The sequence below is a fragment of the Hypanus sabinus genome, chromosome 16, assembly GCF_030144855.1.
Source record: "Hypanus sabinus isolate sHypSab1 chromosome 16, sHypSab1.hap1, whole genome shotgun sequence".
Lineage (NCBI taxonomy): Eukaryota > Metazoa > Chordata > Chondrichthyes > Myliobatiformes > Dasyatidae > Hypanus > Hypanus sabinus.
Genome location: NC_082721.1, coordinates 6,306,009 through 6,582,337, shown reverse-complemented (window position 1 = coordinate 6,582,337; position 276,329 = coordinate 6,306,009). Strand labels below are relative to the sequence as shown.

At 41.7% G+C, this 276,329-nt stretch overlaps 3 protein-coding genes and 1 pseudogene across 6 annotated transcripts; 3 read left to right on the top strand and 1 right to left on the bottom strand.

Annotated features, from left to right (window-relative positions):
- Nucleotides 1-3,185: 3,185 nt before the first annotated feature.
- On the top strand, nt 3,186-38,153 carry mbd3a (methyl-CpG binding domain protein 3a). Of its 4 annotated transcripts, none has more exons than XM_059991039.1 (8): nt 3,187-3,367; nt 19,560-19,658; nt 20,433-20,592; nt 22,888-23,025; nt 23,374-23,464; nt 24,592-24,769; nt 34,865-34,999; nt 37,381-38,153. In XM_059991039.1, the coding sequence occupies exons 1-7, from the start codon at nt 3,258-3,260 to the stop codon at nt 34,992-34,994; spliced, it is 906 nt and encodes a 301-aa protein (XP_059847022.1). In that variant the 5' UTR covers nt 3,187-3,257; the 3' UTR covers nt 34,995-34,999; nt 37,381-38,153. The 4 variants fall into 4 exon arrangements, with proteins under 4 accessions (XP_059847024.1, XP_059847022.1, XP_059847025.1 ...); XM_059991040.1 differs by having other exon boundaries at nt 3,188-3,367; nt 20,433-20,586; XM_059991041.1 differs by lacking the exon at nt 19,560-19,658 and having other exon boundaries at nt 3,186-3,367.
- A 2,744-nt stretch (nt 38,154-40,897) lies between these two features.
- Nucleotides 40,898-47,351, bottom strand: LOC132406572 (cellulose-complementing protein-like). The gene is made up of 2 exons (XM_059992393.1): nt 46,872-47,351; nt 40,898-41,679 (listed from the first exon to the last, which is right to left on the bottom strand). Exons 1-2 carry the CDS (start codon nt 47,349-47,351, stop codon nt 41,500-41,502), a joined length of 660 nt encoding a protein of 219 aa, XP_059848376.1. The 3' UTR covers nt 40,898-41,499.
- LOC132405971 (RNA-binding protein MEX3D-like) lies at nt 47,333-72,524 on the top strand. Its single transcript, XM_059991038.1, has 2 exons — nt 47,333-47,851; nt 70,585-72,524. Exons 1-2 carry the CDS (start codon nt 47,350-47,352, stop codon nt 71,844-71,846), a joined length of 1,764 nt encoding a protein of 587 aa, XP_059847021.1. The 5' UTR covers nt 47,333-47,349; the 3' UTR covers nt 71,847-72,524.
- Nucleotides 72,525-135,507: 62,983 nt separating this feature from the next.
- Nucleotides 135,508-275,959, top strand: LOC132406571 (unconventional myosin-Va-like; annotated as a pseudogene).
- Nucleotides 275,960-276,329: the final 370 nt, after the last annotated feature.

The window sequence follows — 276,329 nt, the reverse complement described above, 5'->3', positions numbered from 1 at the left end:
GCTTTGCAGGAAAGCAGCATCCATCATTAAGAAACTTACCATCCAGGCCATGGTCTCTTCTCACTGTTGCCATCAGGAAGAAGGTACAGGAGCTTCAGGACCCGTGCCACCTGGTTCAGCAACAGTTATTACCCTTCAATCATCAGGATCTTGAACCAGAGGAGTTAACTCAACTTCACATGCCCCAACACTGAACTGTTCCCACAACCCCTGGACTCACTTTCAAGGACACCATCTCATTTTCTCAATATTTATTGCTTATTTTTATTACATTTTGGTTCATTTTGTGTTTACTGTGAATGCCCACAAGAAAATTAACCTCGGAGTTGTAAATAGTAACATATATGTACTTTAATAATACATTTACTGGGATTAAGAACTTCAAAAATAACTCCATCAATTACATTATCAAGACAGTTTGGGTGTGTATTTCCTTGGAGTTTAGAAAGATTTAGAGTTTAGAAAAGCCTTATTCAAGCATATAAAATTTTAATAAGAGGGCCTGACAGGGTAGATGTTGAGATGCATTTTCTAGTAGGAGAAGCATGAACAATGGGTTATAGCTGCAAAATAAAGGGACATTTTTTTAAAAAAAACAATGTGTGTAGGAATTTCCTCCCTCAGAGGGTGGTGTATCTCTGGAATTCCCAGCCTCCAAGAGTGCTGGAAATCCATGATTGATGGTCCCAGGCCTGACTCTGAAGGGAGGGTGGGTCATGGGGCTAGCAAACACATCCCGAAAAAACCAGCAGGAGCTCCAAAGACCTCATCCCCAGGAGAGGAAGATCTTCACCTCGAAGGGGTATGAAGTTATGTGGTGAGAGCCACAGGGCCAATCATCCAGAACCACCACCACTGGACCATGGAAGAAGAATCAAGGAATAAAAGAGGGGGTGGATGAGACATACTACATAAGCAAAGTACTGACATCACCAGGAAAGCATTAACATTGAATCCCCAGGGAAAGTGGAAGAGAGGATGGCCAAAGGACACTTGTGTGGCCATTAGACACTACACTGTGCTTAGAGTGAACACTTAAATAGTGTCAGTTGTGTGTGTTTGTGTTCAAGAGCAGTAATTCTTTTTCTCACAGATAGTTGGTGAGAAATAAGCAGTAAGACAATTCAGAACTGTTTTGCTCAAAGCAGTTTCAAGCATTCAGGCTTGGAGATGCCAGAAACAGTAGTGAGTGAAAAAGAAACAATTTCACTACCTCAGGTTAGGAACTATGAAGAATTTGAAGGTATCGACAATCATCTTGAATGCTTCAATGAGAATGATTTAGAGGATGCAATTATTGGAAGCATTGTATGAAAGCAGTCCATTATCTACATTAGGTGTCTGCACTGATATTGTTCATTTACAATGACGATGTTCATCATCAATCAAAAGAACATAGTGTATGCTGGATAAATTCCTCCATCAGTAACTACAGTATTAGGAAAACTAATACGGTAGTTTTATACTACTGTAGTATTGGTAGATTTCTAGTTTGTTCTGTACTTCATTTAAATACATAATTTGCCACCCAGTTAAATGGTAGTGTCATTTTTTATTATTCCTTTTTAACTATTTCCATGAAACTTTGGACAATTGGGGCAGCAGATTAATCGGGCTTAAATATAATGGTCCCATCATGTCCCAATTGACTGGAATCCACTGTATATTGTGAGACTTAGTTTTTGAAGGCCTTCCACTTACCAACATATTGAGGCAGTTACAAAGAAGACATGACAGCAGCTATATTTCATTAGGAGTCTGAGGAGATTTGATATGTCACTAAAGACACTTGCAAATTTCTACAGATGTACCATGGAGAGCATTTTAACTGGCTGCATCACCGTCTGGTATGGGGGCGAGGGGGACACTGCAGAGGATTGAAATAAGCTACGGAAAGTTGTAAACTTAGTTGGATACATTATGAGCACCTGCTTTCCCAGCAACCAGGATATCTCCAAGGAGCGAAGTCTCAAAAAGGCAGCATCTGACATTAAGGACGCCCATCACCCAGGTTATGCCCTCTTCACATTGCTCCAAAACGGCCAGCATCCTGTGATTTAGCAGGCTACCAATCCCATGGCTATGGGATATTGAAATATTTTTGATGCTTTTCTCAGAAGTTCATTCAGGTACCCAAAATTAATTTGATTAACTTCTTACCAGTAATGCAATAAATCACAAAAACAAGAGATTCTGCAGATTCTGAAACAGGTCCCACACCACCAGGTTCAGGAACAGCTATTACCCCCTCAACCATCAGGCTCTTGAACTAAAGGGGTTAACTTCACTCACTCCTTCAGTGAACTGTTCCCACAACCTATAGACTAACTTTCAAGGACTCTTCCTCTCATGCTCTTGATATTTATTGCTTATTTATTATTATTACTTCTTAATATTTGTAATCTGTTGCATATGGGTTGTTTGTGGTTTTTCATTGATTCTGTTGTTTCTTCGTATTTAGTGTGAATGCCCGCAAGAAAAAGCGTTGTATATGCACTTTGACAATAAACTTAATTTGAACTTTGTATATAGTTAGGTTTTGGATTTATGCATGCTGCCAAATTCTTGTCTTCGGCAGGACTGTCCTTGGGTACGCAGTGTGCTCTGACTGGGCTAAACTCTGTTGTAATTGGGTGCGGATTAGCCATAAATGATTAGGGAGTAATTTAAAAAGAGGCACATGCAGCAGAACTGCCAGATCCCTGCAGAGGTTCAGGCAATGTTACATTTGGAAGAGTTTAACTACAAAACTAGTTGAAGGGTTGTAGTGTGTGTTTGGGTGTGAAAATCCCCACCACTTGTATACTTTTTTCATTTGTGGACACCTAATAGCAGATTTATTTTATTTTATTTCGACTGATTGCCTTAAAACGAACGGGGAGAAGGTGCGTGTTGTTTATTGTTGAGGGAACAGGGGAGAAGATGCCTGTTATTTGTTGCACGGATTAGATGCAGAGGAGTAGTGAGAGTGGCTGAAGAAGTTGGCGGAGGGCCAGTCGCGGGACTCTTTGCTGCGCGGAGTGAGTCGGTTTGGCGCGGCGGGGCGGGGCGGGGCGGACTGCGTGCGGAGGAGTTTGTGGCACGGAGCCGGGCCGGGCGGGCAGGCAGGCAGGCGGGCGGGAGGAGGCGGCGACGGCGGCGGGCGCACGGACGGCGCGGGATCCGCCGTTCGTTTCTCCTGAGGGGGAACCGGGGGGGGGGCGGAGGCGGAGGGTGGGGACTTTTCCGTCCGCGCTCGAGCCACCGGCGCCCCGGAGATGGAAAGGAAGCGCTTCGAGTGCTCGGCGCTGCCCTCCGGCTGGAAGCGGGAGGAAGTGACTCGAAAGTCGGGTCTGTCGGCGGGCAAGAGCGACGTGTATTACTACAGGTGAGCGAGTGCGGGCAGTGGCCCAGGCCCGAGTAAAGGCCTCCGGGGGGCTTCGCGGGCGGCCCTAAGGTTGGGGGGGGGGGAAGCCTAGCTGCAGATGCCCACCTCCGTCCTACTCGCCGCCGGGTTGCGGTACCGGAGCATTGGGGGAGGGGGGGAGGTCGGCCGCTTGTCCCGAGGCCGGGGTGAAATGAGTTGGCCGGTTGAGGCCGAGGCCGGGTGAGACTGGTGGAGTTCTGGCCGTGTGGCGGGACGGGAGGGTGGTGGTCTGTGGTGTTGTAAGGGTGTTCGGATGGTTTAGACCCCAAACCCCTGTTTAATTGTGTGCTCCATGCTGCAAACTTCATCGCCCCCCCCCCCCAGGTTGCGCTGCACCATCCAGTCTGATGGCCTCTGCATTGTTTCCCCGCAAAGGAGGGGGACCTTTGACAAGGAAGCTCCCCTCAAAGTTGCTTTCTTTGGCGTTGTTATTTTGAGGGAAAAGGACATCAGAGTTGACCCTTATCGTTAATCCTTCCAGTTCTCTGCAACTGAATTTTTTTGTTAATTAATGCAATTTAACGGATGACTGCGTTGTCACCATCTTTTTTTTGTACGTCGCTGTAATCGAAACAGTGCAGTGCGAGCGGTGGTTTTACACGTGGCTGTCGAGTTCATTTTGTATCTGGACTTGAAATATTTCAATAGCTTTATTTACAAAAACAAAATCCCCCGCATTTGTCTGAATTTACTCTTTGTGGGATTGATGGGGCTAGTTTATCATGCAGAAATTTTCTAAGTGAAATTTATTGTAAACTGGAGAATTGCTTGAAGTTGTGTATTATTTCTTGATGGTCGTGATGCAATGCAGTCTGAGCCAGTAGAGGCAGATTTTGAAACTAGGATTTCAGTTCCACTTGATCCTGTGTTGATGGGTCGTCCTTGATGTGACTACAGCTTTTTTTTTAAAGCGTGTGCAAGCTGAAAGGGTATTGCAGTAAATTCCTTTGGGGGACGTCCAGTTACAGATGTCCAATTATGGTTCTATATCGAAATCAGAATGAGTCTTAGTTTTATTGTTTGAGCTCCGTTTGGAGTGTGGATCCAGTGCAACAGCTTTTCCACTTTAAAAACTCTCCTGCATAGGTCTGCTGTCATTTTTGGATATGATGAATGTTAAAGAAACAATTGACCTGTGACGAATATTGGACAATCTTCAGGATACAAAAGACAATTTGTTGCTACCGGCTCATTGAATGTTCTGCATTTCTACCAATAGTACAGTAGAATTGATTTCCAGTCTTAAGTATCAATGCATATTGCTGCCATCCATAAATAGAAATGTTTGCCACATAAACTTTTGTCCTACCTCTAGCATTGACTGTGATGTCTGTCTTCGCTAATTCGATTTACCTACATTCCAATCTCCCTCTGACTTTTCTAATCGTACCAGTACAGATGCTTCTAAATATACTAGTAGTATCTACCCCCACCACCACTTGTTCCTGATATTATACCTTGGATCTTAAATTTCTCCCCTCTCATCATTATAGCTTTATGGAACTCTTATAAGGTCACTCAGTCTCTTATATTTGAGCAAGAATAAAGATAGTTTATCCAAAAGGGAGGAGCTCCTGAATACAGACTACAGGGTTAGGAAGGAGGTTGAGAAGCCAGTGATAGAAAAGATAATATGCTCAAACCGATGGTTTGAGATGTCCATTTTAATGTAAGAAGCATCATAAAGCAGATGAGCTTAGAGTGTGGATCAGTACTTGAAGCTATGATGTTGTGGCCATTACAGAGACTTGAATGGCTCAAGGGCAGGAATGGTTATTTCAAGTGCCAGGCTTTGGATGTTTCAGAAAGGACAGGGAGGGAGGCAAAAGAGGTGGGGGTGTGGCACTGCTGATAAGAGATTGTGTCATGGCTGCAGAAATGGAGGGATTGTCTATTAAGTCTCTGTGGGTGAAACAGGAAGGGGTCAATAAATCTACTGGGTGTTTTTTTATAGACCACCCGGTAGTAACAGGGACATCAAGGAACATATAGGGAGACAGATTCTGGAAAGGTGTAATAGTAACAGGTGTCAGATCTCTCAGTGGGAGAGTATTTTGGAGACAGTGATCACAATTCTATCTCCTTTACGATAGCACTGGAGAGGGATAGGAACAGACAAGTTAGGAAAGTGTTTAATTGGAGTAGGGGGAAATATGAAGCTATCAGACAGGAACTTGGACGCATAAATTGGGAACAGATGTTCTCGGGGAAATGTATGGCAGAAATGTGGCAAATGTGCAGGGAATATGTGGTGTTCTGCATAGGTATGTTTCAATGAGATGGAAAGATGGTAGGGTACAAGAACCATGGTGGACAAAGGCTGTTGAAAACCTAGTCATGAAGAAAAGCTTACGAAAGGTTTGAAAAACCTTGATAGAGATCTAGAAGATAAGGCAAGCAGGAAGGAGCTTAAGAAGGAAATTAGGATAGCCGGAAGGAGCCATGAGAAGTCCTTGGCGAGCAGGATTAAGGAAAACCCGGAGGTATTCTACAAGTATGTGAAGAGCAAGAGGATACGACATGAGAGAATGTGTATGGAACCAGAAGAGATAGCAGAGGTATTTATTGAGTACTTTGCTTCAGTATTCACTACGAAAAAGGATCTTGGCAATTGGGATGAGTTATAGCGGATTGAAGAGCTTGAGTATATAGAGATTAAGAAAGGGGATGTGCTGTAGCTTTTGGAAAGCATCAAGTTGGGAAAGTCATTGGGATCGGGTGATATGTACCCCAGGCTACTGAGGGAGGAGATTGCTGAGACTCTGGCAGTGATCTTTGTATCATCAGTGGGGACAGGAGAGGTTTCAGAGGATTGGAGGGTTGCAGATGTTGTTCCCTTACTCAAGAAAGGGAGTAGAGGTAGCCCAGGAAATTTTTGACCAGTGAGTCAGGATTTATGAGTGAATATATATATATTTGGCATAATATGATTAGGAATAGTCAGCATGGCTTTGTCAAAGGCAGGTCATGCCTTACTAGCCTGATTGAATTTTTTTTTTGAGGATGTGACTAAACACAATGAAGATAGAGCAGTAGAGTATAAAAATTTCAGCAACAAGGCTTATTGGAAAAAGTAAGAAAGCATAGGATACAAGAAGACATTGCTTTGTGGATCTGGAACTGGCATGCTCACAGAAGGCAGAGTGGTTGTAGACGGATCATATTTTTTATGGAGGTCGTTGACCAGTGGTGTGCCTCAGGAATCTGTTCTAGGTCCTCTTCTCTTTGTGATTGTTATAAATTGATCTAGATGAGGAAGTGGAGGGATGGGTTAGTAAATTTGCTAATGACACAAAGGTTGGAGGTGTTGTGGATAGTGTGGAGGGCTGTCAGAGGTTACAGTGGGACGTCGATAGGATGCAAAACTGGGCTGAGAAGTGGCAGATGGCATTCAACCTAGATAAGTGTGAGGTGGTTCAGTTTGGTAGGTCAAATATGATGACAGAATATAGTATTAATGGTAAGACTCTTGGAGTGTGGAAGATCAGAGGGATCTTGGGTCTGAATCCATAGGATACTCCAAACTGCTGTGCAGGTTTACTCTGTGGCTAAGGAGGCATATGGTGCATTGGCATTCAGTCATGGGATTGAGTTTAAGAGCCAAGAGGTAATGTTACAGCTTTATAGGAGTCCTAGTCTGACCCCACTTGGAGTACTGTGCTCAGTTCTGGTCATCTCACTACAGGAGGGATGTGGAAACTATAGAAAGGGTGCAGAGGAGATTTACAGGGATGTTGCCTGGATTGGGGAGTATGCCTTATGAGAATAGGTTGAATGAACTTGGCCTTTTCTCCTTGGAGCAATGGAGGATGAGAGGTGACATGATAGAGGTGTATAAGATGATGAGAGGCATTGGTCGTGTGGATAGTCAGGGGCTTTTTTCCAGGGCTGAAATGGTTGCCACAAGAGGACACAGGTTTAAGGTTCTGGGGAGTAGGTACCTTAATCTGGTCAGGGAAATTGAAGAGGTGACAGAGAGGAGCTATAGGCAAGTAGTCACACACCGGGGCCACAGGAGACAGATAAGTGGGTAACAGCCAGGAGAGGGAAGGGCAAGAGTCAGGTACCAGAAAATACCCGTGGCAGTCCCCCTTAACAATAAGTACTCCTGTTTGAGTACTGTGGGGGGGGGGTGGAGAGAATGACCTACCTGGGGGAAGCGACAGTGGCCGCACCTCAGGCACATAGTCTGGCCCTGTAGCTCATAAGGGTTGGGAAAGGAAGAGGATGGCAGCAGTGATAGGGGACTCTGTAGTTAGGGGATCAGACTAGTGATTTTGTGGGTGCAGGAAAGAAACGTGGATGGTAGTTTGCCTCCCAGGTGCCAGGGTCCAGGATTTTTCTGATCGCATCTACGATATCCTGAAGTGGGAAGAGGTCAACCAGAGGTCGTGGTACGGATTGGTACCACCGACATAGGTAGGAAAAGGGAGGAGGTCCTGAAAACAGACTACAGGGAGTTAGGAAGGAAGTTGAGAAGCAAGAACTCAAAGGTAGTAATCTCGACATTACTGCCTGTGCCACATGACAGTGAGAACAGGAATAGAGTGAGGTGGAGGATAAATGCGTGGCTGAGAGATTGGGGCAGGGATTCACCTTTCTGGATCATTGGGAACTCTTTTGGGGCAGGCATGACCTGTATAATAAGGATGGGTTGTTTATGAATCTGAGGGGGATCAATAACCTGGCAGGGTGGTTTGCTAAGGCTACTGGGGAAGAGTTTAAACTAGAATTGCTGGGATGGGAACCAAACTGAAGAGATGGAGGAAGGGGTGGTTGGCTCACAAATTGAGAAAGCTTGTAAGCAGTGTGATAGGAAGGATAGGCAGATGAAAGAGAAGGGATGCGCTCAGACTGATGTTTTTAAATGTGTCTATTTTAATGCAAGAAGCATCATGAACAATGCAGATGAGCTTAGAGCATGGATCTTGGAGCTTGGAACTATCATGTTGTGGCCATTACAGAAACTTGGATGCCAGGATTTAGATGTTTTAAAAAGGACAGGGAGGTCGGTAAAAGGTGGTGGCGTGACATTGCTGATCAGAAATAGTATCATGGATGAAGTCGTGGAGGGATTGTCTACTGAGTCTCTGTGGGTGGAAGTTAGAAACAGGAAGGGGTCAATAACTCTACTGGGTGCTTTTTATAGACCACTCAATAGTAACAAGGACATCGAAGAGCAGATAGGGAGACAGGTTCTGGAAAGGTATAAAATTAACAGGGTTGTCGATGTGGGAGATTTTAATTTCCCAACATTGATTGGCATCTCCCTAGAGCAAGGGGTTTACATGGGGTGGAGTTCGTTAGGTGTGTTTAGGAAGGTTTCCTTACACAATATGTAGATAAGCATACAAGAGGAGAGGCTGTACTTGACCTGGTACGAGTATGTAAAGAGCAAGAGAATAAGACGTGAGAGAATAGGACCGATCAAGTATGACAGTGGAAGAATGTTCCATGGAAGCAGAGGTACTTAATGCGTACTTTGCCTCAGTATTCATGACAGAAAATGACCTTGGCAATTGTAGGAATGACTTACAATGGATTGAAAAGCTTGAGCATGTAAGCATTAAGAAAAAAAGATGTGCTGGAGCTTTTGGAACGCATCAAGTTGGATAAGTCACTGAGACCAGACGAGATATACCCCAGGCTACTGTGGGAGACGAGGGAGGAGATTGCTGAGCCACTGGCAATGATCTTTGCATCATCACTGGGTACACGGGAGGCTCCAGAGGATTGGAGGGTTATGGATGTTGTTTCCTTATTCAAGAAAGGGAGTAGAGGAAGTTAAAGACAAGTGAGTCTTAAATCAGTTGATGGAAAAGATCCTGAGAGGCAGAATTTATGAACATTTGGAGAGGCATAACATGATTAGGAATAGTCAGCACGGCTTTGTCAAAGTCAGGTCTTGCTTTACGAGCCTGATTGAATTTTTTGAGGATGAAGGATGAACACGTTGATGAAAGTAGAGCAGTAGATGTAGTGTATATGGAATTCAGCAAAGCATTTGATAAGGTACCCCATGCAAGGCTTATTAAGAAGTAAGCATGGAATCCAAGGGGACCTTGCTCTGTGGATCCAGAATTGGCTTGCCCACAAGATGCAAAGAGTGGTTGTAGACAGGTCATATTCTGCATGGAAGTTGGTGACCAGTGGTGTGCCTCAGGAATCTCGTACTCTTCCTGATTTTTATAAATGACCTGGATGAGGAAGTGGAGGGATGGGTTAGTAAGTTTGCTGATGACCCAAAAGTTGGGGGTGTTGTAGATTGTGTGGAGGGCTGTCAGAGGTTACAACAGAACACTGATAGGGTGCAAAAATGGACTGAGAAGTGGCAGATGGAGTTCAAGCCAGGTAAGTGTGAAGTGGCTCATTTTGATAGGTCAAGTATGATGGCAGAATATAGTATCAATGGTAAGACTCTTGGCAGTGTGGAGGATCAGAAAGATCTTGGGGTCCAAGTCCATAGGACAGTCAAAGATGCTGTGTAGGTTGACTGTGGTTAAGGCATATGGTGTACTGGCCTTCATCAACTGTGGGACTGAGTTCAAGAGCCGAAAGGTAATGTTACAGCTATATAGGACCGTGGTCAGACCCCACTTGGAGTATTGTGCTCATTTCTGGACACCACTACAGGAAGAATGTGGAAATTATATAAAGGGTGCAGAGGAGATCTACAAGGCTGTTGCCTGGATTGGGGAGCATGCCTTATGAGAATAAATTGAGCGAGCTTGGTCTTTTCTCCTTGGAGCGTCAGAGGATGAGAGGTGACCTGATAAAGGTGTACAAGATGGTGAGAGACATTGATCTTGTGGATAGTCAGAGGCTTTTTCCCAGGGCTGAAATGGCTAACATGAGGGCACAGTTTTAAGGTGCCTGGAAGTAGGTACAGAGGAGATGTTGAGATAAGTGTTTTGGAAAGAGTGGTGAGAGACGGTGGTGGAGGTGGATATGAAAGGGTCTTTTAAGAGCCTTCTAGATAGATAGATGGATCTTAGAAAAATATAGAGCTACAGGTAACCCTAGGTAATTTCTAAACTAAGTACTTGTTAGGTACAGCTTTGTGGGCCGAAGGGCCTGTATTGTGCTATAGGTTTTCTATGTTTCTAATCTCTATACCTAAAGGAAAAACTGAATCATCCTGGTTACCCTCTTCTGCATTCTCTGCCAGAACATCTGTAGAGTCTTGAGCAGCTTACCTTGTTTTAAGGGTTGCTGCCTATATTTTTTGCCTAAATACCCTTTTTGAACAAAGGAACAGTATCAGAGGTGACCAAAAAATGTCGGCACAAGGAGGCATAAGACATAGTTGAGTTTTCAGGTACTTAAATGTGACTTTTTTTCCAAGGAAGAATATGTTGGCATTTCGGCAAAGGAAATGAGTTTCTGTATGAACTAAAGTTGGTCCATGTGAAGTGAGTAACTCATCTGGACCAGAAGGAATGTAATTCTACTTTGTCAGGAAGACCTTAAAAGCTTTCTGCTTTCTAGACAATTGGGCTCAGACTGGGCAGTCAATTTGTCCAAGTGTGGATTGGTTAGAGAAAGCTTTCAAAAATTTCTTAAAGACAAATCGTTTTGTCTGACTTGGTATTTATTTGAAGCACCAGAGAGTTGATCTGTATGTGGATTCAGAGGATTTGATAAAATATCTTCTACTTGTCATCAAGATTTAAACCCATGAATCAAAAAGAGCTGCAACACTGTGGATGTGAAATTGTCTTTGTAACAGTATATCTGTTTATTGACTGTAGCTCAGTGTTTGTTACCATCATTCCTACAGTCCCAGGTCTTTGTACTTCCCTTTGCAACTGGATCCTCAGCTTCCTAACTGGAAGATCACAATCTATATGGATTGGAAATAACATCTCCACCAACACTGCTACACCACTGGGGTGTGTGCTAGCCCTGTACCTCCCATGATGGGCTAGGCATAGCTCAATTGACATCTATAAATTTGCTGTTACAAACATTATTGGCAGAATCTCAGATGGTGATGAGAGGGCATACAGGAGTGAGATATACCAACTAGTTGAGTGGTGGTGTAACAACAACCTTGCACTCAATATCAGCAAGACTAAAGATCTGATTGTGGACTTCAGGAAGGATAATGCGAAGGAACTCAAAACCAATCCTCATTGAGGGATCAGAAGTGCAGAGAGTGAGCAATTTCAAGTTCCTGAGTGTCAGTATCTGAGGACCTAACCTGGTTGCAGTGGATTGATGCTGGAGGGAGAGAGAAACCGGAAAATTATAGACCAGTTAGTCTGACATCGGTGGTGGGGAAAATGTTAGTCGGTTATCAAAGGTGTGGTAACAGCACATTTGGAAAGAGGTGAAATCATCGGACAAAGTCAACATGGATTTGTGAAAGGAAAACCATGTCTGACGAATCTTATAGAATTTTTTGAAGATGTAACTAGAGTGGATAGGGGAGAGCCAGTGGATGTGGTATACTTAGATTTTCAAAAGGCTTTTGACAAGGTCCCACACAGAAGATTAGTGTGCAAACTTAAAGCACACAGTATTGGGGGTATGGTATTGATGTGGATAGAGAATTGGTTGGCAGACAGGAAGCAAAGAGTGGGAGTAAACGGAACCTTTTCAGAATGGCAGTCAGTGACTAGTGGGGTACCGCAAGGCTCAGTGCTGGGACCCCAGTTGTTTACAATATATATTAATGATTTAGACGAGGGAATTAAATGCAGCATCTCCAAGTTTGTGGATGACACGAAGCTGGGCGGTGGTGTTAGCTGTGAGGAGGATGCTAAGAGGATGCAGGGTGACTTGGATAGGTTAGGTGAGTGGGCAAATTCATGGCAGATGCAATTTAATGTGGATAAATGTGAGGTTATCCACTTTGGTTGCAAGAACAGGAAAACAGATTACTGTACACCAGTCATTGAAGGTGGGCATGCAGGTACAGCAGGTGGTGAAAAAGGTAAATGGTATGTTGGCATTCATAGCAAAAGGATCTGAGTACAGGAGCAGGGAGGTTCTACTGAAGTTGTACAAGGCCTTGGTGAGACTGCACCTAGAATATTGTGTGCAGTTTTGGTCCCCTAATCTGAGGAAAGACATTCTTGCCATAGAGGGAGTACAGAGAAGGTTCACCAGATTGATTCCTGGAATGGCAGGACTTTCATATGAAGTAAGACTGGATTGACTAGGCTTATACTCACTGGAATTTAGAAGATTGAGGGGGGATCTTATTGAAGCATATAAAATTCTAAAGGGATTGGACAGGCTAGGTGCAGGAAGATTGTTTCCAATGTTGGGGAAGTCCAGAACGAGGGGTCACAGTTTAAGGACAAAGGGGAAGCCTTTTAGGACCGAGATGAGGAAAAACTTCTTCACACACAGAGTGGTGAATGTATGGAATTCTCTGCCACAGGAAACAGTTGAGGCTGGTTCATTGGCTATATTTAAGAGGAAGTTAGATATGGCCCTTGTGGCTAAAGGGATCAGGGGGTATGGAGAAAAAGCAGGTACAGGGTTCTGAGTTGGATGATCAGCCATGATCATACTGAATGGTGGTGCAGGCTCGAAGGGCCGAAGGGCCTACTCCTGCACCTACTTTCTATGTTTCTATGCTGTAAGGAAGGCAAGTCAGTGGTTACATTTCATTTGAAGTTTGGGGAGATTTAGTTTGTCACCTAAAATACTCAGGCTTCTACACATGTACCATGCAGAACATTCTGACTGGCTGCATCACCGTCTGTTATGTGGGGACTACTGCACAAGATTAAAGTAAGTTGCAGAAACTTGTAAAATTAGTCAGCTCCATCATAGGTACTGGCCTCTGTAGTATCCATGACATCTTCAAGGAGTGGTGCCTCAAAGCTGGCATCGATCATTAAGGAATCCCCCACCCCTCAGCACATGCCCTCTTCTCATTGTTACCTTCAGGAAGGAGGTACAGAAGCCTGAAAGCACATTCAGCAATTCAGGAACAGCTTCTTCCCCTCTGCTGACCAATGTCTAAATGGACGTTGAATCCATGAACACTACCTCACTACTTTTTTATTTCTGTTTTTGCGAGATTTATTTTGACTTGACTTGCATATATATATTTACTGTAATCCAGTTTCTATATCTTGTATTGTACTGCTGCTGTAAAGTTAAGTTTCAGGACACATGCTGGTGATATTAAACATGATTCTGATAATAGTTGCAAAGAACTTTTTGGGGGGGTGCTGGAGGGAAGTGTATAATGGAGCTTTTCGGGTGTTAAGATGGTCCCTTTTTACGCTGATGCCTTGAACTTGAGTCAGAATAGATGACTTAATGAAGGTGGGTGGGTGGCAGATGAAATTTAACACTGAGGAGTATTCTTAAGCCCATCACCCCAATTGGGGCAAGGGTCAGCAGAGTCCTCTTTCCTGGGCCAGTCTTTCAGATTGTTCTCAGGTATAGCCCATCTTGCATCAAAGTGAAGATCTTTCCTGGGGATGTGGTTGCTTAGCCCCATGCCCAACTTTCCTTTCACAGCCAGGCTTGAGACCATGGCAGAGTTACTGAGAAGTATGGCTTTTTAACATTTAGTAGCAAGAATAAGGCACGATCCTGAAAGGTATAAGAGCAGTGGATGTATGTGTATAGTTCATTGACCAAGGCAAGACAGCTTGAGAAAGTGGTTAAACAAATCCCAAGTTTTATAAAAGTACTACAGCAGAGATTTATAAGTCTAAAAATCTGCTGTGTCTGCAGTTGAAGTATTGTCCAATTTTAGGCACTACTAAGGAAGGTGTAATAGGTTGTCAGATTTGTTAAGACTTTAGTTGTGTGGATAGACTGGGCTTGTTCTCTTTTGAATGTTATAGATTGCAATGAAATATGGAGGCATTAAAAGAAAACAACTTGTGAATGAGGAAAGCCTGTTCTATGCAGTGAGTGGTGAGGTTCTAGAATACATCTCTAATTATAGGGAGGTGGATTCAACTGTGGATTTCATAAGGGTGGGGCAAGTTGGAAAGCTGTTGAGGCCAGTACAGTACAGGCTCCATCCATGTTGTAATTGTTTCTATAGCTTTAAAATTGCACTTGCAGTTTACCTGGAAGTGATGGTTTGTTCAGAGTTCACAGTGGATCTTTTTAAGTGTGTATATATCACATGCTACTTTAAAATTTTCTTGTAGGCACTTGCAATAGAACAAAGTAGTACATTAGAATCGGTGGGAAAAACTACTAAGCAACCAATGTGCAAAAGGAGACAAACTGCAACTAAAAAAAATAATAAATAATGCTGAGAACATGAGATAGTGTCTTTGTAAGTGAGTCCATAATTTGTGGAATTGGTTCAGTGTTAAGGTGAGTGAAGCTGACCCTGTGGTTGTAGGGTAATAAGTGTTTTGCCATCAGTGAATTATTCTTGAACTGCAATGCCTGTTATCAAACATGTCAAATGGCAGCTTATTTGTGCACACGAACTGCTACATCAATGTTGGGTAAAACTGTAGGCTCTAAATTGCAACATAACTAATGAGTGAGGGGAAATTTAATAATTTTAAACCAGCGTAATCCTAGAGTAATAAGTCTAAAGCAAATCAATACATTATAAATTGGAATATCCTAATATATATCATCAAGCTGTTGCTGTAATAAAGTATTTGGACCTTTTGATATTAAGTTTGTTACAGGGTCAGGTTTAATATCACTGGCATATGTCAATTGTAATTTATAGATTTTATTGTAATAACAAAACACATCAAAACTAAATGAAGCAAAGAAATAAAAACAGTGAGGTAGTCTTGAATGAAAGGTCTTGGCCCGAAATGTCGACTGTGTACTTTTTTTTCCCTATAAGATGCTGCGTGGCTTGCTGAGTTCCTCCTGCAACATTTTGTGTGTCTTGCTTGGATTACCAGCAAGCAACTGCAGATTTTCTCTTGTTTGTGAGGCAGTGTGCATGGATTCATTGTCAATTCAGAAATCTGATGGCAGAGGACAAGAAATTGTTCTTAAGGTTCCTGTACTCACCACCTTGATGGTAGTAGTAAGAAGAGGGCATGTCCTGGGTAATGAGGCCCCTTAATGACAAGTGCCACCTTTTTAAGACATCCCTTTTTGAAGATGTCTTCAATACTGGAGAGGCTATTGCCCACGATGGAGCTGGCTGAGATTATAACTTTTCCAATCCTGTGCAATGATCCCTCCATAGCAGGCAGTAATGCAACCAGTTAGAATGCTCTTCACTATACATTTGTGGCAATTTGCAAGACACTGGTCATATACCAATTCTCAAACTCCTGATAAAATTTACTGCTGAAATTGAGAAATAAATCCAGTAATTATGTTCAGCTTTATAAGTTTACTCTTTCATTATGATTCTTCTGAATGTGTAATTATGAAGTTTCAAGACAGTGGGCTTAAAGAACCAGCATGCTCTGCAGTATCATTAAAAATGACAGTCTGAAATTCAAGCCGTTCCAACTTGGGAGGAAGTCTTCATAGAAAATCACCATCTGAATTTAAGATTCAGAATTGAGATGCAGAAAGTTGGTCTAACAGATGTCAATTAGACAAATGGTAACATAGCATTGTCATTTCTTCTTGCTGCATACTCAGGATGTACATGTTTAAATTCAGTGAATTTGGGCCATATGGCAGGTGGATTTTATAAGACTTCAGTGTTCTGCCATTGGGAACCAAGTATTTCAGAAACTTACATTCTCAAATCCTTTTTTTTCCCCCACTGAAATAAAAGAAAATGTCACTGTTGAAAATAAAAGCTGAGGTGCGAGTCTTGCCTCAAGATGAAGGTGTTTGACAATGTGTATTTGTCCAAGAAGCGATTGAATATTTCAACCCAATGATTGGGGTCAAATGAAGTTACTGGTGAAATCCAGTACAACTGGAACTACCGTACAACAGGAGCACAAGTGACTAGCAGTGACCTGTTTGCTTTGAAAGTCAGACACCGACACCTAAAGCAAAGCTTGAAGATGCATGAGACCCACACATTTAAGTTGAAAACATTTTGAATCAGTAGTTCTCTACATAAGTTGATGAAATAAAAATGTAATAATTTGATTGGGAAGAGGGTAAAATTTTGGTTACAAAACTGTTGATCTGCACTTGTAAAAGTATTAATGTCTTCATGTCCTGCATAATGTGCTGATCTGGTCATTTATCTGAAAGTCAAGCTAGCATAGCACTGTCCAAAATGGTTTTTAAAATACTCTGGAAATCATAATGGGGCAGTATCCAGTTTTTGTTATTTGCATGGTGACTGCAGGAGCATTGGTTTATTTAAGGCAAGCCTCTATCAAAGCAACTGCAAGGCCACTTGCAAATCAAAACTCATTAAGGCACCATTTTTTGTTCTGTATTAAATATGGGGCATTTCCACATTAATATGTACCTGTCAGTGTTGTTAGAGGTTTGGGAATATTATTTATTTGGATTAGTTTCTTCACAACAGTCCTTCATGTAGTGGAGTTAATTGAAATGAATGCAGTTAGTTCAATAGTGCTAGATGTTTCAGGGTAAAGAAATTTTATACCAAAAGTTTCCTAAATCTGTCATTCGGAAATATCTTGTTATGTTTGAGTGTGGGGTGCTCTTCAGATAAATTGGTTGTATTTGCTTTGTTAATTTCATTTTACCTGCTTATATTAAACTTAAATGCTCTTTATGCACCAGCAAGAATATGGGAATACTTCACTACAAAAGTTCTTGTCAAAACCTAATTAAGGGATCATTGTATGTAAAAACACCCTTGACTAAATTTTCACAAAAAAATCATTGACCTAATATAGTTCTGTAAGTTAAAACAATTGATTTGTGTACAGCATATTCTTAGAAAATGCAATGACTTGTTCATCTATCTTAATGGGTTAAAAGATGAAATTTGACCCAAGTTTTGGGCAATCCCTGAATAACGTAGGCTAAAATTATGTCTAGTACATGTGGCTGCACCATTGATGACAGAGCACTTGGGGAGTATCATGGAAAATAAGTTTTAAAATCAGTTCTGTGAACTTGAATATTTTACTTCCTCAATTGCAGTTAGACATTGATGAGATGGATGATCTATCATCATTACTGATACTGATTCATTCACTCCAAAGGTTTTATGTAGGTGTAGTAAATGAGGTAGAGGTGAAGAAAAGTTGTTTTTTGATTCCAGGTGTTTCCAGTGGAAGATGATTCTCATCTTTGTGCCTTCCTTTTCAAATCGTTTGATTAAGACAAATTTGACTGGCTTTCCCCTTTCTCTTCCTGACCCTACAATTGTCAATCTTGTTGAGTGTTTGGCAAATACTATTTATTGTTTGGTAATTACTTTGGTTTTGATTTAATAGATTGAAAAATTAAGTATGTGGTGACTATAACCCCCTTAAGAATTCATGTATTCAAAATGCTGTGGATAATGTTTCTTGTGGAAAGGTGCAATGACAGTAATCTGATTAGAACAATTTTCAAGTGAAGAATAAATTAAACTCTTGGATCTCATGTTAAATTGGTACATTTTTTCTGCGGGTCACTAGATGATTGGAAGTAGTTCATTTTTTCATTCTTCGCAGGTTGAGCACAGAAATGGCACAAAGTTTCTGCACCACTTAACTCGGTATTGTTTGTGTATTTGTATAGCACCCACTTAATACTATAAATATTGTGCTATTTGCAAGTTATTTATAAATTAATTTGGACCTATTAGCTGGTCATTTACGGTGATGCTTATTTCAAAGAAAGAACCAGTTGCTTTCTGCCCTTTTCCCCTCACACCAATTTCCTTCCATTCCCATATTTTCTGCCAATCTCCATATCATCAAAAGCACAGTGGGTCACAAGACTCTTCTAATATCGTCCAGTTCCAGTGCTGTTAAACTCTAGACCTTTTCTGTTGTTGCAATTGTGGATCCCAAATTCTCCACTTTAGATTAAAGGTGCAACAAATTCTCAACATGTCCCAAATTTCCAAGATCTTCCTCCTGCCTCCTCTCACACTCTTCCCCTCAAGTGCCTCCAATGATTCTGAACCCCAGGGCCTTTGTTTCTACTTAAGTTCTAAAGATACTGGAATTTTAAAACTAAAAATAAGGTGAGAAGCATAAGAATTAAGCCTGATTTAGTGTTGTGAAATCTTGAGGTAAAGTTCATGGTAATTAGATTTTAAAGTTCATCTTACTGCATGGCATATGCTCGTTAGTGCAATCATTGGTTCACAAAAGAATGGCATATAAATTAGACTTCTGGGCTTCCTAATTCAACATAAAATTTATTTTACTAAATACGTTTTTGTAGTTGCTGTCCTTGCTAACCCCAGCTGTCAGTATGCCTGCAATGGATGTTTTCAATTGAGAATTTATGATTGGGTTTGAAGTTCTGCAATAGTAGCATGAAAGGTGGCTGTTCAGCCCAGCAAGTGCAAGCACACTCTAGCTAGTGTCACTCTTCTGACCTCATGACCCTGCAACTTTTCCTCTCCTTTTCCCCTCAGCCACCAAGTGCTTACCTGCAGTTTCCCTTTGAACATCATGATTGAAACTACATACCCCAGTCCTGGAGCTGCCTCTTCTAGATACAAGCCACTTATTTTGCAGATCATTCTTCCTCGTGTCACTTCTGGTTCTATCGCTGAATGTCTTAATTTTGTGTCCTTGATTAAATTGGGAAGCTTGGAAGTTTGTTTCTGCACAAAATGTAAGATATATGGGGGGGGGGGGGGGGCATTAAAACTAAGAAATGTAGTACAGTATCAGTAGACTTCATTAGAAAGTTTCTTCCTAATTTTTGCCAGGTCATTCATAGTAAGTAATTTTCTTGCTGAGACAGTGACATTCAATGGATAAATAATTCAAGATTATGCTTGATAAACATATGCAGGTCTCAGGTCTCATCTTGAAATTAATTTTCTGGTGAGTAGGAAGCCCAAATGCTCCTAAATGGACCAATGATCAGTACAGATCTTAAATACATTAAGTTGGTTAATGGAAATAATTTCCAGCAAAAAAGTAGTTCAAATATATGTTTATTAACTTACTTCAGTTGTCATTAAAACTACTAATAGTCCAAACCCTTTGTGTCAAAAGTGGTATCATTTTATAGTTTGAGTTCTCAGTGAAAGTGATGGGGCGGGAAGAATTCAGAATGCTTAATGTGTTCCATTTCCGTCCCCCATTTTAAATTGTGTTTCTCCCCTCTTGTTTAGGTTGCCAGTACATCACGCACCATTCCCTGGCCAAGAAGAGAGACAGGTGATCTGCTACCAGGCCTCTGCCAATGTAGCTCTTGAGCTGTCCACTAGGAGGTGCGTGAGAGACCTTTTTCTTCCCCATGGGGAAGCGTGTGACACCTTCTCCTTCTCTAGTGTGATTGAGATCAGGAGATTGGTTTGTGGGGATCATGGCTCCAAACAACTAACACAGTAGAAGTTCTAGAGTTTCTGGACTGTGAAAATATTGATACAAATTTAAATACCTCAACTTTCAATTGTATTATATATTACCCACCCCCACCCCACCCCTTGTCTCCCTGCATAGTTCGTCTTTCCTGTTGAGAAAACGTGAAGTTCTGCTTCCAGACCCCTCTCAATGCTGCTGTATAACCAGCTGCTTGGAGGTCTGTGCAAGTAGCCTAAGAAATAGCACCGTTTTTTTCCTGTTTTCCCCTCCCCTTTGAAGTTCTCAGCCATTACTTTGCATAACGATGATCAACATCTAATATGGAAAGTTGAGTGCTCCAAACTGTGCTGCTGTGCCAATGCCAAATGGTTAAATTTTAGTGATGCATTTAATGTGGATTCTGTATTCTTTTGGATGATCATGACCGATCACTTTAGCTCATCTGAAAAGTAGATAAAAGTTATCGTAACATTTAGATCAACTGTCATACGAGGTTACTGCTTAGTTGACGAGTAGTGTTATCTTGATCCTATTGAATAGCGGTTTCAATACCTTGTCTACATTACCTGTGCGTGTGTATGTACCACGTTAGTAGGTTTTAGTATCTTTTTGAAAAGGGATTCCTTTGAAAATGTTTTATAATGCAATAAAAAACACATTTTGCCATTGCATTGTTTTAGCCCAAGTGGAAAGAAGTTCAGAAGCAAGCCGCAGCTTGCACGGTATCTGGGGAATTCAATGGACCTGAGCAGCTTCGACTTCCGAACAGGAAAAATGCTCATCAGCAAATTGAATAAAAACCGACAGAGGCTGCGCTTCGACTCTGCCAACCAGGTCAAGGTATTTAAGATTCTGACATTTTCACCAGTTACTGTATTCCACGGCGATTTGAAGAATGATCCATGTTGTTAACCCAATTGGCATCTATCTGTCTAAAGTTAGAATCAAAATGGACTCTGTGATTTGTACATCTGTCCAAACCAGGATATTTATTGAAGTCTGGAATGGTTTCAGTGATTTTTGAGCTTGGCACCCCTTAAACATCTGCTCAAGCACCTATCAGTGCTGACTGAATAACCAACTGTTGTGTAAAATTACCATCGTACATGGAACAGTTGCAAGTGTGGTTCCTGCCTATCACTTTCTGTAGTTTGGCAACTTGTTGATTTAGTTTTGAAAATCGGATTATCTTCAGTCGCGTGTAGTCCGGTGTCACTGGTGAAAATGTCTGGGGAATCTAGAAATAACAGCATGCGGTGACTTTTCCAAAAGATAATAATTACTTCATTCTGGTGCTCATTCATGTTTTGGAGTGAATGGTATTCCTGGACTAGTGCATCAGTTTTAAATTTTCTACAGCTAAAGCAGTTAACTTTCCAAGATCTTTCTCCATTGTATTTTCTGTTACCAGCTGTCCATTTGTGTACTAAAACTTCAAAGACAAAATAAGTGGAACTTGTGCACAAATAATTAACTGAACTGAATATTTAAAGAGTTGCTTGTCAACAAACCCTAATGCTGGATTAGTGTTTTTGTTACATCTTGTTCAAGCTACATTTGAAAATCTAAGTCTGAACAGTGTAATTTTATAATGTGATAAGTGCAAGTAACAATGGCAGGGATTAACTTTCTGAATTTGTTGGTGGCATCACTGGATTTGTTAAACAGGTAGTGTGAAAACTTGTTGCAAGTGGAAATTGTCCACTAACTGTAAAGTCAATTTTAACATGACATATCAATGGGGAAATTATTTTAGAATTGCTTCTTAGATGGGCATTTAACTAAACTATACTTCTGTCCTGTGAAGGGCCTTGGCCCAAAACATCAAGTGTTGATTTATTTCCATAGATGCTGCCTATGTACTGACTTCCTCCAGCATTTTGTGTTGCATTGGATTTCTGCAGAATCTCTGGTGGTTCTAAATATTTTTCTCTTTTTTTATTGGATTTCTTGGATTACTGTGCTCAGTTCTGGTTGCCTCACCACAGGAAGGATGTGGAAGCCATAGAAAGGGTGCAGAGATTTACAAGGATGTTGCCTAGATTGTGGAACATGCCTTATGAAAACAGGTCGAGTGAACTCAGCCTTTTCTCCTTGGAGCAACGGAGGATGTGAGCTGACCTGATAGCGTTGTATAAGATGATGAGAGGCATTGGTTGTGTGGATAGTCAGAGGCTTTTTCTAAGGGCTGAAGTGGTTGCCACAAGAGTACACAGGTTTAAGGTGCTGGGGAGTAGATACAGGAGATGTCGGGTAAGTTTTTTACACAGAGAGTAGTGAATGCGTGGAATGGGCTGCCGGCAACAGTGGTGGAGGCGGATACAATAGGGTTTTAAGAGACCTTTGGATAGGTACATGGAGCTTAGAAAAATAGAGGGCTATGGGTAGGCCTAGTCATTTCTAAGGTAGGAACACATTCGGCTCAACTTTGTGAGCTGAATGGCCTGTATTCTGCTGTAGGTTTTCTATGTTTATTTTGTTTTAACAACATAGCACCTTTTGTGTACCTGTAAAATGGTTTTTGGAGTGGGTTATTTAACTTTGATGTAAGATATTAGTTAAACTTAGTCATTAGTGATCTAAACATTCCTCAGTCTGTTCAGGAACTGAGCCACCACTGCATAATCAGGAATCCGTTGACTTTACCTGGAGACCTCCATCTTAAAGATGGCCACTTTTTTATTTGCTCTTTGTGGTGCCCTCTCAGAATTGACCCTGGTCAAGATTGATGTCAATGCAAAGGGAGTAATCATATGTAACCATGATGCTGTCTGGCTGTGCACGTTACGCAGCAGAGGTGATTTTGGGAGTAAAACTGGAGAGTTGGGCTTTCAGGTTGGTTCAGAGAATACAAGTTCCCTTCTGAAATAACTTGAGAATTGGCATGTTAACTGCAGAATGCCAGGGCACACAAAGAAATTATCATCTCTGGAAAATGCAAAGCTCTGTACTCCCCATATAATTTGATGTTTTTTTTTTAAACCCAATGCTTGTAATATATCACAAACATATTTTTATAAATTGTATGCTATGTTTTTATAGTTGTGAATTCCTAGATTCCGATGCTAATTTGTGTCTAATACATATCTAATTTCTAAATTATCCATACTGAAGAACTGATTTTTTTTTTAACAGGGCAAGCCAGACCTGAACACTTCACTCCCTGTTAGGCAGACAGCTTCAATCTTTAAACAGCCAGTTACTAAAGTTACCAACCATCCCAACAACAAAGTAAAAATGGATCCTCAGAAAGCTGTTGAGCAGCCACGACAGGTAGATGATATTTAATAATGTGGATTTGTGCAAGCTTAATGGAGCATTACTTTTTTGTTTTATAAATGTTTGGCTATCTATATTTGTTTCCTCCTGATTCCTTGTCACTTGCCCAGAGTTTACAGGCACCAACATTAACTGCAGAACAGACCTTGCCAAGCTTTTTGGGAAATGTATTGGAAAGTCCAGTTTATGCATTTGCAACATTAGCAAGGCATTAAGGGAAAGTTAGTTTTAAATATTAAAATTCTAAAGTTAATTTTCCATATTTACTTTAAGGTAATCAGTCAGGTTTGAGCTTTAAATTGTTACAATTTTTAAAGTTTGCTCTTTGAAAATTTTTTTTAGTTATTCTGGGAGAAGAAACTTACTGGATTGAATGCCTTTGATATTGCGGAAGAAATAATTAAGACTATGGATCTACCTAAAGGTTTACAAGGCAAGCAAAATTTTTATTCCTGATTTATCTGGTTTCAAGGCAGATTTTTGAAGATGTTTTCAATAGAATTTGCTGTTTGTGACTTGAGGGCTGTGCTTATATGAAAGTAATTTTAGTTTGACTGTTGTTTGCCCAAGTATTTGTAACTTGTTTCTGTGGAGGTTGGGAAAGGGTAAAGTCTCCTTTGATTCATAAGCAACTTGTATCGATGTGATATATGTACAGATATTTTGCTGATTCCTTGACTGGTTCCTGTAGCACAATTACTTAACCCACATGTTGCCTGCTGCTTGGCTGCCTTTGTGAATGCCCTCTGCTGGTCTGGGCCAACTTGCTGATACACAGGGCAGTATGATATGGAGAGCAAACCGTTGCCCATGCAGCAGGCTCCCCTCTCCACACAGCTGATGAATCCAAAGGAACTGCAGGGACAATTTAGCACCAGCAGCATGGCAGGAGTTACCAGTCAGTATTGAACTCAACATGGGACTGCCTTAAGAACTTCAGCTCCAGATTTTACCTCTGGGTTTACTCTTGAAACCTTCCCATGAGTGGGTTTATCTGCAAGACAGTGGCGGTTTGAGATCAGAGCTTTCCTTCTAGATGAGCTGCCAGCCTTGGCTGACGAGCCCCATTTGCCCAGAGTGATTGGTTTTTAATGTGCCAGTAATCTACTTTTGCCCCTTAGTAGAAACTGTTCGACACGACTTGGTAGCTAAGTCACATGTTGAAGTCAAGGAGCTTGGTTGTCAGAGGCTTTTTGAAACGTACCCAATTGGGAGCAATTTATAGGTAATGGGAGCTTTTCCCTGCTTATTCCTCCTCCCCCCCCCCCCCAGGTCCAGCTATGATAACATTACAAAACCCTCTATATGAAAGCTGAGGGAATACATTGAACTTTCCACTGTCTAATTGGAGCATAAGATATCCTGAGAGTTATGAACATGGTTTATAATTCAGTGCAAGCAATCACATATTAGTTTTTGTCCCAATGTATTCTTTGATATAAAACATTCTCTGCAAATTATTGATTACTTGAAGTGCTAATGAACTTGGATGAAATTCTAAGTCTGATTCATGAACATGATTTTATTTACTAAAACATCTACTTGTGTATTCTTTTGCAGGTGTAGGACCTGGATGCACTGATGAAACCTTGTTGTCTGCTATTGCAAGCGCTTTGCACACTAGTTCAAATCCTATCACTGGCCAACTCTCAGCAGCAGTAGAAAAGAATCCTGGTGTATGGCTAAATACCTCTCAACCTCTCTGCAAAGCTTTCATGGTCACTGATGAGGACATTAGGTAGGAACTCTAAATGTCGAATTTGGAAACTGTATCAAGTGGTACCATTAGGTTAACTGATGTCTCCTATGGCATGAAAAGATCTAGAATTTGAAAACTGGGGCCTACTTCTTTTGGTGTGTCTTATTAAGGACCTTGTATACTTAATCTGAAAAACAGGATGGAGTGCTTACCTCCTAGATTGATGTGACAGTCTTGTAGAGCAGATATTCAAAGTCAAGCAATTGCTCTCATTACTTGATTGGCATTAGTGGCCTGTCATAGAACAGGCTAGATTTACATCTGTTTTAGTTTCAAAGAATGAGGTGACCTTTTTCAATAATGTATAATCCCTAATGGGATAGACTAGTGGTCACCAACCTTTTTAAGCCCAAGATCCCCTACCTGGGCCTTAGTTCAAGGCAAAATCGACCCCAGAGCAATTAGTTACACACACACACACGCCCCAAGGCAGAAAAGACTGGAAGTAAAAACCCGCAACCCAGAAGTAGAAATAATGTATGAACACCTGGGGTACCCACCCTTTTATGCATTGCGGACCAGTTTAATACTGACAATATTCTTGTGGACAAGCCAATGGTGGGGGTGGTGTTAAACAGGATGGGAATACAGCGATACTCGAAGCAGGTTCTTTATGTCCAGTCTATTCTGCAATTTCGCGGCTCTTGGCACTTAGCTTCTGTCCCGCACTGCTCACGAAACTAAACCAGTTTGTCTTTAAGTGCTGGGTGCTTGGACTCAAGGTACCGAAGCAGATTTGAAGGCTTCATAGCCTCAGGCAGCCTCCTGGCCCGAACTCCAGCCTCCCGCCAGACGCCCTTGCCAGGTGTGGTTGGTCGTGGGTTAGGTGAGAGGCCAAAGTCAGGGCCGGAGGTCCCTGTACTGGGGGCGGCGGCGGTTGCAGTCCAAAGAGAGTGTTCAAGCGAGGAGTGTAACAGAGCGGGCTGGTGCCTCCCCCCCCCGCGTAGGATCTTATTGGCCAACAAAAGCTTGTTTCACTAGATTGCAGCGAGGTAGCTGCTCTGCTGCTTACGAAACACTGAGGCTGTCTGTGAATATTTTAGCACCGGGTTCCCCACAAACATTCGGTGTGCTAAACAGGTTTATAGGCAGCGCTCCAGGCCAGTAGCGATGGCACTGCCCGCTGGCCACCCAAGGCCATCCAGTGATGCCCAGCGTGAGGGTATCACTGCGATTAGGCAACTGATGACCTTGAGTGCGCTCAAGTTCAACAGTGGGCTGACAGAGAATGAGGAAGTGTGCAGCTGACTCGTATTGGTTCCTCCCGGCCCAGTGGTTGGGGACCACAGAATTACACAGTGTAGTGCGGGGGAGCTATGTGCATGCGCACTGGGCAGAAAGAATGGAACTAAACCCCCGCAACCTGGAAACAATCTCTCAACAGTATTTATGTATTTTCATTTTCTTTTTCGGGATCTACTGGGAAAGTCTCAAAGATCGATGGGTTGGCGACTACTAAGATAGACTTTAGAGAATTACAGTGAAATGTGCCAAATCAGCAAATATTCTGCTACGCTGCCTGCAAGGGTCGCACACTTCCGGTGACAACAAAGCTGCTCACTAACCTAACCCGTAGGTCTTTGGAATGTGGGAGGAAAGGAACGACCAGCGGAGACCAAAACAGTCACAGGGAGAACGTACAAACGCCTTACAGGAATTGATCCCTAACCTTAGCTGGTACCTTAAAGCAATTGTGTTAACCACTGCAACATCTTGGAGAATCCAGAACTAAGCAAATTGATCATGAATCATAAAGGAATTCTTTCTCAAAGGATGGTAGAGGTAGACTCTGCTTTTAAGGCAAATGAATGTTATTCAAAGGGGTGAAAGATTACAGGGCATGGAAGGGACAAGAGTGAAGTCCTATTCAGCAACATATTCCAAACTCGGCCTTTACCAGCTTGGTGATACTACCAACTTGGAAGTTGTCCTCCAAGCTACTCACCATGCTAACTTAGAAATATACTGCCATTCTCATTGTCATGATGTCAGAATTCTTGAGCTCACTCCCTAAGAGCATTATGGGAATGCCCATGCTTCGAACTGCAGTGAATCAGGAAGGCGGCTCACCAACACTTTCTCGGGCAATGGTAGATGGGTAATTAAATGCTGGCTCACCCTGTGAAGCCACGTCCCTTCAAAATATGAATAGCAGAGATTTGTACATTGTATTCAAGAAATTCTAGACACCACCTGTGTGAACTACAATCTTTCCCAGAGTGCTGTACCAGAATTACAAGATGCTTATTTTCTGGAAGTAAAGAAAGAATCTGTTGGTAACAGACCAGTTCAAACCTCAGTAGCTGTCTGTGAGCACACTTGAGCTTAATGATCAGTTACGCAGATTTTTCCTGACCTGTGGGTGTTTCTGCGTTTTGCTGTTTGGTAGGTTCAGTAGCTGCCCGCCCACATGCGCCCTGTTTTCACCGATAGTGATCAGTGTGACCTCACCATTTGGTTTTCACATTGCGGTTACAGAGATGTTTATCTCTGTTATTGCTTTTTCACACATGGTACCACTAACGTATGGTTCCTGGGAACTGATCTAGTAGTAGAAATTTACATAGTATAGAGACTTTTAAGAAAGACTTGTATATTCAGAACAGCTGATAGCTCCAGGATTTCTGCTTCTGAACAGGAATGGTATCTACTTAGAACAGCTTACTCAAAGATGTTTTTCCAGAATAGTGCTTCAAACCTTCAGTGGTAGATGTGATTATCACCTACAAGGTATCCAATAATGAAATTAAGAATTTTTTCTTTTTATTAAATGTTTTTGGTTCTCCAGTAAATTGACAATTGAAGTGAGTTGTACCTGGACTTGTGTTGCTATCCTGAACCTTGTATGAATCATTGGAGAATAGACTGAATCTGGATTTATTGTCACTGATATTGTGACATTTATTGTTTTTGTGGAGAGTATACTGACTGGTTGCATCATAGCATGGTATGGAAAAACCTACAGAAAGTAGTGGATACAGCCCAGTCCATCACAGGTAAAGCCCTCTCCACTATTAAGTGCATATATGGAGTGGTGCCACAGGAAGGCAGCATCCATCATCAAGGATCCTCACAGTCTAGGCCATGTTCTCTCCTCATAGCTGCCATAAGGAAGGAAATATAGGAGCCTCAGACTGACCAGGTTCAGGTATCGTTATGATCCCTCAACCATCAGGCTTTTGAACCGGAGGGAATGACTTCACTTACTCCAACACTGAACTGTTTCCACAGTGGACTCGCAAGGACTCTTCATCTCAACCTTTTCTGGTTGGCTGCCAGTGACTAGTGATGTTTCATAGGGGTCGGTGTTGGAACTGCTTTTTATGCTGTATATCAATGATTTAGATGATGCAATAGATGGCTTTGTGATACAAAGGTTGGTAGAGGGGCCGATAGTGTTGAGGAAACAGGTATGCTGCAGAAGTACGTGGATAGATTGGGAGAATGGGCAAGAACAAGAGAAACTCTGCAGATGCTGGAAATCCGAGCAACACAAACAAAATGCTGGAAGAAATCATCAGGCCAGGCAGCATTGATTTGGGGCGGGGTGGGTGTAGAGGAAGTATAGTCAACGTTTCAGACCGAAACCCTTTGGTAGGAAAGTGGCAGATAAACACAATGTTGGAAAATGCACGGTTGTGCACTTTGGTAGCAGGAAAGAAATAATGCAGACTTCTTTCTAAATGGGGTGAGAATCCAGAAATCTGAGATGCAAAGGGATTTGTGAGTCCTTGTGCAGAACACCCTAAAAGTTACCTTGCAGGTAGAGTTGGTGAGGAAGGCAATTACAATGTTAGCATTCATTTCAAGAGGGTCTAGAATACAAGTGTAGGGATGTGATGCTGAGGCTTTATAAGGCTGGTGAGGCCTTTGAGGATTGTGAATGGTTTTGGGCTCCTCGACTAACAAAAGATGTGCTGGCATTGGAGAGGGTTCAGAGGAGATTCAGAAGGATGATTCCAGGAATGAAAGGGTTATCATACAAGGAACTTTTGGCTCTGAGCCTGTACTCAGTGGAATTTAGAAGGATGTGGAGGGATCTCATTGAAACCTTTCGAATGTTAAAAGGCCTAGACGTAGTAAATGTGGGAAGGATGTTTCTTGTGGTGGGGGTCTAGAACAAGAGGGCACAGCCTCAGGATAGAGGAGTGTCCATTTAAAACTGAAGCAAAGAAATTTCTCAAGCCAGAGGGTGGTGCATTTATGGAATTTGTTACCACATGCAGCTGTGAAGTCCAGGTTGTTGGGTATATTGAAGGCAGAGCTTGATAGGTTCTTGATTGGATATGGCATCAAAGGTTGGGGAGGGGGAAAGGAAAGATAAGTCATGATTGAATGGCAGAGCAGTCTCGATGGACCAAATGGCCTAATTCTGCTCCTGTCATATGATCTTTTGAATATTTATTGCTTATTATTTTCTTTGTATTTTCTGTGAATGCCTGCAGGGAAAAATGTGTATATGGTGACATACATGTACTTTGATAATATATTTGTTTGAAGACATAAAAAAATTAAGTAGCAATTTTAAAATGGCACTTGAATGGAATAGCAAGTTTGGGTTCATGGGCATTCAGTAATCTAATGGTGGAGGTGAAGAAGCTGTTCCTAAAACATTGTGGCCTACTTCCTTCCTGATTGTAATGAGAAGAGAGCATGTTCTGAGTGGTGAGTCTCTAATAACTGGCATTGCCTTTCAAATGTGTCTCATTAGTGGGGAGGTTTTCTGAGTCTAACTTGCTCTGCCAGCCTCTTTCAATCTGTGCATTGGGGCCTTCATGGAGCAACCAATTTTAGCCTGTTTTATTCCATGAATTGATATGATTTAAAGTAGCATCAATTTAGTTTGGAAGTGATTTGTGCATTTGTAGAAGTTTGCATCATTCTGCAATTGAAATACCCTAGGCATGAAGGTGTTGCTATCACTACATTATGTAAATATACTGTATTTAAAGTTTAAAAATCTTAATTCATAGAACTTGCCCACTCATTTTATAAGCATCACTCTTAAAGTTTAATTGTACATCTCTCCTAAAATTCATTCTTGACATTAGTAGAGTACCCCCATGAAGGCTTCTGAATAATCCAGCTTTGACTTGCTTTTGTCCATTTTTTTTTAGGGAAACTTCAGTTACAGTTGGTTATGGGATGATCGTTGAATGTTGTTTTTTCAGATTATATTCATACTTTTTCATTTCCAAGAGCATTACCTCAACCAATATACTCACTTCCATTTTCCTTCACATAAAACTAACAGTAACCAATTTGGAAATTGAAGCAAAATGTTGAATAACGTTCTTGAACATTGTGATTTTGATTTGTACAATATGTAAGAAATGGTTTATTATTGTCACATGTAGACAATAGACAATAGGTGCAGAAGTAGAACATTCGGCCCCTCGAGTCTGCACCACCATTCTGAGATCATGGCTGATCATTCACTATCAATACCCAGTTCCTGCCTTGTCCCCATATCCCTTGATTCCCCTATCCATCAGATATCTATCTAGCTCCTTCTTGAAAGCATCCAGAGAATTGGCCTCCACTGTCTTCCAAGGCAGTGCATTCCACACTGAGAAACAGTGGAAAAGTTGTATTTTGTAATCCATCCACACATTCATTCCAAATGTAAGTAAGTACGTTGAGGTAGCAAAATGGGAAAAGTAATGCATAATAGTATTATAGATAAAGTGCAGGCAGACAAATGAGGTGCAAGTGCCAAGTGAGATCAGTCAGTTACATTTCCACTTTTTTCTCTCGCTGAAGAAAATGGATCTGATAAAGAAATGGTCTTGTCTGTTCTTTTCTAGTGAAAAGATCCCATAATATTGATTTCAAGGAGTTGTATTTACCTACAATAGTTACCAGAATATTACAGGTCAATATCACATTCCATGATCAGTGTGTACAAACAGGTTGTACCATTCCCTACATAAACAATGATTATATTTTTTTAAAACACTTAAATGCATATACCATATAACAATTACAGCATGGAAACAGGCCATCTCGGCCCTTCTAGTCCATGCCGAACGCTTACTCTCACCTAGTCCCACCGGCCTGCACTCAGCCCATAACCCTCCATTCCTTCCCTGTCCATACACCTATCCAATTTTACTTTAAATGACAATATCGAACCTGCCTCTACCACTTCTTCTGGAAGCTTGTTCCACACAGCTACCATTTTGGAATGCTCCTGAGGCATAAAGGGTGCTATTTAAATGGAACCCCTGAATCTGTTTAAAAAATACTTTTGACACCTGCCAGGGAATGAGCAGTTGCAAGCTGCTACTTCCCTTTCATGTTAGGAAATGCTTTTGAGTGGAACAATCAATCAGCCATTGTTTCCAATAATTTACTGTTTAAGTTACAGCTCATCAGGTAGGGAAACAAAGTTCAAAGTGAAATTATTAATAGTGCATATGTTACCATATACAATACTGATTAATTTTCTTGGCGTACTCAGATCCAAGGAATGTATTAGAATCAATGAAAGACCACATCAACAGGATGAGCAAACAACCAATGTGCAAAAGATGACACTACAAATACAAAATAAATAAAACTCAAATAAGCAAATATCAAACATAAGATGAAGTGCTTGAAAGTGAATACATAGATTGTGGAAGCAGTTCAGTGATGGGGCAAGTAAAATTATTTGCATGGTTCAAGAGCCTGGTGGTTGAGGGACAATAATTGATCCTGACCCCTGTTGATGTGGGTCCAGAGGCTCCTGTACCACCTTCCTGATGGCAGCAGAGAGAGCATGGCCTGAATGGTGGTCTTTGGATGCTGCTTTTTTACAACAGTTCTCTTTGTAGATTTGCTGAGTGTTGGAGAGGGCTTTACATGTGATGGACTGGGCTGTATCCATTACATTTTGTAGGATTTTCTGTTCAAGGGCATTGGTGTTTCCATACCAGGCCACGATGCAACCAGTCAATATACTCTTCACCATACATCTGTAGAAGTTTGTCGAAGTATTAGGTGTCATGCTGAATCCTCAAGCTTCTAAGGAAGAAGAGCTGCTGCAGTGTTTTTCTCATAATGGTACTTGCATGCTGGGCCCAGGACAGATCCTCTGAAATAATAACATGAAGGAATTTAAAGTTGCTGATCCTCTCCATCTCTGATCCCCTAATGAGGACTGGCTCATTGACCTTTTGATTTCCTCTTCCTGAAGTCAGTTAGCTCTTTGGTCTTGCTGACCTTGAGTGAGAGGTTGTTGTGGCATCACTCAGCCATAATTTCAATTTTGTTTCTACATGCTGAATTGTCACCCCGTTTGATTCAGCCAACTACACTGGTGTGATCAGCAAACCTAAATATGGCATTCAAACTTGCTTTCTCAGTTATAAGTATAAAATGAGTAGAGCAAGGGCCCAAGTAGACAAATAAGGTGCAAGGGCCATGATGTGAGAGATTTTTATCTTTATCATACAAGAGTTTCATAAGTGTTGTGGCATGGAATATGAGTTAGGAGATTTGTTGCAAATTTACCAAAAAGCTGCTTAAACTGTACCTGAAATATTGGATATAGTTCTGGTGAGCACATTGTAGGAAGCGTTTGCTTGTATCGAAGAGAGTACAAAGGAGATTTGTCAGTGTGTTGCTTGGATTGGAGGACTTTGGTTATGGAGGAGGATTGGATAGGCCATGCTAGTTTTCTCTGGAGTGAAGGAGGCTGAGGGACGACCTGATGGAGGTATAAAATAGCGAGGCTGCAAACTGGAAAGTCATATGGTAGGGTATTGAAAACAGGAAGACATAGGCTAAAGGTTAGATGAAGGAGTTTTAAAGGAGACTGGAGAGGATCTGCCTGTCGGAGGAAATGGTGGACTTGCAATAGTCTAGGTTTGGGAGACGTTGAGACACAGACAGATGGGCAAGGCATAGAAAGTTCTGGACCTAATGTGGACATACAGGCAAAAAGGTTAGCATGGGTGTGTTAGGTTTGTTGGATTTGAGTATAAAATAGTTTTTCCTGTAGTTTAAATTTGCATAGTTTTATATAATCAGCTATTTGTATAATTCAGTGATTTTTTTTCTTGGTAATTGTAGTATAGGTAGTTCTATTTTTCTAGAAAATAGAACCTGATTGCTTTATAGGTTGTTCTTTCTCGTCCCGTGTCTGGGCTAGTTTTTATTATAAGACTATTCTTCGTTCTTTGTTCTAACCCTTACAGTAAATTAGTTATTTCTTTATCATAAACCAAACTATTGTAACCACATTTTATGCCTCATTCTTGACTTTCAAAGAACCTTGGGATCAAATCTCCATATCCAACAGTCCAAGTACTTGCTTCAATGTTGTCTACCTGACTCTCAGACTAAAATTAGGGCAGGTTCCATTTTAGATCATAATTTGCCTGACACAAATCAAAAGTGACCAAGTGATGACTGAGAGTCTCCAAGCAAATTCTAGTGGTAGACCACAAATTAGATAAACCCAGCCCCAGTAAATGGTTTAGACTAAATTGGGGCAAGGCTTGATGGTGAAAGAATGGTGTTACTAGTGTTTCTACTTTCACTTCTTTTCCTAACATCCTTGTGAGAATTTGTGGGGTAGTGTTGGTTTCTATTTTCCTTACAAAAGAGTAGGATTTGCCTCTGTTTTGGTCATTATCCCTTCATGTGCTTCCTCCACTCCTACTTTTTCAGTTAAATAGTAACCACAATGTGGAGATGTAGTTAATTCTATTGTTTTTGAGGAATTTTCACCAGTGCAGGTCTAATAACTTGTAATGGTTTAATTTCAAGTATCAATCAGGTTTATTATCATTGACATGTCATGTAATTTGCTGTTTTGCAGCAGTACGATATTTGCCACGTACTATAGATTACAATAAGAAATTGTATATAAAAATAGTGTATGTTTTTTTTTAAAAATGAGGTAGTATACATGGATCATTCAAAAATCTGATAGAGGGGAAGAAGTTGTTCCTAAAACATTGTCTTCAGGCTCCTGTACCACCACATTGATGGTAGTAATGAAGAGGGCATGTCCTGGATGGTGAGGGTCCTTAATGGATGTCACCTTTCTGAGGCATCACTATTTGAAAAAGTCCTCTATGCTGGGGAGGCTAGTGCCCACGATGAAGCCTGCTGAATCTACAACTGCTGCAGCTTTTCCTGATCCTGTGCGGTAGCCTCTCCATACCAAGTGGTGATATAACCAGTTAGAATGCTCTCCATGATGTATCTGTAGAAATTTGTTGGCCTTTGACATTCCTAATTCCCCATAAACTCGTAATGAAATATAGCTGCTGCTGTGTGCCTTCTTCGCAATTGCATCATTAGTTAAGTTAAGTTAAGTTGGTTTATCTTGGTTAATTTGCCAAGAGAACATAAAGGATGCACGTTGAGACATACTTTGCTTGTTAATATTGTAGTCACTCTGAATGTTAAATCCCTGTATATTGGTAGGGGAACAGTAAAGTCAAAGCCACTTTTGGGTATATCGGGGTTTTAGTTTCTAAGCTATTTTAAAAAGTTTCAGAACACACACCTCCAAGACTATAGCAGTTACAGAGGATGCCATCACCATCTTCTCAAGAACTAAAAATGGCCAGTCGAACGCTGCTCCTTTGGTCTGCAAAGTCCTTAATCCTTGGAATAAAGACACTACGGCAATAAGAAATTTGAATCTCTTGGCACAGATTCATTTACAGTTTTGGCATATATAGACTCCTGTATAATGACTCTGTTCCAAATTAAACATTCAATCAGAAAATACGATGCCACCATTCCTATATATTGTTATGGGTCACCTACAATATAGAAGAGCTCTCTTGTTCTACCTTTTAGAGCTGTTCTTTCTGTCCAATGACTGAATTGACCAAGGTAACCTCAGCTCTCTGAGACGATTAAGACAGACATGACTTGATTCAAGAAGTGGTAGTGTCAGTGTCCATTGGAACTTTGCTTGTGTCGCATGTTCATTAAAGTTCATGGACTGTTAAGACTCCCAAGATCTGTATATAGACAATGGTGCTTTTGAGAAATGCATGTTGTGTAACTTTGTTACTTGATCATTGTTGAGCTAGCTGAGTATATTGCTGCTGAAATTCATTGCAGAAAGCAAGAAGAACTCGTACAACAGGTGCGGAAGAAGTTGGAGGAGGCACTGATGGCTGATATGCTGGCACATGCTGAAGAATCTGGGAAAGAATCGGATATAGTACAAGATAAAGAGGACGACGTATAGCCAAGGTATTACAAATGGTATTTGCTGTAAATATCTGTATGTTGTAAATTTTGCATAATTGAGTAGTACAAGTTCAGCACTTGTGTTTCCAAGGCAGTAATCCAGAAACCTGGATTAACAATGTGGCAGCAGGGTTCAAATCCAACTTTGTTATCTATGGAATGTAAACTGGTTAATCTGGGATTTGGAAAAATGACAGCTAATCTTAATGACTGCAAACTTCTGCATTGTTGGTTTAAAAGATCTATCTGGTTTGTTAATGCTCTTCAATGGAATAAATCTGCTTTTCGTGTCTGGTCTGTGTGACTCCAGAAGCTTTGACCCTTCCATGTGATTGACTGAAAATAGCCAAGTAAGCTACCCAGTAATGGATGGCTCCTTACTTCAAAAGCATTTAGAGATGGGTAATAAACGTAGCTTTTGCTGGTAATGCTGACATCCTGAAACATAAATAAAATTCACAAAATAATCTTTCTGCATCATCTGAACCCCATTGAAGTTGAGTGATTGACATGGGATAGGAACTGCTCTCAAAGATGCTTTTGGTATGAGCAAAATTGTCAGGGAGCGAGCTGGATAACATTGTTGGTGTGTGCTGCAAAAAGCTGTGTACATTTTTCTTCCCAAGGATTTCCCGTGTATGTAATCAAAACATTTTGTGCATTAGTTTTGATGATCTAAAGTGAATTTCAGGTGCTTCAGCTATTTTGCTGATTATTGATGAACATTGTCAAAAGCTTATTAGCATAGTGTTGACTTAAGGCCAACTGAAAGTTTGTGCTGCTGACCTTGTCTAGCTAGAATCAATCACGTATACCACCTCTTAATTTGTAAGTGTAGGAGAACTGAAAATGGCTGATGTGAAAAAGGCCTTATGCTGGGAGAACAGATTAGATTTCTAAACTCGGTGCTGAACATAGTTTGACTACCCTGTCAAAGAAAATGGCCAAATCAAATACAATAATTTTGTCCCTGGAATTGCAGCTGAACACTGGTCTGCACAGAACCTTTGTATATATGTATTTATACACATTTATTAAGCTTGCATTTCTCTTGGACCCCCACTTGGGGATTGAGTTGGTAGTACAAGTATCTTCAAAATGTTGTGAATATAGCATTGCAAGTTCAGTAACTGGTTTCAAGTGATGGACCTTTTCAAGAATCCACCTCCAATTCAAATAATTTCTCTGCAGAGGACTGTGTGCATCATATTGATAAAGACCCCTGGTAGATCCAGCAACTTGAACTGCTAACATTTTACATAGTACAACAGTATCTTCAAATACTGGCAGGTGGAGAGGCTGTTGCTTAGACAAATACTCATCAAAAGAAGTTTTCCAGTATATAAAGCCTTTCAAATCTGACTAAGCCTGTTGGAAATTTTCTGCTCCTGTTTGAATTGCCATTTTGGGGTTTGCCAGATTTATTTTAATGTGGGGACATGTAAAACTCTGTAACTAAGCTCTAAATTCTGAAAGTCCTAAATGATACTATGCTCTAGAAGTCAACAGGTGTCTCTGACTTCCATTATTTTTTCCTTCATTTGGATGCTTAGTCAAGTATATTTTGGTTAGTCTAAATGAGCTAATTTTGCAAATCAGAGGTTTAATCCAATGCAATTACTTGTCTCTACTGACTGCCTCAAGAAAGATGAGTTTCCTTGAGTTAGAAGAATTACACTCATTCATTACATCTTTGGCAGTTCCATAATGGATTGGGCCAATATTCAGATCAAATATGCTCACTGGGAGGGAGACAATGATTAATCCATCTGCCATTAAATCTTGATTGTTCCTGCTCTTGAAGATGGCTTAACATTTTGTTTTCAAATTAAAGGCAATTTGCCATGTAATCAAAATTATAAATTATCTTGGTTTGTACCAGATTACCATCTGTAGTTTTGAGGCTGGAAAAAAATCTGAGAATATATTGACTTGGTCTTTGCATTGTTTGTCAAGAAGGCCACGTGTTGGATTTTGTCTGTGCATTGGGGAATAGTTAAAACATTGCATCCCACTTTTCCATATTTTCAATATAATGTACTTGGTATATTTGCATATACTTTCCTTTGACAACTGAAGCCTGTCAATTCAGAGCAAGGGCTAACCTATGTAAGTTGTATATGAATTCCGAATTAGGTTTACTATCACTGGCAGAGGGCATCTTGTTTTGTGGCAATACATAATACATAGAAATTACAATTAGAAATGTATATTAAAAAATTAGTGCAATTTCTTTTGGCGAGTCATATGGTAGGTTATGAAATTCCAAAATTAACCACTAGCCTGCAGCATTGCATGATTTTAGCAGATTAATATTTGCTCTATAACAGAATCTGAGATATATTCCTGCTATATGAATTACTTGGTTGTTTTTTTTTTGGCAGGTTGTTACTTGAATCCAGTGTTTTTCAGGGAAGTGTGGACAAAGACAAATGAAAACATTTGAAAGAATGAGAATCAATGAATAGTTGAATCATTTTGGAATCTCCACATTCAAGCTGGTTTATATGTTTGAAGAACCATTTTTCCAATTTGTAAAGTGCTTTTTGTCAGATGGAAACGGTCATTTGTGATGGGCATGTAGACCATTGCCAGTAATCATTTTTAAACTTGGTTTGTTTTTATATGCATATTTTTAAAGCTATGTAAAATATTGTAAAAATGATATGTGCAAGTTGTCTAGCAATAGGTACATCCTAATGTTTGTGATTTAATTGTGAAATAAGCATACATCTTTAGTGACTCGTGCACTGAAGAATGACTCAGTATTTCTAGTTTTGTTTGTTACATTTCTAGAGCATTGCCTCATTAAAAGATTAAGAAAGCATTCTCAACCCAGAAACTGCATTCATGCATGTTCTGTGAAATTTGTTTGAATTGTTTTATAATGCATGTCTACAGTTCCTCCCACCCTCGGTAAGTGTACATTATGTGTAGTGGAATTAAACTGTAAAAGTTGGAATAGCTTGTCAATAAAATCTTGTTGCCATATGTTTTCTATTAAAACCAGTAACATTTTGAAATTATTGTGAATGAGCTTGGATTTGCGGTGATATACAGCAATGTTCTGTTTTAGATATGGGTGCAACCAGTGTATTTAACTGCCAAAGGCAAAGGAAAGCTAGTTTTTGTATAAATAAAGGCAATGTTGAACTTGTGTTTTGAAGTAATTAAAATTCCAGTCATATAGATCTTTGGAAACTGGAGGGGCAGGTAATAAAACTAATGAAAGCAAATTTCAAGATTTCAAATCTCAGTAAATTCTGTAGCAGAATTAAGGTCAAATATGATGAAATCTGTTGTCTCTTCATCCTATGTGGGAGATGGGTGTGGAAGAGCCTCCAGCAATTTGTATCTCATTTGTATTACTGGCAGAGTGATGTTAAAAAGGATGTTTAGATCATTTCAGTATCCTGTAGTTGTACCCTCAGGGCATTCTATAATTAGTAACATAAAATTCTGGAGGAATTCAAGTGAGACAGCATCCATGGATGGGAATAAACAGTTGACATTTAAGGTCAATGCCATTCATCAGAACTGGAAAGGAAAGGTGTAGAAACCAGCAGATTCTGGTTGCTGTCCCTTTTACCAGTCCCGATAAAGAGTCTTGGCACAATGTCAACTGTTTATTTCCCCCCCTCAGATGCTGCCTGATTTGCAGAATTCCTCCAGAATTGGGTGTTGCCTCAAGGTTTCCAGCATCTGCGGAATCTACTTTGTTTTATTTTTTTTAAAACAGTTTTTAAAAAAAATTGACATGATTAGGCCCTTCCAGCGCTTTGAGCCACACCACCCAGAAATCCCCCAATTTAATGCTAGCCTAATCCTATGCCAACCAGTATGTCTTTGAAATGTACAAACTCCTAACATGCAATGGTGGGTTAGACTTTAATGCAGATAAAACTGGAAACACTCAGCAGGTCAGGCAGAATATATAGAGGGGGAAAGTTGATGTTTTGTGTTTGAGATCCATTGCCAGAACAAGAAAGGAGAAAATCGGTTCTGAGTTCCAGAGGTGGTGTGGGAAGGTGAGTAGAACAAAGAGCAAACGCGAGGAAATCTGCAGATGCTGGAAATTCTAATAACACACACAATGCTGGTGGAACACAGCGGGCCAGGCAGCATCTATAGGAGAAGCACTGTCGAGGTTTCGGGCCGAGTCCTGACAAAGGGTCTTGGCCCGAAACGTCGACAGTGCTTCTCCTATAGATGCTGCCTGGCCCGCTGTTCCACCAGCATTTTGTGTGTGGTGTTGAGTAGAACAAAGACTTTGTTTTCTGAGAACTGTTTGCAACCTGAACAGTTGTAAGTATAGCTGCAGAAGGTTCCTGCAGCCTTATTGGTTTTGTGAACAGTGATTTGTATGTATGTGCTGTACAGAAGATGGACAGCACCAGCATCTCTAGGGTGAGACCAAAGGAGTGAATTTAAATGTGCCTTACCACACAAAATGCTGGAGAAACTCAGTAGTTCGGGCAGTATATTTGGAGAGGAATGAATAGTCGGTGTTTTGGGTTGAGACCTTTCAACAAGACTGATATTTCCTTAACAGCATACCTACAAATCTTTTTTTTTGATGGTTCAAGAGTCTGTCAAACAATTAATTGTTAGGATATGATATAGGATGTGAAGCTTCACTTAATGAAACTTTAGAAATAAACTCCAATGAAACACTACATGGTACCACTGACTTCTCCCCCCACCCCCGAAAAGTTCTTTACTCTGAAGATTATGCATGTGGGATCCATAACTATAAGACATCGAAGTAGAATAGGGCCATTGAGTCTTCTCTGCTGTTTGATTGTTGCTGATGAGGATTTATTTTGCAATATCCTATCTGATATTTAAATATAAGTTGAGATCACAAACTAAGATTTACCTCAGTAGTAGGGTTTTTAAAAGAAAACCACTTAATTACAAAAATATAAGTGATTCAAGAGAATGATTTTAAAAGTTAATATTTAAAACTTAATATTTTAAATGTGTTATGAGATTTCAGCTGTATTTAAGCTTGTTTCTAGACTAAACCAAATATATTTACATCACACGAAATAGTGTTGCATTTGTCTGGCTGGTAGTTGTTGATTTTAAAACGCAAAAGAACGGGTATTACACTTAATGACATCCACAAAAGCATCTGCAGAATCTCTTGCATTTATTACACTTAGTGCTATCCTGTGGTGCGGCATTCTTGGTCTGGTGAAAAATATTTTTGTTGAAAAATACTATTGAACATAAAAACAAAGTTGCCAAAACAAACCAGGACTGAGACCACTTACCACTATGTTGTTCACATTTACTCGGCCAATGAGAATGCACTGAAGCTGGGCCATTGACTGAAATGTGTCATGATTCCTCTTAGAACCGATTCAATTATCACTCCTGTTCCCAGAAAACAAAACCTGGCTGTTAATTAAGGTAAAGTTGGATTTGCATGTTCTTACGAAATTGGTATCCAATATTACTAAAGATACAGGTTTGTACACTATAGCTGCACAATTCCAGGTGTGAAATAGTCTGCTATCATTGATAACCTGAACTCAGATCTTTTGCTAACCTGGTTTTAAACTGGTACACACATGAAATGCTGGTGGAATGCAGCAGGCCAGGCAGCATCCATAGGAAGTACAGTTGACGTTTCTTCCTATAGATGCTGCCTGGCCTGCAGTGTTCCACCAGCATTTTGTGTGTGTTGCTTGAATTTCCAGCATCTGCAGATTTCCTTGTGTTTGGGATTTGAAACTGTGGTCTCGTATTTGCTTAATGAGTTAATACTCCACATTATTTACAAAGTTATATAACATCAGTACATTTACTATATATTGTAATTCTTAAAACTAAGGAAAAGTTCTAATAAGATAAATCAGGTTTTCTGCATGAAATCACACCATTCACAAAAACTATAAAAATCACAAACTTTATTTTCAGTTAATACAGCTGTCTGGACATTGAATAGAATTAATTAAGAAAGACAAGCTACTGACATAAAAAGTCACTTCCTGCTATACAGTACACTCCGTCCCAATTTCACTGGAAACAATTCTAATTGTTTTTTAAAATCTGTTGAATCCATTTTGTACAAAAGCAATTTAGTCCCTATTCTTAATTGTTTCTCTTAAAACAGTTAACTTAATGTCATTAGAACTTGCATCTGTGAGCATTCCAAAATTCTAACAGAGTCTGCCTTAGTGGAATTAACTTTTTCCAGTAAACAATTTATACCAGGTTAAATATTTATTTTAAATTTAAATGATACTAAAAAATCTTCGCTAACTAAAGGTGGTAAGGATAAGAGGCTAATGCACTGCAATAATCCACAATCCTTATTGCTGGCATTTAAGACAGCAGTGAAGGTCGTCCAATTCTGTCCTTGTCCATCTTCTCTAACGTGTCCCAGGTGTGGTTCAGGGTCCTCATTTCTGCCTCTATGGTGTGGTGCCAAGTTGTCTTTGGTGTCTTGTGTTTTCTTCACTCTTCAGGGGTCTAATGAAGTGCTGTTTTGATTATGGAGTTGGCCTCTTCTTATCACATGCCCAATCCAGCTCTAACACTTCCTCATGTGGCCATGTCCTCTTGGTGACGCTGTAGGACAAGGGTGTGGTTGGAGATTGTTCTTGACACAAGGATATGGAGTCTCTTGGTGGAGGCAAGGTCGGTTTCTGTTGTGCACCATCATTCCAAGGCTGTAACAAAGCATTTCTGCAGTTATGTGCTAGCTTGCCAGTATTATACATGGTTTGTACATCCCAGAAACCAATTTTGTTCTTAGTGTTCAGACTTCCTTCGCTGTGCCAGTGGCTTCCACTGGGTTTTCATTATGGTCAGCCATGCAAGTCCCAGGTGCAGACTCAGGAATACTGTTGCATTCAGATGTAAGAGGGTTGTTGGCTCTGAGCCAAACCCCTGAATCTAGAGGACCAGTGGACCACTCTTAGTCTGGCCTCTACCCTTTTGACATGTTTGGCATGGATGACCCTTCTAAGAGCCAAAGCGTAAGGCCCCGACTCCAGCTGCATAGCTCTCTGGGTCATTGAGGGTCGTAAGCCTCCCAAGTTCATTTAAAACTCACTGGAGTCTCAGTTTACTGTGTATCCGATAAACTTTCCTGGTTTACAGGAAAATACGGTATAACATCAGAAAAGTAATTTTAAAGTGCATTGGGATATTAATGGGAATAAAATCAAATAGTCTCAAAACTCCGCCAGACTGGTCAAGGTTCTCAGCAAGCTGGATCAAGAGTTTAACTGGAAGGTACTGTACATGGATAGGAAAGGTTTAGAATAGAGATTCCCAACCTGCCATCCATTGACCTATTTTGGTTAATGGTGAGGTTCCATGGCATTAAAAAAAAGGTTAGGTACCTCTGGTTTAGAGGGATATGGGTCAAACACATGCAATTGGAATCTTGGTTGGCATAGATCCATTATGTTGAAGAGTCTGTTTACATGCTGTGTGATTCTAGGACTAGTTCACCCCCAGGGTTACAGCAGGATTCAGAATCAGTTTCATTTATATATCACATAGACGGTCAAACATTCAGTGAAATGTGTTGATTACACACAACCAACCAATGTAAGCTAAGGCTGATGATCCTGACATCAGTAGTGGGAAAGTTATTGAAAGGCATTCTAAGGGACCAGATATATGAATATTTGGATACAGGAACTGACTAGGGACCATCAGCATAGCTTTGTGCATGGTGGGTCATGTCTAACCAATCTTACAGTTTTTCAAGAAAGTTACCATGAAAGTTGATGGAGGCAAGGCAGTGGATATTGACTACAAGGGCATTTGACAAGGTCCCGCATGGGAGGTTGGTCAGGAAGATTAAGTCACTCGGCATTCAAGATGCAGTAGTAAATTGGATTAGTCATTGGCTTTGTGGGAGAAGCCAGAGAGTGGTAGTAGACTGGAAGGCTGATTAGCGGAGTGCCTCAGGGAACCATGCTGGGTCCATTTTCGTTTATCATCTATATCAATGATCTGGATGATAACGAGGTTAACGGAATCAGTAAATTTACAGATGACACCAAGATTGGGGGTGTAATGGACAGCAAGGAAGACTCAGCTTGCAGCGGGATTTCGATCAGGTGGAAAAATGGCAGATGGAATTTAATGCAGACAAGTGTGGTGCACTTCGGCAAGACCAACCAGGGTAGGTCTTAGTGAATGGTAGGGCACTGAGGAGTGTGGTAGAACAAAGAGAGCTGAGAATACCCTAATTCATTGAAAGTGGTAGCATAGGTAAAGAGGGTCGTAAAGAAAGCTTTTAGCATGTTGGCCTTCATAAATCTAAATACGGGGTACAGGAGATGGTATGTTGAAGTTGTACAAGACTTTGGTGAGATCTGCTTTGGAGTATTGTGTGCAGTTTTGGTCACCTACCTGCAGGAAAGATGTAAATAAGGTTGAAATAGAGTACAGAGAAAATTTACAAGGATGTTGCCGGAAAGAGTGAATAGGTTAGGACTTTATTCCTTTGAATGTAGAAGATTGTGGAGAGATTTGATAGAAACATACAAAATTATGAGGGGTACAGATAGGGTAAATGCAAGTAAGGACTACAACTAGAGGTCATGGGTTGAGGGTGAAAGTCGAAAACAAAGGGGAACATAAGGGGAAACCACTGAGGGGGTTGTGAGAGTGTGGAACGAGCTGCCAGTGCAAGTGAGTTCAATTTAAACGTTTAAGTTTGCATTGGTACATGGATACTATGAGTATGGGTGGCTATGAATCAAGTGGCGGTCGATGGGACTAAGCATTGACTAGATGGGCTAAAGGGCCTGTTACTATCCTGTATTTTTCTATGACTCTATGTGCTGGGGGCATCCAGCAAATCTCTACACACATTTCATTACCAGCCTGGCATGACACAACTTTCAGAACAACACAAGCAGCAAAAATAAAAGTCCCTTACATCCCTCCCACCCACACATATAGGACCAGGTTAGCAACATCATCGATCAAAATTATCAATAATTTGACTTTTCAAGGCTGATTCATCATTCAATATTATCATGGTTAATCATTCCAAATTCAATATCCTGTTCCAGCTTTCTCCCCATTTTTCTTGATACCCTTAGCCCCAAGAACAATATTAAACTCCCTTTCAATATATTTAATGATCTGGCTTAAAATGCTTTCTGTGGTATTGAAATGTACAGGTTGACATTTCACCGAGAGAATGAAATTCTCCTCTCCACAGTCAGATTCTTCAACCAAAACCCTTGGTCCTGGACTCCACAACCATCAAGAAACTTCCTTCCTGTTTCTGCTCTGAACAATCTGCTGGAGGTTGAGTTCTTCCAGCAGAATGTTTGTTGCTCTGGATTCCAGCATCTGCAGTCTCTTGTATTGTCTCTGTTCTGTACTGCACTTATAGAATTTTGTAAGTTTTTGTACCTCTTCATTAAATTACATTTCAATTGGTATATATTTTGCTTTGGAATGACACTTAATTCTTGATTACTGAGTTTAATATAAATTTCAGTACTACCCCTTGGAGGTATTTCAAAGTACCTATATGTCATCATTTACAACCCTGAGATTCATTTTCTAGCAGGCATACTCAATAAACCTAACAACCATAATTGAGTCAATGAAAGACTGCACCAACAGGGTTAACCAGTGTGCAAAAGACAATACACTGAGCAAATACAAAGATAAATAATATAATAATAAATAAGCAATAAATATTGATAATCTGAGATGAGTTTTTGAAAGTTAGTTGATAGGTTGTGGGAGCAGTTCATTGTTGGGGTGAGTGAAGTTATCCTCACTGGTTCAAACCCCAATGATTAAGGGGTAATAACTGTTCATGAACCTGGTGGTGTGGATCCAGAAGCCTCCTGTACCTTCTTCCTGATGGCAGCCACGAGAAGAGAGCATTGCCTGGATGGCTGGATCCTTGATGATGGATGCTGTTTTCACTGCAACAGCACTTCATGTAGATGTGCTCAGTGGTGGGGAGGGCTTTACCCATGATGGACTAGGCCGCATCACCACTTTTTAAAGGATTTTTTGTTCAAGGGCACTGGTGTTTTCATACCAAGCTGTGATGCACCCAGTTAAGTATCTTGTCCAAGTGGTCATTATTAATGCATGACGCTTAATGTAAGGCCAACTATCAAAACATATACTGAGCTGCATCATTTTACATCAAAGGCAAACAGGGTCCAAGAATTACTGTGGCAGGCCACAAGTGTTGCCATGCTTTCATAGCCAACATAGCATTCCCACAACTCACAAACCCTAACTGCTTATCTTTGGAATGTGCCATTTAACAAATTTCTGATTCTAGAACGTGGAAGGAAACCAGAGCACAGGGAGAACATATAAACTCTTTACAGACAGCAGCAAGAATCTGACTGGTGATAGATGACAGTGTAAAGCGATTGTGCTAACTGCAACACTACTATGCTGTCCCTGAAGAGCCATCAGAAATTAACAAAGCTATCCTTACCTAATTTACAAGGACATCCATTCAATTAACAGTAGCTTAAGTGCACCTGCCACCATATGCCTAAGCAGATGTATGAATGGCCCCAGACCTAAAAAGTTAACCATTTCATTTTTCAAAGACCATTTCATCTTTTGCTTGTTTTCCAGATTTTCAGTATCTGAATCATTTTTGATTGCTGTTGAAATCACTGCTAATTCCTGGAACACCAACTTTGAAGATGTTTTCCACTGCTGTCTGGCTGGATTTATATCTTTTTTCGTCTTCTTCAAACTCGATGCTTTCTCATTCTCTTCTACAGTCTTTGATGAGGTGTCAACCAATATCTGCATATTCACAGCCTGCAAATCTTTACCTAGAACCCTAACCATGCCCAACTTCCAACACAGCCAGAAATACGTTCAACCTATTCTGCTGAAACACGAGTAAAAGATGTATCCTGCATCTGCAGTCTCTTGTGTCTCCTCTCTGATGAAACATGAACTTGGGTCTCACCTCAAAACGCTGCATGACCTGTTGAGTCGCAACCAGCATGTTTTTGATTTTATCTCAGGTTTCCATCATCTGCAGTTTCTCCTCACTGATAAAGCAGGAGCTTTGTTCTTGCTCCACAGATGTGGCCCAATCTACAGAGTCTTCCTGGCAAGGTTCTGATTTTATCTCAGACTTCCAGCATTGACAGTTTCTTGTGGAAATAGGAGCTGGGCTCTCCATCCCTAGATGATGCCCATGTTACTGAGTCCTTCCAGCAATATTTCAGGCCTTCAGCAGCTGTGATCTCTTACATCCCTTCTGATGAAACATGACTTCTCACCAGACACTGCCCCCCTAATGAAGCATGAAGTTGGTTCTACCTCCCCAGATGCTGTCCGAGCTACTGAGAACTCTCAGCAAGACTCTGATTATATCTCATACCTTCAGTTCTAAATTGTTTTGTGTCCCCACTTGTTAACTTGGTTCTCTCTCCTCAGACACAGCCGTCTCTCCAGCAATGCAACTGAAACACTATCTCAAATACTGCCAAGGCTACTGTGTCCTTCCAGCAAGATTTTATCTCAGACCCTCAGTTATCTGCAGTTTCTTGTCTGACAAAACATTAACTTGGTTCTTTCTCCATGGACGCTTTCTGATCTGTTGTCTCTCCAGCAATGCTCCTGATTTCATCTCAGGCCTTTAGCTTTTGCGGGGTTTTTTTGTGTGTACTCTTTTTGACCAAACGTTAATTTGGTTCTCTCTCACAGACACTGCCCGACCTGCCGTCTCTACAGTAATGCGTCTGATTTTATCTCAGACTTCCAGCATCTGCAGAGTGTTGCAATCCGCCTTCCCCAAAATCCCTACTCATCCCTCAGCACCACTCCGGTTTCATGGGAAGCCCCGCTCCTCCGAGACGTGGCGGAGAGAAGGTCCACCCACCACTTCCGAGGAAGAGGGTTCACCGCTCCCAGGTGGTGCGGACACCGGGCAGCTCCGGCCCTCCTTGCGAGAGCGTGTGTGTGTGTGCGCGCCTCGGCCCTGACCCCTGACCCGGCGGCGGATGGCCGGTTCCCATTGTTGTGCGGGCGGCGACGTCACTGGGCGCCTCTCCCGGTCTGCGGGAGGGAGGGAGTGAGTGAGGCGCGGGAGGGAGAGTGTGTATGTGTGAGAGAGAGAGAGGGAGGGAGCGGCCGGTGCGAGGCGAAGGAAACGAGGGAGGGGCGGGGGGAGGAGGAGAGCGCGAGAGCCCGCCCGGCCGCGCACGCGCGCGTGGAAGAGCGAGACAGCGAGAGAAGAAGCGCGGCCGAGACAAAGGAAAGGCGGCGGGCGCGTGAAGAGGGGGAGGAGCGGCGGCGGCGGCGGCGCGAGTCGGACCTCAGGCGCGCCGAGACCGAACGCGCGCGGTGGCGGCCGCGGCATGCCCGGCTCGATGTTCGCGGAGATGGAGTCTGTCAGTGACTCTGGTGGCAACGAGGGCGAAGGAGGAGGGGGCACAGTGTCGGGCGTGAGCGGCGGCGGCGGCGGCGGCGGCGGGGGTGGTGGTGGTGGCAGTGGAGCCCCCGATGCCGCCGCCGGCACGGAAGAGGATCAGAAATCGCTGCGGCTCGCCTTGGATCACCTCTCAATCTTGGGGCTGGGAGAGGAAGGAGATGGTCTGCTGGGCGAGGGAGGTGGCGGTGGTGGAGCAGGAGTCGGCGGCGTCGTGATGGTCGGGGAAGAGGACGACGAGGATGAGGCGGAGGATGAAGGCGGCGTGAACGGGCTGGCCGTCTCCCTGTTCCACCCGCCTCTGGTGCCGCCGCCGCCCCCGCCGCTCTTCACCGTGCCCGGGGACCCCGGGCGCAGGAAGAGTGTGAACATGACCGAGTGTGTGCCGGTGCCCAGCTCCGAACATGTGGCTGAGATCGTGGGGAGGCAAGGTAACCACAGCCGGATGAGGAAGCGGCGCCTCTTCCTCTTTTAATTTTTTTAAAGTTTATTCCCCCCCCCCCTAACAAGTCCTTAAAAAGTGTGAAATTTCGCTAGCAAATCATAGCTGGATATGTGCGGGGATTGGAAAAATTAAAATTCATTCAAATTCTCAAACAGTGCAGATTAGAGGTTAAACAAAAAGTAATGCAAATATGAAGCACTTTCTAATTCATTGTATGTGTGTGTTTCTGGGTAATTGGAGTGGGGAGAGCAAAATAGTCGTTTTCTTTAACCAAATCATTGCTCCAAAAAGAATTACTTATTTTGTGAATCCTAAATCTTACAGATTGTTGAGATCCTGAGACTATTATGCATCAGGATTGACAGATTGTTTATGGTAGCGCTTTCTGCATCATTGGAAGATGTTGAGTGTCTAGTTTGGATTTAATGCAGTTGCTTTGTGTGTGGGTGGGGTGGTGCGAAGGGGCAAAAATAGCTTATTTGTGCATAACAGAAATGGATGGAATACTGTGGTTGACAGGGTTGGATTGTCCCAATAATTTAATTTTCATGGAGCAGGTCTGTCTTTGCTGTTTCACTCTGTGAACAAAGTATGATTTATTTAAAATATTCAGAGGAAAATTGGTTTGGAAGAGGGTAGTTGATTCTTTTATATACCTGAAAACCAGATATGCATACACACAGGATATCCTGAATTCAGTCCAGTGTAATTGTCATGTAACAGGGCTGAAAATTTTTCAAACTATCGTTTTTTCCTTGTTTTGTAATAATAGGATAAGTAGAAAGTGCTCATGTTGGATTTAAAGGTGACAGTTTCTTTTCTGGTAGGTAATTTGGGCAAATTCTTTAGTGTTTCATTGTTCTCTTTGTTAAGGAATCAAACCATGCTCTGATTTATATGCTGACATCATAGGCTGTAGGGTTTGGTCTTGGGAGTCTGGGATTGATTTCTGCTTTTGTTTCCAGAACACCAGATATTGCCATATTTGAAATAGATTTAATTCCAAAATTCTGCCAGATAGAAAATTTTTTGATTAAAGCACTTAGCATGTACTCGATTTTTAAATCAAAACCAGTACATTCAAAGAAAGGAATCCTGCTGAATTCATGTTCAGTTTTGAGTATCTCAAATGTGCACACATTCATTTGTACTATGAGTAAAATGCATGTTTTAGTATAGTATCTTTCAGTTTGCAGGGATAAATCAAATCCATTTGGTACTGTGGGTAGTGAAAACCTTCGTTAATATTTTAAAACTTCATTAAAGTAATTTTGGGGTGGATTTTCCTTTCAATGTAGGAATAGCTAAGGCATCTAAACTAGATTTTATGGAAAATATTTGATTAAACAAAAGTTCTTATGACTTTGCATTTCTGAGGAATGATGCACCTCTTGTTTGTGATCTATGCAAGTTTCAAAAACAGCACTCTCAGAATTATAATTTATATTCAGTTTCAAGTGCAGTTTAATTCTTTGCTTTCTTGTACACGCTAATTATTTTCTCTTTTCTTAATTCCTTTTGACTGTGGTTGAAATGTATGCAGGAAAATAAATTGATATTCATTGATACTCTCACACTGATATTCATTGTTGATACTCTATTGTGAGTGGTTGCAATTTGTTTGATTGTGGAGTGCTGTCATATCCAAACAGGGACACCAAAAAGTTCACGGTGATTAGCAAAGGTGGGAACCATAAATAATTAGAATATTGGCCCTTGGGTTTACAGGTTATGTATGCCATGTAAATGGTTGATTTCGGGTAAAATATGTGTAAACACTTTAAGATGGCATGTATTTGTACACTGAATTATACACAGAGCCTGGATTTTTTACTTCAGTTCATTATGTCACTTTGAACTTTAAAGTGTGAACGTTACTCTTTCTTGCATGAATCCACCTCCAACCGTGACTAAAGTTGGATGAAATGGTTGGTGACTTCCTCCCAGATCATACATCTGAGTATTTGCCTTTATTGTAACACTGACGTAATGTAATTGTCTGAGCAGATATATTCAGCTGTATTAGAGAGATCTGGATATGTCCATAATGTACCACTTTTCTGCTGAAAATTCAGGAAACTGCTCATAAAGCTATGCATTAGAATCTAAATGCACCACATGTTTTCACTGCCCCTGTAGTCACTGTGCATGCACGCACACACACACTCCCAGCCATGTCTGTTCCTGTTATTTTCTAATACTTTTTCAACCTTTCAGCTTGTTACATTTTATTAAGCAGCAACTTCAGCTAGCGGTTGTTTGGCATGGAGTCAACAAGGTTAGGCTTTATAATAGGAATGGAACTATACAAACACTCTCAGGCAGTGATAGTGTTATTAGTACAGTTTTGGAATCAGCTAGACTGTGGTTGATTTCTAAGCAAAGAGAGCCTTGGAAAAAGGAAAGAGCTTGCCAACCGAGGCAAAACTTTTGGTATATTGGGTTATGAATTTAAAAGTTCTCCACTTACAGAAAGTACTGTTGAGTGGAGTATGGTTTCTAGCTTCCTAAATACAGCTGCAGTTGCTTCTACATTTGCATGAACTTTCAGCAGAGCAGAAAATGACCACAAATACTTTCCTAAATATTTCTGGCCTCTCTTTTAATTTTTATTTCTTCCTCTGAAAGTGACACCATTTTAATGTATACCATCTGAAGAAGCCTAATCCGTATGCAAGTCAAACAGTGAGTTGATATTAGAAGCCATTTTATGAGGGGGCAGAAGAGAGAAGATGATGAGAGTTGATTACATCTTGTCTAATTGTTTGCATACATGCCTTTTCTATCAAAGTTCAGTGACCAGCAATAACCTGGTATTTTCTACCTTTTATCCAGGGATGAGGCTTACAGTAGCCAGTGTTTTACTTTCCTCCCAACAAAGTGAAGGAATAATGAGATTAAGCATCTATTATTTATTGAAATTACAATATTGACCATGCAACAAGAATGAATGGAAAACTGTTCAGGTGAAGCAACCAGCAGTGATTTTGTTTGTAGGGGTTCCCACCCTGGGTTCCTTAAGCCCCTTGCTTAATGGTATTGGTCCATGGCATAAATTAGGTTGGGAACCCCTGATCTGAAGTATAATTGTCTGTCTTAGTATTATAAACTAAAATTAGTAACAAGCAAGAATGAAACTCTAAGTGAATCACCTTCATAGATTTTTGGATTGAATTTACTCTGTCTTTGGGAAATAAAACCATAAGCAGGAGCAGAATAGGTCCATTTGGCCCATTGAATCTGCTTTGCCATTTTATCATGGCTGATTTATTATCCCTCTCAACCCCATTCTCCTGCCTTCTCCCTGTAACATTTGACGCCCTGAGTAATCAAAAACCTGTCAACCTCCACTTAAGTGTACCCAATGACTTGGCCTCCACAGCTGTCTGTGACAATGAATTCCACAGAATCGCCACCCTCTGGCTAAAGAAATTCTTCCTCATCTCTGTTCTAAAAGGTGGACAGAATTAAGTGCCCGAAGATGTAAATTAAATTAAAGGTTGGTACAGTGATTCATCAATTATCCAGTTTCCTCTCAGTTCCTAATTCGATCCTGACCCCAGGTGCTTTCTGTATGGAGTTTACAGATTCTTCCCTTGATTATAAATTGAGTTCTGTTACAACTGGCAGCTTATTTTAGACTTCCAGCATTTACAATTCTTTTGATTTTTCAAATTGCACATGCAGACCAGTCTCGAGTGAGGCTGCGTGTTGAAATCGTGACAAACTGCAACATTGAAAATAGAAATCAGTTTGCTGTAATTCTACTCATAACTTAAAATCTTTTCATTGTTGATACTACATGACATTGGTATTGTAATATAATAATAGAGATCAGGTTGTCTAATTGTTAAATTGTGAAATACCAGCTTTGACCAAATTAAACTAAGCTGCTTTCTACTAAGATTAGCAGTGAACATATTTAAGTTTTAAGGAGTTCAACATCTCTGCATCTAAGCACACAAGCTAATTAAATTACTAACTCAAAGGTACTGACTTTGCAGAGGATATTAATGTTTGGAGGGCCAGGTTCTGTAGTATTCATAGATCCTTGGATTAATTGTACCAAAACTATGTATTATAATAGTTCACAATGACTTGCAATAGAATACTGTTCTTCCATGTCAATTTAACCTAAAGTGAGCAAGTTGTGTGAGTGTCCACCAGAGCTTTAAGTGATTTTTAAATCACTTAAAGCATGAAACAGAATTATGTACTCTATAATTGAATTGACAGTCAGGCTTGTATTTTACGTTTTAGTTCAGGCAGTTTCTGGAATGAATTCCATTTTTTATAGACACCCGTAAGTCGGTTCTTTATATAAATTGGTAAAAAAAAAATTCTCTATGGTAACCGTGCCTCCACAATATTGTCGTGAATGACATTCAGATTCATCTATTTGTCACATGTACATCGAAACATTGTGAAATGCGTCGTTTACATTAACTACCAACATTGGCATAATGCAAAACAGCCATACTGATGAGGAAGAATTGCTACTAAGGGTAGACTGCTGTTTGAAGGAAATAATGCATGTGTGTATATGGGATTTTTGAATTTTTAATTTGTCTGTACGGATGTCCATATACAGTATCGTGCGTTTTTAACCTGGGTACAGCTTGTGAATTTAGGAGAGAGTTCATATCTTAAAATTGGGCATTTAATATGTGTTGACTGTACTCTGCACAGCCCTCTACTACATCTGAAATTCTGTTTGCTTGTATTCCAATATCTAATTGCAATTTAATATAGTTTTTGGTAGTTTTCTAATTAAATTTATAAAGGATTTTGTTAATTGTAATATTATTTAATTGTTTAAAGTTTCAGGTGTTGATGTATTCAAGATTGTTTCATGTTATTTCCAGTCACGTGTATGGGAGAGCAAAATAATTGTTACTGTAGATCTGATGCAGCCCTGAGTCACCAATATAAAAACTAATGTCAATCTAATTTATTTTACTTTTCAGATGGGTTAGAGGAAATTCCTTGTTTTTAGAAAGCTTGATTTGTATAAGATGTTGGTTGGGTGGGGGGGATACCTTTTGCAACCATCCAAATTAACAGCCAGGTTGTGTTCTTAATTCCACTTTGATTGTTGCAGTAGACAATAAAATTAGAGAAATAACAGCTATTGCCACTTACTTCCAATGTTCCAAGTAGTCATCAATATTCATTTAGTTTCTCTGTTAATGTGTTAAGTCCGCAAACTCTATTTAAGTAGGCTGTTGAACCTTGAGGATCGTTATTGTCAACTCCAGTTCTGTCATTCAAATTTAATTAACAAAACCATAAGCTGTTAACAAAATCCTTCCATTCATTGACATCATCTTTTCAATACTGGTATCCTTTGCTTTATATTTGACATCATTAAACTTTTTCATGTCCCAACTACAATTAAAACGATTGTTTATGTAAAATGAACGTTATTTTTTCTCTAAGCATGGTAATTTAAAAAATTGTGAAACAGTGGCTGTCAGAAATATACAGTGAAAAAGTGTACTTAATGTAAGCTGACATTTTAAAGTTCTGTTGTAGCAATAACCTACCTTGATTTTGCTGGTAAGTGTGAACATTTATGTCGCTAAGGCAATTGCAGAAACCTTATTTTTGCTAACCAAATTCCAACAACTATTTCCCAGCACCTTTTATGCAGTTGCACTGGCATTGGAGCTTATTGAGATTTCCCTGTAGTGATAGTAGAATCTGCAATTGGATCGTGTACCATGATGTCATTTTATTAAATATGAACCTCTTCACAAGCTCTGCAAGCAAATAACTGAGTTTTGAATTTGTTACTTGTAAAGCCTAGCAGTTAGTGCGAAGCTATTATAACTTGGCGTTAGAGTTTAGCGTTCAATCCTGGTGTCCTCTGTAAGGAGTTTGTACTTCCTCCTCGTGAAGTGCATGGGTTTCCTCAGGTGCTCAATTTCCTTCCACAGTCCAAAGACATTAGTAGCTTTTATGTAAATGTGGATGTGATCTACATGGAGTTTAGTAAGGCATTTGGTAAGGTTCCACACAGTAGGCTTATTCAGAAAGTCTCAGAAGGCATGGGATCCAGGGAAGTTTGGCCAGGTGGATTCAGAATTAGCTTGCCTGCAGAAAAAGGAGGGTCGTGGTGGAGGGAGTACATTCAGATTGGAAGGTTGTGACTAGTGGTGCCCCACAAGGATTGGTTCTGGGACCTCTACTTTTCGTGATTTTTATTAACAACATGTATCTGGGAGTAGAAGGGTGGGTTGGCAAGTTTGCAGACGACGCAAAGATTGGTGGTGTTGTGGATAGTGTAGAGGATTGTCGAAGCTTGCAGAGAGGCATTGATAGGAAGCAGAAGTGGGCTGAGAAGTGGCAGATGGAGTACAACCCGGAGAAGTGTGAGCTGGTACACTTTGGAAGGACAAACTCCAAGGCAGGGTACAAAGTAAATGGCAGGATACTTGGGAGTATGGAGGAGCAGAGGTATCTGGGGGTGCATGTCCACAGTTCCCTGAAAGTTGCCTCACAGTTGGATAGGGTAGTTAAGAAAGCCTATGGGGTGTTAGCTCTCGTAAGTCGAGGGATAGGGTTTAAGATTTGCGAGGTAATGATGCAGCTCTATAAAACTCTGGTTGGGCCACGCTTGGAGTACTGTGTCCAGTTCTGGTCACCTCACTATAGGAAGGATGTGGAAGCATTGGAAAGATATTTACCAGGATGCTGCCTGGTTTAGACAGTATGCATTAAGGTCAGAGATTAAGGGAGCTAGGGCTTTACTCTTTGGAGAGAAGGAAGATGAGAGGAGACATGTTAGAGGTATACAAGATATTAAGAGGAATAGATAGAGTGGATAACCAGCACCTCTTCCCCAGGGTACCACTGCTCAATACAAGAGGACATAGCTTTAAGGGAAGGGGTGGGAAGTTCAAGGGGGATATTAGAGGAAGGTGTTTTACTCAGAGAGTGGTTGGTGATTGGAATGCACTGCCTGAGTCAGTGGTGGAGGCAGATACACTAGTGAAATTTAAGAGACTACTAGACAGGTATATGGAGGTTTATATGGGAGGCAGGGTTTAAGGGTCGGCACAACATTGTGGGCCAAAGGGTCTGTACTTTGCTGTACTATTCTATGTTCTATGTTAAATGTCCTGTGATTAGGGTAGTGTTTTTTAAAAAAAAATGTGGTTGCTGGTAGTGCGACTTGAAGGGTTGGAGTGGCCTGATTTCTAAATAAAAATAAACATTTTATGTCACTGTAAATATTATAAAATAATTTTCTCAAGATGTTAAAAGGCATGAGACAAAAACTTTTATGGTTAAATTGGGAAACTAGAGTAAAGCTAATTTAGAGGTTAAGACCAAATTGGGAGGGGGAATAAAGCTGGCAGGAAATATTTGAAATCATATTTATGAAAATATATTCCACCAACAAAAGAAAACCAAACCTAACTGAAATGAGTAAATAAATATAAGGAAGTATAGAACTTTGCAAATGTTGGAATGAGAGTAACAAGAGAGAATACATAAATAGCAGGAAAGATTTTAAAATGACAAAGTAGAGTTGGAAAGGTCACTTGTGAGGAGGCAATAGTATCAAGTTTCATATTTGGTGTGGAGATTGATCACATGGACATGACACATAGGTGAAATTAGAAATATTATAACAGACTTGGTGTTGAGTTTGTGGTTTGTATGTGTTGCCTCCATTCATTTAAACATATCCTTGGATGAGTCAGTTGAGGCAGCATTATCTATTTAATAATAAGAAAATGTTGAACGGTGTATCAGTTGGCTAATAGCGAGCAATTACAGATGCTGTAAGTATGAAATAGAACAAAATGCTAGAAATGTTCACATGCTAGGCAACATCTGTAGAAAGTAAAACAATTAATATTTTGAGTTGATTACATTTCATCAGGTGACTGAGTCAGGCAGTAACTGTCTGATTAAACCAGGCCTCATAGGTCTTCTGTGTAATCATTAATGTTCCAGTGAACATCTACAAGGAGTAATGTTCCTCCAGCATTTTGTGTGTTAATTTAGAAAGGGGCATCCTGATAGATATTGCAAAATGTTGCATGCCACTGCACATGACTTGTATCTTCCATCTGTAATCCCTCAGATGCATGGAGGGTCCTGGAATTAAAACTATCAAAATCACTTGGTATGTACACCATACATTTCAATTATGTTTTTATGAGATGGAAAAGGCAAAACTGGGGAGAGCCAGTAAAAGACAGTTGCTGATAAACAGCTCCAACTAAGCTGGAACATATGCCACTAGTAAAGTTCAAGGGCTGGTCATAGAAGATAGATTTTTAAGAAGCTACAGAACATGTGAGAGTGGCTTCGGTAATGAATGAAAAGCAGGAAAGGTGGGTAATGATGCTGTGAACTAATTGGGCCAAATGATTTTGATTTTTGTATTGTGTAATCTATATAATGCTGGTACACTTTTCCAAACTCAAAAAAAATTTACTCAGACCAGTGCATTTTGGCCCAAATTAGCCAAAGTTTTATGGAAATAGTTAAAAAGGTTTTTTTTTTAAAAAGGACAAACTACTGTTTAACTGTAACAAATTATGTATTTAAGTGAAATACAGAATAAATTAGAACATTAATAAAACTGCTACAGTACTATAAAACTATTAGTTAATAGTTATCAACAAAGGAATTCATTCAGCATACGTTGATGTTTTCTTTTGACTGTAAATAAACAAAATCAATGCAGACACTTAGTGCAGATACTGGACTTCCTTCATACAGTGTTTTCTATGATTGCTGATGCCTTAAAATTCTTTGTAGTTTCTAACTGCATAGTGAAATCACTCTTGGCTGTTTTTGGCATTTCCAAATGTGAATGCAGCAAGCAAAACAGTTCTGAATTGTCTTGCTGTTTATACTCGCCAACTTTCAGTGACAAAAATCAATGCTTTTTTGAACACAAACACACAAGTGATGCTATTTAAAAACTGTTCACTCTAAGCACAGTGTCATATATAACATCCACACGACGTGCATGCGGCTGACACAAGTTAGAAAATGTTTGGCAACAATTACCTGCCGCAGTTAAGTGGTATAATGTCCCAAATAAACTAAGGGAATCCTGCTGTTTTCTTGATTGATTTTCTGTCATTCAAAGTCAAATGAGTAAATTAATTTGTATGCAATATATTTATTATTGGAGATAAAGGTATAGTGTCATTTAAAAGTGCTTCCTTGATGTGTTTATTGAGCACTAACAAGTTAATCTAAATTCTGTAAAATGGTTTATTATCACATGTACTAAGGTACAGTGGAAAACTTGTCTTCTAACAGTGGCATGGAAATTGTCCTTGAGCCTTGCGGTATGTGCTCTGAGGCTTTTGTATCTTCAGCCTGATTGGGGGGGATGAGGAGGGGGAGAAGAGAGAATGTCTGGGGTGAATTGCTTTACCAAGGCAGCGAGATGTATAGACATGCAGTTATGGTAGTATCATCTGCAAACTTGTAGGTGGAGTTTGATCAGAATCTGGCCTTGCAGTGTGATTGTATAGGGAGTAGAGTAGGGGGCTGAGGGTGCAGCCTTGTGGGGCACAAGTGTTGAGAATAACAGAGGTAGAGGTGTTGGTCAGGAAGTAAAGGATCCAGTTGCAAAGAGAGGTGTTTGAGTTTGGAGATGCTTGGAATTATAGTATTGTTATCAATGCCGCTGCCTGATTTCATCCTGTCACCCGTCAGAGCATGTTAACCCACCACCCACAGTGATCGGTCTGGGACTTAACTTTTGATTGTGTCACTTGTCGTCCCTGATGGCTTATGAAGGTCATAACTTGATTTCTTGTAAATATCAATGCTACCTAATTTAAATGCCACAGTAGGGAGTGGATTTCCTGGTTCATCTCTGGATCCTAGTTTGGATTGACTTATTTAGGATACAGTCTTCAACACACTTGTTGATAAAGCCCATGATGGTGGTGACATACAGTACTCATTCAGGCTAAGTGCTTTGAGCATGAACCAGTCTATTGACTCAAAGCAATTGCATAGAAGCTCATCTGTTTCCTTAGACCAGCACCAGCACAGTATGGCATTCCATACCAGATCCCCGCACTTCAGCTTTTGTTCGGAGAAGGAACTCAGCCTGGTGATGTGATCTACCTAAACGTGGGTGGGGTTGGCTCATTGGGCATCTATGGTCAAGGGTGTTTGGGTTGTTGGTGAGGCAGGATACATGCTGCTCGTATTTAGATAATGCACTCTCGAAGTTAGCCTGATTGAAGTCTGGCGGTGGTGAAGAGGGCCTCAGTATCCCATTTCATGGCTGTAGACCAGGGTGTGTAGTTCATTGAGTGCAGGTGTGAAGCCTTGGGTTGGGATGTAGACTGCCACCAGGATGCTGAAGTGAACTCCTGTGGCAGCTCATTCCACCATTGGATATTTCAGATTGAGGTGAGCAGGAACTCACCCGGGCTCTCATGTCTTAGCACTATGAGGTGTTAGGAAGCAGGCCCCTCCACCTCTGACGTTGCTGTATAGTCCATCTGATGTTTAAGAAGCCATTAGGTTGTATGGAACAGCCGAGTGGAGTAGATACAAGCTACAGTTCAGTGAGGCATAGCACACAGTAGTCCTTTAGTTCACTTTGTTAGGTTGGTCTCGCTCTTTCATCAGCATTCTCAATGGCCTGGAGGTTAACTAGTATGCTGGGAGAGGGGACTTGAATCCTGATTGTTTAAATCTCGCCTGCGTTCCAGCCCTCTTGCCACACTACTGAGGTAAGTGCTTATGTTTGGCCAGTCCTGGAGTGGAACCACCTGTACTAGATGATGACTATGCAGGCAGTCCCGGAGTTACAAACATCTGACTTACGAACAGCCTGCCACAAAGCCTATTATATTGAAAATCCGAGTTAAATACGTAAAATGGTTCGTAGTAATGCACGCACACACTACGTTGTGACGCTCATGAAAACATTGCGCGTCTTCAGCAGTTTGTCGCCTCGTGGAAGGCCGTCCTGCATTTTAAGTTGGATCACGTTGCCATTAACACTGTGCTGAGTGTGTAACTTTGTATTTGGCTTAAATTTTTCTCTTTCTTACCCTTGTAACTATGTCTCCAAAGCGTAAATCCAATGCAAGCACTGGCCATGCATCAAAGAAAGGGAAAACGATCACGGTTGAAAATAAGGTGGAAATAATAAAGCGATCAGAAAGAGGTGAAACGCCATCAGTTAGGCTACAGTCAGCCAATGATTGGAACAATTTTAAAGGATAAAGTGAGAATAATGGAGCATATGACAGTCCCTGCCCCGATGAAAGCTACAATTATTACTAAGCAACGCAGTGGTTTGATTATTGAAATGGAAAGGCTGTTGGTAATTTGGTTAGATGATCAAAATCAGCGTGATATTCCTATTAGCTGCTAAAGTGCAAGGTGAAGCACAAGTTCTGTGAGTGATTTTTCCTGAAATGTTAAAAAAAATTATTGAGGAGGGAGGTTATTTGCCAGACCAAATATTTAATGTAGACGAGACTGGCTTATTTTGGAAAGGGCGTACATTTTGAAAGAGGAAAGAAGTGCACCAGGGTATAAGACATTGAAGGATAGGCTGATGTTATTGCTTGGGGGTAATGCATCAGGGGATTTCAAGCTCAAGCCTTGGCCTTTTTTCGGAACTGAAAAAGTTAGCTGAATCCTTTCGTCTCATTGAAGCAGGGATGGCAAAATTAGAGGAGCAAGATTCTAATACAGAGAGGTTCACCAGTTTACTGTGCAGTTACTGAGAACCTCAGCTGCTACAAGGCCATTTATGACAGATAAAAGAAAAGCTCTGTACAAGCCTCCCTTAATGCCTACTTCAAGAAATTGACTTCAATAGTAAATCTGTCCTGTCCAGCAGCAGAATCAAACCCTGACTCTCCAGCACCAGGTCCAGCATAATACTACCTCACAAATGCCCCTTCCAGTATGCAAGATATCAATGCAACTATATGTAGTTACTTTTATTATTACTGTATTGTTATGTACAGTACTGTATTATGTTTAAGATGTTTTACTGTATTTGGGTCAGCACTGCCTCCACTTGTCCCATTTAACCTGTCTCAGTGCGGGTGGACTTTAGGACGCGGGGGTGCTCAGGACCCGCCGCCCACGGCTACTGCTGAATCTGCAGTGTTTCTGTTCCGTTGATGGAAAACGATCACGGTTGACAATAAAGTGGAAATAATAAAGCAATCAGAAAGAGGTGAAACGCCATCAGTCGGTTAGGCTGTAGGCTACAGTCGGTCAACGATTGGAACAATTTTAAAGGATAAATAGAGAATAATGGAGCATATGACAGGCCCTGCCCCAATGAAAGCTACAATTATTACTAAGCTACGCAGTGGTTTAATTATAGAAATACAGTACATATGTTTCTTGTGTTTTATATGCATAGAAAGATAAAATATATACTGTATGCCAAGACAAACGTTTGACTAACTGATGCTAAGTTATACTGGATGTACCTGTTCCGTCTTATGTACAAATCCGACTTAAAGACGGGCTCAGGAATGGAACTTGTTTGTAACCTGGGGACTGCCTGTAGAACACGTGGAGTAGAATGCATTCTGCTGGCCTGTAAGGTAAATTGTCCTTCACATACAGTTGTGAAAGTCCTGTAAAGAGGTCCAGTAAAATCACCTTTGACTAAATCAAAAGAACACTACTGAATGCAAGAGTGATAATGCTTCAGATTAAATATACTTCAAACTGTGGTTACATTTTTCTTGTAATGAAAGTTAATTGTTTTGGGATTCTTTTGTCACCCTCCTGTCTCCCAATTCATTTAACCTGAAAGATACTCTGGTAACTAGAAATGGTGAACAAAATGTTTCCAAGTTGCAGAATATTTTTGAGTTGATTAATGCACTTTTAAAATGTGGAATGCATTTAAAGTTCACGAGGGCCAACAGTACAAATAAATGGCACTTGATTATAAGAAAACCATTAAGTTTTGTCATCTTAAGATCTGTTTCCTCAAATACACAAGAAATGTTGATTTAAAAAGTACATTTGGATTCAATATCAAGAAGGCACAAAATTGATAGTTTTGGAAAATGTGGAATTGTGATGTTTCACCCTTTTAATTGTATTTTGTTTAATTTTGTTCTGATACTTGTAATAAATCTTTGACCAGAGACATTACTTTTCTCTTTCACAGAAGCTATCTGATCTGCTCAATATTTCCAACATTTTATTTTTTTTTATTTCCAGCATCTTTCACTTTAAAATTCATAACTATTCTGAACAGGGAAGGCAATAACATTTGAATATTAACTCGTACATACAAGCTGGATGAACTCAGCAGGTCGGGCAGCATCTGTTGAAATGAGCAGTCAACAGTCCTGATGAACGGTCTTGGCCCGAAACGTTGACTTCAGCATCTGCAGTGTACTTTGTTGTTTTCTTGTGCTAAACTTATTTTCTTGTGCTGCTCTTAATCTTTCATTTAATACAAGCTCAATCAAGAAATGTTTGCATAAGTTGTCAAAAATCTTTTAAGAAAACCTGTTTCTGGTCTAATTGTAGCTGGTTTGTCTATGAACTTTTAAATATGAAGCAAACGAGAGCTTCCAGAATTACAAATAATTTGATTTGCAGAAATCTGACTTTAGGCCAATTCTCTTGTACATTTTTAAAGCATTTTTCAAGTCAATAATATTGTTTGGTATCATTCATTAATGATTGGATACTTTACATATTCCAATTAATTGTGGGTAATATCAATGTAATGTTACTATAACGTGTGATTATTTAGTGAAACTGTATGTAGAGCAATATGATATGGGTACCATAGAAGATAGATTTTTCTGAATTAGGGAAATTAGCTTACAGAAGCTTGTGTAACCCAGGGAATGCCTGTATTATCTCATTTAAATTATAGACATATGGTATATGAGTTTTGCAGATTAAAACTGTTAGTAATGAATGCTCCACTTGCATTCAACAGAAATCTCATTAAATCTCTCATTGTGATTGAAATAAATGAACTCTCATATTTGAATGCTATTTTTCCCCCATATGAACTATTTTACTTGATGAAGCAAAATGTTTTTTAATTGTATAACCTCTAATATAGGAGACTGTCTGTGGCTGTTGCTGGGAAAGAAATCCATTCTGCCACCTGTCCTCCTTAGTTCCTGTACTGCTTCACCATATTTTCTGGAGAACAGAGAATTGTTTAAGGGCAATAGTGATAAACTAGGGAATTGTAAGCAGATAAACATTATGTCAGTAGTAGGAAAATAATTAGGGAAGATGTTTGGGATAAGATCTATTCCCTACCAAGTGAAAAGCATTGACTTGGTAGGGATAGTCAGCATGGCTTTCTGTAGGGCAAGTCTAGTCTTACAAACTTTTATTGAGAAGGTAATAAAATGATGTGGGTAGGACATAGTTTGTCTATATGTGAACTGTAGTAAAGCATTGGATTCAAATTTGGCTTGGTCATAGAAGGCAGGGTATAGTGCTGGAGTGGTGTTATTCCGATTGGAAGACTGACAAATGTTATTCTGCTAAGGTCAGTGCTGACAACACTGTTAGTCATGTATATTAATGACTTCACTGAAAATATAGTTGGGATGATTAGTGAGTTTGTAGGTGACAACAATTGTCAGGGTTGTGTGTAGTCAGGAAAGTTGGCAAACAATTCAGCAGGATGGAAAGCAGTTGGAAGGGTCGGTAGAGAAATGGAAGATGGAATTTAATCTGTGAAGTCAAATATAAGAGAAAAGTTGGTCATTGTAGGCTAGTGTTAACTTGGTGGGTTGCTGGGTGGCGTTCATTGTTGGGTTGGAAGGGCCTGTTCCATGCCGTATCTCTAAATATAAATAAAATAAATAGCAGGACTCTTAAGAGCATAGATTCCCAGTGGGATCTAGCAACACAAAATGCTGGAGGAAACTCGGAAGGTCATATAGTGTCTATGGAGAGGAACAAACAGTTGATGTTTCAGGCTGAGACTTGTCATTAAGGATCTCAGCCCGAACGAAGCATTGACTGTTTATTCCTGTCCCCAGCTGCCTGACCTGCTGAATTCCTCCTGCATTTTGTGTGTGTTGCTAGGGGAGATGGTGTCTTTTTCCCTTAAAATGGAGGGTATAGCTTAATGGTGGAGGGGAATGTTAAAATTAAATTTGTGAGAGCAGTTTTCTTTGACAGGGGTAAGAGGCTAAAATATTCAGACAAGGGAAGTGGTGGAAGCAGGTACAATAGCAGTGTTTAAGAGACGTCTAGACAGACATGAACAGGCATGGGAATGGAGAGAAATAGACCATGAAACTGCATTGCGGCGCATAGGAAGGTTCCACAATGGGTAGTAAACTGCCCAATGCATCGCTAGTACCAGCCTACCTGCCATCATGGACATGTATACAGAAAAGTGCCAGGAAAAAGGCCCATAACATGAATGATCCTACTCGTCTTGCACATGGACTCACTCCATCAGTGACGAGACTTCATAGCATCCAAACCAGGACCACCAGACTGGAAACCAGTTACTTCCCCCAAGCAATAAGTCTGATCAACATCTCCACCCACTAACCCATACCCCCAACTGCCACCACTTTATCACTTCCTGTCAGAGTCACCTTACGTATAGACACTCCAGTACCTAGCATCATTTATGGATATACAATCAGTCTACGTATACAACCTATCTTATGTATTTATATTTATTGTGTTCTTTATATTGTAATTTTTGGCGCTGTATCAGATCCAGGCTAACAATTTTTTTGTTCTCCTTTATACTTGTGTACTGGAAAAGGAAAAAAAATTGCCATTGCCAAAACCAACTTCCAAAAAAAGGAACCCATTTTCACCAACAGACACATTTCTATGACAACAAGGTTTAGGCTTCTAAAATGTTACATCTGGTCAATCTTGCTGTATGCTTCTGAAACATGGACTATAACACCAGAACTCCAAAGAAACTTACAAGCAACAGAAATATGGTTTCTTAGAAGAATGCTGAAAACATCATATAGAGATGGGTAACGAATGAGACAGTACTCCAATGTGCCCGTACAAAAAAATCTTTAATGAGAACATTAAATGAAAGAAAACTTAATTTCCTGGGCCATGTCATCAGAAAGGGAGAAATAGAATGCCTTACATTACAAGTCTGTATGCCTGGGAGACGCAGAAGAGGAAGGCAAAGAAGAAAGTATATGGACACTGTGAAAGAACTAACAAATCTAAATGTACGAGATATCATTGACGCTGCGAGGGATTGTTCGATGTGGAGAGCCATGATTGCCCAAGTGTGTAACGTGCAAGGCACATGAAGAAGAAGACTGGAAAAGACAGTTAACAGTCTTGAATGTCTGCAGATGGGATTAACTTAATTTGGTATCATCATTGTCCCCAAAGGTTCCGTTCCTGTAGTGTAACATTTTATGTCCATACATTCCCCTTTAATTCTTTTGACATTAACTACATTGAGGGGTAATCTACTGGAACCAATTAACCAACAAACATTTTGGAATACAAAAGGAATACTCAAGCAATCAGAGAAAAAAACAAGTGGTCACAGAGAAAGCATGCAATGTTTGCACAGTGCCTGACATTAGGATTTGGCTTAGGACAATCAAGCTGTAGTGGAGCAGCACGAACAACTGTATCACCATGCCATGTGTATGGGAAGAAATGTGATTAAATTCATCATTCCAATATGCTGTATTGAAGGCTGTCCCAAAATGTTAAAGTTGGTCTCTTCACAGCTGCTATGTTTTCAGTTTTGTACCCAACTCTATCTGTTGTTGATCTGTGTTTTTTTTAATATATTTGGTTGGATCATTTGAAAGGGTGGTAAGAGGATGCAATGTATAATGTTAATGTCTCATCTAATAAAGGCGACATAATAGGTTGTCTTTACCATCTGTCAATATGTACAGCCATTTTCAGGGAGCTGCCATTATCTGAGTATATTTCATCTCCCAGTGTGCAACAGCTCACACTTGGTTAAGTTAAACTCCATCTGCCATTTCTCAGTCAATGATAGACACTCAGTGGCCACTTTATTAGGTGCACATGTACACCCAATCATGTGGCAGCACCTCAACGCATGCAGACAAGATCAAGAGGTTCAGTAGTTGTCCAGACCAAACATCTGAATGAGGAAGGAATGTGTTCTAAGCAATATTGACTATTTCAGAAATTGGGATTTTCAGGCACAATAGTCTATACGGAGAATGGTGAAGAAAAACAAAAAAAGTGAGGATAGACACCTTGTTAATGATAGTGGTCAGAGGAGAATAGCCAGAATGGTTGAAGATGACAGGAAGGCAACTCAAATAACCATGCGTTACAACAGTAGTGTGCAGAAGAGCAACTCTACATGTCAAACTTTGAAATGGATAGGGTGCAGCTGTAGAGGGCCAGATACCTAATAGAGTGGCCACTGAGTTTCATGAAATTTGTTTTACAGTAGCAATTCTGTGCAATACATAAATTACTATAAGATGTATAAAAATAGTGCAAAAGCAAGTTTTGTTAACAGATTTATTAAAGATTCAGTTATTTTCAGATGCAGTAGAAATTCTAAAAGTTAACAAGCTAGAACTGTTTTCAGCAATGAAATAATGCATCAATATAGAAAATAATATTGACTGAGTTAGTTGCATAGATGTTGGGAAATCATTTGGTTAAAATGGCTAAAATGAGATATGATTGAGGTCTAACCATTAAACACTACTGAGTTGTGCTAAAAATGTCTGTTTAATGTACTACCTAAAGGGTAATAACAGGAGAGTAAGGAACTTCAGTCACACTGCACTGGAATGTGAACACTGATCATCAGTGTACAAACACCATTGAAACAGAATTTGACTCCATAATTTTCACTTAAAGCATTATGGTATTAATTTAGCTTAAGCTATTCATAATGAAATTGATCATTGAAGTCTGTATCTTAGTGGGCAGGAGGCACAAAATTTGCACTATTTGACATTGTTGACATCGGATGGGTGGCTTGCATAACAAATATGGAAAAATTGCAATTAAGTATAGATTAGAAACTGCATGTTTTGATGTGCCACTTTAAGGGAATGTTTCATTCTTGACCCTGATCACAATTTGATTGTTCTAAATTCGTCCAATGTGGTGGGTGAGGGCATTATCAGAAACATACTTCTCATAATAAGTTTTTGCTTTCTAATATGAAGTTAGTAAAATGGAGACCAATATAAAATTATGTATATTGGTTTCCATTTTGCATGTATATGGTTACTTTCAGTATTGGAGAAAGTAAGCAGCTTGGCTCCAACAACTTTGGAATTATTTGTTCCATCTTTGTTCTGTAACTGAATTAGTGAGAGAATACATTGATGAAACAAGATCTCTCCACATCTGTGGAGTGCGGAACAATTTTAATGAAAGGTCATCAGCCTGAAGTGTTATCTAATTTCTACTGTAACAGGTGCAACTTGACCTGTATTTGTAGCATTCTCTAGTTTTATTTCATACTTAATTTATTTATTTTAGAGGTACAGTGTGAAACAGGCCCCTAGCAGCCCTTCAAACTGTGCCACCCAGCAACCCACTGGTTTAACTAACGATGGGACAATTTTCAATGACCAATTAATCTTTTAACTGGTATGCTTTTAGGCTATGGAAAGAAATGGGAGCACCCAGAGGAAATCTACATGGGAAGGAATATACAAACTTGCTTACAGAGGATGCTATGGTGCTCTCTATCTAGAATTTGTTATGCTGTTCAAAGATTGATCAGCTGCTTGCAGTCTAAGTGCTATTGAAAATGGTGTTTTATTAAGAGTGGTCTCTGCTGAAAGTTAGGAAGCAAAGTGTCCTAAATTGATTAAAATTAGTTATAATGCAGTTTCAACTGTGAGGTTTTTGAGAATACTTGCATACCTTTATAGGCTCACAGCTTAGGTGATGACATAGAAATGGCTTAGTTGAAGGCTACAACACATTTATTGACTGTGATAGCCTTCTAAATTTTATTTGCTTCAACATTTTGTGTATTCACTTTCTTAGATTGAGCTTTCTTAGATTTCTGTCTTATTTCAGAAGTCTGTATCTAAACAGGCTTTCTTTGCAGCAGGGTGAAATGCAGTGATGTTATTAGATAAGTAATCCTGCAATAAGAATCCAGATAAAGAAATTAGGACTCTCATGAACAGATGCAGAATTACTATTAGTGAATTAAGCAAATTGGAATTAAGACCATACTTGTACTGATGACTAAAGTACCAGATTGTTGTACAAAGTTGCAAATGATCATCTTCACAAATCTCCATTAGAGAAGGTTCTTACCTGGTCTGGCATATGTCTCCAGGCCTATAGTAATGTTTTTGAGTTTGACTTCCCACTTAAAATGGATTCAGATATTTCATTACAACCACTAAGTAAATTAAGAATAAAATTAACTTCTCCATCAACATTAGCAACAGATGGTTTTAGATGCCATCTGATCATCTTAGCCTTGGAATACGATTTTGAAATTCTTGGAATTTTTTAAAATTTAGAGATACAGTGCAGAACAGGTCCTTCTGGTGCAATGAGCCACATCACCCAGCAACACACCGATTTAACCCTAGCCTAATCTCGGGACTATTAATCTATTAACCAGTATGTCTTTGGACTGTGAAAGGAAACCGGAGCACCTGGAGGAAATCTATGCAGTAATGGGTAGAACATACAAACTCATTGTAGATTGGAATTCAGTTCCAGCACAAACTCTGGAATGCCCCAAGGTGTAATAGCATTGCAGTAACAGCCACCTTAACATGGTGTTCCTAGGGTCCTGATCATGAGCCATCTTTAGCCGTTGCATGGTAACCTTTATCCTCAATATTGTCTGCACACCTCCAAAAAAAAGACATTTAAATAAGTGGCAGTAGGAGATGTTTGATAAATATGAAATATTGACCTCTGTAAGTTCCCCTGGATTCATGAGGAAGTGCACACTGGTGTGCAACAGGACCTAGACAGTGTACAGGTTCAGGCTAAGAAATGGTAAAGTGAAGCAAGCAATGGAAGAGCTGAGCAGTGATTCTTAACAGGGAAGAGTTTAGCCCCAGCATCTGCAGAATCTCAAACTGGAGAAAATCTGCAGATGCTGGAAATCTGTGCAGCACACACAAAATGTTGGAGAAACTCATCTCCTGTGTGTGTGGTGTGTGTAACTCCTCTATACCATTCAATGACACCATCTTCACTGAATTTTGTAGATCACCATTGACTAGAAACCCAGTCAGAATACCCACCAAAGACACGGATGTACCACTATTCTGCAGCAATCACAAGTCCAGTAGGATCAAATTCTGACTGAGTACAGCTAAAGGAACTAGGCACCCTTCAGGCACCTTTTGACTGTTTAATCTTATCCATAGAAGCTGCCTGACCTGCTGAGTTCCTCCAGCATTTTGTGTGTGTTGCTCTGGATTTCCAGCATCTACAGAATCTCTTGTTTAACTATTTACCAGAGTTATCTTTACGTACTACCTAAATCTCTGACCTCTAACACTTAAATTTACAAAATTGACTGTACCAGCAACCCAAGTTCAATTCCTGCTGCTACCTGTAAGGGGTTTCTACGTTTTCCCATGACCATGCATGTTTCCTCCGGGTGCACTGGTTTCCTCCCACAGTCCAAAGACCTACCATTTGGTAGGTTAAGTTGTCCCATGTTAAGGCCAGGATTAAAATCGGGGTTGCTGAACGGTGTGGCTCGATGGACCTATTCCACGCAGTACGTCAATAAAATTTAAAAATCACAATTGTCAGAGGAATAGTGGGGTGAATCTTACTGGCTGCAGTCAGCACTTCTCTGTAAATTTCATCTGCATTGTTGAATGTAGATGCCCAACTCTTCTATAGCGACGGATGGTGCCACAAATGATTGTGTTTTAAGTGGCAGAGCCCAGTCTTGCTGGGATTCCCTAGCTTTATGTCAACCAATATCTTGTGTCAGGTCAGCCTTATGAACCCACTGTGGATTATGTGGCAAAGGGATCGTTAGTTAAATATTTCAAAATACATAAAGCATCAAGGTATAATTTTTAAGTCTTTTCATTGATTTCACTTTTAAAATCTCGTAGAGTTAATCTGTTGCTTCAGTTTGAATAGTGTTTAGAGATTGCTTAAAATCATGCATTTAAGGATGGCTAAAATTCTGTGTTCTATTCTCAGTTTTGGCATCTGTTATGGGGTTCCAACATTAAGTATTGCTGGACATTAAGAATTTCAGATGTATGTATACACTTAATGTATACATATTAAATGTACCTATTGAACCTTCAGTGATGTGCACATTGTGTGTATGGATAACAAAAGGATGAATTTGCATGTGTTAAAGCATTTGTTGATTCCTTTGGTATCTCTACATTCTACCTTTTTGCTCTTTTGCATGGTTGATAATTGCTTTGCCAACTGCTTGCAACCAGCCAGGTGAAATTCCTCATTAAAACCCCTTTTCCAATTCGCTTTCTTCCTTTCAGACTGTTATGAACGTTGTTGACCTGAAAAGTTCTTTTTAGTTCTCTCTCCACAAATGCTGCTTAATTTGATGGGTGTTTCCAGCACTTTTTGTTTTATTTCTGCTCAACACAAATAGATTGATCAAGCTCACTTTCATTGGAGGTGTATCGATTAATGTTTAGCACATATGTGTCTCAAATTATCACTTTAAAAATCCAAGTTATTTGGTGTTTGGGTGAAGGCTTGATGTTGGAGGTACAGTGTGACTGATTCTTTTGGGCCATAGGGCTCTGAGGCTCTCTGACAAATGTTTCAATCAGAAAGTTTCTGTCTGAAATGTGTGAAGACTGGTATCAGCTAAACTTGCCTTAGTTCTCTGTAAGCACACACAAGAGAAAATGATGCTGGAAATCCGAGCAACGCACATAAAATGCTGGAGGAACTCAGCAGGCTAGGCAGCACCTGGGAAAAGAGTACAATTGACAAAGGAGAGCTGCCAAAGGGTTTTGGCCTGAAATGTCGACGGTACTCTTTTCCGAGATGCTGCCTGGCCTGCTGAGTTCCTCCAGCATTTTGCGTGTGTTGCTCAGTTCTCTATATATTGTTTCAAGCAATTGTTTCTTCTTCAGTGTTGCTATGGGCAATTTAATCCCATTATGTGTTCCTTTTGCAAGAGTTGCACCTCTTTGCTAACTTAAAATGCATCAGAAAACAAATGGGACTGAAGTTTTGTCCAATCACTTTATTTTAAAAAAACATTTTTTGGAAGTATTATGAACGGTTTATGTCAACTGTTATAAACAGTTATGTTCTTCAGTTTCCTAATTGCTACTGTTGAACAAATTCGTGGACTTCTCTACCCTGTTCCACTTTCTTAATTCCTGCCACCCTTATTGATTTATTTTTTTATTTAGAGTACATCAAGTGACCAATTAGCCTACTAAACTGTACATCTTTGCAATGTGGGAGGATACAAGAGAACCTGGAGGAAACCCGCACGGTCATGGGGAAAACATACAGTCTCCTTACAGGGAACAGAAGGAATGAACTGAACCTGGATCACTGACACTGTAAAGCTAATTGCTATACTACCATGCTACCTATTAATATCCATGGCCTCTAATAATCACTTATTGTGAAGGCAGCAGTCAGCTGAAAAAATTTGCATGGTTTTCAGAACTGTGAGACATTGTACTACATCTGCATCTAGCTTTTTATACAATTCACTAAGGAAATTACTTAAATATATATCTAATTGCAGTTTTCTTTTCTTCAAAGGTTGCAAAATTAAGGCTCTTCGTGCAAAGACAAACACTTACATAAAAACCCCTGTTCGAGGTGAAGAACCTGTATTCATTGTTACTGGGAGAAAGGAAGATGTAGCCATGGCCAAAAGGGAGATTCTATCAGCAGCAGAACACTTCTCAATGATCCGAGCATCCCGCAACAAAACAAATGGACTGGCAGGAACTGTCACTGGATCTCCGAACCTGCCAGGACAGACGACAATCCAGGTGCGTGTGCCTTATCGTGTGGTGGGGCTTGTGGTAGGACCCAAAGGAGCTACCATTAAACGAATCCAGCAAACAACACATACGTACATAGTCACTCCGAGCCGTGACAAAGAACCAGTCTTTGAGGTCACGGGTATGCCAGAAAATGTGGATCGAGCCAGAGAGGAAATTGAGGCTCATATCTCAATGAGGACGGGCGTTCTTATCGACCTAACCGCAGACAATGACTTTCACTCTAATGGAACTGATGTGAGCTTAGATGGCATCAGCACTACCGGGAACCTGTGGTCCAAGGCTCCCAACCCAGCCCGCAGACCTGCTGCTAGCTTTCGTAATGACAGTTTAAGTTCTTTGGGAAGTACCTCCACTGATTCCTATTACAGTAACAGATTAGCAGATACCAGTCCTACAAGTCCGTTCAGTACAGGTAGTGGTGGCTTCACGTTTGGGGAATCACTTAACTCTGTCAATTCAGATGAGCGCGATGTGAGCATGGAATACCCGGCCATTGACTGTCTAAGTGGGCCTCACAGCATGATATGGTCTCCATTTGAGCATGGCAATCCTATTCAAGCCTTTAATGGTGCTTCAGCTGTCCAGAGACGCACTAACAGCATTAGTGGCTCCTCCACACTTCGTGTGTCACCCACCGTTTCTGACAGTACTGCTCTCGACCATCCACTGGCTAGGCGTGTACAAAGTGATCCTTTGGCTAATTTAGCATGGCTACCTAACCAGACATCCCTGTCTGCCTTTTCTAACAGCCCAGGATATTCATCGTCTTCACTACCTGGGAGTACCTCAGCAACATCTGGCTCTCCCACAGACTCGAGTGGTTCTGAAAGCAGGCAGAAAAACAACCGTGACTGTGTAGTTTGCCGTGAGAGTGAAGTGATTGCAGCACTTGTTCCTTGTGGTCACAATTACTTTTGCATGGAGTGTGCCAACCGTATCTGTGAGAAAGCCGAGCCTAAGTGCCCTGTCTGCCAAAAACCTGCCTCACAGGCCATTCGTATATTTTCTTAGCGGCAACATGTCCTAGCAAGTACTGCTGGCAACACCGAGAACAGGGTATCCGCTGTACAATATACCCTAGACAAACCTTATTTTATTTCGACTGGAAGACTATATTTCCTAGAGGAGATGTTTACAAATTAGCTTTAATTTTAACCCAGTCATCATTGGCAATTTTGGAATAAGTTAGATGATGTTGAGCAGTTGTAACCACGTGCTGATTGTGTACTGCTTGTCAAAGTTACTATGACAGTATTGAGTTAGATTTAAATAAAGGAAAGGTCCGCCGCACTTTGCAAATATGAGTTTTTAAAATTTCTACCTAGCATTTTATTTTTTAATGCATAGAATATATCTTGTACACATAGCTGAGAAAAGCCAAGTGGTTGTATGTTTTATAACACCAGAGTTTAATTGTGACAGCACCAGAACAGATTACTAAATATCCAAGTTTTATCATTTGTTTACCTCTTACTATGTATATGTAGGGAATTTATAGGACTGAAAATGTACTTTATTTGAATAAATTTTAAAAACTAAATATATTTTATTTTAAGATAATGGACCTTTAACCTTACATGGCTAAAGTACTGATATATATTTGCTGAACTGACTTGACGGTATGAAATTGTATTAAGAGTTTTATTTTTTGACTTAAAAACATTCTTAATAAAAAAAAAAATTTTTTTACAATAAGTGGTGTGTGTGTGGAAGAAAAAAAACATTTTTTAGTGTGTGCAGTCGTCGAATGAATTACTAAAGCATCAGCTGAATATATTTAATGCTCCTTGTAACAGTGAAATGCCACAAAGTTTTAGGAAAGTATATGGGAACGCGAAATAATGTTTTGAAGATTGAAATAGACCTGATTGGGTTCAGGCAAAAGATCTTTCAATAAGTTCTCTTAAAGTGTCACTTCTTGCTGTTTCTGAAAGCATGGTACTCTATGACCATGTCGGATTGATTGCGAGAATGTGGCAATGTGCATGCAGTTAGTTCACTGCATGATCTATTGGCTGCACGTGCACTTGCCATATTATTCTCACAATTGATCCAATGCAGTTCACTTCTTTAAACTACAGGGAATAAATTAAGGGGGGCTGCTGCTGTTTATTAAGTACATTTGTATTGATGAACAAACACCAGATAACAAGGAGCAATTGACATGAAGGCATTTCTTACTATTATCTTTATGCTGTTTCCCTGGACTGGGTGAAATATACAGACTGCAAGTAACAAACAGGTTCGGTTTTTAGTTTTTGTCCTGAGTTAGAAAATACACAAAGATAATTGGAATAGTAACCATACCTCAGTGTTATTGTATTGAATGACATTAAAAGTACAAGGCCAAAAAGAAGGAGCAATTACTAAAAGTGGAGAGAGAGCAGAAACTAGTTCTGCAATTTGTAGGAATATATGTATATTTACTTTTGAATTTGATATCATGGGATCTTTTTAATAAGTGGGAGTGTCCATATGTTTGTCCTTCATAAGCTTGGGGATGGGGGCTATATGTGCAAGAACTGAAAATTTGTTCAAAATTAAATACTATTTTTAACGAAGCATTCTGTGGTATAAGATTTAAACTTTGGTATACTGAATATAAAGAAAACCACATTTGGCACAACCAGCACCTATATGCTGCTGATTTATCCTGCCATTTTTGCTTTTTGCCTGTTGTTTGTCTCACATTTTAAATGTTTCCCTGCCATTTGTATGAACCACTCCCATAGTGGTAAATTCCATATTCTCACTGCTTTGTAGAAAATAGATTATTCTTTTGAATGAATCTATTTGAACTTTGACCATCTTCATGGCTTTTTATTTTGTTGTTCTTCATGTAGAACCTCTCTCGATTAGCAAAAGTTTTCATAATTTTAGCCAATTTGCACATTAATTTTAAAATCTATTAAATGTGTTAAATTTGCTTAAATAGGTTATGTTTGATTTTGGTGATGTGCATTATGATACTTAGAAGTTAAGATACAGTGATGCTAGAAAGTTTGTGAACTTCGTAGAATTTGCTCTATTTCTGTATAAATACGACCTAAAATGTGATCAGATCTTCACATAAGTCCAAAAACTAGATAAAGACAACCCAATTAAAATAAATAACATGAAGATACGATTCATTTATTGAGAAAAATGATCCAATATTACATGTATTTGTTGCAAAAAGTGTGTGCCCCCCCCCCCCCCCATACAGCAAGAACTTAGACCAAAAGTTTCTGGTAACTGATCGGTCCTGCACATCGGCTTGGAGGAATTTTAGGCCATTCCTCCTTACAAAACTGCTTCAACTCTGGGATGTTGATGGGCTTCCTTGCATGAACTGCTGGCTTCAGGTCTTTCCACAACATTTCTATAGGATTAAAGTCAGGAGTTTGACTTAGCCATTCCAAAACATGAATTTTCTTTTTTTTCTAAACATTCTGTTGTTGATTTACTTTTGACTTTCAGATCATTGTCTTGTATTATTCAACTTCTATTAAGCTTCAGGTGACGGACTGCTACCCTGACATTCTCCTGTAAAATGTCTTGATACAAATTTGAATTCATGGTTCTCTCAACAATTGCAAGCTGTCCAGGCCCTGAGGCACAAAGCAGTCACAAGCTATGATGCTGCTTCCACATGCTTCACAGTTGGTGTGCAGTGCCATTTTTCCTCCAAACATAGCAATGTACATTTCTGCCAAAAAGTTAAACTTTTGTCTTATCTGTCCACAGAACGTTGTCCCAGAGGCGTTGTAGAATATCCAGGTGGTCTTTTGCAAACTTGAGATGTGCAGCAATGTTTTATTCTTGGAGAGCAGTGGTTTCCTCTGTGGTGTCTTACGAACACCATTCTTGTTCAGTGTTTTTCTTATAGTGGGCACATGAACAAAGACTTTAGCAAGTTCTAGAGATTTCTGTAGGTCTTGGTGTGATCTTTATGGGGTGTCCATTCCTAAGGAGATTAGCAATAGTACTGAGTTTCCTCCATTTGTAGACCATTACTGTTACTGATGAACACTCCATTCTTTGGAAATGCTTTGTATCCTTTTCCAGGTTGATGCATCACTGCAATTTTCCTAAGGTCCTCAGAAAATTTTGATCATTGATTGGAGCACCTGACTCCAAATAGCTTTTGTAGAAGACATTACCCCAGAGGTTCACATACTTTTTCAAATTAAAACATAATATTGGATCATTTTTCTCAATAAATAAATGGACAAGTGAACTGCTTTGTCTTATTTATTAATTGGATTCTCTGTCTAATTTTAGGACTTCCGTGAAGATCTGATCAAATTTTATGTGATATTTATGCAGAAATAGAGAAAATTCTATGGGGTTCACAAACTTTCTAGCATCAATGTAATTGCATTGTGACAATTTTTTTAAATTCCTTGTGCTTGTATAGATGTTACGTACTATATTTAACAGCTTTTAAAATGTAAAGTAATACACAAAACACTGGAGGAACTGAGCAGCTCAGGTAACATCTATGGATTGGAATAAACAGTCAATGTTTTTGGCAGAGATCCTTCATCAGAGCTGGAAAGGACAAGGAAGAAGTGAGAATAAGAAGGGGAAGGAGTATGATCTTGAAGGTGATAGGTGAAGCCAGGTTGGGGGGGGGGGGAGGATGAAATAAGAAGCTGGGAGGTGCTAGGTAGAAAAGGTAAAGGACTGGAGAAGGAGTAATCTGATGGGAGAAAAGGAAGGAAGAAGGATATCTGCAAGAGAATCAGGCTTTAATATCACTGACATGTCATTAACTTTGCAGCAGCAGTACAGTGCAATATATGATACAAAAAACTGAATTACAGTTAAGTATATATGTTAAATTAACATGAGTGCAAAAACAGAAATAAAAAAAATAGGTGCTGTTTGTGGGTTTAATGCTCATTTATACATCGGATGCCAAAGGGGAAGAAACTGTTCCTGAATTGTTGAGTGTGTGCCTCCAGGCTTCTGTACCTCCTCGTGGTAAGGAGAAGAGGGCATTGCCTGGGTGGTGGAGGGCTTTAATGATGGATGTCACCTTTCTGAGGCACTGCTCCTTGAAGAGGTCTTGAATGCTACCAAGACTGGTACCCATGATGGAGCTGACTAATTTTACAACTCCCTGCAGCTACTTCGATCCTGTGCAGTAGCCCCTTGCCTCCCTTGCCAGACGGTGATGCAGCCAGATTGAATGCTGTCCATGGTACATCTACACAAGTTTTTGAGGGTTTTTTGGTGATGAACCAGATCTCCAGAAACTCCTAATGAAATATAGCCGCAGAAGAAGTAAGAATGGGGAATGAAATGAGGAGGTGGGTGGAGAATTACTGGAAGTTAGGCAAATGGATGTTTATACTATGAGGTTGGAATCTTCCCAAATGGAATATGTAGTGTTGCTTCTCCAAACAGAGAGAGAGATAATATTTTATATATATATGTGTGTGTGTGTGTGTATGTATGTATATATAAAAAAGAAAACACCTTTTCTCGAATGTTTTTAATTTTAATGATTTTGAAAAGTTATTTTTAAACAAATATTTGCATCATACTGTCACCTTATTTCCTTAGTTGCAAATTGGTTGTTCTTTTGAAGTCATGTTATCTTGTACTGTTTTTTTAAATTACAATCAAGTTCTTATTGCTTTGACAACAATCCATGGAGGTAGATGCATAACTGTTGGCAGTTAATGTCAAGTAAATGCAAGTTGTTCCGTTTTATTCAAAGAAGCATGCTCCTTTTGTCTGTAGGAGATCTCTGTGTTCCGAAGGCCCAATTATTTTTCACTAAGCAGCAATTATCTGAAACAATTTTGAAAGTAACGTGTTCACTGTTTGTTGGCAATGAAATTAAATTTAGAATGAGGGCTGCATGAGCAGACAGAACATTTTATGGAGCTGTAGTTGCAGGATTCAGATTGCTGGTTCATTTTCTGAAGTTGTAATTAGCTTCATGCTTTCGTGTGGCAGTAAAACATGCAGGTTAACAAAGCTTTAGTGAAACGTGGATGCAGTTGAATAATTGGCACCTAACATTTCAAAAATGGCACAAAGAATTGCTGTGAGTGCATTAACAGATTTTCCAAAACAAAACTTATAATGTTCCAATATATAATAGTGTGCACAAAACAAACACAACTAGATGCCAGTACTAAGAAGTGAGGGCGTAAGTTTTAGAGAAGCATTAAAGGTGGGAAATGCAAACTTGAGAGCACAGTGCTCAGATAGTGGTGTGGATGTAAGGGATGGTCCTGTTTATTCCAATAATCTCGTTAGGTAGTCATTTACATAGTCAAAGCTGTGGGTAATTTTGGCATTGATAAGGGTTTTGTTACCAGGTGGGTGGAGTTCAGTGGAAGTACATTATATCATGCGTCTGCCTCTTCTAGAGCTTCATGCCTATACCTTTTACAGGGTTCCACAGGTATTTTGGCTAACTGTGGCTCTCAACTCTTGTACCACCTATTGAAGTTTCAATATAAAGAACAGCTAGTTCTTTAATTCTAGTTCCCAGCTTTGATTTAGACGGGACCATTTTACAGAAAACAGTGCTTAAAAACATTCTTTTTCAGCAAAAGCGCATCTGTACCATACTAGTTAGCATAATGCTTTACAACGCCAATCACCTAGATTAATTTCCCTGCTGTCTACAAGGAGCTCGTTGGGCTGGAAAGGCCTGTTGTATCTCTTTTTTAAAAAAAACAGTATGTTTTGAGCTGAGGCTCTTCATAAGGACTCGAAAGGACTCATTTGCCCCCCCACCACCACCACCACCACTCACTCACCCAATTTCACCTATCGCTTTGCTTGTCCACTTTTCATTCTCCCCACCCCCTCCCATTCCTTTCCATAGATGCTGCCTGACCTGCTGTGTTCCTCTAGCATTTTGTCTTTCTCCGGATTTCCTGCATCTTTTGTTTATAATACTGGCATACCTGCATGATTCATTGACTAGTCACACACCTACTGAACAAATTGCAAGCTTCCTCTGCAAGGAAATGATTTTTTGCAGTCTGATATCCTGCCTTGGTGGCATCAGACTTAGTTCCTATCTTTTTTTTAGCTTGCATGCTTCCTCTGGTTGTAGATAATACAGAACTTGTAGTTCTACACATTATACCAGGCTGTTACAGTCACATCTCTCTGCATTCTGACAAGATTGTGCTTTCAATTTTAGTCAAGAAATGGGATCTGCATGCATTTTATAGAGATAAATCTATAAATCCTATTTCCAAATAGCAGTTTCCTCCATATAAGCATTGGTAAGATGATGAAATGTTGCAATCTGTCAGAATAAAAAGAGCCAAATTATTTAACTATTTATTTATCAAGCACAGCCTCGGAATAGATGCTCCTTTAGAACAAATTTGAGAAATTTCTTTAGCCAGATAGTGGTGAATCTATGGAATTCATTGCAACACACTGGGTATATTTAAAGTGGAGGTTAATAGGTTCTTAATTAATCAGCATCAAAGATTATGGGAAGAAGGCAGGACATTGAGGTTGAGAGGGTTAATCAGCCATGATGGAATGGTAAAGTGAATGGGCTGAATGGCCTAATTCTGCTCCTATGTCTTATGGTTGTATTATTAAAAGTTACACTGATCATACAGTGAACCAAATCAGTAGTAATCTTTCTACCTTTAATTTTGACCTTGCAAGCATTTTAGATCCCTAGCAAATGGAATTGGGTCTCTATTGGAGAAGTTCAGCGAGTTAGGCAGCATCTGTGGAGAGATTATAAACAGTAGAAATGTTGGGTTGAGATCCTTCATAGGACTGTAAAGGAAAGAGGCAGAAGCCAGAATAAGAAGGTGGTAGAATGCAAGCTGGCAGCTGATAGGTGAGACCAGGTGAGGGGTGGTGCAGCATCCTAATCTAAGAGTCCGGGACACGAGAGATTAGGCAGATGCTGGAAATCCAGAGCAACACACTCAAAATGCTGGAGGAATTCAACAGGCCAGGTAATATTTATGGAGGGGAATAAGCAGTCAATGTTCCGGGTTGAAACCCTTCAATTTTTTTTTAATTCCTGGGAGCAACCAATTTTTTTCCAGTGGTTAGCGCAGCACTATTGCAGTGTGGAGTGTCGGAGTTCAATTTTGACATAATCTGTGGGGAGTGTACATTCCTGTGAGTGCTTGTTTCCTCCTACGTTGCAAAGGCAAATTGGTTAGTAGGCTGATTGGTCATTGTAAATTGTCATGCGATTGGGCTAGGTTAAATAGGTGGGTTGTCGGGCTAGAAAGGCCTGATCCGTGCAGTATCTCTAAATATGTAAATAAAATAAGTCCAGTAATCTTTGGTTTATAAATCATATTTTCAGAATACATTTGCTTTTGTTTGACATGAAGCTCCAGAAGATTGACACTGATCATTCTGAAATGCATTTGGGTAGGATGAGCCACTACTATTCTCGTCAGCACACTTGGAGAAAATTGGCTGCTGCCAGATGATATACATCTTAAGAATGAAAATAAGGCCAAAAAATAGCCCATCAGGACAGTGAAACAATGGAAAGATCAAGTAAATTATTCATTATCCAAAGAATATTCACAATCTGTTATGTATATGATGGTTTATTGCTGTCAAATTCTTTGCGGTCGCTCTTGTTTAATAGTAAAAAAAAATCAAAACATATTACCATATACTACCTTGAGATTCATTTTCTTGCAAGAATTTACAGAAAGTAAAAAAAAACTATAGAATTTATGAAAAGCTATACATAACTACTGGCAAACAACGAATGTTCAGGTTCAAAGTAAGTTTGTTATCAAAGTACATATGTCATCATATACTGCCCTGAAATTCACTTTCTTGCGGGTGACCACAATAAATATGAGAAACAGTAGAATCAATGGAAAGCTGCACTCAATAGGACGGACAAACAAACAGTGTGTAAAAAAAAATCAACAAGCTGTGAAAATATAAAAACAAAAATAATAATAAATAAGCAAAAAATGTCAAGAGCCAATGTGCTAAGAAGGCAAATTGTGCAAATAATATAAATAAATAACACACAACATATGTTGTGTAGAGACCTTGAAAGTAAGTCTGTAGGTTGTGGAATCAGTCCAGAGTGGAGGTTCAATAGTTCCATTTAATATCAGAGAATGTACACAATATACAACCTGAGTTTCTTGTTCTTCACAGACATCCACAAAATCAGAAATGTCCCAAAGAATGAGTGACAGTAAAAGCATTAGAACCCCAAAATCCCCCCCACTCCTCCCTCCCACACACAAGCAGCAACAAAGCAAGGACCCTCCCCACTTATTTCAGCAAGAAAAAGCATCAGCACCCTCCACCCACTAAACAAGCAATAGCAAAGACCATGTTCTGCAGTACAACAAAAACTAGTGGTTCACCCGACAGTTTGACATACCACAGTCTGTCCCTCCCCTTCCAAAGGGACAGAGAGCTTCACCCTTTCACAGCGAGAGGGGACACATAAACAAAACATCTTGCTGATTTACCTGTTAAAGTCTGCCACATTGCACTTCTCCCCCCCAAGTTTTTTGACTTGAGAATCAGCAACAAACTCGCTCCCACCAACGAGAGAGAGAGAGTGCAATTCACTGAGTACACAGCTGATATGCTATTCCTGATCCATTTTCTCCTGCGATGCTTCAGTTGGTGGCACTGACAGAATTGGCTTGTCCCCAGGACTTCAAAGCTTTGGAACTCCGAAGGCATGCTTGTCTTCTAGCCCATGTCCTTGGGGTATCGAAAAATGGCTGCAAAGAACCAAAGTTTGAGTGCAGTGCTACGTCAGGGTCTTCAACAGAACCCCAATCCACCTTGAAACTGAAACAGAGACATTAAAGGTAGAAATTAAGCTGTTTCTGCAGATGAGCTTGAAGAAGTCACTGTCAAGTGCCATTTTAGCTTTGCTATGTTATCCACATTGGTTCAGGAGCCAATGGTTGTAACTGTTCTAATTGTGGTCTTTCTTGTAAAATATATGTTTCCTTCATACATTTCTTGTGAATTCTACTAATATGAGGCTATTTGTCTGTGATGTTGCTGCAAGTAAGTTTTTCATTGCACCTGTCCACACAAGTACATGTTCAAACGACAATAAACTCAACTTTGACTTTAACCTTGCTACTTGGTTATTTTAAAGGCAGTAACAGGTTTCCAGTAACTTGGTTGACATCATTCCTCAAAGTGAGCCCAATAAAATCAGAAGTTTATTAGATCTCAGGAAACTCATGGCCATAAAGGGAGTAGTTCAAGTTCAAGTGTATTATCATCAAATTGTATAGATACATAACCAAACAAAACAATGTTCCTGGATTACAGTGCTCCCACAAAACATATCACACACAACACGTGAAACAAAACATTACAGTAAACAGCTCGCAATCCTAGTGACGAGACCTGGCAGGGTATTTGTTAGTCTCACAGCCTGAGGGAAGAAGCTGTCTGGCAGTTCTAGTCCTGATGCTCCTGTACCACCTCCCTATCAGTAGTAGGTCAAAGAGTTTGTGGGATAGATGGTAAGGATCCTCAACAGTGCTTCATGCTGTTTGTCTGAAACTCTTCTGGTAAAGTCACAAATAGGGGGGAGGGATCATCTGTAGGCTCTTTTGGTTCAATGCCTTGCATCTTCTGTGCCACACAATGATGCAGCCAGACACAACATTCCTGATTGTGCTCCCATAAAAAAACTGTTAGTATGGGGACAGAGAGCCCTGTGCGCCTCAATGTGTAGCTGCTGCTGTGCTTTCTTGACTAGTGAGTAGTTGTTGAGGGTCCAGGTTAGATTGTCAGTCCATTTTACCCAAAGGAATTAATGAATGTTCAGCTTGCAACATTGGTGTTATTTGATACAACTGTGCCAAGGAGTTAACCTGCTCTATTTTTAAAATATTTCATCCTTGCCCACTTTATCTACCTTAGGTGAGTAAGTGTATATTTGTCTATTCCTATTCCATTAAACTAATTTCCAAAAACTCAATTAGAGCACTATTCTGAGGGTTGTAAATTCAACCAACTCTATCATGGGCACTAGCCTCCCCAGCATCAAGGACATCTTCAAAAGGCAACCCTCACCATGTAAGACATCCCCTCTTTTCACTCATTTGTCCATTATGTGCCATTGCCTTCTTCCTAGTCAGTGCCTTTACAAGACAGATGACCCCAGCCATTACCAGTAATCTTCAGAGTTTGTCTTCCTGGCATCAGTGGTCATATAACCAGGACTTGTGATGTGCACCGGCTGCTCATACGACCATCCACCACCTGTTCCCGTGGCTTCACATGACCCTGATCGGGGGGCTAAACAGGTGCTACACCTTGCCCAAGGGTGACCTGCAGACTAGCGGAGAGAAGGAGCACCTTACACCTCATTTGGTAGAGACATATCACCACCCCACCCCCTTCTCACTACTACCATGAATGAGGAAGTACAGGAGGAGCCTGAAGGCAGCACTCAAAATTTTAGGAACAGCTTCTTCTCTTCCACAGTTAGATTTCTGAAAGGTCCATGAACACTACCTCACAATTTTGTTCTCTTTTGTGTACTATTTATAAGTTTTTAGTATATTAGGGTCACAGAGTACTGCAGCACAGAAACAGTCCCTTTGGCCCACGTAGTCTGTGCTGAACTATTATTCTGCCTATTACTCTTATTAGATAGTAATGTTTATGCATTGCATTGTACTGCTGCTGCAAAGCAACAAATTTCACAACACAGTTCAGTGAAAATAAATCTGATTCTGCTGGTGTCATGTTGCAATTAATCTGAAGCTGACAACACTGCAGTCAAACTTATTTCATTGACACAGATGGTCTGGCGACCAAGTCAGATACAAGAAGTCCAGGTAGGATCTCCGGAAAGCATCTCATTTGCGAAGTGGCAATTCTGGACGAAACTTGAATCAGTGAAGGATGCTCAACAGGAATGTCAGGGCTTGAATGCTATCACCTTTTATAAAGTGAGATCAAGCGATATAGATGACAACAGGGCTCTGCTTCCAAATGAGCTCAATGCCTTCTATGCCCAGGTTGAGTGTCAAAACATGGAGGAACCTTCACAAGCTACCACAGCCCCTGAGGACCCTGTGATTTCAGTATCTGAGGTAGGCGTGAGAGCATCCTTCAGGAGGGTGAATCCATGGAAAGCATCCGGCCCAGATGGGGTACCAAGCTGAGTACTAAAGACCTGTGCTGATCAGCTAGCTGGAGTGTTCACCAATATCTTTAACCTTTCACTTTGGCATTCTGAGGTACCCATCTGCTTCAAGAAGAATATGGTAACCTGCCTCAATAGCTATCGTCCAGTAGCACTTACATCCACATTGATGAAGTGTTTTGAGAGGTTGGTGATGAAACACAACTTCTGCCTGAGAAGCAACTTGGATCCGCTCCAATTTGCCTACCATCACAACAGGTCCACAGCAGGTGCCGTTAGTTCCTCACTGAACGCTGGAAATTCTGGACATCAAAGGTGTATGCATCAGGATGCTCATTATCAGCTACCACTCGGCATTCAATACTATCATCCCCTCAAAACTAATTAATAAACTTCAAGACCTTGGCCTTGATACCTCCTTGTACAATTGGATCCTTGGTTTACTCACTTACAGATGCCGGTCAGTTTGGATTAGCAATGACATCTCCACAACCTCCATCAGCACAGATGCACCACCAGGCTGTATGCTTAGCCCTCTGCTCTACTCTCTTCACACTTTAGGATGTGTGGCTAAGCATAACTGCAATGCCATATTTAAGTTTGCTGACGACACCTTTGTTGTTGGCTGAATCAAAGGTGGTGAAGAATCAGCATACAGAAGGGAGATTGAAAATCTGGCTGAGTGGTGCCATAACAACAACCTCTTACACATTGTCAGCAAGACCAAGGAGCTGATTGCTGACTTCAGAGGAGGAAACCAGAGGTCCATGAGCCAGTCCTCATTGGGGGATGAAAGGTGGTTAAGGTCAGCAACCTCGGTGTTATCATTTGAGAGGACCAGTCCTGGGCACAGCGCGTAATGCATTTCGAAGAAAGCACGGCAGGTCACCTATTTCCTTAGAAGTTTGTGAAGGTTCAGCATGACATCTAATAATTCGACAAAGTTCTATAATACATTAACTGATTGCATCACAGCCTGGAATGTAAACAGCAATGTCCTTGAATGGAAAAATCCAAAAAAAGTAGTGGACATGGTACAGTCCATCGGAGTAAGGCCCTCCCCCTCCATTGTACACATCTGTACCTAGCGTTGTTACAGACAAACAACATCCATCATCCGAGATCCCAGCCACTCAGGCCATGCTCTCTTCTCACTGCTGCCATCAGGAAGGAAGCACAGGGACCTCAGGACTCACACTAACAGGTTTTATTACTCCTCAACCATCAGGTTCTTTAACCAGTAGGAAAAACTATTCAACTTCGCTTGCCCCTTTGAACATAGAACATAGAATAGTACAGCACATTACAGGCCCTTCAGCCCACAATGTTGTGCCGACCCTCAAACCCTGCCTCCCATATAACCCCCTACCTTAAATTCCTCCATATACCTGTCTAGTAGTCTTTTAAACTTCATGAGTATATCTGCCTCCAACGCTGACTCAGGCAGTGCATTCCACGCACCAACTACTCTCTGAGTGAAGAACCTTCCTCTAATATCCCCCTTGAACTGAATTATTCCTTCAACCTATGGATTTACTTTCAAGGACTCTTCAGCTCATGTTCTCAATATTTATTGTTTCCTTTTCTCTTTTATCTCTGCATAATTTGTTGTCTTTTACAGGTTGGTTGGTTGCAAGCTGTTGGGTGCGGTCTTTCATTGATTCTATTATTGTTCTCGATTTACTGAGTATGCCCATAACAAAACAAATCTCAGGACTGTATATGGTGACATATATGTTCTTTGATAATAAATTTAAATTGAACTTTGAATTTTTTGAGAATAACCTAATGTAAAAAGAAAAACTGCATGTCAATTAATCTAGGTAGGTTTTCCTTAACGGGAATTTCTACATAAAGAAGCTTCAGAAAAAAACTTTGAGAATTCTTGTAGATTGTCTTTCACTGTCGTGAAGTTTGTGATTCTGGGTAAAGCACAGAAATGATAGACTCTCCACGCATGGCTTAGGACATTGCAAAACATGTAGAGCTGGTTACTGCTGACTCTTCAGATGGAATTACTGGCATTTAGCTGTTTAAAAACAGTATTTGGACACTTTCACACATTTGCTTCTGCCCTTACAGAAGCCTGCCTGTTCTTCGGCAATGATGTCTTCTGCCTGAGGTCTCAGTCTGTTCAAGGTGATTCTGATCATTACCTTGCTTACATGGCTGATCAAACTGATGGTACGGTAATTCTGGCAAAGTTGGAGATTGCCTTTCTTGGGAAGCACAATGCTCAGCAACTGAGTCCAAGTTGTCTGCCAGATCTTATTTCAGATGGTGGTAAGCATGTCTATTGTGGCCTCTCCTCCATGCTTCAGCAGTTCAGCAGGGATGTTGTCAACCCCTGCTGACTTCCTGCACTTCAGCAATCATAATGCAGCTTCAACTTCTTCACACATGATTGGATAGTCATCTTCTGATGCACCATCAATAACTCTCGGAGACGTGAGGTGAGATATAGGCTTTTATTGGCTGGAAGAAAGAACAAGCAGCAATTGACCACCACACTACATCCTGGAGAATGAGGCTGGGGCAGTGTCTCCAATCGCCTTTATACCGGGGTCCGTGGGAGGAGCCACAGGAGCAGTCAGCGGGGGGGGGGGGGGGGGGCGTGTCCAGACAGGTATATGTAGTTCACCACATCCTTATTGGAAGATTCCTGTACATTCAACCTCCGCACCCTCTGTGAGAAACACCTTCAGCACCAGAGAGAGTTCTGCCACGTCTTCATAGACTTCAAGAAGCCATTTGGCAGAGTCTGGCATGATGCCTTATGAGCCACCATGAAGAAATTCAACATGAGGCAGAAGCTGATTCATACAATCCATCAGCTTTACACCAAAGCAACTAGTGCAGTATTCGCTCAAGGCACCATTGTGGAGTGGTTCCATACCTCTGTAGGAGTCAGGGTTGCCTCCTCTCCCCCACTCTCTTCAACGTCTTCCTGGAATGGATCATGAGTGATGCCCTTGAAGATCATGTGGGCACAGTCAGCGTCAGAGCGAGGAACATCACAAACCTAAGATTTGCTGATGACGTTGATGGACTTGCAGGAAAAGAGGACAAACTGGCCAACCTGGTCAGCCATCTTGACAGAGTCTCCACAAAGTTTGGAATGACATAAGTGCCGAGAAAACCAAGCTCATGTTAAATGCCCACAGTGCCATCACAACAGACATCTCAGTCCATGGTCAGAAACTTGAGACAGTGCAGCAATTCAAATACCTGGGGGCAATCATCAGTGATGAAGAATCAAGACCAGAAGTCCTGGCAAGAACCGCACAGACAATGACTGCACTATCCAAACTCAAGACAATATGGAGGGACATGAAGTACAAGTACAAGATCAGACTTCCGCGTGCATTGGTATTCTCCATCTTCCTGTATGTATGTGAGACATGGACCCTCACAGCAGAGCTACAGAGGAAAATACAGGCACTGGAAATGAGATGCTGTCGCAAAGTCTTGGGCATCTCATACTTGGACCACATCACAAATGAGCAGGACCACAAGACCATCCAGCACCACCCATAAAGACCTTCTCACAACGGTGAAGAAAAGAAAGCTGAGATGGTGCGGCCACGTAACAAGATCCAGTGGCCTTGCAAAGACCGTTCTACAAGGAAATGTGGAGAAGAAAAGAAGGAGAGGCAGACAGAGGAAAAGATGGATGGACAACATTAAAGAATGGACAGGGAAAACATTTGCGGTGACCCAAACCCTGGCACACAAACGTGACAGATGGAACAGACTGGTGCAAATCTCGTCATGATGGCACCCCGAAGTCTCCACAGGAGTTAAGGGCGCAAGAAGAAGACACATTTGCTGTCAAACACAAGTCCCAAATTTGCCAGTGATTCACAATCTGTCATTTTCCTTTGCTGTCAAATTCCAGAGTCTGGTGGTGGAGCTCTAACTGATTCAATTATAATTTTTAAATCAGAATCAGGTTTATTATCACTGGCATGTGACATGAAATTTGTTAACAGCAGCAGCAGTTCAATGCAGTACATAATATAGAAGAGGAACAAAAAATAAATATAATAATACATAAGTTAATAAATTACTGTATACATATATTGAATAGATTAAAAACGTGCAAAAAACAGAAATGCTGTATATTAAAAAAAAAGTGAGGTAGCGTCCAAGGGTTCAATGTCCATTTAGGAATCGGATGGCAGAGGGGAAGAAACTGTTCCTGAATTGTTGAGTGTGTGCCTTCAGGCATCTGTATCTCCTACCTGATAGTAACAGTGAGAAAAGGGCATGCTCTGGGTGCTGGAGGTCCTTAATAATGGATGCTGCCTTTCTGAGACACCGCTCCTTGAAGACGTTTGGGTACTTTGTAGGCTAGTACCCAAGATGGAGTTGACTAGATTTACAACTCCCTGCAGCTTCTTTTCGGTCCCGTGCAGTAGCCCCTCCATACCAGACTGTGATGCAGCTTGTCAGAATGCTCTCCATGGTACAACTATATAAGTTTTTGAGTGTATTTGTTGACATGCCAAATCTCTTCAAACTCCTTATGAAGTATAGCCATTGTCTTGCCTTCTTTACCACTACATCGATATGTTGGGATCAGGTTAGGTCCTCAGAGATCTTGACACCCAGGAACTTGAAACTGCTCACTCTCTCCGCTTCTGATCCCTCTAAGAGGATTGGTATGTGCTCCTTTGTCTTACCCTTACTGAAGTTCACAATCAGCTCTTTTGTCTTACTGATGTTGAGTGCCAGGTTGTTGCTGCGGCACCATTCCACTAGTTGGCATATCTCACTCCTGTACGCTGTCTTGTCACCACCTGAAATTCTACCAACAATGGTTGTATCGTCAGCAAATTTATAGATGATATTTGAACTATGCCTCTAGCCATAGTCATGGATATCCAGAGAGTAGAGCAGTGGGCTAAGCACACACCCCTGAGGTGCGCCAGTGTTGATCATCAGTGAGGAGGACATATTATCACCAATCCGCACAGATTGTGGTCTTCTGGTTAGGAAGTCAAGGATCCAATTGTAGAAGGAGGTACAGAGGATGAACTATCCTAATGGGTTTAAAAGCTGGTAAAGCTGAAATTGGATTTTGATTGTAGTCAAATCTTTAGGGGAAATTTTAGGAGTGGAACTTCCTTTAATGAACATCTGATGGAACTGCTGCTCAGCAGATCACTACTTAGGACAAGCCCTCTTCTCCTTGCTACTGTCATCACAAATTTAAAAACTTTGAAACTTGCACTCTTTCCTCAATCATATGTTATTTATTTACGACGAAGGGTCTCAGCCCGAAACGTCAACATCACTTCTCCCTTTAGATGCTGCCTGCTGTGCTCTACCAGCATTTTGTGTGTGTTATTTATTTATTACCATTTCTTTCTTCTTATACTTGCAGAGTTCGTTGTCTTTTGCACACTGACTACGCCCAGTTGGTGTGATCTATCATTGATTCTATTATGGTAATTATTCTATTATGGATTTGTTAAGGATGCCCACATAAAATGAATCTCAGGATTATATATGGTGACATATATGTACTTTGATAAGAACTTTGAACCTTCTTTTGCTGTGCACAGGGAGAACAGCATGAGCCTTTAAACCACACTCTTCTGGAGTCTGAACAGAGAAATGCCATTTTTATACAGAATTGATGAGTAGTTACAGATATTGACCATTTGAATTCCTTACTAGCACCTTTCACAATAGAGGTGTCAATGGTTCAATAGAAATTACAAGCTGTAACTTTGAAGTTAGTAAAGTGATTGTCCCTTAGTTGGTTTCACCTGGTGTTAAATTCTTATCTTGTCTCCAGTAAGTGAAAATGGCTTTGGGAATCTGCTCTGTCAGAGGAAGCTCTGCTCTTCATCTCTCTTTGCGATCTGTCACTGCCTGGACATTACGTTAACCCTTGCTTAACACAACTTCCATACTACCATCGTAGTCGGTGCTATCAGAGCCTGAAGACACCCACTCAGCAGTTCAGGAAGAGCTTCTTCCTCTCCTCCATCGGATTTCTGAACAAACAATGAACCCATTACCTCACTATTTATGTCTTTTATTTAATATGTAATTCTTATTGTAATTTACAGTATATTTTATGTATTGCACTATACTACTGCTGCTTAACAATAAATTTCATGACATATGTTAGTGATATTAAAACTGATTCAGATTCTGAAATTCAGTTCCTCCAAGGAATTGCCCCAGGGCTTAATTAACACTAAACCCATCCCCTCAACCTTTCACATCACCTACCATGAGTGCGCTTTTATCGCCCTGAATTCAAAGGCGTTATCTGTAATTTACAAACACAAGAGATTCTGCAGATGCTGCAGATCCAGAGTAACACACACAAAATACTGGAGGAACTCAGCAGGTCAGGCAGCATGTATAGAGAGGAATAAAGATTCAAGATTATTTAATGTCATTTCCATACATAAGAGTAAAGAGAATAAAATGGTTGTCACTCAGATACAGCACAAAAAATAAGATAAAGAATATAATGATAAAGAACACAATAAATATAAATACATAAGATGACCTATATGTACAGATTGATTGTGTGTCCATAAAGTGACGCTAGGCACAGGAGTATCTGTACATAAGATGACTGATAGGAAGTGATAAAGTAGTGGTGGTGGGTTAGTGGGTGGAGGTGTTGATCAGGCTTACTGCTTGAGGAAAGTAACTGGTTTTGAGTCTGGTGGTCCTGGTGTGGATTCTCAGTAGCCTCTTCCCTGATGGGAGTGGGACAAACAGTCCATCAGCAGGGTGGGTGCGATCCTTCATGATGCTACTGGCCCTTTTCCTGTACCTTTCTGTATGATGGCATGTAGGTCTTTCATCAAGGCTGGAGAGAAAGGGGGAAGAAACCAGAATGAAAAAGTGGGGGGAGCAGGGAGGGGGTCTTATTTTGGCTTCTTTCTGCTTTCCTTCCAGTCCTGATGAAGGGTCTCAGCCCAAAATGTCATCTCTATATTCCTCTCCATAGATGCTGTCATACCTGCTGATTTTCTCCAGCATTCTGTGTGTGTTACTCTGTAATTTGTTCCTCTCCTTCACAGAGTTTAGAGATGGATCTATTGTATTTGAGGAAAATCAGTTGAACTAAAGAGAACTGGAAATGCTTATGAATAGCTTTCGTGTTGTGCATTGGACATAGTGTGGGTGTATTTTGGATTTTTTATGAGCAATAATTACTGCTTGGCAAGCTCTGGACACACCCACATAAATCAATTTTATGCATATAAATTATATTTCAAAATGATGAGAATTACAGTGGATGTTCAAATAAAAATATAACTCTTTCAAAGAGTTTTAACTTCTACCTTAATTATATGTCTATGCTTCAGTCTTTAAAATGATTAAAGCACTAATTTTAACAAGTGTTTTTCTCTCTACTGTTTTGGTATTTGAGAATTACTTAAAATGATTCGGCCTGATGACATTCCCAGTCATGTAACAGCAGGAATCCATGTGTACCTCTGTGACAGCAACTGGCGTCAGAAAAAGGACTGTTCATGTCATAGCTTCGAAATTCAAGATTATTTAATGTAATTTCCAAAACACATTTAAAGCAGAACAAAATACTTGTTACTCCGAATCAAAAAAAACACACTAAGATAAAGAACACAATAGATATAAGTAAATAAGATAGCGCATATGGTTGTCCATCATGTCCGACGATGGCAGAAATCCTGTGTGGGAAAGTTCCTCAAGTGGAAAAGCCATTGCATGGGGGCAGATCCACTCTCGATCTCAGAAGACCGGGTCCTGTGGTAGGAGTAGTCATCACAAGCTGGGGTCTTCGTTGGTTGCAGTGGATGAGCACGACGACTTCTGCCTTGTCGTGCCCTTCGTTCTCCATGAAGCGTTCCAAAGCCGCCTTCCTGGCCTTTGGATCTCACTGTAGATCTCATCTGCCCAGTCCACCAGAGCTGATTTCACATGCTAGGACAGGCATGTCTCCATCTCATCAGAGTATGAGGCTCTTCGGCTACACCCACCTGGTTTACCCCCCCCCCCCCTCCCAGTTGAAGCAATGTACCGGGGCGTGGGTGCTGTCACATGCAAACAGCTACTTGAAGCTGCAGGTGAGAGCTGAGTATCCGGTGGGGACTAAAGGAGAGTGATCTGCGCCAGAATGGACACGATGAGCCTCTTCACTAGAGATGCTACCCCTCCCTGGACACCTCATATGCACCGATTGATGATAAAGTGACGCTAGGCACAGGCGTATCTGTACATAAGGTGACTCTAACAGGTAATGATAAAGTAGTGGTGGTTGGGGGTGTGGAGGGGAGGGTTAGTGAGGGGAGGTATTGATCAGCCTTACTGCTTAGGGAAAGTAACTGTTTTAGTCACTGATCTTTCATACTATTCTCTTTTAGAGTATTTGACTCCAAACACCAGTCCCCGATTTCTGTGTTTTAACATGTTTAAAAATAGGAACTTATGTCATTATTTTTGCTGGATATTTGGTCCGTAGTTATGGAAACAAGATCATTGGGAGTGAATTGCAATTTTCTGCCTGCACAGAAGCATCTTTTGTAATTTATTTAGAGATACAGCATGGAATAGGCCCTTCTGGCCCAACGAGCCACACCAGCCAGTGATCCACTGATCTAACTCCAGCCTAATCACAGGATAATCACAATGACAAATTAACCCACTAACGTCTTTGGAATGTGGGAGGAGACCCATGCAGTCACAGTCAGAACATAAACTCCTTACAGGCGTGGCTCCAGAACTGAACTCTGAACTCCGATGCCCCAAGCTGTAAGAGTGTTGTGCTAACCGCTACGTTGCCGTGGCACCACTGTGTGCATTGTGTAACCTTTATTATGTGCAACAGACTATAACTGTATCATTTGTACTAATACATTTATTACTTACTGTGTTGGAGAAAATTAAATTGCTCAATTAATCATTCTAAATGAAGCAGTTCACTTTGTTACCTTTAATGGTTCAAAGACTTGGAACACTTTGGGTTTGTCCTCTGTTGCTGTAGTTGTGTTCTACAGATGCACAGTAAAACCATCCTAACAAGCTGCATCACTGCATGGTATGGAAACTGTACTGAGGCAAACGGGAAGGCTCTGCAACAGGTAGAGCCCAACGCATCACTGGTACCAGTCTACCAGTCATCAAGATACAGAAAAATGCAGTGACATCATGGAGGATCCCACCATCCTGCCCTTAGACTTTTTGTCTCCTACCATCAGGGAGGAGGCTACGTAACATCCAAGCCAGGACTACCAGACTCAAAAACAGTCACTTTCCCCAAGCAGTAAGGCTGATCAACACCTCCACCCACCAACCCAGCCCTCCACACCCCCAACCACCACTACTTTATCATTTCCTGTCAGTCTCATTATGTACAGACACTCCTGTACCCAGAGTCACTTTATAGACATACAATCAATCTATGTATATCAGTTATTTGTATTATTGTATTTCTTTTGTATTGCATTGGAGCCGGAGTAACAATTTTATTGTCTGCTGGAAATGACATTAAGCAATCTTGAATTTTGAATTTATTCCGTATGGGCAACCCTTGTTGACATGCCTGTTACCTGAACAGAGATAATGTTCTGGTCTGCATCATGGGAACAAATTATCAGGCGGTCAGTGGGAAAATATATTCCAGGTTATGCTGAAAGTTTCCGTGAAGGAGTGAGATATCCTGACTGATTCCTTTGACTCTCCATTCCTGAGTTACTCAAAGTCGAAAAAAGCCCTCAAGATGTGTCTCAGATTTGACTCGATGAGACAGAAAGACACAATCACCAGTTATCTACTTAGAACTACAAAACTGCATTTATTAAGACAGAACAGAACATACTTATCTAGGTATGCATGGCCCCTCTCTGCAGCACACCTCCCACTCTCCTGATCTGTGGCGCTGTGTACGAGCAGCCATTGGCAAAGCCCTAAAAAGCCATACTCAAGCCCCCCCCCCCCCAAACACTCACTTTTATACCCTTTCTACTGATATGAAATGCTGCAGTAAGGGAACTTAATCAGAATCAGAATTAGGTTTATTATCACCAGCTTATGTCATGAAATTTGTTAACTTAGCAGCAGCAGTTCAATGCAATACATAATCTAGCAGAGACAGAAAAAAAGAGTAATAGTAAATAAAATAAAACATAATAATAAATAAGTAAATTACCCATATTGAACAGATTATTAAAAATGTGCAAAAACAGAAATACTGTATATTAAAAAGTGAGGTAGTCTCCAAAGCTTCAAAGTCCATTCAGGAATCAGATGGCAGAGGAGAAGAAGCTGTTCCTGAATCACTGAGTGTGTGCCTTTAGGCTTCTGTATCTCCTACCTGATGGTAACAGTGAGAAAAGGGCATGCCCTGGATGCTGGAGGTCCTTAATAATGGATGCTGCCTTTCTGAGACACTGCTCCCTAAAGATGTCCTGAGTACTTTGTAGGCTAGTACCCAAGATGGAGCTGACTAGATTTACAACCTTCTGCAGCTTCTTTTGGTCCTGTGCAGTAGCCCCTCCATACCAGACAGTGATTCAGCCTGTCAGAATGCTCTCCACAGTACAACTATGGAAGTTTTTGAGTGTAGTTATTGACATGCCAAATCTCTTCAAACTCCTAATAAAGTATAGCTGTTGTCTTACCTTCTTTATAACTGCGTCAATGTGTTGGAGCCAGGTTAAATCCACAGAGATCCTGACACCCAGGAACTTGAAACTGCTCACTCTCTCCACTTCTGATCCCTCTATGAGGATTGGTATGAGTTCCTTCGTCTTACCCTTCCTGAAGTCCACAATGAGCTCTTTCATCTTACTGACGTTGAGTGCCAGGTTGTTGCTGTGGCACCACTCCACCAATTGGCATACCTCAGTCCCGTACACCCTCTCGTTACCACCTGAGACTCTACCAACAATGGAAACTATATGGAATTATCTTAAGATTCAAGATTGTTTAATGTCATTTCCTGTGCACAGGTTTAAGGAGAACAAAATAATTGATATTACAGGTGCTTTACAGCACAAAAAAACACAAAAAATAAAGAACCCAATAATAATAATGATAGAAACACACAATAAATATAAATAACACATTTCAGGACATATGCTGGTGATATTAGAAACACAGAAAATAGGTGCAGGAGTAGGCCATTTGGCCCTTCGAGCCTGCACTGCCATTCAGTATGATCATGGCTGATCAACCAACTCAGAACCCTGTACCTGCTTTCTCTCCATACCCCCGATCCCTTTAGCCACAAGGGCCATATCTAACTTCCTCTTAAATATAGCCAATGAACCAGCCTCAACTGTTTCCTGTGGCAGAGAATTCCACAGATTCACCAGCTTTCTCTCATAATCTTTTTTCCCTTTCCTAGTTAAGCCCTTTGTCCTCCTCTGCTGGTCTCTGAATTTCTCCCAGTCCTCAGGTGTGCCACTTTTGTTTTGCTAATTTATATGTTTCTTCTTTGGACTTGATACTATCCCTAATTTCCCTTGTCAACCACGGATGCACTACCTTCCCTGGTTTATTCTTTTGCCAAACTGGGATGAACAATTGTTGTAGTTCATCCATTGTTGAAGTTTAAATTGTTGTAGTTTAAATGCTTGTCATTGCATATCCACCGTCAACCCTTTAAGTATCATTTGCCAGTCTATCTTAGCTAATTCGCGTCTCATACCTTCAAAGTTACCCTTCTTTAAGTTCAGAACCTTTGTTTCTGAATTAACTATGTCACTCCCCATCTTAATGAAGAATTCCACCATATTATGGTCACTCTTACCCAAGGGGCCTCGCACAACAAGATTGCTAACTAACCCTTCCTCATTACTCAATACCCAATCTAGAATGGCCTGCTCGCTAGTTGGTTCCTCGACATGTTGGTTCAGAAAACCATCCCGCATACATTCCAAGAAATCCTCTTCCTCAGCACCCTTACCAATTTGGTTCACCCAATCTATATGTAGATTGAAGTCACCCATTATAACTAATGTTCCTTTATTGCACACATTTCTAATTTCCTGTTTAATGCTATCCCCAACCTCACTACTACCGTTAGGTGGCCTGTACACAACTCCCATCAGCGTTTTCTGCCCCTTAGTGTTATGCAGCTCTACCCATATCGATTCCACATCCTCCAGGCTAATGTCCTTCCTTTCTATTGCGTTAATCTCCTCTCTAACCAGCAACGCTACCCCACCTCCTTTTCTTTCTTGTCTATCCCTCCTGAATATTGAATATCCCTGGATGTTGAGCTCCTATCCTTGGTCACCCTGGAGCCATGTCTCTGTGATCCCAACTATATCATATTCATTAATAACTATCTGCACATTCAATTCATCCACCTTGTTACGAATGCTCCTCGCATTGACACACAAAGCCTTCAGACTTGTTTTTACAACACTCTTAGCCCTTATACAATTATATTGAAAAGTGGCTCTTTTTGCTTTTTGCCCTGGATTTGCCTGCCTGCCACTTTTACTTTTCACCTTACTACTTTTTGCTTCTACCCTCATTTTACACCCCTCTGTCTCTCTGCACTTGTTCCCATCCCCCTGCCACATTAGTTTAAAGCCTCCTGAACAGCAGTAGCAAACGCTCCCCCTGGGACATTGGTTCCAGTCCAGCCCAGGTGCAGACCGACCTGTTTATACCGGTCCCACCTCCCCCAGAACTGGTTCCAATGCCCCAGAAATTTGAATACCTCCCCCTTGCACCATTTTTCAAGCCACGTATTCATCTGAAATATCCTCCTATTTCTACTCTGACTAGCACATGGCACTGGTAGTAATCCAGAGATTTACTACATATTAAACATGATTCTGATTTTGATTCAGATTCTGAATACATGAGATGGTGGGCTGGAGATACGTCTCTACCAAAGGTGCTCCTTCCCTCTACTGGCCTACAGGTCACCCTTGGGCAAGTTTTAGCACCTGCTGAGCCCCCTGGTCAGGGTCATATGAAGCCATGGGAGCAGGTGGTGGATGGTCGTATGAGAAGCTGGTGCAGATCACAAGACCTGGTTATGTGGCCACTGACACCAGGCAGACAATCTCTGAAGCGCATTGATAACAGCTGCAGTCACACTGCCCAGAAGAAGACAATGGCAAACTACTTGTGTAGAAAAAATTGCCAAGGGCAATGATGATCATGGAAAGACCACAATCGCCCATGTCATATGACACGTCACATAATGAACAAATGAACATAAGATAGCTTACATACATAGATTGGTTGTATGTCCTTAAAGTGATACTAGGCTTTACATAAGGTGACTGACAGGAAGTAATAATAGTGGAGAGAGTTGGTGGAGATGTTGATCAGCCTTACTGCTCAGGGAAAGTAACTGTTCTTGAATCTGGTGGTGATGTGGAGGTTACATCGTCTCCTCCCTGATGGGAGTGGGACAAACAGTCGATAAGCAGGGTGGGTGGGATCCTTCATATTGCTACTGGCCCTTTTTCTGTATATATGTCCTTGATGGCAGGTAGCTGGTGCCAGAAATTTAATGGGCAGGTTTGACTGTTTGCCGCAGTACATTCCCCGTATGCAACAGTGGTGTCGCTTGTTAAGATGCTCTCTCCTGCGCATCGGTGGAACGACATGAGTATGGATTGGAACTATCGAATTAGAACCAATCATCACTTGTCACTACTCTTCACAAGTCCCTCCCCTGTGTTCAACTAACTTGTTCCCATCACTGCTCCCACAGTATTACATTCTCATGGTGTCTTCCCACAGACGTAATCAAAGTTTCTGCAGCCAGCTCTGATATATTCAAGGCCACATAGGTGATAAGACATTCAACAAGCATAAAGATTAACCCTTTACAATACAGGACAGCATTGATAACCCAAAGCCATGTGGCAAGAACACAGCAAGGACTTGTTATAGCAGCAGAAGAAATGGACCACCTAATGTTCTCTACAAGAGTCGGTGTCAAAGTCGAGTTTATTGTCAAATGTACAATAATATGTATAAAATAAATGAATAATATAAATATATTATATTATATTGTATTGTATAATATAAATACATGTATGCATGGGTGCAAGGAAAAGCATACTTGCTGCACCATCACAGGGACATAGTATCAGAGACACGTAAGTAAAACATAGTGTACAAGAAATAAAAAAACATAAATTAAACATATATCATACAAGAAAGAACATAATAAGCATTTAAAAAATCAAAGTTGATTGTAATGTTGATATAGCCAATTGTAGCCTCCGTAGAATCCAGGGTATCTTCAAGGAGCGATGCCTCAGAAAGGCGGCGTCCATTACTAAGGACCCCTCATTGTCCAGGTCATGCCCTCTTCTCCTTGATACCATGAGGTACAGGAGCCAGAAGACACACTCAGTGATTCAGGAACAGCTTCTTCCCTCCACCATCAGATTTCTGAATGAACATTGAACCCATGAACACTACCACAATACTTTTTTATTTCCTATTTTTGTACTATTTATTTAATTTAACTATTTAATTTTATATACTTACTGTAATTCACAGTTCGTTTTCTCTCCATTATTATGTATTGTATTGTACTGCTGCCACAAAGACACCGGATTTCATTACGTATTCTGGTGATAGTAAAACTGTTTCTGAATCTGAAAGTATGTTGATCTGATGACACCCACAGCTCCGATAACCATATAACCATATAACAATTACCATTCTGCTAATTAAATTTTCTGACGATACTACATTGAATGGACTTATTGCAAATAATAACGAGGCAGCCTACAGAGAAGAAGTCATCACCCTGACACAGTGGTATCAAGAAAACAACCTCTCCCTCAATGTTGCGAAAACAAAGGAGCCAGTTTTGGACTACAGGAGGAATGGAGACAGGCTAACCCCTTTTGACATCAGTGGATCTGGGGTTGAGAGGGTGAAGTTTTAAGTTCCTCGGCATACACATCACCGAGGATCTTACATGATCTCACGGCTGTGTGTGAAAAAAAGCACAAAAGTGCCCCTTTTATCTCAGATGGTTGAAGTTCGGCATCTCCCCAAATCCTAAGGACTTTCTACAGGGTCACAATTGAGACCATCCTGACTGGCTGCATCACTGCCTGGTATGGGAACTGTACCTCCCTCAGTCGCAGGACTCCGCAGAGAGTGGTGCGGACAGCCCAGCATATCTGTAGATGTGAACTTCTCACTATTCAGGACATTTACAGAGACAGGTGTGTAAAAAGGACCCGAAGGATCATTGGAGACCTGAGTCCCCCCAGCTACAATCTATTCCAGCTGCTACCATCCGGGAAATGGTACCCCAGCATAACAGCCAGGACCAACAGGCTCTGGGACAGCTTCTTCCACCAGGCCATCGGACTGGTCAATTCACCCTGATACAATTGTATTTCTATGCTTATACTGACTGTCCTGTTGTACATACTATTTATTACAAATTATTATAAATTGGACATTGCACATTCAGACGGAGATGTAACATAAAGATTTTTACTCCTCATGTACGTGAAGGATGTAAGAAATAAAGTCAATTCAATTCAATTCTGGCTATAGGGTCAAGGGGCTTGTTAGCTATCCCTTCATTACAATTCCCCCTACAGTTACACATAGTCAGTGGCTCTCTATGACAACATGAAACATTAAAATGTGGCCAAACATTTAATTCCATTCCCATTCTCATTCTGACATGTCAGAACATGGCCTCCTCTTGTGGTAGGATGAGGCTACCCTCAGGGTGGAGGAGTAACACCTTATTTTCCATCTGGGTAGCCCCACCCTGATGGCATGAATATCGATCTCTTCCTCCAGTTAAAAAAATATTCTCTCTTCATCCCCTCTTCTTCTATTTCTCACTCTGGCCTCTTACCTCTTCTCAGCTGCCTATCACATCTCTTTGGGACCCCTCCTCCTTCCCTTCTCCTATGGTCCACTCTTCTCTCCTATCAGATTCCCTCCGCTCCAGCCCTTTATCTTTCCTAACCATCTAGCTTCACCTACCACCTTCTAGCTAGCTTTCTTCCTTTCCCCCCACCTTTTTATTCTGGCACCTTCTCCCTTCCCTTCCAATCCTGATGATGGGTCTCAGTCTGAAACGTCGACTGTTTATTCCTTTCCATTGATGCTGCCTGACCTGCTGAGTTCCTCCAGCATTTTTTGTGTGTTGCTTTAAAAGGTTTTTTTCTCCTAGTATCTCTGCCACATCACATTCCCTTTTTGAAAAGTCCTTCAAAGATTTTCCTTTAATAGAACCTCTGTCCTTTCAGACTAAAAAGGCTGAAGGTTAAAGAGGGCTAATGGGTCTATAGAGAAGTTATTGAGCATTTAATGAATCAGTTTCTTTTTTTGTGGATTTACCTAATATTGAAATGTGTACAATTAAAACAGTCAGTCAACCTATCTTTTCAGAAAATTGCACTGTGCACTTGCAGTATGTTCAAAGTAAATTTATCATCAAACTACATATACAACCATTTTCTTGCAGGCATTCACAGTAGAACAAAGAAATACAATAGAATCAGTGAAAAACTACACACACAGACTACCAAGCAATCAATGTGCAAAAGAAGACAAATTGTGCCAATACAAAAAAGCCTTATTAATAAATAAGTAATGTTACTGAGAGCATAAAATGTAGAGTCCTTGAAAATAAGTCACTACAGTAGGCTGTGGAACCAGTTCACTGTTGAGGTGAGTGAAATTACCTGTGCAGTTTCAGGAGCCTGATGGCTGAGGGGTAATAACTGTTCCTGAACCTGATTGTGTGGGTGGCAATAGTAGTAACAAGGCGGGAGTCCTTGATGATGGATGCTACACTCCTGTGACAGCACACGTTGTAGATGTGCTCTCTGGTGGGGAGGGCTTTGCCTGTGATGGCAGGGTGTATGCAACTCTTTCTGCAGGCTTTTCCGTTTTTATTAAGTTCAGATAGATCAAATATGCTTTTAAAGGTCAAGTTCAAGTCTTTTGTCATTTCAGCTATATATATTTATACTGTCAAATGAAACGACGCTCCTCTGGACCAAGGTGCACAACACAGTACAAACACTACAACAAATAATAATGTGCATTTACATCACAAGTTAAAAAAATAAGCTTTCTCAGATACGTTACCCACAAAAACCGTTGTAGTCAGACACTACTTTTGTCACTTCCATGTTTCCTCTGAGCAGCAGGGTCCTCCTTAGGCTTTCCAACAGAGGTTGGCACCGACATCTGTTTGCCTTCTGCTATGGAAATATTAAATACACAACAGTTACCTTAACCAGACAACAAAAAACTTCCGGCCTGTTAAAGCCACTGTAACGTCTAACTGGTTATCAGTGGCTGACGACCCTCATGGGGACCAAATGCAGCCTGAACCACCATCTCAGCTTCCCACTGGTGATTCCCACTGCTGCTTGTAAAGAGTTTTTATGTTTTCCCCGTGACAGTGTGGGTTTCCTCAGGGTGCTCCAGTTCCCATCCACATCCCAAAGGTGTACAGATTTGGGTCAGTAAATTGTGGGCATGCTATGTTGGTGCTGGAAGCATGGGAACAGTTTTGATCTGTCTCCAGCACATCCTCGGACTATTTTGGTCATTGACGCAAACAATGCATTTCACTGTATGTTTTGATGTACAGTACACGTGATAAATAAAGCTAATCTTACAATCTCAATAAATACCTGCTTTGCTAACAATGTCCACCTTTCATATAGAAAAATAAAGGAAAAAATATATATTGGCCATTGCTTATGTGTTTTGTAATCTTTTATTTTAAATATCCTTATAGGTGAATGAGCATAATTTAGAGTTTGGAGACATGAGGGAATTCGAACGCTGGAATCTATAGCAAAAAGCCAGTTACTGGAGGAACTCAGCAGGTAAGACATTTCTGCAATCCCTCACACCGTTTCACACAGAATGAAGAAATCGTTGCCATTCTTGTATCTTCACGAGGAGATGGAAATCGACGCTGGAAGTTTTGGGGATTTAGATTTTATTTTTTTACCTCCCGTCTGTGGAAACGTGAAACTAAAACAGAAGATGTAACAGCAAACTATTGACGAATCCATCAAAAATCGTGTGAGTTCGCTCCGAGTGTTCCAGTTTCCTCCCACGTTCCAAATAAAGATGAATGGGTTAGGGTTTATAAGTAGTGAACTCATCCAAAGCGGACTGCTGATGAATCAGCTATACAGTACATTATTCATGAAAGGAGCTCGACTGTCATAATTTGGAGGTGATATTGTAATATTCGGTTTTATATAATTTCATTTTAATGTGTTTGTAAAGTTCTTGGCTCCCTACAGAATAGGTAAAATAAATTATTAAAACACATATGATCAATATTTCAAGGTTTGCATTCATTACTGCAAAGATAACATGCATTAAAATGCAGTTGAAGGAAATCTATCCAAGTTGCTCTTGAATTATTTTCTATATATTTCCCCTGAAATCTAAAGAGAATCAGAATCAGGTTTAATATCACTGGCATAAGTTGTGAAATTTGTTGTTTTTGCAGCAGCAGTGTATTGCAGCACATAATAATAAAAACTATAGTTACAGTAAGTGTATATTAAAAAAGAAAACATAAATTAAATAAATAATGCAAAAAGAGAGGGAACTACGAGAGTTTGTGTCATAGGTTCAATATTTGTTCAGAAATCTGATGGTGGAGGAGAAGAAGCTGTTTCCAAAACATTGAGCATATGTCTTTAGGTTCCTGTTTCTCCTCCTTGATGGTAGCCACGAGAAGAGGGTGAGGGGGGTCCTTAATGATGGACACCGCCTTTTTGAGGCCTCACCTCTTCAAGGTTTCCTGGATGCTGGGGAGGAGAGTGCCCCGGATGGAGCTGGCTGAGTTTACAATCTTCTGCAGCTTTTCCCATCCTGTGTAGTGGCACCTCCATGCCAGGTGGTGATGCAGCCAGTTAGAACGCTCTCAATGGTACATCTGTAGAAATTTGCAAGGGTCGTTGGTGACATACTAATTCTCCTCAAACTCCTAATGAAATATAGCTGCTGTCATGTCTTCTTTGTAATTGTATCAGTACGCTGGGCTCAGGATAGATCCACAGAAATGTTGACACCTAGGAACTTGAAAATACTCACCCTTTCAAGTCAAGTCACTTTTATTGTCATTTCAACCATAACTGCTGGTACAGTACATAGTAAAAATGAGACAACGTTTTTCAGGACCATGGTGCTGCATGACACTGTACAAAAACTAGACTGAACTACGTAATAAAAAAAACACAGAGAAAGCTACGCTAGACTACAGACCTACACTGGACTGCATCAAGTGCACAAAAACAGTGCAGGCATTACAATAAATAATAAACAGGACAGTAGGGCAAGGTGTCAGTCCAGGCTTCGGGTATTGAGTCTGATAGCTTGGAGGAAGAAACTGTTACATAGTCTGGTCGTGAGAGTCCAAATGCTCCAGTGCCTTTTTCCAGTCGGCAGGAGGGAGAAGAGTTTGTACGAGGGGTGCATGGGGTCCTTCATAATGCTGTTTCCTTTGCGGATGCAGCGTGTGGTGTAAATGTCCGTGATGGCAGGAAGAGAGACCCCACTGATCTTTCCACGTCTGGTCCATTGATAAAGACTGGTGTGTGCTCTCTTTTGACTTCTTCCTGTTGTTGCTTTGTTGTCATTCTTCAATACATGAGTGTCAAGGAGAACAAAGTGATTGTTACTCTGGATTCGATGCAGCATAAAAAACACAATAAGCATAAGGAGCACAATAAAACTTGACTTGACTTGAAAAGCAATAAATATAAATATAAAAGCAATCCTATAACATAATGTAAGTGTAACTATTACAGTTCACTCTATGTTTCAATGTACATATGATAAATAAGTCTAAATCTGAATCTGGAATCTGAATTTGATTGAAAAAAATTACAGTTTTGTTTCTTAAAATTCTATTAATGGTGATCATTGCAAATATTCATTCAGTGACCACTTTATTAGGTACACCTGCTCATGAATGTAAATACCTAATTAGCCAATAGCGTGGCAGCAACTCAATGCATAAAAGCATGCAGGCACGGTCAAGAGGTTCAGCTGTTGTTCAGACCAAACATCAGAATGGGGAAGAAATATGATCGAAGTGACTTTAACCATGGAATGATTGTTGGTGGCAGACAGGGTGGTTTGAGTCTCTCAGAACCTGCTGATCCCCTGGGATTTTTCACACACAATAGTCTCTAGAGTTTACAGAGAATAGTATGAGAAACAAAAAAAAACATCCAATGAGTGACAGTTCTGTGCACGAAAAAGTGTTGTAATGAGAGATCTCAGAGGAGAATGGCCAGACCGGTTCGAGCTGAAAGGAAGGCGACAAATAACCTCATGTTACATCAGTGGTGTGCAGAAGAGCATCCCTGAACACACAACACATTGAAGCTTGAAGCGGATGGGCTACAGCAGCAGAAGATCACAGTGGGTTCCACTCTTGTACCTAATAAACGAGCATAGATGAGGTCCCACTGATGCCTGTTTTATTATCTACACAGGTTTTGTCCTGCTTGGAAAACAAATGAAGCTCAACATTTTCAGGACCTTTAAATCTCCAGAGTAATTTCAGTTCCCAATACCAATACTTTCAGAATGAATCATCAACTCTGTTCTGTTTGAGTTAGAGCTGCTGTATTTATTGAAAGACTTAAGTCAAAGGACATAATTCTAAGAAATCTAAATTTGGCAGAATTTTGGCATTAAGAGAGATTTAGCTGTACATAGAGTAATAAATTTCAAATTGTACTTGATTCAAAATAAGATTTTTTTGTAACATTATGGAGGTAACAAGAACATATAACAAGATGTAAACAGATAACTCTATAGAAGGCGGAATGATACTGTTCTTGGCAGTTAGAGACAAGGATAACGACAATAAAATTAAGGTGACCTCAAGCAAGTGCTGCAGTGGCTGTTTGTAAATATTATAAAGTACCTCGCATCAAAGTTCAATGCATATTTATTATCAAAATACACGTATTTCACTGTATACAGCTGATACTTATTTTCAACCAAGTGCAAAAGACAACAAACTGCAAATACAAAAAATAAAGAAAACAAGTAATATTAATAACAATAATAATAAGTAATAAATATTGAGAACATAGATGAAGAGTTCTTGAAATTGAGTGGGTAGGTTGTGGAAACAGTTCAGCGTTAGGGTGAGGAAATTGAGTGAAGTTATCCCCACTGGTTCAAGGGTAAAGGGTTAAAGGGTATCTATTGTTCCTGAAGGTGGTGGTGTGGGTCCTGAAGCTCCTGTACCTCCTTCCTGATAGCAACAGTGAGATGAAAGCATGGCCTGGATTGTGGGGTTCTTTGATGATGGATGCAGCTTCTCTGTTCAAGGGCGGTGGTGTTTCCAGATCAGTCAATACACACTCCACTGCACATCTACAGAAGTTTGTCTAAGTTTTAGATGACATGCTGAATCTTTGCCAGCTTCTAAGAAAGCAGAGGCACTGCTGTGCTTTCTTCATAATGGAACTTAGGTGCTGGGCCCAGAACAGATCTTATAAATTACTAACAACAAGGAAATTAAAGTTGCTGACCTTCTCCGATCCTCTGATGAGGACTTGCTCACAGACCTTCGGCTTCCTCCTCCTGAAGTCAGTAATCATCTCCTTGGTCTTGCTGACATTGAGTGAAGGTTGTTGTTGTGGCACTACTCAGCCAGATTTTCACTTTCCCTCCTATAAGCTGATTTGTCACAGCCTTTGAATCAGCCAACAACAGTGGTGTCATCAGCAAAACTAAATATGACATTCAGGCTGTGCTTAGCTTGACAGTCGTAAATATAAAGTGAATAGAGAAGGGGTCCAAGTAGACAAATAATGTGCAAGGGCCATGATGAGGTAGATTGAGAGATCAAGTTCATCTCTATTGATCAGGATGTTCATTCAAGAGTTTCATAAGACCAAGACAAAAACTGTTCTTGAGTGTGTTGGTGTGTGTATTCAAGCTTTTGTGCCTTTGGCCCAATGGAAGGAAGTAAAAAGTGAATCACTGGGGTAAAAAGGGTCTTTGATTTTGTGGGCTTCTTTCCAAGGCAGAGGCAAAGTGGAAGAGGTTTAACGGCTTGCATGTTGCCAGATGGCAGACCAATATCATGTAGTACTCATTCTGAAGAGACATGCAACTGAATGGTTGTAAGCACCAAGAGTGGATTTGGGTGAAATGGTCACCAAGGATCTCAACCAAAACTGATAGCAGTGAACATAAAGTGGTGAAGGAGCTTTGGTAATCACCACTGTTGTTCCTCAGAATGGGGTCCTCTGCTCAAATATCTCCAAATGCCTCACCAGCTTGGCTTGGATGAGAGGCGATTTGAGAACCGGTTTGCATATGGGGTTCACAACAGGTCCAGTAATTTATATTTAGGAGGAGAATCAGGCCATTCGGCCCATTGGGTTTGTTCCATGGCTGATTTATTATCCCTATCAACCCCAATCTCCTGCCTTTGACACCCTTGCTGATCAAGAACCTATCAATCTCTATTTTAGATATACACAATGATTTGGTCTCCAAAGTTGTTTGTGGTAATGAATTCCACAGATTCAGCTCCCTCTGGCTAAAGAAATTCCTCCTTATCTCTGTTCTAAAGGGACATTGCATTCTGAGGCTGTGCCCTCTGGTCCTAGAATTCCCCCACTGTAGGAAACATTCTCCCCATGTCTATCTAGGCCTTTCAACATTTGATAGCTTTTAATGAGATCCCCCCTGCCCCCTAATTTTTCTAAACTCCAGCATATACAGGCCCAGAGGCATCAAATGCTTTTCATATGTTAATCCTTTCATTCCTAGAATCATTCTTGTCAACTATCTCTGTACCCACATCCTTTATTAGACAAGGGGCCCAAAACTGCTCACAATACTCCAAGTGCAGCCTGACCAATGCCTTAAAAAGCCTCAACGTTACATCCTTGTTTTTATGTTCTAGTCCTCTCGAAATGAATGCTAACATTACATTTCATAAACACAAGAGATTCTTCAGGTGCTGGAAATCCAAAGCAACTCATACAAAATGTTGGAGGAGCTCAACGAGTCAGGCAGCATCTATGGAAATGAATAAACAGTCAACAGTTTGGACTGAGACCCTTTTTCAGGACTGGAAAAGAAGGGGGAAGACGTGGGATTATAAAGGTAGGGGTGGGGGGAAGAAGGATAACTAGAAAGTGATAGCTGAAGCCTGGTGAGTGGGAAAGTTAAAGGGCTGGAGAGGAAGGAATCTGACAGAGGAAGAGGAAGCCATGGACCAACATGTCAGAATGGGAATGAGGATGGGAATTAAAATATTTGGTCATCTGTAAGTTCCACTTTTGGCAGGTAGAGTACAGGTGCTTGGTGAAGTGGTCTCCCAGTTTGTAATGGGTCTCACCAATGCAGAGGGAGTCGTATCAGGAGCACCAGATACACTGGACGATCCCAGCAGATTCATAGGTGAAGTGTTACCTCACCTGGAAGAACTGTTTGGGGCCCTGAATGGAGGTGAAGGAGGAAGTGAATGGCAGGTGTAGCACTTTGGCCACTTGCATGGATAAGTGCCAGGAGGGAGATCAGTGCAAAGGGGTGAATGGACAAGGGAATTGCAGAGGGAGCGATCCTTGTGGAGAGAGGAGGAGAAGTAAAGATATGCTTAGTGATAGGATCCCTTTGGAGATGGCAAAAGTTGTGAAGGATGATGTGTTGGATGCAAAGGCTCACAGGGTGGTTGATAAGGACAAGAGGAACTCTATCACTGTTAAGGTGGTGGGAAGTTAGAGTAAGCATGATATATGGGAAATTGAGGAGATGTGGGTGAGGGCAACATCAGTGGTGGAGGAAGGTAAACCCTGTTCTTTGAAGAAGAAGGACATTTCTGATGTCCTGGAAAGGAAGACCTCTTCTTGGGAACAGATGAAGCCAAGACGAAGGAAATGAGAAAAGGGAGTAGCATTTTTACAGGAGACAGTATGGGAAGAAGTTTAGTCAAGATTTCCCTGGGATTTGCTAGGTTTATAAAAGATGTCGGTCAACAGTTTGTTTCCAGAAATGGAGACAGTTAGATCATGAAAGGGAAGGGTGGTGTCAGCAGGGGATCAAGTGAATTTAAGAGCAGGGTGGAAGCTGAAGGCAAAGTTGATAAAACTGAAGAGCTCAACATGGATGCATGAAGCAGCATCAATGCAGTCCTCAATGTAGCAGAGGAGGAGTTGGGGAGGTTATGGGGAGAAGGCAGGAGAATGGGATTGAGAGGGAGAATAAATCAGGCATGATGAGTGGTGGACAAACCCAATGGGCTGTATGGCCTGATCTCCTCCTAAATATAAATTACTGAACCTGTTGCGAACATTATAGGCAAACCAGTTCTCAAATCGCCTCTCACCCAAGCGAAGCTGGTGAGGCATTTGGAGATATTTGAGCAGAGGACCTCATTCTGAGGAACAACAGTGGTGATTACCAAAGCTCCTTCACCACTTTATGGTTCCATTGTGTCCACTGCCATCGGTTTTGGTTGAGATCCTTGATGACCATTTCACCCAAACCCCCTCCTAGAGCTTTAACTCAGCTGAAAGAAATGATCAAAATATTCTTGTTCTCTTTCCTTGTCTGTTTTCCCTTCATTCCTCTCAATAATCAGAATCAGGTTTAATATCACTGGCACGTTATGATATGTGTTGTTTTGCGGCCGCAGTACACTGCAATACATTATAATAAAAACAATAAATTATAATTGCCGAGAGGAAGAAGCTGTTCCTAAAACATTGAGTGTGTATCTTCAGGTTCCTGTATCTGCTCCTTGCTGGTAGCAAGGAGAAGAGGGCATTTCCTGGGTGTTGCCATTTTGAAGATGCCCTCGATCTGGGGAAGCTAGTCCCAATGATGGAGCTGGCTGAGTTTTCAATAATAACTTTTTTTTACAATCGCAGATTTATTAATTGCCGCCTACGGTCCCTTTATACGATGACCAACGAGGCCGGACTTCCCTACACCGTCCTGTCGTGTTGTCGGGGGAACGAAGTGAGGAGGAGCTGAGGGTCGGAGGGACGTGTTCCTCGGGGCAGGGTGAGTGCAATCACGTGGAGGGAGGTAGTAGTGTCTGAGCAAAGGTCGGCAGGGCGTCGGAGGAGAGTGAAACCCGTTCCTGAGGGGAGGTTGCTGGTTTGGTACCGGCGAGGTTCTGGAAGGATTTCGCTGCAGGGACACCATGTCGGTAGCCGAACTTTACACCAAGGTACTTTCTCGGGCCGTATGCTTTCTTATACAGTAAATACCTACTTTAACCATAATGCCGGCCTTGAGATTGTCTCACTACGTGGGTACAACGGGTTTTAAATGTGCAGGCATCTGGGATTCAATTAAAGCGGCGTCGTGGTCGGTATAGACTTAGTGGGCCGAAGGGCCTGTTCCAGTTCTATGAAGCAATGATTTGATCGGGAGCTTGAATAAAATTACACTTAAAATGCCAAAAAGTTTGAGTATTCCACACCTGCTGTTTGAAACCCGTTCAGAATCACTGGTCTCGATTGAGCAATCACATTGTTGTAGACGGTCAATCCTCACGGTTTTAAACAAACAAGCCCGAAGTGAAGGGACAGTTGTGTGTATCGTTGCAGGGCAGGATAACAGTGCACTTTCCCCAGTTATTTTCTTATAAAATAGTGTTATAAAATCGCAATTCAGGAAATGGAACTCTTATTTGAAATACTAATTAGCACGTATTCGGCTTACAAACTTAACAAAGTAAATGAATTTTTACCCTAAAAGTGAATTGTTAATTTTCTCAAAGACATTTAAAAAATCTTGAAATCTTTAAAAAAAATCTTTAAAAATGAGTAAAAATCTTTATCTTATGGCTCTGTGTAAATGTGCAATTTATAATAAGTAGTATGTATAACAGGACAGTCAATATAATGTAGAAATACACTTGTATCAGCAGTCTGATGGCCTGGTGGAAGAAGCTGTCCTGGAGCCTGTTGGACCTGACCTTTGTGGTTGGGGTGACTCAGGTCCCCTAAGATCCTTCGGGCCCTTTTTATACACCTGTCTCTGTAAATGACCTGTATAGTGGGAAGTTCACATTACAGATGTGCTGGGCTGTCCACACCACTCTCTGCAGAGTCCTGCCATCGAGGGAAGTACAGTTCCCATACCAGGCAGCGATGTAGCCACTCGGGATGCTCTCAATTGTTCGCCTGTAGAAAGTATTTCCTAGGAAAGTTTTCATATTGAATAATTTTGGTTTAAGTATTTCTTGAGAGATTTTCTGAAGTTACTTTATTTCAAAGGCTCATTTAATATCAGAGAATGTATACAGTGTACAACCTGAAATTTGTACTCTTCACAGACATCCATGAAACAAGAAACAATGAATGATAGAAACATCGAAGCCTTCCCCCATGTAAAAGTACTTGTGTGAATTGTTTTATTGTCATGTGTAGTGAGGTACAGTGAAAAAGTTAATTTTGCATGCCATCCATACAGAGCACTTCATTACAAGTGGACTGGGGTAGTACAAGGGGAAGGCATTAGCAGAATGCAGAATAAAGTGCTACAGTTATAGAGAGAGTGCAGGCTGACACTAAGGTGCCAAGCCAAGATGAGGTAGATTGTGAGGTCAAGTGCCGGTCTTGTTGTAGGAAGGTCTGTTCAAAAGTTTTAAACACTGGGATACAGACTTTTCTTGAGCCTGGTGGTATGAGGTTCTACTTGAGGCCCATATCAACAGGACTTGGTGATGTAGCAAATGCCAGATTGGTTGATAGGGCTAAGCTCAGTGTGGACTGTCTTTGATGCACAATTAAATATCTATCATTGGAAATGTTTTCCCCACCATTGAGCAGATCTATAAGAAGCACAGCCACAAAAAGCAGCAACCATCACCAAAGAGCACCACCACCCATCCAGTCTATACTCTTTTCTTACTTCTGTCATTGGGAAGAAGGTACAGGAGCCTCAGGTGCCACACCACCAGGTTCAGGAACAGTTATAACCCTTTGACCATCAGGGTCTTGAACCAGCGTGGATAACTTCACTCACCTCAACAATGAACTGATTCCACAACCAATGGACTCGCTTTCAAGAACTCTACAAATCCACATTCTCAATATTATTTATTTACTTTTTATTATTTTTTGTATTTTGTACTTTGTGGTTTTTTCATTGATTCTGTTGTACAGTATTTCCTTTGTTCTGCTATGAATGCCAGCAAGACAATGAATCTCAAGGTTGTATATGGTGATATGTACGTACTTTGATAGTAAATTTACTTTGAATTTTCACTTCCAGATTGGGATTCTGCAGCATCTAAGGATTCTTCAACCTAATTGAAGGATTGTGCTATGCTTACTGTTTGTGTAGATCCCGAATAATTTCTACTGAGCATCATGGTAAATCTCATATCTCAATATCCTGGTATAAAAGCTCATGAAGTCTGAGTTATTGTAACAACCAATGAGGACTGTCCTATTCCTTCACCTCACCTGGGCCCACCAATCACCTGCCAGCTTGTTCACCGTCCCCTCCCCTTCCATCTTATTCTGGCTTCTTCCTCCTTAGTTTCTAGTTCTGGTCAAGGTTTTGGCCTGAAACTTCAACTGTTTATTCTGATCGCCTTGAGTTCCTCCAGCATTTTGTGTGTCTGTTTTCTGGTTACAAAATTTATGCTGAAAAGTTTTACTGTATTTTGGGTGGAAGCGGGAAGTACAGAAGGTTCTTTGAGAATTTGTTTCTACTTATATTTGACAATTTTCCAAGTAAGTATGTTGAGGTGGAGAGAGTTAGTAACTTCAAATTCCTGGGTGTTACTATTTCAGAGGACCTGTCCTGGAACCAACATGCAAGTGCAATTGTGTAGGAAGCACGGCAGCTTCTCCTCTTCGTTGGGAATCTGTAGAGATTTGGCATGACATCTAAAATTTTGACAAGCTTCTATAGATGTGTAGTGGAGAGTGTATTGTCTGGCTGCATCGCAGCCTGGTATGGAAACACCAATGCCTCTGAACAGAAAATCCTACAGAAGGTAGTGGATTTGACCCAGTCCATCACAGGTAAAACCCTCCCCACCATTGAACACATCTACATGAAATGCTGTTGTGGGAAAAGCAACATCCATTTTCAGAGATCCACACCACCTAGGCTATGCCCTTAGGACTAGCACAGCCAGATTCAAGAATAATTACCACCCCTCAACCACCAGGCTCTTGAACAAAAGGGGATAACTATACTCACTTGTCCATCCATCGAGATGATCCGACAGCCAAAGATCTCACTTTAAGGACCCTTTCTCTCATGTTCACAATCTTTATTGCCATTTATTTATATTTGCATTTGCACAGTTTGTTGCCTTCTGCACTCTGGTTGATCTTTCATTAATTCCATTATGGTTGCTATTCTATAGATTTGTTCAGTATGCCCATAAGAAAATGAATCTTGGGGTTGTATATGGTGACCTACAGGGATATGTACTTTGATAATGAATTTACTTTGAAATGTGCGATAGCAAAATATCTCCTCAACTCTGCAGTCCCGACAGACATATCGTTCTGTCTTTCCCGCAAGTAGAATTGATCCGCTTGATATTCAATATTAATGGAGCTTGCAACCCCAGATTTATTGCTATCTCAACTGTGATTAATGTTCAAGGTTGTTTATTGTATTCTTCGGTGCATGAAATGATTATTGCTCCAGATCCAATGCGGCATAAGAAATTGCACCAATAAGCATAAAGGACACAATTTTAAAAAGAACATGGTGGATATTAACATTCTAATATTGCTCGTGCCTCACCCTTGAAGCAAGGATGTAATGTTGAGATTTTGTAAGGCACAGATGCAGCCTCACTTGAAATATTGAGAGCAGTTTTGGGCTCCTTACCTTAAAAAAAAAAGGATGTGCTGACATTGGAAGGGGTTCAGAGGAGGTTCACTGAAATAAGTCTGGGATTGAAAGGCTTGTCACATGACGAGTGCTTAATGGCTCTGGGCCTCTATTCACTGGAGTTTAGAAGTATGAGAGGTGACCCCATTGAAACCTATCAAATGTTGAAAGATCTCAGTAGAGTGGACGTGAGGAGGATGTTTCCTATAATGGGGGAGTCTAGGACCAGAGGACACAGCCTCCGGATAGGGGGACATCCATTTAGAACACTGAGGACTTTCTTTAGCCAGACAGTGGATGAATGTGTGGAATTTGTTGCTACAGGTAGTTGAGGAGGCCAAGTCTTTGTGTATATTTAAGGCGGAGGTTGATAGATTTGTGATTAGTCAGGGCATAAGGGATATGGGGAGAAGGCAGGAAATTGGGGCTGCGGAGAAAGTTGGATCAGCCATGATGAACTGGTGGAGCAGACTCAATAGGCCAAATGGCCTAATTCTGCTTTTGTATCATATGGTTCTATGATTGTTAATTTCATGCAGGACATTAATTATTGTTTTCACATGATGAGGTATTAAACTAACTGGTGGATGCAGTCAGATGGTGATAGTTTGGCAGGACTTGCATTTGGATAAAACGAGGCAGGCATGGTAATCAATCTGGAGTTAAATCTGGCACACTCCCTGTTTGCCGATTGCCTCAGTGCTCTTGAGCAAGCCAAGACTGTCACCTAATTTATTTCTGTGAAGTACTTGTCATCATGTTTGCAGAGAACCTGGAAGCATTAGGAGAACAAGGCTGAGTCTTTAAATTAATTTTTAATTCTGGGAAATGGTCCAAGATCCACTTTGAGGTTGACTCCAGCAATACACAAATGCTGGAGAACTCAACGGGTCAGGTATCTTCCAGCATTTTGTGTATTGCTCCAGATTTCCAGCATCTGCGGTCTCTTGTGTCCAGAAAACCATAAGACATGGGAGAAAAATCCGGCCCTGTGAGTCTGCTCAGTCATTCCATCATGGCTGATTTATTATCTCTCTCAACCCCATGCTCCTACCTTCTCCCTGTAACCTGTGAAGTCCTGACTAATCACGAACCTATCAACCTCCACTTTAAATATACCCAATGACTTTGCCTCCGCAGCTGTCTGATGTGATGAATTCCACAGATTCACCATCCTCTGGCTAAAGAAATTCCTCCTCAATCTCTGTTCTAAATGGATATCCCAATATTCTAAGGCTAGAGCTACATTTGTACTTTCAAATTAAGTTAACCGTTAAAGTCTCTCCTGAGCCTTATGGGCTCATGGGGCTAGTGCTTATGCCAGTTTCTGTGGTGTGAAGTGACATTATTCTAGCAATGCACTGTCATGATAAATCAGGAATTCACAACCCTTTTTTATGCTGTTAAACAAGGGGTCTGTGGGCCCCAGGTTGACAACCCCTGGTTTTACAGTATGTCAAGCAAGCTTTTCACAGTATCTTGGTAGAAATGACAACAATAAACCAATACCAATGTGGTCAGAAAGGATGCTTGCTTGGGAAAGTACCCTGAGCAAACAGAACAAGGGTTTCCTGCTAAAGAAATGGTCACAGCTGTTGCCTCTTTCTGAAGACAATGTTCAATTTAAAGTAGTTTATTTTGTCTACCATGATTGAAGTTTGTTAATATATTTGGATAACAAAAAGCCGTTATAGACAAATCTGAGGAAAAATCAAATTAAAATCAACATCTGGCTTAAAAAAGTAAGATTGAAACCTCATGTCATTAGTAGTGTGTAAATAACAGGAATTTGGGGAAGTGATTGCTTGTAAGTGAAAGATCAAAATTTTTAAATTTAATGCTTGGCTGTTAGCTTTGCAAAAAATGGCATTATCCTTGTATTTACAGTTTGAATTTGAACATGGGGAAAAACAAAGACTATACTTAGCAAGCAAAATAAATCTGCAGACACTGGAAATCCAAGCAATGCTTGGAAATGCTGGAGGATCTCAGCAGGCCAGGAAGAGAGTACAGTCGATGTTTCGGGCTGAGACCCTTCATCAGGAGTACACTAGTGGCTATTTTATTAGCAACCTCCTGTTTGTGGTCTTCTGCTGCTGTAGCCTATCTACTTCAAGGTTCAACATGTACATTTGGAGGTGTTCTTTTGTACACTTCTCTGGTAACGTGTGGTTATTAGAGTTACTGTCATCTTCTGGTCAGCTTGAGCCAGTCTAGCTGTTCTTCTCTGCTCTCATTAACAAAGTGTTTTGCCCACAGAAGTACTGCCCATGAGATTTTGTTTTTGCACCAATCTCTGTAATCTCTAGAGACAGTTATGTGAGCAAATCCCACGAGATCGGTTTCTGAGATTCTCAAACCACCCCATCTGGCACCAGCAATCGTTCCATAATCTAGGTCACTTGGATAACATTCCCATTCTGATGTTTGGCCTGAGCAACAACTGGACCTCTTGACCATGTCTGCATGCTTTTATGCATTAAGTTGCTGCTACATGATTGGCTGAATAGATGAACAAGCAGGTGTACCCAATAAAGTGGCCACAGTATATTTGTTTAAGCATCCAATAGTAGAGGTAAACTCTAATGTAAATACTGAGGGGAATTGCATCCTTAAATGTTAGCCTTTGCTTATCACAAAGTCTTGATTTTTAAAAGAAGCTTCCTATTCTATCATGACCAACAATCTCCTGATTGTCTAGTCTCCTTTCTTTAGATGTACATAGAACATAGAAATCTACAGCACAGTACAGGCCCTTCGGCCCACAATGTTGTGCCAACCATGCAACCTGCCCTAGAGACTGCCTAGAATTTCCCCAGTGCATAGCCCTCTATTTATCTAAGCTGCAATTACCTATCTAAGAGGCTCTTAAAAGACCCTATTATATCCACTTCCCCCACCGCCGTCGGCAGTGCATTCCATGCACCCACCGCTCTCTGTATGGAGAAACCTACCCTGACATCCTTTTGGTACCTACTTCCAAGCACCTTAAAACTATGCCCCCTTGTGTTAGCCATTTCAGCCTGCGGGGGGGGGGGGGGGGAGCCTCTGGCTATCCACACGATCAATGCCCCTATCATCTTGATAAGGTCACCTCTCATCTTTTGTTGCTCTAAGGAGAAGAGGCCAAGTACACTCAATCTATTCTCATAAGGTACGCCCTCCAATCCAGGCAACATCTTTGTAAATCTCCTCTGCACTCTTCCTATGGTTTCCACATCCTTCCTGTAGTGAGGTGACCAGAACCAAACACAGTACTGTACTCTAAGTGGGGTCAGACCAAGGTCTTGTATAGCCATAACATTACCACACGGCTCTTGAACTCAATCCCATGGTTGGTGAATCCCAACACACCATACGCCTTTTTAACAACACTGTCAACCTGCGCAGCAGCTTTGAGTGTCCAATCGACACGGACCAAAAGATCTCTCACATCCTCCACATTGCCAAGAGTCTTACCATTTATATTACATTCTGTTTTCAAATTCGACCTACCAAAATGAACCACTTCATACTTATCTGGGTTGAAGCCCACCTGCCACTTCTCAGCCCAGTTTTCCATCCTATCAATGTCCCGCTGTAACCTCTGACAACCCTCCACACTATCCACAACACCCCCAACCTTTGTGTTATCAGCAAACTTACTAACCCACCCTTTTACTACTTCATCCAGGTCATTTATAAAAATCACAAAGAAGGTGGGTCCCAGAACAGATCCCTGTGGAACACCACTAGTCACTGACATCCATGCAGAATACGAACCATCTACAATTACCCTTTGCCTTCTGTGGACAACCCAATTCTGGATTCACAAAGCAAGGTCTCCTTGGATCCCATGCCTCCTTACTTTCTGAAGGAGCCTTGCATGAGGAACCTTATCAAATGCTTACTGAGATCCATATACACTACATCCGCTGCTCTACCTTCATCAATGTGTTTTGCTACATCCTCAAAGAATTCAGTCAGGCTCATAAGGCACGACCTGCCCTTGACAAAGCCATGCTGACTATCCCTAATCAGATTATGTCTCTCCAAATGCTCATAAATCCTGCCTCTCAGGATCTTCAACAACTTGCCTACCATAGAAGTTAGACTCAATGGTCTGTAATTTCCTGGATTATCTCTACTCCTTTCTTGAACAATGGAACAACATTTGCAACCCTCCAATCCTCTGGTACTTCTCCCGTCCCTATTGACGATGCAAAGATCATTGCAAGAGGCATTATAAGCCCTGGTGTTGGGTGGAACTACTTCCCTTTCCACTTTAAGAAAGAATCCTGTCATACAGATGCTGGAATCTTGGAAAAGCAACCAAAGTGCTGGAAGAACTCTGAATCAAGCAGCATCTGTGGAAGTAAGTGGGCATTTGATATTTCTGGTCAAGACGCTTCATTTGGACCTAAAAATAGATCTCCCCTCTATTTTAGAGGGTAGGTCTGTGTTCCAGGGGGACTCCACCTGAAGCATTAATTGTCTATTTTTCCTCCATAACTGCTGCCTGATCTGTTGAGTTCTTCCAGTATCTTGTGTGTTGCTCCAGATTCCTGCATCTGTCGTCTGTCTCCAATGGAATGAACACTCTCTTGTTCCTTTTATTGGCTCTATATTTAACAACGTGCAAAGGGCATGGAAAATTACAGTATAGACCTTGTAACCGACTCCAAGATCAGTCTAACCCACATAACACACCGTGTTTCTAATCATTCATGTGCCCATTAAGAGTTTCTTCAACCTGCCTAATGTATTTGTCTCTACCACCACCCTTGGAAGCATGTTCCATGCACCCACCACTCTATATTTAAAAATAAAGAAAACAAATTACCTCTGACATTCTTCTTATACCAACAACCTTAAAATTATGCCCCATCAGATTTGCCATTTTTGCTGGGGGGTTGGGTGGGAGGTCCCTGGCTGTCCAGTTTAACTATGCCTCTATCTTGTACTCCTCAATCAAGTCAATTCTCCACCCCAAAGAGTAAAGCCCCAGTTTGCTAAACCCAAGTTCATAAAATAGGTTTGAGGGTGACGACCTATCTGGGGGAACAGCAGCCATGCCTCTGGCATGGAGTCTGGCCCTGTGGCTCAGAAGGGTAGGGAACTGAAGTAGATGGGAGCAGTAATAGGGGACTCTATAGTCGGGGAAAATTAGGTGATTCTGTGGACGCGAAAGGGAAACACGGAGGTAGTTTGTCTCCCAGGTGCCAGGGTCTGCGATGTTTCTGGACACATCCACAATATCCTGAAAAGGGAGGGTGAGCAGATTGAGGTTGTGGTACATATTAGTATCAAAGACATGGGTAGAAAAGGGGAGGATGCAGGGAGTTGGGAAGGAAGTAGAGAAGTCAGACCTCAAAGGTAGTAATCTCGGGATTGCTGCCTGTGCCATGCGACTGTGAGGATAAGAATAGAACGAGGTGGTGGATAAATGCGGATAAATAAAGAATTGGAACATGGGGCAGGGATTCATATTTCTGAATAATTGGGACTGTGTCTAGGGCAGATGGGACCTATACAAACGGGATGGGTTGCACTTGAATCCCAGGGGGACCAATATTCATGTGGGCAGGTTTACTAGAGCAGTTGGGAGTGGTTTAAACTAATATGGCAGGAGGATGGGAACCAGTATGATAGAGCTGAGGACGAGGAGCAGGTTTACAAGTAGATGCTGGATGTAACATGAATATGAAGAAGGACAGCCAATGATTGCTCTGTCTGCATTTGTATGCAAAGGGTTATATTGTACTGCAGGGGCAAAATTCAAAAGGACAAAGAATGCATTACTGAAGGTGCTGTGTTTAAATATTCATAGCATTCAGAATAAGGTGAATGAACTTGTGGCACAATTGGAGATTGGTCAGTATGATGTTGTGAGCATCACTGAGTCATGGCTGAAAGAAGGCTGTTGGAGCTTAGCATCAAAGGATATACTTTGTGTGAAAGAGCAGGCCGGAAGGTGTAGGCAGTGGTGTGGTTTTTTTGGTAAGAGATGGAATTGTATGTTTAGAAAGAGGTGACATGGTGTCAGAGAATGTGACTCTCTGAGAAACTGCAAGGGTTTTTAAAAAAAAAAAATTATGGGAATCATACAAAATGCTAGTGGAACACCAGTATTTTGTGTGTGTTGCTTGAATTTCCAGCATCTGCAGATTTCCTCGTGTTTGCATGGGAATCATATATAGGCCTCCAAATAGCAGCCAAGATGTGGGGTTGAGATTGCAAAGGGAGTTGGAAAAGGCATGCAGTAAGGATAATGTCATAATTGTAATGAAGGACTTCCCCAAGGGGATTGGGAAAATCAGGATGGTGTCGGATTGCAAGGGGGGAATTTGTTGAATGCCTATGATATGACTTTTTAGAGCAGATTCTGCTTGAGCCTACTCAGGGAAAGGCTATCATAGAATAGGTGTTGCTTAATAACCCAAATCTTATTAGGGAGCTTAATGCAAAGAAACTTTTTAGGAGGCAGTGATCATAAAGAGATTGAACATGTTGCAATGTGAGAGGGAGAAGTATAACTCACACGTATCAATATCACAATGGAATAAAGGGAATTGCAGAGGCATGAGAGAGGGGCTTGCCCAGGTGATTTGGAGGAGGATACTGGCAGGGATGACGGCAGAGCAGACATGGCTGAAGTTTCTGGGAATAGTTCACAAGGCATAGGATAGATGTGTCTCAAGACCATAAGATATAGGAGCAGAAGTAGGCCATTTGGCCCATTGAGTCTGCTCCACCATTCAATCATGGGCTGATCCCCACTCCCGTCCCTTCACCCCATACCCTTTGATGCCCTGGCTAATCAAGAACCTATCTCTCTGGCTTAAATACACCCAATGACTTGGCCTCCACAGCCGCTCGTGGCAACAAATTCCACAGATTTACCACACTCTGACTGAAGTAATTTCTCCATATCTCAGTTCTAAAAGGATGTCCTTTAATCCTGAAGTCACACCCTCTTGTCCTAGAATCCCCTACCATGGGAAATAACTTTGCCATATCTAATCTGTTCAGGCTTTTTAACATTTGGCATGTTTCTGAGATCCCCCCCCTCATTCTCCTGTACTCCAGGGAATACAGCCCAAGAGCTGCCAGATGTTCCTCATATGGTAACCCTTTCATTCTTGGAATCATTCTCGTGAATCTTCTCTGAACCCTCTCCAATGTCAGTGTATCCTTTTCTAAAATAAGGAGCCCAGAACTACACACAATACTCCAAGTGTGGTCTCACGAGTGCCTTATAGAACCTCAACATCACATCCCTGCTCTTATATTTTTTACATCTAGAAATGAATGCCAGCATTGCATTTGCCTTCTTCACCACCGACTCAACCTGGAGGTTAACTTTTAGGGTATCTTGCACAAGGACTCCCTAGTCCCTTTGTGTCTCTGCATTTTGAGTTCTGTCCCCATCCAAATAATAGTCTGTCTATTTATTTCTTCCACCAAAGTGCATGACCATACACTTTCCAACATTGTATTTCATTTGCCTCTTCTTTGTCCATTCCCCTAAACTATCTGTCTCTCTGCAGGCTCTCTGTTTCCTCAACACTACCTGCTTCTCCACCTATCTTTGTATCATTGGCAAATTTAGCCACAAATCTATTAATACCATAGCCCAAATTATTGACATACATTGTAAAAAGCAGCGGTCTCAACACCGACCCCTGTGGAACTCCACTGGTCAGCCAGCCAGAATACGATCCCTTTATTCCCACTCTCTGTTTTCTGCCGATCAGACAATGCTCCACCCATGCTAGTAACTTCCCTGTAATTCCACAGGCTCTTATTCTTGTTAAGCAGCCTCATGTGTGGCACCTTGTCAAAGGCCTTCTGAAAATCCAAGTACACCATGTCTACTGCATCTCCTTTGTCTACCCTGCTTGTAATTTCCTCAAAAAATTGCAATAGGTTAGTCAGGCAGAATTTTCCTTTCAGGAAACCATGCTGGCTTTGGCCTATCTTGTCATGTGTCTCCAGGTATTCCATAGTCTCATCCCCTAACAATCGATTCCAACAACTTCCCAACTACTGATGTCAGGCTAACAGGTCTATAGTTTCCTTTCTGCTGCCTCCCACCCTTCTTAAATAGCGGAGTAACATATGCAATTTTCCAGTCATCCGGTACAATGCCAGAATCTATTGATTCTTGAAAGGTCATTGTTAATGCCTCTAGGTACTTCCTTCAGAACCCGAGGGTGCATTCCATCAGGTCCAAGAGATTTATCCACCCTCAGACTATTAAGCTTCCTGAACTCCTCGGTCATAATTTTCACTGCACATACCTCACTTCCCTGATACTCTTGGAATATCGGGTATACTGCAGACGTCTTCCACTGTGAAGACTGATGCAAAATATGCATTCAGTTCCTCTGCCATCTCTGTGTCAGAGGTCCCACCAAAGAAGAGGTTCTCAAATGGCAGGTTAAACAACCATGGTTGACACATGGAAGTTAAGGTCTGCGTAAAAGCCAAGGAAAGGGCAGATAAGGTAGCAAAAGTGAGTGGGAAGTTGAATGATTGGGAAGCTTTTAAAATTCAACAAAAGGCAACTAAAAAAGCTATAAGAAGGGAAAAGATGAAATATGAGGACAAACTTAACAAATAATCTCAAGCAGGATGCCAAGGGTTTTTTTCCAGTTATATAAAGAGTGAAAGGGAGGTGAGAATTAATACTGGACCACTGGAAAATGATGCTGGTGAGGTAGTAATGGGGGACAAAAAATGGCAGATGAACTTAATGGATACTTTACATTTGTCTTCACTGTGGAAGACACTAGCAGTATGCCAGAGGTCTGTGAGTGTCAGGGAGCAGGAGTGTGTGCCATTGCTATTACAAAGGAAAAAGTGCTAGGTAAGCTGAAAGGTCTTAAGGTGGATAAATCACTGGGACCAGATGGACAACATCCCAGAGTCCTGAGAGATTACTGAAGAGATAATGAATGCATTGGTCATGATTTTTCATGAATCACTTGATTCTGACAAGGTCCTGGAGGACTGGAAGACTGCAAATGTCACTTCACATTTTAGGAAGTTAGGAAGGCAAAGGAAAGGAAATTATAGGCCAGTTAGCCTAACCTCAGTGGTTGAGAAAGTGTTGGAGTCTATTATGAAGGATGAGGTTTCGGAGACTAATGACAAAATAAATCAAAGTCAGCATGGTTTCTGTAAAAAGAAATCTTACCTGATAAATCTGTTAGAGTTCTTTGAGGAAGTAACAAGCAGGGTGGACAAAGGAGAGGCAGTGGACGTCATTTACTTGGATTTTCAGAAGACGTTTGATAAGGTGCCACACATGAGGCTGCTTTACAAGTTAAAATCCCATGGTGTTACAGGAAAGATACGGGCATGGATATAACGATGGCTGACAGGCAAGAGTCAGTGAGTGGGAATAAAAGGGGCCTTTTCTGGTTGGCTGCTGGTGACTAGTGGAGTCCCTCAGGGGTCAGTATTGGGACAGCCGCTTTTTACTTTATATGTCAATGATAATGGAATTGATAGCTATGTGGCAACGTCTGCAGATGATACAAAGATGGGTGAGGGGTCAGTAGTGCTGAGGAAGCAATGTGATTGGAGCAGGACTTGGACAAATTGGAAGAATGGGCAAAAAAGTGGCAGATCGAATACAGCGTTGGGAAATGTATAATAATGCATTTTGGTAAAAGGAATAATAGTGTGGACTATTATCTAAATGGGGAGAAGATTCAAACATCAGAGGTGCAGAGGGACTTGGGAGTCCTTGTACAAGAATCCCAGAAGATTAATTTACAGGTTGAGTCTGTGGTAAAGAAGGCAAATGCAATGTTGACATTTATTTCAAGGGGAATGGAGTATAAAAGCAAGGAGATCATGCTGAGCCTTTATAGGACACTAGTCTTATTTGGAGTATTGTCAGCAGTTTTGGGCCCCAGATCTCAAAGGATGTGCTGTCATTGGAGAGAGTCCAGTGGAGGTTCACAAGGGTGATTCTGGGAATGAAGGGGTTAATATCTGAGGACCGTTTGGCAGCTTTGGGCCTATACTCAGGGGAAATTAGAAGATGCGGTGGAATCTCATTGAAACCTACCAAATGTTGAAAGCACTAGGTAGGGTAGATGTGGAGAGGATGTTACCTGTGGTGGGGGTATCCAGAACTAGAGAGCAGAGCCTCAAAATTGAGGGACGACCTTTTAGAACAGAGGGAAGAAGGATTTTTTTTAGACAGAATAGTGAACCTGTGGAATGCTCTGCCACAGAGTGTGGTGGAGGCCAAGTCAGTGGGTATATTAAAAGTGGAAGTTGATCGTTTTCGATCGGTCAGGGCATCAAAGGATATGGGGAGAAGGCAGGTCCATGGGGTTGACTGGGATCCAGAATCAACCATGATGGAATGGCAGAGTAGACTCAATGGGTGGAATGGCCTAATTCTGCTGCTATGTCTTATGGGCATGCTCTGTCTCTAATCTAGGCAGCATCCTGAAATCTCCTCTGCACCTTCTCTAAAGTTTCCACGTCCTTCCCATCAATAAGGTGACCAGAACTGAACACATTATTCCTAGTGTGATCTAACCAGGGTTTTATAGAGCTACAACATTATCTTGAGGTGGTAAATTACAAAAATTATTTTCTATTTTTGCAGTGTACTGTTACTGCAAAACAAATTGAACATCACAATAAATCTGGTGTGATAATAAATCTGATTCTATATTCGTGCCAAAGCTTCACCATTGGAATATGCCATTCTTTAAGGCATTAATGAGCTCTGTCATTTAATTTGATATACAGTAGTATAATGAAAAGTTCAGATGACTGTACCAATTATTTTAAAGACCTTTTGGTATTTATCTTTCACGCTGTGCAAATGCAGGCACTGAATTTAATTAAATTTGCCCTCTGGATTTATAAGACATAGGAGCAGAATTGGGGCATTCTGCCTATCGAGTCTGCACCATTCTATCGTGGCTGATTTATTGTCCCTTTGAACCCCATTCCCCTGCATTTTCCTATGTTAATCAAGAACCCATCAGCCCTCACTTTAAGTATGCCCAATGCTTTGTCCTCCACAGCTGTCTGACTGCAATGAATTCCACAGATTCTCTGCATTGAAGCTATCACAAATGTTCTTATAGCAACCTCTTTTAATACACCATATTTTGCCATGGAGAGCAAAGGGCATGTCAATGCGCCAGAAGAAGTTGTGATGAGCACCCATACCACTGCACCCGGACTTCCAAAGTCGAGAGTGTGAAACTGCCCCAGTGCAATGGCTTTTCCACTTTATAAAAACTTTCCTGTACAGGTTTTTTAAAAACTCTCCTGTCATTGTCGGATACGAAGGACAGCCACCATTTTGCTTCTCTCTTTGTGGTCTATCTCCACCAGAACTCAATGCCAAATGAGTTCCAACAAAGAAAGCAGTAATTTGAATGCAGGGGAAATTGGTTGAAATTTAGAGATGATAATGACGGTGCCAACACTAACTCCCCGTTCAACATTCAGACTGTGGAGGCTTGACACTGGCTTGGAGATTTGTGGGTTGTAGCTACATGCACAAGTAACTGAAGTTGACATTGGTGATCCTGTCTGCAGGTAGACTGAAGTCATTTGATGCAATGTGTAACATGAGCTATTTGCAAACTAGCTTCACTGTAAAACATGTTGAAAGTTGAGGTCTCATGAGGTCAAACTGAATTTATAATGTCAGGCCATAATTACAGCTTGATGACTTAACCACAAAAATTAATTTTGTTTGCGTTGTGCTTTCCGGGATGGATATTTCAAGGAATTTGGTTTACACTGAAGTTTATTTATGTTGTAAATTCTATTTTTATTCTCGTATTTAAGTCTTTAGGTGCCAAATGTTCCTACATGGATTCCTGTTTTTCTTGAGAGAAATCTTTAGTGCCTCATAGTATACGTATTTCACTCTCGAGTGTCAGAAGTCCTCATGAAAAGACTTGAGCAGATGCCACAGTGGAAATTGCCGTCTCGGATTGTAACTCATTTGAAGTTGACTTTTTTTCAGCTTATTTGAGAGCCTCTTTACTATGGTACTGTTGGATCTTGGTGCTCTGTGATCCAGGGGTTGGGAAGTTCAGAATAAGCCATAGGTTTTGTGGCTCATGTATGATTTAGTCAGTGTCCTTCTCTTTCGATGAATGTGGGTGATATTGGAGGATTGTATCGTGGTTCTGTGTTTATGGATTGGACTGTTGCATTTATAGACTGTGGACGCTTCAGATTTATGGTTTTTATATTGTGTTTTTAGTCGCCTGTTCCTTTTCTGTTTTATTGTGTGAGGGGAGGGTATTTGGAGATTGATGTTCTATTAGTTTTTGTGTGGGGGAGGGGTTGTTTTTGGGGGTCGATATTCCTGCTCCATTTGTGTGGGGGAGGGTGGGTTTTGGGGGTCGATATTCCTGCTCCATTTGTGTGGGGGAGGGTGGGTTTTGGGGGTCAATATTCCTGCTCCATTTGTGTTAGAGAGGGTAGGTTTTGGGGGTCGATATTCCTGCTCCATTTGTGTGGGGGAGGGGGAGTTTTGGGGGGTATGATCGGGACGCCATTCTTTTTGTACTGGGGAGATGGGTTTCATTTTTCTTTCTGAACGACCTTCATGTTCTTAGTTTCGTGACCATCTGGAGAATGCAGATTTCAGAGTTTTATAGGGATACATAATTTGATGATAAATGAACCTCTGAACATTTAAGAAATCTTTATTGAGTGGTGGTTGTGGAAACCTGTGCGGAAGTGTCTAAGTGGGAAAAGCCGTTGCACTAGGGCAATTCCACTCTCTTGTCCTCAGACGTCAGAGTTCAAGTGCCACGAACTGGGGTGCAGTGGATGACATGACGTCGTCTGTGTCTCCATGCAGCGTCGCAGGACCGGAGCATTGGATCTCACTGTAGATCTCATCTGCCCAGTCCGCCACAGTTGACTTTGCCTGCCGGGCAGGCAAGTCCCCATCTCAGCAGGGTATGAGGCTGCCTGCTGTGCTCACCTGGTTTAGCCCACCTGTCGAAGTGGTGTGTCGGGGAGTGGCCACATTCACATGCAAACGGCTACTCAGAGCCACAGGTGAGAGCTGAGTGTCTGGTGGGGACTGAAGGTGAGTGAGCTGCCCCAGCATGGACATGACAAGCCCCTTCACCAGTGGTGCTACCCATCAGTAGGTACCCCATACATCCCATTAAGTGCTACAGGAATAACGAACAAACAGACAGAGAATAAAGATATCATATTCATTTTATATAAAAGCTAGTTCTGACTAAAAAGTTAACGATGTTTCAGTGATATTAATTAACCTACAAAAGAGCCAGGTGCAAGTGATATGACACCTATTGCAAAAAAACTAGAGCTTCTATAAAAGTTGTACTATAATTACTGGAAAATGTACTGAACAATTGTATGTATATAGGCTATGGTAAGCATAGGAAAGTTAAACTACAAGAAACATAACAATCTTACACTCCAATCCAATAGCACTGACTCACCCTTTTGGTGATAGTAAGCAAGTATAGAATATTCACACTTCACTGGCTGGGAAATAAATAATTTCATGGAAGAAGGGAGTCTGAAGACGATGGCACTACCATATGACCACAGGACGAACCTTGTAGTTGATGTTAACATGTGTCCAATGCAAACCAGAGGAAAAATTTTTCATATTCTCCTAGGTTGGGGGTTCTCAACCTTCTTTATGCCATGGACCAATGCCAATAAGTTAGGGCTTGTGGACCCCAGGCAGGAACTCCTGAACTAGATAGTCTAATGGCAGAAACAGTTTTCCAACTTTGGTTAACCATGTTTTCTGGATTTATTCTTCCTTTCTTTCCCTTTGCCCCACTCCTTCTGATCCTCTGGTCCTCTCAATTTTGTCCACTTTCCCAAACACCCTTCCCTCCCATATCTCCTTGTCCCATCCACCTGTGACACACGGTTCAACCATGGGTGTCTTCCCAGTTCCCCTAAGTGGTTCTGGTCCCAGCTGACATTTAGTTGGTTATTATCTTCGTATGTATTAAAATTCTTTTTTGTTACATCAGTAATTCGGATGACACAGTTGATGGATTTGTGGCCAAGTTTTCAGACAAAGCAAAGATGTGAAGAGGGCAGGTAGTGTTGAGGAAGCATGGAGTTTGCAGAAGGACTTGAGCAGACTGGGAGAGTGGACGAAGTGGCAGATGGCATACAGGATATGGTCATTTTCTTTGGTAGAAGGAAGAAGGGTGTAGATTATTTTCTAAATGGGGAGAAAATTCAAAAACAGTAGTGCAAAGGGGCTTGGGAGTCCTTGTGCAGATTTGTGCAGAAAGTTGACTGAGTAGTAAGGAAGGCAAATGCAATGTTAACATTCATTTTGAGAGTGTGAGAATATAAAAGCAAGGATGTAATGCTGAGGGTTTGTAAGGTATTGGTTGGAATGTACTTGGAGTATTGTGACTAATCTTGGCCCCTTATCTAAGAACAGATGTGCTGGCATTGGAGAGGGTCCAGAGGAGATTCGTGCAAGTGATCCCTGGAATGGAAGGGTTAATGTATAAGAAGTGTTTGATGGCTCTGGGACTGTACTTACTGAAGTTTAGAAGAATGGGGGTGGGGGGGTGGGTGGGTGCAGATCTTATTGAAAGACCTAGACAGAGGGCACTTGGAGAGGATATTTCTTATTGTTGAGTCTAGGACCAGCGGGCACAGCCTCAGAGTAGAGGAATGTGCTTTTATAACACAGGTGAGGAGGAATCGCATTAGCCAGAGGGTGGTGAATCTGTGGAATTCGTTGCCACAGACAGCTGTGGAGGTAAGTCGGAGGGTACATATAAAGCAGAGGTTGATAGGTTCTTGGTTTGTCAGGGTGCCAGAGCTAATGGGGAGAAGGCAGAATTGCAATAGCATGAGGAATGCCAGAAGGAAATTACAATGGCATGAGAGGAGGATTGGCCAAAGTTGACTGGAAAAGGACATGAGCAGGAAGGACAGCAGAGCGGCAATGGCTGGAGTTTCTGCAAAAAATTAGGGATGGGCAAGACAGATATATTCCAAATAAGAAGAAATTTTCAAATGGAAGAAGGACGCTACTGACATTGGAGATGGTTCAGAGAAGATTCATAAGAATGATTCCAGGAATGAAAGGGTTACCATTTAAGGGACGTCTGGCATCTCTTGGGCTATATTCCCTGGAGTTCAGGAGAATGAGGGGGTTTCTCATAGAAACATGCCAAATGTTAAAAGGCCTGAACAGATTCGATATGGCAAAGTTATTTCCCAAGGCAGGGGATTCTAGGACAAGAGGACAGGACTTCAGGATTGAAATTACTTCTGTCAGATGGTGGTAAATCTGTGGAATTTGTTGCCACAAGCAGCTGTGGAGGCCGTCAGTGGGTGTATCTAAGGCAGAGATAGAAAGGTTCTTGATTAGCCGGGGCATCAAAGGGTATGGGGGTGAAGGCAGGAGAGTGGGGATTGGAATTGGATCAGTCGATGATTGAATGGCAGAGCAGAATTGATGGGCTGAATGGCCTACTTCTCCTATATCTTATGGATGAGGCGGCAGAATGGGGTGGAGAAGGCTAAAAAATTAGTCATGATGGAATGGTGGAGCAGACTTGATGGTCTAAGTGGTCCAATTCAGCTCCTATTTCTTTTAGTCCTACATACAGTGGAAAGCTTGTTTTGTGTACTGTTGATAGGGATCAAATCATTAGACAGTGCATTGAGCTGAACTCGGTAAAACATAATGCAGAATAAAGTGTAAAAGCTATCGGATAAAATACAATGGAGGTAAACGATAAACTGCAAGATCATGAGGTAGATTGAGGCTGAGTCCATCTTATTTTACAAGACTTCAAGAGTCTGATGATAGTAGGTTGGAAGTTATCCTTGAGCCTGGTGGGATGTACTTCCAGGCTTTTGTATCTTGTATCAGCATTGGGGTGTAGTATATAGCTCCACCTATAGAGGCATTGATGAAGGACTTCAAGATTGGGATGTCAGGAGAGACACACCAGTTTTCGTTGAGGAGTTAGCACTACCAAGGGTGATCCACTTGGGTGTCAACATCTCAGAGGACCTGTCCTGGGCCCAAAGTTTGAAGTCGTGAAGAAGGAATGCCAGCAATGATACTTCATTAGGAGTTTGAGGAGATCTGGTGTGTCACCAAAGACGAGCAAATTCCTACAGATGTACCTACCATGCACTCTACTATAGATCGATGAATCTCATGTCAGTGTAGGGAAGTTACTAGAGAGGATTCTGAGGGATAGGATTTATGAGCATTTGGAAAACCATGGCCTAATTGGGGAGAGCTGACATGGCATTTTGCGGGGCAAGTTATGTCTTAATAACATTGTTTTTTTGACAGAATGATGAGAGTGATCAATGAAGGTAGAACAGTGGATGTTGTCTATATGGATTTTAGTAAGGCATTTGACAGGTTCCCTCATAGGAGGCTCATCCCAAAGACTCAGATACCTGGGATCCATGGTGAATTGGCAGTTTGGATTCAGAACTGTCCTTGATGGACAAGCCAGAGGATAGTTCTCTAAGGGACTTGTTCTCACTGGAGGTCTGTGATTAGTGGTGTTTTGCAGGGATCTGTACTAGGATCTTTGCTGTTCGTGATGTGTGTGTGTGTATATAAATGATCTGATTGAAAATGTAGAAGGATGGGTTAGTAAGTTTATAGATATAAAAATTGGTGGTGTTGTATGTAGATAGTGTAAAAGACTGTCCAAGAATACAGCACAATGTAGATCATTTATAGATATGGGCGGAGAAATGACAGATGGAGTTTAACCCAGCCAATTGTGAGGCGTTGCATCTTGGTAGGTCAAGTATAAAGAGGCAGTACACTGCTAAGGGGAAGTTCCTTAAGTGTAAATGAGCAGGGGGACCTTGGAGGTTGAAATTCATAGCTCCCTGAAAGTGGATACATAGATTGAAGGGGTGGTTAAGAATGCAGATTAATCAAGGTATTGAGTTCAAAAGTCAAGAAGTTATGTTGCAGCTTTATCAAGTCAAGTCACTTTTTACTGTCATTTCGACCATATCTGCTGGTATAGTACATAGTAAAAATGAGACAACGTTTTTCAGGGCCAGGGTTCACATGACACAGTACAAAAACTAGACTGAACTACGTAAAAAAAACAACACAGAGAAAGCTATACTAGACTACAGACCTACCAAGGACTGTATAAAGTGCACAAAAACAGTGCAGACATTACATAAATAATAAACAGGACAATAGGGCAAGGTGTCGGGCCAGGCTTCGGGTATTGCGGACTCTGGTTAGGGGTATTGCATGTAGTTCTGGTCACTCCATTACAGGAAGGATGTCAAGGCTTTTGGGTGGATGGAGAAGTGGTTTACCAGGATGTTGCCTGGATTAGAGGGCTTGCGCTACAATGCGAGGTTGGACAAACTAGGGTTGTTTTCTCTGGAGTGGCAGCTGAGGGGAGATCTGACTTGTAGGTTTGTAGGTTTGCAGGATTGAGGAGCGTAGGTGTACTGTATGTCTGTTTTATTTTACAGTGGTAGCAGCCTGGAATGCACTGTCTGGGGTGGAGGTAGAGGTTAACTTTTAAGAGACACTTAGATAGATACACAAATGTGAAGGAAAATATAGGACATTGTGCAAGCCGAAGGTGGCCATTTGACTACTAATTTAATTAGCTTGGCACAATATTGTGAGCTGAAGGGCCTGTTCCTGAGCTGCATTGTTCTGCATACTGTGGAGAGTGTCCTGACTGGTTGCATTGCCCGAATGGTATGAAGACTCCGAGGCACAAGGTCGCAAGAGGCTGCAGAGCCTTGTAAACCCTGCCAGCTCCATCACAGGAACAACCCTCCCCACTGTCGAGGAGTTGCCTTGGGAAGCTGCCATCCTCACCATGCAGGACATGTCCTCTCCTTACCACCATCAGGGAGCCTGGAGATGCACCCTCAACATTTTAGGATCAGCTTCTTCCCCTCTGCCATTGGATTTCTGAACAGACTATGAACACTATCTCACTGTCCCTCTTTGTATTATTAATTGGTTTTTTTTGTAACTTGTAGTAAATTTTTATCTTGCACTGTACTGCTGCCATTACCAACAAATTTCATGATGCATTGATAATAAACTTGATTGTGATCTTACTGAACTGTGAAGCAGATTTGAAGGGCTGAGTGGCCACCAACTCTAACTTGTACATAGTTCTGATTTAGTTAGTCAATTTGAATCTGAACATTGGGGTGAAAACACAAATTCTAGTATGTAGATGTCTGTAGACGCAGGAAATCCAAAGCAACACACAAAATGCTGAAGGAACTCAGCGGGTCAGGGAGCATCTATGGAGGGGATGAAGAGTTGTTGTTTTGGGCTGAGACCCTTCAGGACTGGACAGGGGGAGGATGCCAGAATACAAAAGTGGGCAGAATAATATGTGAGGAGTGAGGTGGAAGGAGCATGTTGGGTCCTGTCTAGGGCTATGCCAACCATTGAGAGAAGGAATTGTTAGCTGAAGGAAACACATATTGGAAGATTAGTCCAGAAGGATATTTTCTAAAGTTACTTTCTAAATGGGGGGGGGGGGGAATCATTACTCAGAGGTGCAAAGGGACTTGTGAGTCATCGTGCAGGATTCCTTAAAGGTTAACTTGCTGGTTGAGTCAGTGGTGTGGAAGGCAAATGCGATGTTAACATTAATTTAGAATTTCAGAACAATGATGTAATGCTGAGTTTTCCAAAGACATTGTTGAACTGCTCCTGGAGTATTGTGAGCAGTTTTGGGCCCTTTATCTAAGAAAGGTTTTGGAGAGGGTTCAGAGGAGGTTCATGAGAATGATCCTGGGAATGAAAAGGACTAACATATGAAGAGTGTTTGGCTCTGGGCCTGTACTCACTGGAATTCAGAAAAATGGGGACGGGGGTGGAATCTCATTGAAACCTATTGAAAGGCCTGGATGTAGAGACAATGTCTCCTTTAGTGAGGCAATCTAGAACCATTATGGGTAAGGTCCTCCCACCATTCACCACATCTACATGAACATCTAAATATTGCAAGAAAGCAGCTTCATCAACAAGGGCCACAACCACCCAAGCCAGGCTTTCTTCTTCCTGCTGCCATCGGGAAAGAGGTACAGAAGCCTCAGGACTCGCACCACCAGATTCAGGAACAGTTGTTACCTCTCAATCATCAGGATCTTGAGCCAGAGGGAATAACTTCACTCACCCCATCATTGAACTATTCCCAGAACCTATGGACTTACTTTCAAGGAGTTTTCAGCTTATGCTCTCCATTTCTTGCTTATTTATTGTATTTCCAGTGTGTTTTCTTTTGCATGGGGGTTTATCTATCTTGTTAAGTGTGATTTGTCATTGATTCTATTGTGTTTCTTGGATTTGCTATGTATGTCAGCAAGAAAATGAATCTTGGGATTGTATATAGTGACATGTATATAGTTTAGACCATAAAGTATAGGAGCTGAAGTAGGCCATTCAGCCCATTGAGTCTGCGCCACCATTCAATCATGGGCTGATCCAATTCTTACAGTCATTCCCACTCCCCTGCCTTCACCACATAACCTTTGATGCCCTGGCTAATCAAGAAACTGATCTATCTGTGCCTTAAATGCACCCAATGACATGGACTCCATAGCTGCTCGTGGCAACAAATTCCACAGATTTACCACCCTTTGACTAAAGTAATTTCTATGCATCTCAGTTCTAAATGGACGTCCTTCAATCCTGAAGTCGTGCCCTCTTGCCCCTAGAATCCCCTGGCATGGGAAATAACTTTGTCATATCTAATCTGTTCAGGCACTTTAACAATCGGAATGTTTCTGTGAGATCCCTCTTCATTCCCCTGAACTCCAGGGAATAGAGCTGCCAGACATTCCTCATACAGTAACCATTTCATTTCTGGAATCATTCTCGTGAATCTTCTCTGAACCCTCTCCAATGTCAGTATATCCTTTCTAAAATATGGAGCCCAAAACTGCACACAATACTTTATGTCTTACTCCCATCACATCCCTGCTCTTATATTCTATACCTCTAGAAATGAATGCTGACACTGCATTCACTTTCTTCATAATCGACTCAACCTGGAGGTTAACCTTTAGGGTATTTTGCACAAGGACTCCCAAGTCCCTTTGCATCTCTGCATTTTGAATTCTCTGTCCACCTAAATAATAGTCTGCCCATTTATTTCTTCCACCAAGTGCATGACCATACACTTTCCAACATTGTATTTCATTTGCCACTTCTTTGACAATTCCCCTAAACTATCTCAGTCTCTCTGCAGGCTCTCTGTTTCCTCAACACTACCTGCTCCTCCACCTACCTTTGTATCATTGGCAAATTTAGCCACAAATCCATTAATACTGTAATCCAAATCATTGACATACATTGTAAAAAGCAGCGGTCTCAACACCGACCCCTGTGGAACTCCACTGGTAACCGGCAGCCAGCCAGAATAGGATCCCTTTATTCTCATTCTCTGTTTTCTGCTGACCAGCCAATATTCCACCCATGCTAGTAACTTCCCTGTAATTCCATGGGTTCTTCTCTTGCTAAGCAGCCTCATGTCTGGCACCTTGTCAAAAACCTTCTGAAAATCCAAGTACACCATGTCTACTGCATCTCCTTTGTCTACTCTGCTTGTAATTTCCTCAAAGAATTGCAGTAGTTTTGTCAGGTAGGATCTTCCTTTCAGGAAACCATACGGGCTTTGGCCTATTTTGGCCTGTGCCTCCAGGAAATCTGTAATCTCATCCCCAACAATTGATTCCAACAACTTCCCAACCACTGATGTCAGGCTAACAGGTCTATAGTTTCCTTTCTGCTGCCTCCCACCCTTTTTAAATAGTGGAGTAACATTTGCAATTTTCCAGTCATCCGGTACAATGCCAGAATTCCTGAAAGATCACCAGTAATGCCGCCAGAATCTCTCCAGCTACTTCCTTCGGAACCCGAGGGTGCATTCCATCAGGTCCCGGAGATTTATCCACCCTCAGACTATTGAGCTTCCTGAGCATCTTCTCAGTTATAATTTTCACTGCACAAACTTCAGTTCCCTGATACCATTGAATATTCAGTACACTGCAGATGTCTTCCACTGTGAACACTGATGCAAAGTACACATTCAGTTCCTCTCCCATCTCGGCATCTCTCATTACAATATCTCTAGTGTCCTTTTGTATTGGTCCTATACCTACCCTTGAATCTCTTTTACCCTTTATATACTTAAAAAAGCTTTTAGTATCTTTAATATTAGTCACCAGCTTCCTTTCATAATTCATCTTTTTCTTCCTAATGACCACCTTAGTTTCCTTTCACAAGTTTTTAAAAGCTTTCCAATCCTCTATCATCCCACTAGCTCTGGCTTCCTTGTATGCCCTCCCTTTTGCTTTTACTTTGGCTCTGACTTCACTTGTCAGCCACGGTAGTGTCCTTCTTGCCTTTGAAAATTTCTTCTTATTTGGAATATATCTGTCTTGCACTTCCCTCATTTTTCGCAGAAACTCCAGCCATTGCTGCTCTGCTGTTCTTCCTGCAAATATCCCTTTACAGTCAACTTTGGCCAGTCTTATGCCATTGTAATTTCCTTTATTCCACTGAAATACTGACACATTGGATTTTACTTTTTCACTCTCAAATTTCAATGTGAATTCTATCATATTGTGATCACTGTTCCCTAAGGGTTCCTTAACCTAAAGCTCTCTTATCACCTCTGGATCATTGCACAACACCCAATCCAGCACAGCCAGTCTCCTAGTGGGCTCAACAACACGCTGTTCTAAAAAACCATCCCGTAGACATTCTGCAAATTGTCTGCCTTGAGGTTCGGTACTGACCCGGTTTTCCCAATCCACTTTCATGTTAAAATTCCCAATGATTATCATGACATTGGCTTTCTGACACGGCTTTTCTATCTCCTGCTGTAATTTGTAATCCACATCCCGGCTGCTGTTTGGAGGTTTGTATACAACTGCCATTAGGGTCCTTTTACCCTTGCCATTTCTTAACCCAACACATAGAGACTCTATACCTTCCAATCTTATGTCATCTCTTTCTAATGATTTAATGTTATTTCTTACACACAGAGCCATACCACCCCCTCTGCCTACTAACCTATCTTTCCGATATACAGTATATCCTTGGATGTTCAGCTCCGAATGACGGTCATTCTTTAGCCAAGTTTCAGAGGTGGCCACAATGTCATACTTGACAATCTGTAGCTGAATTTCAAGACCGTCCATTTTATTCCTTATGCTGCATGCATTCAAATATAACACTTACAGCCCAGTATTTGTTGCTTTCAGATTTAACTGCACCGCGCCTCTATTGCCCTGTAACTCATGCCACTGACTGTGATTAAGCTTCATCTCCTGCCTGTTCTTTCAATAATCTGTTGTATGCTATCTTTGATTTATTTCTGTTTTCTCCTTCCTCAACCCTATCACTCCAGTTCCCATCCCCCTCCCAAATTAGTTTAAACCCTCCCTAACAGCTCTATTAAATGTGCCCACTAGGATATTGGACCCGTTTGGGTTCAGGTGTAACCTGTCCTGTTTGTACAGGTCATACCTCCCGGAGAAGAGACCCCAATGATCCAGGAATTTGAATCCCTGCCCCCTACACAAGTCTCTCAGCCACACATTAATACGCCTGATCATGCTATTCTTGCACTTGATACACATGGCGCAGGCAGAAATCTTGAGATCACTACCCTGGAGGTCCTGCTTTTCATCTTCCTACCTAACTCCCTGAACTCTCTCTTCAGGACCTCCTCCCTTTTTCTACCTATGTCATTGATACCAACGTGTACCAAGACTTCTGGCTGGTCACCCTCTCTGTTCAGAATACTCTGCACCCGATCCGAGTCATCCTGCACCCTGGCACCTGGGAGACAGCACATCATGAGGGTATTTCTATCAGGCTGAGAGAACCTCCTGTCTGTTCCCCTCACTATGGAATTCCCTATGACTACCGCATTCCTCATCTTCCTCTTTCCCTTCTGCACCACGGAACCAGGTTCAGTGCCAGAGCCCGATCAATGTCCTCTGTCAGGTCACCCCCTCAACAGCATCCAAAACAAGATGATGATTACTGAGGGGGATGGCCACAGGGCTGCTCTCTACTATCTGAGCTCTTCCCTTCCCTTCCCTGACAGTTACCCGCTTATCTAACTCCTGCAGTAGCTCCTCTCTGTCTCCTGTTGGCTCTCCCGAATAAGCTGTCGGTTATCAAGCTGCAGCTCCACATCCCTAACACGGTCTCTCAGGAGCTGCATCTCGGTGCACCTGGCACAGACATGGCCATCTGGGAGACTGGAAGGTTCCCAGGATTCCCATATCCGACCCCCGGAGCAAAACACTAACCCTCCATTCCGCAAAGAAAAACCAACAACCAAGTCCATATACCCACTTACCTTGCCGAAGCCCAGTTTGATTTAAAAAAAACCTTAAACTAGATTAACTTTATTTAGCACACGTACATCAAAACTTAGTGAAATGGTTTGGTTGAGTTGTTCTCTGATCCTGGCGATCTATTTGCCAGTGTTTTGTCCCAATACTAAGATCGTCAATGTCTGCAAATGGATTGCGAAGATCAGAGAACAGCTCAACCCAACAATCAACCATCTGAGCAACACATTTTCAGAGTTATTTCCATACAGAAAAATGCATAATTTTGCACCAATCACCAACAGAGTCAGAGGATCTGTAGGGGCTCCTTTGGGGCTGCACTGCCACGCTGCCCCGATGGAGCTGTTGGTGCTCAGCAGGTCAGGCAGGATCCATGGAGGGAAATAACAAATGACATTTTTGTTTGGACTGAGTCCCTCGAAGGGTCTTGACTCGAAGCCACTGTGTGCTGTAGATCGTGCCTGACTTGTTGAATTCTTCCAGTGCTCTATGCATTCTGGATTCCAGCGTCTGCCGTCTTGTGTACCTGAACCCTGACATTAACCCTGCTGAAGTCCGCGTGTTAATTCTGGAAGCAGAGTACGACTCTGCTGTAATGCATTTAAAATGCCGGAGAGGTTCAGCAGGTCAAGCAGATCTGGGTCTCGATAGTCAATAGTCGACTGTTTATCCCTCTCCATTGGGTGCTGCCTGATTTACTGAGTTCCCCTGCCATTTTGTGTGTATTACTCTGGGTTTTCAGTATTTACAGAACGTACGACACCGCTATATAGCTGGTTTTAAAAGTTCAAAGAAAACTTATTAAAGTACACGTCACCACATACAACCCTTGAGATTCGTTTTCTTGCAGGCATTCATAGTAGATCAAAGAAGCACCTCAGAATCAATACAAAACTACACACAATCAAAATGGACGAGCAACCAACGTGCAAAAGACAAATTGTGTAAATACAAAAAAACTAAATAATATTGAGAGCATGGTGTAGAGTCCTTGAAAGTGAGGTTTTGTGTTACCAATGGCCAATGAATTTTTAGCTTGTGTTTTTTTGTAATCATATTGGTGTGTTTAAGGTAGAACTTGATAATATTTGCTTGTTTATTATTTCAGTCAACCAAGGTGTGGATTGCTGACCCTGAGGATGTATGGAAATCTGCTGAGCTAACTAAAGATTACAAGGAAGAGGACTGTATTCTATATCTTAAACTGGAAGATGGAACTGTAAGTTTAAGCAATGTATAATACCTTGCAACTTCAGTTTCAGAAGGTTACAGAATAAATGTTGCAGATTAATGTTTCTCACATTAATCTTGGAGCAATGAATATGAAGTATTGGGAGCAAAAGATCGTAGTCTAAGTTTAAGATTTTTAATTTAAAATATCATGGGCTGAATCTAAATGCAACTTTAACCATGACAGCGAGAGCGAATCAAGTTTGTATTTACATACTGGGAAAAATAGGTCTCTCTGCCGCATCTGCTCTCATTCTAGAACGAAGAAGATGTCCCCCATTTTCAAAGAAAGGGGCTTTCCTTTCTCCACCATCAACTCTGCCCTCAACCGCATCGCTTTCATTTCACACTTGGGTTGGAGGAACAACACCTTATATTTCGTTTGGGTAGCCTCCAACCTGATGGCATGAACATCGATTTCTCAAACTTCCGGTAATGCCTCCACACCCCAGCTCCCCTTCACCATTTCCCAACTCCTTTTCCCTTTCTTACCCCATCTCAACAATCAACTTCTCAGCTCTTTACTTGATTTCTCCTCCTCCCCCCCAACCAGGTTTCACCTATCACTTTGTGTTTCCCTCTCCCCTCCCCCCAACTTTTAAATCTACTCCTCAGCTTTTTTTTTCCTTCCAGTCCTGCCAAAGAATTTTGACCTGAACCACTGACTTACTATTTTCTATAGATGCTGCCTGGCCTGCTGAGTCCCTCCAGCATTTTGTGTGTGTTTCTCAGATGTCCAGCATCTGCAGATTTTCTCTTGATTGCCCTCAGACAAGTGTCTTGTTGTGTTTCAATGTCGGCCTTTGATATTGTGTTAAGTTGTTTCATAAGTTTGACTATGCTTTAAGCTTGGTTGTGGCCTTGAAGTAAAAGCAAAAAAAGACAATGTTAGAAATGCACAGGAGGTCAGGTAGCATCTGAGGAGAGAAAAATCTGAAAATTAAATGCTGGAAGCACACTGCCTTAATTTTAAAGCTGAGCAGTCCTTTCTCTACATTTCTGCATTTCAATTTGCACATTTGTGTTAAAATCAAAACATTTCTGATTAGCAGGAATTGAATCCCAATTGGTGATCCCTGGAATTGTAAAGGTAAAGATTGGCTTTACTTGTCATGCGTACAAGGAAGGAGCAGACCATGCTGAAATCTGTCATTTGTGCCAATGACCAACAGTCCAAGGATATGCTCTGGGCATCCCACAATTGATTCCATGCTTCCAGAACCAACGTAACATGCCCACCGCTCACTAACCCTAACCCGTACATCTTTGAATGTGGGAGGAAGCCCGTGCACTCATGGGGAGAACGTACAAACTCCGTAAACTCAGTGGCAGGAACCAAACCCTAGTTGGTGATTGCTGGCACAGTAATAGATTTGAGCTACTGATAAGTGATTTTGGTAGGACGTCATGTAAGTGGTAGGGACCTCAGGAGTATTGTAGAGTCTTTGAGGTACAAGTCACTCTGTGAAAGTGTTGACACAGGTGAATTAGATAGAAGAGAGCAAAAGGCATTTTGTCTGTTTGCCTTTGTAGGCCGAGGAATTGAGTTTGAATAGGGATGTAATGTTGCAGTTGTACTGCATTGGCTATGCAGCACGGAGAATTTCATATCAGGCCTTCCATCGTCGAGGACCCCCACCATCGTTGGTGCCATTAGAGGAAACTATAGGAGTTTCCGGTCCCACATGACCAGGTTGAGCTATCAGGCTGTTCAACCAGAGGGGTTTAATTACTAAATTGTTCCCACAACCTACCGACTCACTTTCAAGGACTCCTCATCTCACATTCTCAATATTTATTGCTTTTTAAATTATTTTTCTTGTGTGATTTGCTGTCTTTTGCACATCGGTTGTTTGCCTGTCATGTTGGGTGTAGTTTCATTTATTCTATTGTGTGTCTTCGTACTTACTGTGAATGGTGACATAAATGCACTTTGATAGAGAAAGTGGGAGAGGTTCACCGGGGTGTTGCTCGGAATGGAGAGCTGTAATTGCTAGGAGAGAGTACGATGTGGGAGGCTGAGGAGTGACTCCCGAGTCTAGAACTTGAAGGTACAGGTGTAAGGATGGAGATCTGATGGACAGGGGTTTCACACAGAGGGTGGTGAATGAGCTGCCATTGGAGGTGGCGGCAAGGCATGCAATTACAATGTTTAAAAGATACTTAGATGTCTATTTGGTTAGGAAAGGTACTGGAGAATGTGACCTTAATGCCAGCAAATGGGATTAGCCTATGGGAACAATATGGTGGGCTGGTGAGGCAGTTTTCAATGTTGTATATTCCTTTATTCTGAACTTGCTCTGTTATGGTTGAAGTTTGAGTTTGTGTCCCCGCTTTGATTTGACTCTTTAAGACCATGAGGCATAGGAGCAGAATTAGGCCATTCAGCCCATTGAGTCTACTCCACTATTCCATCATAGTTGATTTATTATCCTGTCAACCCCATCCTCTTGCCTTCTCTTACAACCTCTCGCCCAGATTAATCAAGAACCTATCAACTTCTGCCTTAAAAGTACCCAATGACTTGTCCTCCACAAGTGTGGCACTGAATTCCACAGATTCACCACCCTCTTCATCTTGGTTTAAATGGATGCCCCTCTACTCCAAGGGTTCCCAACCTGTTTTATGTCATGGATCTTTACCATTGACCAAGGAGTTCATGGACTCCAGGTTAGAAATCCCTGCGAGTCTAGTCTGAGGCTGTCCTACACTTTAATTTGGAAATGTTCATAAGGTATGTTAGATTTTCAGTTATTGAGTATATTGGCTAGGATTGTGGTTCAGAGCTGTGTGTTAAGTTAGGGACTTATAAGACCATAAGACGTAGTAGCAGAACTAGGCTATTCAGCCCATCGAGTCTGCTCTGCCATTCCATCTTGGCTGATTGATTATCCCTCTCAACCCCATTTTCCTCCCTTCTCCTTGTAACCTTTGATGCTCTGACTAATCCAGAGCCTATCAACCTGTGCTTTAAATGTACCCAGTGACTTGGCCTCCATTGTCGATTGTGACCATGAATTTCAGTGAATATATGGCAGCTAAATTGTACAGCCCAATGATAGCTTGCTTCAAGCTGTCTTAAGAAGCAAAGTCATCTGGTATTTGGCTTCTGAGTGAGGGGGTGGTGGGACGAAAGGATCCTGTTGTGGTGACCATGGAAAACAATGTTCTGTGGTACATAGTGGTGATGATCTGCACTCGGCGTCACCAGACTGTGTTGTGCTCTCCCAGTATCCTCCTCTCAGACTTGAAATGTTGTGTTAGGAGAAGTGGCAAGAAGTTCTCTGAAGAGGTCATCCAGCTGCCCCACAGCTGGCAGAAGTATTTTGTTTTGTGGTCATACACTGGGAGGGAAATGTAGATGATAGAAGTTCACGCCAGAGATTTATTTTGCTTTCCAGCACCTGGAGTATCCGATAAACCAGAACACTCGGGAGCTGCCATTTCTCCGAAACCCCGACGTTTTAACAGGTGAAAATGATTTGACGGCCCTCAGCTACCTGCACGAACCTGCAGTGCTCCACAACCTGAGAGTGAGATTTTTGGAATCTAACAGCATCTATACATATTGTGGTAAGTAAACCAAAAGGAGTTTACTTTTCCTGCATGGTAGGATTGAGGAGCACAACACTACAGCATGGTACACAATTTCGTGCCGACCTTTTCACCTACTCTAAAATTGAGGGGCATAGGCAGAGCTGGAAGGTAGAATCTTTTTTCCTCCCCGTGGTAGGGATATCAACATCAAGAGGGCATAGGTTGAAAATGAGAAGAAGGAATTTGAAAGGAGATGTATAAAAGAAAAACTCTGTCCTCAACTGTTATCTGGGATGGTGGTCAGGAGGTGGTGGAACCATAAGACATAGGAACAGAGTTGGGCCATTCAGCCCATTGAGTCTGCTCTGCTATTCCATCACAGCTGATTTATTATCCTCTACAACCTCATTTTCCTGCATTCTCCCTGTAATAAGGAACCTATCAACCTCCTCTTTAAATATATTCAATGACTTGTCTTCCACTGCTGTCTGTGACATTGAATTCCACAGGTTCACTCCCCTCAGGTTAAAGAAATTCCTCCTCTTCTCTGTTCAAAATAGATGTTCCTCTATTCTGAGGCTGTGCCCTCTGGTCCCATGTTCCTCCACAATAAGAAACCTCCCCATATCCACTCTATCCAGACCTTTCAATATTCAAAAGATCCCCACCTCCACCACTCACTACTTGTAAACTCCAATGAGTACGGGCTCAGAGCCATCAAGTGCACCTCAGACTTTAACCCTTTCATTCCAAGAATGATTCTCATGAACCTCTTCCAGACCTCTCCAATGACTGAGAAGAGAGGTTGTTCATGGTGGGTGGTTTCATTGACAATGCTGCCTGCTTCACTGGGGCAGCGAGAGCTTTGTTCAAGTTAATTGATTTGAGTGAGTGGTGGTGGGGGTCAGCCAACAAAATTACCCTGCTCATGCCTTTAAATGGTTTTACCTGACGAACGGTCTCGGCCTGAAATGTCGACAGTGCTTCTCCTGGCCTGCTGTGTTCCAGCAGCATTTTGTGTGTGTTGTTGTTGAAATGGTTTTACCATTGAGTATATCTACACAAAACGTTGTTGCAGAAAAGTGGCATCCTTTATCAGGGGCCCCCACCATCCAGGCCATGCTCTCTTGCTGCTGGCATCAGGAAGAAAGTACAGGAGCCTCAGGACCCACACCCAGGTTCAGTAACAGTTATTATCCTTCAGCTATCAGGCCCTTGAACTAAAGGGGATTACCTCATTCAGCTTCACTTCCCATAACCCATGGACTCATTTTCAATTTTCAAGGTTTCTTCTCATGTTTTCAATATTTATTGTTTTATTTATTAATCATTATTATTATTATTATTATTATTGTATTAGCACAGTTTGATGTCTTTTGCACTGTAGTCTTTCATTGATTCTGTTATGGTTATTATTCTATTATGGATTTATTGAGTATGCCCACAAGAAAATGAACTTCAAGGTGGTATATGGTGACTTGTGTGTACTTTGATAATACATTTACTTTGTGTTAAAGTTTGACTGTTTTCTTTCAAAGGTATTGTCCTGGTAGCTATCAATCCGTATGACAAACTCCCCCTTTATGGCGATGATATTATTTACGCTTACAGTGGGCAGGACGTGGGAGAGATGGATCCCCATCTCTTTGCAGTTGCAGAGGAAGCATACAGGCAGATGGCCAGGTAAGCCTACGGCATGGTGGCAATCGTTTACAGCAATCGCTGGAGTTTGATTCCCCCACTGCTGTCTGTAAGGAGTAACAAACACGCCCATTGAAATGTTAACTCATTATTCCTCTCCATAGATGCTGCCCAGGTTGCTGAGTTCCTCCAGATTTTGTGCCTGTCTAGGTTTCCAGCGTCTGCAGCATGTCTTGTGTTTCGTCTGTCAAAGGATTTTGTACCTTCTCCTCAAGACTGTGTGGGCTTCCTCGTGGTGCTCTGGTTTCCTCCCACATTCCAGAAATGTATGGGTTAGGGTTAGTGAATTGTAGGCATGTATTTAGTGCCAGAAGTGTGCTGCCACTCACAGGCTTCCCCAGCACAATCCTCGCTGATTTCTTTGATGCAAAGGATGCATTTCCTTCAATATTTCAATGTACAAATAAAGGTAATATTTTAAAAGTCTCTGATGTGGCTAGATATAAATCTAGATATTGTAAAATGTCTAATTGAATGGTAAAGTACTGGTTACCATGGAGACTATAATCCTAGGGAAGGCACAATGATGCTGCACTCGTACTGCAGAGACCTGGGTTCATCCGGACCTTGGGTGCTGTCCTTGTGGAGTTTGCACATGCTCTTTGTGACCCTGGCTGCTTGGGCAACCTGCCACATCCCAAAATGATTGGGCACTCTGAATTTCTACTGACAGAGTTGCTACCTCATAGCTCCAAGAATCTGGAGTTGATCCTGATTGTGGGTGCTTTCTGAGTGGAGTTTGCACATCGTCTTTGTGACCACATGGGTCTCACTTTGTTGCTTTGTTTCCCTCCATGTCCTAAAGACATGTTGAAACGTCTTGTCCTGAAACATCTTCGGGACATTATTCCTCTACATCAAGGGTTCCCAACCTTTTTTTTTAATATACCAACACCATGAGCAAGGGAGCAGGTTGAGAATCCCTACTGCCTGACCTGCTGAGTGCTTCCACTATTTTGTGTGCACTAAAGATGTGTTAGTAATTGGCTGGTGTAAAGGCCGCTTGGTGCTGGTAAGCAGCAAATGGATCAGAGGAGAGTTGACGTGTAAGTGAGAGAATAGGCAGAAGTGGGACCAGTGGGGTTTCTTTATTGGAACCCAGCATTGATCTGATAAGTGAAATGGCTACTTCCCACAATACAAGTCCTGTAAGGCAAATAAGGAACAGAAAATACCTGTTAGAACTATAAAACTCTGGTTAGACTGCATCTGGAATATTTAATATGATTCTAATTATAGACAATAGACAATAGGTGCAGAAGTAGACCATTCGGCCCCTCGAGTCTGCACTGCCATTCTGAGATCATGGCTGATCATTCACTATCAATACCCAGTCCCTGCCTTGTCCCCATATCCCTTGATTCTCCTATCCATCAGATATCTATCTAGCTCCTTCTTGAAAGCATCCAGAGAATTGGCCTCCACCGTCTTCCGAGGCAGTGCATTCCACACCTCCACAACTCTCTGGGAGAAGAAGCTCTTCCTCAACTCTGTTTTAAATAACTGACCTCTTATTCTCAATCCATGCCCTCTGGTACTGGACTCTCCCAACATCTGGAACATATTTCCTGCCTCAATCCTATCAAATCCTTTAATTATCTTAAACGTTTCAATCAGAGCCCCTCTCAATCTCCTCAATTCCAGCGTGTACAAGCCCAATCTCTCCAATCTCTCTGCGTAAGACAGCCCTGCCATCCCAGGAATCAACCTAGTGAATCTACGCTGCACTTCCTCAATTGCCAGAATGTTCTTCCTTAAACCTGGAGACCAAAACTGTACACAATATTCCAGGTGTGGTCTCACCAGGGCCCTGTACAAATGCAAAAGGACATCCTTGCTCTTGTACTCAATTCCCCTTGTAACAAAGGCCAACATTCCATTTGCCCTCTTCACTGCCTGTTGCACTTGCTCATTCACCTTCATTGACTGGTGAACTAGGACTCCTAGGTCTCTTTGCATTTCTCCCTTACCTAACTCTACACCGTTCAGACAATACTCTGCCCTCTTGTTCCTGCTTCCAAAGTGGATAACTTCACATTTATTCACATTGAATGACATCTGCCAAGTATCTGCCTACTCACCCAGCCTATCCAAGTCTCCCTGTATTCTCCTAACGTCCTCTTCGCATGTCACACTGCCACCCAGTTTAGTATCGTCAGCGAACTTGCTGGTATAGTTTTCAATGCCCTCATCTAAATCATTGACATAAATCGTAAAGAGCTGTGGTCCCAATACAGAGCTCTGTGGTACCCCACTAGTCACCTCCAGCCAGTCCGAGAAACACCCATTCACTGCTACCCTTTGCTTTCTATGTCTTGTTATAGGAAGGGTGTAGAGGATTTGGAGGTTTACCAGGAAGGCTGCCTGGCTTAAAGGGCATCTGCTCTTAGAGCTTGGTCAGACTATGCTTGGTATCTCTGGGGTATTGAAGGCTAGACCGTAAGATATAGGAATAGAATTGAGCTACTTGGCTCATCAAGTCTGCTCGGCCATTCAATCATGTCATCTGCATTCTCTTGCCTTCTTTCTGTAACCTTTGACACCCTTGCTAATTAAGAATCTACTTTAAGTATACCCAATGACTTAGACTCCACAGCCATCTGTGGTAATGAATTCCACAGATTTACTGCCCTTTGGCTAAATAAATTCATCCTCATCTCTGTTCCAAATGGACATCCCTCTATTCTGAGGCTGTGCCCTCTGGTTCTAGACTCCCCCACTACAGGAAACATCCTCTCCATGTCCACTCTATCTAGAACTTTCAATATTTAATAGGTTTCAATTAGATTTTCTCTCCCTCCCTCCCCCCCCCACCTTATTTTTCTAAACTCTGGCAAGTACTGGCTTAGAGCCATCAAACACTCCTCATACGTTAACCCTTTCATTCTTGGGATTATACTCGTGGTCCTACTCTCGCCTCTCTCCAATGCCAGCACATCCTTTCTTGGATAAGGGCCCCAGCTGCTCATAATATTCCAAGTGCGGTCTGGCTGATTCCTTATAAAGCCTCAATATTATATCCTTGCTTTTATATTTAGCCCTCTCAAAGTAAATGCTAACATTGCGTTTGTCTTCCTTAGCACTGGCTAAACCCACAAGTTAACCCTTGGGGAATCCTGCATGAGGACTTCCAGGTTCCCTTGCACCTCTGATCTTTGAATTTTCTCTCAATTAACAAAATATATAGTCCATTCCTGTATTCCTTGTACCAAAATGAATGACTATACACTTCTGAACACTATGTTCCATCTGCCACTTCTAGGCCCAACCTAAGTTCTTCAGACACTCTGCTTCCTCAACACTGCCTGCACCCCCCTCCCCTATTAGTTTCGTATTGTCTGCAAACTTTGCAACAAAGCCATCGTTCCTTCATCTAAATCACTGACATGTAATGTGAAAAGAAGTGCTCCCAACACCAACCCCTGCAGTGTACCACTAGTCGCCAGCAGGCAACCAGAAAAGGCCGTCTTTATTCCCACACTTTGCCTTCTGCCAGTCAGCCAAATTTCTATTCATGCTGGTATCATTCCTCTAATACCATTGGTTCTTATGATGTTAAGCTGCTTCGTGTGTGGCACCTTGTCAAAGTCCTTCTGAATATCCAAATAAACCACATTCATTAACTCTCCTTTGTCTATCCTGCTTGCTATTTCCTCAAAGAATTCCACCAGATTTGTCAGGCAAGATTTCTCCTTAAGGAAATTGTACTGTCTACAGCCCATTTTGTCATGTGCCTCCCAAGCACCACTAAACCTCATGATTAATAATCAACTCAAACATCTTTACAACTTCTGAAGTCAGGCTAATTGGCCTAGAGTTTTCTTTCTTCTGCCTCCCTCCCTTCTTGAAGAGTGGAGTGACATTTGCAATTCTCCAGTCCTCTGGAACCATTCCAGAATCTAGTGATTCTTGAAAGATCATTACTAATGCCTCCACAATCTCTTCAGCTACCCCTTCCAGAGCCGTGGGTTGTAGTCCATCTGGTCTAGATGGCTTATCTACCATCTGACTCTTCAGCTTCCCATGCACCGTCTCCTTAGTAAAAGCAATGATGTTCACTTCTGCCCCCTGACACTCTTGCATTTCCAGCATACTGCTAGTGTCCTCCACAGTGAAGACTAATGTAAAATACTTATTAAGTTCATCCACCATTTTTTTTGGTCCCACATTACTGCCTCTACAACATCATTTTCCAGTAGTTCGATATTCACTCTCCTGTGTGTTTTACTCTATATATCTGGAAAAACTTTTGGTATCCTTTTTGATATTGCGGGCTAGCTTAACTTCATATTTCATCTTTTCTCTCTGTGGCTTTTTTTTAGTTGCCTTCTGGTTTTTAAAAGCTTCCAAATCCTCTACCTTGTCACAAATATTTGCTCTATCAGATGCCCTTTCTTTTGCTTTTATGCTGTCATTGACTTCTCTTTCCAGCCATGGTGGCCTCATGCTCCTTTTAGAATACCTCATCTTTGGATTGTATCTTTCTTGTGCCTTCTGGATTTCCTCCCAAAACACTGTCAGTCCTGTATTCATCACCCTTTTTGATTTTGTCTCCCTGTTACACCTTAACTCATCCCATTGATGCAATTTTTGCCTCATCTGCTTGTCCTTCAGTCTCACTACACACTGCATCTAGTTGTACACCAATTGTGCCACCTCAGCCCTATCACTCCGGTTACCTTCCCCCCCCCCACCCCCCTCCCCGCCAAATTAGTTTAGGGAGTGGGGGGTGCCTGGAATACACTGCTGGAGTGGTGGTGATCAATGTACTTGGAGTGGATGTGCAGAGAAGGAGGGGGGATGGACCATGTCCAGACAGAAGGGGTTAGGTGTCAGTAATTCGATTAGATTGGCAATTCATCTTGGGCCCATGTTGTACAGTTCTCGGCTCTAGTCGTCAAGTTGAGCGGTATTGCAAATGTTTCACTTGTGCATTTTTTTTTCACGTTCATCAGATCTTGTCCTGAACTGCCCTTTGCTGCTCCGAAAGGGTGTGTTTATTTATTTTAGAGATCCTCTTGAGCTTCACTGCCCAGCAGCCCACTGCTTTAACCTCAGGCTAATCAGTGACCAACTAACCTACTAACCGGTACGTCAGTGGATTGTGGGAGCAAACCTACACGCACACAAGGGGTAAACTTGCTTATAGAGGGCACTGTAATTGAACTCTGAACTCTGCCTCAATGTGTAATAGTCGCACTAAATGCTACACTGCCGTGTACTTGTACGTGGCATCCTTCATCCCCCTCATCCTTCAGCTGTTTACTGTTCTTAAATGGTTGCTGATTGTGGGGATAAGTCTTGTTGATTTGTTCATGTTTGTAGCTTTTTAAGAGGTTTTACTGTCTCTGATGGGCCCTATAGTAAACAGAGTCGGTGAACCAGGTTTTGTGTAATGGCCAGCAAGTCCATAGTGTGGAGTAGGAGATGAATTATCTGTCTTTATGGACAACAATTTTTTTTTTGAAGTGTTGCTTCCTTAGAATTTTTGTTTCTTTTTATGATGGACCACTTGAAGCTGAACAGAAATAAAATTTCAGGCTACTTGTATCACGCAAGAATTTGGAGAAACAAGAAATTAAATTTATTAAATATAATATCAGTGACGTGTTGCACTTCATGGTTTTGAATGTTTGAAGCATGTTGTCAACCAGCTGCACGTAGTTTGGTGATCTGTAGTTGCCAAGGAAATTTTCAACAACATCCTTTACTTTCCATGTAATTTTCTCCAGTCCCACTAGAAGTTCTTTGAATTGCTTGTCTTTGATGACCTGTTTGACTGGTGGACCAATGAAATTCCTTCCTTAATCTTGGCAGCAGTTATTCTGATTTGAATTATGAATTGAAATAACACATGGAGGCAATTTCAAGAAATGGTATATGATAGGAAAACTTCATGGTGATTTTCGTGATCAGCAGCCCAAAATTCATAAGATGCACGCAAACGTATTCAGGAAGCAAAACCTTTGTCCAGTGATATTATTCCAGAATATTATTCAATAGAATATTTTCCAGGTTGAAAAGGTCAGGGTGTCAGGGCCAGAGGCAAAGGACGGGCCAATTCAGCTCACTGCTCCACAATTTTTACTTGTCTTTGCACTGAACTGGAGCTGTGGCCGGTAACTATTATGCTCCTGAATCGACCTCTGTGATGATGGGCTTCGAGGCTGTGGACTCACTTTCATCAACTTCCTTTCTTTGCATGGTTTTGTCTTTTGCACAATGTCTTTTTCAGCACATTGGGTGTTTGATGGTCTTTGTTTTTAATGGGTTCTATTGTGTTTCTTTGTTTTGGGGCTATCTGTAAGGAAACAAGGTTGTATAAAGTATACATACTTTGATAATGTACCTTGGACTTTAACAGGGATGACAAGAACCAATCAGTTGTAATCAGTGGAGAATCGGGAGCAGGGAAAACGATGTCTGCCAAATGCATGATGCGTTATTTTGCAACCATGGGCGGATCTTCCAGTGAAACTAATTTGGAGGAAAAGTTTCTTGCATCCAGCCCTATAATGGAGGTATGTGCCTAACTCTCTGGAAAAATACAAATTACAGAGAACATTTACAAGGATGTTGCTGGGACGTGAGAATCTGAGTAATGGGGAAAGGTTGAATAGGTTTGTCTTTCTTCCTTGGAGTGTAGGAGAATGGAGGGAGACTTGATCAGACTCCTCAATACCCGAAGCCTGGACTGACACCTTGCCCTACTGTCCTGTTTATTATTTATTGTAATGCCGGCACTGTTTTTGTGCACTTGATGCAGTCCTGTGTAGGTCTGTAGTCTACAGACCTACATTTTTATTACGTAGTTCAGTCTAGTTTTTTGTACTGTGTCATGTAGCACCATGGTCCTGAAAAACGTTATCTCATTTTTACTGTGTATTGTACCAGCTGTTATGATCAAAATGACAATAAAAATGACTTGACTTGATAGGTGTGTACAAAATTGTTGGGTACAGATAGGGTAAATGCAAGCCCCTCCATGCCAGACGGTGGTGTAACCAGTTAGAGTGCTCTCCATGGTACATCTGTCGAGATTTGCTGGAGTTTTTGACATTATAGATTTCCCCAAACTCCTAGCGAAGTATAGCTGCTGGCTATAGCTCTTCGTAACTTTACCAATATGTTGGGCCCAGACTAGATCGTCAGAGATGTTGACACCCAGGAACTTGAAACTGCTCACCCTTTCCACTGCTGATCCCTCAATGAGGACTGGCATGTGTTCCCCTAAAGTCCACAACCAGTTTCTTGGTTTTGCTGACATTAAGCGCAAGATTGTTGCAACACCTCGCAACCAGCTGATCTGTCTCACTGACGTGTCTCATTGTTGACACCTAAGATTATCAGATGGTGATGAGGTACCCTGAGGTTTGCTTGCGATAAACCCTGGCGGCTTTCAGGTCATTAAAACCATCAATTTACAATGAATTTAAGCCAATTTAATCAGTTCTTGTGATTTCAATCCCGTTGAAACTAAAGCATCTAAATTTTTAAAACGAACATGAGAAAGTCTGCAGATGCTGGAAATCCAAAGCAACTCACACAAAACGCTGGTGGAACTTGGCAGGCCAAGCAGTGTCTGTGGAAAAGAGTAAACAGTTAATGTTTTAGGCCGAGACCCTTCATCAGGACTGGAAAAAAGGGAGAACGGGGAGGGGAGGAAGTACAAGGTGATAGGCGAATCCAGGAGAGGGGGAGGGATGTTAGAACTGGGGAATTGATTGGTGAAAGAGATAAAGGGCTGGAGAAGGGAATCTGAGGGTAGAAGACCGTGGAAGAAAGGGAAGGGGAGGAGTACCAGATGGAGGTGATGGGCAGGTTAGGAGAAGATAAGAGAAGGAAACAGGAATAGGGAATGGAGAAAGGGGTGAAGTGAAAAGCTGGGAAGTTCAATCAATTTACCAGCAGTTTAATTCACCCCCCTTCCCTGGTTTCATCCACAACCTCATCACCTACTGATTACTTCTTTCTTTCCAGTCCTAATCAAGGGTCTCTGTGTGAAGTGTTGACTATTTGCTCTTCCATAGCTGCTGAATTCCCTCCAGCATTTTGTGTTGGTTTAAACTTCTAAAACATTTTTGAAAACAAGGCTCAAAGTTCAAAAAATAATTTCTTGTAATGGCTTGATTGCATTTCTGTTTTTAAATTGCCATAATTTTTTTTTAACACATTTACATCAAGGAGCTGACCAGACTCTCAATCTGAGCTTCATTTGTTTACACCTTGCTCATTATAATCAATTTTGTGCTCTGTTTTGGCACTAGTTTTTACTCTTCTAATTTATAGTTTATTGTGCATTGCAACGTACTGCTACCATGAAACAACAAATGTCATGTGCCAGTGATATTACACCTCCTCCTGATGACAGTTAATTACAATTTCCCATTAATGTAATCACTATTGTAATGTGTGTCTCGTAGTTTGTCAACATTTGCTTAGCATTATAGCTCAGTTCAGTAACTGAAGGGCGTGTACAACCTTCAAAGAGAATGCTAGTACACTGATGTTCCAGAATATTCTTTCACTCCAACTTCCCTTCACCCTCCCATGGGGATTGTGAATTGATTTTCTTGCTCCTGGGGCTTTTGTGATCCAAAGGCTCTTCGGAAGCCAAGAATGAGGCATAAAGCTTGTCGCTTCTGAGTGTGTTATTAAGTGCAACGAGGGCAGAAAATGAAGAAGAAAGAGGAGCAGAGAGAACAAACAGACAAAGATTTAAAAGAAAAAGTCAAAAGTCATCTCCTACAGACGAGGGAGAACCAAATTCCACTGATAACAAATAGCCCATGAAGTCTTGAAGAAGTATCTTAGCCTGGAACATTGAGTGCTTATTCATTTACATAGATACTGCCGAGTCCCTCCAGCATTTAGTGTGTGTTGCCTATAAAGTGGTTTGATACCCGCTACTGAAAGCTAAAAATTCGAGAAGAAAATCACAAGCAACTGCACCATAATTACTGGAAAATTCACTGAACAATTGCATGTATATAGATGATTATATTAAAAAATGTAAGCAAACACAGGAAAGGAAAATTACAATTCCTTGCCCCAATTCATCAGTCTGGTTTTGTTGGGCCCAAAGCATTGATGCAATCACAAAGAAGGCATGACAGCAGCTATACTTCAATTGGAGTTTGAGGATATCTATCACGTCAAATACTCCAGCAAGCATGTACAGATCGACAAGGAAGCTATTGACCGTTTGCATCACTACCTGGGTAGAGCCTCCGCTGCACAGGATCAGAAAGTTGTAAACACAGCCAGCTCCATCACGGACACAACCCTCCTCACTGTTGTGGACATGTTCAAAAAGTGATGCCTGAAGAAGGTGACTCCCCTTGTGAAGGACCCTCACCATCTGTGACATGCCCTCTTCTCGTCACTGCCTTCAGGGAGGGAGTACAGCAGTCAGAGGACTCACTCAATGTTTAGGAGCTGCACAGTCTGATTTCTGAATGGTTGATGAACATTATTTTTCTCTCTTTTTGCACTATTTATATTTTTAAATTATTGTAACTTAGAGCAATTTTCTACGTCTTGGACTGTACTTCCAAATCAGATTTCATGATGTGTACTCAATGACTACTTTATTAGGAACACCTATACACTTGCTCGTTAATGCAAATGTCTAACCAGCCAATGATGTGGCAGCAGCTCAATGCATAAAGACATGCAGACATGGTCAAGAGGTTCAGTTATTCAGACCAAACATTAGAATGGGGAAGAAATGTGATCTAAGTGATTTTTGACTATGAATGATTATTGGTGTTTGAGTAACTCAAACTGCTGATCTCCTGGGGTTTTCACACATGTCACTAGAGTTTACCAAGAATGGTACAAAAAGTTTAAAAGAAAAATCCAGTGAGTGGCAGTTCTGTGGGCAAAAAAAGCCTCGTTAGTGAGAGAGGTCAGAGGAGAATGGCCAGAATGTTTCAAACTGACAGGTGACTAACTTGTGATGAAGACCATCTCTGAACACACAACACCTTGACCCTTGAGGTGGATGACCATGACCATACACTCAGTAGCCACTTTAGGTACAGGAGGTAGCTCGTTACCACTTATTTAATAATTGGCCACTGAATGTAGTTCTGAAAGTAATCTTTAAATAATTGGCTTTGTTCTTATTTGATCAGGCAATTGGAAATGCCAAAACTACAAGAAATGACAACAGCAGTCGGTTTGGCAAATACATAGAGATCAACTTCAGTTGTAGACATCGCTTAATGGGGGCCAGCATGCGAACGTATTTGCTGGAGAAGTCGAGAGTTGTGTTCCAGGTGAGGAATTTCTTCCACTTTACCCCTTCTCAAGAGGCCAGTTGTTCACACACTGAACTTGTTTTTTCCCTTTTTGAGTCTGTAGTCAAACAGAATCTCGATGTTCCAAACTGTGAAGTTCGAATTGGAAAATGTAAGAAATACTTTGAATTCAGTGAAGAACCCCTGGTGTTAAACTTATGACCACAAGATTCTGCAGATGTTGGAATTCCAGAGTAGCACATGCGCCAGGCAGCATCTGTGGAGAGGAACAAAAGTCGACAGTCCGATGAAGGGTCTCAGCTCAAAATGTTGACTATTTATTCCTTTCCATAGATGTTGCCTGACCTGTTGAGTTCCTCCAGCATTTGGTTAAATATATGCATATAAACGTACCAGGCTGCAGATAAAAGGCTGTAGCATTGTTAACAGATGCATTTTTGCATAATTATTTATTACTTATTAAACCATGATACTGAGCAATGTGTATTCATAACTTTGTTGATATTTTTAGTGTGAAACGTGCTGCCTGAGCAACTGCTAATTTCAACATTTGGTCTTATTTTTAGGTGAGTCATTTGAAGAGTGACTTTCTGCCCAGTCTGTAAATTCCAGCTCTTTGACAAGGTGTTCAAATTTGGCTACACAACGTCTCTTGCCATAGAATTTTCAATTAATGTATTTTTAAAGTTGTGTGTGTGTGTGCTCATGCATGCAGTGGAAAAATAACTTTCGGCAGCACAAGCATTATATAAAAAAGCATTTTAAATCCCACATTAACAAAAGTGATCAGAGCAACATTTCTACACAGGAAATATTGCAAAGGTATGTCCGTTTTTGTCACACTTTGATGCTGAAAAACTATTTCACGCCTTTACATCGAATAGACTAGATTCTGGCAATGCACTTATTACTAACCTTCCAAAGCAGTCACTGACAAACTTCAAATAAGTCAGAATGCTGCCACTTTGTTTTGTAATCCTGCTCGTGTTCTCAGGACTACTGCTGGTCTCTCGAATTTAAACCATCTCCATCGAACGATAATTCGATAAAACGATAGGTCAGCTTTTTTTGAACTTTGCTCCTCAGCTGTGGAATCCAGCACCTACAGCTACAGACTCGACTCAATTGGCACTTCTAAGTACCAGCTCAAAATCTGTTTATTTATCCTTGCTCATCGTTGTCTTTTACTTTCATGTTTGCACTTTATCCCATTGTAAAGCACTTCAAATTGCATCGTCTGTGTGAAAAGTAAAGTATAAATTATTAACAGGATTCACAAATAAATCGAATTAAATTATACTTTTTTTTACAAGAAAGAGTACAATTTTCATTTTTAGTGGAAATTTTTCAGAGTTTCTAAAGTGCAGTGATCAGGGTTGTGCTGGTTTCTTCAAGGACAGAGTGGTTGAAGTGAACCTTCTGTCTGTCTGTTCCTATCTCTGACGTCTGTTTCCCCTCCCCTCCAGCGATCCATACTTTCCTCCAGTTGTCTTTAAAATTATACCCCTTTGTATTAGCTATTTCTGCCTTGGGATAAAGTCTCTGGCTCGCTACTCTATCTGTGCCTCTTGTACACTTCTATCAAGTCACCTCTCATCCTCCTCTGCTGCAGAGAGAAAATCCCTAGCTCACTCAACCTATCCTCATGAGACATGCTGTCTAATATAGGCAGCATCCTGGTAAATCTCCTCTGAACCCTCCATCCTTCCTATATATGAGGCGACCAGAACTGAACACACCATTCCAAGCGTTGTCTGACCAGGGTTTTATAGAGCTGCAACATGTTCTTGCTGTTTGCAAACCCAATCTCATCCCCCAACTAATGACGGCCAATGCACCATTCACCACCTCCACCACCCTGTCAACTTCTGCACCCGATTGAAGGATGCAATGGACACCAAGGTGTCTGTCCTCCTCACGGCTAAGAATCTGCCATTAACCCTGAAATCTGCCTTCAGTTTCAAGCTTCCAAAGTGAATCACCTCACTTTTCTGGATTGAACTCCATCTGCCACTAGTCAGCCCAGCTCTGCACCCTGTCAATATCTCGTTGTAAGCTATGACAGCCTCCTACACTATCCAGAGCATGGCTAAAACCTTCGAGTCATCTGCAAAGTGTTTACCGTCATTCCAGAGGCCCTCTGCTTCCTTGGTGCAGTGACTGCTTTGGGCTCTTTTTATTACATCTTTCTAAGCATTGTTTATATTTCCCAAGTAGCATTTTAGTGTAACTTTACAAAAGAAAGTCACGTTCATTAATTAGAATATGACTTTAACATGGTGAGGGCAGTTTTAGTGCATCTTTTGATTTGACTACTCTCTACATAAACTTCACTTTTATATCACCTTCTGTCTTCAGTTTCTCATTCAAGGGCCTTGTTTTTGTAAGTACCAAGGATCTGCTCTAAGTCCAGCATGCAAGTGCCATTGTTTTCTTAGAAGTTTGCGAAGATTCAGTATGTCGTCCAAAATGTCTATATGTGTGGTGGAGAGTATACCAAGTGGTTACATCATGGCCTGGTATGGAAATACCAATGCCCTTGAACCAAAAATTTACAAAATGTAGCGGATACAGCCTGACCTATCACAGGTAAAGCCCTGCACTCCATTTGTGCACACTTACATGGAGCGATGTTGCAGGAAAGCAGCATCCATCAAGAAACCTCACCATTCAGGCCACGCTTTCTTCTCACTACTGCCGTCTGGAAGAAGATTCAGGAGCCTCAGGACTCTCATCACCAGGCTGAAGATCAGTTATTACCCTTCAACCATTAGGCCCTTGAACCAGTAGGGATAAATTCATTCACCCCATCACTGAACTGTACCCGTAACCTCTGGATTCACTTTCAAGGACTCTTTGTCTCATGTTCTCGACTTTAAAGTTTATTTATATTCTTTTACTTTTTGTAGTTTCCATCTGTTGTCAGGTGTGTGTTTGTCTTGTGTGTGGTTTTTCATTGATTCTGTTGTTTCTTTGTAGTTACTGTGAACATCCTGCAAGAAAATGAGATTCAGGGTTGTATATGGTGGCATGATAATAAATTTACATTGAGCTTTGAATTTTTGTGCCCAACAGGTATTTTATGATGATGGCACAAATCTTTAAGAAAAAGAATAGGGTGGTAGTAGGGAGAGAAATGCCCTTTGAAAAGTGAGAAGGATGAGTCTTAAGAATAGTCATTGTCTGAATGGACATAACCCAAGCACGGTGTCTGATTTGAAGTGGATGTAACTGCTGTGAAATGGTCTGATCCAAGGAAAAGTAAAGGAATATTATCAGAGGAATGTCCTTGCGTGGGCGCAGTAATGGGGTAAGGATACAACTAGCCTATATTCAGAGCTGATGAGAAGTGGACTGAGGCTGACCGAGTAAATCAAGGCCCTCCACTGGTCAGAGGATGCGTCCTAGCTGTCTACAGGATACGCAAGCCAGGGCAGTACGATGTGAAGAGCAAGCTGTTCCCCATGCAGCCGGCTCCCCCTCTCCACGTAGGTGATGAATCCAAAGGAACGGCAGAGATGATACAGTTTGGTACCAGTGACATCCGCTTTGAACTCGATGTAGAACTGACCTGGGGACTCCAGCTCCAGATTTCTTTCTCGTGGTTTTCTCCCAAAGCCTTCCCATTGACCATATACACATATTTTGAGATTCATATAGGAATTTACAGGAGAATATAGAAATGCAAAAGCTATGCCTAAAGATTGGCAAACAACCAGTATGCAAAAGAAGGCGAGTGGTGCAATAATAAATAACACAGAGAACATGAGTTGTGGAGTCCTTGAAAGTGAATCTGTAGGTTGTGGAATCAGCTCAGAGTTGAGGTGAGTGAAGTTATCCACAATGGTTCAGGAGCCTGATGGCTGTAGGATAGTATCTGTTCCTGGGACCTGGGGCTCCTGTTCATCTTTCCCGATGGTAGTAGAGCATGTCCTCTTGGTGGAGGTCCTTGATGCTTCTTCCTTGTAGCAGTGCTTCTAGTAAATGAGCTTAATGTTGGTGTGGTCTTTGCCTGGGCTGCATCCACCACTTCCTGTACACTTTTCTAACTGTGCAGAAACAATAAGGAAAAAGTTTCTTTTAAAAAAAGTTCTCAGTGGCAGAGCAATGAGCTCCACGGACTGAATACCCGAAGGAAGATGCACGTTCTTGGGGCAGGGAGAAGGATCAGTTATGTTCTGACTGCCCAGTGTACAACCAAACGGAACAATGTTCCCCTGGACCACCACACACATACACCATGTAAAACAAAATATTTCCGTAAATTAGTTATTAAATTTAATTCAAAATGCATGTAGTAGAGCACTACACAGGTAGAATAGTGTTCACTGTCCTAGTGGTGAGACCTTGGTGACAGGGTATTCACTGGGGTCACAGCCTGAGGGACAAAGCTGTCACCCAGTCTGAACGTGTGTTACCCTGGTCCTGATGTTCTGTGATGGTGACGACACCTGTCTGTCTCAGAGGGCAATGGATAGCGGCACTGGCGTGACCTCTCCAGGGCACGTCTGGGCGGAAGGTATGAAGATCCTGGGATGCCCAGTCATCCAGATCCCCCTCTCGGCCTCACCAGTGTAGTCCAACGAAAAGCGATACGTTTGGCACCAGCTTGGCTGCAGGAGCTGCCGGAGGGATGTTCAATGACTTCCAGCCACCTGAGGGACTGCACTCTGGATTTGCGGCCTGGGTTTACTCCCGTAGCCTTTGTCTCCCCCAAGGCAGTGAAGCTATTTACCCATGGCTGAGAATCTGGTTCACGAGTACTAGGGCGTGTCTGCACGCTGGCGGGTCTGTGTGCTATGGGTGCAGGGGCCAGATCTCCTCCCTGTCCTGGTTAGTTCAGCCTGAGTCCCAAAGGAATTCAGTTTCTGAGTGTCGTCAGCGAGGAGGCACTGAGTGAGGCTTGCTGTTGGAGAGGCTGTGTACCGGCAGGGAGAGACTTCCACGTTCAGCTCTCCTGTCCACGAGACTGCTGAAAGTGAGAGTGACCAGCACTACCCATGACACTGCCACACCAGACACTCATCTGTGGCTCCTGTACCACCTCCCTCATGGCAGTGGGTGAAAGAGACTGTGGGATGTGTAAGTGGGGGAAGTGGTTCAGGTGTGCACTTTTACCGAAGGAACAACGGCGTTCAGGAATTGTTCAGCCGGGGCCAGTGTGGATATTTGCAGTGATACAGTAAAGCTGTAAGTTTTGAATTGGGGGTTTCTGTGGTCATTTACCTCACACAAGCAGGTTTGATCAACTAAGGGTCAAAACTATATTTTAGTTCTCACATTTCCACTTACCACCATAATGTTGTGACCTCTATTCTGTGTTCTCTCATCCCTTGTGCCATAACCACCTTTGCTCCTGGAGTAACAGGAATTAACCAGCATCCTGAGGAAGTGCTTCTGCCTGGAACATTGACTGTTTATTCATTTCCACAGATGCTGCCTGACCTGTTGAGTTCCTCCAGCATTTTGTGTGTATTGTTCCAGCATCTGCAGACTTTCTCGTGTTTTTGACCAGCATCTATAATTTTTTAATTTTTCTTCATTTCTCAGGCAGAGGAGGAGAGGAATTATCACATTTTCTATCAGCTCTGTGCCTCTGCTAATCTGCCCGAATTTTCTGAATTGGATCTTGGTAAGTAGTGGTGTTGAGATGCAAAGCAAAAGTGTAAATCTCCTTGGGTATATTAACCAATTTGGGCAAATTGGATTGTAGCTCTGCAATTGATCTTTTGGGTTTATCAAGGATCAAATTAATTTGCCATTCACTTGCACGTATTTGGAATTTGCTGTGGTGTGTTGGTCATGGTGTGACATACAAGTAAACAACAATGTTTATAAAGAATTGTATAAAATTTAAAGGACAGATGTGGAATAAGATGTGCATAAATACCAGCTTGGATTTACAATGCTAACAGTGTTATATAAAACTGGTTTAAAGTGCTTACAGTGCAGGGATGGGGTTATAGATGATGGGGGTGGGGAGCCAACAAGTATGGTTGATCGGATTACCTGGGGAAGAAACTTTTAAGATGGTGTGGTTTTTGCTTTAGTGGCCCTATAGTGCTTTCTAGAAGGGAGCTCAGGGTGGGTAGTGTCCACAATGATTTTTTCCAGTCTGCTTCCTTGTCCTGGACACGTACAAGTCTGCAGTGATGGTAGACTACACCCAGTGACCTTTCCTGCTGCCCTGACGGTTGGCTGTAGTTTTCGTATATTCTGATGGGATGCTACAGACGGTAATGGCCGATGTGAGGATGTTCTCTGTGACGGCAGTGTAGACCTGTTCAGGGGAAGGTGGAATTTTACCAATTGCATATGTAAGGCACAAGTTAATTGCTGAGAAGTGGTTTTGATATCTGATTGCTGCTTTGCTTCAATTTCATAGTGAAGGTGTTAGAAGCAAAGTACTAATTTTGTAGTTAATTTCTTTCTTTCTAAGAGATGAAGCAAATTCAGATTTATTTATCAAATATACATTGGAGCATATACTGAAATATGTTTTGTGTTAACAACCAAGGGAACCCCGCCAGTTTCAAGAGAAATTATTGAAGTTCATACGTCACCAAACACTGTCCTGAGATACAAACATTCACAGCAGGGCGAAGAAACTCAATGGACACAAAGACTGGTGTTTTGTGTAACTACAAAAAGAAACAAGAAATAATAAGTAAATATATAAAACTGAACATGATTTGTAGAGTCCTTGAAAATGAGTCCAGAAGTTGTGTTCGGTGTTGTGGTAAGTGAAGGTGTCTCTGCTGGTTCAGGAACCTGATGGTTGGAGGGGTATAGCTGTTCCTGCAAGTGTCATTACCGCTACACATTCTGGCACCAACGTAGCATGTCTGACGTGCTCAGCAGAACAACACAATAAAACAGAACGTACCAAGCAACATCAGCAAAACAAGCCCCATTCCTCCTTCCTAACCACCCTTGCAGATACAGTCCTCTAACCCCGGGACAGGATTGACTTGACTGATAAGTGCTTGATCTCCACAAAGAATATGCATATGTTTGGAATAAGCTCTGAATACCAACAGGAACCATGGAATCTTATTATCTGAGACTTATGTCTGTAGTGGCTCAAACTTCTAAAGTTTATTTAATTTGTTCTTGAGCAAGGGATGTTGGGTAAGGGTAAAAAGTCGGATGAGATCATTGGCTTGTGATCGCCACCTGGTGGTATGTCAGTGCATTGCTGTTTATGGGAGCTCAGCTGGCAAGCTGTTTTAGTTTGCATGGTCCTTGAGGGTAAATTATTCTTATTTCAGGTAGTGCAGACAATTACTTCTATGTTAATCAAGGAGGGGCCTTTTCAATCGACGGAGCTGATGATTCTGCAGACTTTGAAGAAACTCGGACAGCCTTCGCTACATTGGGTATGTACACTCCTGTAAGGCTGGTATCCAGATTGCCGATGAGATAAATTAAAATTGCACTTTTGTGTTCTTATTTAACTAAGAATACTAATTTATGGTCCTTTTCTGTGGAAACCTAGCTCCTTGTTTTGTAAAGAGCAAACACGAGGAAATCTGCAGATGCTGGAAATTCAAACAACAACACACACAAAATGCTGGTGGAACGCAGCAGGCCAGGCAGCATCTATAGGGAGAAGCACTGTCCACATTTCGGGCCGAGACCTTCTCCCTATAGATGCTGCCTAGCCTGCTGTGTTCTACCAGCATTTTGTGTGTGTGCTTGTTTTGTATGATGGTTCACCTGGAAGTTGCTGGTTAGTCGGATGTGAGTGAAAAATTGGAGTAAACCCACTCCACACTCAGATGTGCAGCCAGCTCTATCATCAGCACCCCCCACCCCCCACTATCGAGGACATCCTCAAAAGGCGGTAGCTCAAGAAGACAACCTTTGTTGTTAAGGCCCCTCACCCTCTCTGATGGTAGCAATGAGAAGAAGGCATGTCCTGGATGAAGTACAGCGGCCAGGAGACCCCAACTCAATTATTTAGGAGCAGCATCTTCCTCTCTACCATCAGATTTACAAACTGTCCATGAACACTATCTCATTATTCATCTTTTATACCATATTGTGTGTATGCGTCCCACATTTTAACTGACCCTGATCAACCTAAGCTTCATGCCGAAATGGCCTGCATTTTCCTTACATCCATTTGCTTGTCTAATAACTTCTGAAATGCCCCTGATGTAGTTGCCTCTAACGCAATCTCTGGCAGGGTGTTCCACACACCCACAACTGTTCTTTTAAAAAAAGATTTGCCTCTTTCTTCTCTCCCCACCCTCTTCCCCCCCCCCACTCTGTACGTTTCTCCAATCACCTTAAATCAGCCATTTCTGCCCAGAGAAGAAGTCTAACTATCCACCATCTGTCTTTTATCATCCAGTACACAACCAGGTCGCCTCAGGTGCCCCTTCCCTCCAAAGAGAAAGTCCGAGCTCACTCATCCTATCCTCATAAGACACGCTCTCTAATCCAGGCAGTGTCCCAGTGAAGTCTCCTCTACACCCTCTCTAAAGCTTCCATATCCTCCTTGTAATGAGGCAGCTAGAATTGAGCACGATATTCCAAATGTGGTTTAACCAGGGTTTTATACAGTTGCAGTATTGTCTTGTGGTTCTTGAGCTTAATTCCCTTTGCATTTATTTTGCTGGTCATTTTATTAAACAGCCAGTTTATGGTTATAATGATTGCAAATATGTGAATTGGAACTCTTCATGACTGAAATTATGGTCAAGGTTCAGTTTTGAAAATGTTATCTAACATTTTGAATATTGGTCCTAATTTTTTACTAAAGTGATTGGCTGGTGATCCCAGAAATGTTAGCACTTAATAGTTTATTGATCAATGCTTCTATATTAAAATGAGGAAAGCTGCTTGAATGATGTTTATTTGTGCATGTTTTCAGGTTTCTCTGAGACTTTTCAAATGGAAATATTTCAAATTATAGCTTCCATCCTTCATCTGGGAAATATAACCTTCCAGTCAAATGATCGCGATGGTGATCGGTGTTTCGTTAATGTGAGTGTTGTGCTTACCATCTTCACAATTAAGCTGTTTGAATGCCTGTAACTTTTGCTACGGATATTATCCAAATGTTTTCCATAAAACTATGATATTTGATCAGTCATTTGTTTGCTGAGAAGGTCATGATTTTTACCACATACTGATCTCCACTTCAGAATTTTGAGGATTTGAATCTGAGATAATCCACCGTTATTAAAGCTGGTTTTTACTTTAGACTTTTTCAGTAATAACAAAGTTAACACAAATCCCTTCCTTTGATCTAAAGCTACTTCAAAGTAATAAAACCCATTCTTTAATTTTATGGGTTAAGTCTACTCCTGTTTTGTTCCAAACTGCAGATGTTGGTGAATTTGATCTCTGCTCTCCTGTTACAAAGTTTTTCCAAAAAACCAAGCCCCATCAGTTATCATAGTCACAGAACAATGGCCCCAAAACAGCCCTTTGGCCTGTCTAGTCTGTGCTAGCCTATTTTGCTGACTAGTCCCATTGACCTGCACCCGGACCATAGCCCTCCATCCGTATAACTATCGAAACTTCTCTTAAATGTTGCAATCGAACCCACGTTCAACACTTCCACTGGCAGCTCATTCCTCACTCCCACCTCTGAGTGGAGATTCCCCCCCCCCCCACCCCGTATCAGATTCCATAACCCATGCTCAGTAGTTCAGAACACAGAACAGGAATAGGCCCTTGGGCCCACAGTTTTAATTGGTAATCAAATGGCCAACTAAACTAGTGACCTCTGCCTAAACAATGTTCACATCCCTCCATTTTATACATTCATCTGTCTATGAAAACCTCTAAAAGTCCCAAATGTATTGCTCTTTAGTACAGTTGTTGTCATAATCCCCTGCTTAACTGTTCAGCCTGGGATTGGACTACAACTGTTCTTGACTGTTAAGTACAGTTGTGGTCAAATCCTTGAGCTTAACAGGTATAGTAAGCAGTGTGCACACTTCATTTTCTTTTGCCCTGTGAACAAGTAGAAGATGGGGCAGCATCGTAGTGTCGTAGTTGACACAACACTTAGAGGCCCAGTGACCCAGGTTCAATTCCTGCATTTGTACATTCTCCTTGTGACCACTGGGTTTCCTCCAGATGCTCCGGTTTCCTCCCACAGTTCAAAGGTGTACCGGTTAGTAGGTTAATTGGTCATTGTAAATTGTCCGGTGATTAGGCTGGGGTTTTGTCGAGGGCTGTTGGGCCGTGCGGCTCGGAGGGGCCTACTCTGTGCCGTATCTCAATAAATAAGTAACATAACATGTTTCCCTTTTTACATTTCAAATTTTATTTCTTATCCATCCTCCAGGTCAGCACTATTCCATTGAGCCAAGCACCCTACATGCCAGGCTCTTGGCTCTTTGTCGTTTTTCTCCATTATGGACTATGGGAATAATCACTGTAATATAGTACGAGTCAGCAGTCCTTGAATATTCATGTAGCACTCTGCCAAGTGTAATGTTGATAGTCCATGTGCTCCATTCTTTTAATTCTTTGATTTAAATTATTATTGCCGAGAGCTGTACTGAAATCATTCATCCTGTTTTTTGTCACAATTACTCTTTACACCTACATAACATTGAGAAAACTAGTACTTGCCAAGAATTCCATTATTTACAACCTAAGTATTTCACTTTCAGGCAACCAAAATGAAGTTGAGTTGAAGTTCCATCACCCCCACAGGGGCAAGGCTGCTGACAGCAGGGCAGCTTGTCCGATTCTCTGTCCCAGATCAGATGCTGCACATCTTCAAAGATCTCTTTCCTCCACCTCCACCAGGTCTTTGGAGCTTCTGTAGCTCTGGGCTTTATGGGATGGGTTTGCCACCCCCATCTACTCTCACATCCGGGTTTGGGACTGTCCTCAGAGGAGTTAAAATGAAGTTTACAAGTAGCAAAATTGTTGAGTTGGATGCAAGCTTTCTATTATTGTTTAGAGGTGTTGGGATTTTGTTTGTTAAACTCTGCAGTTTTTAAGAGCTGACTAACTTGTATTAAACTGTTTTAAGCAGTGAGGGGGGCTTTGAACAGTGGAGGTGGCTTCTGCAGAAGTACCTTGGCTCTATAGATGCACAGTGCATCCTGACTGGTGCCTCACAGCCTTGCGTATGAACACCAATGGAAAATCCTACAGCAGGTAGTGCGTACAGCCCAGTCCATCACACTCTCTCTTTCAAGGACTCTACAACTCATCTTCTCAGTATTTATTTATTTATTATTATTTTTATTTGTAATTCAACAGCTTGCCTTCTGCACATTGGTCAGTCTCTGTGTGTGGCTTTTCATTGACTCTATTGTATTTCTTTACTGTGAGTGTCTGTAGGAAAATCAATCTGAGGGACATGTATGCACTTTGAAAATTTTACTTTGAGCTTTGAACCAGTGTGGATGGGGAACATTTGGAAATGAGCTGTAACATCTTACATTCGCCCTGTTATTAATGTGAAATTCTGCTGACCAGAATGGTTTGTTTTAAACGTTGGCAGTCAAATGATAAACATCTCCATCGATTCTGTGAGATACTCGGACTGGAGCGAGACCAAATGGCTCGTTGGCTTTGTCACCGCAAGCTGACTACACTGAATGAAACCTTCATGAAGTGCATGACAGTACAGCAGGCCACCTGCTCCAGGGATGCCCTTACCAAACATATTTATGGGCAACATTTCCACTGGATTGTCAATCAGATCAATAAAGCACTCGGGTCTTCCTCTAAACGGCATGCCTTTATCGGCCTGCTGGATATTTATGGGTAAGACTAAGGCCTTGCTCTTTACACCAACATCAGCTTTTAAAATGTGCTTGTTGTTCATATTCTTTAATTCCTCCTTTTTAGGTTCGAAATGTTTGAAAGGAACAGTTTTGAGCAGTTTTGCATTAATTATGCAAATGAAAAACTACAGCAACAATTTAATTTGGTAAGCAATCTACAAAGAGGGTTTTTAAAGTTAACGCAACCCTTTACAGTACCAGCGACCTGGGTTCAATTCCCGCCGTTCTCCCTCATGGGTTTCCTCCGGGTGCTCAGGTTTCCTCCCACAGTCCAAAGATGTACTGTAGACTAGGATTGAATCAGGGGTTGTTGGGTGGCGTGGCTCAAAGAGTTGGAAGGACCTGTTCTGTGCTGTATCTCAAATTAATAAATATTGTTCGAAGGCACTTGTGTCTTATCTAGTTGAGGCTTTTCCTTTATTGCACACAAGTGCAGAGGAAGGTGGTATTTGTCTCTGGGAACTGCTTGAATATTTTTAGCACCTGGATTTGTTTTGATGAGGTATGAAATTATTTTAAGTAAGAGTTTGAGTTTAAGTTGATATGATTTGAGAATGAATCTCTTCAAATTGAGGCCAAAGGTATTTATTTTATTATTTTTTTGTAAAATGAGCTGGGATTGTTTCAACTAAGTAACTAGTATCGCTTCAAGATAATGGGGTGCCGTGGCAATGTAGTGGTTAACCGTGACACTATTGCACCGTGGGGTGTCGGAGTTCAGAGTTCAATGCCGCAGCCAACTGTAAGGAGCTGGTATATTCTTGTGTGGGGGTTTCCTGTGGGTAATCCGGTTTCCCTTCACAGTCCAAATACACACTGATTGGTAGGTGAATCGGTCATTGTAAATTGTCCTGTGATTAGGCTAGTGTTACATAGGTGGGTTGCTGGGTGGTGTGGTTTGTTGGGCTGGAAGGGCCTGTTCAACACTTTATCTTTAAATAAGATGAACTAAAAATAATTCTTTTGGGAACCACTAGGTGGCTGTGTGATATACTGTAGTGTACAGAATTCCCTTGGGATCTCCAGAACTGGCCCCATCACCTAGAATATGCCCTCTTCTGATTACTGCCATCAGGGGGGAGGTACAGGAGCCTGAAGACACACACAGTGTTGTAGGAACAGCTTCCCTTTCTGCTGTCAGATTTCTGAATGGACAACGAACACTAACGCATTTTTTTTGATCTCTTTTTGCACTACTTGGGAGGGGCACTAGAGGGAGATAATGGAAAAGTGAGGAGAAGGGGCAAGAGGGGAGCCAGAATGGGGAATGGAAAAAGAGCAAGGGGGTGGGGGAGGTTGGTGGGAGAAATCAGTGTTCATGTTGTCAGGTTGGAGGCGAGCCTGTTGAGATGAGGTGTTACTCCTCCAATATATTTAAATGTCTCCAAAATGTACTGATTATATCTGATTCTGGGAGTGAGATTCAGATATCAGTCACCCTGTGTGGAGAAAAAACCTTCCCCTCAAATCCCCTTCAAAATTCTGTCCCTCACCTTTTTAAAGTTTAGGCCTCTTGACTGTGCTGCCCTACAGTGCTATCGGTCTACCTAGTGCACCCCTCGTGTATTCTGCTATAAATCAGAATCTGGTTTTTATCACTGCTGTACTCATGAAATCTTGTTTTGTGGCAGCAGTGCATAGCAATACATTTTTTTACAAACTATAAATTACAATAAGAAGTGCATAAATTTAAATTAAGTAGTGCAACAAGCGAGGTAGTGTTCATGGATTCGATATACATTCAGAGGTCTGATGGTGGTGAGGAAGAAGCTGTTGCTGAAATGATCACTGTGTATCTTCGGGCTCCTTTACCACCACCTCGACGGTAGCAATGAGAACAAGGCATATCCAGGGTGAAGGGGACCTTAATGAGACGTCTCAGTTTTGATATACTGTGCCCAACAACGTGAGATGTGATGCCCTCACTAACCCTCCACCTGTCTTGCCACATCCAAGGTCCCGCTGTTCATGGGCATTCCTTGGCACAATACTGTTTACTGGAGACGTCCTATCCCTACTTAACTCCCCAGAAAGTACTGCCTCAGTTTTTATGGTTATTTCGATTTTATTCATCACATGTACATTGAAACATACAGTGAAGTGTGTTGTTTGTGTTAACAAGCAATACACCCAATAATGATTCAACTGCAATTTCATTACGTGGCAGAATAGCTTTGAGGGGCTGGATAGCCTAGTCGTGCTTCTGTTTGTGGTGATGTGTCTTTCACAAACAATTCGGCTTTATGCAACGTGGAGGACATTGCCGGTGAATAGACTTTCCCACGTGTGACTAGATCTGGCAGGTTGTATACTGCGGTCATTTTATTCAGTACCTAATACAGTGGCCACTGAGTGTATGTTCATGGTCTTCTGCTGCTGTAGCCCATCCACTTCCAGATTTTACATGCTTCGGCACACCACTCTTATACCGTGTGGTAATTTGAATTAGTGTCACCTTCCTGTTGGCTTGAACCAGTCTGGCCGTTCTCCTCGTTCCTCTCTCAATAACAAGGTTTTTTTCGGCTGCAGGACTGCAGGATTTTTTTTTCACACCATTCTCTGTAAACTTGAGACTGTGTGCATGAAAATCCCAGGAGATCTGAAGTAGTCAAATCACCTCCTGTTGGCACTAACAATCATTCTACAGTCATAGTCACTTAGATCACATTTCTTCCCCATTCTGAAGTTTGGTCTGAACAACAACTGAACCTCTTGACCATGTCGCATGCTTTTATGTGTTGGGCTGCTGCCACATGATTGGCTGATTAGATATTTGCAATAGTGAGCAGGTATGCAGGTGTGTGTAATAAAGTGACCACTGAATGCATGGTTTAATCGTTAAAATGTGCTTCTTCCTTCCAGCACATGTTCAAACTGGAGCAGGAAGAATACGTGACTGAAGGATTATCATGGAAATTAATTGATTATCATGACAACCAACCTTGTATTGACATCATTGAAGCAAAGCTTGGTATCTTGGATCTTCTGGATGAAGAATGTAGGGTAAGTGTTTTGGCCCCACAGTGCCCACAACAGTTACTAATGCTGTGGAAGGAAATTCTGAACAAGAGGTTAAAATATCTGAATTGTTAGCACCCTGCACTTTTAATTAGCCATATACGTAGTGTTGGCCTTAGTGCCTTACACAGCTGCGTAAGCAAGATGGAGTCAGTGAAGTTCATAAATTGTAGGGAGGACCCTGTGGGCTGTCAAGTTTCTGACAATTAAAAAAAGTGTCTGGTTTTCTTTCACCTGTCAGGTACTAACATATAAAACAAATTATACTCCTGTATTTTCATAACTTACTGGATCTAAGAATTTAATGAATTGTCCATTTATCAATAATGATTCAGCATTCGGCCTGGGTTCTCGGCTTTGCGCAGTAATCTATCATTGTCTCAAGGATGTTTAATGACCTATCTCTCTATGTTGTGGGCAAAAAAGAGACTGTCTCTGGCATTTTCTTGGGAATTGCTAAGACACACAAGATTGACTTTCTCTTAACTTTGTAATTGACTTTCTGTGTGTATGTCCAAAAAAGATGGTGACTATTGTTCTTCGTAAGACTTGATCGCACTGGTAGCAATCTATTCTTCCCTTATTCATGAATGTAGGTACCATTTAGTCACTTCAACATCCATATCCAATTTATTGGTGACCAATTTTAATTGAATTTCCTTAGCAAATTAATTTCCTTAACAAACTCTCAACCCATCAGTCTCCTGAATCAGCATTGATAATTTCACTCTCCTTAGCTCTGAACTGATTCCACAACCTATGGATTCACTTCAAGGACTCTACAACTCGCATTCTCAATATTTATTTATTTATTTATCTACCTATCTATTTATTTATTTATTTATTTATTTATTTATTTATTGCTTATTTTTTTCTTTTTTGTATTTGTACAATTTATTTTCTTTTTATCATTGGCTGTTTAACTTGTGTACAGTTTTAAAAAATTGTTTCTATAGTGATCCTTTGTATTTACTGTGAATGTCCATGTTAGATACGTGGGCTATGACCACAGGGGGTGGAGAAAATGGCTGGAGTTGCTTAGCACTTTAATGCAAGGGTGTTTATTAGGTGCATCAAAAAAAAACCTTTAAAAATTAGGGAAAACAATGAAAAGAATGTTACTAATATTTACAAAAAGTTACCTACCAGGAAACCCAATAATAGTTCTGTACTATTTTGTTCATTGTGAACTCCTGGAAGTCTGTGCCGCTCTCTGTCTCTGTGAAGAGGCCTGTTTATAGAGCTTTCACCAGTGGCCAGTCCGGACATCAGAAGTTTGGAGAGGAGGTGAGTTCACTCAGCTCCACTGCCCGAGGATAAAAGGAAGGAGTGGTTTGCGGCAGTGGCTAATCAGCGTTAAGGATTGATTAGTAAGAGCAAATTAAATGAAGGCAGGCAGACACAGTAATCATCGTCACTGCAGCTGTCATCTGAGTGGTCAGAGTCAGAGTGGTGATCTAAGGTTTTGGCTCTTCGAGGCTTCACTCAGAGACAGCTACGGAAAGAAAAACAAGATTTTTTTCATTCTCTTTATATTTGCTGAGGTGACAGGCAGGATAGTGGAATGCTTCTCTTGCGGGATGTGGGAAGGCAGGGAGACCTCCAGTGTCCCTGACGACTACAGCTGCGAAAAGTGCTTCCAGCTGCAGCTTCTAACAAGCTGCGTTAAGGAGTTGGAGCTGGAACTGGATGAACTCTAGATCATTCGTGAGGCTGAAGGGGTGATAGATAGGATATATAGAGAAGCGGTTTCACTCAAGGTGCAGGACACAGAAAACTAGGTGACAGGCAGGACGGGGAAAGGGGAAAGAGCCAGTGCCGAGTACTCCTGTGGCCACCCCCTTCAACAATAGGTTTATCACTTTGGATACTGTCAGGGGGATAACTGAACGAGGAAAGTTAGTGATCGGGACTCTAGTGCCAAGTCAGCCTCTGATACTCAGGGAAGGGGTTAGAAGGGACACGTTGTGGGAATAGGAGATTCGTTAGTTATGGGAATGGACAGAAAGTTCTAGGGCTGCGAGCGAGATTCCTGGATGGTATGTTTCCTCCTGGGTGCTAGGGTCCGGGGTATCTCAGATCGAGTCCTCGGCATTCTGAAGTGGGAGGGTGAACAGCCAGAAGTTGTGTTCCACATAGGTACCAATGACATGGGTAGGATGTGTGACGAGGTTCCACATAGGGAGTTCAGGAAGTTGGGTGCTAAGTTAAAGGCCAGGACCTCTAGGGTTGTGATCTCAGGATTGCTACCTATGCCACATGCCAGGGAGGCCAGTAGTAGGAAGATTGTACAGTTTAATACATGGTTAAGGAGTTGGTGTAGGAGGGAAGGCATAACATTTTTGGATTATTGGGCTCACTTCCAGAACAGAAGGGATGGTTTGCAACTGAACTGGAGGGGTAATTGATAACCTAGCGGGAAGGGTTGTTAATGCTGCATGGTGGAGTTTAAACTAGAGTTGCAGAGGGATGGAAGCTAGACTGCCAGGGCTGTTAGTGGGGAGGTTGTGGAGGCAGATGTTGGTAAGACTTCAGACAAAGTTGGGAATCAAAAGGTTGAGCATTGTGTGACAAAATTGAGAAGTGTGAATACAGGGCTGAAGATGTTGTATCTGAATGCGTGCAGTATATGGAATAAGGTAGATGAACACAGCACAGTTGCAGATTGGCAGATATGATGTTGTAGGCATCACGGAATCACAGCTAAGAGAAGATTTGTAGCTGTGGGCTTAATGTCCAAGGATGCACACTGTATCGAAAGGACAGACAGGAAAGCAGAGGGGGTGGCTTTGCTCTGTTGGTAGAAAATGAAATCAGATCATTAAAAAGAGGTGATTTAGGGTTGGAAGGTGTTGAATCATTGCAGATTAAGCCAAGGAACTGCAAGGATAAAAAGCCACTATTGTATGCAGACCTCCAAACAGTAGTAAGCATATGGCCTACAAATTACAACGGGAGATAGACAATGCATGCCAAAAGGGCAATGTTACAATAGTCGTGAGGGACCTCAATATACAGGTAGATTGGGAGAATCAGGTTGGTGCTGGATTCCACAAGGGGGAATTTTTAAAGTGCCTACGAGATGGCTTTTTAGAGCAGCTTGTGATTAAGCCCACTAAGGGATCAGCTATTTGGGATTGGGTGTTGTGTAATGAACCAGAATCAATTGGAGACCTTGAGGTAAAAGAACCCTTGCCAGCAAGTGATCATAATATGATCAAATTCATCCTGAAATTTGAGAAGAAGCTAAAGTCAGATGTATCAGTATTACAGTGGAATAAAGGAAATCATTGAGGCTTGAGAGAGGAGCTGGCCAGAACTGATTGGAAAAGAACACTGGCAGGGATGACGGCAGAGCAGCAATGGCTGGAATTTCTGGAAGCAATTCGGAAGGTGCAAGATATATATATCCCAAAGAGGAAGAAGTTTTCTAAAGGAAAGATGACACAACATTGGCTAACAAGAGAAGTCAAAGGCAACATAAAAGCTGAAGAGAGGGCATATAATAGAGCAAAAATTAGTGGGAAGTTAGATGATTGAGAAGCTTTTTAAAAAAAACAACTAAAAGAGTCATTAAGAAGTTAAAGATGGAATATGAAAGTAAACTAGCTAATAATATTAGTGGACATCAAAAACTTCTTCGTAGTGTAAAAGTGAGGTGACAGTGGATATAATACCGCTGGAAAACTATGCTGAAGAGGTAGTAAAGAGGGACATGGAAATGGTGGACAAGCTGGTAGTATGTTGGAAGTTCCAGTTGTTAGGGTCATGAAGTGTGTGAAGTTACTATAACTAGACAGAAGTTTTTAGAAAACTGAAAGGTTTGAAGTAGATAAGTCACCTGGACCGGATGGCGTACACATCAGGGTCTGAAAGAGGTAACTGAAAAGATTGTGGAAGATTAGTAATGATCTTTCAGTATTCAGATACAATATTGGCAATTGTTTGAAGAGGACTAGAATATAAAAGCAATGATGACATGTTCAAACTTTATAAGGCACTGGGAAGACCTCACTTGGAGTAGTGAGAGAAGTTTTGGGCCCCTTCCCGTAGAAAAGATGTGCTGAAACAGGAGGTTCACAAAAACTATTCCAGGTTTGAACAGCTTGTCATATAAAGAGTGTTTGACCCTGGGCCAGAAGAATGAGGGATGACCTCAGTGAAACCTATCGAATGGTGAAAGGCCTTGATAGAGTGGATGTGGAGAGGGTGTTTCCTATGGTGGGAGATTCTAAAACCAGAGGACACAGCCTCAGAATAGGGGGATGTCCTTTTAGAAACCTCTGGAATTCTTTGCCATAAGCAGCTGTGGAGGCCAAGCCTTTATGCATATTTAAGGCAGAGGTTGATAGTTTCTTGATTGGTCAGGGCATTGAGAAAAAGGAAAGTTATATCAGCCTTCATGAAATGCCCTAATTCTGCTCCTATATTTTATGGTCTTTAGCCATCAGGATCTCCCATCTTTAATTAAACATAGAAAACCTACAGCACAATACAGGCCCTTCGGCCCACTAAGCTGTGCCGAACATGTCCCTACATTAGAACTATCTAGGCTTTACTCACAGCCCTGTATTATTCTAAGCTCCATATATCCATCCAGGAGTCTCTTAAGAGACCCTATTGTTTCCACCAGCAGCAGCCCATTCCACGCGCTCACCACTCTCTGCATTAAAAAAAAACTTACCCCGACATCTCCTCTGTACCTTCTTCCAAGAATTACTCAGGATCATGTCAACTCTGTACTGATTCTATAACCCATGGACTAACTTTCTGTGACTCGAGCTGTCAATTTTATTTACTTTTATTTGCAGTTTGCCACCTTTTGCACATTAGTTGTTCATCAGACTTCGTTATTTTTCCCCATGGACTTTATTGTATTTCTTTGTTCTACAGCAAACGCCCACAAGAAAACCAATCTTGGGGTAGTTTATTTATTGAGTTACATAGGCCTTTCCAGCCTTTCGAGCTGCACCACCCGGCAACTCCCTGGTTTAACCCTAGTGTAATCACGGACAGCTTACTATGGCCAAGTAACATACCAACCCATGTGCCTTTGGACTGCAGCAGGAAACCCATGCGGTCACTGGGAGAGCAACGTATAAACTCCTTACCGACAATGCCAGGAGATGTGCGCTTATGGTGTACTCTCTTTGTACTTTGACATATTTACTTTGAGCTTTGCTCAAAAGGTGAAAGACCAATTAATATTGTCACCATGTTGACCGTAAAGGTGCACGTTGTTGTAGTGAGGACAGCAGATGTTAAAGCACAAGTCAGAACTCTGTGGTCTAGGCAGAGGTGAGAACTATAGAATGAGCAAAAAGATGAAGAACGAGCATGAATAATTAGGAGCAATTATTTCCTCAATGTATTCATAAGTGGAGCCATCTGGAATAATCTCCTTTGCTTCAAATAGTACTGATCGGAAAACCGTTCTGTATCACTACATGGTCCATGAGTACAAGGGCTCTTGGGGCTGAGGTGGAACAGGTCATACCTTGGGGTATTCGACAGCCCTTGCTTGCAAAGCAACCTGGAGACCTCTTGGAGGTTCAAAGCAAACTCATTGTTGAAGTATGTACATATGTGTTAACATGTACCACCCTGAGATTCATTTTCTTTCATGTTTTAATAGGTGGGGGGAAGGTGGAGGAAAAAGGAAATGCAATAGATTTTCATGAAAAAACATCATGCATAACAGATTGACAAGCAATGAGCAAAATGCAAATTGTGCAATTAAAGTTGTATTGAGAATATATTTTAAAGTGACTGCAGTGATAATATTGAGAATATATATATCAAGATGGCGTTGGTGATAATTGGCAACGTTCTGTGGGGTGCAAATGATAGTTGCAAATATTCTTTTAAATTTACTTTGAACTTTGAAGAGTGACTGAGTTGGTGTAGAATTGGTTCTTATCCACATCGGTTCAGGGGGCTGATGGTGGTGCTTGTCCACTGGGTCTGATGATGACAGGAGACCTGTGCAGGAGGAAAAGCTGGTGCGCTGGGGTAGTTCCACTCTCTTGACTTCACAAGTCAGAGTCCATGGTATCAACAAGTGTCTCAAACTAGAGTCTGATGTTTGTCGGGTGATACCTGTTCCTGAACTTGGTGCGGGACAAACTGTTAAGTAATAATAAATGTACAAACGATATGGAGAACATACATTGTAAAGTCCTTGAAAGTGAGTCCGTAGGTTGTGGATTCTGTTCCGTGTTGAGGTGAGTGCAATTATCCACACCGGTTCAGGAGCCTTGTGGTTGTATGGTGATAACTGTCCCTGAACCTGGTGCTCAAGTCCAGACACATACAATACAACAACGTAAGAATGTTTAAACTTTACCCCGGCTGAATCTGCAGTGAAGGTGAATTGTACTAAACTTTACCCCGGCTGAATCTGCAGTGAAGGTGAATGTACTAAACTTTACCCCGGCTGAATCTGCAGTGAAGGTGAATGTACTAAACTTCACCCCGGCTGAATCTGCAGTGAAGGTGAATTGTACTAAACTTCACCCCGGCTGAATCTGCAGTGAAGGTGAATTGTACTAAACTTTACCCCGGCTGAATCTGCAGTGAAGGTGAATGTACTAAACTTTACCCCAGCTGAATCTGCAGTGAAGGTGAATTGTACTAAACTTTACCCCGGCTGAATCTGCAGTGAAGGTGAATTGTACTAAACTTTACCCCGGCTGAATCTGCAGTGAAGGTGATTGTACTAAACTTCACCCCGGCTGAATCTGCAGTGAAGGTGAATGTACTAAACTTCACCCCGGCTGAATCTGCAGTGAAGGTGAATTGTACTAAACTTCACCCCGGCTGAATCTGCAGTGAAGGTGAATGTACTAAACTTCACCCCGGCTGAATCTGCAGTGAAGGTGAATGTACTAAACTTCACCCCGGCTGAATCTGCAGTGAAGGTGAATTGTACTAAACTTTACCCCAGCTGAATCTGCAGTGAAGGTGAATTGTACTAAACTTCACCCCGGCTGAATCTGCAGTGAAGGTGAATTGTACTAAACTTTACCCCGGCTGAATCTGCAGTGAAGGTGAATGTACTAAACTTTACCCCAGCTGAATCTGCAGTGAAGGTGAATTGTACTAAACTTTACCCCGGCTGAATCTGCAGTGAAGGTGAATTGTACTAAACTTTACCCCGGCTGAATCTGCAGTGAAGGTGAATGTACTAAACTTCACCCCGGCTGAATCTGCAGTGAAGGTGATTGTACTAAACTTCACCCCGGCTGAATCTGCAGTGAAGGTGAATGTACTAAACTTCACCCCGGCTGAATCTGCAGTGAAGGTGAATTGTACTAAACTTCACCCCGGCTGAATCTGCAGTGAAGGTGAATGTACTAAACTTTACCCCGGCTGAATCTGCAGTGAAGGTGAATGTACTAAACTTCACCCCGGCTGAATCTGCAGTGAAGGTGAATGTACTGATGCTGCAAGTGGACTTGATAGCTGATAGCTTCCTTCTGAGGAGCTGTATTTCTCACTGTTCTGAACCAGAAGCTGAAGATAGCAATGTGCAGCATTACCATTTCTATCTCTGGCTTACACAAGCTAATTGGAATAAACTGATTGCCAGCTTGGTGAGTTGTAAAAATGTTATCCTTTATGTATTGGAAACAAAATGCAGTAATGACATTTATACAGAAAAGGGCCATCATAAAGGATCCCACCCTCCCTGCTCATGGACTGTTTGTCCCACTCCCATCGGGGAGGAGGCTACGTAACATCCACACCAGGACCACCAGACTCAAAAACAGTTACTTTCCCCAAACAGTAAGGCTGATCAACACCTCCACCCACAAACCCACCTACCACACCCCCAACCACCGCTACCTTATCATTTCCTGTGAGTCACCTGATCTACAGATGCTTCATGGATATACAATCAGTCTATGTATATAAACTATGTTGTGTACTTATATTTATTTATTTTTTGTGCTGCATTAAATCTGGAGTAACAATTATTAAGTCCCCTTTACAGTTGCCAGTTTAAGTGTTGAGCTAACAACTCAGCTGCATGTGTGTGAGTGTGTGTGTGTCTGTGTCTGTGTATGTTGTCAGTGATAAAGTTAAACTTTTAACAAGTTAAGCTTTTAGCTGGAGAAAGGTGTTGGAGTGTTGGGTCCTACGCTGCAAGAGTTGGTTGGCTGTGGACTCATTTTTGGAGGACCCTGTGGTTCATTTTGCTTCTTTCTGGATTCTGGTTACATTTTATTTGCTATTTTGTGCAATTTTTGATTGGGGTGTGCTTCGGTGCAAACTAGTTCTGTGGCCTGGAGTCAGTAAAGCACACAGCACTGAACTGAACTGAAACTAGACCATTTTGAGGAATCTGCGGTGATGTTTAATATTCTGTGAGTTATTTGTTTGTGTTTTGCTGTTTGTGTGATTTGTTTGTTTTTTCACACATTGGGTGTTTGGTGTCTTTGACTTCCATGGTGATTTATTTTCATGGCTGTCTGTGGGAGGACTAATCTCAGAGTTGTATCCTGCTTATATACTTTGATAATAAAGCTATTTTGAATATTTAAACAAGAACCAGTGTCCTGTTCTTCATGTAACTAGCAAGCAGTGGTCAGTTTGAAGTTGGATGCACGGCTTTGCAAAGCGAAGTGACGAGGAGATTTGAAACGTTTACCTCCGTCTTGTCTTTTGATGCTGACTGGTCTGCCGAGTGTTTCCAGCATTGTCTGGTCTTTCACGGATTGACCAAGCAGGACACTGTGACCTCTCTCGAGTTACTGATAGCTCTTCAGTTCGTGATTAATGGTCTAAAACTTGTGTTTAATTTGAAGATGCCTAGAGGAACGGATGAGAAGTGAGCCCAGAAGCTCTTTGATCAGCATCTGTATGCAAGTCGCTACTTCCAGAAGCCCAGGATGTCAAATTCTGCTTTCATCGTTCATCATTTTGCTGATAATGTATGTCATTAATTTTTAAATTCCACCTCTGAACTTAAATTAATCGTGACAAAAAAACTAAATAAATGCAATCAACACAGGTTGCAAATGTGAAAGTTCACATTTTCTGGGCTTCTGAGATGAGAGAATTCAAAGAATCCTGAATGTTCTAAATTTAATTTTAATAAAACTGGTATGACTAAACATTACAAATTAAATATTGACATCTCTTGTTTTCATTGGACTTAGGACTTACACGGATTATTACACAGATAATTTTTATTTTAGAGAGAGAGTGCAGAATAAACCCTTCAGACCATGCTGCCCAGCATTTAACACTGGCCTAATCACAGGATAATTTTACCATGGTCAGTTAGCCTATTAACTGTATGTCCTTCAACAATGGGAGGAAACCAGAATACCAGGAGGAAACCTACGTTGAGCGTACAAACTGTGCCAGAATTGAACTCAGAACTCCGACACCCTAAGCTGTTACAGCGCCATTGCAACCACCATGACATCACACATCTATTTCTGCTTTGAGAACGTATTGTTGTTTTGAGTATTACACAGTTAATCGTTACATTTTGCAAATTCAGTGTGATGATAAATTTAAAATAGATTCTATTGCCTGTAGTCTTAAACTGTTGCTTCTGATTTAGAACGTGGTTCAGCACCCGCATCATGGGCTGAAGGGTCAGTAGTGATCTTTGAACCTGCTAAGATCAATCTCATCCTTTCAGCCCTGCATTTTTCACTCAACAGAGTGTTTGTATTAGCAGCAGGTACCATTTTATCAGCTTGCTTAAACTCAGGAGCTATAACATTTGAAATTATTGTCTGCTAGATTTAGCCATTGTAATCTCTAAAATATTGTTTTGGTTTTAGGTGTTGTATCAATGTGAAGGATTTTTGGAGAAAAATAGAGATACAGTATATGAAGAACCAATTAACATTTTGAAAGCAAGCAAGGTAAGTTCTCATTTAACTTTGTGGTTTAAGTGTGTGCTGACTTAAGTCCATCATCCCTACTGAGGTACAAGCTAATAACAACTGCATGCCAGAGTCCCCTGTCCTGGGCCAGTCTTTCAGTCCTTCAAAGTGCAGCCCATCAAAGATACTTCCTCTCCCAGGGATGAGAACTTTGGAGCTTCTGCTGGTGTTTCTGTAGCTCTGGATTTTTATGGGATGGGGTTGTTAGTCCCATGCCCAACCTTTCTCCTTTCAGGCTTTTCCTTTAGGCATCTGAGATTAAAACACCAAACACAAGTGTTGGACCATCAATTATTAACACCAGAGTTCTGAGCAACTTGAGAGAGATCACAATATATTGTTAGGTCAACCCACAGAAGACCAGATCATGGTGGAAACTCTCAGCAAGTCGGTCAACATCAAAGGACAGAAACAGGTGATGTTTCAAGTTGCATTTTGGAGAAAAGTTCTTTCATTTGGCAGTATACACGTATACGGGTGAATAACAATGAACTTGAAGAACTGCCATCCAGCCTCTGTTCCTTGCACTTTTCACCCCGTCTCCAGGTTCTGTATAGGTAACAGTGCTGGAAGGTATTTTCTGTTTGTGACATTGCACCCAACAATCCATCAAGCTGGTAATAAAAAGCTTGCTCCACCAAAGTTCTGGCTCTAGTCTTTCCCTTTGTAATTACAGTAAACCCCAGTCAATTTGAGCCTAGTGGACTGTAACTTGATGTAATATTGAGGAAGTCTGAGGGTGGAGGGGAGGAAGTTGTCTCTGAACCATTGAGTGTGTGTCTTCAGGGTCCTTTATGGGCACTCTCTATGGTGGCAATGAGAGGAGAGGGTATCCTGGTTGAAGAGGGCACTCTCTATGATGGCAATGAGAGGAGAGGGTATCCTGGTTGAAGAGGGCACTCTCTATGGTGGCAATGAGAGGAGAGGGTATCCTGGTTGAAGAGGGCACTCTCTATGGTGGCAATGAGAGGAGAGGGTATCCTGGTTGAAGAGGGCACTCTCTATGGTGGCAATGAGAAGAGAGGGTGCCCTGGTTGAAGAGGGTCCTTAATGATGGACGCTGCTTTCCTTGAGACATCACCTGGTGATGTCCTCTGGTGGGGAAGCCAGTGCCCATGATGGAGCTGGCTGATTTTGCAACTTTCTGCAGCTTTTTCCGATCCTGTGCAGTGACACCACTGTAGCAGATGGTGATGCAATCATCTCTCCATGGTCACGAAACAGCGCGCCTAGGTGTACATCACAGTGAATGTGAGCAGTCTGGACTGCATGTTTTCTGTAATATTGAGGGATTAGCTGGTAGCAATACTTCAATATTTGTCTGAAACTGGTTGGAATTCATTTAATTCCTGGATTTCACTAAATTTGAGCAAAACCTCTTTTAATTAGCAAAAGATTTGCATGTTCATTTAGACTGGCATTTCACAATAATACATAATCCTCTAATCTAATATCCTGAGGCATCATCTGAATTTGAATGTTTAGTGCAACACAAGCAAAATGCTGGAGGAACTCAGCAGATCAGGCAGCATCTATGGAAATGAACAAACTATTGACATTTCAGGCAGAGACCTTTCATCAGGACTGGAAAGGAAGGGGAAGATGCCAGAATAAGAAGGTGGGGGAGAGGGAAGGAGGACAAGCCAAGAAGGTGATGGGTGAAGCCAGGTGGATGGGGGGGGGGGGGAGGTGGATGAAGTAAGGATCTGTGAGGTAATAGGTGGAAAACATAAAGGGCTGAAGAAGGAAGCTAATAGGAGAGGAGAGTGAATCCAGGGAGAAGGGCAAGGAGGACATGGGGGGTGGAGGTGAGGAGAAGAGGTAAGAGGCCAGAGTGGAGAACTGAAGAAGAGGGGAGGGGAAATATCTCCAGAATGGATGTTTAGTGACTGATATTTTTATAGCCCCTTCATATTCTGGCTGAGTTTATTTGTGTAGGAGTCTACAATCATAGATAAGTCCAGCTGACTAGACAGGCCCTTTGTCCCATCTAGTTAATGCCAAAAGCCAGTTAAACTGGCTACTCCCATTGATCTGCACCGGGACCATAGTCCTCCATATCCTTACCATCCATGTAGCTATCCAAACTTCTCTTCAACTTTGAAATTGAGCTCACATTCACCCCTAGTGTTGGCAGCTCATCCACAACCTCTCGACCCACTGAGTGAAGATGGTTCCCCTAATGTTTTGCTTAAACTTCTCACCTTTCACCTTGAACCCATGACCTCTGGGAGTCCCAACCCACCCTCCGGAAAAAGCCTGCTTGCATTTACCCTGTCTATACCCCTCATAATTTCATATACCTCTATCAAATCTCTCTATCTTCTAAAGAATACAGTTCTAACCTATTTAATTTTCCCTTGTGACTCGGGTCCTCCAGACCCAGAAACATCTTTGTAAATTTTCTCTGCACTCTTTCAACCTTGCTTACATCTTTCCTGTAGGTAGGCGACCAAAACTACACACAATATTTTTTTTTTGAAAACTTTATTTTATTGCATTTTTAAGTAATTACAGAGTGAAATATGAAAAAAAAGATATGTATATAACCCTTCCCCCTCCCCTTAACCCCTCCCCCCTAACTATCCTATAGAAAAAAAGAGAAAAAAAAAGATAAAAAAAGAAAGAAAGAAAGAGTGCCTGGTTGTTGGTAGATCTCCACATGCTCCATGGAGTTCGTAATAACTTTAATATATATATTTATTTCTTTCCCCAAATAATCAATTGTTTCACCTTCAGAGCATCTATATATTTAGTCCTGTCTTTTGTAAATAAGGGCTCCAAATTTTCAGAAATGTTTCATATTTATCTCTTAAATTATAAGTAATTTTTTCTAATGGAATACAGCCATAGATTTCTTTCTTCCAAGAGTCTATACTTAAATATGTATCTGATTTCCAAGTAACTGCAATAGCTTTTTTGGCTACTGCCAGTGCAATTTTTATGAATTCTTTCTGGTATTTATTTAGTTTGAGTTTCGGTTTTATCCCTTCAATATCACCTAATAAGAGTAATATTGGATTATGAGGAAGTTGTGTTCCTGTAATTTGTTCCAGTAAAAGTCTTAAATTTGTCCAAAAAGGTTGAATTTTAGAGCAAGACCATGTAGAATGTAAAAAAAGTACCAGTTTCCTGGTTACATCGGAAACACTGATCCGATAAATTTGGATTTAATTTATTTATTTTTTGTGGTGTAATATATAATTGATGTAGAAAATTATGCTGCACTAATCTTAACCGAACATTTATTGTATTTGTCATACTATCAAGACATAATCTTGACCAATTTATTTCTTCAATTTTAATATTCAAATCACTTTCCCATTTTTGTCTTGACTTATGGACTCCTTGTTTAATTGCCTGTTTTTGAATCAAATTATACATACAAGATATAAATTTTTTAATATTTCCTTTTTGAATTAAAATTTCTATTTCATTAGATTTCGGCAATAACATTGTCTGACCTAATTTTTCTCTTAAATAAGCCCTTAATTGAAAATAACAAAATAAAGTGTTATTTGATACTTTATATTTATTCTTTAATTGATCAAATGACATTAATGTACCTCCTTCAAAACAATCTCCTATATATCTAATCCCTTTTTGAATCCAGTTATATAAAAGTTGGTTGTCCATTGTGAAAGGAATAAGTCTATTTTGAATTAAAGATCTCTTTGCTAATAAAGATTTTTTTGTCTCATCATCAACATTTATCTTATTCCATAAGTCAATCAAATGTTTTAATATAGGAGATTCTTTCTTTTCCCGTATCCATTTAGATTCCCATTTGTATATAACATCTTCTGGTACGTTTTCTCCTATTTTATCTAATTCTATTCTAATCCATGCCGGTTTATCTTTCTTGAAAAAAGATGCAATAAATCTAAGTTGATTTGCTTTATAATAATTCTTAAAATTTGGAAGTTGTAATCCTCCTAGATCAAATTTCCATGTCAATTTTTCTTGACATCTTACCTTTCCAGAGAAATTTCCTCACATATTTGTTTAACTCTTGAAAAAACTTCTGGGGTAATTGTATTGGTAATGATTGAAATAAATATTGTAGTCTAGGGAATATATTCATTTTTATAGTATTTACTCTACCTACTAATGTTATTGGTAATGCCATCCATTTATCAAGATCTTCCTGAATTTTTTTCAAAAGTGGTAAATAATTTAATTTGTATAAGTTTTTTATGTCATTATCAACTCTTAGACCTAAATATTTTATACCATTTGCTGGCCATCTAAATTGAGTAATTAATCGACATTGATTATAATCTCCTCTAGTAAGAGGTAAAATTTCACTTTTATCCCAATTTATTTTATAACCCGATATTTTCCCATATTCTTCTAATCTATAAGATAATTTGCGTAGTGAATTTAATGGATCTGTTAAATAAAGTAGAACATCATCAGCAAATAAGTTAATCTTGTATTCTTCCTGATTAACTCTGAAACCCTTAATATCTGGGTCCATCCTAATTAATTCAGCTAGTGGTTCTATTGCCAACACAAACAAAGCAGGTGATAATGGGCAACCTTGCCTAGTTGATCTTGTTAACTGAAATGATGTTGAAATTTGACCATTTGTCACTACTTTAGCTTTGGGATTAGTATTTAAGGTTTTAATCCATTTTATAAATGATGTTCCTAATCCATATTTTTCCAATACCTTAAATAAAAAAAAACCATTCCAATCTATCAAATGCTTTTTCTGCAACAAAGCAACTGCCATACTCGTTTCCTCCCTCTTTTGCGCTAAATGGATTATACTAAATAACCGGGTTACATTATCTGCCGATTGTCTATTTTTGATAAATCCTGTTTGATCCATATGCACTAATTTTGGTAAGCATTTAGATAACCTATTAGATAAGATTTTTGCTATTATTTTATAATCGGTGTTTAATAAAGAAATAGGTCTATATGATGCTGGTTTTAAAAGGTCTCTATCTTTTTTTGGCAATACTATTAAAATAGCTGTTGAAAAAGATTCTGGAAGTTTATGCGTTCTTTCCGCTTGATGTATTAACTCCATAAAAGGAGGAATTAATAAATCTTTAAACTTTTTATAAAATTCAGGCGGAAAACCATCTTCTCCTGGAGATTTATTACTTTGGAGTGATCCCAGAGCTTCTTCAACTTCCTTCAATGTAAAAGGCATACCTAATCCCTTCTGTTCTTCTGTATTTAATTTTGGAAGAGTTATTTGTGATAAAAATTCTTCTATCTTAATGTCATCATTCTTTGATTATGATTTATACAACTCAGAATAACAATTCTTAAAAGCCTCATTAATTTCTAGAGGCTTATAAGTAATTTCATTCACTTTTGTTTGAATTGCATTTATTGTTTTAGAAATCTGATCTGTTTTTAACTGCCATGCAAGAACTTTATGTGATCTTTCACCTAGTTCATAATATCTCTGTTTAGTTCTCATAATTGCTTTTTCTGTTCGATATGTCTGGAGTGTATTACATTTTAACTTCTTATTAATAAGTTGTCTTCGTTTTTCTTCTGTCATATTTCTTTGAGATTCTTTTTCTAATTTTATAATCTCTTTTTCCAATTGATCTATTTCTATCATATATTCCTTCTTAATTTTAGAAGTATAACTTATTATCTGGCCTCTCAAATATGCTTTCATTGCTTCCCACAATATAAATTTATCATCAACTGAATGTAAATTTGTATCTAAAAAGAACTGAATCTGCTTTTTCATAAAATCACAAAAATCTTGACGTTTTAGTAGAATTGAATTAAATCTCCATCTATAAATTGATTCCTCTTTATCCATCATTATCATTGTCATTATTAAAGGAGAGTGATCAGACAATATTCTTGCTTTATATTCCACATTTTTCACTCTATCTTGAGTATTTGTTGATAATAGGAAAAAATGTATCCTTGAATATGTTTTATGTCTATTTGAATAAAATGAATAGTCCCTTTCTTTTGGATTGATTCTTCTCCATATATCAATCAAATTTAAGTCTTTCATCAATGATAGAGTTAATTTTGCTACTTTTGATTTTGTAATAGCCTTTGTTGATCTATCTAAAACTGGATCTAAACAAAAATTAAAATCTCCACCTATTAATATTTTATCATGTGCATTAGCCAAATCCAAAAAGACCTCCTGTATAAATTTTACATCATTTTCATTTGGTGCATAAATATTCATAAGAGTCCATAGTTCTGAAAAAATTTGACAATGTATAATTAAATATCTTCCTGCCGAATCAATTAATAAATTTTGTATTTTAATTGGTAAATTTTTATTAACCAAAATTGCTACTCCTCTCGCCTTTGAGTTAAATGAAGCTGCAATAACATTTCCAACCCAGTCTCTTTTTAATTTCTGATGTTCTATATCCGTTAAATGAGTTTCTTGTAAGAAAGCTATATCTATTTTCATTTTTTAAATATATGTTAAAATTCTTTTTCTTTTTATTGGTCCATTAAGCCTATTAACATTAAAACTTCAAAAATTCAATAAATTAGTCATTATTTTTAATTATGTTACTCCAATCTATAATAATACCTAATCTTTCAACTTTCATGGTATCCTGGGAAATCTTTTTAAAAGTCTCCATGTTGCTATGTGTGTCCCCACCAATCATCCAGGCAAAAGAATAGAAGAAAAATAGAAGATAAAGAAAAATACAAAATACCCCCCTACTAATGTTGTGAAAGAAAAAGAACACAACATTACCCCCCTCTATTGTACAGGTCATGGCAATCGCCATGATTACACACGTGAATCCCGTAGTAACCGATCCAAAGCTCCCCAGCCCCCCCAACATAAAAAGTGTATATATATAAAAAAAGAAATATACTATTCTCAATTAATATTTCTAAAATTTTACTTTTCTCCCTTATATCATCCTTAAATGTCCATCAGTTCCATTCACTATCTCTGTCGTCATCTTTAACCATTACATTTAGAAGTCTCTACGTTTAATTAGTGAATAAATGGAAGTTTTTGTGTGAACACCTCCGCTTCTCGATAATCGGGAAAAAATCTTTTTCCCTCCACCAAAAAAATTATCAGTGTTGCTGGGTGACGCATTAAAAACTTATAACCTTTTTCCCATAAGACTTTTTTAGCTGGATTAAATTCTTTCTTTCTCTTCAAAAGGTTGTAACATATCAGGATAAAAAAGAACTGGTTTCTCTGCTATCATCAATGAACCTTTTCTTCTTTTGGCACCTTGGGCAGCCGCCCTCAAAATCTTTTCTTTTTCCTGGTATCTTAAACATCTTATCAAAATTGATCGCGGATTTTGATCGTCTTGAGATCTTGGTCTTAAGGCTCTGTGCACCCTTTCAATCTCAATTGAAGTTTCTTCTCCCATTTCCAATTTTTCAGGAATCCATTTTTGAAAAAAATTTATTGGGTCGTCTCCTTCGGTACCTTCTTTAAGTCCAACAATTTTAATATTGTTGCGTCTACTAAAATTTTCAAGCTTATCAAATTTTTCCACGAATTGTTTTCTTTCTGATGTCCAGCCATTATTATCATCTTCCATATTCTTCATTCTTCCTTCCATATCTTCTATTTTGACTGCCAAATCTGTAATTTCCTTTTCCATTTTTTCCTGTTTCTTTGTCATTTTATCAAACATAGTCTCCATATTTATTATTTTTTCTTTAATTACTTTTTGGTTACTTTTAATTACTTTTAATGCATTTAATTTTTCTAATTTATGCATTATTTGCCTCAAAGTCTTTTTTGTATTTTCAGAGGAACTTTCATCTTCATCTCCATCTTCGTCTGATTTTTCCAGAGAGTCCGGCTCTCTCTGACTCACTTTCACTGTCGGTTTCAGTCGTTGCTGGGTTTTGTAGTTCTGGTTGCACTCGTTTGCGCATGCTCGTTCCTTTGCGCATGCGCAGTTCTCGTTGATCCTTTCCTTTAGAAATGGCCGATGCTGCCGCGGTCTCCTGTTCTGTTTCACCGGTGGTGTGTTGTACCTGAGTCCGCGGTTCTTCGGTAGAAGTAGGCCTTGATTCTGTTCCAGCTTTGGCTGTCTTCGCGGTAGTAGTTTTCTTCGTCCTCTGTTTATGAGGCATAGCTTAAAACAATCCGAAGTAGTTTATAAGTAACCTTAAAAAAGTATTGATTAACTTTTCTTCACTTAAACATTGATTTATTAACTTTTTTACGGGAGGGCTGGGTTCCAGCGTCTCGATCCTACGTCATCACGTGATGTCCCCCAACTACACACAATATTCCAAACTAGGCCTCACCAACGTCTTGTACAACTTCAACATAACATCTCATCTTCTGTACTCAATACATTGATTTACGAAGGCCAATGTGCCAAAAGCTTTCTTTACAACCCTATCTACCTGTGACACCACCTTCAATGACTTGTATGCTGTATTCCCAGATCCCTTTTGTTCTACCACACTCCTCGGTGCCCTCCATAATGTACTGGTGAGGCACAGGAGTACGTTCAGCCAGAGACTCATTCCACCGAGATGTAACACTGAGCGTCATAGGTAGTCATTCCTGCCTGTGGCCATCAAACTTTACAATTCCTCCCTCAGAGTGTCAGACACCCTGAGCCAATAGGCTGGTCCTGGACTTATTTCCACTTGGAATAATTTACTTATTATTATTTAATTATTTGTGGTTTTATATTGCTATATTTCTACACTATTCTTGGTTGGTGCGACTGTAACGAAACCCAATTTCCCTCGGGATCAATAAAGTATGTCTGTCTGTCTGTCTACTGTTCACAGTGTAAGACCTACCCTCCTTGGACCCAACAAAGAGCAAAAACTTGCAGTTGTCTACATTAAATTCCATCTTCCATTTTTTGGCCCATTTTTCTAGCTGATGCAAATCCCTCTGCAAGCCATGATAGCCTTCCTCACATCCACTACACCCCCAATGTTGGTGTCATCCACGAATTTGCTGATCCAATTAACCACATTATCATCCAGATCATTGATATAGATGTGAAGCACCAAAGGACTTAGCACCAATCTCTGTGGCACACCACTTGTCACAGGCCTCCAGTCAGAGGTGCAACCATCTACTACCGCCCTCTGGCTTCTCCCACAAAGATGATATCTAATTTACTACCTTGTCCTGAATGCCAAGCGACTGAAGCTTCTTGACCAGCCTCCCACATGGACTTTATCAATGGCTTTCTAAAGTTCATGTAGACACCATCCACTACCTTGCCTTCATCCACTTTCCTAGTAACTTCCTCAAACTCCGTAAGATTGGTTAGACGTGACTTACCATGCATGAGCCATGCTGATTATCCTTAATCAGTCCATGTACAACCAAATATTCATAAATGTGGTCTGTTAGAATACATTCCCACAACTGACTGTCAGACTCACTGGCCTATAGTTTCCTGGTTTCCATTTGAAGCCTTTTTTAAACAGTGGAACAACATTGGCTATTCTCTGATCCTCTCGTACCTCATCTGTTGCTACGGATGTTTTAAATATCTCTGCCAGAGCCCCAGCACTTTCTGCACTTGCTTCTGATGGGGTCAGAGGGAACACCATGTAAGGCCCTGGGGATTTATCCACCCTGATTTGCCTCAGGGTAGCAAACACCACTTCCTCTGTAAGAGGCACAGGCTGAATGAAGTTGATGCAACTTTACTTTTGCCTCCACCCTTCGGGTATTCCAGAGGACCAGTTTTGTCCCTAGTAATCCCTTTAGACAATAGAAAATAGACAATAGACAGTAGGTGCAGAAGTAGACCATTCGGCCTTTCGAGCCTTTCCTCTTGTGTTTGAAAACATTTGAACTTCCATTGAAGGATTTGTTTAAAAAAAAACAGTTGGAAAATCGAAGGTTGAGATAGTTACTCCAGCATGTCCCTTGTTTTCAAAAATCTGAGTATAATTAAAGGCATTTTATACAGTCAAGGCTCATTTGCCTTGCTGGCTGAGATGGTATATAATTCCCATCCCTCGTTACCTGGTGGTAGTTAGCTCCCTTTTTAAACTGCTGCATCTTCAAAAAGCGATGCTTCAAAAAGGCAGCATCCATCATTAAGGACCCCCATAACCCAGGACATGCCCTTTTCTCGTTGCTACCATCAAGGAGGAGGTACAGGAGCCTGAGGTCGCACACTCAATGTTTTAGGAAATGCTGTTCCTGCACCGCCATTGGGGCACCGTGGTACTGTAGCAATCAGCATGGTGCAGTTGCAGCTCGGAATTCATTTCCGATGCCATCTGTGGATGTGTATGCTTCCTTGGTGGCTCCAGTATCTTGTATGTTCTCCCTGTAAACGTCGGTTTCCTCAGTGGCCTCACTTTCCTCCCACATTCCGGTTAATTGGTCATTGTACATTGTTTTGTGATGTGTTTGATCATTTGTGGCCTACGGTGTTGGCAATCATGGCCTCTCTATTAATGACCACAATTGTCCTCGGTTACTTTTCCTACTTAACTGGTTTGCCATTGCCTTCTGGGCAGTGTCTTTACAAGACGGGTGACCCCAGCCATTATCAATACTCTTCAGAAATTGTCTGTCTGGTGTCAGATGTTGCATAACCAGGACTTGTGATATCCACCGGCTGCTCATACGACCATCCACCACCTGCTCCCACGGCTTCATGTGATCGGGGAAGGGGAGGGTGGTTCTGCAGGAGGCTCTGCACCTTGCACCTCCTTTGGTAGAGACACATCTCCACCCCACTGCCTGTGATTAGGCTAGGGTTAAACTGTGTGTGGTGGGTGGCTCGACTTGTTAGGCTGAAAGGGTTTGTTCCATGTTGCATCTCTAAATGAATAACTGAATGGTCGTGAACACCACCTTGTAGTTTGCTCTCACTACTACATTTTTAAAAATGTAGTAACTTAGTTTTTTTAACTGTCCTGTACTGCTGCTGAAGAACACAGTGTGTCTGTGTTAATAATCTGAATTCTGACCAGTTTATTATTCAGATAATAAAGGAGAATTGTGTTTCTTATCATAGTCTTGGATTCTGCAGGTATCAGATATTTCAGGTGTTGGTAATACCCTAGTGCTTTTAGGGTGATTTGATTGTACTTCCAATCTGCTGCGATTGAATTTTCAAAAACGTGTCACTCCAGTTCGCTTTCCACTGTGATTACCATTATAATTAAGCTGCGTTTGCTTTCTACGTGCTAGCGTTCACAACTCAGTAACCACAAGACATGTTCCCGTTCCATTAGTGAAATGCTGTCATTCTGCAGCTGTAATGCGTTCCTCCTCTTCACCTGCCTGTGAAACACACCGTGTGCCCATCTCTTCTTGTGAACATTGCTCAAGTGATTCCTCCCTTTTAATGATGCAGCCATCTCTGGCTCTGGTCTGCTCATAGTTGCAAAGGGTTTCCCAAGTGCTCTGAGCTTCCAGCAAGCTCCACTTGCTGTATGATTAGATCAAAGTACATACGAGTCTCTTATTGTTGTTATACACGTATTACTTTTACTGTTTGCAAATTTAGTTGTTTTCCTGCACACTGTGGGTGTTTGACGGTGTTCTATTCAATGGGTTCTGTTGGGTTTCTTTGTTTTGTGACTGTAAGGAGACAAATCTCAGGTTGTATATGGTATGCATACATAGAAATCTACAGCACATTACAGGCCCTTCGGCCCACAATGTTGTGCTGGCCATGTAACCTATTCTAGAGACTGCCTAGAATTTCCCTAGCGCATAGCCCTCTATTTTTCTAAGTTCCATGTACCTATCTGAGAGTCTCTTAAAAGACCCTATTGTATCAACTTCCACCATTGGCAGTGCATTCCATGCACCCACTACACTCTGTATGGGACAAACCTACCCTGACATCTCCTCTGCACCTACTTCCAAGCACCTTAAAACTATGCCCCCTCGTGTTGGCCATTTCAGCCTGGGGAGAAGCCTCTGTCTATCCACATGATCAATGCCTCTCACCATCTTGTACTCCTCTCTCAGTTCACCTCTCATCCTCCGTTGCTCCAAGGAGAAAAGGCCAAGTTCACTCAACCTGTTCCAGTAAAGTATGCCCTACAATTCAGGAAACATCGTTGTAGATCTCCTCTGAACGCTTTCTGTTGTATCCACATCCTTCCTGTAGTGAGGTAACTAGAACTGAATGCAGTACTCCAAGTGGGGTCTGACCAAGGTCTTGTATAGCTGTAACATATGTTAATAATGTACTTGGTTCTGTGAATGTCTACAAGAAAATGAATCGCAAACTAGTATATAGTGATGAAGTTCAAAGAAATATTATAGAATCAATGAAAAACTGCGTATAAACAGAATTTCAAATAACCAATAGCTAAAAGGAAGCAAATCGTGCAAATAATACAAAAAGTAAATAAATAATCCTGAGAACATGGGTTGTGGAGAGTCCTTGAAAATGAGTGTGTAGGTCGTAAAATCAGCTCAGTGCTGAGGTGAATGCAGTTATCCACGCCGGTTCAGGAGCCTGATGATTGAAGGGTAGTAACTGTTCCTGAACCTGCTGGCACAGGACTTGAGGCTACGGAACCTCCTGCCCATTGGTAGCAGTGAGAAGAGAGTGCATGTATCTATATGCTTAGGTTAGTACTGATAACCGTGCAACCCCATTTAGTATCATTATCCAAGTCTGTATTCTGCCAACCTAGCATAGTTTAGCTCAAATGAAATTGCAGTTTGAAATTCTCCCCAGACCCCTTTTGTTCTAATATTTTAGCAGGGTTTTGGCCAGTTGATTTTTAGATTTGATAATTGATGTTACTGATTATGTTTCAACCTGTAGTTAAGCTAGTGTGCAAAACTGTGTTTTTTAAGTTCAACAGCTCTGGATGCAACTTGCTCAAACCTAAAACATTTTTTTTCTCTCTTTGCCAATCCTGATGAAACGATGCAGAAGGTAATTTGTTCTTTGTATGACCACTCTCCTCACTTTTACTAACAGGATCTATGTATTGGTTGAGATTGTTGCCCAATTACTTTCACTGTACCTTTGATTCCTAGTAACTGGAATGTAATTTATTCCTGTATTATCAAAGCCCTGGATTTCCTAAGCTTTAGACATTCAGCAACTCTGCTTTGCCATTTGCAGTTTGGACAACCTTGTTTCAAAACTGACTGTTTGTCCAAAGGAGGTTCATGAAAATGATCCCGGAAATGAAAGGTTTAATGTATAAGGAGCTCTGAATGCTCTGAGCCTGTACTTGCTGGAGTTTAGAAGAATAGGGGGAGGGAGGGGAGGGCAGGAGAATCTCATTAAATCCCACCAAATATTGAAAGGCCTAGATAATGGATGTGGAAAGGATGTTTCCAGAGGTGGGGGATTCTAGGACTAGAGGGACAGCCTCAGAATGGAGGGGTATCCATTTAGAACAGAGACAAGGAGGAATTTCTTTAGCCAGAGGGTGGTGAATCTGTGGAATTCATTACCATAGACAGCTGTGGAGGTGAAAATCATTTTGTGTACTTAAATCAGAGGTTGTTGGATCTTTGATTAGTAAAGGCATCAAAGGTTATGGGGAGGAGGCAGAAGAATAGGGTTGAGAGGGACAATAAAGCAACCCTGATCAATGATTGAACAGACTCGATGGACTGAATGGCTTAATTGTGCTTCTATGTCTTATGAATATGTTGCACTGCAACACAATGTTGCCTGTTTCTCTCTTCACAGCTTTAAGATTAGTTAACGTTCTTGTTGTGGCCATGCTTTGTAAGAATTTGCTCAAGCTTAAAGCTTTTATGTGATGTAGAGCATATTGGGAACTTGTTTAATATCACATTTGTTTAATGAAATAATTGGGTTGCTTGCTGTTAAGAACAGTTTTAACTTTGACCATGTTCACATAAGCACATAGTTTTTCTCCAGCCTGGGATGGTAAACCGGGTAAACTGTGCATTTGGGAATTTTGTTCTAACACTATCTAATTTATTTCACCATTTTTCCTGCATGGGAGAGTTGTCGGATTTGGGTGTAATGGGGGGGGGGGGGGGGGGGAGAGTTTCAACTTCGTCTTTTCTTTCCTGCACACTAATCTTGATGATTTTAGAAAAAACTTGTGTAAGTATCAGCTTGCCATGGGTTCCACATCCATGATGAACATTTAAAAACCAATCAAGCTTGAAATCAGGACATCTATGCTAATTTCTTGCTCTTTTCCCTATCAAATGTTTTATTTTGCTGTTTTGTGTAAACTTCATTTTAATTTGTTCTGCTCTCTCCTGCTCCACATCATTGTTGGTCAGTCTGACAGTGACTCTACTGCAGGGATGTGGCAGGAATAAACACTGATTCTACAGATGCTGGGAATCCAGAACAACACACACAAAATGCTGGAGGAACTCAGCAGGTCAGGCAGCATCTATGGAGATGAATCAACAGTCGACGTTTCAGGCAGAGACCCTTTATCAGGACTAGAAAGGAAGGGGCAAAATGCCAGAATGAAATGGTGAGGGGAATGGAAGAAGGACAAGTTAGAAGGTGATAGGTGAAGCCAGGTGGGTAGGAAAGGTCAAGGCTAGAGAAGGAGTGTGCTGGGAGAGAAGAGTGGACCATAGAAGAAAGGGAAGGAGGAAGGGACTGAGAGGGAGGTGATGGGCAGGTGAGATGATGCAAGAGGTCAGAGTGGGGAATAGAGGAGTGGAGGGGGAGGGAATTTTTTAAAATATATATAACCTGAAGGAGCAATCAACATTCATGCCATCAGGTTGGAGGCTACCCAGATAGAATATAAGATGTTGCTCCTCCACCCTGAGGGTGGCTCATCATGGAGACCATGGACTGGAATGTTGGCCATCGGGAAGTTCTGCTCTGTCTGTCAAAAGTGGAACCCTACCATCATCTACAGTATAGGAATAATCATCTCCTTCAAGCAGAAAACTCACCTGGGTGATTTGTGAGATAGTTCATGGGTGTTCGGGGAAGTAGAGGAAGAGAAGTTTACCAGGTGTTAACCATATTTGAGCGAGTAGGAGATGTAGATAGGGATTGAAACTAGCAAATACTCCGGATATTGAATACTGGAAGTGATCGTTGATATGAATTTTAAATTCTGGACTATGGGTATGGGAGATTGTCAAGCTTATCCAGATACTGGGCAAGTACGTTTGGGATAGGATGCTTTCAGGGAGCTGAAATTGGTAATAAAACTGGAAGGCAAACTGTAGCAATGTCTGAGGTTGAGATGGTCTAAGATCCTGCTGATAGAGATGTGAAGCTTGGTCTCATGATGGGAGATAGAGGTTTTGCATCACTGACTTCAGTTCTCTCCATTAACTGGGAGGGAAACGGGAATAAGTTGCTGTTGGGGTTGAGCTCTTGGTGCTTGGTACATGACTAGCCAACAGAGACTTGGTCTTCATGACTTTTGGAGGGGGCCCCAGTTATGGATGTTGCTCAAGGCCATAATGCTTGGGATAAGTAATTGCAGAACGTAACTCTTAGAATATTAATATGAATACTTAAAGAGTAAATTCTCACTCCTGTCTATAAGGAGTCTGTCATTTTCCCAAACACAGGAGATTCTGCAGATGCTTGAAATCTAAAGCAACATATGCAAAATGCTCGGAGCTTAGCAGGTCACGCAGCATCTGTGGAAAAGAGTAAGCAGTCGATGTTTCGGGCCAAGACCCTTCATCAGTCCTGATGAAAGTTAAAAGTTCAAAATAAAATTCATTATCAGATTACATATATGTCACCACATACGATCCTGAGATCCTCTTTCTGCAGACATACCTGGCAAATCTATAGAACAGTAACAGTAAACAGGATCAATAGATGACAAACTGTAGAAATGTAAATATAAGCAAATAGCAATAAACAACAAGCATGAAGTAACAAGATAGAGTTCTTGCAGTGAGACCATTGGTTGTGGGAACACCAGAAGTGGAATAAGTATAGTTATCTCCTTTTGTCCAAGAGCTGATGGCTGAGGGGTAGTTACTGTCCTTGAACTGGTGGTGTGAGTTGTGAGGCTCCTGTACCTTCTACTTGAAGGGCGGCAGTGAGAAGAGAGCGTGGCCTGGATGGTGAGCGTCCTTGATAGATGCTACTTTTCTATGGCAATGCTTAATGTAGATGCTCTCAATGGTTGAGAGGGTTTTACCTGTGAATTACCGGGCCAATCCACTACCTTTCGAAAGGTCTCAACCTGAAATGTTGACAGTTTATTTTTTTCCATAGATGCTGCCTGACCTGCTGAGTTCCTCCAGCCGTGTGTGTGTGTGTGTGTGTGTGTGTGTGTGTGTGTCTCCCCAGTTGCTGCGTGGATGATCCGGTTTCCTCCCACATTCCACAGATGTATGGGTTGGACATTGAATTGGTCACATGATTGTAATTAGGAAGTGTGGGTTCTTTGGGCTGGATGGGCCTGGTCAGGTGATTATAATTGGGAAGTGAAGGTTCATTGGGGCTGGATGGGGCTGGTCACATGATTATAATTGGGAAGTGAGGGTTCTTTGGGCTGGATGGGTCTGGTCACATGATTATAATTGGGAACTGAGGGTTCTTTGGGCTGGACGGGATTATAATTGGGAAGTGTGGGTTCATTAGGGCGGAAGCGCCTGATCCTGCATTGAATCTCTTTTTAAAGTTATTGTATAGAGGTAGAGTGAAGAATCTTGTGGGTCTTGGTAATTTGAGTTTAGTTGTAATAGCATTGGAATCCGTTTTAATGGGGAAAGGTCTCATTACTTTTGACATTCAGACAATGTTGTAGTGATGAGTAGTGGAATGCCTTCCATAGGGCTGTCTGAGATCTGAATTCAAAGTGGGGTTTCAGTCCAGTCTCTCAAACACTGTTGCACGCTGGATAATGATACAGGACAGAATCTGTGTTTTCTTGAAGTAATATCTTACCGTTAACCTTCATCCTGTTACTTAGTCACCATTGGTTGCTGAACTGTTCCATGAGGAAGGTGTTTCTTCAGGGCATCACATCTCCAACATCACGCTAAGGTCTGTAAGAAAAGCTTGACATACAACGAGTGAGCACAAGAAAACTGTGAGCTATCAGGTACTTTGTTATTTTTACAAACGTTGTATAACTTCAGTGCTGCTGCCTCAACTGTCTAGTTACACTCAGTGGCCCCTTAATAGGTAGAGGAGAGTAACTCCTCAAGTGGCCACCAGAGAAGAACCTGGTCTGATCTGCTGCTGCTGTAGCCCATGAACTTCAGGTTTCAACACGTGCATTCAGAGATGCTCTTCTGCACACCACACAGATATTTGAGTTGCTGTCGCCTTCCTGTCAACTTGAACCAATCTGGCCATTCTCCTGACCTCTCTCATTAACAAGGTATTTTCACCCACAGAACAGCTGCTCACTGGGGATTCAAGCAACACGCACAAAATGCTGGTGGAACGCAGCAGGCCAGGCAGCATCTATAGGGAGAAGTACAGTCGACGTTTCGGGCCGAGACCCTTCGTCAGGACTGAAGGGTCTCGGCCCGAAACGTCGGCAGTGCTTCTTCCTATAGATGCTGCCTGGCCTGTTGCATTCCACCAGCATTTTGTGTGTGTTGCTTGAATTTCCAGCATCTGCAAATTACCTCATGCTCACTGGTGATATTTCTTTTCTCTCCCCATTCTCTGTAAACTCTAGAGACTGTTGTGCGTGAAAATCCCAGGACACCAGCAGTTTCTGAGATACTCAAACCACCCTGTCTGACACCAACAATCATTCCACAGTCAAAGTCACTTAGATCACATTTCTTCCCCATTCTGATGTTTGGTCTGAACAACAACTGAGCCTCTTGACCATGTCTGCAAACTTGTATGTACTGAGTTGCTGCCACGTGATTGGCTGATTAGATAATTCCATTAATGAGCAGGTATACAGGTGCACCTAATCAAGTGGCCACTAAGTACATAACATTCTCGTGTTTTTCAAGAACCAAAGTGACCGAAATTTTTCCATCACCAAGGATTGTTTGAGTGTAACCATTGCGATGTCTTCCAACAGTGGGATAAAACTGGAAGCACAAAATGATGCTTTAGTCAATGTTTTTAGTTTGGATTTTACCAAGATATGTATAATAGTGCTAACTTAAGCATCACGAAGTATATGGCCAGTGAAGCTTAAAGTGTAATGCCCATGTGAATTCTTGCATTATCACACTAACTCACTATTTTCTTGCACTGCTTAATTTTCTGAATAAATGCCTGTATTTATTGCAGTTTAGTCTTTAAATTCTACATTGCAATGTACTGTTGTTGCAAAACAACAGATTTTGCAACCTATGCTAGTAATGGTAAAGCTGATTCTGATGATTTCTCCTTGCACTAGAAGTCTTGCCCAAATTTTATTGCAGAAACATTAAATCATTGCTACATTGTTCAGATTCTGATTAATTCTTCACATGTACAGCAAAATGTGTCATTTGCATTAACAACCCACTCTCAACGATGTGCTGGGAGGCAGCCAGCCAGTGTCACTATGCATTCTGGCACCAACATCACATACCCACAATACTCGGCAGAACAACGCAAGCAGCAAGAATGACAAGACGGAAACAAGCCCTTTTACCACTCTCTCATGCAGACAGGCCTCCAACTCCAGATCAGGCTGCCTCTGGGCCTCAAGTGCTTGGCCCTGGACTTTCAAGCTTCTGTTCTTCAGTCCCTGGCCCAGACTTGCAAATCTCAGGCCTCTGACTACTGGGCAAGCCGGCCCAGGGGTTTCGACTTTTGGGCTTCTCATCTCCTCCTCTATCATCCATGTGCCTATTTAAGATTTTCTAATGTCCCTAATGTATCTGCCTCTACCCCCACCCCTGTCAGGGTGTTCCCTGCACCCACCCACTGTGGAAAGCAAAACTTAAAATCATGTCCCCTTGTAAATTGGTCATTTCCACCCTGGGATAAAGTCTCCAGCTATCCACTCAATCTATACCTCATCATCTTGTAACCTCTATCAAGTAACCTCTCATTCTCCTTTGCTCCAAAGAGAAAAACGCTAGCTCACTCACCCTATCTTCATAAGAGATGCTCATCCAACCAAAGCACCATTCTGGTAAACCTCTTCTGCACTCTCTCTAAAGCTTCCACATCCTTCCTATAATGAGGCGACCAGAACTGAACACAATATTCCAAGTGAGACCTAACCAGGTTTTCAGAGCTGTAACATTACCCTGTGGCACTTGAACTCAAACCCCTGACCATACACCTTAACAATCCTCTCAACTTGCATGGTAACTTTGAGGGGTCTGTGGATGTGGACCTCGGTTCTTCTCGCATGCTAAGAACCTGGCCTTTAATCCTGTATTCACTTTAGCTGCTGAAATGCCCGTAAGTGAACTGCAAGTCTGCCACTTGCTCACATTTTGCATCACTAAGATCTGAAACTAGTGGTGGACCACAGCATCAGTTGGGGTGTAATATTGGGGTGCTGCCGTTCAGATCTGATGCAGAGTAAGATTGGAGAAACATTAACCTTATGGGACTTTGAGGTTTCTGAGCTGAGAAGCAAAAAGGGTGGGGGGGGGGAAGCGTTTAATGTATTTCTATGATCCAATTTTAATAATTCTTGAATCTTAGTAGTTTGATAATATAATAGTATTTAAACAGTTTAATCGCAATGTATGTGAGTCCAATGGAGGGTGAAGGCCCAGAGGAGGCCTGCCCTAGGAGCTGGAGGACTACCAGTGGCTGGGAGGGAAGGGGATTTTTCTGTTGCTTCATTGCTGTTGTTCTGCTGTGGGCATGCTATGTTTGCACTGATATTTACGAGCTGCACCCAGCTCGTCCTCAGAACGCGCAAAATGCTGGAGAAACTCAGCAGGTTAGGCAGCATCTCTGAAGAGGAATAAAGAACCAATGTTTCTGGCTGAGACCCTTCGGTGGGACTGGAAAGGAGGGGAAGATGCCAGAATAAGAAGGTGGGGGTGTGTGGAAGGAGGATCATATAGAAGGTGAAAGGTGGAACCAGGTGTGGGAGAGAGGGGTGATGAAGTGAGAAGCTGGAAGGTGATAGGTGGAAAAACTGAAGAAGGAATCTGATGGGAGAGAGGGGACCATGGTTTTAATCCTTGCCATGTGTTGGCTGTTAACGCAAAGGAATCTTTTAGTTTGTGTAAAAGCTTTATTCCTCTTGGGACTGCTCTTGGAGGAATTGAACAATATATTTTGTCAATGAGGAGCCATGTCAATGTCTTTTGCTGTGAAAACTCTTTAATTAAGAATGAGTAATATTTAATAGTTAGCATTGGGGACATTCAAGATTAATGCATCTTTTATGCATTACCTAATGACTGATGTATTTTTTTTTGTAGTTTAGAGCTTCACTCCGTCTGCTTATGGAAACTTTAAATTCTACAACCCCTCATTATGTTCGCTGCTTGAAACCAAATGATACAAAACAATCTTTCTTGTAAGTAAACTTGATTTGGCTGCTTTAAATGTCAATTAATATAAATGTTTGTAATATCTTCCAAAATGGTGCACAATTCCAAAGCACTGGAGAATCAAATGAGCAATTTATAATAAGAATAATTAATTTATAAACAAGAGGAAAATACGCAGATGCTGAAAATCCGAGCAACACACGAAATGCTGGAGGAACTTGCCAGCCCAGGCAGCATCTATGGAAAAAGTACAGTCGACGTTTCAGGCCGAATGTCCTGGCGAAGGGTTTCGCCCTGAAAAGTTGACTGTACTGTTTTCTATAGATGCTGCATGACCTGAGTTCCTCCAGCATTTTGTGTGATTAATTTATAAAACACTTTTTATCACATTGTGTCTGTGAAAAGCTCTTTACAATGGGATAAAGTGCAAATATGCAAATAAAAAAAATTAACATGAAAATAAAAGACAAAAAGATGTTAGTTAAAAGCCAGGTTAAATAAATAGTTTATGATCTGGTGTTTAAAAGTGTCAGCTGAGTCTGCAACCCTTGTAAGTTTTGGGTATTGAATTCCAAAGTTTAGGAGTGTAGTTCAGAAAAGCTGACCTACCAATTATCTTTAGATAGGGATTGTTTAAATTTAAGAGACTGGTGGAAGAAGATTTGAGAGGTCGAGCAGGATTATAAAACAAAAACAATTGTCACAAGAAGGATTATAATACTTCAATGCTTTAAATAGAAACAGGGGAAGGAGTTGTACAGCAGGGAAACGGGCTCTTTGGCCCAACTTACCTGAGCCAAAAGAGCGGTTCATTATTTATTGAGATAGTGTGGAACAGGCACTTTGAACCACGCCTTCCAGCAATCCCCTCAATTTACTCATAACCTGATCACGGGACAATTTACAGTGACCAATTAACCTACCAACCAGTACGCCTTTGGACTGTGGGAGGAAACCAGAGCACTTGGAGGAAACTCACGTGGTCACAGGGAGAATGTACAAACTTCTTACAGGCAGCGGTGGGAATTGAACCAGGGTCGCTGGTACTGAAAAGCGTTGTGCTAACTACTACCCTACCGTGTTTCTATGTGCTAACAGAACATGGAACAGTATAGGCCCTTTAGCCCACAAATTTGTGCCTACTCTTTAACATACTCACAGATCAATCTTGCCCTTCCCATATATTTTCCTTTCATTTATGTGCCTGCCTATGAGTTTCTGAAATGTGCCTAATGTGTCTGCATTTACCACCGCCCCCAGCAGGGCATTCCACACAAACACTACTATGCTTATATAAAAAAATAATTACCTGTGTCAAAGGTCAACTGAAGGGCTAGCCAATCAGGATCGAGGCCAGCGAACAGGGTCCTGCATAAGTGTGAGCACTCCCAGAGAGAAACTGGGAAGGGATGGGGAGGTCTCGGGCTGTCCTCGATCTCTGCCTCTTCTCATCTTGTACACCTCCATCAAGTCACCTCTCATCCTCCTTTACTCCAAAGGGAGAGGCCGTAGCCCTTGGAGCCAGATGGCAAATGGGTGATCATTCCTCGTTCCATTGTAAGCAGGGCCAACTGCTACCGACGTTGACCAGTAGGAGGCAGAGATGAGTTCATCAAGTTCCAAGGTTTGAAAAGAGCTGCTGTGTGGTGAACACACAAAATGGTGGAGGAACTTGGAAGGTTTGGTGGATCTGTGGAGGGAAATGAGCAGTCGATATATCAGGCAGGGACCCTTTATGAGGTGGCATGGTAGCAAGATGCTTCACAGCACCAGCAGCCCAGGTTCTATTTCCGCTGCTGTCTGTGAGGAGTTTGTGTGTTCTCTCCATCACTGCGTGAGTTTCCTCTGGGTGCTCTGGTTTCCTCCAGCAGTCCAGAGATGTACTGATTGGTAGGTTAATTGATCATTGTAAATTGTCCCGTGATTAGGCTAGGGTTAAATCGGGGGATTGCTGGGCAGTGTGACTCAAAAGGATCTAATTCGGTGCTGTATCTAAATAAATAAGTTTTAAAAATGGGTCTGGAAGGAAAGGAGACAAGCTGGGATAAGGCAGGGGAGGGGAAGGAGTAGGAGCTGGCAGATGAAACGTGAGATACACCTTCATGGTAGAGCCTGAGTGAGCCATGGCTGAAGAATTGGAGGGCAGCAGAGATCACAGAGAGGGAGGAGTGAGAGAAGATCTTACTAAACTCTCATCGAAGAGAGGATTTTTAGAGTGGCACGGTAGTGTAATGGCTAGGGTAACACGATTACAGAACCAGCGACCCGGGTTTGATTCTGTCTGTGAGGAGTTTGCAGATTCATCCGCTGACTGTGGGTTTCCTCTGGATCCTCTGCTTTCCTCACACAGTCCAGAGATGTACAGGTTAGTAGCTTAATTGGTGGATGGGCTGGAAGGTCTGTTGGCGGACTGTATCTCTAAATAAACAGTAAATTTAAACTTCAAGGAATCTCTTGTGTTTGATTTACTGCAGAATGCAATGTAAAATAGATCTTAAAGCTGTTGTCAAATTTCACTAGTACCTAAATTATTCTCTCCATTTGTTAGTGGCGACTGATCTCCATGTTACCGAACATTTTCTAGGTTTAATGCAAAGAGAATGGTCCAACAGTTACGAGCTTGTGGTGTTCTTGAGACAGTCCGACTCAGTGCTGCCGGATATCCCTCAAGGTCTGTACTTGCCCTCTGAGGTTAGAGTGACTGAACTTTAATGCCCTTGAGAGTATTTCTTTATCTGGCTTCTTCTTGCAGAAACGTGGCTTCAGGAAAACAACCCTGCACCATCAATCTGCAGGCCATGACACCGCTGTTTCCTCTACGCTGTGCGGCCATGCAATAACTCCTTCGCACATAGTCTTTGTTGCCACACAGCTAGAAAAAGTTCGTGAAACGTGAAAGATTTTCTTTTATGTACTGTATTAATTATACCCTTCAATTAATAAATAAAATCAAACGTATATGATGGTTCAAATTTTATTTGAGAACTTACAGTATACATATCTCAAAAACATTTAAAATGCATTTGAAAAGATATGGAGACCATTTATTCAATATTTTCATATGATGTAATATGACCCTGTTCCAAGTTCATTTGATTTTCCAGCCTTAATCTTATTTATGTTGAGAGGATCGGAGTTGACGACATTGATGATTATGTATTCTTGTGAGATATTATAAACAGCCCTTTTTTTTCTCTTTTTCTAGTTTTTTCTTTTTTTTTGCTTCTTTTTTCTTCTTTATTAGCTATTAGATTAGTAGGTTAGTAAATTTTGCATAACATTTTTTTTCTGTTTTTTTAATATCATATATTATGAAATATCTAGATTTACCATGTTCATACATATACTGTATGGTTCATGTTTTGGTAAACTCATTTATACTGTAACCATTACTTATGTATTTTTTCATGTGTAATGGGAATTTGTATGTTTGTAATCCCTTTATTAATATATCATTTGTATTTTGTTCATATTATTAATAATAATAAAAAGATTGAGAAAGAAAGAAAATGCAGTGCAGTTTTCAGGCCATGTATTTAAAAAAAACACAGAAAATTCCTGTTCAGACATGGACAAATGAACTTGTACAGAGGCATCTTTATTTACTTGATTCGCCGAGTGCTGAGTACATGGACATCTGCTCTGATTCTGTGCTACAACTGCACTATGAATGCTAACCCTTCACTTTCTTTTACTCAGATGGACGTACACAGATTTTTTTTGCCGCTATAGAGTTTTGATGAGAAAAGATGACATTCATGAGGACAAGAAGCAGACTTGTAAAAATGTGCTAGAAAATCTAATCAAGGTAAGAAAACAACTTGTGGGAAATTATGTGTCTTTCAAAGGGCACGGTTACTATGGGGACCATTGATTTTTTTTTACAAATTTAACTTGCATTTCTCCCAGCCTTTTTAAAAAAAAAACACTTAAATGGTGATGTGCACTTTATGCTCATGAGCGTGTGATATTTAACAAATTCTTCACCTTTGAAATTGGTATTAATGATTCTTCTGCCGCTCTTAATGACTGCACCTTGGTTATAACTCTAAAGTGCATCCAATCCTGACTTTTCTGGAAAAAGTAATAACATTTAAGTAATTAAGGAAAAGATGTTTTGTATGTCCATTCACACTCTCAGTATTCTTCTTTTCACTCACCACAGCAGTATAATGTTTTAATATTAGAAAAGCAGTTCAGTGAATTTACTGATTTCTGGCAAGAATTTTTATTTTGTTCATGTCTTAAATTCTCACCCCCCTGGAAGGATCAATATTTTAAGCCTGTGCAATGTAGAATTATTAGTTTGAATGTTTAGAGTGTTTGCTATGATTTATTTACCTGGGTGCCGTGTAGCATGTAATGAACAGCGCAGGTAAACAGTAAACAATTCACGGTCCTTGTGACAAGACCTTGACGGTGTTGGGGATTCATTAGTCATATTCCTCTTACAAAATGGCGGTAATGTAGCGGTTAGCACAACACTATTACATCCTGGGGCGTCAGAGTTCAGAGTTCAATTCTGGTTGCTTTTTCCTCCCTGTGTGTCTGTGGATTTCCTCCGGGTGCTCCGTTTCGTTCACACAGCCCAAAGACCACCTGTTAATAGGTTAATTGGTCATTGTAAATTGTCCCATGATTATGCTAGGATTAAATTGGGGCTTGGTGGGTGGCACAGCTCGAAAGACCAGAGGGGCCTGGTTAATAAATAACATGGACAACTGACCAGTGACAATGGGTTTTGACCACATTCTGTGCTATGGTCTCAGAACTAGTTGGTGTTCCACTCACCGGCCCTGGACCAGTACCAACTGGATACATGAGGTTACAGAATTCTAGAGCGTCATTCTGTCTCTGAGATAGAGAACGGGGTGACTCAAGCCATCCATTAGACTCGGTCCCAGGAAGGAAAAGGTTCCAGTTTTTAACATTTGCAACCCCTAAAGAATGCTGTATATTTCAATAAGATTGCTTTTCCTCCTAAACTCCATTGAGAAGGGACATAACCTTTTAGGTGATCCCTCTATACCTGCATCATCAAGTGAACCTTCTTAGAACAGCATTAATATTAAAATTGCAAGCAGGAATATGACAGTACTTCCTAAATCCAGGCACCAATCATGTCAGCAAGTAAAAAATATATACAAGAGAGAAACACAGTTTATATGCAAGGAGAAACAGGATTTCTAGTTTCTAATGAGTGATGGCTGGAAATGTGATTTGCAAAACCAAGGACTGGAAAGATCTTTGGTTGTAACTTATCATCCTCTAGAATTTGAATTGTTGAGATGTCTAAAAATTGCCATTTGCACTTGCAAATCTTATTTCAGTTTTTGTGATTTTTATAGTATTTGTGCAAAGTGCTTCAATAATTCCTCCAAACGATACTTTGCCATTGGCAGGATGGGAACAAATATCAATTTGGAAAGAGCAAGATATTCTTTTCTGTGGGACAAGTAGCCTACCTGGAAAAGCTCTGTGTTAACCGGTTGCGCGCTGCCTGCATAACGGTGCAGAAGGTGACGAGAGGTTGGCTTCAAAGAAAACAATATCTGCGAATGTACAAAGCCACTATCGTAATTCAGAAATATACAAGGGGATTTCTGGCTAAAAGGTAAGTGGGGATGGGTCAGTCCGTGGTAGCATCAACTGTGTTTGGGAATGGAGTTCTGGTAAGTTTAGAGTGCGTGAGCCAGGTTCACGGTGAATTTCAAAGGAACCTGGCAGACACCACCAGAGCCATTAAGATTCTCAAGTGGTCAGTAGATTATTGGAATTTTGCTGTTAGTTTTTCAAAGTTGTAATGCGAGTCTGCTGTGAAGACCTACCATATACAGCACCCTCAATTGTCTTTATTTTCAGTGTTCAAACCAGGTGCGTGAATAGAAGACAGAAATTTTCTTGTTCCAGTGTACAAACCAAGTGCATGAATAGAGACAGAAATGTTTTTATTTCTATAGATATTTCACTGAGAACATGCCTGTACTGTTTTCTTTTGCCTGATTAGAGCATGCTTTTATTGAATTGAATGCAGGTACAGTATCTTCTTAAGCCCGTCACCCCTACTGGGGCATAGACTACCAGCTCACCAGAGTCCTCTGTCCTGGGCCGACAGAAGGTTGATTGTCGAGGTGACAGTGGAAGCCAGAGCCGAAGACGCAGGCCAAGATCTTCCCTCTCCCAGGAATGAGGTCTTCGGAGCTTCTGTTGGTGTTTATATCGCTTTGGGTTCGCTAGTTCCGTCCCCAGACCTCCACCCTTTTCAGCCAGGCCCCACCATCTGTGGTGGAGTTGGGACAGTTTGCATGATCCAAGTCATATTTAAGACCATTCGCCTGTCAGCGTGATTGCAAACGTGACCAAGACCTTGAATACATTTCCCACTGTTATACATGTTGACCTGAATTTAAAAACCACCAAGTAATCTTACTTTTGTTTAGATTTGTGGAGCATTCTCGACGGACGAGGGCAGCGATCATGATACAGAATGCTGACCGTGCGGAGGGTGTACGTACTCACCCGCAAAGCAGTGATCACAATTCAAGCTCGGCTTAAAGGCATGGCTGCAAGGCGGATGTATTACAAGGTGAGTTTTTTTTTAGATTGTTTTGTTAATGAAGAATTAGCTCAATTTTAAAATGTTTAATCTGCTTTCTGATGAGCACCTGGTGAGTTCCGCTAGTTCTGCTGACTGGATCTACACTCAGTGCACGTTCATGGTCTTCTGCTGCTGTGGCCCATCCTCTTCAAGGTTCAACCTGTTCTGTGTCAGAGATGTTCTTCTGCCACCACAGTTGCAGCACATGGTTGTTTGTGTTACTGTCACCTTCCTGTCAGCTTGGATTAGTCTGGCCATTCGCTTTCGACCTCATTTACGAGGTGTTTTCGCCCACAGAGCTGCCCCTCACTGGGTTCTTTTTTGTTTATCGCACCGTTCTCTAAAGACTGTTGTGGGTGAAAATCCCAGGAGATCAGTTTGAGCTGCTCAAACCCGTCCCATCTGGCACAGCCAGCCATTTAGATCACACTTCTCCCCATCCTGACGTTTGGACTGAACCTCTGGACCATGTCTGCTTGCTGTTGTCCATTGAGTTGCTGCCACATGACTGATGATTAGATATTCGCATTAACAAGCGGGAGTACAGGTGAGTGTAATGGCTCTTGAGTGTCATTTCCCTGGAGATGCTGCTGATTTAAAGCTGATACTGAACTTTGATTGCTTGGTCCTTCTACCCTAAGAAATGTTCCTACGGTTTTTAATCTGCCCCTTCTGGAGGTATTAGTTATTATAGTTGTGTATCTTCGTCTGCCTCATCAAAATAGCTGCGTAAGATGGGGTGAAGAAATTGAGAGTGGGGAGAGTGTTGTAATCAGCTTGGTATTGTGCTCTATTGACCCCTGTAGCTAATGAACAGGAGGAACAGCTCCAGTTTAATCTGTCTCCCCTGGTGCCCCTCCTCCTCCATCCCTTTCTCCCATGGTCCAATCTCCTCCTACCAGATTCCTTTATTTATTTTATTTTAGCAATACTCTGTGGAATAGGCTCTTACAGCCCTTTGAGCCACACAGCCTCAACACACCCGATTAACCCTAACCTAATCACAGGACAATTTACAATGACCAATTAACCTATTAACCGATATATCTTCAGACGGTGGGAGAAAACCGGAGCACCTGGAGAAAGCCCCCACATCTCATGGGGAGGACGTAAAGACTCCTTACAGAACAGCGCTGGAACTGATCTCCAAACTCTGGGACACCCTGAACTGTAATAGTGTCCTTTCCCCAGCCCTTACCTTTTCCACCTATCACCACCCAGCTTCTTGCTTCATCTCCAACCCCACCCTCCTCCAAACCACCTGGTTTCACCTATCAGTTTCTAGCTGGTCCTCCTTCCCCTCACCCTGCTACCTTATTCTGGCATATTTCCCCTTTCTAGTCCTGAGGAAGGGTCTCACCCCAAGACGTCGACTATCTATTCATTTCCATAGACGCTGCCTGACCTGCTGAGTTCCTCCAACATTTTGAATGTGTTACTCTGGGTTTCCAGCATGTGCAGAATCCCTTGTGTTCAATCTGCCTCCCCTCTGATTGAGATCTGTTGAGGCTGGTTGAACCACTGTCATTTGGGCTCAGGGCTTTCTGACCTGCAGAGTCTGTGCTGTGAAATACTTATCCACCAGTCCATTAGGAAGTGGCTGAAGTGTGGCTGAAATCAGTGAATTATGCTGGTGTTGAGCAGGAATATTGCAACTCCTGAAGAACATGTTCCCAATAAAGCTTTCAAGGGTAATGCATGAGTAACACACAAAATGCTGGGGGAACTCAGTGGGTCAGGCAGCATCTATTGAATAAATAGTCAACATTTCAGGTCCTGAAGAAGGGTCTTGGCTGGAAAGTTTGTCTATTTATTCTTCTGCATAGGTGCTACCTGACCTGCTGAGCTCCTCCAGCAGTTTGAGTGTTTTTCAAGGGTAGCAACCTGATGCACCATCAATAACTCTCGGAGATGTGAGATGAGAGATAGGCTTTTATTAGCTGGAAGAGAGCACTATCAGCAGCAAGAGACCATCACACAACTGAGGGAGGAGCAGTGCCTCCAATCGCCTTTATACTGGGGTCCGTGGGAGGAGTCAGCGGGGGGGCGGGGGGTGTCCAGACAGGTATATGTAGTTCACCACACAACCTTACAGATGCAGGGTTGAGACTTGACAGTCAACACGTCCTTTCTTACCATGGGGTTTTGCTTGATCCGCTGAATTCCTCCAGCAGTTTGTGTGTTGCTCTAGTCTACAGCATCTGCACTCTCTTGTGTCCATGCTTTCAAGTGTATTACAGAGTCAGAAGGCTGCTTTAAGACCATACAATATAAGAGCAGAAGTAGGCTATTTGGCCCATTGAATCTGCTCTGCCATTCAGTCATGGGCTGATCCAATTCTTTCAGTCATCCCCACTCCCCTGCCTTTAGCCCATACCCTTTGATGCCCTGACTAATCGAGAAACTATCTAACTCTGCCTTAAGTACACCCAATGCCATGGCCTCCACAGCCTCTCGTGGCAACAAATTCCATAGATTTACCACCCTCTGACTAAAGTAATTTCTCTGCACCTCAGTTCTAAATGGACATCCTTCAATCCTGAAGTCGTGCCCTCTTGTCCTAGACTCCTCTACCATGGGAAATAACTTTGCTGTATCTAATCTGTTCAGGCCTTTTCACATTTGGAATGTTTCTAGGAGATCCCTCCTCGTTCTCCAGAATTCCAGGGAATACAGCCCAAGAGCTGCCAGACATTCCTCATACTGTAACCCTTTCATTACTGGAATCATTCTCACCTCTGAATTTGGTGGTTATAGGCAAGAGTCCATATTCTCTGTGAAAGAGGTCTATAACCAGGATTGAAGCATTGGATGAGATTCAAAAAGTGTTCTAGTGCCTCTCACCAGCTGAGCTGATAAACCTTCAATCCTGAAGTGGTGTCTGTGATGTTCCGGTCAATAGATTTCTTTCACCATTCATAAAAGGCTTTTTCTTAATATATTTTTGCTTGGGCTCTGTCTGTATCACAGAATTGGGCAGCAGCGATTATATGTTAAAATGATCTCTCTGTCCGGTTTAAACCAAAATGTTGGGACAACCCAAAGTAAATGAGTGACGCTATACAAATGCAAAGTTTTCAATGTCCTCATTGTCTGAATATGAAATAACCATAAATGCAAAAGGTTCTGTAGATGTTGGAAATCCAGAGTTACACAAGTACACACAAAATGTTAGAGGAACTCAGCAAGTCAGGCAGCATCTATGGAGAGGAAAAAGCAGTCGACGTTTCAGGCCGAGACCTTCATGAGAAGATGGGGGGGGGTGTGGGGGAAAGATTGAGGAGACCAGATGGGGGGCTGGGGGGGGGGGGAGTTGGATGAAGTGACCAGCTGAGAGGTGATGGGTGGAAGAGGTCAGTGGAAGGGCTAAGGGAGGAATCTGATTGTGAACCACAGGGGAGTGAGGAGGAGGTGGTGATGGGCAGGTGAGCAGAATAGGAGGGGTCTGAGGGGAGCCAGACTGGGGAATGAGAGAAGGGGGAGGGCAGAAATTATGGGTTAGAGAAATCGATGTTCATGCCGTCAGGTTGAGGTTACCCAGATGGAATATGAGGTGTTGCTCCTCCACCCTGAGAATGGCCTCATCGTGACTGCTGAGGAGGGCATGGATGAACATGTCAGAATGGGAAGTAGAATTAAAATGGGTGGCCAGTGGCAAATCCTGCCTTTTGTGACAGACGGAGCAAAGATGCTCGACAAAGTGGCCCCCCAATCTGATTCTGGTATCGCCCACGTAGAGGAGGCCACCCAGGATACAACAGATGCCCCTGACAGATTCACAGGTGAAGTGCTGTCTCACCTGGGGCTCTAAATGGCAGTGAGGGATGAGGTGAAGGGACAGGTGTAGTACTCGTCCTGCTTGCAGGGGTAAGTGCTGGGACGGAATCAGTGGGGAGGGACGAATGGACAAAGGAGTCACATAGAGTATTAGTGCCTCCAGCATTGTCAACAACCCCTCCCCACAATCTCTTCCTCCTCCTGCCACCAGGTTACAGCTACCCCAGCATAAGACAGCCGCCAACAAGCACAGATACACACCCTGTCCGAACGCCTTTCCCTTGCTCCCCAGCTCACAGACACACTCTCATCCTGATCTGGTCACTTTCATCTTTTATTGCTGCTATTTGTACGACTGCTTGTTTTATTATAACAGTGTCAGTTACATGACACTGTCTTAGATAAACATGCACCTCCTACTCTGTCAACCTGCCGATCTCGGGCCATGTCACACAGGGACTCGGGCTAATAGTGTGTGACTGTATGTACCGGATTGTAACTATACATTCTGTGTGTGACTGTATGTACTAAGCTGCATGTTGGCCCCAGAGGAACACACTTTCATTTAGCTGTATACACGTGGATGGTGAAAATCTGCAGATGTTGGAAATCTGAGGAACTCGGCAGGCCAGGCAGCATCCATGGGAAGTACAGTTAATGTTTCAACCTGGAATGTTGACTGTACTTTTTTCGATAGATGCTGCCTAGCCAGCTGTGTTCCTCCAGCATTTTGTGTATGTTGCTTAATAACCATAATATCATATGGTTACTATAATTATTAAGCAGTGGAACGGAAGGCTGGGGGGTGAATGAGGAAGGGTTTAAATTGAAGGGAAGTGATTATTTAAAGAACGTACACATTTTTAATTAGATGGTCTGTGAGCAAAAGGCTGTGGTCCTGCAGAAGTACATCCGAGGGTGGCTTGCCTCCTTGAGGTATCGGAGAACCCGGCACGCTGTCATCCACATACAGTCCTGTTACCGGCGTGTGCTGGCATATCGTCAGCTCAAGAAGCTGAAGGCTGAAGCTCGTTCAGTTGAGCACTACAGGAAGTTAAACAAGGGAATGGAGAACAAAATATTTCAGCTACAATGCAAGGTGAACGATCAGGTAACATGGCAAAACATGACAGTTTGTAGGTCCTGATGCGCGGATCGACCCGTTTCTTGTTAAATACTCGTTTGCTGCTTGTCTTTGGGCTGGTTCATGGGTCTTGATTCAGGATTGGTTTTCTCACCAGTCAGAGTTTGAAATGTCGATAAAGATTGGGTAGCAGAACAATGGAACAATCAAGTCCAGTGATAGCATGGATAACATTTGTCAGGCATGTCAGATAGGGAATATCCCACGGCTTTCAACTTTTATACAATGTATAACCAATTATGACACATAACAAAATAGGCCATAGTCAGCATGGTTTCCTTAAGGGAAAATCTTTCCTGACAAATCTGTTGGAATTCTTTGAAGAAATAACAAGCAAGATAGACAAAGAATTGATTGATAATCCTTTCTTGGATTATCCTTCTTGGATTTTCAGAAGGCCTTTGACAAGGTGCCACACGTGAGGCTGTTTAACAAGCTACGTGCTCATGGTATTACAGGAAAGATTCTAGCATGGATAAAGCAGTGGCTGATTGGCAGGAGGCAAAGAGTGGGAATAAAGGGAGCCTTTTCTAGTTGGCTGCTGATGACTAGTGGTGTTCCACAGGGGTCTGTGTTGGGACGGATACTTTTTATGTTATATGTCAATGATTTGGATGATGGAATTGATGGCTTTGTTACAAAGTTTGCAGATGATATGAAGACAGGTGAAGGGGCTGGTAGCTTTGAAGTAGAGAGGCTACAGAAAGACTTGGACAGATTAAGCGAATGAGCAAAGAAATGGCAGATGGAATACAGTGACAGGAAATGTGTAGTCATCCATTTTGGTAGAAGAAATGAAAGGGTTGACTATTTTCTAAATGGAGAGAAAATACAAAGAACTCAGATACAAAGGGACTTGGGAGTTCTTGTGCAAGATTCCCAAAAGGTTAATTTGCAGATAGTCAGTGGTGAGGAAGGCAAATGAAATGTTTGCATTCATTTCAAGAGGTTGAAAACCAAGGAAGAATGTGCAAACTCCACACTGGAAACAATCTAAAGTTTAAAGATTAGGTTTATTTGTCACATGTACATTGATACTTTGAAACTTGCAGTAAAATACCTTGTTTGGATCCACGACCAACACAGTCTGAAGCTGTCCATGGGGCGCCCGCAAGGTCAATTATGCTTCCAGCACCAAAGTAGCTTGCCCACAACTCAGTGACCCTGACTGAACATCTTTGGAATTTGGGAAGAAACCCATTCAGTCACATAGAGAACATACAAACTCCTTATAGTGGCAGGAATCAAACCTGGTTAGTGATTACTGCTGCTATAAAATGAGTGCATTAATCGCTATGCCAGCCGGTAACTCACTTGAGTGTTTTACATCTAGTTTTCCATTTATTCTAAATCAGTTCAAAGTTCCAAGTAAATATTATTATCAAAGTACATATACAGCTCTGAGGGTCATTTTCCTGTGGGCAAACTCAACAAAGCTATAGAATTGTAATTATAACAGAATCAATGGAAGATCAACCAGAGTGTAGAAGACAATAAACTGTGCAAATGCAAATATAAATAATGAGAACATGAGAAAAAGAGTCCTTAAAGTTAGATCATTGATTGTTGGAACATCTCAATGGGTGGGTAAGTGGGTGGAGTTACCCCTTTTGTTCAGGAGCCTGATGGTTGAGCGGTTCTTGAATCTGGTAGTGCGAGTCCTGAGGCTGTTGTACTTCCTACCTGATTTAGAAAAGGGTTGTTAATGATATGCTGCTGTAGGCAATTTTTTCCTTGTATCTCATCGTAATTATGTACATTGATAATAAACTAGGTTTGACCTGGCTTCTTGGAATCACGTGTTGAAACAAGTTGTTTTGACATAATGACCACGGCAATCGTAAAAGAACTTGTTTGAATTTGGCGTCTGATGTATGTGATGGTCTCGCCGCGCAAATGTGAAGTCTGGCAACTGGTAACGTCATAACATTTTACATTTCAGACCAAAGAAAACAAAATGCTGGTGGAGCAAATGTCATCTCTTGTTACCTCACATAAAAATGAGATGCAAAAACTGAAGAATGAAATGGAACACGTTCGTCATGGAGCTGAGGAAGCTCAAATGCTGGTCATGCAGGAGCAGATCACAAAACTGCAGGAGGAACTAGAGCAAATGCTCAAAGACAGAAGGGATGCTGAAGTAAGAGCCTCTCAAGAACTGACTCAGTTGAGACTGGTAAGACTACACGTATGTTCATCAACATCATTGTTATTATTGAGCTGTGTCATATGACGTAGGCCCCAGCCATTATCAATACTCTTCAGAGATTGCCTGGAGTCAGTGTTCACATAACTAAGGCTTGTGATATACACCAGTTGCTCATATGACCGTCCATCACCTGCTCCCATGGATTCACGTGACCCTGAATGGGGGAGGCTAAGAAGGCACTACACCTTGTCCAAGGGTGATCTGCTGGCTAGTGTAGGGAAGATGAGCCTTGCAACTCCTTAGGAGAGATATTTAAATCATCTTTAGCAACAGGTGAGGTACCACAGAACTGAAGAATAGCCGATGTCGCTCCACTGTTTTAAGAAAGGCTCGAAAAATAAACCAGGAGACTATAGGCCAGTGAGCCTGGTGTCAGTTGTGGGAAAGTTACTGGAAGGTATTCTAAGGGATTGGATATGTGAGTATTTGGACGGCCACGGACCGATTAAGGATAATCGATATGTTTTTGTGCATGAGAGGTTGTGTCTAACCAAACTTAGAGTTTTTTGAGAAAGTTACCACTAAAGTAGATCAAAGGCAAGGCAGTGGATATTGTCTACATGGACTTCAGCAAGGCACTTGGCATGGTTCTGCATGGAAAGTTGGTCAAGAAGGTTCAGTCACTCAGCGTTCAAGATGAGGTAGTAAATTGGATTAGACGTGGGCCTTGTGGGAGAAGCCAGAGAGTGGTGGTAGAGGGTTGTGTCTCTGACTGGAAGACTATGACTAGTGGTGTACTGCAAGGATCGGTGCTGGGTCCTTTGTTGTTATCTACGTCAATGATCTGAATGATTATATAGTTAACTGGATCAGCAAATTTGCAGATAACTTCTAGATTGAGGGTGTAGTGGACAGAGAGAAAGGCTAGCATGGCTTGCAGTTGGATCTGGACCAGCTGGAAAAATGGGCTGAAAAACAGCAATTGGAATTCCTTTTGGTTAGTCCTGACGAAGGGTCTCGGCCCGAAATGTCGACAGCGCTTCTCCCTATAGATTCTGCCTGGCCTGCTGTGTTCCTCCAGCACTTTGTGTGTGTTGTTAATTGGAATTTAATGCAGTTGAGTGTGAGGTGTTCGGTAGGACCAACCAAGGTAGGTCCTCACAATGAACGGTAGGGCATTGAGGAGTGTGGCAGAACAAAGGGATCTGGGAATGCAGGTCTGTAATTCATTGGAAGTGGGTTCACAGGCAAATAGGGTCATAAAGAAAGCTTTCATAAATCAAAGTACTGAACACGGCAGACGGGATGTTATGTTGAAGTTGTATAAGACACTAGTGAAGCCTAATTTGGAGTATTGTGTGCAGTTTTGGTCACCTACCTACAGGAAAGATGTAAATAAGGTTGAAAGAGTCCAGAGAAAATTTACAAGGACGTTGCCGGGTCTGGAGGACCTGAGTTATAAGGAAAGATTGAATAGGTTAGGACTGTATTCCTTGGAACATAGAAGATTGAGAGGAGATTTAATAGAGGTATATAAAATTCTGAGGGGTATAGATAGGGTTTTTTTCCACTGAGGTGGGACTACAAACAGAGGTCCTGGGTTAAGGGTAAAAGGTGAAAAGTTTAAGGGGAACATGAGGGGAAACTTCTTTACTCAGAGGGTCATGAAGGTGTGGATTGAGCTGACAGCACAAGTGGTTTAAGCAAGCTCGATTTCAACGTTGAAGTGAAGTTTGGATAGATACATGGATGATAGGGGTATGGAGGACTATGGTCCAGGGCAGATCAATGGGAGTAGGCAGTTCATCGAGTAGATGGGCCGAAGGGCCTGATTCTGACTGCAACAAAGACAGTTAACTAATGTGCAAAAGACAAACTGCAAACAAAAAACTAATAATAATAATAATAATAATAAAAAAATAATTAATACTGAGAAAGTGAGCTGTGGTCCTTGTAAGTGAGGTGATGTTGCTATTTTCCCCAGTGGTTTGCAATTCTAGACAATATAATTTTCTTTCAGCATTTTGCAGTTCTTCAAAAGGAAAACAGTCAGTTAAATGATGAAAAAGAACATTTTAATAAACTGATTGTGGAGCAGTCAAAGATTATTGAAGGTATGTTTTTTGAGCCCATTTCATTGGGACATATTTATGAGGGTTACTTCGTTGCTGAACAGATAATTTCATAGTCAGCATGACACTAATGGACAAAGGCATCACCAAACAGTAAATTGTTTTGTGTCAAGATTGCGAAGAGTAAAATTTTAAAATGTCAAGTGCAATGTACCTATAGATCCTATTACAGCATTTGGAATGTGGAGTATTTAGAAGACGAATTTCAAGTCTGTATATTGGTATATAGTGACAAATTTATTTTGTATTTTGTACTTTATACATACTTCACAACCCATTCCAGTAATGCAGTAGGTGAGGGAGGACTGAATGCAATCAGAAAACATACAAGATCTCCAAGTAGCCTCTCTGGGCTACCTGGAGATCTGATAAAATCTTTCTGGGTAGCATCCAACGTGAAGGCATCAACATTTGACTTTTCTAACCTCTGATAATTTCTCCTCCTTCCCTCTCTCTACTCATTCCCCATTCTGGCTCCCCTCTTACCCCTTCTCTTCCCAGCTAAAGCGTAGCCTAGCGGTTAGTGTGACACTATTACAAATCAGGGCATTGACGTTTGGAGTTCAATCTGGGTGTCCTCTGTAAGGAGTCTGTACATTCTCCCTTTGGAATGTGTGTTTCCTCTGTGTGCTCCAGTTCCCTCCCACAGTCCAAAGACACATTGGTTAGTAGGTTAATTGGTCATTGTAAGTTGTACTGTGATTAGTCTAGTGTTAAATCAGTAGGTTGCTGGGCGATGTGGCTCGAAGAGCTGGGAGGCCCTGTTCCGCACTCTATCTCTAAGCAAATGAGTTTGGCTTTACACTGATATTGATCATCACTCTGAGTCTTTCAATAAAAGTTTCATTTAGGGTTAATGGAAGTGAAATTAATACCAGACAGTTCATTGATTAAGATGTTAAAGTTGCTGCCTCAACTTGGGATCCAGGTTTGATCCTGACCTCTGATGCTGTCTGTGTGGAGTTTGCATGCCTACAATTCCCACTGCCTCAGTGAAGCAGTCAATGTGATCAAAGACCCCCACCCACCTCAGACATTCTGTCTCCTCCCCTCCCATTGAGCAGAAGATAAAAATCACATGGCTGCAGGCTAAAGGACAGCTTCTATCCTACGTTAAAAGACTATTGAATGGTTCTCTAGTACAGTAAGATGAACTCTTGACATCACCATGTCCTTGCACCTTGTTGTCTGCCTGCACTGCGCTTTCTCTGTAACTGTAACCCTTTATTCTGTTATTGTACATCCTTGTTCTACCTCAATGCATTGCTATGAAATGATTTGTATGTGTGACACACAAACAAGTATTTTCTCTGTACGAGGAACGTGATGATAATAAACCAGTCAATCGGCCTTGCGGCACTTTCAAACACACTCTGGAAAGGATCAATCAGCTGAGCTTGACTACCTTTGCTTGTGAACTGTGAAGGCCTGTACAGACAGTAATGGCTGATGTGAGGATGTTCTCTATGATGCCAGTGTAGAATTGCACCAGTATGCTCTGGGAAAGATAGAATTTTACCCTCTGCCACGGCCTTTTGTTAATGAAGGAGATGTGGTTCTCCCACAGGAGGTCCTGCAAAACAAGTTCATCTCTCTCATTGACTGGCAGAGCAGGCATAAGAAACTAGTGGTACTAGTGTTACAGTTTTTTATTTGAACATCAATTGTGGCAAGTAGCTGAGACCCTATGGATCAATATTGGTTACCTCTGGAAAGAGATTGATTAACATTTTCTCTGAGTCCAACATGGTTCAACATCTAGTGTGAGAACTTCTCACTGCTCCCTGTCTGTGATCTCTGATGCTCTCTGATCCTTTGTCCATGTGCTTTCCCAGACCTACTGACAGACAAGTTCCTTCTTGGGAACCTGTCTCTGCTGTCACCCTGTTTCACAAATCACCTCCCACCTTCTCACTTAATCCCCTTCCTCCCCCACCCCCCTTCTCACTGCCTCAGTAAAGCAACCAGCGTAGTCAAATATCCCACCCACCCCCAAGGATTCTCTTCTCTCCCTTCCCATTGGTTAGAAGATACAAAAGCCCGAAAGCATGGACCACCAGGCACAAGGACAGCTTCTACCCCACCATTATCAGACACTTAAATGGACCTTTTCTACAATAAGATGGACTCTTAGCCTCACAGTCTACCTCGTTATGATGTTCATTTACCTGCACTATGCTCTTTTGGTAGTGTTTACATTTTATTCTGCATTCTGTTATTGTTTTACCTAACTCTAGTGTAATGCAATGTTAAATGAACTGCTGGAGAGTGGAGGCTTGGCTTGTCCTGCAGTTGGAGTGAGTGAGTGTGCGTGTGTGTGTGCCCGCACGTATACGCACGCACGCTTTATTCTGTTCTGCAGAGCATTTTGAGCATGCTGTGTTGGTGCCAGAATATGTGGTGACTTCCAGGCAACAACCAATACATCCTAGCACACCCTCGGGTGTGTTAGTTGTTAAAACAAATGACACATTTTACTGCATTTTCATTGTACACATGATAAATAAACTTGAATCTTGCACTTTCTTTGTGATTGTGACACTTTATTCTGCATTCTGTTATTTTACCTTATTCTAGTTCGCTATATAGTGTAATAATCTGATCTGTATGAAGAGTATGCAAGACCAGCTTTTCACTGTACCTTGGTATGTGACAGTAATGAATCAATATCAGTCAGCTGAGAATCCACAATAAACTTTTACCTTTTCACTTTTGAATGCAAGAACAAGTTTCCCTCAAGGTGGCAATAAAGAGTCACCAATTACAGGCTGAATTCGAGGAGGAACGACTCCACTACCAGAGCCTCTTGAGAGAATTCTCTCGCCTTGAACAACGCTATGAAAATCTGAAGGATGAAATGACCTTTATGAAGGTAATTTTTATTTTAGTCTGCTGACTGAAAATATTTTCAAGTAAATTCGTGTTCATTCTGATAGTTGTGGCAAATGATTTATAATTTCAATAGAATTAGGGATGTGTATGGTTTCCTAACTTACTTCATGTAACTTACTTAACTTACCTCCATGTAAGGGAGGTAAATTCGACTTAACCCAAATGGTACCATAGGCAGCAGGTGACAGTTTTGAGATAATAAATCCCTAATTTTTAATTGCATTTTGAGTTGTAATGACATTGGATTTTAAGTGATTTAGTTTTTAACATGTTCAAAAAATACTCAAATTTAAATTATTATTAAAATTAATATTAACATTTAGTGCTATAATTCAAACTAAAAAATAACAATACAAGTGAAATAAGTTTCCATATTTCTGAATGTCGGATATTTAGAGATATTTTCAAGCCTATTAGTTTTAACAGCCAGCATAGCAGTGGAAGTTGTTTACTCGCTCTTTGGGAGCAGGGTTTCCCCAGTGCAGTACTAAGTGCCCAACACTAGTCAAGGTTCACCAGTGTAGTCTTGGATGGTTTTACTGATCTGGTGGGAGGTGATTGGCAGCCAGACTGTCCAAGAAGGAATAAAAACAGAAAATGCTGGGAGCAGTCATGAGGTCATGTAGCAAGAAATAGAACTGACATTTGTGGAAAGAAATAGACTGAACACTTTACTTTGGAACCAGGCAAGAGAAAAGTGGTTATGTTGAAAAGAAAATAGTTGAGAACCGTGGCAAGTCAACTGATTAACATAATCTCTTGATTATAATAGTAGAGTAGGAGTGTCAACTAATATCAACACGAGTGTAATTTTTTCTAACGTACACCTTATCTGGCCCACACACAAATGGTAATGTTGTATACGTATCAGAAAAATCCCTACACCCAAAATGTAATAACGTACAACGTGACAGGTAACATACATGGCGAACTTAACCCTCATGAAATTAAGGAGTCCCTGAAGTAGCTGATGATTGTAATTTTGTAAAGTTTACTTATTTTAGAAAGTTTAGATTTACTTGTGTCAAATCAAATCAGCGGGAATTGTGCTGGGTGGCCTGCAAGTGCCACAATGCTTCTAAAGGCAACATCGCACACTCACAACTCACTAACCCTAACCCATACGTCTTTGGAATGTGGGGGGAATCTGGATCACGCAGAGAAAACCACACATTCATAGGCCATAGAGGCTCTTTACAGCTCGCGGCAGGAATCAAACTCTGATCTTACAGTTGGCGCAAACTGCTACACTAGTGCAGGTGATTCAGGCCAAGGACCTATCACCTGGAACATTGCTGTAGAGAGTGCAAAGGGAAGTCTGTGATAGAACACAGACCAAAATTGGCAATGGAATAATTACATTTAAAAACCAGTATCTGGAAAAAAGTCGCAGTGAGAGGGGTCAAGTAGTCTTTGAATATCGAGTTAAGCATGCATACACTCTGAAGTCCTGCTCTTGAATCCAGTATTAAAAAGGATTGAATGTTCATTGTATTAGGTACAAACTTTACCTCCCATACCTAATAAAGTGGCTGCTGAGTGTACGTTTGTGGTCTTCTGCCACAGTGGCCATTTACTTCAAGTTTCGACTTGTGTGTTCAGAGATGCTCTTCTGCACACCACTGTTGTAACGTGTGGTTATTTGAGTTACTGTCACCTTCCTGTCAGCTTGAACCAGTTTGGCCGTTCTCTGCTGATCTCTCTCATTAACGAGGGGTTTTTGCCCACAGAACTCCTGCTGACACTGACATATTTTTTCTTGCGCCATTCTCTGTAAACTCCAGAGACTGCTCTGTGTGGAAATCCCAGGAAATCAGCAACTTCCAAGATCCTCAAACCACCCCATCTGCCACCAAAAATCATTCTGCAGTCAGTCATTTGAATTACATTTCTTTCCCAATCTGATGTTTGGTCTGAACACAATCTGAACCTCTTGGCCATGTCTCCATGCTTTTATGCATTCAGTTGTGGCCAAGTGATTGGCTAACTAGATATTTGCTTTAATGAGCAGGTGAACCTAATAAAGTGGCCACTGAGTTTAATTCAGTGGTGACTTAGTGATCCGGTTAATGGACCTGGACTAACGAACTTAGAGACCTGCATTCAAATCCCACTGTGGTGTCTGTGGTATTTAAATTCAATTAATTAAAGATGCTACCTCTTTTTCCCCCCAAGTAAAAAAAACCCTCTACAACAAGCCATCAACAATGCTGCTTAGTCTTGCTTTAGTATAGCATGTAAATGAGGTCTTTAACTCAACTCTTCCATGCCTACCACAATGCCCATCTAAAGTTTAAAGTATATTTATTAAAGTACATGTATGTCACCAAATAGAATGGATTCTGGTTAATTGGGAGCCAGTTATTTGGAACAATTCTAAAGTATTCAAGATAAGTCAGGGTTCCCTTCATTTATTTGGGACACCATGCCACTTAATTGGCACAAGAGATTTGCTGAAAAGTTTCTAACGAACATTGGCCACACATACTTGTGGCTGTTAGACATTGACCATGCTTAAAGCAAACAGTTTTTAAGTAGCATCAGTCGTGTGTGTCTTCAAAAAGCAACGTTCTTTTGTCACTGATAGTTGGCGAGAAATAAGCAGTAAGACAATTCAGAACTGTTTTGCACATTGCGGTTTCAAGCATTCAGGCTTCGAGGTGTCAGAAATGGCTGTGAGGGAAAATGAAACAGTTTTACTACTTCAACACTATAAAGGATTTGAAGGCCTCAACAATCATCTTGAATGTTACAATGGATAAGATTTGAAGGATGTAATTGTCGAAAGCTTTGTATGAAGGCAGTCCATTATCTGCATGAGGCGTCTGCGCTGATTTAGTTCATTTACAGTCAATCAAAAGAACACGGCAGCGTACACTGGATGAATTCCTCCATTGATGACTATTAGGAACTAATAGTTTTATAATACTGTTGTGGTATTGGTTGTGTTCTAATTTATTTTGTAGTTTGTTTAAATTCATAATTTGTTTTTCAGTAGTTTGTCTTTTTCATACCTTTAACTATTTCCATGAAATTTTGGCTAATTGGGGCAGCCACTTAATTGGGAAAAAATGTGCTGGTCCTGATGCTGTTCAGTTAACCAGAATCCACTACCCTACCCCAAGATACACTTACTTGCAGGCATTCACAGTAAAACAAGCACAATCGAATCAGTGAAACACTACATATAAGGACTGACGAACAACCAAAGTCCAAAAGATGATTTGTGCAAATAGAAAATAAATAATAAGTATTAAACAGTGAGAACCCGAGTTATAGAGAGTTTGAAAATGACCTAAGCTGGCCCAATTGGCCAGCGCTTGGCTTGTTAAACCCATAATGTGTAAAATCGTATCCAGTTCACTCACACCCTTGGAGGAAGAAATCCAATCTATCAGACCCTGAAAGTGATAATTGGGTTGACTCTTCAAAACTGTGAAGTAACTCAGGAAGGGAATTGATATTTGGGGACGAGTGATAAAGTCCTGGCTTCCCAGACATGCCCATGTCCTTTTTTATATACAGAGATACAGCTGGGAATAGCCCCTTCTGGCTCTTCAATCTGCACTGCCCAGCATTCCCCTCATTGAACCCTAGCCTGGGCAATTTACAATGACCAATTGGTATGTCTTTGGACTGTGGGTGGAAACCAGAGCACTTGGAGGAAACCCACATAGACATGGGGAGAAAGTACAGACTCCTGACAGGAGCAAGGTGAGGATTTGAACCCGGGTTGCCTGTGCTGTAAAGTGTTGTGCTAACCACCGTGCTACCATCCTCTATAACTTCCCGGTGAAGGGTCTCAGCCTGAAATGTTTACTGTTGCCCATAGATAAAGCCTGGCCTGCTGAGATCCTCCAGCATTTTGTGTGTGTTATATTGCTTTTAGTTCTTTCCAGGCACCCTGGGGTTTTGGAATGAAGCCATTTTGTGAATCGACATCCTGTATTTATTGTTGTAGATTGATGGAACATCTATATTTCTGGAGGCAGGTTGTCTCCATCCAATTGCTCGTCCCTGTTCTCCGTCCAAACGATTCTATATTTTAAACCAAGTTACTTTGTGTGTAATTAATTGTGATTTATTTGCTTTTTTAAAACAGATGAATGAAATGAGAAATACAGATACTTCAGAAATAAGTGCTAAGGTATTGTGAATTTTTATTTTGTTTTATTTCAGTGATTATCACACAGAGTAGGGCCTTCTGACACTTTGAGCCATGCCATCCCAGCAACCCCAGATAAACCTGATTAACCCTAACCTAATCACGGGGCAGTTTCCAATGACCAATTAACCTACCCGGTGCATCTTTGGGTTGAGGTAGGAAACCGGAGCACCCAGGGAAAGCCCACCCATTCCATGGGGACAAAGAACAAACTCCTTACAGATGGCATCAGAATTGGACTCAGTACTTCCCGAGCTGCAGTGTCATGAAGGCCCGTACGCTACCATGGCACTCTGTGTCTGCAATCAGTTTTACTGTTCAAAGACCGGTTGGCCGTTTGCAATATAAATGTTAATAAAGGTACTGTGAACTTTTAGATTTTTATAGTTGACCAGATGTAGGAGTGAATTCGAGAGGGCCAAAATATGGAACATAGGAGCATAAGGTATAAGAGCAGAATTAGGCCATTTGGCCCGTCAAGTCTGCTCTGCCATTTCATCATGGCTGATCCAATTTTCCTCAGCCCCAATCTCCTATCTTCTCCCTGTATCCCTTCATGCCCTGACCAATCAAGAATCTATCAACCTCTACCTTAGATATACATAAAGACTTGGCCTCCACAGCTGCCAGTGGCATAGAATTCCACAGATTCACCACTCTCTGGCTAAAGAAATTCTACCTCATCTCCAAAATATAAGGACACTCCTATATTCTAAGGCTGTGCCCTATGTCTTCTCCATATCCACTCTATCAAGGCCTTTCACCATTCGATAGGTTTCAAAGAGGTCACCCCTCATTCTTCTGAATTCTAGTGAGGACAGGCCCAGAGTCATCTGGCACTCTTCAGGTTGACAAGCCATTCAATCCAGGTCATTTCCGTGAGCCTCCTTTGAACCCTCTCCAGTTACAGCACATCCTTAAGGGCCCAAAACTGTTCAGAATACTCCAAGTGAGGCCTCACCAGTGTTTTATAAAGACTCAACATTGCATCCTTGCTTTTATATTCGAGTCCTCTTGAAATTAATGCTAACGTTGCATTTGCCTTCCTCACCACAGACTCAACTTGCAAATTAACCTTTAGGGAACCCTGCACAAGGTCTCCCAAGTCCTTTGGCACCTCAGTTTTTTTTGGTATTTTCTCTCTATTTAGAAAATAGTCAACCTTTTCATATACCAAAGTGCATGACCGTACCCCATTCTGTATTCCATCTGCTATTGCTTTGCATAACCCCCAATCTGTCCAAGTCCTGCTGTAGCCTCTCTACTTCCTCAAAACCACCTGCCCGTCTACCTATTTTCATATTGTTTGAAAACTTTGCAAGAAAGCTATCAATTTCATCATCCAAATCATTGACAAATAATAGAATTGGTCCCAATACAGACCCCTTTGGAACACCATTAGTCACTGGGAGCCAGTCAGAAAAGGCTCCCTTTGTTCCCACTCTTTGCCTCCTGCCAATCAGCTATTGCTTTATCCATGCTAGAACCTTTCCTGTAATACCATATGGGCTTGTAGCTTGTTGTGCAGCCTCATGTGGCACCTTGTCAAAGCCCTTCTGAAAATCCAAGTACAGGTTTCCCCCACAATCCGAAGGTGGAACGTTCCTATGAAGCTGTTTGTAATCCGAAATGTCGTAAAGCGAAGAAGCAATTACCATTAGTTTATATGGGAAAAACTTTTGAGCGTTCCAAGACCCAGAAAAATAACCTACCAAATCAAAGCAAATAACACATAAAACCTAAAATAACACTAACATGTAGTAAAAGCAGGAATGATATGATAAATTTACACCCTATGTAAAGTAGAAATATTGTATGTACGGTGTAGTTTCACTTATCAAACTCGGGAAAACAGCGAGCCAAGATCGATTTGGAGAAAAAAAATCGGCACGTACAAGCATATGCAAACAACTGCCCGCACAAGGCTTCACGGTCATTGTAGTCTTTCTCCAGCTAAACACACGTATAAAGCGGGCATCCTCTTTGGTTAGCAAAAACAGGTACTAATGTAAGTCTTTCGTAACAGTGAGTTCATGTAAATCGAACATTTGAAAAGCGGGGACCACCTGTACACAATATCAACCAATTCTCCTTTGTCAATCCTGCTTGGGTATTTCTTCGAAGAATTCCAACAGATTTGTCAAGCAAGACTTTCCCTTGAGGAAACCATGCTGACTATGGCCTATTTTATCATGTGCCTCTAAGTACCCTGACACTGCAACCTTAATAATCAACTCCAACATCCTCCCAGCTACTGAGGTCAGACTAACTGGCTGATGGTTTCCATTCTTCTGCCCCTTCTTGGAGATTGGGGCTGAGAGGACAATTGGATCAGCCATGATGAAATGGCAGAGCGGACTTGATGGGCCAAATGCCCTGATTCTGCTCCTATGTCTTATGGTCTTAAATTTTCAGAAGAGATTCAGCAGGTGCGGGCAATGCCGAGCATCACACTCTCACACATTCCCTCACACTGTCACACTCTCAATGCTGGAGGAACTCAGTAAGTCCAGCTGCATCCATGGTGGGGAATAAACAGTCAATGATTGGAGCTGAGACCCTTCATCAGGTCTGAAAAGAAAGGGGGCAAAAGCCAGAATAAGAAGGTGGGGGAGAGGGAGTGTACAAGCTGGCAGGTGATGGTGGGGGGAAATGGGGATGAAGAAAGATGATGGGATGTGATAGGTGGAGGAAGTAAAGGGCTAAAGAAGGAGGAATCTGATAGGAGGGGACTGTGGACCTTGGAAAAAGGTGGTGGAGTGGAACTGGGAGAGGAAATGGGCAGGGGAGATGAGAGGGTTTAATATCACATTGTTATGACTATTGAATGGTTCCCTAGTGTGATTAAAAATTGACTCTTGGAATAATCTCTGTAACGTTCTCCTTCGGGTGTAACGAACGCCGAATTTAACGTCGAGATAAACCAGTTAATAAGAACCAGATCGCAGTAAGATTAACCGTTTACTGTTCACTCTTCACATTAACATATGGTGAAAACTGTTGATAAAACAATACAAGATTGATACAGTATTTGTTCCTTCCTTAATATCACATTTCAAGTGTAAATACTTGCAAAGGTGACTATAACTACATTACACTAAGGTGCAGTATACAGGGAGAGTTTACCTGCTCCATTGACTACTTTAAATACACTTCCATGCAAACTATCCGCGACTCTTTAACTAACGAAAGCATAAACATTATCTACCGTCGTTACCTCTAACAGGATCAGCATTAACATCTTAGTTCAATATATCGATTATCTATTAACTTACAGCGTTGCTCTCACTGTGATTTCTCATGCCTGCAAAACTGCTTGTGCTCAGGTGAGCCTCGTGGAAAGCCCCCACCCTCGCGCTAATTTCAAACCGGTGTTTTCCCACAAGACGCGGCGAAACCGGATGTGACGTCATCGCATGCCGATATATTTTACATGCAATGAATATACTTTAAACACTCCTAATTCTAACTAGAAAATACTATTGAATGAATTACTAAGCGAAAATATTATAAACTAAATAACTGTCGTAAAGACAGCACACTCCCCGCTTGACCTTCGTAAGGTCACAATGAGCAGAGTACAAAACTTAGTCTCTTAATCAGTCATTGGGTAGAAGTAGAATAACTTCTGTAACTGGCCCTTGGTAAATTTTCACATCGCCTTGGTCGGTAGTCTTCAATTCGATCTTCCTGACATGTCCATCCCCGCTAGGGAATGTAACAGTGATTCTGGCCGTTGGCCAGATTCCTGTGGGGTTCTGTCCACTTTTGTCTCTGTTGCAACAAAGGTAGATATTTTTGTCTCCAGCGAGGCCAGAACTGATTTGCCAGAGCCTGGACTTGTCTCCATTGCTTTGTGTACAAATCCTTGTCTGAAAAGTCTCCTGGTGGAGGAGGTGCTCCTGCCTTCTGCGTAAGGAGCGTTGATGGCGAAAGTATAAAGGGGTTTTCTGGGTCAGAAGACACAGGTAGATATGATTGTGCGTTTATAATGGCTGTGACCTCTGCCATTAGGGTGCACAGTACCTCGTGAGCCAATCGGGTGCGTTGCTGCATCTCAGGTTTCCTTTTCTGGGTTTTCCGTAAGGACGTGAACCGTTTGACTGCCTGCTCTTTGTTATCTGGTGAGCGCTGGCGTGGTTCTCTGATAGGCAATGGGACAACCCCATTATTTGCTTCATCTCTGACGACCTTGGTGTCTTTGGGTTTTAAAGAAATGGTATCTTGAGCTGATTGTGCAAGTTTGTTTCCGTGCTCGGTTTGAACGAAAACTGACTGACCTAGCGTCTCGTCGGTTACTTTACGCTTGGTAATGTCTTGTTGTGCTTCTTTAGGGTACACCTCAGTGAGGCAGATCTCGGAACAAGAACGGCTTGACTGAGTTTGACCGCAAACTTCTGTACAGTTCGACCTGACAATTGTTGTCCTGGAGTGAACCTCTCCCTCCCCGCCGTCCCGTTGTGGGGGTGAAGGAGCGTTGTCGGTTCTTTCATTCTTGACTTCATCACGGAGCCGTGAGGGTAAATTTCCTTCCTTGTATGGATGTGATGCAATTGTGACTCTCTGAGGTTCCTCGTAGCTGGGGAAGTTATCGAATACGTATGGAGAGGGGAGACGAGCCTGCCTGTCTATTTGATACTGTACATAGTCGCTTGTGCGTTCCAGTCTGGTCCTTTCTAAAGTAGATCTTACTGCGGTCGGATCACGCGACCCTTCAACTTCTTTTATGTACTTTGCTTCCGCCATGGCAGCTTCTTCTTCTCTTTCTAGCTGCAGCACTTGCAACTCTGTCGATATTTTTGCCATTTCCAACTGGATTTCGGCTTCTCTGGCGGCCTCTTCTCTTTGTCTGGCAGCCTCTTCGGCTTCTCTGGCGGCCCTTTCTTTCTGGATTTCGGCTTCTCTGGCGGCCCTTTCTTTCTGGATTTCGACTTCTCTGGTGGCCTGTTCTCTTTGTCTGGCGGCCCTTTCGGCTTCTCTGGCGGCCTTTTCTTTCTGGATTTCGGCTTCTCTGGTGGCCTGTTTCATTTTCAAAACTGCTTCTTGTCTGGCGTAATGCAGTCGCACCTTGGCGGCTTCTGCCTTGGCTCTTGCCTGGGTGGACTTATTTGATGTCGGTTTACCGCCCTTGTCGCTGGGCGGCGTCGACTTGATGCTGGATTGAGCTGACATTGCAGCACTTGAAACACCTGATAATGTCGCTTTTTCACTGTAACGTTCTCCTTCGGGTGTAACGAACGCCGAATTTAACGTCGAGATAAACCAGTTAATAAGAACCAGATCGCAGTAAGATTAACCGTTTACTGTTCACTCTTCACATTAACATATGGTGAAAACTGTTGATAAAACAATACAAGATTGATACAGTATTTGTTCCTTCCTTAATATCACATTTCAAGTGTAAATACTTGCAAAGGTGACTATAACTACATTACACTAAGGTGCAGTATACAGGGAGAGTTTACCTGCTCCATTGACTACTTTAAATACACTTCCATGCAAACTATCCGCGACTCTTTAACTAACGAAAGCATAAACATTATCTACCGTCGTTACCTCTAACAGGATCAGCATTAACATCTTAGTTCAATATATCGATTATCTATTAACTTACAGCGTTGCTCTCACTGTGATTTCTCATGCCTGCAAAACTGCTTGTGCTCAGGTGAGCCTCGTGGAAAGCCCCCACCCTCGCGCTAATTTCAAACCGGTGTTTTCCCACAAGACGCGGCGAAACCGGATGTGACGTCATCGCATGCCGATATATTTTACATGCAATGAATATACTTTAAACACTCCTAATTCTAACTAGAAAATACTATTGAATGAATTACTAAGCGAAAATATTATAAACTAAATAACTGTCGTAAAGACAGCACAATCTCTCTTTAAAATCTTGTTGTTTACCTGCACTGCACTTTCTCTGTAGGTGTTAAATTTCTTTCTGCATTGCTGTTGTTTTACCTTGTTCAATCTCATTGCGCTGTGTAATTTGATCTGTTTAAACAGTATGCAAGACAAGCTTCTGTGACAGTGATAAGCCATAGACACAAGTGATTCTGCAGATGCTGGAGCTGTCCTCTCCTCACCTCCATCCCTTCCTTTCATGGTCCACTCTCCTCTCCTATCACGTTCCTCCTCCTTCAGCACTTTTCTCTTTCCACTTATCAGTTCCCCTTTCTCTTCCCCATCTGGCTTCTTCTCCCTTCCTTTCCAGAACAGATGAAGGGTCTCACCTGAAACCTCGACTGTTTATTCCCTTCCAAAGATGCTGCCTGACCTGCTGAGTTTCTCAAGAATTTTGTGTGTGTTACAATTGTAAACTGCTTCTATCTATAAGCTAATGGGACCAAAACCTTGCACTCTATCTCCGGTTAGCTTAACCAATGTCCTGCCCAATGATGACTATAATTGAAACCTCTAGCCCTGTGCGGTAAGGGCCAATTACCTTTCCAACAAATAGCTGCAGTTGGCTGGTAACTTGTTGCATTGCCGTAAGAACACGTCTTTCGTTCCTCTGTTCACCCGTAGGTGCCTTCCGTCCACCTTTTGATTCCTGTTATTCACATTCAGGATTTTCCGACATTAATCTCCACTCGCTAATTTTTTATCTGCTCACTGTTTCTCCAGATCTTGCTGCAGAGACCCTGTTATCCCCATCGCAGCAGGTCTCCCACCAACTTGTTGCCAAGCTTCAAGACCTTGCATTCCACCTCTAGCTGTTATACTTTTCTGCATTGTACTTGATTTACCTTGTTCTACCTCAATGCACTGTGTAATGACTTGATCTGTATGAACAGTGTGCAAGATGAGCTTTTCACTGTCTCTCAGTACATGTGATATTAATAAACCAATTTCTTTAAGTCATTAATTACAGTTAAAAATAACTGAGGGCCAAGTGCTGATCCTTGCAGTATCCCACTAATTATGTCCCATGAACAGGATGCAAGGTGTATTTTTCACTCTACCTCAGCACATCTGACAATATTAAACTAATTCCAGCACATCTGTAGATGTGAACTTCCTACTATTCAGGACATTTACAAAGACAGATGTGTAAAAAGGGCCCGAAGGATCACTGGGGCCCCAGTTCACCCCCAACCACAAACTGTTCCAGCTGCTACTGTCGGGGAAACGGTACCGCAGCATAAAAGCCAGGACCAACAGGCTCCGGGACAGCTTCTTCCACCAGGCCATCAGACTGATTAATTCATGCTGACACAACTGTATTTCTATGTTATATTGACTGTCCTGTTACATATACTATTTATTATAAGTTACTATAGATTGCACATTTAGACGGAGAGTAACTTAAAGATTCTTACTCGTGTATATGAAGGACATAAGGAATAAAGTCAATTCAATTGTTACTGGTCTTCATTCTTTGCCAGCAAAGCACAACTCTTGAACTCCGTCCCCACTTCTCACTTGGTAAAGCTGCCAGCATAATCAAAGATCCCAGCCCCAGGCATTTTCTTTTCTCCCCTCTCCCATTGGGCAGAAGATGCAAATGCTTGAAAGCATGCAGCATCAGGCTCAAAGACAGCTTTCATCCCACTGTTACAAGACTATTATTATAGTACAATAAGATGGACTCTTGACTTCTGAATCTACCTTGTTATGATCTTGCACCTTATTGCCTGCGTGTGTTGCACTTTCCCTGTAACTGCAACACTTTATTCTGTGTTCTGTTATTTTCCCTGGTGCTGCCTCAGTTCACTGTGGTAATGAAATGATCTGTATGGATGGCATGCAAAACAAAAATTTTCACTGTACCTCAGTCAATAATCAAGGACAAGACCCACCCAGCCAACACACTTTTTTGTCCCACTTCCCTCTGGGAGAAGGTTCAGGAGCTTGAAGATTCATACGGCCAGATTTGGGAACAGCTTCTTTCCAACTGTGATAAGACTGCTGAACGGATCCTGACCCAGATCTGGGCCGTACCTTCCAAATATCTGGACCTGACCTGCACTACCCTACTTTCCCTTTTCTATTTTCTAATTATGATTTATAATTAAAATTTTTATTATATTTAGTTTGATTTGTACTTCAGGGAGTGCGAAGTGCAGAAACAAATATCACTGTGATGATTGTACGCTCTAGTATCAATTGTTTGGTGGCAATAAAGTGAAGTATAAAGTACATGTGACAATAATAAACCAAGTGGTACTTTCACGTGCCCTCTGGAAAGGATGATTGAATATATAATATGATTAAATTGTTTGAGTTCAACTGCCTTTGCCTGTGAATGATGAAGACCTATATATGTTTGGTGGCCACTTTATTAGGTGCACCTGCTCCTTAATGCAAATATCTAATCAGCCAATCATGTGGCAGCAACTCAATGCATTAAGGCATGCGGACATGGACAAGAGGTTTTTTTTTTAAACAGCCTGATACGTCCTTCATCTCTGTCTGTCCCTACCATCACACACAGATGTAGAAGGATTCTTCATTGCTGTTCCTATAATAATTTTTTTTTGAGCAGTCAGGGTTGATAACCTTGAGCTGAACCCCTAACCTAGAGGAGCAAGTGGACCACTCTTAGTCTGGCCTCTGCCCTTTGACCCGTTTGGCATCAGCAACCCTACCAAGAGTGAAAGCACAAGGCTCTGACTCCAACCAGCATGGCTGTCCAGGTTGCTGAGGGACACAAACCCTATGGTCCACTTGGAGGTGGTTTGCTTGTTGTTTAGCCTGAACATCAGAATGAGGAAGAAATGTGATCGAAGTGACTTTGACCGTGGAATGATTGTTGATGCCAGACGGGGTAGTCTTGAGTCCCTCAGAAACTGCTGGTCTCCTGGGATTTTCATGCACAACAGTGTCTAGAGTTTGCAGAGAATGGTGTGGAAAATAGCCCAGTCAGCGGCAGATCTGTGGGTGTAAATGCCTTGTTGATGAGAAGGTCAGAGGAGAATGGCCAGACTGGTTCAGGCCAGAAGGTGACAGTAACTCAAATAACCACAAGTTACAACGGTGGTGTGCCAAGGAGCATCTCTGAATGCACAACACTTTGACCCTTGAAGTGGATGGGCAGACGATATTGGGGTACCTAATCACATGGCCACTGAGTATTTCACCTGCAGCTGTTTTTGAGTTTGTCCCCCTTTCCACGTGAACAATGAAGCTCCATATAGAATCTTGATAGCTGACGTTTGCTGGGTTAATCAGTTTTGTTTTTAATATTTGGCGTAGAGTAAATACGAGCTTACAATAATGTGCTTAAAATGATTGCTAGTGTCAAGAACTTGAAAATGAGAACCACGAACTAAAGGATGAACTTATCCAGCTAAGAAAGGTTAATCATCCTGCAAGTGAAACCAGAGATCAAAAGGATGCCAGCTGTCATTTACTGCACCAACTGAAAACAGCTACCGAAGAGGCTGAAATGCTTAAAGAGGAACTGGTTTGGCTAAAATCTCAACTCATTACGGCAGAAAAGAAGGTTGAGGCAATGAAAAATAAGGTGGGTATTCTACTTAATCTCCGAGATATCCTCAGAGATTTGCTTTGACAGGAGGGATATGAAAACTTTAGAACAGGTGCGGGATTGCAGTAATGAAAGTTCCAGTTCACATATTTACCATCGATATAACCTTAATCTGACTATTTAATAATTGACCAATAAAATAAGTGCAAACCATCTAAAATGCAAAGGGAATTGAGCTCAAGGGCCACGAGGTAATGTTGCAACTCTATAACACCTGGTCAGACCACACTATTGTGTTCATTGCCTCATGATGGGAAGGATGTGGAAAGTTTAGGGTGCAGAAGAGACTCAACAGGTTGTTCTCTGAATTGGAGAGCATGACCTATGAGGATAGGTTGAGCAAACTAGGGCTTTTCTCTTTGGAGTGAAGGAGCATTGAAAGGTGACTTGATAGAATCAGAGGCGTCATTTGAGTGGACAGCCAGAGACAGTTTTCTCAGAGAGGAACGGCTAATGCCATGGGGCATAATTTTAAGGTGATTGGAGGAATATTTAGGGAGATGTCAGATGCAAGTTTTTTTAAAATATGCAGATTGGTAGATGCATGGAACCCTGCTATGGGTGGTGGTAGAGGCAGATAAACTAGGGACATTTAAGAGACCGAAGGTTCTGTACTGTTTTATGTTATACATTATTGTTGAGTTGCTTTTAGATGCAATGACAAGAGTTTTGGTGGGAGAACCACAAGCTGATGGCTTCATGTTACGATAACTCCAAGTGAATAAGTACTTCAAATTATTGGTATTTACCAGTAACATCACAAAGGAACCCACCCACACTGCTCATGGACTGTTTGTCTCTCTCTGATCAGGGAGGAAGCTATGTAGCATCCACACCACGATCACCAGACTCAAAAACAGCTGGGTTCCCCAAGCAGTAAGGCCAATCAACACCTCCACCCACTAACCCACCACCTCCACGCCTCCAATCACCACGACTTTACCAATTCCTGTCAGTCACCTTATGTACAGACACTCCTGTGCCTAGCATCACTTTATGGACATAAAATCAATCTACATATATAAGCTATCTTATGTATTTATATTTATTGTGTTTTTATTATTGTGTTTTTTATCTTATTGTGTTTTTCTTCTGTGCTGCATTTACACTTGTGTACTGGAAAAGACATGAAACAATCTTGATGACTCCTGAGCTGAGTCACAAATTGAGTTGTGTTTTAAATTGATCCCTTTTAAGGGAAGAGATGCAAACAATGGTGTCATTTCCTTTTTGAGAGTATTGTCTGTCAAACTCGATTAGTTTATTTATGTCAGGGGTTCCCAACCTTTTTTATGCCATTAACTAATACCATTAAGGAAAGGGTTTGTGACATCAGGTTGGGAACTCCTGATTTAGGTTGTTTGAATAAACGCTGTACAGTTTAGACTAACCTGAAGACATTGCCTTTCCTCCTTGGTCCCTTTCTATCACCTACATATCCTGCAATTAACAGAGTATTTCCTGTTTGTAGGCTACCATGGCTGATATTTTTGGATTACCCAAAGATGGAAATAAAATGTCTGAGGATGATCTACGATGTGCTTATGATGCAGTCCGTGTCGCCAACAAGTAAGTAAACGAGGACATGGAGAAGTGGATGCATACTTTTGTAATCAATGTGTCCTTGAAGTTTTCCCTTCGTTCTCTCGTTTTGTTATTGTTTTCATATTGGGATGTGATTCAGCCAGCCACTAGTTTCTCCACCACACATCTATGAAAGTTTGTTAAAGTTTTAGATGTCACTCTGAGTCTCTGCAGACTCCTAAGGAAGTGAAGTGCTTTCGCACAATTCCTTGACCTAATTATCTACGGTACACTACTGCAAACTTGCTGACCCATCAACCAATGGATCAGTTTTTACCCTTGGCCATAATCCTTGATGAACACTTCTATAAAACCAATGGGCAGTTACCGTAACATTTTGCTACACCAGCGGTCGACGTGTAATCCCCGCCACTGTCTGTAAGGAATTTGTACTTCGTCCCTGTGACCACATGGGTTTCTTCCGGGTCTTCCAGTTTCCTCCCACAGTCCGAAGATGTGCAGGTTGGGTTCAGTGAGTTGTGGGCATGCTGTGTCGGAGCTAGGAGTGTGGTGACACTTAGATCCAAGATTGTTAAATATCATTTCCATTTCACAAGTGTAAAGGAGAACAAAATAATTGTTTCTCTGGATCTGATGCAGTATAAAGAACTAAGATAAAGAACAATAATAAAACAATATTAAAACATATGACAGCCTATTTTCATTGTATGGTCATAAAGTAACATTGGGTACAGGAGTGTCTCTGCATACGGTGACTGACAGGAACTGATAAAGTTGCCCCCAGCACATCTTTGGACTGTGTTGGTCATTGATGCAAGCAACAAATTTCACTGTATGTTTTAATGTACATGTGACAAATAAATCTCATCTTTTATCATTTGAAGTGTGTGGTGTTAATTTGCCCAAACTGTGGATATTACAGCAAGGTTACACCATGGCCTCTGAGTTTGGTCAAAAAAAAATCATCATTTAAAATGCAATTCCTCTCAATTCAGAACCAGTTTGATGTCACTGACAAGTATCGTGAAATTCAGTGTTGTGTGGCAGCATTACAGTGTGATACATTAAAAAAAGTACTCTAAATTATAATAAGAAATTGCAAACTTGTTCATGGTTTAATTCAATGTCCATTCAGAAGTTGAGGTAGAGGGGAAGAAACTGTTCCTAAAAATAAAGTGTGTGTCTTCTCCCTGATGGTAGTAAAGGGAAGAGGGCATGTCCCGGGTGATGAGGGTCCTTACTGGTGGATGCTGCCTTTCATTTGGATACAATTTATTGAAACGTGTGCAGTGCTGTCTGTGCTTACAATACAAGAAATCATCTGTTTGATCAGCCTCTGTACCCTTCTCATCAATATTAATTACTCCCCATCAACCTTTGACCTGGAAATTTTAATGCACAATTTCAATGTAAAATGTGCTTATTTTGTCCTGATTTTAAATTCGGTGTTTCCTTTCAGTATTTGGTTTGACGTTAATTTCATCTGCTCTAATTTGCAATCTCTCAGTTTGGATGTAATTTATTTGTCAGCCTTCTGGTCTAATTAAGATGCACATTTGTTCGCCCACATTTGTATCCCAGATGCCTCCCTTTGCCAACCCCCTCGTATCTACTTTGCAGCAGTATCATCTCTCACTATCAGTAATTCGCTCTGTACCGCTGAAAGACGCAGGGGAGCATGCACTGGTGATTAATACCCATTCTCTGTGAAGAAATGTGGAGCAGCATGCGCAACGTGCTGGAGGAACTCAGCAGACCAGCCAGCATCTACGGGGGGGGGGGGGGGAACATGGGAACATTTCAGGCCGACACCCTTCGGCAGGACAGAAGGAAAAAAGCTGAGGAGTGGATTTAGAAGATGGGGGGAGGGGAGAGAGAAAGACCAGGAAATAGGTGAAATTTTGAGGGGGTGGGGAATGAAGTACAGAGCGGGGAAGTTGATTGGCGGAAGAGACAGAAGGCCATGGAAGAAAGAAAAAGTGAGGGAGGCAATGGGTGGGCAAGGAGATAAGGTGAGGGTGGGAAACGGGGGTGGGGAATGGGGAATAGAGGAGGGTGTGGGAGGCATTACCAGAAGTTTGAGAAACTAATGTTCATGTTGTTTGGTTGGACGCTACCCAAACGGAATATAAGGCGTAAGCTTGAAAACGAACCTGTAAACTGTGTGGTATAAGCTGGCGGTGAGGACATGTTCCCAGAAAGGATACATGGCTGTAGTCGTGGGTCTGGGTAAGCGCTTAGTCAAAGAGTTGGAGAGCAGCAGGGATCACAGCGGGGGAGCAGTGAGAGCGGCTTTCACTGAACTGTCGAAGGGAAGGTTTAAACTTCTGCAGGGTAGGCATCCCTGGAAGAGACTTCGCAGAGTAGTAATCAAATCACAGGTTTCGGTCCTCCTGGCTATGAACTCACAGTGAGGAACTGGTCTTTAAAGGCTGGCTACCCTAATCGGCAAAGTATCTAAAAATGAAGTTACACTAGTGCCTCTAAGTTGCTTTTTTAAAAAATCATTTAAAATGCAAGTCCACTAGCAATTCAGAATCAGACTGATATCACTAAGTTGTGAAATTTGTTGTTTTGCGGCAGCGATACATAAAAATACAATAAATTACAATAAGAAATGTGTATTAAAAATTAAGTATTGCACATATTGCAATATGTGTTTCTTTCTTGTACGTACCTTGAATTTATCCATTGGTCTCAGGGTAAATTAGCTTGATATTTTTATTAAGATAACTTTTTAGAGACTGTAGTGGGGGTTACCACCCTGGAGTCCCCAGACACAGTGATGCACCATCAATAATTCTCTCTGAGACGTAAAGGCGAGATATCGGCTTTTATTGACTAGAAGAAGGAACAAGCAGTAGTTGACCACCATACTACATCCTGGAGACTGAGAGGCCGGGCTCAGGCCTCAATCGCCTTTATACCAGGATCTGTGGGAGGAGCCACAGGAGCAGTCAGCAGGGGGTGGGGATGTCCAGACAGGTATATGTAGTTCACCACACACAGCATAAAAAAGGTTGGGACCCTCTGCTCTGTAGTCAGACATTAGGAACTAGGACACCACATTTACCTTGTCTGTTGAGTTCTCCCTTTCAAAGTTCCAAGTATATTTATTATCAGTGTGTGAATGCCATGTACAACCTTGAGATTCCTCTTCTTGCAGACAACCACAAAACAAAGAAACACAATAGAATCCACGAAAACCCCGTCACAGCAAAACCAACAAGCATCCAGTGTGCAGGGAAAAAAGTCAAATTGTGCTAACAATAAAAAAAAGTAAACAAATAATCCACAGAACATGAAAGACAGAGTTGCTGAACGTGAGTCCAGGGCCACAGAGCCACTTTAACACTGAGGTGACTCCTGCACCTCGCACCCGATAGTAGTAGCACAAAGAGAGGCTGATTGGTGCAATTGAATGCATCACCACCTCGGGCACACACAAGCTCTCTGGCTCACAGACAGATGACTATGTAGAATACTTTTAATGAATCTGGTGATATTGAGTGTCTTTGGAAGTCGAGAATAAGCCTCATTCTTCCCTGCCATCCACACGCATACATAGTCCTTTAAGCCTAGGACAGGCCACCAGCTGACACGGACTCGGGCCTGCAGGCTCCTGGCTTTGACCTCCCCAGTGGACTCCCAGATATTCGCAGACTCTGCCCATCATTTGACTTCCAGATTTCCGATTTGATCCTTCGCATAGATCCCAGGACACAGTGACCACTGAACACAAGGCCTCGATCTCCAGTCTCACCGGTTCACATTATCCATTAAGATGGTCCTATCTGACCCCCATTCATCTAAACCCTTTCAAATGTTTCCTGCCTCAGCTACTTCCTCTGACCACTCATTCCATATACACCCCTCCCTCTGCATGAAGGAGTTGCCCTTCGGGCTCCCTTTAACTCTTCCAACTCTCACTTTAGACCTGTGCTCTCAAATTTCTCGTTCCCATTCCCTTGGGGGTGGGGGTGGATGGAGAGACTTCATTCACTAATCTACACCCCTCATGACAGGTCACCTCTCAAGCTTCTACCCTCCAAAGTTCTGAAGGGTCTTGGCCCGAAACATCAACTGTTTATTCCCCTCCTTGAGACCCTGCCACCTGATGAGGCCCCCCAGCATTTTGAAATGGGTTCAACTGCAACATTGAAGTGAAACTTGGGTAAATATTTGGATGGGAGGGGTATAGAGGGCTATGGTCCAGAGGCGGGTTGATGGGACTAGGCAGAATAACGGTTCAGCATGGACTAGATGGGCCAAAGGACGCGTTTCCACGCTGTAATGCTCCATTACTCTATGTAATAAGTACTCTGCACTGGGCGGAAAAGTATTGTTTGTGATATTAGCGTGAATTGTCCAGCCAATTTCTTTAAGTAACACACAAAATGCTGGAGGAATTCAGCCAGTCAGACAGCATCTGTGGAAGTGAATAAACAGTTGACGTTCCAGGTGGGGGCCCTTCATCAGGACTGGAAAGGGAGGAGGAGGAAGAAGACAGAATGGTAGGGCCGGGGGAGGGGAGGGGGAACAAACTGGAAGGTGAGAGGTGAAGCCGGGTGGGTGGGGAGGTGGGGAATGAAGGAAGAAGGGAGGTGATTGGTGAAAAGGTAAAGTGCTGGAGAAGAAGGAATCTGACAGGAGAGGAGAGTGGGCCATGACAGCAAAGGAACGAGTAGGGGCACCAGGGAGAGGTGAAAGGCAGGTGAGGAGAGGAGGTAAGAGTGGGGAATTGAGGGGAGGGGGTGAGGGCAGAAAAAATTACTGGATATTGGAGAAAATAACGTTCCTGCCTTTCCATAGATGCTGCCTGAGCTGCTGACTCGCTCCAGCATTTTGGATTTCCAGCATCCACAGAATCTCCTGTGTTCCTCATTGAAGTGCTGTTTCTGTAGATGGTTAATCTGCTGCGGTGCTGTTTGTATTCCCAGGCATCTTGGAGACGTTTTTACAGTCACTGCTGGCACCATCTGCTCCAATTGCCATAAATATACCTTGTTCGTCACAAAGCAGCTCCTGTCAGCACTTTTATTTTCAGGAAGTTCGTTCTTGAGCATGTTGCTAAAGCTACTTTGTTGCTACCCTCAGCCTGCTGCCCCAGCACACCACAGCAAACATGATAGCACTGGCCACCACAGACTCGTAGAACATCCTCAGCATTGTCCGGCAGATGTTAAAGGACCTCAGTCTCCTCAGGAAATAGAGACGGCTCTGACCCTTCTTGTAGACAGCCTCAGTGTTCTTTGAGGGTGGTGAATCTGTAAAATGCACTGCCATTGACGGCTGGGGAGGCCAGATCACTGGGTATATTTAAAGGTTCTTCATCAGTCAGGGTTTCAAAGGTTACGGGGAGAAGGCAGGAAAATGGGGTTGAGAAGGATAATAAATCAGCTGTGATGGAATCTGGTAGATTCCTCAGTTCCACCACGAAACAAGAAGCCCGTCAAGCCGAGAAAATTTAAAACCAGATTCTTTGAAAACAGTAAGAACATTTTTGTCAAATTATATTGTGGCAGGCACACACATTTCACTTGAAGTAAGTCAAGGTAACTTTTATTATCAATGTGCATGAATGTCACCATGTACACCCCTGAGATTCATTTTCTTACAAGCATTCACATTTGAACAAAGAAATACAGTAGAGTCAATGAAAAACTACACACAGACAAAAACATCCAATGTGCAAGTGAAGACAAACGGTACAAATACAAAAGGAGATTAATAATAAATAAGTAAATAATCCTAAGAGCATGAGGTATGGAGTCCTGGAAAGTGAGCATCCTTTAAACACCCCCTTTTGGAATGTGGCAGCAAATTATGTTAGAATTCTCGGATGTAGAAAAGCAAGGACACTTAAGGTTATGGCGAGGGAGGATTAGGCTAAATCTTAACATAATAAATCTTAGAATCTAGCAGCTGCTTACAAGGAAGCATTTGTTACCTAATTGTATTTCCCTCTTGAGAAATTGCTGGTGATCACGGGCCATGTAAAAGTAGGTTTGTGACATGGCAATCTTTGAAAACCTGTCCCCGTCTGCTGGAGATGCAAAACCAAGCATGCTTCCTAACTTTTTACATCTTTAAGTCTCTCCACTGCATTCTTTTCCACAGAAAACTGCAGAGCCTAGGGAACGTCTGCTCATATCTACCATCAGCATCTGTCTTCATCTTCTGTCGACACTGGTGCTTGCCAGACAGTGTGATGCTCACTTATCGCACTCTGCTGTTCCAGTGTGACCCACCTGCTCTACAAACCTTGGCCAATGAAAGGCACTTCCACTGTTTCTGTGAGATTTTTAGAGTTCTGTGCTTGTCTTCTCTTCAAAGCTCCTTTGGTAACGTAGCAGTCAGCTCAACGCCATCAGAGTTCAATTCCACAGCTGTCTGTGTGTTCTCCTCGTGACCGTGTCGGTTTCCTCCAGCTGCCCTGGTTTTAGTGGTGTACGGGTGAGGGTCAGTGAGTTGTGGCCATGCTCTGTTAGCAGCAGAAGTGCACTGACCCCAGCGCAATCCTCGCTGACTTGATTTGACGCAAACGGCACGTATCGCTGTGCGTTTCAATGTACACGTGGCAAAAAGCTCCTGTTTAAATCTTTAATCCACTGTGTAGTTCGTCCTGACTGGTGTGGAGTTGGCAAGCAGAGAGCTTGCAGTGTGCATGGGCACTGGAGCGCCAGCCCTTATTGCCGCTGTATCCAGCTGCCATGATTACCTAGGCCTGCTGATGAGGGAGGAAGAAAACTGTACGCTGCAAGAAGATATAAATAGAGTGGCTAGAGGGACCAAAATGGTTTGCATCAGAATTGTGGGTTAAACCAGTCCTGCGGTTCGGTTAGTTTCACGCTGTTGTAGGCAGCTCCCAGGGATTTGTTCCCAAACCTTTTGTTGTGGACCCCTACCATTAACAGAGGGGTCCGTGGACCCCTGTTCTACAGTCGAAGAAGGCGCGAGGCCTCTTACGGCAAGCTCTGTGATAGTCACACGTACTGTGCCTGTGACCAGAGGGCACAACCTCGGAATAGAGGGACTTCCCTTGAGAACACGGATGAGGAAGAATTCCTTCAGCCAGAGGATGGCGAATCTAAGGAATTCATTACCACAGGCAGCTGTGGAGGCCAAGTGACTGGGTGTAGTTAAAGCAGAGGTTGATGGATCTGTGATTAGTCAGGAGGCTGTTGAAAATTGCGGGGAGAAGGCAGGAGACGGGATAACAAATCAGCTGTGATGGAGTGCAGAGCAGACTTGTTGGGCTGAATAGCCCAACTCTGCTCCAATGTCTTGTGGTCTTACTGTGGCAGAGAGATGATTTGGTGGGTGTCAGACTGATACATCCTTCCTGTGTTATTGCAATGCTGAGCTCCTCTATAAACAAGAAGTTGTTTATTTCCTCACTAATGAGCTACTTCATTCAGATTAGAAGGAACTGCAGCCCTGCTGAGCATTGAAGGACATTTCTACATTTGTGGCTCAGTAGAATGTCAATCTTCCACCCTGTTCCAGCTGCTATTTGTACAGTGCCTTGTCCACCCACAAGGAAATCCTGTTAAGCTTGTCTACCAGCCTTCAATCTGCAATATGACTGAAGTCTTTCTGATAATCAGCATTCCAAATGGCAGCAGTTAGTTCGACAGCCTCAGTCCTTCCAAAACAAGTTAGCCATCGCAGTTATTCTCAAGCGAGGGAATATTCCACCTCAGTCTCCTGCCTTCTCCCCGTAATCTTTAACACTCTGACTAATCAAGAACCTATCAACCTCTGCTTTGAGTATACCCACAGCCATCTATGATAACAAATTCCTTAGATTCGCCATCCTCTGCCTAAAGAAATTCCTCCTCATCTGTGTTCACAGTGAGCACTTTATTACACCTGCGTTTTAATGCAAAATATCTAATCCAATCACGTAGCAGCAAATCAATTCAGAAAAGCATGCAGATGTGGTAAAGAGGTTTAGTTGTGCAGACCGAACATCACAATGAGGAAGAAATGTGATCTGAGTGACTTTGATCATGGAATGATTATTGGTGCCAGTTGAGGTAGTTTGAATATCTCAGATTGCTGACCTTTCGGGATTACCTCACACAGAGTTTACAGAGAATGGTGTGAAAAACACAACCATCCAGTGAATAGCAGTTCCATGGGTGAAAACACCTTGTTAATGAGAGAGATCAGAGAACAGCCAGACTGCTTCAAGCTGACAGGAAGGTGACAGTAACTCAAATAACCACACGTTATAACAGTGGTGTGCAGCAGAGCATCTCTGAATGTACAACACGTTGAACACAGAAGTGGATGGGCTACAGGAACAGAAGGCCGCAAACATTCAGAAACACACAGTGCCACTGGGTGTATAAATCTCTGTTTAGACCACACTTCAAGTTGTGTTCAGTTCTGGTCACCTCATTACAGGAAGGATATGGAAGCTTTAGTGAGGGTGCAGAGGGGATTTATCAGGATGCTGCCTGGCCTATGAGGATGGTTGAGTGAAGTAGGGCATTTCTCTTTGGAGTGAAGGAGGATGACAGGTGACTTGATAAAAAATATACAAGATAATAGGCATAGATCAAGTGGAAATGGGTAAAATGAGGGGTATAACTTTAAGGTGCTTGTGTTTTGAAAAAAAAAACAACTGCCTATGACTCTCTCCGCACTTTTCTCTGGAGCGGTGGGTGTGTGGAACAGCCTGCTGGGGGTGGTGGTCGAGGTAGATGCATTAGGCTGATAAAGGTGACTCTTAGATGTGCCACACTTGTGGATGAACGCAATAAGGGTTATGTAGAAGGGAGGGGCTACTTGATCTGGAAGATCGGTAGAGTTGACACATCATGGGCTGACGGGCCTGTACTGTTCAATGCCCTCTCCTAGTCATCTCCACCGGGTTCGTTCATAGTCTGACCCGGATGCTCTGTGATGGCACTCTCACTCTGCTTTCAATTAAATGAATTCACGACATTCAGTGCCCTCTTCTAATTAATCTCTTTTCAGTGATGGATGCATGTTACTAGTAATGGAACAATATAATTACATCATAACTCGTTTGTAAAGGAATGAACTGTAGTTTCATTCATCGTCGTTAAAATCCTGTGGTTGGGGCTCTGAATTTCCTCTCCTGACAATTGAAATGGTTTTGTTTTCTTCAGGACTTACTAGAGCAGATGGAGGCGCAGGAGAGGACTTTACACAAGCTGAAGAAACAGTTACAATCCATGGAGGAGACAAGTACGTCTCACATTGATGTTTGACGTGATGTGTTAAGATCTGGTATATTTTAAATCATTTATGCTGCAGGGGTCCAATCACAAACACAAGAAAATCTGCTGACATTCATTATGCCAAACAACGCACACAAAATGCTGGAGGAACTCAGCAGGCCAGGCAGCATCCTTGGGAAAGAGTACAAACAAGAGAAAATGTGCAGATGCTGGAAATCCAAGACGAAAGGTGTCGGCCTGAAATGTCAACTGTTCACTCTTTTCCGTAGATGCTGCCTGACCTGCTGAGTTCCTCAGCATTTTGTGTGGGTGTTGCTTTAGGGGAGTCTGTTTGTACACATTTTATACAGTGGGCCTGATTGAGAAAAGTAGAGGATAACAACTTGAAGAATTTCAAAGATCAAGGATGTACTTCATTTGCCATTTACATTTATTATGAATTTGCTGTGGTTTGTTGGTCAGGGTGTGACATGCAACAAATATCAACAACATTCAACAATTACTCAGAATAAAGAATTGTATAAAATATGGTTAGACATATGGATATAGAACAAATGTGCATAAATATCTAAATACCAGCAGTAGACAACATTATAAAAAGTGGTTTAAAGTGTTTACAATGCAGTAATGGGGTATAGATTGGGGGTGCGGGAACTAGAATGGTTGATCGGATTAACTGTCTGGGGGAAGGAACTTTTAAGATGGCATGAAGTTTTTGTTTTAATAGCGTTTAGTGCTTTCCCCAAGAGAGCTTTTGGAAAAGGCAGTTTGCAGGGTAGGTAGTGTCCACAATGACTTTTTTCCTTTTCACTTTGTCCTGAACACATACAAGTCCTGCAGTGAGGGCCCAATTAGGGAGAGCCAGTGTGGCTTTGTGCATGGCAGGCCGTGAGTTCTTTGACAAGGTGATGAGAGAGATTGATGGGGGTAGGACAGTGGAAGTTGTCTACATGGAGTTTAGTAGTTGTTTGACAAAGTCCCTCATAGGAGAAGATCCCTCATAATCCAGAAGATTAGGATGCATGGGATCCACAGTGAATTGGCTGTTCGGATTCAGAAGTGGTTTGCAAGTAGAAGACAGAGGGTGGTGGTTGAAGGGACTTGTTTGAGCTGGAGGTATGTGATTAGTGGTGTTCCACAGGGATCTGTGCTGCTTGTGATGTATATAAATGACCTGGAGGAAATGTAGATGGGTGGGTTGGTAAATTTGCGGAAGATACCAAGATTGTTGGAGTTGTGGACAGTGTAGGACTGGCAAAGAATACAGCACAGCATGGTATAGACCAGTTGCAGAAATGGCAGGTGGAATTTGACACAGATAAATGTGAGGTGTTGCACCTTGGTAGGGCAAATGCAAGGAGACAGTTACACTGTTGAGGGCAAGACCATTAACAGTGTTACTGAGCAGAGAGATCGTGGAATCCAAGTTCATAGCTCCTTGAAAATGGCTTCACAAGTCGATAAGGTGGTTAAGAAAGCTTATTGAATACTTGCTTTTATCAGTCAAGACATTGATTTCTAATGTCAGGAGGTTATGTTGCAACTTCATAAAATTCTGGTTAGATCATATCTGGAGTATTGATACAGTTCTGGTTGCCCCACTATAGGAAGGATGTTGAGGCTTTGGAGTGAGTGCAGAAGAGGTTTACCAGGCTGCTGCCTGGTTTGGACAGCATGTGCTATCGTGAGAGGCTGGATAAACTTGGGTTGTCTTCTCTGGAGTGTCAGAGGCTGAGAGGAGATCTGACGGAGATTTACAAGATTAAGAGGCATAGAGTGGATAAAATATCTGTTTCCCAGGGTTGAAACATCTAATACCAGAGGGCATGGATTGAAGGTGAGACTGGGTAGATTCAAAGGGGATGTGAGGGGCAAATGTTTTTTTCACTCAGTAATGGATGCCTGAAATGCACTGTCTGGTCTGGTGATAGAGGCAAATGCATTAGAGGCTTTTAAAAGGTGTTTGGATAGACACATGGATGGAGGGATATGGACATTGTGTACAATAGGTAGGAGAGATCAGTGTTTGGGTGGTTTTGATTCACTTTAGAGCTGGTTTGACACATTGGGCTGAAGGGCCTGTTCTATGTTCTAATCTAGACTGTAGTTAATGATCTTTTCTGCTGAAGTTCGCTGTAGTTTTTGTTTACATTGTGAGAGGATGCTGCAGCAAACCAGACAGAAATGGCCAATTTGAGGATGCTCTCTGTGATCCCCTGAACTGATCTGGTAACTTATTTTAATCTGACTTTTTAAAGATTAGTTTCACAACACCAATTCTTTGGCTGAACATGGAGTTAAACGTAGACATATTATACTTGTGGATATGTTGACCTGTTTTCAGTGGGGTGCTGCCTGTGTGCTAAGCTGTTGTCTTGTTTACTATAATTAAACCCAATGCTCACTGAACAGTAATAACCCAGTTTTGCTTTTAATAAAAAATAACAATTTCACCTGTTCTGCTTCCTGTGCAACCTTGGTTTTGAAAATCCCCCCTGCCCCTAAATAGCTGCTGAATCTTGTTAGAAATGAACATCAGCCAGACTTGGACGTACCTCCAGAGGTGTTGCCTACTGCGTGTTGACACAATTTCATCGGGGCGTCACGATAGCATAGCGGTTAGCGCAACACATTTACAGCTTGGGGCATCGGAGCTCCGAGTTCAAATATAGACAATAGACAATTGGTGTAGAAGTAGACCATTCGGCCCTTTGAGCCTGCACCGCCATTTTGAGATCATAGCTGATCATCTACTATCAATACCTGGTTCCTGTCTTGTCCCCATATCCCTTGATCCCCCTATCCATAAGATACCTATCTAGCTCCTTCTTGAAAGCATCCAGAGAATTGGCCTCCACTACCTTCCGAGGCAGTGCATTCCAGACCCCCACAACTCTCTGGGAGAAGAAGTTTTTCCTTAACTCTGTCCTAAATGACCTACCCCTTATTCTCAAACCATGCCCTCTGGTACTGGACTGTCCCAGCATCTGGAACATATTTCCTGCCTCTATCTTGTCCAATCCCTTAATAATCTTATATGTTGCAATCAGATCCCCTCTCAATCTCCTTAATTCCAGCATGTACAAGCCCAGTCTCTCTAACCTCTCTGCATAAGACAGTTCAGACATCCCAGGAATTAACCTTGTGAATCTACACTGCACTTCCTCTACAGCCAGGATGTCCTTCCTTAACCCTGGAGACCAAAACTGTACACAATACTCCAGGTGTGGTCTCACCAGGGCCCTGTACAAATGCAAGAGGATTTCCTTGCTCTTGTACTCAATTCCCTTTGTAATAAAGGCCAACATTCCATTAGCCTTCTTCACTGCCTGCTGCACTTGCTCATTCGCCTTCAGTGACTGATGAACAAGGACTCCTAGATCTTTTTGTATTTCTCCCTTACCTAACTCTACACCGTTCAGATAATAATCTGCCTTCCTGCTCTTACTCCCAAAGTGGATAACCTCACACTTATTCACATTAAACGTCATCTGCCAAGTATCTGCCCACTCACCCAGCCTATCCAAGTCACCCTGAATTCTCCTAACATCCTCATCACATGTCACACTGCCACCCAGCTTAGTATCATCAGCAAACTTGCTGATGTTATTCTCAATGCCTTCAACTAAATCATTGACGTAAATCGTAAACAGCTGTGGTCCCAATACTGAGCCCTGTGGCACCCCACTAGTCACCACCTGCCATTCCGAGAAACACCCATTCACCGCTACCCTTTACTTTCTATCTGCGAACCAGTTTTCTATCCATGTCAATGCCTTCCCCCTGATGCCCTGAGCTTTGATTTTACCCACCAATCTTCTATGTGGGACCTTATCAAATGCCTTCTGAAAATCGAGGTACACTACATCCACTGGATCACCCCCGTCTAACTTCCTGGTTGCATCCTCGAAAAACTCCAACAGATTAGTCAAGCATGATTTACCCTTGGTAAATCCATGCTGGCTCGGCCCAATCCTATCACTGCTATCTAGATATGCCACTATTTCATCCTTAATAATGGACTCTAGCATCTTCCCCACCACCGATGTCAGGCTGACAGGTCGATAGTTCTCTGTTTTCTCTCTCCCTCCTTTCTTAAAAAGTGGGATAACATTAGCCATTCTCCAATCCTCAGGAACTGATCCTGAATCTAAGGAACATTGGAAAATGATTACCAATGCATCTGCAATTTCCAGGGCCACCTCCTTTAGTACCCTAGGATGCAGACCTGGGGATTTGTCAGCCTTCAGTCCCATCAGTCTTCTCATCACCGTTTCCTTCCTAATGTCAATCTGTTTCATTTCCTCTGTTACCCTATGTCCTTGGCCCATCCATACATCTGGGAGATTGTTTGTGTCTTCCTTAATGAAAACAGGTCTAAAGTACTCATTAAATTCTTCTGCCATTTTTCTGTTTCCCATAACAATTTCACCCAATTCATTCTTCAGGGGCCCAACATTGTTCTTAACTATCTTCTTTCTCTTCACATACCTAAAAAAGCTTTTGCTATCTTCTTTTATATTCCTGGCTAGCTTGCATTCGTACCTCATTTTTTCTTCCCGTATTGCCTTTTTAGTTAAGTTCTGTTGTTCCTTAAAAACTTCCCAATCATCTGTCCTCCCACTCACCTTAGCTCTGTCATTCTTCCTTTTTTTTAATGCTATGCAATCTCTGACTTCCTTTGTCCCCCACTGTGGCCCCTTTCCCCCCTTTGAATCCTTCCTTCTCCAGGGGATGAACTGATTTTGCACCTTGTGCATTATTCCCAAGAATATCTGCCATTGCTTTTCCACTGTCTTTTCTGCTAGGCTATCCATCCAGTCAACTTTGGCCAGCTCCTCCCTCATGGCTCCACAGTTTCCCCTGTTCAACTGCAACACTGACACCTCCGAGCTGCCTTTATCCTTCTCAAATTGCAGATAAAAGCTTATCATATTATGGTCACTACCTCCTAATGGCTCCTTTACTGCAAGATAGCTTATCAAACCCTGTTCATTACATAACACTAAATCCAGAATAGTCTTGTCCCTGGTTGGCTCTCGTACAAGCTGTTCCAAGAATGCATCCCGTAGGCACTCTACAAACTCCCTATCCTGTGGTCCAGCACCAACCTGATTCTCCCAGTTCACCTGCATGTTGAAATCCCCCATAACTACTGCGACATTACCTTTGCCACATGCCAATGTTAACTCCCTATTCAACTTGCACCCAGTATCCATGCTACTGTTTGGTGGCCCGTAGACAACACCCATTAGGGTCCTTTTGCCCTTACTGTTCCTCAGTTCTATCCACACAGACCCTCCTTCTCCTGACCCTATGCCCCCCTTGCAAAGGACTGAATCTCATTCCTCACCAATTGTGGTGTCATCGGTAAGGAGTCTGTACTTCTTCCCCATGGAATGTGTGTGTTTTCCAGGTGCTCCGGTTCCACCCCTCCCCCCCACATTCCAGTGACATACGGGTTGGTAAGTTAATTGGACATTGTAAGTTGTCCCATGATTAAGCTAGGGTTGAATCGAAGGATGCTGGAAGGGCTTGAAGGGCCTATTTCGTGCTGTCTCCCAATAAATGAATAAAAAAGTTAGTCTTTGTAAACTGTTCCTGATTAGGCTGGGGCTAAATCGGGGGTTTCTGGGTGGCACAAATTGAAGGGCTGGAAGGGCCTATTGCGCACTGTATCTCAATAATTAAAAAAAGTACTTTATTTTTAAATGCATTTCTGTAGCTCTGGGCTTTGATGGGACGGGATTGCTAGTTCCACTCCCAGTCCTCCTTTGCAACCGGGGTTGGGACTGTCCATGGTGGAGTTCTTCTGCCTGCACATGATCCATCCCTCCATCTCCTGAATATCCATGTGCCAATCTAATAGCATCATGGATGTTTCTGTCATCTTATTTCTACCCTGGAAGTTTGGCTCCCAGCTGTTTGATGTTTGCAATTGGAAGATCAATATTGGTCAGAATGCTTGCTGCTGCATGGTAACCTCAATGGTCAACAAGTAGTGACCACTAATTGTAGATTCTTCCACAAAAGAAAACCACCTTCCTTGTCCACTTGGTGAAGATCAGGATCTGTTTTGTTGCAACCATCTTGTTTCTCTATTAAATTCCATCATCTCTAACCAAATCTGTCTGTCCTTTCCTCCTAAGGTAAGTATTTCACTCCAACTAGAGTAAAATGTTGGTAATCTGCCATCTAATTAATGAGAATAAGCTTAGCTATCAGCATTTGGCTCACTGGCTGCTGATTCTCATGCTCCTTTAAACCAGGGGTTTATGCCATGGACCCCAGGTTGGGAACTCCTGCTTTGAACTTGCTGGGGCCCTGTTCCTGCTTTTCCTTTACGTGGTTTTGGTTGATTCTCCCTTTAGCACAACAGAGCCACAATTCCCCACTCTCATTAGTATACTCAGACCCCTGCCAGAATCGTTTATTTATTTATTGGGGTACAGCACAGAATGGGCCCTTTGAGCCACACTGCCCAGAAGCTCCCAAATCAACCTGAACCAAATCATGGAACGATTTGCGATGATCAATTAGCCTACCAACTGGTAGCTGTGGGAGGAAACAGGAACTCCACACAGTCACAGGGACAACGTACAAGCTCCTACAGACAGGGGTGGGAAATGAACCCGGGTCGCTTGAACTGTAAAGTGTTGCGCTAACCACTATACTAATCCCTGCCCACCGCAGTCAGTGTTACAACTTGTGTGAAAGGTTTGTTCTAAACATTACTCTCTTACTAACTAGAAAGATCAAAATCGGAGTCCCGTGTCTGCGAACTGCCCAAAGTCACTTCCATCGAAAGGAAAGCAAAAGATTTCCAGGGAATGTTGGAATGCCGGAAAGAAGATGAAGTTCGATTAATCAAGAACCTTATCACAGGTACAATGATCCACTTAATTTGGTTGAGTGTGGGCTTAAGGACTGTTAGTGTCGTTCCCCCACCGTCAAAGAGGGCATTCAGGAACCCAAACTTCACTAACATTTTAGGAACAACTTCTTTAGGACACTTGTGGGCTGCCTCAGCACATCCTTGGGTTGTGTTGATTGTTAACACAAATAACACATTTCATTATGTTTTTATGTACCTGTGAGAAATAAATGAATCTGAATGTTATCTTCTCCTCTGCCATCTCCAGAACTGTCCCTGAGCATTACCTCAACATTACTCTTTTTGTATTGTAATTTCATCCTATTTTTTGTATTGCAATGTACTGCTGACACAAAACAACACATTTCAGTGATGATAAACCTTATTTTAATATCTATAAATGTTATGAGCTAGGTTTGGTTGAGTTGTTAACCAAGCAGAAAAAACTGTAATTGTCAGAATCTCATTTCAGGAAGATTGGGCAGGTGTGATTTCATGAACACTTGTTCCTTCTGGGAGCAGTGGAATGAAGGATTAGACATGAGACTGATGGGTTAGAGATGGTTAGGTTTGATGTATGGTTCCTTAAGTTTTAAAGCTTTAATTTCTATATGTGGATATTTATGTGGCTGTATGGAAACAGCATCTCCCAAACTCAATGAGCTAACATCGGTACACTTGGTACTGGTTAAACATTCACCTAGGCGTTAACAGGTACTTTCTGACTTACTGACTGAAATGGCTGGGCTGGAAGACCTGTTAAGGTTGCACAAAGGTATCAGCTGTTGGAGAGCTTTGGGCAGTTTCTCTGGTCAAGTGCTGTGGAGGGAGATCTTCACTGGAGGGCAGCTGTGGTATAGAGAGCTGCAGATTTTAATTCATCTGGCCTGGAAGGGCGCTCAGATTCTGCACATAGATTATGTAGAATTTTGATAAATTTGCAATTTGTACAGGATAACGTTAAGCTAAAATAGAAATCGAGCCAAGTTTAAGAGAATAAATGGGTCCATTTGGCCCATCAAGTCTTCTCCACCATTTGATAATGGCTGATTTATTTTCCCTCTTTTGCAGAAATTTGGAAGAATAATTTTTGGGGGGTGAAAATGGAGAAAGATGCTGTTTATAGTCCAAAACATAAAACGAACTTAACTAAAAACATGGAGTTGGGAAATAACATGTCCTAGTTTCATTTTTACTTTCAGTGAGATGTGCATGATTCCTGTGCATGACAATGCAATTCACTCGTTTTTACATATAATCAGGAATGAATCATTTAAACAAACAAGAATGCTTAATCAAACAATATATTTACAATATTACTCATGCGACTGAAATATTAAATGCACAACAGTTGCAATCTAAATTGAGATTGTCATCTGTAAGTTGAAATAATATTGACAAGTGAAGCTATTATATAAATGCTGAGGACTTCTTAATTCTCCTTATATGAGATATGAATCAAGCATGTATTAAAAGTTAATATTAAATGTTAGAGGTATTGGGATCAGTTTACTGGTATGTAGAATCTACTTATCCCTATTCCTTTCTGATTACAAGGTTGTCATGTGCAATCTTCCTTGATGCTTTCAAAGTTCTTTTTGTCCCTAATACCAAAAAGTCTTTTTTAAAAACACTTCTATAAAGATACAGTACTATACAAGTGAGTGGAGATGTGGGTGCAGACACCTCCAGCCCTGAGACACCAGGCAAGATCATTTGATACCAAACAATTGGTTTATTGATCATTACAGAATATTTCTCTGGTGCTTCCCACTCCTTCCCCTCTCCCTTCCCCTTTTCCCAACCATGATTCCCCTCTCCCCGACTCTTTCCCTCTCTCAGCTCACAATAGAGACCCATATCAGAATCAGGTTTATCATCACTCACGTATGTCATGTAATTAGTTATTTTTGCGGCAGCAGTAAAGGGCAATATATAAAATGACTACAGTACTGTACAAAAGCCTTGGGCATTATATATATATAATATCTACACTGAATGTTGTAATTATAGATAAACATTGCCTGATTATGCTTAATTGGTGATTTGAATGGGGTGTTGATTGTAGCATGCTTTTTAAAAGTACAAGGTGTTAGTTTTCTGCCAATTAAGTAGAAAATGTACTTACCCATCTTTTCCACTTGAAAGAATGTTTAGTTTGTGGGTGGAATGCTTATTTCATATTCAAAGCTCATCCCTTCTGTTGTATTTATGGAACAGAGTCTTTGTAGAAACTGGGAAAACCATCACCCGTAGCTTTCTAGACAAATGTTTGCTTTGGTACAGATTGGTCCTTTGCATTTTAATACACTCAGTGACTTTATTAGGTATACCTTGTTAATGCAAATATCTAATCAGCCAATCAAGTGGCAACAATTCAATGCATCAAAACATGCAGACATGGTCTAGAGATTCAGTTCTTGTTCGGAGTAAATATCAGAATGGGAGATAAATATGATCTAAGTGACTTTGACAGCGGAATGATTGTTGGTGCCAGATGGGGTGGTTTGAGTATCTCAGAAACTGGGATTTTCACGCACAACAGCCTCCAGAGTTTGCAGAGAATGGTGTGAAAAACAAAAAAACACATATAGGGAGTGGCAGTTCTGTAGGTGAAAATGTCTTGTTAATGAGAGGGATCAGAGGAGACCTGCCAGACTGGTTCTAGCTGACAGGGAGGCAACAGCAACTCAAATAACCATGCGTTGCAACCGTGGTGTGTAGAAGAACATCTCTGAATGCACAACATGTCAAACCTTGAAGTGGATGAGCTACCACAGCAGAAGACCTCCTGTATGAAATAACGTGGCCATGTAGATTGTGTCTGGACAGCGTTTGTTTGCTTTTCTCTTAAAGATACTGCTTTTGATGAAATTCTGTTGTTGATATGTTTGAATTAATCTTCCACGGAAAAGCTCCCTGACTGTTTGGTGAAAGGAGTCTTTTCAATCCATTGGACTTTAAAGCTGTGGATGCAGCTACTTGTTAGAATTTGTGTCCTTACACTCCACATTGTTCATGGAATGACAGAGGTAATTTGAGAAGCATTACTTGTGTGCTGATCAACAAGAGTAGATCATTCATTCTGTGACACACTGTTGGGTAAGAACGTTTGGGAAGGAGTTTGATCCAGTCTATTTGCCCTCCTGTTCCTTAAGGTTGTTATAGCTGGGGGTGGTGTTGGGGATGAGCTCCCACTACCTACTAAAAGCTCCCAATGGCATGCACCTCAAATGGCCTCTGACAACCAAGTCCATCTCTTGGCCTTTACATGTGGCTTGGCTTCTAAGCCCAATGAAACAGTTTCTGCTGTCAAGAACAGGAGCAAAGTGTGTCTTAAAACCAGTTGCTTTGAGCAGATGGAGCACATCAGCTGTGGTTGGCAGCTCTGGTAGGAGAAGGAAAACTCTGATATCAAACCTCAGCTACCTAGTGGCTGTGCCCACTCACGGGGAAGGCTTCGTGAATAAAACCGGGGTGGTGCGGGGGAGGGGGGAGGATCTGGAGCTGGCAACCCTAAAGCAGTCCAATATTGAGTTCAGTGCTGACTGGCAACTCCTGTGATGCTGCTACTGCTGCCAAACGGTATCAGTCTCTGCCGTTCTTTGGATTCACCAGCTTTGTGGAGAGGAGAGCCTGCCACATGGGCAACAGTTTGATCTCAGTATCGTACTGTGTAGTTAGTGTACTGGCTTGTATATCAACTTCGACAGCTAGGATACAACAGTTGACCCCAACCAGCAGAGGTCCTCATTTGCCCTACTGAAAAGAAAAGAAGCTATGGATGATAAATTGTTATAAATAGTTTGTTTTTTTCCACTTTTCTTGCCAATCATCTGTGATTATATTGTGTGACATATTACAGTATCATAAAATGTAAAAATAAAATTACGTCCTACTAGGGCTGGTGGTACAGGCAAGTATGTTAGCCACCTTTAGAAGGCACATGGATGACAGGAGAATGGAGGTCTGTGTAGGAGGAAAAGGTTAGATTAGATTTTAAGATTGGCACACTGTTGTGATCCAAAGGGCCTGTACTGTTCTATATCACTGAGATTTCAGATTCCCTTGTTTATAAATGTTAATCTTTCTGGGTGATTAAAGATGGATCAAAGGGTTAATACTCCAGTACAAATTAGCTGCACTCAAGTGGGTTAAATAACACTCGGTCTTTGAATGATGGTATTCCAGAGTGTCCCAAATAACTCTTAATAAACAAAATCAAATCAAAAAAGTAGCTGGGATTCCCTTTGTTTATTTGGGACACTATGCTGCTTAATTGGGACAGGAGACTTCTGCTGAACAGTTTTTTTTAACTAGTATCAGTCGTGTGCACTTGTGTGGCTTAGACCCTACACTCTGCTTGGGACCAACAGTTTTAAATAGTGTCAGTTACTTATGCTTGTGTTGTTAAAAAGTAAAGTGATTTTTGTCACTGATAGTTGGCAAGTAATTAGCAGTAAGACCATTCAGAGCTGGTTTGTTCATTGCAATATCAAGCATTTAGGCTTGGAGATGCCAGGAGTGGCTGGGAATTAGGAACTATGAAGAATTTGAAGATGTCACCAATCGTTTTGAATGTGACAATAAAAAAAGATTTGGAGGATGCGATCATTGATAACATTGTACGAAGGCAGTCCATTATCTGCACTAGATGTCTGTACTGATTTAGTTCACTTACAGTCAATCAAAAGAACACGATGGTGTACACTGGATGAACTCTATTGATAGCTATTAGGAACTAACAGAGTTTTATAGACCTGTAGTAGTATTGGCAGTGTTCTAATTTGTTCTGCATTTCATTTAAATACATAATTTGTTACTCAGTTCAATTGTAGGTTGTGTTTTTTATACCTTTTAACAATTTCTGTGAACCTTCAGCTAAATGGGGCAGCCACTTAGTTGGGCAAGAATGTACTGTTCCTGATGTATTCTAGTTAACTGGAATCGACTGTATATTAAATTAAATTGTGCAAAGAGAGAGCAAAGGAAGATTTTAAAAGATAGTGAGGTAGTCTTCATTCTCCATTCAGAAATCTGACCCCAGGGGAAGGAGCTGTTCCTGTTCCTGAATCATTGAATGTGTGCCTTCAGGCTCCTGTACCACCACCTTGCTAGTGGCAATGAGAAGAGGGCATGTCCTGGATAGTAGTGAGGGTGCTTAACAATGGATGTCTCTGCCTTGAGGCATCGCTTTTTGAAGATGTCCTTAATGCTGGGGAGGCTAGTGCCCACGATGGAGCTGGTTGAGTTTACAAATCTCTGCAGTTTATTCCGATTCTGTGCAGTGGCTTCTCCATACCAGACTGTGATGCAACCAGTTAGAATGCACTCCACAGTACATCTGTAGAAATTTGTTGGTCTTTGGTGGCACACCAATTATTCACAAACTCCTGTTGCTGATGTGCTTTCTTTGTAACTGCATCAATATATTGGGCCCAGGATAGATCTTCAAAGATGTCGTCACCCAGGGGCTTGAAGCTGCTCACCCTTTCCACTGCTGATCCCTCGTTGTGGACCCTGGTGTGAATCCAGCACCAGGTCCATCAACTTCTCAGTCTGTTGATTTTGGGAGCCGCTGTTTCCACTGAGCCAGAGATGGAGCAATACAGAATGGCTGACGGCTTTTGTTTCTGAGTCTAATCGCATTGTTCCCATCCAAGGTCATGGTGGTATTCACCCATGAGAATCAGCATATTTGATGGGCTTGTGACAAAGAGCACTGCTTTGCTGTACAAATCTAAGTGGCACCACTTGTTTATTTTTAGACCTCAGCCCACAATTGGACGCACTGTGTGCACTGCCAACTCTGCCTGCATTTCTTCTCTTCATGTGTATCAGACATGCAGACCACATGAATGATGGGCAGAAGGCCCATTCCCTGCTTATAGCCACACTAGGCGGTATAAAGAAAGTCTTGAAGGTAAGGCAACTATTTTGGTGAAGATTGATATAGTGTTTCCTAAGATTCAAAGGTTTAATTTCTATGTGTGGATATTTACGTTTACAGTACCTTGTTCTCATCTATTTTGTGTGCCTGTGTCCATATGACTATAAAATATAGGAGCAGAATTAGGCCATTTGGCCCATTGAGTCTGGCCTGCCATTTCATCACGGCTGATCCACTTTCCCTCTCAACCGCAATCTCCTGCCTTCTCCCCGTATTCCTTCATGCCCTGATTAATCAATCTGTCAACCTCTGCTTTAAGTATACCCATCGAATTGGCATCCACAGCTACCTCTGGCAACAAATTCCACAGATTCACCACTCTGGCTAGAGAAATTCCTCTTCAAGTCGTTGTAAAATGACACCCCCCTATTCCGAGGCTGTGTCCTCTGGTCTTAGACTCTCCCACCATAAGAAACATCCTCTGTCATCATCATTATGTGCCATGTTGTAGGACGTGGACAATAACTGTCTTTACGTGACCATGATTGTTCTTGGCAAATTTGTCTACAGAAGTGTTTTGCCACTGCCACCTCCTGGGCAGTGTCTTTACGAGACAGGTGACCCCAGCCATTATCAATACTCTTCAGAGATTGTTTGCCTGACATCAGTCGTCACGTAACTGGAAATTGTGATATACTCCAGCTGCTCCCATGGCTTCATGTGACCCTGATCGGGGGCTAAGCAGGTGCTACACCTTGCCCAAGGATGAACTGCAGGCTAGTGGAGGGATGGAGCGCCTTACACCTCCTTTGGGAGAGATGTATCTCCACCCTGCCTTTCCATGACCTTGATCGTTCTACTGCAGTGGTTTGCCATTGTCATCTTCTGGGCAGTGTCTTTACAAGACGGGTGACCCCAGCCATTATCAATAATTGTCAGTGTGTCATAAATGTTTATTATTATCACATCCTCAGGACTTTAAACACAATAATTTTATAATTTGGAGAATCACTTTTACCATGCAGGCTGATTGTGAAAATTAAATTGCACAGCTTTAGAAAAATATCAATTAATGACCAGAAATTGTGGGGTTTTTTTGTTTGTTTTCTTTTGCAATAAAGTTTGAAGAGGAGCTGTTGTTTACAAAGTTGGGAGCTTTTGCTTTAATTTAAAAAAATTTCCAAGTAAGTAAGAGGCCTTGTCTGCTCTCCATGGTTAATGTAGAAACTTCCACAATGTAGAACTAATGTTCATCATACTCCTCAAACATTCTCTGTTGGTATCTCCCCCAAGCTGTCGGGCTGATCAACATTCCCACTCCACTCCACCGCTACTACATCCACATCAGCCCCTCCCCTCCACAGCCTCTTCATACCCTTCATCCCCCCACCCTCCCCGCATGCTCTGCCACTTCACGTTTGCACTCCCCCCCCCCCACCCCCGATTCCTACACTCACACTGTCAAAATGCTGCTGTGTCTTTCTAAGCCCCTGCTGCTACCTGGAAGAACTCCTCCTGCCGAAGCCATTTTGTCATTTTATCTTTTCCTGTCAGTCACTTTATGACCAGATTCTCCAGTGCCCAGTGTCACTTTATAGACATAAAATCAGCCTATGTACATAAACTCATCTTGTGCATATACGGCCCACTTAGAAGTTACTTGTGTTTTATAGAATTGCTTTTGTATTTTTATTTATTGTGTTTTTCTGCCTTATCAGATCCAGAGTAACAGTTGTTGGGTTCGCTTTAAACTTGTGTGCAGAAGAACGACAATAAATGATCTTCAATCTATCTCTTAAATATTTGTTGAAGATTGTCTGAAGGGCTTTATAGAAAAATGTTTTAGGCATTTCATCCCTCTGGCTCTAGATTGATTTTTATCTCATTCCCCCAAAATAGAATAACCCATTCCCAGTGTCTGCTGATGTCAAATGGTGTTTTTAATAATGCCATCAATCATCCCAGACTCCCTGTCTTGCTTTCCCTTAACCAAGGTCTAAACTTAATATAGCTAACTGCAAGTGACTATATTCTGTAAACCATACGTCACAATCACAGAATAACCCTTTAATTTATCTTGTAACAGTGGGGAAGGAAACAATATGGGCAGTTTCTTTATTAATTGCTAATCTGATAGGTGAATTTTATTTATTGTTGCAAAACTTCTGACATTTAAACGGTGGTTTCTGTGATGGATCTTCTGATGTCTTATAGTGAGGGGGAATGAATTGTATGGGGAGGGAGTGAAATTGGAGATTTGAGTGCCTTTTATCTTGATTCTTGTTTAAATTTCACAGAGAAACAATGATTTTGAGATGGTGGCATTCTGGCTTTCGAATACTTACCGCCTTCTTGTCTGCTTAAGGCAGTATAGTGGCGATGAGGTGAGTGCTCTGATTTCACTTTGAGAGGGTGGTGGGATTAGAGGGCATGTCTTCTGAGCAACACATACAAAATGCTGGGGGAACTCAGCAGAATATAGTCCATGTTTCGGGCCAAGACCCTTCATCAGGACAGCCTCTACCACATGTCTTATGAGAATGAGTTGAGTGAGCTGGGGCTTTTCTGTTTGGAGTGAAGGAGGTTGAGGGATGATTTAACAGAGGTGTACAAGATGTTAAGAGGCATAGTTTGAGTGGGCAACCTGAGACAAGTTATTGGGGCAGAAATGGCTGTTAAGAGGGGGGTACAATTTTAAGGTGATTGGAGGGAAGTATGGGGAGAATGTCAGAGAAAATCTGTTATTTTTAATGCAGCATGGTGATTCTATGGAATGCCCTGCTTGGGGTGGTATTACAGACAAATATATTAGGGGCATTTAAGAGACTCAGATAGGCACAAGGATGATAGAAAAATGGATGTTATGTAGGAGGGAAGGGTTTTGTTGGTGTTGTTCTGTGCCACTTGTATTCTACAGAAGATTGTTGGTGCTGGAATGTATGGTGACAGTCGCACATCCTTGGGTGTGTTGGTTGTTAATACAGATGATGCATTTTTACTGGATCTTTCAATGTACACGTGATAAATCTAAATCAGAATCTGTCCCCACCTCCCTACCTTGGGGTGGAGCGGTAGATAATGGTTAGCAAAATGCTTTACAATACCGGCGACCCAGGTACTCTTTCTGCTGTTCGCATGTTCTCCCCATGACCGTATGGGTTTCCTCCGGGTGCTTCAGTTGTCCCACTATCCAAAGACATATTGTTTGGTAGGTTAATTGGACACTGTAAATTGTCCCATGATTAGGCTGGGGTTTAAATCGGGGGTTACTGTGTGGCACAGCTTGAAGGGCGTATTCTGTGCTTATCTCAATAAATAAACTAATAAGTGAATAATACAGTCAATCCTTTGTTGCATGGCTTCAGAATGGAGCAGAGGGCATACTTTGACAATGAAGTTCGCAGTAAATTTATTATCCAAGTACATATATGTCACTATACACTACCGTAAGATTCAGTTTCTTGTGGGCATTCTCTGTAAATATGAAGAAACACGACAGAATCAACGAAAAGCAACATGCAAAGACGAACAGCCAGAGTGTAACAGATGACAAATTGTGTGAAATTTAAAAAAACAAGCAAATAATAAATAATACTGAGAGCTTGAGTCGTAGAGTCCTATAATAACAATAAATAATTTAGCCAAGCCTCAACTCCAGTGTCATTGACAGTTAAATAACTGATTTTATTCTTCGCCTTGTTAACAGAGTTCGGATGAGATGAACACCCCTGAGCAAAGAAAGCACGCTTTGAGGAATCTGGATCTCTCCCAGTACTGTCTGGTTTTATCTGACCTTGCTATTCAACTCTATCACCAACTGATCAAAGCCGCCAAGGGAAAGCTCCAGCCAATGATTGGCAAGTGATTCTGTGCAAAGCACAACGTTGTCTATCGCCAGTTTGAAATGATTTAACCTGCAGGAATTTCAATTTCCTTATTTATTATGCAGCAGTTTTGGGTGTGGGATGAAAGAGTTAGGAACTAAAATTCAGTTCTGCAGAAGAGAGCCAGAGAGTGGCAGAGCTATGGAGTTTGTTGCCAGAGGCAGCCGTGAAGGCCAAGTCTCAAGTGTATTTAAGGTGGAGGTTGATAGATCTTTGATTAGTCAGGGTATGAGGGGTTACAGAGAGAAGGCAGGAGACTGGGGCAGAGAGGGAAATGGATCAGCCAAGTAGTGGAACAGACTCTAATACTGCTCCCTATACCTTGTAGTCTAAGAGTAGTTAGAATAATAGGGAAGGGGGGTCCAAGCTAACTCACCTTTTCCACATGTATGTGTTCTATAATCCTGACAAATCTTCTGTGCACCCTCTCTAAAATTTCCACATCAATACTGATAGAACACTTGCTGAGATAGAGACAGATGCTTTGGGGATATTTAAGAGACTCTTGGATAGCCACGTGGATGATAGTAAAATGGAGGGCTCTGTGGGAGGGCAGGATTAGTTTGATCTTAGAGTAGGTTAAAAGGCCAACACATTATGGCCAAAGGATCAGTACTATGCTGCACTGTTCTGTGTTCCATTATCATTCTAAGTAACTCTGAGGTTATTTTAAATGCAGTCAGTGTTTTTAGTAATTGAATTGCCAGTACACTGCTTTGTAGTGAATGAAGCAGCAGTGTAATCTGGTCTTCAGTAATGACAATGAAGCTGTAACACTACTGAAAGCTCAGGGATGAGCACTCTGGGTAAATGCAAATCCTGGTACAGTGACTGAAACAACAGAACAGTTTGTCAATGCTTTTTGGTTTTGGGCAGTGTGTCGGGGTTAAATTTTATCATTTGAAATGTGTTAAATGTACAGAGGATTTTAAATTCCATCAGACAGTGATGCAATCCCAGCCAATTTGGCAGCTGCAATTCTATAAGGATTTTCATGTTATTATAATGTGAAAACGGGATAGCTATGTAGAAAAGTAGGGGCCTTCCGCACCACATGTGGTGCTGACCTTTTAGTTTACTCCAATATCAAACTAACCCTTTCCTTCCACACAGCCCTCCATTTTTTTTATTATCCATGTGCCGAGCTCTGAAATATCCCTAATGAATCTGCCTCTACCACCACTCAATTCATGCACCCACTACTACCACTCTGTTTTTAAAATAAAATGACTACCTCTGACATCATCCCTGCACTTTCTTCTCCCTTTCTTATCCTCCTCATAATTAGCCTCTTCTGTCCTTGGGAAAATGTCTCTGATTATCCACTCTGTCTATGCCTCTTATCATCTTAAACATCATCACTTCTCACCCTCCTTCACTCCAAAGCCAAAAATCTTACCTTGCTCAACCGTCCTGTACAGGACGTGCTCTTCTCTGCATCCTCTCTAACACTTTCATGTCCCACTTATAGCGAGGTGACCAGAACTGAACACGACTCTCTAAATGTGGTCTGACCAAGATTACATTACATTGTGGCTCTTGAACGCATACCCCTGACTGATGAAGGCCCACATGCCATACACCCCACCTTAAACACCATCAACTTGTGGGGCAACTTTGAGGGATCTCTGGATGTGGACCCCAAGATCTCCCCTGTTCCACCACAGGCTAAGAATCCTGCCATTAACCCTCTAATCTGTGTCCGATCGACCTTCTAAAGTGAATCACTTCACTCTTTTCTGGGTTGAACATCTGCCACTTCTCAGCCCAGCTCTGCCTCCTGTCGATGTCCCATTGTAACCTACGACAACCTCCTACACTACCCACAACTCCACCTACCTTCATGTCATCTGCAGTTTACTAATCCACACTTGGAACTGAAATTCCTAAAATGCATTGGTGATCGGTACTCCTGTATGGGCTTTGCTTTGGTTTACACACTGGGTGGGGTGGGGGTAAGAAATGATCAGAATTTATAAAATTGGACTTGCTTTAAATTAACCTGGATTTCTAGCCTTTTACTGTGTGAACTGATTTTTTAAGTAGTATGTTGAGTTATTATTACTGCCAAATGATCTTTAATACCAAAAAAAATCTAAATTTATGGATTAATTTTCAATTTTCAGATGGAAACATAGAAAACCTACAGCACAATACAGGCCCTTCGGCCCACAATGCTGTGCTGAACATGTACTTACTTTAGAAATTACCTATGATTACCCATAGCCCTCTGTTTTTCTAAGCTCCATGTACCTATCCAGGAGTATCTTAAAAGACCCTATCATATCCACCTCCACTACCATCGCTGGCAGCCCATTCCATGCACTCACCACTCTCCGCATTAAAAAAAAAACTTGCCCCTAACATCTACTCTGTACCTACTTCCAAGCACCTTAAAAATTGTGCTAGCCATTTCAGCCCTGGGGAAAAAGCCTCTGACTATCCACACGATCAATGCCTCTCGTCATCTTATACACCTCTATCAGGTCACCTCTCATCCTCTGTCACTCCAAGGAGACAAGGCCAAATTCACTCAACCTATTCTCATAAGGCATGCTCCCCAATCCAGGCAACATCCCTGTAAATCTCCTCTGCACCCTTTCTATGGCTTCCACATCCTTCCTGTGGTGAGGTGACCAGAACTGAGCACAGTACTCCAAGTGGGGTCCGACCAGGGTCCTATATAACTGTAACATTATCTCTCAGCTCTTAAACTCAATCTCACGATTGATGAAGACCAATGCACCGTATGCCTTCTTAACCACAGAGCCAATCTGCACAGCAGCTTTGAGTGTCCTATGGACTCTGACCACAAGATCCCTCTGATTCTCCACACTGCCAAGAGTCTTACCATTAATACTATATTCTGTCATCATATTTAACCTACCAAACTGAACCACCTCACACTTATCTGAGTTGAACTCCATTTGCCACTTCTCAGCCCAGTTTTGCATCCTATCAATGTCCCGCTGTAACCTCTGACAGCCCTCTACACTATCCACAACACCTCCAACCTTTGTGTCATCAGCAAATTTACGAACCCGTCCCTCCACTTCCTCCTCCCGGTCATTTATAAAATTAAGTAACATAGTAATTGCAATTTTTTTGACTTTTCTAACTTGCATTTAATTAAAGTTCAAAGTAAATTTATTATCAAAGTACAGCCATATCACCATACACTACCTTGAGATTAATTTTCTTACAGGCATTCACAGTAGAACAAAGAAATACAATAGAATCAATGAAAAACTGCACTCAAACACCCAGTAATAAATGAGCCATTATGTATTTCCTAACTTTTTATTCAGCTCTGTACAATGTTAAAGCTGACCAAGGAGTGGAAAGGAACCAGCTTGGTGTTAGAGTTGCTGCCAGAACTGGGGACAATCTGAACTGCTGGGGCCAACTTTCTCCACAACCTCTGACTTGTAAATCAGAAATACAAAACTTTATTGTGTAATAATCACAATGCTGTTCAGCTGGAAACTGTCTTTTGGAAAGTACAGCACAGAAACAGGCCCTTCAGCCCATCTATTCAGTGCTGAACCATTTAAACTGCTTACTCCCAGCAATTTCCACCTGGACCATACCCCTATCATACAGGTACCTATCCAACTTCTCTTACACATGAACCTGGGATACTTGAATCTCCAATTTGATCGCTCATGGATGTCTGTGAAAGGGTTTAGTGTTTTGCAGTGATTTTATTTGGAATTTTATTTTTTAAAATCTGACCTACAGTGTCCGGGATGCTTGAAAATGATACAATTCAGAGCACGACCATGAGACCAGCAGGTTACAGAAAGAGGACAGGAGACCAACTTGGCGTCACCACTTCATACATGCTGAATTCCATCCTTCAGCAATTAAGCTCATTCCACAGCCTCGTCTCCAAACACGGTCTGGACCCTGAAATTATTAAGCAGGTTTTCCGACAGATATACTACACAATAGCAGCAATCACGCTGAACAACATGCTTCTGCGAAGGGATGTGTGCTCATTTAATAATGGTGTCCAAATCAGGTAATACTTTCCCCAATGACAATAATGAACTGGGAAGAAAAAGTCAGTTTTTGAGTTTGTAGTTTTGAACTCTGCAGCGGTCAGTCAACAAAGTGTAGCTGCAGGGTCACTTGGTTAAGTTCTGATAGCAGGAAGTCTAGACATGGTCACATTTGGAACAGGGGTTGAGTTTAATTAATCTGCTTTAATCAGAATCAGGTTTAGTATCACGGGCAATAGCTGCTGACTTACACAAGGAGCATAATTGCCAACAATCCTGTGAGGCTGATGCGTGATTAAAGCTGCTTTTCTAAGGTGTGGGTTTGTCTTTGCAGAGTTGGAAGATTGTATTGCCCTGTATTTTAATGTACAACACACTCTCCATATCTTCCCATGGCATGGAGACCATTTGGCCATTAATCCATCACTTGCAAGTGTTTGAAAAGTAGAATGCATGGAGGAAATCCACAAGATCACAGTGAGAGAATGCAAACTCCGCACGGACAGTACTGGAATAGCACACAAAATGCTGGAGGGATTTGGCAATTCAGGCAGCATCTAATGGAAGGGAATAAACAGTTTCGGGCTGAGACCGAAAGTCTGGAAAGGCAGGGGACAGAAGACAGAATAATAAGGGGGGGGGGGGAGGAATATAAGCTGGCAAATGGTAGCTGAAACCAGGTAAGGGGAGAGGAGGATGGGTGTAGGAGGAAGATTGTAAGAAGCTGGGAAGTGGTGGGTGGAAAAGGTAAAAGCCTTAAGAAGTGGGAATCTAATAGGAGAGGAGAGTGGGCCATGGAATAAAGGGTGGGGCTGAGGCAACCAGAGAGAGGCAATGGGGAAATGAGAAGGGGTGAGGGGGACCAGAATAGAAAAGAGAAGGGGGGGGAGTAGAAATTACCAGAAATGAGAGAAATCAATGTTCACGTCTCCAGTTTGGAGGCTATCCAGATTGAGGTGATTTGCCTCTAACCTGAGTTTAATCTCATCCTGGCGGGAGAGGAGGACGTGGACTGAATCACTCTATTTTGAACAGAAAATGAAAACTACAAGTTTCTGGAAATATCAGAGTCTGGTCCCATTTAGCTTTGTGATTGTGATTTTGACCTATGATTTTAATGAAGCCTTTAAGTGATTTGCTCATATCAGAATCCGGTTTGTTATCACCAGCATGTGACGTGAAATTTGTTAATTTAGCAGTGGCAGTTCAATGCAATACATAATCTAGCAGAGAGAAAAAAAACAAGTAAATCAATTATATATATCAAATAGATTTTAAAAAATGTGCAAAAACAGAAATACTATTTTTTTTTAAAGTGAGGTAGTGTCCAAAGCTTCAATGTCCATTTAGGAATCGGAAGGCAGAGGGGAAGAAGCTGTTCCTGAATCACTGAGTGTGTGCCTTCAGGCTTCTGTATCTCCTACCTGGTGTTAACAAATTTTTCTACAGAAGTTGTTTGTCATTGCCTTCTGGGCAGTATCTTTACAAGATGGCTGACCCCAGCCATTATCAATACTCTTCAAAGACTGTCTGCCTGATGGCAGTGGTTGCATAGCCAGGACTTGTGACATGCACCAGCTCCTCATATGACCGTCCACCACCTGCTCCCATGGCTTCACGTTACCCTGGTCAGGGGTGGGGGTTGGTGCTAAGTCGGGGTTACACCTTGCCCAAGGGTGACCTGCAGACTAGCAAACGGAAAGAGCACTTTACACCTCCTGTGGTAGAGACGTAACTCCACCCCGCCACCCAAGGTGACCATATACTACCTAGAAATTGATATTCTCGCAGGCAAATAAAGAAATACAATAGAATTTATGAAAAGCTACTCATAAACAAAGACTGACAAGCACCCAACGTGCTGATGAAGACAAGTTGTGCAAAGAATTAAGAAAAAAAATTGGGAATGCTAATCTCAATTTGTGTACGTAGAACAGTCCAACATAGGACAGGCCCTTCAGTTCTCAATGGAGTGCTGAACCAAATCAATGAACAATCAAACAGCCAGCTAAACTTCTGTCTGCACAGTGTCCAGATCCTTCCATTTAAACAAAAAAGTAAAAGAAAAGTAGTTGGTTGATGTTCTGAAGATGTGGCTTTAGTTCAATGGTTCCATTTAACATCAGAGAATGTATACAGTATACAACTGGAAATTCTTAATTTCCGCAGAGATCCATGAAACGGAAGAAAAGCTCCAAAGATTGACAGGGGAAAAGAACTGCCAGAATCCCAATGCCCCCTGCCCCCTCCCATGCACAAACAGCATCAACCCCCCCCCCACTTATTCTAGCATAAAGCATCAGCACCCCCACCACCCACTATGCAAGCAACTGTAAAGCCCCAAAGAGGCTCATAGTCTACAGTCCATCAAAAACTGTTCATCTCAACAATTTGACATCCTCCAGTGCCCCCCCCCCCCCGCCCCTGGGGATAGCGGACGCATAACACAAGTCCTGGTTATGCGACCACTGACACCAGGCAGACAACTGCTGAAGATTACTGGCAATGGCTGGGGTCACTCGTCCTGTAAAAGACACTGCCCCAAAGGTGGCAATGGCAAACTACTTCTGTAGTAAAGTTGCCAAGAACAATCTGGGCCTGGCAGATGGAAGACCATGATTGCCCACAGCATATGACACAGACCTTCATGATGATCTGTTATTGACTTCAAGGCTCAGTGATATTAAGTTGATTATGCTGTTATTAATTAAGTTATCCTCCAGTGGAGAGGGAAGTTTGCATCATAGATGGGAAAAGAGAAGAGCTGGAGAAAAAGGAATCTGTGGGAGAGGAGAGTGGACCATGGGAGAAAGGAAATGGGGAGGGGATCCAGGGTGAGAAGAGGTAAGAGCCCGGGGGGGGGGGAATGAAGGGAGGGGAAGGGGAAAATATTGGAATTTGGAGAAATTGATATTCATGCCATCAAGTTGGAGGCTACCTGGACAGCATAGGAGGTGTTGCTTCTCCAACTTGAGAGAGGGCTCATTGTGGCCAGGGATAACAAGTCAGAATAGCATTGGGGATAGGAATTAAAATGGGTGACCACGGGGAGAATCCACTTTTTGCAGATGGAGCGGATGGTGCTCGATAGTATTACAGAGCTGTTGAAAGAACTTGTTAGTGAAATGTATAATGTTGATTATGGATTTGCTGGTTTGTTTATTCTATTGATTGTAGACTTCTTTGACTAAATCCATTTCTGTAGTGATTTATGGAAATTTCTGCTGTTGGAACAAGTTTCTAATGTTTTATTTTTAAAAAATCGAATATGTACAGGTATGTGTATAAATGTGCACTCAGTGGCCACTTTATTAGTGTTGTACGTTAATGATCTTCTGCTGCTGTAGCCCATCCACTTCAAGTTTTGACATGTTGTGCATTCAGAGATGCTCTTCTGCACACCACTGTTGTAACGTGTGGTTATTAGAGTTACTGTCACCTTCCTGTCAGCTTGAACCAGAATGACCATTCTCCTCTGATCTCTCATTAACGAGGCAGTTTTGCCCACAGAACTGCTGCTCACTGGGTGTTTTTTTTTTCTCACACCACTCTCTGTAAACTCTAGAGACCGTTGTGTGAAAATCCCAGGAGATCAGCAGTTTCTGAGATACTCAAGCCATCCCATCTGGCACCAACAATCATTCCATGGTCAAAGTCACTTAGATCACATTTCTCCTGAATTCTGATCTTTGGTCTGAACAACATCTGAACCTCTTGACCACATCTGCATGCTACCACTTGTTTGTCTGATTAGATATTTGCATTAATGAGCAGGTGTATAGGTGTACCTAATAACGGTGGCCACTGAGTGTATGTGAGTTACCTTCATCAAATTTAATTTGATAGGATGCACTTGGCACTGAATATTGATTGTGCAGTCTCTATAAGAGTAATGTGTTTAGATTTGGGAGAAATTTTGCCTATCCATTACTAAAAGGAAATTAGTTCGCTAGAGGGTGGTGAATCTGTGGAATTTATTGCTACAGATGGCTGTGGTGGCCAAGTTATTGGGTATATTTAAAGTAGAGGTTGAGAGGTTCTTAATTAGTCAGTGCATCAAAGGTTATGGTGAGAAGGCAGAAGAATGGGGGTGAGAGGGATAATAAATCAGCCATGATGGAATGGTGGAGCAGATTTGATGGGCTGAATGGCCTAATTCCACTCTGATGTGTTATGGTCTATTAATCAATCACCAAACCATGCAACCAATACTTCCAGTATCATGCACCCTTATATTTTCTAACATACTCGTAGTTAATTCTCTGTAAAAAAAAAAGCATTAATTTGCTTCATCTACACTGTTAATTGCAATTGTTTGTCAAATTCAAGAACTTTATTTAGTGGTACAGCATCATGCAGGCTCTTCCGCAACTCAATTACACCCATGTGACCAATTAACCTACTGACCCGTACATCTGGACTGTGGGAGGAAACCAGAGCATCCAGAGGAAAGCCATGCATCAGAGGGAGAACATACAAACTCCTTACAGGCAGCAGCAGGAATTGAACCTGTTTCTATGGTGCTCTAATAGGTTATGCTAACTGCTATGTTACCTTGCTGCCCAAGATTTTCCTTCAGAAATCCATTGATTCTGTTCAGCTGCTCTGCGAGTGCTTGTTCCTGCACCCCTCTTTTAATCGTCATGAGATCTGCAGATGCTGGAAATCCAGAGTAACACACACAAAATGTGGGAGGAACTCAGCAAGTTGGGCAGCATCTTTTGAAGGGGAATAAACAGTGGACGTTTAAGTCTGAGACACTTCATCAGGACCTGATGAAGGGTCTCTGCCCAAAATGTCAACTCTTCAATTTCTCTCCATAGCTGCTGCCTGATCTGCTGAGCTCCTCCCTATTAATAACTTCAAAAAAAAAATTTCTGTAACAGAGGTTTTGTTGACCTTCAGTCCCCTGCTTTCTTTCCATCTGTTCTTTGATAGATGGGTTACACTTGGTAGCTTCTGTTCCAGGGACCTCCGGAAGGCCAGCATAGTGCTGCTCACTATTTCTGGGGCAGTCTTTTGTGTTGAGTAAATCAAGACGTACAAACAAGCTGGATGAACTCAGCAGGTCGGGCAGCATCCGTTGAAAGAAGCAGTCAATGTTTCGGGTCGAGACCTTTCGTCAGGACTTTGTTTGTGTTGGGTGGCTTTGGAAGGTCAGCTCTCAGTTCCAGGAAGATTTGTCAGGTTTTAATTGCATTGATATTATTTTGCAATTCTGAATGCCTGTGGTGCGCTGCTGTGTTGATTACTGTAGAACATAACAATGGTACTACAACCTGTTCTTTTCCCTGTGTCTCGGTAAAGAAACCGCACTGCAATGGACAGGAACACATCACCGGCACCAGCCTACCTGCATTTAGGACACCTATACAGAAAGGTGCTGGAAAAGGGCCAGTAACATCATGAAGGATCCCACCCACCCTGCTCATGGACTGTTTGTCCCACTCCCATCAGGGAGTAGGCTATGTAATATCCATGCCAAGACCACCAGCTTCAAAAAAAGTTGCTTTCCCCAAGCAGTAAGGCTGATCGACATCTCCACCTGCTAACTCACCCCTCCACACCCCCCACCACCACTACCTTATCACTTTCTGTCAGTCACCTTAACTACAGACTCTCCTGTGCCCAATGTCACTTTATGGACGTACAATCAATCTACGCATATAAGCTATTTTATATATTTATTGTGTTTTTATTTTTATTCTTTTTTTTTGTGCTGCATCAGATCTAGAGTAACAATTATTTTGCTCTTCCTTACACAAAAATAAACAATTCTGAATCTTGAGAGTTTTGTGGTTTATTTCTTGCAGCTTTCTGGTTTTCTTGATTCTGGAGGTGTGATTTTGCAGCCTATCTTATGCAGGAAGCGTGATCTATGAGGGGAGGTCTAGTGAGCTTGGGCTTTTCCCTTTACAATGAAGGAAGGTGAGAGGTGACTTGATGGAGATGTGCAAGTTGGTAAGAGGTATAGACTGAATTGACAGCCAGATACATTTTTCCAGGCAGAAATGGCTAATAAGAGGGGGCATCATTTTAAGATGATTGGAGGAAATTAAAGGGGGGATGTCAGATATTGGTGGCTGCATGGAAGGTCCTGCCAGGAGTAGTGGTAGGGGCAGATACGTAGCATGTTTAAAAAGCTACCTTTCTCTTCAAATGGGGATGCATCTTTATTCCCCTTCGTGTATCACAATATACCCATGGGGATAAATTTAAGTTGTGGCTGCTGTTGTAATTATGGTGTATTAAAACAAATCACATTGGTTTAAGTACAATAAGTGTAAATTGGTTGAAAGTAATAACAATAGTGTTAGTAGTTACCGATATGCAGTGTCTCATGTACAATACTAACATTTGACTTTAAGGTACTGTGATGTAACAGTGAGGCAGACTGGAGTTCGTGTTCTTGATGCCATGTTAGTCTAATCGTTTATGGTAACAGAATGTATGGATGGGCCAAGGACATAGGGTAACAGAGGAAATGAAACAGATTGACATTAGGAAGGAAATGGTGATGAGAAGACTGATGGGACTGAAGGCTGACAAATCCCCAGGTCCAGATGGTCTGCACCCTAAAGTACTAAAGGAGGTGGCTCTGGAAATTGCATATGCATTGGTAATCATTTTCCAATGTTCCTTAGATTCAGGATCAGTTCCTGAGGATTGGAGAATGGCTAATGTTATCCCACTTTTTAAGAAAGGAGGGAGAGAGAAAACAGAGAACTATCGACCTGTCACCCTGACATCGGTGGTGGGGAAGATGCTAGAGCCCATTATTATGGATGAAATAGTGGCATATCTAGATAGCAGTGATAGGATTGGGCTGAGCCAGCATGGATTTACCAAGGGCAAATCATGCTTGACTAATCTGTTGGAGTTTTTCGAGGATGCAACCAGGAAGTTAGATGGGGGTGATCCAGTGGATGTAGTGTACCTCGATTTTCAGAAGGCATTTGATAAGGTCCCACATAGGAGATTGGTGGGTAAAATCAAAGCTATTGGGACCACAGCTGTTTACCATTTACGTCAATGATTTGGATGAAGGCATTGAAAATAACATCAGCAAATTTGCTAATGATACTAAGCTGGGTGGCAGTGTGACATGTGATGAGGATGTTAGGAGAATTCAGGGTGACTTGGATAGGCTGGGTGAGTGGGCAGATACTTGGCAGATGACGCTTAATGTGAATAAGTTATTCACTTTGGGAGTAAGAACAGGAAGGCAGATTATTATCTGAACGGTGTAGAGTTAGGTAAGGGAGAAATACAAAGAGATCTAGGAGTCCTTGTTCATTAGTCACTGAAGGTGAATGAGCAAGTGCAGCAGGCAGTGAAGAAGGCTAATGGAATGTTGGCCTTTATTACAAAGGGAATTGAGTACAAGAGCAAGGAAATCCTCTTGCATTTGTACAGGGCCCTGGTGAGACCACACCTGGAGTATTGTGTACAGTTTTGGTCTCCAGGGTTAAGGAAGGACATCCTGGCTGTAGAGGAAGTGCAGCGTAGATTCACGAGGTTAATTCCTGGGATGTCTGGACTGTCTTACGCAGAGAGGTTAGAGAGACTGGGCTTGTACACGCTGGAATTAAGGAGATTGAGAGGGGATCTGATTGAAATGTATAAGATTATTAAGGGATTGGACAAGATAGAGGCAGGAAATATGTTCCAGATGCTGGGAGGGTCCAGTACCAGAGGGCATGGTTTGAGAATGAGGGATAGGTCATTTAGGACAGAGTTAAGGAAAAACTTCTTCTCCCAGAGAGTTGTGGGGGTCTGGAATGCACTGCCTCTGAAGGCAGTGGAGGCCAATTCTCTGGATGCTTTCAAGAAGGAGCTAGATAGGTATCTTATGGATAGGGGAATCAAGGGATATGGGGACAAGGCAGGAACCAGGTATTGATAGTAGTTGATCAGCCATGATCTCAAAATGGCGGTGCAGGCTCGAAGGGACGAATGGTCTACTTCTGCACCTATTGTCTATAATAGTGTAGCAGTTACAGCGCCAGCGGCCTGGGCTCGATTCCCGCCACTGTCCTGTGACGTTTCCTCTGGGAGCTCGGTTTCCCCCACATTTACAAAGACGCGGGTGGATTGGTCAAGTGGGTGTAAATGTGCAGCGTGTGCTCATTGGGCCTGAAGGACCCTGTGTCGATAAAATCTCTCTGAATACCATCACCTTCTTCCTCCTAATTTAGGAACAATGTCAGCCAGCTGATTGAATGGCTAAGGAGCAAAAGCTTGCAGCAGAGCGGTGCAGCTGAGGTCTTGGAGCCACTGGTACAGGCCTCACAGCTCTTGCAGTTGAACAAAGTGACAGATGCAGATGCCGAGGCGATCTGCTCCATGTGCACACTACTCACACAGCCACAGGTAGGTCTTTACCGAGCTGTAAAAATCTGAGGTGATGTTTTAGGTGTACTGCTTACAAACTTGATTGGATAGTCCCCACCTGGAACTCCTTAAACTTTTTGTTGATTACATTGAGAATATTAAGATCATGGCACTCAGGCTCGAGTTACAGTGAACACACGCACAAAGTGCTGGAGGAACACAGCGGGTCAGGCAGCATCCAGGGAAGTGAATAAACAGTCAATGTTTCGGGCTGAGAAGGACTGGGAAGGAAGGGCGAAGATGCCAGAATCAGAAGGTGGGGAAGGGACGGAGGACATGTGAAGCCAGGTGGGTGGGGTGGGGGGGGATGAAGTAACCAGCTTTGGGAGGTGATGGGTGGAAAGGTAAAGTGCTGGAAAAGAGGGAATCTGATAGAGGAGAGTGGACCCTGGGGAAAGTGGAGGAGGGGCATCAGGGGGAAGTGATAGGCAGCTGAAGGACAGAGGTAAGAGATCAGAGTGCGGAATTGAAGAAGACCGAAAGGAGAGGGGAGCAAAATAAAATTACGTGATGTTGGCAAAATTGATGGTCTTATCATCAGGTTGGAGGCTTTCTGTAGTTGCTGAGTTTCTCCAGCATTTTGTGTGTTGTTCTGGACTTGCAGCATCTGCAGACTCTCATTGAAGTGGTATTACACTGAAGAAATATAACCAAAATATGGGGGTGGTGGAGGTGAATGCTTGGATTGAAGGGAAATTCACACCAGAATTCCAATGTAAATCATAGCTGCTTTGCCCCATCCAGCATTGCAGAACCCAAGGACCCTTCTGTTCCTGAAGGAAGCAAACTCTATATCTTTGAATTTTCACTAGGTTGTACAAGATTCAAATCCCACTCAAAGTAATTTTACTATCAAAGTCACCATATATGCCACCCTGAGATTCATTTTCTTGTGGGAATTTGCAGTAAATACAAAGAAACAAAAAAAACCCCCAATAAATATTGGGAACATGAGATGAGGTTCTTGAAAGTGATCACATAGTTTGTGGAAACATTTCAACGATGGCGTGAATGAAGTCAAGAGCCTGATGATTGAGGGGTGATAACTGTTCCTGAACCTGGTGGTGTGGGTCCCAAGGCTCATTGTGGTGAGTGTTTCAGGAGCCTGATTCAGGATTCAGCCTGATTCACTGGTTCAGGAGCCTGATGATTGAGGGGTGATAACTGTTCCTGAACCTGGTGGTGTGGGTCCCAAGGCTGCTGTACCTCCTTTCTGATGATTGAGGGGTGATAACTGTTCCTGAACCTGGTGGTGTGGGTCCTGAGGCTGCTGTACCTCCTTTCTGATGATTGAGGGGTGATAACTGTTCCTGAACCTGGTGGTGTGGGTCCCAAGGCTCATTGTGGTGAGTGTTTCAGGAGCCTGATTCAGGATTCAGCCTGATTCACTGGTTCAGGAGCCTGATGATTGAGGGGTGATAACTGTTCCTGAACCTGGTGGTGTGGGTCCTGAGGCTGCTGTACCTCCTTTCTGATGATTGAGGGGTGATAACTGTTCCTGAACCTGGTGGTGTGGGTCCCAAGGCTGCTGTACCTCCTTCCTGATGGCAGCAGCGGCAGGAAGAGAGCGTGGCCTGGATGCTGAGGTCCCTGATGATGGATGCTGTTTTCTGGTGACAATTCTCCATGTAGAAGTGCTCAATGGTGGGCAGGGCTTTACCTGTGCCGGATTAGGCCATTATCACTACTTTTTGTGAAAAGATGCAACCAGATAAAGTGGATTAAAAATATTTGGATAAAATGGTTTTGAATGTGCATTAAATATTTTGGAAAATAATTTGAACACATGCAATCTGAAACTAGTTTATACATAGAACATTACAGCACAACATAGGCCATTCAGCCCACAATGTTGTGCTGACCTTTTAGCTTAAGAGCAATCTAATATTCCCTCTCGCATAGCTTCCATTTCTTAATCCATGATGGAAAGCTATGATAGAGTTTCTTAAATGCCTGCAATGTATCTGCCTCTGCCATCATCCTTGGCAGTGTGTCCCACACACCCACCACTTCCTATGCAAAGAACATAACTCTGGCATTTCTACCCCCCCACCCATACTTTCTAATCACCTTACAATTGCGTCACATGTTGTAACCATTTCATTCTGGGATAAAATCTTTGTGTAGCTTCGGACGAACAACTGATCTTGTAGCTTTGGTTCTTGCTTTATTCCCCGTGATTTTGAACAACCCCCATTGCTGTGATTCATGAGGTTGAAGGGATGTTTGGAGTTGAACCAGATGGACTGTGGAGTTATTTTTGCCAAATACCATCACCATTCCCTTTAGATGGAATCTTAGATTTTAATAGGAAGATTTGCAAATGAGAGAGAAAAAGTGGAAGTTTGAGAATAACAATAAAATAAAATATCTCCCGGGCTTTCAACTTTTCAGCAAAGTAGTAGCTCCCAAACTTATTATTTTTATTTTGAAGAATGACGAGATTTCATTCAAACCTATTGAATATTTAAAGTCCTAGCTAGAGTGGAGGTGGAGAGGATGTTTTCTATAGTGGGGGAGTCTAGGACCAGAGGGCACAGATAGAGTGGGTGTGGAGAGGATGTTTCCTATAGTGGGGGAGTCTAGGACCAGAGGACACAGATAGAGTGGATGTGGAGAGGATGTTTCCTATAGTGGGGGAGTCTAGGACCAGAGGGCACAGTCTCAGAATACAATAATGTTCTTTTAGAACAGAAATGAGGAGCAATTTCTTTAACCAGAGGGAATTCATTTCTACAGATGGCTGTGGGGGGGGCCAAGTCACTGAGTACATTTAAAATGGAAATTGTTAGGTTCTTGATTAGTTGGGGTGTCAAAGGGTATGTGGAGAAGACAGGGGAACGGGGTTGAAGGAAATCATAAAATGGGAATGTTGGAGTGGCTTAATTCTGCTCCCGTGTCTCATAGTCCAAAACCATTTGGAGAAATGGGCCATTCCCATATCCATGGTAGCTTGAGTGGAATAGACAGCTCATGATGCTGGGAGATGTGTATTGCAGGTGAAACTTGGTTTCCTATCTCTGCAGAAGAGTTGTGGAATCTCAAACAGTTCTCAGTCTGCTGAGAAAGGCCAAGAATGGCAAGTTCTGGACATTATTTAGTGGCCCAAGTTGAAGGTGTCTTTGCCAGGAGTGAGACTTCACTTTGATCTGGTTTGCCTCCACATACCCATTACACAAAGCAAGGGCCCCAGTCTACACGTCTGTGCTCTGCAAAGCTTGTGAAATCCTGCATTGGATTCTTGTCAGTCTTTGGGCTTTGCCACACCCACTGCAGGACTGGCATCGTGTTTAAACTGATGTACTCTGTACGCCAGAGTCACCATCAAACACTACAGCACAGAAACAGACCCTTTGGCCCATCTAATCCGTGCCAAACTATAATGCTGACTAGCCCTATTGACCTGGACCATAGTCCTCCATTCCCCTTCCATTTGTACACCTATCCAACTTTCTGTTAAATGCTGAAATCGATCCCACATCCCACACTGTGCTGGCAACTTGTTCCACACTCTCAACGGCCTTTGAAGAAATTCCCCCTCAGATTCCTCTTAAATGTTTCAGCCTTCACACTTAACCCATGACTTCTATTTGTAGTCTCAGTGTTGAAGTAAAGTTTCCAAGTTGTGCTCATGGGCCCCGAACTCTTTAAAGACTTGTGGAAGAACAATGGGCTCATGCAGTGTTTCCCGTGCGAGATGTGTTCAATAAATATGCATTTGGTTTTGCTTTGATATCTTCATCCTTACTCCTTTATGTCTCAACTTGAAACAGATCGTGAAGATTCTGACCCTTTATACACCTATGAATGAGTTTGAGGAGCGTGTGACTGTAACATTTATAAAGACCATTCAGGTTGGTTTATTGCATTTATCTCGTTCAACAAGAAATCTTCATTTTTCTTGATTTGTGCAGCTAGCTCGATTCAGAAATTGTATTTGGATCATTTGGGTACTTATTTTTTGAGAGACAGCACAGAACCACTGTCTGGCAACCCCCTGCTCAATTTAACCCTAGCTTAATCACAGGACAATTTACAATGACCAATTAACCTACTACCCCATATGTCTTTGGACAGTGGGAGGAAACTGGAGTACCCGGAGGAAACCCACATGGTCACAGGGGGAACGTACCAACTCCTTACAGACCAGGGAGAACGTGCCGACTCCTGACAGACCGGGGAGAACGTGCCGACTCCTTACGGACCGGGGAGAACATGCCGACTCCTGACAGACCGGGGAGAACGTGCCGACTCCTTACGGACCGGGGAGAACGTGCCGACTCCTTACGGTCCGGGGAGAACGTGCCGACTCCCTACGGACCGGGGAGAACGTGCCGACTCCCTACGGACCGGGGAGAACGTGCCGACTCCTTACGGACCGGGGAGAACGTGCCGACTCCTTACGGACCGGGGAGAACGTGCCGACTCCTTACGGACCGGGGAGAACGTGCCGACTCCTTACGGACCGGGGAGAACGTGCCGACTCCTTACGGACCGGGGAGAACGTGCCGACTCCTTACGGACCGGGGAGAACGTGCCGACTCCTTACGGACCGGGGAGAACGTGCCGACTCCTTACAGACTGGGGAGAACTTGCCGACTCCTTACAGACCGGGGAGAATGTACCGATTCCTTACAGACAGGAAGGAATTGGATTGTTTTTATCTAAGCAATTTAATTAATTAAACACAATTTCCTTTTAAAATGAAATAGATGAAGGACTGGCATTGGGGTCTGAGGATTTTGGGGAGCAGAAGTGAAGTTTTCTTTGGGCAATTGGTACTTTTGCTGGTAACAGTGAATTTTATCCCTCTACCTGGGGCTTTTTAAAGGCAAAGGTGTCCTGCAAATGGAAAAATTATCTTTATTCCAGCAAATGCTGTCTTTATCAAAAGAAATTTCTGGAAGTTTTATTCTTTTAAAGCAATTAGTATTTCATGGAGCAACAATAACATAATATTTTGCAAATGTCCACATCTGTTACATTCATTTTTCAATAGTGGACGCTCATGAAATGTAATTGGGTTAAATCTATGAAATGAGATGGGGGATATTATGAAGCCCTTGCATTTGAGTAGAGTAAACTTAACAGTGAAAATATACTTTATATCTAGATCAACCAAACTTTCAAATACTTCATAATTGCTTCCCTCACTAATCTCATTCCTAGGAAGTTTATCCATTTGTACATGTCTGTTTTTCTTTAAAGATGAAAGATCCAAAGATTAGATTTGTTACATGTACATTGAAGCACATGGTTTGGGGATGGTGTTGGGAGAGCTTGCAAGTGTCGCCTTGCTTTTGGTGCCAACGTAGCGTGCCCACAATTTACTGACCCTAACCTGTGTGTCTTTGGAGTGTGGGAGGAAACCCGAGTACCTGGAGGAAATCCACAGTGTCACAAGGAGAGTTCCTCACCAACAGTGGGGGGAATCGAACCCCATTATAGGCGATCGCTGGCGCTGTAAAATGATTACACTAAGCACCATGTTACTGTGCTACTTCCAAGTGGACCACCAAGCTGTCATATAAAGTCCAGTTAATTTGTTTTTTGTTTCAGTACAATTGGGTGCTTGTCAGCACTAAATATATCGCTAAGATTCAAGATTGTTTAATATCATTTCCAGTATGCAGGTGTAAAGAGATGAAATATTCATTGCTGTGGATCACAAAAGAACACAGTAAGATAAAGAACTCAATAATTAAAACACGATAAATATAAATACATAAGATAGTTTGTATCCATTGGTTGTTTGTGTTTAAAGTGATGCGGGGCTTAGGAGTGTCTGTACGTAAGGTGACTCTGACAGGAAATGATAAAGTTGTGGTGGCGGGTGGGGGGGGGGTATGGTGGGTTTGTGAGTGGTGGTGTTGATCAGCATTACTGCCTGGGGAAAGTAACTGTTTCTGAGTCTGGTCCTGGTGTGGATGCTACATAGTCTCCTCAATGAGAGTGGGACAAACAGTTCATGAGCTGGGTGGGTGGGATCCTTCATGATGTTACTGACACTGACTAAGATTGAAAATTGGCCATTTACTTTTACTACACTTGTCTTCCCCAGAATCAATTGGTGGGCAGAAGTCCAAGTCGACGGCTGTTGATGGAGCTGAAGCATGTGTCTGCTGTGAACTTTCCTATTATTCCTTCTCCCATGAACCTGGAGGAGATTAGAATCCCTGAGGTCTTGCAGCTGGACTTCCTCAAGAGAATCTGAACATGTATCTGGATGATGAGTTCAGTGGTGAAGCCTATTTATAACTGGCGAGGGTTATGTTTGGAAAATTACATATTTTTGCACTAATTGTGATTATATGCCACTCGTGAATCCAAAATATTTAATTGAATAGTTCAGTCCACTTTAGCAAAAGATATTTTAAACACATTCAACTGACAATTTTTATGACTTAATTGTAGATGCAGAGGTACATAATTTGTTTGGTAATTAGTTCAGGCTTCTGGAACTGTTTAAAATATGGATTCAGCACTTTAGATAATTACTATGCATTCTTTAACCTTTTGCACAGGTGTTCGGTGTGGCTGAACCTCAAATGGGCAAGCTAATGGAATTGGGTGGTTAACAATCAGTTATTTTATTTTCAGTTTTAGAGTCTTTTTATGGCATCTTCACTTGTGGAACTGGGCATTTGAGTTGGTGTGTTACTAATTTTACTCCTACACAGTTCTCTAGATCCTAAACAGCAAGTGGCTTCACCATAAAAGAAAAAACTTCATTAAAACGACTTTGGGATGGTTCTGTCATGTTTATAACTATTTGTTGCACACTTATAATTAACATTTTAATTACTAAGAGGTTGTAATATTGGCAGAGTTTTTTGCACAAATGTAAATGTGAAAATATATTTAATGTGGAATTTAATGCATCCTTTCATTAAAGAGAAAGACACCATCAACTGTCTAAGGCTAAAATTCAGACCAATTTGGTTCAAATTGTACTAATTTTGTAATGTGTGTATAATTGGTCCTAATTGCCAGGGTTCATTGTGCATGTCTAGCACCAGATTGTTCTATTTAATTACAGTAGATTCTGGTTAAATGGTCCATCAGTTAATTGGAACAACTGATTATTTGGGACAACTCTTAAAGAACAAGAACTAATTGAGAAAATAGCTGGGATTCCCTTTGTTTATTTGGAACATGATTCCATTTAATTGGGGTAGGAGAACATTGTTGAACAGCTTCTAACTAGTGTCAGGTGTATGTGCTTGTATGGCAGTTAGACACAACACCATGCTTTGACTGAACAGTTTTAAAA

Excerpts from the sequence above, each read along its gene's own strand:
- mbd3a (XM_059991039.1), top strand. The coding sequence starts at position 3,258 with ATGGAAAGGAAGCGCTTCGAGTGCTCGGCGCTGCCCTCCGGCTGGAAG. Across the intron at positions 3,368-19,559 it reads AGCGACGTGTATTACTACAG|GTTGCCAGTACATCACGCAC; the intron begins GTGAGCGAGTGC and ends CCTCTTGTTTAG. Across the intron at positions 24,770-34,864 it reads GTCACTGATGAGGACATTAG|AAAGCAAGAAGAACTCGTAC; the intron begins GTAGGAACTCTA and ends AATTCATTGCAG.
- LOC132405971 (XM_059991038.1), top strand. The coding sequence starts at position 47,350 with ATGCCCGGCTCGATGTTCGCGGAGATGGAGTCTGTCAGTGACTCTGGT. Across the intron at positions 47,852-70,584 it reads TGAGATCGTGGGGAGGCAAG|GTTGCAAAATTAAGGCTCTT; the intron begins GTAACCACAGCC and ends TTTTCTTCAAAG.
- LOC132406572 (XM_059992393.1), bottom strand. The coding sequence starts at position 47,351 with ATGCCGCGGCCGCCACCGCGCGCGTTCGGTCTCGGCGCGCCTGAGGTC. Across the intron at positions 41,680-46,871 it reads AACCCTCTTCCTCGGAAGTG|CCTTGGAATGATGGTGCACA; the intron begins GTGGGTGGACCT and ends GCTTTGTTACAG.